The sequence below is a fragment of the Puma concolor genome, chromosome B3, assembly GCF_028749965.1.
Source record: "Puma concolor isolate L17-30 chromosome B3, mPumCon1.1.hap2, whole genome shotgun sequence".
NCBI classification, from domain to species: domain Eukaryota; kingdom Metazoa; phylum Chordata; class Mammalia; order Carnivora; family Felidae; genus Puma; species Puma concolor.
The window spans coordinates 142,968,583-143,222,295 of NC_141672.1; the positions used below are offsets into that span (position 1 = coordinate 142,968,583).

At 49.3% G+C, this 253,713-nt stretch overlaps 4 protein-coding genes, 1 long non-coding RNA gene and 1 other non-coding gene across 16 annotated transcripts; 4 read left to right on the plus strand and 2 right to left on the minus strand.

Moving 5' to 3' along the window:
• Positions 1–3,488: 3,488 nt before the first annotated feature.
• RLBP1 (retinaldehyde binding protein 1) lies at positions 3,489–16,031 on the minus strand. Of its 3 annotated transcripts, none has more exons than XM_025919670.2 (8): positions 15,793–16,029; positions 12,848–12,942; positions 12,441–12,569; positions 11,030–11,234; positions 8,915–9,093; positions 5,636–5,794; positions 4,367–4,477; positions 3,489–4,047 (listed from the first exon to the last, which is right to left on the minus strand). In XM_025919670.2, exons 2-8 carry the CDS (start codon positions 12,857–12,859, stop codon positions 3,889–3,891), a joined length of 954 nt encoding a protein of 317 aa, XP_025775455.2. In that variant the 5' UTR covers positions 12,860–12,942; positions 15,793–16,029; the 3' UTR covers positions 3,489–3,888. The 3 variants fall into 3 exon arrangements, with proteins under 3 accessions (XP_025775455.2, XP_086567731.1, XP_086567732.1); XM_086711605.1 differs by having other exon boundaries at positions 12,848–12,957; XM_086711606.1 differs by lacking the exon at positions 12,441–12,569 and having other exon boundaries at positions 15,793–16,031.
• On the plus strand, positions 11,854–115,755 carry FANCI (FA complementation group I). Of its 5 annotated transcripts, none has more exons than XM_086711558.1 (38): positions 11,855–12,001; positions 30,748–30,849; positions 41,445–41,517; positions 50,003–50,133; positions 50,545–50,701; positions 50,781–50,838; positions 52,229–52,270; positions 53,038–53,161; positions 53,860–53,945; positions 56,416–56,542; positions 61,628–61,720; positions 62,333–62,469; positions 68,468–68,648; positions 70,517–70,604; positions 82,458–82,588; positions 83,311–83,381; positions 84,898–85,012; positions 86,460–86,582; positions 91,423–91,491; positions 94,366–94,467; positions 95,453–95,623; positions 96,245–96,366; positions 96,876–97,040; positions 97,670–97,849; positions 101,072–101,238; positions 101,601–101,677; positions 102,778–102,894; positions 105,400–105,451; positions 106,226–106,353; positions 106,452–106,520; positions 106,694–106,787; positions 107,083–107,270; positions 109,092–109,145; positions 109,227–109,286; positions 112,915–112,989; positions 114,363–114,458; positions 114,733–114,860; positions 115,679–115,755. In XM_086711558.1, the coding sequence occupies exons 1-38, from the start codon at positions 11,897–11,899 to the stop codon at positions 115,734–115,736; spliced, it is 4,116 nt and encodes a 1,371-aa protein (XP_086567684.1). In that variant the 5' UTR covers positions 11,855–11,896; the 3' UTR covers positions 115,737–115,755. The 5 variants fall into 5 exon arrangements, with proteins under 5 accessions (XP_086567685.1, XP_086567684.1, XP_086567683.1 ...); XM_086711557.1 differs by having other exon boundaries at positions 11,856–12,001; positions 114,733–114,863; XM_086711560.1 differs by lacking the exon at positions 11,855–12,001 and adding an exon at positions 26,599–26,712 and having other exon boundaries at positions 114,733–114,863.
• POLG (DNA polymerase gamma, catalytic subunit) lies at positions 115,584–132,848 on the minus strand. Its single transcript, XM_086711562.1, has 23 exons — positions 132,692–132,848; positions 131,152–131,931; positions 128,162–128,357; positions 127,098–127,262; positions 126,823–126,969; positions 126,592–126,671; positions 125,605–125,787; positions 125,351–125,505; positions 125,050–125,176; positions 123,936–124,172; positions 122,974–123,094; positions 122,668–122,754; positions 122,251–122,358; positions 121,271–121,431; positions 120,530–120,583; positions 120,310–120,427; positions 119,708–119,843; positions 119,367–119,613; positions 118,018–118,140; positions 117,720–117,888; positions 117,422–117,630; positions 116,513–116,673; positions 115,584–116,099 (listed from the first exon to the last, which is right to left on the minus strand). The coding sequence occupies exons 2-23, from the start codon at positions 131,769–131,771 to the stop codon at positions 116,041–116,043; spliced, it is 3,663 nt and encodes a 1,220-aa protein (XP_086567688.1). The 5' UTR covers positions 131,772–131,931; positions 132,692–132,848; the 3' UTR covers positions 115,584–116,040.
• A 241-nt stretch (positions 132,849–133,089) lies between these two features.
• TRNAR-UCG (transfer RNA arginine (anticodon UCG)) lies at positions 133,090–133,162 on the plus strand. The gene has a single exon. It is a non-coding gene; the product is annotated as a tRNA-Arg (tRNA).
• Positions 133,163–160,803: 27,641 nt separating this feature from the next.
• On the plus strand, positions 160,804–196,172 carry LOC147580451 (uncharacterized). Of its 5 annotated transcripts, none has more exons than XM_086711518.1 (4): positions 160,804–161,188; positions 177,937–178,022; positions 187,256–187,319; positions 194,234–196,172. In XM_086711518.1, exons 1-4 carry the CDS (start codon positions 160,932–160,934, stop codon positions 194,250–194,252), a joined length of 426 nt encoding a protein of 141 aa, XP_086567644.1. In that variant the 5' UTR covers positions 160,804–160,931; the 3' UTR covers positions 194,253–196,172. The 5 variants fall into 5 exon arrangements, 2 of the variants coding, with proteins under 2 accessions (XP_086567644.1, XP_086567645.1); XR_015252911.1 differs by lacking the exon at positions 160,804–161,188 and adding an exon at positions 161,991–162,177; XR_015252913.1 differs by lacking the exon at positions 160,804–161,188 and adding an exon at positions 161,991–162,173.
• A 5,919-nt stretch (positions 196,173–202,091) lies between these two features.
• LOC147580452 (uncharacterized) lies at positions 202,092–203,018 on the plus strand. The gene is made up of 2 exons (XR_015252914.1): positions 202,092–202,796; positions 202,830–203,018. It is a non-coding gene; the product is annotated as an uncharacterized LOC147580452 (long non-coding RNA).
• The last annotated feature ends 50,695 nt before the right edge of the window (positions 203,019–253,713 follow it).

A 253,713-nucleotide genomic window follows, 5' to 3' on the forward strand; every position in this document is an offset into this window, starting at 1 on the left:
CAGACCCAGCAACACCAGAGCCACGCCCACCACAGTGGGATGAAAGATGGTCCAGTTCACCCCTCAGGTGCCTCTTCAGCCCTTTTCCTGGCTAGTTTAAGACCCATGCATCCCTCTTCCCGCAAGCTTTGCCGACTGCCAGGTAGCATTGGATTCCTCCAGCATCCCCCTAGGTAAACCAGAGACTGAGCGGTATAGCCAGTCTCGTTCAAGGCTCTCTGAAGCTGGTGGCCCATTTCCCTACGGAGGCCTCCACCCACACCTTAACAAATTGCCCCCATCTGCTGACAATATTCCCCGAAGACCCACGTGAGGATGGCAGAAGTGCATGGTTGGGACTTGGAAAACCCTCGCTTTGTTCGAGTTACTTCTAGGTGGCATGATTCCTGCCTCATCCCAGATGTCTCCGGAAAGAAAGCTGTTGAGGGCAGCAAGTGGCTATCCTAAAATTCAGGTTTCTTTCATCGTCCCCCGTTCCATACTTGGTGGTTTTCAAGAGAGTATTTTATTGTCTCTCTTTCCCTCTCATGGCTGTGGCGGTGGTGGCCACATATAGGAAACCAGCATACAGGCGGCTGGGATTTTGCGAGGCTGAACATTAACCTTTATGGTCCTCAGACACATTCTCCCAAAAGCGGCACCACCTTCCTGGACAAAGGTCTGGCCCAGCTGCCCACCTCTCTTTCCTGTGGGGGCTGGTCTCTGTGCCTGGAGAGGCAGTACCAGGACAAGACCAGCAGGGGGCAATGCCAGCCCACAGTCGGAGCTCACTCACTGGGTCCCAACCACACAGCCTTCCTTGTCAGAGCCCAGCCCCGAGTTAAGGCGCTAGCCCTGCTGACCGCAGCGGAGACCCCAATGATCCATTTGGATCTTAGTTGAGAACTAATGCTGCCCCAAGAGCTTCCTGGTCAGCATCTGCCTGCCGGTTTTCTCCACATCCTGATCTCATTTGTAAATTAGAGCCCCTACTAATCAGAGGGTGGGCCTGGGCCGCGTCTAGCAACTGGGGGCCAAGGGAAAGATAGGAGTCACGCAAGAGGGATCAGCCTCTGTTTCCCTCAGATTTGGGATACAACTCTTTCACAAAAGAATTCAAAGTATATCTTGAAAGCTTTAAAAATGTCTTTAACTCCGCCTCAACCCCGCCCCCACTCTACCCTCTACCTCTACCCTATGGTCGCCAGTGGCCCCCATCCTGGCCAATGCAAGTCTCCGTTCTCTTATCACTTGACTCCTCAGCACCGACGCACCGTGGTTCATGCCCTCATTCTTGAAATACTTTCGCAGCTCTAGATGTCCTAGGAGATCCCTTGGGGTACAACCAGAGCAGCTCCACTCTTTCCAGCTTAAATACGAGAGTCACATGAAAGATTTGATGTGGAAAGGGGGACCCTCGCCTTTCAAAGGGTTTTTGAAGAGTTTGCAAAAAAGGGTTTGGGGAAAATCCTCCCTGGTCAAGCCTCCCACCCCTCCACCCACGATAATTTGCTGTGGTTCCTCCTCCAGCTCAGAAGTCTTAGGTATATATCAATTATGACCATGGATTGTCGACTGTGAACATTATAAAGAAGGAAGTTACTGGGGTGATGAACATAACTGCAAACCCTAGAAATGAAAGAAGGGGTATAAGAAATAAATGCATATATATGTACATTCACATATACGTGTACATGTATATACATACCCACATCGGAAAACAAGAACAAGGATGCTCAGTGGATCAGAAAAATTCCCGGAGCAGGAAGCCTGGGGGGCTCAGTCGGTTAAGCATCCGACTTCAGCCGAGGTCATGATCTCACAGTTCATGGGTTCAAGCCCACGTCGGGCTCTGTGCTGACAGCTCAGAGCCTGGAACCTGCTTCTGATTCTGTGTCTCCCTCTCTCTCTGCTCCTCCTCCACTCGCTCTCAGTCTCTCTCTCTCAAAATAAACATTAAAAAAAATGTATTTTAAAAAAAGCTTTAAAAAATAAAAAGAAATAAAAATTCCTGGAGTGAAAGCAGATGGGACTGGATTGAACCTGCAGCCCAGTGAATAGCTGGAGGTCCTTTCCCAAAAAGTGGGTTCAGTACCAAGGGTGCTTCATGCCCACAAGGAGGGGCAAGAGAGGAAAAGCCCTGGGATGATCACTGGGGTCACTCCGGGGGGCAGGGGGCAGCTGGGCCAGCCAACCCTCACCCACCACACTGGCTAAACCATGGGAACAAGCATCTGTCTACAGGAACAAGGAACATCAGTGGAGGATCTCGGGAGGAGTATTGATGACCGCACGCCCGGTGTCCAGCAGCCAGTCCTTCTCCAAGAGGGAGCGGCACGCTCAGCAGACGGGGGCCTCTAACGGGGAGTCTCATTGGTAGAAATGAACACGCTTGGGGCGCCTTGGTGGCTCAGTCAGTTAAGTGTCTGGCTTCTGCTCAGGTCATCATCTCACCGTTCGTGAGTTCAAGCCCGGCCTTGGGCTCTGCGCTGACAGCTTGGAGCCTGCTTGAGATTTTCTCTCTCTCGCTCGCTCTCTCTCTCTCCCTACCCGACTTGCCTGCATGTGCACTCTCTCTCTCTCTCAAAATAAAGAAACTTTAAGAAAAAAGAAATGAGCATGCTCAAAAATCACCACTTGAGGAAAGCCAACTTTACAGACGGAAAGCATTTGCATGTGTCAAAAGATGCACAGCTGGAAAATGAAAGTTTATCACGGTAGAGTGCCTCAGGCTGCAAAGAACTTTCACCGATTAACATTAGGACAAGAGTACTCAGAGATATCATCTATACATCCTTTTTTTTTTTTTTTTTTAGAGAGAGAGAGAGAGTGAGAGCGAGCATGTGCACGCAGGAATGGCAGAGACCACAGTCAGCACGGAGCCTGACTCAGGGCTCAAACTCACGAACCTCGAGATCATGACCTGAGCGGAAGGCAGACACAACCTACTGAGCCACCCAGGTGCCCCAGAGACTGGTAGTTTTACCTACATGTACAGATGACGGGGCACCTGGGTGACTCAGTCGTTTAAGGGACTGCCTCCGGCTCAGGCCATGATCTCGCAGTTCACGAGTTCGAGCTCCCAGCTGGGCTCTGTGCTGACAGTGTGGAGCCTGGAACCTGCTTTGGATTCTGTGTCTCCCTCTCTCTCTGCCCCTCCCCTGCTCATTCTCTCTCTCTCTCTAAAGTAAATAAACATTAAAAAAACAAACAAAAAAAAAAACCCTACCAGTACAGGCAAGGGGGCTAGAGGAGAGCGCCTTTGGTGGGGAGACCCCAAACAGGAGGGGACACAACCGTCACTCTGGAAGGGGATCCAAGTTCTGGACCATCACTGCACACGTCACACTGCCCCCGACTGAGGGGACCAGGCTACCACAAAATGGAGCCACTTCGAAGCTGCTTCCACAGAAATCCCAGAATTCCATATGGAAACCCCCTCACCTGCCTACCAGTCACCAAAATTGCCATGTTTGCCAGATAATTTTATATCCCCCACTCTTTTATCCTTTAATTACATTTATTTATTCATTTATTTATTTAGGCAGGGGAGAGACCTACAAATCAGCCTCTTTGCCTGTTTTCACAGACCCTGAGAGGCAACACTGCTAGAAAGGAAATCATCGAGAGGCTTAATTAGAAGAGTCTTTGAAACTCAACCCCGAGCAAGTCACTGTTCTGAGCTTCAGAGGCTGTGGGAATATAACTGCCCCCAATTCTTGTCCAAGGGAATTCCCCCTGCTTTATCGTCCCTGAACTTGGGAGGAGGGTGACACCTGAACTCATCCAAGCACAGGGAGGAGCAGAGGAACCACCTCAGGCAGCCCTTTTCCCAACCTCCTGGGGCCAGGACGGCCGAGGAGAGCCCGGATTGCTAACTACAGGTTGCACAGCCAGAGACGTCAGTCCTCAGAAGGCTGTGTTGTCGGCTTGAGGCCGGGGGCCAAAGAGCTGCTCAGCGACCGCCTTGCCATCATACTTGGGCAATGTGCCCCCAAAGTCGGCGGGCAGGATGTCCTCATCGATCTCCTGGAAGAAGCCAGAGAGGTCATCTCCATGGACAAAGACCTGTAGGGAAGCAGGGGAGACAGAGCTGAGTAGGGGGGGTACCCTAAGGCCGGGGACGGAGGGGAGGAAAGGGACAGGAGGAGAAAGGCACAGCATGCCCTCCCTGCCTGGTGGTGTCCTCCTCCACGGTGTGCTGTCACTCAGCTCAGGACCATGGCACGGAGTCTGAGGAGGGCTCCCGTGGGGTCCCCTCCACCTCCTCCCACCGTCGTCCCCCTTGTCTGGTGAACTCTCTCCTGCTACCAACAACACCACCACGCGCTCACGCGCTCACCAGATAAGCACTGGGCACCCTCCCGGTGTGGCCCCGTGCCCTCACCCTTTCCAGCAGCTTGCTCTTCAAGAAGGGCTTGACCATGTTGTAGGTCGTGGTGAAGTACCACGGCTGGTGGATGAAGTGGACGGCTTTAAACCGGGCTGGGAAGGAGTCCTGCAGAGGCAGAGAGCGCCCCACCCATGGCCGCGGGGCCCTCAGAGGCTCCCAAGCACTCCCCCTCTGCCTCTCCCCATGGCTGGAGGACAGCCCTGCCTCACCACATAGTTTGCCCCGAAGGACAGCCCACCAAAGGTTCCATCCCCGGGCCAGCAATCGGGGGAACCTTGGCTTCGCCGGGGCTCCAAACTGCAGGGAGAAAGCCCCGGAGGCCAGGCACCCCCGCCCTCTCCCTGCTGATGCACCGAACCTTGCCGTTATTTGGTGGAATAAAGAAATGAGGGGCACCTGGGTGGTTCAGTCGGGGAAGCATCTGACTTCTGGCTCAAGGCATGATCTTACAGTTCATGAGTTCAAGCCCCGCGTCGGGCTCTGTGCTGACAGGCTGGAGCCTGCTTCAGATTCTGGGTCTCCCTCTCTCCCTGCCCCTCCCCTGCTCATGCTCTCTCTCTCTCTCTCTCTCTCTCAAAAAAATAAACATTAAAAAAAATTTTTTTAATGAAATGGTTTTTAGGTGACCTGAGTTTTTTCACACCCGTTAGCCTGCTGAGCGGCCTGGAAACTATTATAAACCCCAGGGACACTACTGTCATGTCTCACGATCCTTCAGCGTGCCCCCCAGACCCCCATCTCCCACCCCTCCTTTCCCAGATACACAAAAAGCATAAAGCAGATTTAGGGTTAGCTCTGAGAAAGGACTTCTGACACATCAGCATATACTGGACCGAGTTGTCGGGGACATTAGTGATAATCCATTTCTTGGGACAAAGTCACCTTCAGAGAGAGTCAGTGTGACATATGTGGACGGAGAACGGAATTCTAGGTCAGACGGTGTAGGTTCAAGTCTGACCTCTGCCACTTTAGGGTTTTACGACCTTGAGAAGTCACTCGAACCTCTGAGCCCCGGTTCTGAGGTTTGTAAAATGAAATGGGGAAGAGGGGAGGGACTGTTCTCAAGGAGTTAAGGAATTAACGAGCGTGCGTGGCTCACTGCTGGTCACCATGCAAGCGCTCGTGGCTGCCATCGCTCACTAGGGAGCTAGGTGGTCCTCCTTTTAGGTCCTTGCCCGCACGGTTAAACCAGGAGACTGGGCCCAGCCTCCCAGCCTCCTGCCCTATGAGAGGCCCCCATGGGACAGAGCTCTGAGGCCCCACCTGGAGCATGTCTACCATTTTCCTGAGATCGGAAGCCCGGAGTCCGGCAGCCTGCTGCATGGTAAAGCCCTTGAAGTTCTCAACGATGCAGAAGCCATTAATTTGAGTCTCCTCATTCTCTAGTAGCTTCTCCAGGATGAAACAATATGCCTGCAAGATCTTAGACACAGAATGAAAAGGCTGTAAAACCCAACTGCAAAGATAATTAAGGCTTAAGGTCCTGAGGGGGAAAGCTAAACGGCGCATCCCTTACTGGAGGTAATTTGTCACAGGCTTTAAACTGGAACATTCCACCTCCATGGCTGTGTCCCAAGAAAATAACCTTGAATGTCATACCCATGGTTAGATGCTAGGGTGTTTATCCCCGTACCCTTATAAGGGTAGAAACACTGGAAACAACCTAAATGTCCAACAATAAAGGACTGGTGAAGTTATGGTACGTTCATGCCATGAAATATTCTGGAGCAGTTAAAATTATATACATATACGGGGCGCCTGGGTGGCTCAGTCGGTTGGGTGTCCGACTTCGGCTCGGGTCATGATCTCACGGTCCGTGAGTTCAAGCCCCGCGTCGGGCTCTGTGCTGACCGCTCAGAGCCTGGAGCCTGTTTCGGATTCTATGTCTCCCTCTCTCTCTCTGATCCTCCCCTGTTCATGCTCTGTCTCTGTCTCAAAAATAAATAAACGTTAAAAAAAATTATATACATATGAATTACAGAGCAAAATATTCGTTCATGACGTATTATTGTAGAGTGTGATCCCATTTTTATAGGAAAAAATATGTGTACGTGTGCATGTGTATGTGTGTTTCTAGAAAAAGTGGATTGGAAGGATGTCAATGATAGAAATCTCTGGGTGGTAAATCGTGGATGATTTTTAATTTCTGTTTTTTTTTGCATTTTCGAATATGCAGATATCATTTATATAATAAGAAAAAAGTATTCTTTAAATAGTCGTTTTAAAGATTTTATTTTATTTTGTGCTCGCTTCGGCAGCACATATACTAAAGATTTTATTTTATTTTAAATGTTTTGTTTATTTTTGAGAGAGAGAGAGAGGGAGAGAGAATGTGAGTGGGGGAAGGGCAGAGAGCTAGGGGGACAGAGAATCCAAAGTGGGCTCTGTGCTGAGAGCAGACAGCCCAATAGGGGCTCAAGCTCAGAACTGGTGAGATCATGAACTGAGCCAAAGTCGGATGTTTAACTGACTGAGCCACCCAGGTGCCCCCTTTAAGATTGTATTTTTAAGTGATCTCTACAACCAACACGGGGCTCAAACTCACAACCCTGAGATCAAGAGTCACATACTCTACCGATTAAACCAGCTGGGTACCCCAAGAAGAAATATTTTTGGCAGCTCTTTTTGCCCATGGGTCCTGTCCCCTCCCCCACCCCGTGCTTTAATAAAATCACCTTTTTACACCAAAAAAGAAATAAAGAAAGAAAGAAAGAGAACTATTTTAAAGTCTTTTACACACACACACACACACACACACACACACACAAACTCAGTCCTAAAGCCAGTATCTTAATTAGTGTAAAACACCATAGGTATCCCTGATAAGATCGGGGACAAGATAAGCACTTCACCTCTACCACCATTTAACTCTCTGTTACAGGCGTTAGCCAATGCAACAAAGTTAAAAAAAAAAAAAAAAAAAAATCAGAGGCACAAGTAGAAAAGGGAAAGAAAAACTATCATCTCTATTTACAATAATATGACAGCATTCTTAGAAAACCCGAGAAAATCAATTCTAAAATTAACATAAGTAACAAAAAGAATTCAGAATATAAAATTAATATACTAAAACAATAATTCTCATATATACAAACAATAACCAATCAGAAGATATAATGGCAGAAAAAGCCCCATTTACAGCAACACTTAAGACAAATTTAATGAGGGGCTCCTGGATAGCTCAGTCGATTGGGTGTCCAACTCTTGATTTCGGCTCAGGTCACACGCGATCCCACAGTTGTTAAGATCGAGCCCCGTGCTGGGTGTAGAGATTACTTAAAAATAAAACCTTAAACACACACACACACACACACACACACACACACACACACACACAAATACAGTGTGGTCTTGGATCATGAATAGACAGAAATCAATGACACAGAATATAAGTCCAGAAATAGACGCAAATATATATGAAAATATAGACTGACAAAGATCTCAAATCTTTGGGAAAAAAGATGAACTCCTCAAGAAATGATGTCAGGACAACTAGACAGCATCTTCTAAAGTGAGTATGTACAATTTTTTTTAAGGCTTGGTGGCACATGTCTCCCAAGACAAACCCTAATTCACCCACCTAGCGTAGCTCTCTTAAGGGCTTGACAAGCAAAATCACACACATATATATAAATGCAGAAACCAAAAAATACAAAAACACTAATTCAAAGGGATACACGCACCACTATGTTTTTTGCATTATGTACAATAACCAAACTATGGAGGCAGCCTAAGTGTCCGTTGATGGATGAATGGATAAAGATGTGGTGTCTATATAATGGAATATTACCCATTCATAAAAAAAGAATGAAATCTTATCACATGCAACAACATGGTTGGAAATACAGAGTATTACGCTAAGTAAGTCAGAGAAAGACAAATACCAGACAATCTCACTCATATGTGGAGCTGAAGAAACAAAACAAATGAGCAAAGGGGAAAAAAGAGAGAGAGAGAGAGGGGGGCAAACCAAGAAACAGACTCTTCACTGCTGGTCACCAGAGGGGGAGGTGGGAGGGGATGGGTGATATAAGGGATGGCGATTAAAGAGCACACTTATCATGATGAAAAAAATAACATAGCATGATTTTAAAAAGGAAATTTTAAAAAAAAGCATATTCTCCAAGTCATACGGTGAAATAAATAAATACATGCAGAGACCTCAGGCTGGTCAGTAGGTTGAAACCTGGGCTTTCCAGAATCTCTCCCAGTCCACAGTCAATTAATCCCTGTTGTGTGTGTCGCCCCCAGCCTTCAGCATTTGGCAGGGCTGACCCACAGCTGTCACGCCCACGTGGCAGGAACGCCAGGGGGCAGTCATGTATGGGCCAGTGGGCCCCTCCTGGGAGGCGTCTAGGTTTTCCAGCTGCCGTGGCACACCCCAGGAATTCTTCCCTGCCCAGAAAAAAGGCCGGCCTTTCCCCCTCCCCAACAGACCCTAGCCCCCTGGGGAGCCAGGAATGAGGGTCCAGAAGAGGCCAGGTTTGAGGGAGGGGAACCCAGCCCAGGGGATGGGAGGGAGCCAGGCGAGCCCCCACTGACCTCATCGAAGGTGATTTCTTCACTGTCCCAGTTCTCGATGTTGAAGAGCATGACCACTCGGCCATATTTGTCCCGACTGGAGAGGACACCAGGGTAGCCAGCCTCCACGGTGCAGCGCACGGCCTCCAGGGACAGGCTATCAAAGAGCTCAGGGTACTGCAGCCGGAAGTTCACGTAGCCTGGCGGAGGGAGAGCAGAAGAGCCCCTCAGGGAGCCTGCCCATCTGGGACTGGCACAGAAAGATTCCAGAGGCCTGGACTCCTGCCCGGCTCCTCAACGTGCATCCTGTGTGTTGATGCAGGATCCTCAACCTTTTGAGTCCCTTGTGGAGGAAAACATTGGCCTATCTCACCAAACGGCTGCAGTAACCAAGCAAGATTCTAGGTATGAACACCATTTGTAAACCGTGCAAGCGTGATGTATAATCCTAAACCTGAAGACGACTATTACATTTGTGATTTCCTCTTGCCTACGGGCAGAGGGTTAGCTTTTTCCAGGTGGGCACAGGGTTAGCTGAGTAGGGGTGGGGAAAAGACCCCAAGAGAAAACCTCAACCCCAAGCAGAATGCAAAGGACCTTCCAGATTCCAGAAGCACTTCCACCCCCCACAAACCCCACTGTCACCCACCCTGAACAAGTCCCTGGTTTGTCTCTACCACTGAACCCTGGGAGGCCAGGCCCAGGGAGGTGTTTGGGCAGCATTTGCCTAGGGAATGCCCCTGGCCCCCTCACTGGTCCTACGGTCCTACGGCATTCTGGGTACATCCCCAAGGCCTCCCCTCTCTGCCCTATTGCTCCTTCCCCAGGTTATCTCTTTTCCCATGTTCTTCAAAAGTCCCCTTTGCACTGGAGCCTTCCTGGTCGCTTTACCTAAAACTTCAACCCCTCAGTTCTTTATATCCACTTCCTTTATTTTTCCTCATTATCCCTTCTTACACAGTCTATGTAATTTTATCTCTCTGGTTTGTGATTTCCACCAATAGAGCATGAAGTCCAGGAAGGCAGACGTCTGCTTTGTTCTATGCTGCATCCTTTGGCCTAAAAGAGTGGTTGGCAGGGGCACCTGGATGGCTCAGTCGGTCAAGCGTCCAACTTGGGCTCAGGTCATGATCTCACTGTTCAAGAGTTCAAGCCCCGTGTCGGGCTCTGTGCTGACAGCTCGGAGCCTGGAGCCTGCTTCGCATTCTGTGTCTCCCTCTCTCTCTGCCCCCCATCCTCACACGCTGTCCCTCTCTCAAAAATAACATTAAAAAATTTTTTTTTTAATTTTTTTTTCAACATTTATTTATTTTTGGGACAGAGAGAGACAGAGCATGAACGGGCGAGGGGCAGAGAGAGAGGGAGACACAGAATCGGAAACAGGCTCCAGGCTCTGAGCCATCAGCCCAGAGCCCGACGCGGGGCTCGAACTCACGGACCGTGAGATCGTGACCTGGTTGAAGTCGGACGCTTAACCGACTGCGCCACCCAGGCGCCCCAAAATTTTTTTAAATTTAATAAATAAGAGTGGTCGGCACATCACGGGAGGGAATTAACATTCGGGGAAGGAAGAAGGAAGAAAAGGAGAATCGTTGGCCTGCGGGAGGACCTGCTAGATACCCCTTCTCTCCACCAGCACTGAGGATTTCATTTCCTTGGGAAACTCGTCTTCCGCCAGCCAGCAAGGCCTGGGCCGCCCCGTCCTCAGGGCTCCTTCCCAGGGCTGGTACCATCCCCAGTTCCGCTCTGCACACATAGCCACCTTTCCTGCCGCCCTCCAGAGCCCACGCCTAGGCTGGGGTAGGAGTGAGGGGAACGCGCTCCTGCCTGGGCGCGCAATCGGGGTGACTCAGGTCTACCAAGTGAGTCCCAGAACTGGGAGAGAGGAGCCGGCTCTCTGGGCACGTGCTGCGGCCACACTCATTCATTGCTGTCGGAGCTGAAAGGGATCTCGGCGGCCAGTTAGTTCACACACCCATTTTGCGGGTAAGGATAAGGAGGCTCGGGGAGGCTGACTCTCACAGGGCAGGAAAAGGGAGGGGGGATGGAGGGGGCAGCCCCCTCAGCGCCCGGGTGAGAGCCAACACCAGCCTCCCCACCTCCCCGCTGCAGGCCGTCCCTCCCGCGCGGACTCACCTCGGAGCAGCTCGTAGGCGCGCCCCACGTGGAACTTGCGCGCGCGGATGAAGCGCATGAAGAAGGCGCTGTCCCTCCCCTGCACCCTCTCGGCCACCGCCCGGGCCAGCTCCTGCCCAGACGCCGCCTCCGCCTGCACCAGCTCCTGCAGCTCTCGAACCACGTCCTCCCGGGTCTCCTCCCTCTCATTCAGCTCGTCCTTGGCCTGGAACAGGGTGGGGTGGAGGCGGCGAGTCACACATCGGGCGCAAGGCGCGCACGTGGGGGCTGTCCTACCGGTGCCAGACTGGCAGAAGGGACGGAGGGCTTGCCGCTGGGGCCGTCGCTCCCCTGCCCCCCAAGAGCCGCCACCTGCCCCGGCGGCACCTCTCGCGGCCCATTACATTCGCAGAAAATCGGGTCAAACCGCGCCTCCTGGGTTTGTTGGCAGGAGACCGCCAAAGGTGCAAACGTTCCTAATGACGCTTCTTGGAACCCTCACACAGCACTCTGCTAAATACCTCGGGCCACAACAAGTCACCAGAAAGTGGGTATTCTAGCACCATGCCTCAGGAGGAGCCAGCTGAGGCCCATAGAGGTGAAGGTCATCCAGGCGGGAGGGGGTGGAGCTGAGACTCCCACTCGGGCTGGCAGCTCCCCAGGCATAATCCTGATCTCAAAGACAAAGGTACCGACAGATAGCAGCCCGCCCCCTCCTTGCCCCGCCGAGCCTCACTCTCCTCCCCTAGGCTGCGCCTGGAGAGCTCTTCAGCGTGCCTCCTCCGGCAGCTCTGTCCTTGGACAGCAAGAGCAAGGGGAAGGCAAAGGAGGGGGACTCCGATCTGGGGGAGCTCATCTCCCTTGAGGTGTCCAGGGGCAGCAGCAGAGATGGAAGCAGGAGCCCAGGCTCAGCTCAGCTCCAGGACAGCTCGGCCACTCTCCACTGAGCACGGTCTGATGCGCTCTGAGCTGCTCCAACAACCTTCTCATAAGGTAAGACCCGGAGAGGGAAAGCAACTTGCTCGAGGTCACACAGCAAGTTGGAAGTAGGTCTGATTCTAGAACCCAGGCCTCTTGGCTATCAGGTGGGGGCAGCAGTTGGATTTCTGTTCCCCAGGACCGCTTGTAAACCAGTGTTCCCACATCTGAGTCTAGGATGATCCCCGGTCCAGATGCCCTAGGTTCCGGCATTGACATCAGGGAACTCTGTTGGTGCTATAGTCTTGGAATAGGCTGGCCCAGGTGTCTGGTCAGCCCAGGTGGCTGCCATGGCCTTAACCTCCAGGATGATGGCCCCCTAGAACAGGCCAGTCCATTAGGTTCAGGGTAACCTGGAGAGCTAGGGCTGGACCCTTCTTCCTACAGGAGAGAGGATGCTGTCAACATCGCCCCCTTGTCAGCCCTCCCCTCGCTGTACCTGGGGCCACCTCACCTTCTGTAAGGTGTGGCGGGGGAGCTGGCTGCACGGGCCAAAGACAGGCCCATGGTCCTTGGTTGTAAGCCGCTCCAGCTGGGCACGGAGCTCCTGCTCCTCTTCAGGGACCACACGGAATGTGCCCACCTGGGCAGAGAGAAGTCAGGAACACACAGGGAGAGGCACCCCATCAGCCTGAGCAAGCCAGGTGAGTGGGCCTGCTCAGACCCTAAATTAGTACTTCCGTCCAAAGTCACTGCTATGGCCTCCTCCCTTTGGGTGGGGTCACGGACCACTGGGAGGTTGTGTGGGTGAATGCCCTTAACCCTGAGCAGACGAAATAATAGAGAAACAGAGGGGGAGAGGGAAGGGGGTGGAGGAAGGAAGGTAGATGGAGGGGAGACCCAAGGCACAGGGATACTCACCCCCTCTGACATGCTGCTTCTGGAAGTCTCAGAGGTGTCAGAAAAAGAAGGACCCAGCTTCTGTCCTGGCCTCTCCAGGCAGCCTCCTCCCTAGACTGTAAGAGTCAAGTCTGCAGCGTTATGGAAAGACAGTTCTCTTACGTCTCAGAACAATGGATCTCTAACTTTTGAGTGCTTAAGAATCACCAGAGGAATCTGTTAGAAATATAAGTGCCTGGGGCGCCTGGGTGGCTCAGTCGCTAAGCGTCTGATGGCTCGGGTCATGATTTCACAGTTTGTGAGTTTGAGCCCTGCATCGGGCTCTGTGCTGACAGCTCGGAGCCTGGAGTCTGCTTTGGATTCTGTGTCTCCCTCTCTCTCTGCCCTTCCCCCACTCATACTCTGTCTCTCTCAAATACAAATAAACATTAAAAATTTTTTTTCTTTTTTAAATGCAGGTGCCTGAGCCCTGCCTTCTGTGATTCTGACTCAGGAGGTCTGGACTGGGGCAGGCCAAGGAATCTGCACTATATTTTCATGTAAAAAATAATTTTTTTTTAATTTTTTTTTTTCAACGTTTATTTATTTTTGGGACAGAGAGAGACAGAGCATGAACAGGGGAGGGGCAGAGAGAGAGGGAGACACAGAATCGGAAACAGGCTCCAGGTTCTGAGCCATCAGCCCAGAGCCTGATGCGGGGCTCGAACTCACGGAGCGCGAGATCATGACCTGGCTGAAGTCGGACTCTTAACCGACTGTGCCACCCAGGCGCCCCAAAAATAATTTTTTAATGTTTATTTATTTTTGAGAGAGAGAGAGCGCGAGCATGAGTGGGGGAGGGGCAGAGAGAGGGAGACACAGAATCGAAGCAGGCTCCAGGCTCCGAGCTGTCAGCACAGAGCCCGATGTGGGGCTCGAACCCACGGACCGCAAGATCATGACCTGAGCTGAAGTCGGAAGCTCAACTGAGCCACCCAGGTGCCCCAGGAATCTGCATTTTAAAGCAGCATCCCAGAGGACTCTGAAGAAAATGATCCTTGGGTTACACTTTGGGAAACTCTCCTTTGAGAAGGAATATATACAAAAATACCTCAAACCCTAGTTCTTAAGATGAGTTGGTCCAGCCAGGGAAAAAGTAGCCTTGGCTTCCATTCTGAAATTACATGACCACTGCAGGATAAGGCAATCCCTCCTGCTAGATGTGGCCCTCTTTCTCCTGCCCAAAGGGGGATCCCAGAAACTTCCCAGCCTGGTGGTGGATGGCCCCTTCGGTGCATTCATGCTCTGCACGGGTGAGGACTAGTTACATAATCAAAATACTGGGTGTGTGTTCTGTTCTTTGTGATGCATTAAGTAGTTTCAAATCCATTATCTCAGAGCCAGAGCTGGTATTATTCCCCCCATTTTACACAGGAGGAAACAGACTCCAGGGAGAATAAGTGACTTGTTCACGATCACACAACCAGAAATAGCCAGGGATCAGGCTAAGCCCAGCTGTGACTTAACCGAGAGGCATGGAGAGGCAGCCTCTTGTGGCAAAAGTTGGACCTGGGTTCAAATTCTGTCTCTTCCACTTGCAGACTATGTACTTTAACCTGAGTCTTGGTTGTCCCCTGTAAAAGGGAGATGGAAGGGTTATGAAGGTTACATTAAATGTTGTACACAGAAGCGATGCGTGGCACCAGAACAAATCTCATCCATTGTCCACAGGACAACCTGCTCAACCCACTGAGTATTTTTGGAGATAGCTCTCCTGTTCCCAGATTTATTTTCCTTTCTTGCCTAAATACCCCAGGGCCTTGAAGGAGCCGTCACTGACCCAGTCCCCACTGGTCAGTTTTGTCACCTATTCACCATTGGTAAGTGGCAGAGGTAGGGCTTAAACCACTGCTGTAACATCTAAAGCTGAGACATCTCCAGGCAAACTCCCTAGGAGAATGGAAGTCGCAGAAAACCCTTTAGGGTCAGAGAAACTTGGGTTCGAATCAGGAGTTCTCATTTACCACCTGTATGACCTTCAGAAAGTTAGTTAACATTTCTAAGCCTCAGTTTCCTCATCTGCAAATTGGGGATACTAACTGTACCTACCAAATAGAGTTGTAATGACGATCCTATCGTTTCTGTAAGGTACGTAGCACGGTGAGTGTGTTGCTCTAAAACATAACTTCCCTTCCCTTTCTTAGCATCACACTGATCTTTGCCCAAGCCCAGAGAGGCTTGGGGGATCCCAGGGAATGTCTGAGGATCTCCCATTCCCTGCCTCTGCTGCTCCCCAGCCCTAGCCAGGGTAGGAAATCCACCAACAGGAACGAAATCTAAGCTTTCTCTCTGGCAAGTAGACTTCCAAATGTGTGGGCACGGAGATAGACAGACTGCAATCCTTTGTGGCCTCACTTGGGTTTTTCTGGAACAGGAATAGAGAGTCTTATCAAATTGGAGCTTAGACAGGAGAGATAGTGACTGGATACCCCCAGCCAGTTAAGCAGATCATTAGGGCAAGACCTTAGATCCTAGAAATAGAGGGTTAAAGTCAATACTGCAATTCTTTTTTAAATAAGCCCAATCTAATTAATTTTGAGGTTTTAAAATACTGGTTTATGAACTGTATACCACGAAAAAACATTCATCACCATTCCACGTTGAGGCTGTTCCCTGCCATTTAGGGTTGCCAGATAAAACACAGAATGCCCAATTACATGTCAATTTCAGAGGCACAACAACTACTTATGCAGTGTAAGTACATCCCATGCAATATATGGGACATACTTAAAAAAAAAGTATCTGTTGTTCCTCTGAAATTCACATTTAACAGGGTGTCCTGTCTTTTTATTTGCTAAATCTGCCATCAGGTTGATCTGGCACAAAATGGAGAATGGCCAGTGGGTTTCAGTTTTACAGGCACCCCCCCGACTCCTTACCCCAGTCCTGGGCTCCCTGGCCCAGCTAGACCCCTGCTACTGACTTACCTGCCAGGTCACCAGCTCCTCCTTAGGGCTACCTGGTGCCTGTGTCCTCCTCCTTCTCGGGGAGCCTGGAGGTTGCCTCCGCTGGGGGCGTGGTCTGGTCAGCAGGCTGGGATTAGTGTGTCACAAGGAACTTCTCAAAGCCCACAGTTTCCTGTTAAATCAGGTTTACAGGGAGGCCCAGATAGGGGCAAGTGAGGCACCAGGGGGGGAGAGGGGATCAGCCTGGGCCGAGCTGCAGCCACCTCAAAGCCCTCTTTTGTGTGCGTCTGCTCCTGAGTTCCTGCTCAGCCATGTGGAAGCCGGGCAGTGGGGGTGGGATGTGGGCCAGCCCCATTCCCTCCTCCTTGCCCTCTCTGTCTCTCGTTGCAGGGGTTCTGAGAAAGACGTGCAAGAGATAGAATTTTTTTTTTTTTGATGTTTATTTATTTTGAGGTGGGGAGGGGCAGAGAGAGAAAGAGACAAATCCTAAGCAGACTCTGTCCTCAGCGCAGAGCCGGATATGGAGCGGGATCCCATGAATCAGGAGATCATGACCTGAGCTGAGATCAAGAGTCAGATGCTTAACCAACTGAGCCACCCCGCTGCCCCCGGATGGAGGGATATTTTAAATGTGACTGTGGATGCGGTGGCAGCGGTGGCAAAGCCAAGGCCTGTCACTCTTCCCCAGCCCAGCAGGACCTGGTGTGGTAGATGTCACCTGCACAGTGAGTGGGGTCAGTTGGGAAAGGTAGCTGGTTAAGGCAGAGTGGGACGAGGGCCAGACAGGCTGACCCACCTTCTAGGCAGTATGGCGGAGTGATAAAAGCCTGCTTTGGAATGTAACCGCCCACCTTTAAATCCTAACTCTGGCACCTTCTAGCTGTGAAAAGTGACTTCAGCACTCAGTGACTCAGTTTCCTCCTCCGAGAAGTAGGGATATAATTAGAGGACAGGCTCATGGCTTTAGTGAGGATAAAAGTGCTTAGTTCAGTGCCTGGCACTTAGAAAATATAAATGCACAGTAAATGGTGGCAGTTACTCCAAATACACAATCGGTGTGCATCTGGGTGGAGAGGACCCACATTGTCCACCCCTCTGTAAAGCAAGAAACCCCTCTGCTGCCCCTCAATAGGTGGCTTCCCAGTCTCTGCTTTGGTATTCCCCTGAGCGCGGCATGCGGGGTGTGGTGGTGATCCCTTTAGAATATCCTTTCTCTGGGATTCCAAGGGCAGGGAGCCCCCCTGTTTTTACTACTGGAAAATTCTCCTTGTTTTAAAACTCACCCTTGGTCTGACCTCCAAGCGGGCTTCCATAATGTCATCCTGGGTCCTGATTTTGCCTCCTGGGGGTATCTGGGGCAGGGGTCAAGATCCTGTGCATGGGACATTGTCCAGACTCCGTCCCCAGAAATGCTTTTTGGTTTTCCCCAGAAATAGTTCTTGTTTTTCAACCCATTCCTACTTGGATAGGTTTGGGATCCCTTCACCCTCCTATGCCCTCTCCAGACATCCAGGGGCTTATGAGAGGGTCTCTGAGGGGTGGTCCCAGGGAGCAGTGCCTGACCCCCACTTGTCTCTCTAGACCCATTCCTCTAGAGCAGGCTGCAATACCTGGGGCTTGGATCTTGGGGTGCAGCTGAGGAACCTTGAGTCCTTTCCTTCCAACAGCCCCTTCCCTGGGCTCCTGCTCTGGCTACTGTCTGGCTTTGGGCTGTTTCCCTCCCAAAGTCTCCCTGGGGCTGGGGAACCCCTCATTTCTATCATTCTGCTTCCTGGCATCTAGTCCTGCACTGGCCAATACATAAGCCTCTAACCACAGGTAGTTTTTTAGCACCTGAAATCAGATAATGGCACCAAAGAACTGAATTGTAACTTTATTTTTTTTTAATTGTAAATTTAATTCACTTAAATTTAAAAGTGGATACCGGATGCAGTTATTGGAAGACTTTTAAGTACGTTTGGAAGAACTTAGGTGTGTGATTCTACTTCCTCAACTGTAAATTCTGTGATCAAGTATTTCTGATAAAAACTTAGAGTTCAACACGAGATGTGCTGTGCGTATAAAACACCTGCTGGTTGGGGAGCCTGGGTGGCTCAGTCAGCTGAGAGTCCAACTCTTGATTTTGGCTCAGGTTTTGATCGTAGGATGGTGGGATCGAGCCCCACGCCGGGCTCCGTGCTGAGCGTGGAGGAACCTGCTTAAGAGTCTCTCTCTCTCTCTCTCTCTCTCTCTCTCTCTCTCTCTCTCGGCACCTGCGTGGCTCAGTCGGTTAAGTGTCTGACTTTGGCTCAGGTCATGATCTTGCGGTTCATGGGTTCAAGGCCCGCGCCAGGCTCTGTGCTGACAGCTCGGAGCCTGGAGCCCGCTTCGGATTCTGTGTCTCCCTGTCTCTCTCCCCCGCCCCTGCTCACGCTCTGTCTGTCTCTCTCAAAAGTGAAAAATAAACAAACAAAAAAAAAGAGTCTCTCTCTCCCTCAACCCCTCTCCCTGCTCACACGCACTCTCTAAAATAAATAAATTAGGTAGGTAAATAAATAAAAAAATAAAATACCTGCTGGATTTTGAAGATTAGGTACAAAAAAGAGTGTAACATTTCTTATTATGGATTTTTACATGGCTTCGTGTTCTGACACAGTAATGCTTTGGATATATTGGGGTGAAGCTATATGAGTTCACTTCACTCGCTTCTCTTTACTTTTTTCGGTGCGGTTAGTAGAAAACGTACAATTTTCTAGTTGCAATTGTAATGGCTCGCCTTATATTTGCGATGGACAGCGCCGGTCTAAACCTTACTACTTGAAATACAGCCTGTAGACCAACAGCATCAACATTATCTGGGAGCTTGTTAGAAATGCAGAGTGTGAGGTTCTTCTCCAGACAGGCTAAGTCAGAATGTGCATGTTCACAAGGAGCCCCTGGAGTGAGTCTATGCACACAAAAGTTTGAAAAGCACTGCCCGAGAGCTTCTGGCCCTGTCCCCCTTCCGCCTGTGGTCAACACCCTACCTTGCCTGACCTCTGACGTCCCATCAGCTCTGAGGATTTGTGGGGAAGTTGATTGAGGACCATCCTCTTCCTCTTTGGGGCAGGCCAATGGTGGCCCGGTTGGGGGTGCAGGAAGCGGAGAAAGGACAAAGAGGGGGGTATCCTAACCTGATTCTAGGCCTGGCCCTGTCTACTACGAGCCATGGACTGAGGCCACAATTTCTCTTAGGCCTCTGTTCGACACTTGCAAAATGGTGTTATGAGCCGAACCGTGTTTCCCCAAATTCAAGTATTGAAGTACTATCCCCCAAGGACTCCAGAATGTGAGTGTATTTAGGGACACCTGGGTGGCTCAGTCGGTGAAGCAGCCGACTTCAGCTCAGGTCATGATCTCGTGGTTAGTGGGTTCGAGCCTTGTGTGGGGCTCTGTGCTGACAGCTCGGAGCCTGGAGCCTGCTTCCCATTCCGGGTCTCCCTCTCTCTCTGCCCTTCCCTGCTCACGGTCCATCTCTCTGTCTCTCTCTCAAAAACAATCATAAAAAAAAAAAAAAAAAAAGAATGTGAGTGTATTTGGAGATAAGGCCTTTAAAGGGGGTAATTAAGGTAAAATGAGGTCAGCAGCTTGGGCCCTAATCCAGTGTGACCGGTGCCCTTATAAGGAGAGGAAATTTGGACACAGTTACTGAGGGAAGACTGTGTGAACACACAAGAAGACTGACCTCTACGAGCCGAGGAGAGAGGTCTCAGCAGAAACCAGTCCTGCTGACACCTTGATCTTGGATGTCTAACCTCCAGAATTGTGAGAGAATACATTCCTGTCATTTTAGCCACTCAGCCTGTAGTAGTACTTTGTTAAGGCAGCTTTAGCAAACTAATCTGGATGTGATACTGGATTTTTTCCCGGGCACTTCACGGGGCGTGAGGTTCCTGGGAGATAAAGAGGGTGGGGGAGAGCTCAGGCTGCCCCACAGGAAGGAATCACAGTGGCCCCAGTGGCCTGTCAAAGCCAGGTGATGGGGTGCTTCACGAAGAACAGTCCTGTGCATGGAGAACACTCGCGGGTTAACGGCGCAGCCCTGACAAAGGAGGGCCTGCACGCAGCTCTTCAGGAAGCTAGCAGGCCACAGGGCCCTTTTTAGGGAGCAGAGCCTTCTGTGGCATTTTCTGCTGCTCACGGGCCTTCTCCTGCCTCTGCCCCGCACACTCCCCCCCACCGCCGAGTCACATTCATGTCTCGCTCCTGTGCTGGAACAATAGTGCCCTTGTGTGAGGGGAGACAGTGTCCTCATTGGCCCAGACACCTGTGCTGGCCGTGTTGGCAGAAAACCGTGGGCTCCCTGGCTCTCCTCTGCCAGGCTGGGGGCAGGAAGAGAGGGGGCTCCAGTTTGCTGTGCCCCCTTTCTGTACTGTGACAGGCACCTTACCTGCGGTAGCTCATCCAGTCCTTCCAGATGTGAGGTAGGGGGTGTATTCCCCCGTTTTACAGAAGAGGGAACTAAGAGTCAGAAAGATGGGGGCCCTGCCCAAAGCTGCACAGCCGGGAGTAGGTCCTGGTCACTCTAAAGCCGTCTCATCCTTCAACACACAAGGCTGTGCTCCCTCCTCCAGAAGGGAGAGCGACAGGTGTGACTGCCCAGGGAAGTCACTCCTGGCTCCTGGCGAAGGTGACATCACCTCGCTTTCCTGGGAGCAGCCCCGGGGGCAAGAGTCTGGCCACTGCCATTCCCGGGAGAGGGAGGACCCCAAGGAATGCCCTGGCATCAACTCCTTAGGGAAATGGGAAAACCCAAATCAAGGGACATTCTGTACCTTCCTTAAAGTTACCTGGTGGTAATGAGGGGTGGCTGGGTGCTCAGCATCCAGTTTCAGCCTAGGTTGTGATCTCACGGTGTGTGGGTTCAAGCCCAGCCTTGGGCTCTGTGCTGACAGCTCAGAGCCTGGAGCCTGCTTCAGATTCTGTGTCTCCCTGTTTCTCTCTCTGCCCCTCCCCTGCTCATGCTCTGTCTGTCTCTCTCAAAAATAAATCAACATTAAAAAAAAAAAAGATTTGGTGGTAAAGCTGAGGTCATCTGCTGGGAGTAAAAAAAAGAGAAATGTTTGAAATCATCCTCATGAAGGCAGGATAAACTTACTAGGGAAGGTTATGGAAGTGTTGAGGTCCCCTGGAGATTGGTTCCTATGGCTTCTCAGAGGTACCCATGGACACAGTCAAGAGAGTTCTCCAGCACAACCCAGAGGCCCACATGTCCCTCCCATGGAGGGAAACGCTGGCTTCAAACGGGCAGAGTCTGCCAGCTGGGTGGTTTGGAAGGACAGATGGGGTGGGGGGAGGAGGGGCAAATGGAGGATATTGGCTAAAATGTGGTTTAAGTATTAAAGCTTGTAATTGAAGAGGGAGGACTGGGGGACAGTGAAGATCAGGGAATGAACAAGCAGGAGTAAATGAACAAGCAAACTGACCAGATGGGACGTTGACATCTGAGTCGTGACTTGGGAGGTGGCACAGGATGGGCCCAAGAGAGTGAGTAGCTGAGGTGAAGTGGGAGATGGGGACAGAAGCAAGCCAAGAGGCCCTTTTTGGGACACACAAGCCACCCCTGTTCTGCAGCCAGGCAGGATGATAGCAGAAAAGGGTGGAGGGGGAAGATGGCGGATGGTTGTCTCCCTCTCCTCATCAAAGCGCAAAGATGGGCCCTCAAAGGGCAGCTTCACTGATTATTTATTTATAAGCCAGAGAAGTCCACTAGATTCACCACTGGGCTGGGTTTTTTTTGTTGTTGTCATAATTTCAGATTGACAGAATAGTTGCAAGAAGAGTACAAAAAACACCCATGTGCCTTTCGCCTGGATGTTAACATGTGACCACACTCGCTTTGTCATTCTCTCTCAGATACACACCTTCCTTTTTCCTAAACCATTTTAGAGTAAGCTGGAGACCGGATGCCCCTCTTCTCCTGAATACTTCAGGATGTATTTCCAAAAAAACAAGGACATTCTCATAATTAACCACAGTACAACGAGCAAAGTCAGGAAATTAACATTGATCTATTACAATTAGATAATCTACAAACCTTAATCAAATATCACCAATTGTGAGAGGCCAGTTTTTAAGGATTACTGTCCTCCCTCCTGGTCCTGTCTTCCAGGCCTCTGAGAAATAAGAGACTGAATAGGGGAAGAGAACTAACCTTATTATTATTTTTTAATGTTTATTTATTTATTTTGAGAGGAGGCAGGAGAGTGCCTGTGTGAGCGGAGGAGGGGTAGAGAAAGAAGGAGAGAGAATCTTAAGCAGGCTCCTTGCTGTCATCGCGGAGCCCATATGCAGGGCTTGATCCCACAACCCTGAAATCATGACATGAGCAGATACCAAGAGTCAGGCGCTCAATGGGCTGAGCCACCCAGATGCCCCCCTTTGTTTGTTGTTTTGAACTTTTAAAGTGTTTTGTTTTTTTAGTAACGTCTACTCCCAACGTGGGGCTCAAACTCACAACCCCAAGGTCAAGAGTTAGATGCTCTACCCACTGAGCCACCTGGGTACCCACTGTTTTGAACTTTTAATCTTCAAATGATTGCAAATTCAAAGGAAGCTTCAAGAGTAGTAATATATTTTTAAGCCAACATTTTGGTTTTGAAATGGAACATTTCATTGAGATAATTTTTTAAACTTTATTTATTTATTTTGAGAGAAAGAGAGAGAACGAGAGAGAGTGGGGGAGGTGCAGAGAGAGAGGGAGAGAGGGAGAATCCCAAGAAGGCTCCGCACTGTCAACGTGGAGTCCAACGCAGGGCTCAAACCCATGAACTGTGAGATCATGACCTGAGTGGTAATCAAGAATTGGACACTTAACCAAATGAGCCACCCAGGCATCCCTCATTGAGATGATTTAAAACCATATTTTCTAAGGGTGAGCTCCTGATTTTGCACCCAGTTAACAAATATTTGTGAAGCATTCTCTGTATGTCACTTTCCTAGACACTGAGGATGCACATAGTAAGCTGTTAAACCTCTGTCTCAAACACTACCAAGTTGGAATTTCTCCAGGGTGGATTCAACTGGCTCTCCTTAACAATCCTGTGAACTGCCCGAGTAGCGTTGTCTTTTTTTTTTTTTTTTTTTTTGGCTAATTATCTTAACCATTTTCTTTTTTTCTATCTTCACCATTTTTTTAAAAAAATTTTTTAACGTTTATTTGAGAGACAGAGAAAGACAAAGCATGAGCATGGGAGGGGCAGAGATAGGAGGAGACACGGAATCTGAAGCAGGCTCCAGGCTCCGAGCTGCCAGCACAGAGCTCGACTCGGGGCTCAAACTCACAAACCGCGAGATCATGACCTGAGCCGAAGTCAGACGCTTAACCCACTGAGCCCCCCAGGTGCCCCTATCTTCACCATTTTTAAGTGTACACTTCATAGTGTTAAGTGCATGCATATTATTGTGAAACAAATCTCCAGAACTTTTTAAAGTTCATTTTATTTTGAGAGAGAGAGAGCACGTGCACCCAGAGCAGGGGAGGGACAGAATCTTAAGCGGGCTCCACGCCCTCCCCACTCGGGCTCAATCCATGACCTTGAGATCATGACCTGAGCTGAAATCAGGAGTAGAAATCTTAACCGAGCCACCCAGGCACCCCTGGAACTTTTTCATCTTGCAAAACTGAAACTCTGTATCTATTAAACAATAACTCCCTTTTTGCCCCTCCACCCAGCCCTTGGTAAACATCACTCTACTTTTGTTTCTGTGAATTTCGCTCCTTTTGAGTATGATTCCACCCAGTATTTGTCTTTTTATGACTGATTTAACTTAGCATAATGTGCTTAGAGTTCCTCTAGGTTTTGTGGCAAATGACAGCATTTCCTCCCTTTTTAAGGCAGAAGATTATTCCATTGTGTGGATATACCACATTCTGTTTATATGTTCGCTGTCCATGAAGATATGGGTTGTTTCTGCCTCTTGACTATTGTGAACAATGCTGCTGCGAACACGGGTATACAAAGGGTGAGACCCTGATTTCAATTCTTCTATCTATATACCCAAATGTGGGATTGCTGGAAGGAACTAACACTATGAAGTGTTTCTAAGTGCCAGTCTTTTTATACATACTACCTTGATTTTTCTCTCAAGCAACATTGCCCTTAAACCCAGACGACTGGAGCTCTTGGGCTGGGTGGGTGCCTTATTAACCACCTTCGTAGATGATGAGGAGCTCAAGAAACCTAGAAGGTGATGAGGTGCCTGGATGGCTCAGTTAAGTGTTGGAGTCTTGATCTCAGCTCATGTCTTGATCTCAGGGTTATGAGTTCAAGGCCTGCGTTGGGCTCCGCCCTGGGCATGAAGCCTACTTTAAAAAGAAAAGAAACAAACAAACAAAAGAAACCTAGAGGGTGTACCCTAAGAAACCCATATGCCTTCCTTCAGACCACACTCTGGGTCGCTTTCCAAAACTCGTCCTTCCCAGGTCGACCCTCTCCAGGACAGGTCTAGTGTGCACAGCCATAGGCCCAGACAGTAGCCACCGGCAGCTCTAGGGAGAGGCATGGTGTGAATCTTCAGGCTGTGTGTTTACATGCAAACATACGAAGCCCCTCAACACTTCAGGATCAAGTATCCTGAATGATAGGGGGCCTCCATTTGTCCTTTTTCTCTGGACTCTTGCAAAAATATCAGTAGCTATAATGTTATTACACAAATGTGAACTATCGACAAAATCTGAAGAACATTTAGTTCCTCTATTGCAAACCTGTTTTGAATTGGCTGTATTTTCTAAACTCAGTTTGTCACTAGCTGCCCAGTGTGGGAGTCTAGTTGCTACTTAGTAAGGAAGCCTGCACCAGGGTGGGGAGTCTGTTCTTTTCCTTTGCATGTGTACGGGTCCATTAGTGCTAATGGAAAACACAGATGATACATTCATGCAACCAGTGGAGAAAAGACCCTGAACTGTCAATGCCACGGGGTAGACACTGACGCAGGCAATTCAGTAAGTGCACCCTGGGATGCACAAATGGAGGGTCGAAAAGGTACATGAGCTTGTTTGACTACATGGACATACGAATTTGTGGCTGTATAGCCCAGTCCCATAAGCAGCCTGGGAAGGAGGTTTTGTGGGGAGATGAGGTAAAGTTGTCTTGTTTCCTTGGCAAGCTAAAATGATTCCTTTCAGGAATAATCTTCCAAATCAGCTGCTTATTACACAAATTACAGATCAATATTGGGCCAGGAATGTAGTAGAAGTAAAACTTGCTTGAGAAGGGTCATAAGCAAGGAGCAGCCTTGGACAGCTAAGAGGCATCATTCTCTTCCAGCAGCTATGTTTCTTCCAGGACTGGCCAACTAGACCCATCCCATCCTGACTGGGGCTCAGGCTCCAGACTGAATGCCCCTGATCTTAGCGTTCCTTCACATGCCACCCCGCAGGAACCTCACATTCGGTAAGTCCAAATCTGAGGCCTCGTCATCATCACCCCCCGCCCCCCTCCCCAAACCTGCACCTTTCCCTGTGTTCCCTGTATCAGTTCCCTGGCAGTAGCAACCCACCCCCACCTGTCACTCAAGGCTGAAATTCCTCAGCTCCTCCCACATCTCCCCCAAGCCCTTGTGCTCATTCAGCTCGCTGGATTTGCTAATCTCTTTCACATGCTGTTCGCTCAATTCTGCCTGTCCCCACTGCAACCTCGTATTTCCAGGACAATTTATAGCCCCGAAAACGTCCAGCCTTCAGTCCCTCTCACCCCCATCATCTTTTCCGAAGTCTCTGTGGCACTCACCTACCAGAGATATTTTTCTACAATGTGAATACAATCACACCCTTCCACTTCAGCTGTTCCCCCACTACCCTAGATGTGAAAAGGACTTCCGAGCGCCTGCTTTCCCACCCCCACCCCAAGTATTAGCCAGGGGCTCGCTTGTTGCTCTCAGGCCCTTTGCACAAATTTCTTCACCCTATTTTCTTTTAAATGTTTATTTATTTGGGGGGGGGGCGGGCACAGAGAGGGAAAGTGAGAATTCCAAGCTGGCTCCCCGCTATCAACGCAGAGCCCAAATGGGGGTCTTGATCTCAGGAACTGTGAACCATGACCTGAGCAGAAACCAAGACTCGGACACATAACTGACTGAGCCACCCAGGCACCCCGGCTTCTTCAAACTTAAGACTCGATCCTCCTCTCCGTTGCTCTTAGTTTTACTATTTTTTGTTTTGTTTTCAGTGTTTATTTTTGAGAGAGAGAGACTGACAGAACGTGAGTGGGGAAGGGTGGAGAGAGAGAGGGAGACACATAATCTGAAACAGGTTCCAGTCTTTGAGCTGTCAGCACAGAGCCAGACTCCGGGGCTCCAACTCAGGAATGGCTAGATCATGACCTAGGTCATGAAGCTTAACCAACTGAGCCACCCAGGCGCCCCACTACTGTTGGTTATTTATTTAACAAATATTTACTGAACATCTACTGCTTTGCCAGGCTATGCCCTGAACGCTGAGGTTTTAGAATGGGAAGAACAAAAAGCCTCCTGGCCACGTGGCATTTACATGTTAGGGATTACAGGCACCTCGCCAGCACAAGGAATGGGAGACCTTCATCTGCCCTCCGCCTTCCGAGGGCTCCCCACAGATGACCTGTGGGGGCCATCCCTTGATTTGGCCCCTATCTCACTGACTCTTTCCCTAACAGTCCACGAGAACGGCTTGACGGGTCTAGACCACCCTCCGTCTACGCACAGGCCACACTGCGCATGCTCTCTGCGGTCCTGAGCGCGAGTTTGCAAGCTACGCCTACCCGAGGCTGGGAGTGGGAACTTCCGAGCACCCCACACCCCTTCTGCCTTAATGGTACACCCCACGCGCGTGCGCCCGGGCAGCGGAAATAAGACTTGGGGGCGGGGCCTGTTGTGTCTCGTGACGGAAGTGTGGTGGCGTCCCGCCGCGCGGGCTTTTTGGAAGTTCGCAGCAGCGGTGGAGCTGAGGTAACAGTGCCGAGGGGGCTCGCTGCCCGGGCCGTGGGACCCTGCGCCGGGAGCGGGGAGCGGGTGCACGAGGGCGGGAGGGCTGCCGTTCCGAGCTGGCGTTCTGGTGTTTTCTCTGGGGTGTTTCCCGCCGCGTCCCTCGGTTTCCGCGGTTCCCTCCTCCCGGCCGTGCTACTCTCTCCGCGCTCGTCTTCGATTCTTCGCTCTCCGTCAGGGTTCAGCTCCTGCGCCCGAGAAACGTAACCCCATTCCGCCTCTAGCTCAGTCACGGTCAGCATCGCCAGCTGCCTCGCTCCGGGGTTTCCGTTTGTGGTTACGTGGTGCTGTCGGGGTTTCTGTTTGTGGTTACGTGGTGCTCTCGGGGAAGCCCAGGCGCGAAACCCGGCGCGTCTCCTTCCCGGGGCCGCTAAGCTCGGCGCCTCTGGGCGAGGGGTGTGCCGGGCGCACCGGCGCTGCGCAGCCGCCCGCTAGTTACTCATCTCTGGCGGTCGGCCGAATTTAGCAAAACGCACCTGCTGGGATAGGTTGATTTCAGCATATTCCGCTTCTGGCTGCGCGTCTCTCTTGGTCAGTATGCCCTTCGTGCATTTTCTCTGCCCACCCCGGGCTCTAACCGGGGTAAGGGGGTCGGAGCAGGCGATCTGGGGGTCGGGAGCTGGGCAGACCTAGGCTTTATTTCTTTATTTCTTCCACTGCTGGCCTTTTAACCTTGGGGCGATTACTTTATCCCTCCAAATTCTAAAAGACGTTCATCTAAATTGGGGCTGATAACACCTACTGGACAGGGTTGGTATGAGGGTCAAATGAGCGGGTCTTGGGACTCGTAGGGAGTTCAGTGATTTATTCAGCAAATAATTTATCGGGAGCCTGTTATAAGGCAGGTACCGGTGTTTAAATACTGGAGGTTCACTGGTAAACAAAGCCACACATGGCCCCCTGGCCTCCTGGAGTTCATAGTCAAGGGGGAGATACAGTCCTTAAGCTAGCATTAGAAATACGACTTTTTTTTTTTAATTTACATTTCTTTTTTTTTTTTTTATTTTTATTTATTTTTGAGACAGAGCATGAGCAGGGGAGGGGCAGAGAGAGAGGGAGACACAGAATCTGAAGCAGGCTCCAGGTTCTGAGCTGTCAGCACAGAGCCCGACGTGGGGCTCGAACTCACGGATTGTGAGATCGTGACCTGAGCTGAAGTCAGACGCTTAACCGACTGAGCCACCCAGGCGCCCCTAGAAATACGACTTTAAAGGGGTGGTGATGGGGACGAAGTAGGATTCTCGCACAGAGTCATGACCCCGAGGCTTTTCTTTCCAGGAAGCAACTTTATTTCTGTTGGCACTGTGCAGTTGGGTTCCAACCCGAAGAACTGAGCCCCGAACTTCCCGTGGTGTAGTTTTTTTTTTTCTTAAATACATTTTCTATTTCTTTGTCTCCCGTACATGGTAACCCACACAAACACGTCGTCTGATTAAGTAGTCTCAGTACATAAGATCAGGAGGGATGTTGTCACTTAGGCGCATAGCCAGGTTACCTTGAAGTTTTTTGTTTTTTCTTTTCTCTCATCTTTTTTTCCTCTCCTTAGGGAAGGGACCCTAAGGAGAGAAGAGAAATTGCTCTTGCCTTCAAAGGATGTAGTAGGGGAGTGTTTAACCTAGACGGAGCTTCTGGGGAAGTGTAGATTGAGCTGAGCTCTGAAGGATTTGTAGGATTTAAAAGATTAGAGGGCAGGGGATGAAAGGAGGGGTATGTATGTGAGTTCGAGACAGAAAAACATCTATGAGGGCCTGTGGCAGGAGAACTTGGGATTTGAAGGACTGAAGGCAATTCAGTGTGGCTAGAGTATATAGGGATTAAGGGTAGAGTTAGGTGTGGGCCAGACCCTGCAGGACTTTTTTTTATCCTGACTTCAGGATATGGGACTGATAGGAGAGAAGATGGCTGAAGAGTTTTAAGGTGAGGATGGAGATGGAGTTTCAGCTGCATTAACAAAAAGATTACTTTAATTGCTGTGTGGGGGACAAGTTAGGAAGCTTTTGTCGTAGTTCAGGTGAGAGGTGGTGGTGACTTTGGAGTGATGTGGGAGTAGTGGATCTCAGAAGTAGACAGATTTGAGAGCTGATTAGGGGTTCACATTGACAGGACTTGGTAGTGGATGCGGAGGAGGACGGTGGAATTGTTAAGAATGTTGTCCAGGCTTCTGGTTTCAGTCTGAGTGGATGGTGGTACAACTTACGGGGATGGGAAACATAAGAGGAAATACAGGAGGAGCAGCAGGTGGTCTTTCCACCACTCTGCATTTCCCCCTATCCATAATACTCTTATAGCTGCTCACTAAATCCTACTTCCTAATGTCCCTGCCTTTCACCTTTTTCCTTTACACTTCCCAGGATCACCACCCGAATATAGGCCTTTGTCTCTATCATTAAAATAGGCCTCAATAACTTCTTAGTCTCTGCTCCTTATCCTTACTCTCTCCGTGCTTTATTTTTTTAATGTTTATTTATTATTTTTTAAATTTAATTTATTGTCAGATTGGCTAACATACAGTGTGTAAAGCGTGCTCTTAGTTTTTGGGGTAGATTCCCATGATTCATCGTTTACATACAACACCCAGTGCTCGTCCCAACAAGTGCCCTCCTCAATGCCCATCACCCATTTTCCTCTTTCCTCCACCTCTCATCCAACCTCAGTTTGTTCTCTGTATTTGAGAGTCTCTTATTTATTATTTTTGAGAGTGCGCATGCGCACACACGGAGGGAGAGAGAGAGACAGACAGACACAGAATTTGAAGCAGGCTCCAGACTCTGAGCTGTCCGCACAGAGCCTGACGCAGGGTTGAATCCTTGAACTAACTGTGAGATCATGACCTGAGCCGAAGTCAGGATGCTTAACTGACTGAGCCACCCAGCGCCCCCTCTCTCTCCCTACTTTAATCTACATGCTTGATACCAGATTGTTTCCTCAAAACCTTTTCCTGTCTTAAACCGGCAGAATCTGAATCAGGCAGATTCTCTTTTGCTCCAGAAGTTTTGATTGCTGTCTATTATTTACAGAATAAAAGCTAAATCCCTTAAACCTGGCATTTAAGATCTTGTACAGTTTATTCCCAGTCTGTCTTTCTAGCCATCCTATTCACTGTTCCTCTACTTCAACTCTGTACCTCAGGCAGTTTACTCATTTTCCCCAAATAAGTTTTTCAAATTCTCCTATAAAAGCCTTTCTTCATGTCATTCTTCTTCCCAGTAGTGTATAGAGTATACCATCTGGTTATCTTGACTACCTAATTTAATCTCTTGAGTTCCAGTTCAAGCTTTCCTCTGCTGGGATGCCTTCCTGACGTTTGAGCACACATTTATTTCGTTAGTCTTGTTAACTTCTTTTTTTTTTTTTTAATTTTTTAAAGTGTTTTTATTTTTGACAGAGAGAGAGAGACAGAGAGAGAGAGGGAGACACAGAATTCGAAGCAGGCTCCAGGCTCCGAGCTGTCAGCATAGAGCCCGATGCGGGGCTCAAACTCACGGACTGTGAGACCATGACCTGAGCCAAAGTTGGACGCTCAACCGACTGAGCCACCCAGGCACCCCAGTCTTGTTAAACTTCTTACTAATTTTCATACCATTTCATTGGCACTTTGCCTTTATAATGTTTTTGGTTTATTCATTTGTGAAATATTATTATATGCTTGTAATAATATTCTTGTGTGTATATTTATAATTTATCACACTATTAAGTGCTAGCTTTGTTCTAGGCAGTGTGCTGGGTAGATGCTAAAAAAATTAAAATGGGCAAAAATTCTGAAACCACTTGATTAGAATACAAGTTTCTAATACAGAAATTCCAGGGAATTTTCCAAATTATTTTGGTTTGGATGAAAATCACCTACTCATACTGGTTAGTAGCCCTTAACCTATGGAGTACCTGCTGTGTACACTCCTGATAATGTATAAAGTACTCAGTTAACAGGGAGGGAAGGAAAACAGTCAAGCTTGTTTCCTTGTGGAAGTTTCATCCAGCTCTGACACTTTTCCCTTACAGTTCCCTGATAGAGCAACAATGGACCAGAAAATATTATCTCTAGCAGGAGAAAAAACAGCAGACAAACTGCAGGAATTGCTTCAGGCTGTGAAAGAAGATGATGTAAGTATTAAGCATGTTCTGCTATAAAGCAAATGTCAAGCATGATGACAAATTCAAAGAACATGTTAGAAAAATTACTCTGCCACTTTACCTCCTACTCACCTTAGGAAACAAGGGTTTTTTGATAAATGTTATAAAATGGGGAGAGGAAGAAAATAGACAATCGAAGGGCATTTGTATACAACTATATAGCATTTAAGTATTTATGCAATTATATATAAATATATACACACACATACAACACATATGTACATACATACAAATTAGGGTACTTTTAAGGTTATTAGAACAATCCTCCTTGAAGGTAATGTCCTGATTATAGTTTTTGATGTGACATTTTGCCTACTGATGCTTCTTTATTAATATTTTCCCCTAAAAAAGATAAATTCATAAGCAGTACAATATTTTGAAATTCTTTTTTTTTTTTTTTAATTTTCTAACATTTATTCATTTTTGAGAGTGAGAGAGACAGAGTACGAGCGGGGGAGGGGCAGAGAGAGAGGGAGACACAGAATCCAAAGCAGGCTCCAGGTTCTGAGCTGTCAGCACAGGGCCCAATGCGGGGCTTGAATTCATGGACTGCGAGATCATGACCTGAGCTGAAGTCGGATGTTTAACCGACTGAGCCACCCAGGCGCTCCAAATATTTTGAGATTCTTATGTGAATCTTCTTACTCTCCTGATACACTTCTCCTTTTTGCATAATATGTGTTCTTAGCTTATTCATATTTGTGTATGGAAAGGAATCCCTCCTTAACATTAACCTTAAATATTAAGTATATATGTCTAAACGAGTTAAGACTTTGCATATTATGTTTTTAAAGGAATTTTTGCATGCCTGTGTTGTGGTACATTGTAATTTCTATTAAAATGTGACACTAATTGGGAATTGAGGTAGGGGTGGGCTCTGTTTTATTTTTTTTAATTAACAAAAGCAGGACTGCTTTTGTAGCAGTTTTTTGAGACAAGCCATTACATGAGTTGCAGCTTGAGTTATTCTATAGACATTAAGATTTGGTTAAAACCAACTTTTAATTAGTTTATTGATTTAGAACTTACGTTTTATATGCTTTTGAACTTGAAGAGGCCTTAACCTTAACCATAATAAGCAAAAATAAGAACTAGAACAAAATTCATGATATAAATAGATGCTGTGAATTACTTCTCTGATTCTTGCTTATCCCTAGAAAAGATCTCTATCTCTTGGCTTTTGTAAAGATGAAATGAGTTAATGCATGTAAACCATCTAGTAGACACTGAATAATTTTTTTTTTTAATGTTTATTTATGAGAGAGAAGGAGAGACACAGTGTGTGAGCGGGGCAGGGGCAGAGAGAGGGAGACACAGAATCCGAAATAGGCTCCAGGCTCCGAGCTGTCAGCACAGAGCCCGATGCGGGGCTCGAACTCATGAACCATGAGATCATAACCTGAGCTGAAGTCGGACGCTCAACCGACTGAGGCACCCCGTGCTGAATAATTGTTAGCAAAATTCCTTCACTGACACGGACACAGTCTTCTGAACATTTCTCTTTTGTTAACATTTTCCTTAAAAGTTTAATACCTCAAACTGGACAAAATTTCTCTTATTTTCCCATTAATGCAGAATCACCTTTTTGGCCATAATATCGTACTGTTGTCTCATTGCTTTTACAAGCAACTAAAATCCCAACTCATTTTTGCGGATGTTGGTATTAGGCTAATTTTCTTCATCTCTGAATTTTTGTAGTTAGTTTTTAGAACCCACATATAAAATTATATACTTATATCTTAATTATCTTTTAAAATTAATTGCATTTTGCTCTATCAAGATCTTCTTGTATCTTGAATCTGTTGACCGGTGTAGTAGTCATCTTTTTATATCCTCTACAAATTTATTAAGTATTCCAGCAATATATACATTCAGTTTATTTAATGTCCATAGAAGATATGCTTAGAGTAAAAAATTACAAAACACATAAAGAAGTCCATGACAAGAGGGGCACCTGGGTGGCTCAGTTGGTTAAGTGTCTGACTCTCAGTTTTGGCTCAGGTCATGATCTCATGATTTTGTGAGTTTGAGTCCTTCATCAGGCTCTGTGCTGACAGTATGGTGCCTGCTTGGGATTTTCTCCCTATTCCTCTCTCTCTGCCCCTCCACCGCTCGTGCTATCTTTGTCTCTCTCAAAAAAAAAAAAAAAAAAAAAAAAGTCCATGACAAGAAAGACTGACATATCCAGCAATGGGAAAATTCACATTGAAGGATTTAGAGAATATAGGGGAATCTAAAAGGTACTCTAGAGTACACAAATATTCGGGGTGCCTAGGTGGCATTCAACTCTTGATTTTAGCTCAGGTCATGATCCCCCAGGGTCATGGGATTGAGCCCCATGTCATGGGCTCACACTCAGTGCAGAACCTGTTTAAGATTTCTCTCTCTCCCTGCCCCCCCCTCCACTCACACATTCTCTCTAAAATAAAAAATATATAAATTTCATGTAAATATTTAATATGATTTTTAATATACTCAAATATGTAAATGAAGAAATAGAATCCATAAAATAAGAAGGGATAGATTTGGAAAACAGAAAACTTCTAGAAATGGATACCTTGACAGTTAGCAGTGGACTAAACACTGCTAAAGAGGAAATTAGTGAAGTGGATTACAGACCTGGGGATACCTCAACAAAGCAAAGATTGTAAAGAGATGGAAAATACGAATAGTATTTAAAATATGTGGAGAATACTTTAATAAAAGAATATATCTTTGGGGCCGGCTGACTTAGTTGGTGGAGCCTGTGACTTGATCTCAGGGTTGTGAGTTTAAGCTCCACATATGGTGTAGAGATTGCTTAAAAAAAAAAAAGAAAAAAAAATTTTTTTTTTTTTTTTTTTAAGCGAGAGGGTGCAGGTGAGTGAGGGGCAAAGAGAGAACAAATCCCACAAGGGGCAGAGAGAAAGAAGTGGGGCTTACCTGTGGCTTATGTTTTACTTGAAGCAGGGCTTGAGCTCACCTGATGTGGAACTCAAACTCATGAACTGTGAGATAATCACCTCAGCCAAAGTCAGATGCTTAATGACTGAGCCACCAGGCACCCAAAAAATAAAATATTATTACAATTTTTTTTTAAGTTTATTATTTTGAGAGCATGTGAGCAGGGGAGGGACAGAGACAGAAGGGAGGGAGAGAATCCCAAGCAGGCTCTGCACAGCCTGACATAGGTTCTGAACTGCGAGATCGTGACCTGAGCTGAAATCAAATCAAGAGTCAGACGTTTAACTGACTGAGGCACGTAGGCCTCCCTACCCCCTGTCCAAAACCAAAATCTTAAAGAAAAAAAAAAAAAAGTATATATATATATATATATATATATATATATATATATATATATATATATCTTTTTAAATTATTTTTTTTTTCAACGTTTATTTATTTTTGGGACAGAGAGAGACAGAGCATGAACGGGGGAGGGGCAGAGAGAGAGGGAGACACAGAATCGGAAACAGGCTCCAGGCTCTGAGCCATCAGCCCAGAGCCTGACGCGGGGCTCGAACTCACGGACCGCGAGATCGTGACCTGGCTGAAGTCGGACGCTTAACCGACTGCGCCACCCAGGCGCCCCTATATGTATCTTTTTAAACGTGTAGATTTGTGTCATGTACTAAAGCACAAAGAAAACATTGATAGGTCTCATAAGGTAGAAATATATAAACCACCCTCTTTGGTCACAATTCAGTAAAACTAGAAATCAGAAATGAAATAAATACAAACGGATTTTCTACTGGGAAATAAAATACCTTTTAAACAATTTTTGGGTAAAAAGGGATATGACAACAGAAATTATAGGATTTCTAAAAAAATAATGAAAATACTACATATCAGAATCCACGGAATACTTTTAAAAATCACCTAAGTCAATTAAAAGGAAATAAATTATCAAAAAGCAGTAAACAAGAGCACAAAGAAAGTACTAAAATAAAAATGGAAACTAATCAAGTAGATCAAATTATTTCTACATCAAAATCCTGATTCCTTGAAAAATTAGACAAAACCATTGACTAATCAAGAAAACAATGTGGTAAACCCAAATGTACAAAATAAGAAATGAGAAGGGGGAAATAACTATTAATAAAGAGAGAATGTCAAAAAATAGTAAGCGACTACTTCATACATATCTATGCAAATAAATTTGAAAATCTAGAGGAAATGGATAATTAAGAATATACAGTTTAATAAAATTGACCCAATTTGAGATGGAAAGCTTAACTGGAGCCAATTTCCATAGAAGGAAGAGTTAATCAAGCAGTTAAGTCACACAAAAATACCAGGCCCAGATAATTTCACAGGGGACTTCTACCAAACATAGAAATCGGAAGTTAGAGATAGTCTCAGTGCTACATAATTTGTTTGATAGCATATATAATACATAAGGATATGTACTACATAAGGAAAACTTGTAGATGCTTTTATAAAGCGTAACACTGAACCCTAAATTTGATAAAGATAGCATATTTTCACTTACGAATATTGATGCAAAAACCTTAAATTAAATACTAGAGGACAGAGTCTAATACCAGATTTAAAAAAAAAATACACCATGACCAAATGGAGTTTATACCAAGAATACAAGGTTGGTTCAGTAATAGAAAGTATATTACCACAAAGACCATGTGATTATCTTCAGAAATTAGAGACAGCCTTTGAGAAAATCCAGCACTCATTCCTAGTAAAAACTCTTGAGAAAATAGGAGTGGGTGGCTTTTTCCTTAATAAGATAAAATACATGTATAGATCTGAAAGTCAGCATCCTGTTTTTCTTTTTTTTCTTTTTAAGTTTTTATTTAAATTTCAGTTAGTTAACATACAGTGCAATATTGGTTTCTGGAGAATTCAAGTTAGCATCTTAATGGGAAACCCTGGAGGCATTTATGCTAAGATCAGGCACCAGGCTGTATGCCTACTCTCTCCATCACTATTTAACATTGTTCTGGTCTGTTAGCCAATGCAATTAGTCTAGAGAAAACAATGAAAGGCATAAAAATAGAAAAAAGATGTAAAACCATGTGTCTTTGCAGATACCGTAAAAGTACCCCTGGAAAATCCTGAAGAATCCATGATCAAACCATCTACAACAAGAGGGCAGCTAGGTAGCAGAATATAAAATTGTGTAAAAATCAATAGCATTTTTTTTAAGTTTATTTATTTTGAGAGAGAAAGTGCAAGTAGAGGAGGGGCAGAGAGAGAGAATCCCAAGCAGGCTCTGCACTGTCATGTGGAGCTCAGTGCAGGGCTCAAATCCATGAACCCTGAGATCATGACCTGAACCAAAGTCGGACACTTAACTGATAAAATCATCCAGGCATCTCTCAATAGCGTTTCATACACATAAAAACAAAGCTCATATAGAAAAATAAGAATAGCTAGGAAAACACTGAAATGGAAGCTATCTGAGGAAGGACTAGCCCTACTGGACAGTGAACATACCAAAAACCCTCTGTAATGAAGAATGTGATATTGGTGCATGAGAGGAAAACAGATAATGGAATAACAAAGTCTCAAAATAGACCCAACACATAAAATCTAGTCTATTATAAGGTGGTATCCCAAATAATTGGGGCAAAGATCCTATGTAATAAATAGTGTTGGGACAACTAGTTAGCCATTTAGAAAAAATAGATAAAATTAGATGTATTCTGCATACACTGTTCAAGAATAAGGTCCACAGTCAGAGGTCTAAATGTAAAAACCAAACCTAAATATTAGAAGAAAACGTGGATGAATTCCTCTTTTGAACTGTAGTGCAGAGAAAGCTTTTCTAGGATTCAAAATCTGGATACCTTACAAGGTTGATAAATTTACCTACATATGTATAAAATTTACATGACCAAAAATACCATACACCATCAAAACACAAATGACAAATTGGGAGAAGATATTTGCAGTTTTCACAGACAAAGGGTTAATATTCCTAATTCATAAATAACTTACAATAATTGAAGGAGGAGAAAATCCTATTAAAAAGAGCAAAAGGAGTATAGAGGATAATCACAGTGACATAAAAATGACCATAACATAAGAAAGGATGCTCGACCTCACTCATAAGAGAAAATTCAAGTAAAACCATTACTACCTGTCAGTAGGAAAAATTGAACAGCTTGTCTGTACACTCTTGCCGAGACCAGGGAAGCAGTCACTCATACGTTGCTGGTAGGAATGCAAACGCAGTGAGACCAGGATTAGAATCTGGTTAGAGGGATAGATAACAAATAAACCCTGAACTTTTTTTTTAAGATTTTATTTTTTAGTAATCTCTTTACCCAATGTGGGGGCTTGAACTCACAATCCCGAGATCAAGGTTCACATGCTATAGCAACGGAGCCAGCCAGCCAGGTGCACCCCCCCCTAAAGATTTTATTTTTAAGTAATCTCTACATCTAACACGGGGCTCACATTCACAACTCTGAGATCAAAAGTCGCACATTCCATTGACTGAGCCAGCAGGGCTCCCCAATCCTGAAATTTTAAAATAGAATTACTTATTGTAGTGGCACAGGCAAAGCAATTCTGAAATGATTTTAGATAGATTACAGAGTTCAGCAAATGAGTAAATGTGTTGATGTTGGCATTTTTACTGTTAGAAAGGACGTACAAATCTAGGATATAGGAAGGCAAGAAAGAATGCTGTGGGGATAGATTAGAAATGGAAGTATTGATACGAATTTATGGTTCTCATGTATATGTGTGTATATGCATATCTGCATGCACATATATATTTGTATGTATTTGCATATACACGTGTATTTTTTTTTCTTTAGCTCTGTTCACTGGAAGAACTAAGAAGCAGTTAAGATGCCACGGTAGTAACAAGTACACCCATGACCTAGATCTTTGGTCTCTTAATAATCAATAATCATTCCCCACTGAAAGGAACCAGGGCTTTTCAGAGAAAGGGCGAATTTCAAGGGTGGGCATGATGGATACAAGATGAGCTGGGAACATCTTATAAACCAGAAAGTAAAGAAGTGCCCAGAAAAAATGATGAGGGCATGTCACAAAGACATAGGAACCAGCTTAAAGGGGCTTCCATCACCCAAATCTGGGACCATTAGAACATCAAAATAATTAAGTTCAATTACGAATTATAAACTATTGAAAAATAAATTTGTGAGTCCATACTGATAATAAAAAAATAAATGGAGAGAAGGAAGGTCTTGCCTCTGTGCTAGAGTTAGAAAATCACCATTTTGCAGCTATCATGATGAAGATTGGATCAGGCAAGAAACATCAGTGGGTGCTAAATCCAGGGAGTTTTTTTTTTTTTTTTTAGTTTTTATTTTAAGCTACTTTTAGACTTACAGAAAAGTTGTAAAAATAATACAGAGAATTTCTGGGTATCTTCCTCAGCATCTTACATAACCTTAGTCACAATTTTAAGAATTAAGAAATTAACATTGGTACAATACCATTAGCAAACCTGTTTCTCCCCTGATGTTGTTTCTCGCCCCCCAGAATCCTGCTCATCATACAACATGCACTTGTTATTTTTCCCTGACTTTCTGCAGTTTGCAACAGTTCCTCGGTCTGTCCTTGTTTCTCATGATCTTGATAACCCTGAAGAGTATTGATCGGTTATTTTGCTGAATGTTCCTCAATTGGTGCCTGTCTGATGTGTCCCGTGGTTAGCCTGAGGTCATTCATCCCTGATAAAAGGAGCCCAGAAATGGTGCTGTACCTTTTTCAGTGTATTGTATCCCTGGGCTCCTGATGTCTGTGTCATTCTGGTGATACTGACTTTGATAACCTGGTAATGGTGGTTGTTGCTGGGCTTTTCCATTATACTAGGGGAAAATTAGATGAGCAGGATAGGTGCATGGTCAAAGTGTCTGTCTACAAACTGCTCACTGGTTGCAACAGGAGGGAGGAAAGTAATTACAAAGTGGGAAAATTAAGCAACGCCCTTGACTGAATGACCAGAATTAATATTACCAGTGAGGGATAGATGGGCATCACATGCCTCCAGGTGTGATACTATGGGAAGGATGCTGTATCACCTGTGTTGAGACTGGGAATGCATAGACTCTGTAATCGTGAGAAAATATCAGGCATTGCAAAGTGAGGACTGTTCTATGAAAAAAAAAGTTTGTTTTTGGACTGTGCCATTAATTTGGTGGTTCCAGCCTCCCAATTAAAAGAACAACTTTCATGTTTTCTGAAAAAACAAGGACATGTAATCTTAGTTGACTTTTGTGTTTTGAAATGCAGTAAAAAGCATAAAGTCAAAAAGGAAGATGAAAGATCTAAATGGAGGAAGGAGGAGAGCTGAGGGCAGAGGGAGTAGAGAACTGTATTTGAGTACCTGTTGTACATTGGGCTCTGTGCAAAGTCCTCTACTTGTCATCTAATTTATTCCTCCTAACAGTCCTTGGAGGTGGGGAGATGGACCCACATAACAGTGAAATAATTTGGCTGAGGTTATGAAATTAGTAAGTGTCATGACCGGGATTCATCTTTTGATTCTGGATCCAGTTTTTTTTTCTCCCATGCCATACTGCCTTCTAATGAAACATTGGTTTCAAGATGAGTTTGGGTTTCTTAGCCTTACCGCTTTTTGCGTTTTGGACTGTGTAACTCTTTGCTGACTGGTGCTGTCCTTTGTCTTGTAGGGTGTTTATCAGCATCCGCGGTCTTAATCCATTAGATGATTATAGCACACTTCCAGTTATGACAACTAAAAATGTCTCCAGGCATTGCCCGGTGTACTCTGGGTTTGGAGGGAGGGAGAAAATCAGACAAAAGGGTTGACAAATTCCCCTTTGAGCGTTATATTAAGGGATGAGCATTCTGTTGAGAGGTTTCAGGCAGAGCAGTCAGGTACTTCCTTATGTATTTAAGAAGGGAGAAATGGACTCGAGTCCAAAAGATCAGGCCCGTGTAGTTGTGGAAGAGAACAAATTCACTGTTAAATTAGTCTGCTTCTGTGACACTCCTTTCTATGGATATTGTTAGCCTCACTTTCTCAGTCTTTGTGGGCTGCTGCTTCTCTTCTTAATCCTTGAATGTTGGTGTTTTTCCTCTCTTTACATCTCTCCCTGAATGATCTCTTACATTTCCATTGAGTTCTTTCTTCACTGAGCTCCGTTTTGGCATGTCCAGTTGTCTACTTGGCATTTCCAGTTGGATATCTTAGTAGTAGTTCTGAATCCCACATCAGATTTGCTAAATCAGAAACTGTAGCCCAGTGATTTGTTTTAACAAACCCTCTGGGTGATTCAAATGCTCACTGAATCCTAGATTTTCAGCATGTCAACGGCTAGTGCCACATTTACACATTTAGTTGCTTTGGCCAGAAGCTTTGCTTTCTTTTCCTTTATCATCACACCCTTTTCACTTCTAAACTGAGGAAGTCTGTCTTAGTCCATTCAGGCTGCTATAACAAAATACAGCAGGCTTATAAATGAGGAATGTTTGTTTCTCCTAGTTCTGGAGGCTGGAAGTCTGAGATGAGAATGCCAGTAGAAGGCCGTCTTCTGGGTTGCAGACTTCACGTTGTATCCTCACATGGTGGAAGGGCTAGGGAACTCTGTGGGATCTCTTATAAGTGGACTAATCCCATTCACGAGAGTTCTACCTTCATCACCTAATTACCTCCCAAAGGTCCCATTCCAAATACTGTCACATCAGGCATGTGGATTTTATGGGGACATAAACATTCAGACCACAGCATATCCTTTTGATTTGACCTCTCAAATGTATCTTCGGTCTGTTTTTCTTCATCTCCTTTACTAGTTTGCCAGGCCTGCCATTTACAAAGTACTACAAATTGAGTAGCCTAAACAACAAAAATTTATTTTTACAGTTTTGGAGACTCTAAGTCCAAGATCAAGGTGCTAGTGATGTTGGTTTCTTTGAGGCTGTGAGAATCTCACCTAGCTTCTGTCAATTTGCTGATAATCTTTGTCGTTTTTTAGCTTGTATCTCTGCTTGATCTTTAGCTTGATCTCTGCTTCCATTTTCACGTGGCACACTCACTTTTTATGTGTCTCTGTGTCCAAGATTCCCCTTCTTAGGAGGATGTTTGTTGTATTAACGCCAGTCTTAATGCCTGCAACTCATTACATTTACAACAACCCTAGTTTCAAATAAGGTCACATTCTGAGGTCCTACGGTTTGGAACTCCAACATGAATTTGAGGAGGGACACTGTTCAACCGGTAACATCTTCCCTGCTGTTTGGTCTAGGCCACTATCATCTCTCACTTGAACTCTAGAACAGTCTTCTAACCTATCATTTCACTCATAAACCCCCCACCATTCTCTACATAAGGGGCAAGACTGATTAAAAAAAAAAAAAGGTACCGTGTCACTCTCTTTTCTCTTTAGTAACTTCTACTGTACTTAGACAATTGTAGAATGAATATATGAACAAATTTCAGTCTTGACAGCTGTGCATCATGTTAAGATCTACTCTGCTCTATCTTAATAAATGTTATTCGTGATACCCAAAGTCTCTGAAGGATATGAACTTGACAGATAAATGTGCTTCATATTGGGAATTTAGGTCACTGGGTAGAGAAATTGTTGCCAGAGGTTTGTAGCTTTTTCTCTCTTTGATTACAGTTGGCTAATCTCCTTCAGAATCAGGCAGTGAAAGGAAAAGCTGCTGGAGCGCTCCTGCGAGCTATCTTCAAAGGTAATAAAAACTAATGCTCTTCTATCTCCGAGTACATTGGTAGATTTGTTTACTTATGGCCCATATTGATGCTTTTCTTACTGTTTAAAGCACCACTGAGACTTTGGGAATTTTACAAAATCAACTAAAGCTGCAGTCTCTCAGGGCGCCTGGGTGGCTCAGTTGGTTAAGCGTCCGACTTTTGATCTTGGCTCAAGTCATGATCCCACAGTCAGTGGGATCAAGCCCCACGCTGGGCTCTGTGCTGACAGCAAGGAGCCTGCCTGGGATTCTCTCTCTGCCCCTGCCCCACTTGTGAAAATGGACATCCTTATATTGTTCCTGATCTCAGGGTGAAATCTTTCAATTTTTTTTTATCATTGAGTGTGAAGTTAGTTGTGGGTTTTCCATAGATACCCTTTATTAGGTTAAGGAAGTACCCATCTTTTCCTAGTTTGTTGAATGTTCTTCTCATGAAAGGGTATTGGATTTTTCAGATGCTTTTTTGTCTACTGAGATGATATATGTGATTTTTATTCTGTGCTGTTCTATTTATATGGTATATTACATTGATTATTATACATTGAGCCAATCTTGTATTCTTGGTAAATCCTGCCTGGTTATAGCTTATGATCCTTTTTATATGTTGCTGGATTCATTTTGCTGAATGTTGAGCATGTTTGTGTTGGTAGTCACAGGGATATTGATCTGTTTTTTTTTTTAATGTTTGTTTATTTTTAATGTTTATTTTAATGTTTGTTTATTTATTTATTTACTTATTTTGAGAGGCAGCACACGAGCTGGGGAAGGGGTAGAGAGAGAGGCACAGAATCTGAAGCAGGCTCCAGGCTTCGAGCCCTCAGCACAGAGCTGGATGCGGGGGCCTGAACCCACCAGCCGTGACATGACCTGAGCAGAAGTCTGAAGCCAACCAACAGAGCCATCCAGGCACCCCGATCTGTTTTTTTTTTTTTTAAACTTTTCTTAATGTTTATTTACTTTTGACAGAGAGACAGACAGTCAGACAGACAGACAGAGCATGAGAGGGGGAGGGGCAGAATCCGAAGCAGGCTCCAGGCTCTGAGCTGTCAGCACAGAGCCCATTGTGGGGCTCGAACTCACAAACCATGAGATCATGCCCTGAGCCGAAGTCGGTTGCTCAACCGAGTGAGCCACCCAGGTGCCCCTGATCTGTTTTTTAATGATGTCTTTGGTTTTGGAATCCTGGCTTTATAGAAAGAGTTGGGAAATGTTCCCTCGTCTTCTGCATTTTGGAAGAATTTCCAAAATATTGGAGTTAATTCTTTAAACATTTGGTGAATTCACCAGTGAAGCCATCCAGTTCTGGGCTTTTCTTTGTGGGAAGTGTTTTGGCTGCTAATTCAATCCCATTATAGGTCTGTTGAGATTTTCTATATTTCATTGAATTAATTTTGCTGGTTTGTGTCTGTCTAGCAATTTATCCATTTCATCTAAGTTCTCTAATTTTATAGTATTTCTTTATAATCCTTTTTGTTTCTGTAAGATCGGTAGTAACACTCCTCTTTCATTGCTGATTTAATAACTTGAACCTTCTCCTTTTTCCCTTGGTCACTCAAGATTTTTCCATTTTTTTTTTATCTTTTCAAAGAAAAAGATAATGGTTTCCTTGATTTTTCTGTATTCCTCTATGCCTTATTTCATTTAGGTCTGATTTTACTCTTATATTCTTTTCACTTGCTTTAGGTTTAGTTTGCTCTTTTTATAGTTTCTAATGGTGGAAGATTAGGTTATTGATTTATCTTTTTTGTTCTTTTTTTTTTTTTTAAATTTAAAAAAAAAATTTTTTTTTTTTCAACGTTTATTTATTTTTGGGACAGAGAGAGACAGAGCATGAACGGGGGAGGGGCAGAGAGAGAGGGAGACACAGAATCGGAAACAGGCTCCAGGCTCTGAGCTATCAGCCCAGAGCCCGACGCGGGGCTCGAACTCCCGGACCGCGAGATCGTGACCTGGCTGAAGTCGGACGCTTAACCGACTGCACCACCCAGGTGCCCCATGTTGTTGTTCTTTTTTTAATAAAGGCATTTACAAGTATAGATTTTCCTCTAAGCACTGCTTTAGCTGCTTTCCATAACTTTTGCAATGCTGTGTTTTTGCTTTCTTTCATCTCAAGGTACTTTCTAACTTCTTGTGTTTCTTCATTTGACACATTGGTATTTATGACTGTGTTAATTTTCATATATGTGTGAATTGCTTAGATTTCCTTCTGTTAATTGATTTCTAGTTTCATTCCACTGTCATCACAGATCATAAATGGTATGATTACAGTCCTTTTTAAATTACTCAGAATTTTTTTTATGGCCTGATATGTTGTTTATCCTGGAGAATGTTCTATGTGCACTTGAGAAAATTGTGTCTTTTGTTGTTGGACGTAGCGTTCTATAGATGTCAGATTTAGTGTGTTTATGTCTATTTCCTTGATTATCTTCTAATTGTTCTATCCATTGAAAGTAGGGTATTGAAGTTTTCATTTGTTGAATTGTCCATTTCTCCCTTCAGTTGTTTTGGTTTTTCCATTGTATATTTTGGAGTTCTTTTGTTAGATGCTTATATATTTATAATTGTACGTATCTTGATGATGGATTGACCCTTTCATCATTATAAAATGTCCTTTGTCTCCAGTAATAGTCTTTCCCTTAAAATGTGTTTTTTTTTAAGTTTATTTATTTTGAGAGAGTGTGCAAGTGGGGGAGGGGCAGAGAGAGAAAGGGAGAGAGAGAATCAGTCCATCAGTGAATCTGTCAGCAGAGCTGGACCGGGGCTCAATCTCACAAATCGTGAGATCATGACCTGACCCAAAATCAAGAGTTGGACAACTCATTAACCAACTGAGCCACCCAGGTGCCCCTTAAAGTCTTTTTTTCTTTAAGTTTTTTTTTTTTTATTTTGAGAGACAGAGTGAGTGTGCTTATGCGTGGGAGAGGCAGAGAGAGAGAGGGAAAGAGCGTGAGTCCCAAGCAGGTTCTGTGCCATCAGCACAGTGCTAGATGTAGGGCTTAATCCCCGAGGTTCTTGAGATCACGACCTGAGCCAAAATCAAGAGTTGGACACTTAACCGACTGAGCCACCTAGGCGCCCCAAGTGTTTTTTTACTAATATTTGTATGGCCAATCTAAGTTTCTGGTTACTATTTGCATAGTGTATATATTTTTTGAGATATTTTTGAGGTATTTATTTTGAGAGTGAGAGAGTATGAGTGGGGGAGGGGCAGAGAGAGAGGGAAAGAGAATCAGTCCGTCAGAGAATCTGTCAGTGCAGAGCCGGACACAGGGCTTGATCTCACAAACTGTGACATCATGACTGGAGCCGAAATCAAGATCAGATGATTCTTCAACCAAGTGAGCCAGCCAGGTGCCCCTTAAAAGTCTTTTTTTCCTAATATTTGTATAGCCAATCCAAGTTTTTGGTTACTATTTGCATGGTATATCTTTTTCCATCCATTCTTTAACTTTCAAATTATGTGTCTTTTAAGTCTAAATTGTGTTTCTGGTTGACAGTATATAAATGAATTTTTAAAAATTTATTCTGCCAGGGGCTCCTGAGTGGCTCAGTCGGTTGAGCTTTTGACTTCAGCTCAGGTCATGATCTCATAGTTTATACGTTCGAGTCCCGCGTTGGACTGTGTGCTAACAACTCAGAGCCTGGAGTCTGCTTTGGATTCTGTGTCTCCCTCTCTCTCAGACCCTCCCCGAGTCATTCTCTCTCTCTTCTTTTTCATCTCATCTCTGTCTCAAAATAAATAAATAAAAAATTAAAAAAAAATTTATTCTGCCAATCTTTGTCTTTTGATTAGAATGTCTGATCCCTTTTCTGTAGTTACTGATAAGGTAGGGTTTACATCTGCTATTTTGCTATTTGTTTTCTTTGTTTTAGGTCTTTTTTTAACTTTATGTGTCTTGTGTTAAATAGATAATTTCTAGTGTAGCATTTTAATTCCTTTGTCATCTTTTTTATTATGTTTTTGAGTTACATTCTTAGTGGTTGCCCTGAAGATTATAACTAATGTCTTAATTTATAACAGTCTGGTTCAGATTAATACCAGCTTAGTTTTAATAGTTTACAGCACTTTGCTCTCTATATAGCTTCTTTTTTCTCCCTCCTGTGTGTGATAACTGTGATACAAACTCATCTTTACATATTTCTGCCCATCAACAAAAATTTTAAGTTTGTTTAATTTTTTTTTTTTTTTTTTTTTTTACATTTATTCAATTTTGAGAGGCAGGGAGGGACAGAGAGAGGGAGACACAGAATCTGAAGCAGGCTCCACGCTCTGAGCTGTCACAGAGCCTGCCTGACGCAGAGCTCGAACCCATGAAGAGTGATGAGATCATGACCTGAGCCAAAGTCAGATGCTTAACTGACCAAGCCACCCAAAACCCCTGTTTGTTTTTAGAGAGAGCACGCATGAGCAGGGGGGAGAGACGGAGAGAGAGAGAGAGGGAAACTCAGACTCCACGCTCAGCAAGCAGCCTGATATGGGGCTTGATCCTGGGATCATGACCTGAGCCAAAATCAAGATTCAGACATTCAACCGACTGAGCCACCCTGGCACCCCAATCAACACTGATTTCTATTTATTGCTTTCTACAAGTCTTATAAATCAGGAGAAAAAGTAATTACTACTACTTTTGTATTTTCTTATGTAGTTACGTTTACTGGTGCTATCTCATGTGGATTTAAGTCACTGTCTAGTGTCCTTCATCTCAACCTAAAGGATTCCCTTTAGCATTGAGCAAGTCTTCTGGCAGCAAGTTCTCTTTTTTTTTTAATCTGGGAATTCTTAATTTCTCCTTCATTTTTGAAGGGTGGTTTTTCTGGTTGTAGAAATGTCGGACAGCCCTTTCAGCAGTTTGTGTTATCCCATTTCCTTTTTTTTTTTTTAATTTTTTTTTTTAATGTGTATCTTTTTGAAAGAGAGTGACAGAGCTTGAATAGGGGAGGGCAGACAGAGAAGGAGAGACAGAATCGGGTGCAGGCTCCAGGCTCTGAGCTGTCAGCACAGAGCCCGACGTGGGGCTGGAATTTACAAAGCATGAGATCATGACCTGAGCCAAAGTGGGATGCTTAACCTACTGAGCTGCCCAGGTGCCCTTATCCTTTTTCCTTCTGCCTTTCAGTGTTGCAGGGGAGGGGGCGGGGGAGTTGGAGGGTTGGTTTTTTTGATGAGAAACCAGGTGTTAATTATATTGAATACTCTTCCAGATGACTTGCTTCTCTTTTGTTGCTTTTTCAAGATTCTCTCTTTGTCTTTGCTGTTTTTTTTTTTAAGTGTACCGTTTCTGTGTCCCTAAGTACATTAACTATTCTGGAATTCTAATACTGTGTTGAATAGAGGTGGCAAAAGTGGACATTCTTGTATTTTTAATGTTTTATGGAAATTCTTTCAATCTTTAGTAGTTGGATATGATTGTTATGGGTTTTCCACAGATGGCCTTTGTTATGAGGAAGAGTCTTTGATTTCAGCTGTTTGTTATGGGATGTCTACCTGTGGTTCTCTTGGGTTTATCCTACTGGAATTTATTGAGCTGCTTAAATGTGTAAATTAGTCTTTGTTAAAATTGGGAAGTTTTAGGCTATTATTTCTTCTCTTCAGCCCTTTCTGTCTTTCTCTTGGGACTTTGATTATGTCTTGTGTTAGCACTCATGATATCCCACAGGTCTCTGAGGCTGTGTTCATTTTTCTTCTTTTTCTTTCTGTCCTTCAGACTGGATAATCTCAGTTGCCCAATTAAAAAAAATTTTTTTTAACGTTTATTCATATTTTGAGAGACAGAGTGTGAGTGGGAGGGGCAGAGAGAGAGGGAGACAGAATCTGAAGAAGGCTCCAGGTTCTGAACTCACAGCACAGAGCCCAATGCGGGGCTTGAACTCACAGACTGTGAGATCATGACTTGAGCTGAAGTCAGACACTCAACTGACTGAGCTACCCAGGTGCCCCCTCAGTTGTCCTATTTTTAAGTTCTCTGATTCTTCCTGGTCAGATCTGCTGAGACCTTATTGTGGATTTTTCAGGTCAGTTATTGTACTTTTCAATTTCAGAATTTTTATTTACTTATTTACAGTTTCTGTCTCTTTTTTGATACTCAGTATTTGGCAAGACATTGTTCTTAATATTTTCCTTTAGTTCTTTAGGTATGGTTTCCTTTTCTTTGAACATATTGGAAACAGCTGATTTAAAATCCTTTTCTGGGGACACCTGGGTGGCTCAGTCAGTTAAGTGTCTGACTCTTGATTTCAGCTTGGGTCGTGATCTCACAGTTTGTGAGTTTGAGCCTCATGTTGGGATCTGTGCTGATGGTGTGGAGCCTACTTGGAATTCTCTCTCTCTACCCTTCTCTTTCTGCCCTTCCCTTTCTTGCTCTCTCTCAAAAAAAACTTTAAAGACATTTTTTTAAAAACTTAAAACTTTTTTTTAAGTCCAAGAGTGCTCAAGCAGGGGAGAGAGGCAGGGGGGAGAGCAGAGAGAGAGGGAGGGAGAGAGAATCCTAAGCAGACTCCACGCTCAGTGAGGAGCCTGACGTAGGGCTCGTTCCCATGACCCTGGATTCATGACCTGAGCCAAAATCAAGAGACATTCAACTGACTGAGCCACCCAGGTGCCTGTCCTGCTGATTTAAAATCTTTGTCTAGTAATCTAACATCTAGGCTCTCTCAGGGACAGTTTTTAATTGATTCTCTTTTTTCCTGGATATGGGCCATACTCTTGGGACATTTTAAGTGATATTTTGTGGGAACTCTGGAAATGAGATACCAGTCTCCTCTTCCAGATATGTTTTTGCTGTTCTGATATTCCTTTTGTCTTTATGGTGGCTCCTCTGAACTAATATAAAATATTAATTGTTGTGTATGGGCACTGTTGGGTATGGCCAACTGAAGTCTGTTTGGTTAGCTTTGCAGTTAGCTAATGATTGATTGGGCAAAGATTTCCTTAAATGCCTGGAACCATTGAGTTTCCCAGCCTTTGCTGAGGAGCCCTGTGATGTTGGAGGTACACCTTCAGAGCTCAAGTGTTTTATAACTCCTGTTTAGTCTTTCTACTTGTGCAGAGCCTCACAGTCAGCCAGAGGGGAGAGTTTAAGGTCTTTTTGGGTCTTGCTTTGCCATGTACACTCCCTGTGCATGTGCATAGCCCTGAGTGTATTTGCATGGCTTACTAGATTCCTTGGGATACATCAGAATGTTTCAAAGCCCCCTATGCGCATATTCTCCAGGATTTCCTTTTAAGTTTTTTGGTCAGCTTCTTGCATGCCTAACTATTATTGCTGCCTCAAAGCATCTAAAATAGTAATCAGTTGCAACTGATTTAGACAGATGTCCTGGGTAAAAATGGCCTTTTGCACTGAACGAATTCAAAGGTCAAATAAAGACAAACCTTGGGGTAGCTGGCTGGCTCAGTCAGTAGGGCATGTGACTTGATCTTGGGGTCATGAGTTCAAGCCCCATGTCGCGGGTAGAGTTTACTTTCAAAAAAAAAAAAAAAGACAAAGCTTGGTAATGAAAATTTTTAGGGAACAGCCAGACTGGTCAAATGACAGTTCTTATCTGGGAATTGGGCTTTGGAGGTGTTTCAACCATATTCTGTCCCCCCCCAGGGGCTGCTAGGCTGTTGGCTTTTACCAGGACTGTGGGGCTATTGGTTTTAAAGACTACCTGAGCTTGCGGGGGTGGGGGGGGGTGGTGCTATGGGAGTTGAGGGCATGTTAAAATACCACAAAACTTGTTCTTACTGAGATTCAGCTGTTTTTCTTAAGTAAACACTCCCTGGATTTTTGCAAGCCTTTGATTAATTTTCAGAGTTGTGAACAAGTTGATTTTCATTATTTTTATCAGTGTTTTTACTGCTTTTATGGAGGAAAGGATTTCTGAGGTCTTTATTTTTCTGCCATTCCCACTGACATTATTCAGTGATTTTTAAAAAAATTTTTTTAATGTTTGTTTATTTTTGACAGAAAGACCGAGCATGAGCGGGGGAGGGGCATAGAGAGAGGGAGACACAGAATCCAAAGCAGGCTCCAGGCTCTGAGCTGTCAGCACAGAGCCCAACGTGGGGGTCGAACCCACAGACCTCGAGATCGTGACCTGAGCTGAAGTCAGATGCTCAACTGCCTCAGCCACCCAGGCGCCCCTCAGTGATGATGTTTTAAAGTGGAATATGTTAAAGACATTTAATTTGGGTTACTGGGCCCAAAAAAGGCTCTAAGATATTTTAGAAGGTATTTCTCTTTCTGCACTATGAACTTATTTTAAAAATCAGTGACATAGGTGGAAGAAGAAAAGATGACATTTCAGTCATCCACCTAAATTAAATACTTTTGTAAAGCTCTTAAATATTGCTGCTCTAAACACAATGGTAATCAGTAAATTGATAATTCTGCTTCTTTATTAAACTATAGTGCTGTTTTTCCTGTTTGCCCTTCAACTTTCTTCTTTCTTTGTTTCTGTGCTATTCATTTAAAACAATAAGGTTCCCCCTGCTCTGAGGAAGCTGGAGCTCTTAGGAGGCTTAAGATATACATTCGCTCAATCCAGTTGGTGGAGTCAGGGGATTTGCAGAAAGAAGTAGCATCTGAGATTTTAGGATTACTAATGGTGGAGGTAAGAGGGTAAATTTGGAGGGGGGGGGGGTTGTAATTTGTTGAAGGAAGGGAAACTTTAATGTGCCAAACCTAGCATAGTTCCTACTTACGAATAAGAACTACTATTAAAAAACAGAAGTTGATGGATGGTCCATAAACCCATGTTTATGTTAATTTCTGATATGGTGGGCATCTGATATCTTTGAAGAGTTGGTGTATTTGAAAACATTGGAGAACTGATGGAGGATTCTGACCTTTGAAATCTTTTATGATCAAAAGTTTTGTACCAGAGCAGAATGATTTCCTGGATCCCTTATAGGACCAGTTCTGGGTTTCAGTGCCAGTTCTATTCAGCAAAAGACTTTATTTCTTGGAGAGACCAAACATTTAGATTTCTGCTTAACATTTTCTTTGTCTCATGAATTTTTAGGTTCACAATTTTCCAGGACCATTACTGGTTGAATTAGCCAGTGAGTTTGTTAGTGTTATCAAGGAGGGCAGGCTAAAGAATGGAAAATCTTTGGAGTTATTACCCATTATTCTCACTACCCTTGCTGCCAAAAAGGAAAATGTGGCTTATGGAAAAGGTAATTTTTTTTCCCAATTTTAGTGGCCTTTTCTGTAGTCACTTAATCAAATTTATCTCAGTATATTTTTCATTTCTAGGTGAACTAAGTGGGGAAGAATGTAAGAAGCAACTGATTAACACCCTGTGTTCTGGCAGGTGAGTCTTTCTCATTAACGTGTAGCACTTTCTCAGACATGCATGTGGCCAAAAAAAGGATTACTGTTGATGTCAGGAATTTTTATCACTAAGTTTTTGGTCTGTGTTTTTGCTTATAATGTAAATTGCTTATAATGTAAAACCATTTAGTTTGCAATGAATTTTTGAGAGATTAGTTACTATATTTTCTGTTCTAAACTACATATAGTTTATTTGACTCTTCATCTTAACAGAGCAGTGTTGTCTTCTAGCATTACTTGGAGTCCCAAGGTCCTTAAGGCTGAGAGGTCACCCTTCTGCTATATCTTTTATGTTTTTTTGAGTGAGTGGGATACATAATGATGTTGTACCTTTAAGCCAGAAATAGGGGAATCCACCCTAAGGAAAGACTCCAACATAATAAGAAAATTCTCATACGTAGACATGTTCACCACAGAAATTTGTGACCAACTTAAACATAGTATAATAGAAAAATTTAAGTTATGGTAAGTAACCTGTGTAAGCTAAGGTAGAGAAACTCCATGAAATTTAGACCCATTTGAAGTAAAATATATAAAACCATCAATCAAAAAATCCTTACCATATAGAGAATACAAAGTTATGTAATACAATGATTATGTTTGGGTACATTGAAAAGAACCAGAAGCGAACACCCAAGATTATCTAAATCAAAAATAACAGCTTTTATGGTTCCTTACATAAGATCCCTAAAATATACATGATTTTAAGTATGTATCAGCACATGTGTGCCTATATGTTTATTTGATTTTAATTACACTGGAGTTTATTCAATATACATCACAATATACCTTGCATTTTTTCATTTACTGCATCTGTTCATGTCAGAATATATGACTCTACGTCATCCCTTTTAATAGTTCCATACTATTCTGTTGTATTTGGCTAGTCTCCAATTGTTAAGAATATTTTTTTCTAATAAATAATATATGGTTATTTGGTTTTTTGCTATTATAAAAAGTGTTTGCAATGAACATCCTTATATATCTAGGTGACCTTTTGTAAGCATGTACTTGGGATAGATTTCTAATACTAATTTGGGTGGGTCTGTGCTTATGTGCATTTTTAAACTTGATAAGTATTGCCAGCTTATCTTCCCAGAAGGGTTCTATCAGTGTACACTCTCTAAAATCATACGTGGAGACCATTTGTTTCCCCAAATCTTCCCAGCATTGAATGTCATCAGACTTCGATTTTGCTAATCTCATAGGTTAAAAGCTGTTATTTCATTGATTCTTTGATCTCATTTCCCAGTGGTACCAAATCAAACTAGAAATGGCCTTAATTTTTCCCTCATTAATTTTACAAAGGAATATGCAAATAAGTGAAGATGAGATAAACTTTCATATTCTTTGTCATTTTCTTTAACCAGATGGGATCAGCAGTATGTAATCCAGCTCACTTCTATGTTCAAGTAAGCATCTTTATTTCCTTTTTATGCCTGCCCTGCTGTGTGAACTTGGCCTGCTAGAAATTGAAATTTAGCAAGTTCAAGCACCACTTTCCCCTGAATAAGAGTAATGGTAACTTTGTTTTCTGTTACAGGATTTTTCCCCTCTAATTTTTCCCCTTTAATTGCTTATTTAAAATATTTTTGGGGGCACATGGGTAGCTCAGTCAGTTGAGCATCCGACTCTTGATTTCGGCTCGGGTCATTGACGATCCCAGGGTTGTGGGATTGAGCCCCACATCAGGCACTGCAGTGAGTGTGGAGCCTACTTAAGATTCTCTCTCTCCCTCTGCCCTTCTCCCCAGCTCTCACTCTGTCTCTCTCAAAAAACAAAAACTGTGATTTTCTTCTCTTAATATTTTATTTATTTTGAGAGAGAGTGTGCGAGCAGGCAGGGGAGGGGCAGCGAGAGAGAGAGAAAAAAAGAGAATCCCAAGCAGGATCCATCCATGCTGTCAGTGCAGAGCCCGACGTGGGACTTGAACTCACAAACCATGAAATCATGACCTGAGCCAAAAATCAAGAAATCAGACACTCAACCGGCTGAGTCACCCAGGCGACCCTGATTTTTTTTTTCTGAGATAACTTCCCTTATGTAAGGTTTTTGGTTCCCTTTAAGGTTCTCTGTTACAGAAAAACCAAAGGGCAGTTACAATATTCTAATTCTAATATGATATTCTAATCTCCCAAATAAGGCCATAGCTTTGGCCTTCAGAGTCTTTGATCCACAGGGATGTCCCTTTGGCTGCAGAAGAGGTGGAATTTGTGACAGAGAAAGTGTTGAGGATGTTCTCCAAGTTGAATCTTCAAGAAATACCACCCTTGGTCTATCAGCTTCTGGTTTTCTCCTCAAAGGTACACATAAAAAAGTATTTTTTTTCTTTTTAAACTCTAGTGGGATGGTCAGTTAAGAGCATTCAGTTTACTCCTACTCCTGGTTTACATACTAGGGCATAGATGCTTTCATTTCATATGATGATATGATTAGTAAAAGGGTCAGGCTCTTCAGCCAAGGAAAACACCTGTTATTCTTGTACTACCACATTTGGTATGTGTGTGTAGTAGTAAAGGGGGTAAAAATCTCATGAAGGGTGGACTAGTGGTCCCTTAACTGAAGTCTAATACCATCATCTAATAACATCTGTTTCAAACCGGATTTTTTTTTTTTTTTTATTTTTTAATGTTTATTTTTGAGAGACAGACAGAGTGGGGGAGGGGCAGAGAGAGAGGGAGACACAGAATCCAAAACAGGCTCCCGGCTCTGAGCTGTCAGCACAGAGCCTGATGGCGGGGCTCAAACTCACAGGCTGTGAGATCATGAATGGAAATGAAGTCAGATGCTTAACTGACTGAGCCACCCAGGCGCCCCTCAAACCCAAGTTCAACATGAAAAAATGTTCTGTAAATGCTAACTGTGACTTGAGGTTGTCATTTCTCTGTTTAAATTCATACTCAAGAATACTCTAAGCTGAAAAAGTATTTTAAGTTCAGCTTGGTGATCTTGGCCTTTATAGGGAGACCTTACCTAATTTTGTACCTTTTTTTTTTTCCAGGGAAACAGAAAGAAGGCTTTGGAAGGAATCATAACTTTCTTCAATGAGCTAGATAAGCAGCACAATGAGGAACAGAGTGGTGATGAGTGAGTAATACAGTATTGAAATAAAATCATTTTTGCAAGGCATCTTCTTATGTGTTTTACTTCATTGTTACTTAACCTCTCAGTCCCTGCCTTCACCTCAGCAGAGAACTTCCCTGGCCCTCTTTTAGCTGCTGAGCAGCTCTTCTACTCTTTCATTTGTAGCTTTTCCAGGAGAATAGTGGTAATTATTCTGTAAGTTGTAAGTTTATAAACTGTTTATCAAGTGCTCTGTACCGGGAGCTGTACGGCCCTGGGACTACAGTGATGAACTAGTCAGACAAGGTCCCTGCTCCTCAAGGAGTTTAAATACTGTGAGAAGAGAACAGAAAATAAATAAGAAAAATATTAGAAGATGCTATGCAGATAATTTAAATAGATGGTCTGATAGTGACAGGGTAGCTATTTTAGGTTCAGTGGTCAAGGAAAACCTCTTGGAGAGGGTGTTATTTTAACCGAATCTTGGATGGGAAGAGCCACGATATGTAGATCAGGGAAAAGAACATTTTTAGTGGGATAGTGACTAGTGAGTACAAATGCAAGATGCAGCATGGCATTTTGAAAAAGAGGGTTTTGTTTTTTTTGTTTTTTTTTAAAGCAAACATTTGTAGAGTGCTTACCCTGTGTCAGGTGTTCTAAGCACTTTAAACCTCACAACAACCCTATTTGCCTCAGCTTTATGCATGTGTAAACTGAGGCACGGGGAAATGAAGGACTATCCCAACATAGCTATAAAATGGAGCTGGAATTTCAGTCCAGGCAGTTTGGCCACAGAGCTCATGCTGTTAATCCTGTTGCGGCCTACTGCTTCTACTACTCTAGGGTAACTTTTGTTATTTGGCTTGCACAATTGATAAGAAGATGGTCTTTTCTTTCTTGTCTCTCTTTTTTTTTTTTTTTTTTTTTTTTAATTTTTTTTTTTTTTCAACGTTTATTTATTTTTGGGACAGAGAGAGACAGAGCATGAACGGGGGAGGGGCACAGAGAGAGGGAGACACAGAATCGGAAACAGGCTCCAGGCTCTGAGCCATCAGCCCAGAGCCTGACGCGGGGCTCGAACTCCCGGACCGCGAGATCGTGACCTGGCTGAAGTCGGACGCTTAACCGACTGCGCCACCCAGGCGCCCCTTGTCTCTCTTTTTTTAATTTTAGGTAGGCTCAATGCCCACTGTGGGGCTAGAACTCATGACCCCGAGATCAAGAGCTGTGTGTTCTGACTGAACCAGCCAGGTGTCTCTAAAGATGGTCTTATACACTGAGTTAGGAAAGACTGACAGAAAAGCAGGTGTTGCACAAAATAAGCTCAGTTTTAACCATGTGAAGTTTGAGAGCTTGTTTGGAGGTTCTAGCAGGGGAGCGCAGCTACTCGTATACCCTTGACTGAAGAACAGTTCTCCTCTATCGGGGAAGCTCATCCTCTTTGACAGAGCACACAGCTTCGGGAGGGATGCACATAGAGCGGTGAGGGAGGAAAGGGACACCCGCCTAGCCAGCCAGATCAGCCGAATCAACCCTGGCGATCAGTGGGGTGACAGATGTTGCAGACAGATCGCCCGCACGTCCTAACCATGTTAAGTTTGAGATGTATATTAGCATCCCATATGGAGGTATTGAGTAGACAGTCTGGAGTAGGGAGAGGTCAGGACTGGAGATAAGAGACTGGGAAAGAACTAAAACCATGGGACTGGATGGGGTTCCTTAGGGAAATTATGAAGAAAGAGAAACACAAGACTGAGCTCAGAGGCATTCCACCACTTAAAGGGAGGTGAGCCAGCCAAAAAAAAAAAAAAAAATTGGGGGGAAGAGTTCAGTGACAATGACCCAGAGGAGAAGAGTTTTTCAAGAAAGAAGTGGTCATTTGTATCATATCTGCTGAGCTGTTAATTAAGATGGGACTTGATTATTGGTTTTGGCAGCATAGAGGTCATTTGTAAGCCTTGCAAGAATAGTCAAATGCGGGGGGCACCTGGGTGGCTTAGTCAGTTGAACATCCGACTTTGGCTCAGGTCATGATCTCAGGGTTTGTGGGTTCAAGCCCCACGTCAGGCTCTGTGCTTGACAGTTCAGAACCTGGAACCTGCTTTGGATTCTGTGTCTCCCTCTGTCTCTGCCCCTCTCCTGCTTATGCTCCCTCTCTCTCTCAAAAGTAAGAAACATTAAAAAAATTAAAAAAAAAAAAAAAAAAGAATAGTCAAATGGCATTGAGGGGAGTGGGTAGGGAGGGGACAGAAGCCTAATTGAATTAGATTTAACTGGGAAATGGTAAAGAAGTGGAATTAATGACAGTAGACAGTTCTTTCAGGAAGTTGTGTTACAAAGGGGCAAGGAACGAGGCAGTAGAATTTATACTTAACTCCCTGCCTCCAGTGATGGTACAGGTTCGGCTTGAGTTGGGTCTACTTGTTCATCTGAGGATGTGCATGATTGTCTCTTGTTCAAACCGTAGCTCATACCTTTCTGTTGAATCTTTTAGGCTGTTGGATCTTGTTACTGTGCCAGCAGGTGAACTTCGTCATGTGGAAGGCACCGTTATTCTACATATTGTGTTTGCCATCAAATTGGACTGTGAACTAGGCAGAGAACTCCTGAAACACTTCAAGGTAGCCCTAAACTCTTCAGGTGATCCAGGGATCTCTTTATGAAACAGGGTGTTTGAATTCAAGCCACTTAATTCAAGCTAGTTAATGACAGGGAAAAAGTGGAAGCATTGTAGAATGACCCTTAATCTAGAGGATGCCTTTTACTTTGAAAGTAGAAAATATATGACGTCATCCCATTCTTAAGCAAGTTCTATTTTAAATCCAAACCTTCAATATTCTAATGTTTGAAAAAGAAAAAAAAGCAATGCCTGGGTGGGTCAGTCAGTTAAGCATCTGACTTCACCTCAGATTATGACCTCACTGTTTGGGAGTTTGAGCCCCACATTGGGCGAGCTCAAGCCCTGCTTCTCTCTCTCTCTCTCTCTCTCTCTCTCTCTCTCTCTCTCTGTCTCTGTCTCTCTCTCTCTCTCTCTCTCTCTCTCTCTCTCCCCCCCCTCCCCCCCTCCTTCCCTCTCCCTCCCTCCCCCGCCTCCCTGCCATGGGATTCTGTCTCTCTGCTGCTTGCTCACTTGCTCCCCCTCTCAAAAAAATAAGGAAAAAGAAAAAAAATACTGTTCAACAGGAAACTTAACATTTAATCCTAACTCTATCATTGTCTTTTGTGAGCTTCAACCTTGACCTCTGCTTCCCCATTTAAGAATTGGGATATTGCCTGTTTCTAGTAGTGCGTTTATGGGATTTTGTGAAACTAAGTCATTTGTCATTAAATAATTATGAAGTAATAAGATAATAATAGAGGTGTTTTGAGCTCTTCTGAAAGAAAAGTAATATACAGATAAAGGACCTCTTTTTTCCTCCATTTTATTTTGAAAATTTTAACCCACAGAAAAGTTGAAACGCTGTAGCACAATGAGCACCTATATACCCTTCACTTAGGTTCAGCTGGGGTTTTTTTTTTTGTTTTTTTTAAATGTTTACTTATTTTGAGAGAGAGAGTGTGCAAGCAGAGGGAGGGTCAGAGAGAGAGAGAGAGAGAGAGAGAATCCCAGGCAGGCTGCATGCTATCCGTAAAGAGCCCCATGTGGGGCTCGATCTCACAAACTGCGAGTTTATGACCTGAGAACCAAAATCAAGAGTCAGACACTTAACTGACTGAGCCACCCAGGCAACTCTAGATTCACCAGTTTTTAAATATTTTGGGGGCGCCTGGGTGGCTCAGTCGGTTAGGCGGCCGACTTCGGCCTGGGTCATGATCTCGCGGGTCCGTGAGTTCGAGCCCTGCGTCGGGCTCTGTGCTGACTGCTCAGAGCCTGGAGCCTGTTTGAGATTCTGTGTCTCCCTCTCTCTGACCCTCCCCCGTTCATGCTTTGTCTCTCTCTGTCTCAAAAAAAATAAATAAACGTTAAAAAAAAAAAAATATTTTGCCACATTTACCTTATCTCTCTGACATATATTATTTTTCTGAATCATTTAAAAGTAGAAGTCCAATTTAGTGCCTGAATACTTCCACATGTGTTTCCTAAGAATAAGGATTAGTATTGGGGCATCTGGGTGGCTCAGTCAGTTGGAAGTCTGACTTCACCTCAGGCCATATCTCACGGTTTGTGAGTTTGAGCCCCGCGTTGAGCTCTGTGCTGACAGCTCAGAGCCTGGAGCCTGCTTCCGACTCTGTCTTCCTCTCCCCCTGCCCTCTCTGTTTCTCTAAGATAAATAAACATTAAAAGGAAAGAATAGGATTAGTATCTTTTAATTGCATTTTTTGAAGCATCCAGCCCAATTGTCTTGTGTCTCGCATTGTTGGATTTGTCCTATAGTTTCCTCATGATGAGATACTCAACATTTTTGGCAGGACTATTTCATAAGTGATGTTGTATAGTTTCTCTTGTAGGAGGTCAGTAAACTTTGTGTAAAGGGCCAGGTAGTATTTTATTTTAGAGTTTATAGGCCATATGGTCTCTGTTACCACTACTCAGCGCTACTGTTGTAACAAGAGAGACAAAAATGAATGTGTGGCTGTGTTCTAATGAAACTGTATGGGCACTGACATTTGAAATTTAATTTTCATGTGTCATGAAATAGTCTTCCTTTGTTTTTTTTTTTCCCTCAACAATTTAAAAATGTAGAAGTCAGTCTTCGCTCAAGGGCTATACGGAAATGGGCAGTGAGCTAGATTTGGCCCACAGGCTGTAGTTTGCCAACTGTTCTGTGGTGTCAAAATAGCAGAAGGCTCATGATATTAGGCTGTCTTCCTAGTGGTGATGCTAAGTCATTTGGTTAGGACAAAAACCATCAGTTTTCTTCATTTGCAAAGATATATGTTTCCTTTTGCAATTAGAAAGTAATCTATGGGCTCATAACTTGAGATGGTGTGAAAATCCTCAGCAGCCTTTCACCAGTGGTTTTCGTTTTCCCATCTACTGATGATTCTTGGCCTTAATTAGTAATTATACTGGGAGTTGCAAAATGGTAGAATTAAAACATTTTTAAAATTTTTTTATGTTGTTTTTTGTTTATGGTTTTTTTTATGGTTTTATTTTTGAGAGGGAGCACGTGTGCAAGGAGAGGCAGAGAGAGGGAGACAGAGGATCCGAAGCAGGCTTTGTGCTGTCACTGCAGAGCCCAATGTGGGACTCAGACTCATGAACTGCAAGACCATGACCTGAACCAAAGTTGGACGCTTAACCAACTGAGACACCCAGGCACCCCTAAAATACAAAAAATTCTGTCATTCCCTCTACATTATTAGCTGGCTTTCTTCCGTCAGAAAAGCCTCCCCCCCCTCCTTTGTTTATTTGTATATATTTTTTTGTTTTATATATTATTATTTTTTAAGTAGGCGCCCAGCGTGGTGCCCTTTGTGAGGCTTTACCTCATGACCCTGAGATCAAAAGTCAGATGCTTAACCGACTGAGTCACCCAGGTGCCCCGACCTCTGTATTTTTTGAATGTTGTGTACCCACTAACCTTTTTAATTCGATATATTCATTATTCATTACTCAAATTGACCCGTATTTGGCCATTTAGATCCTTCAAGTTGGCTTATGTGTTGTCCTGACGTGACTCTGAGCACTGCCTACCAAGGTTCGCCTTGTGCTTTGTTTGTGCCATCCATATGGGTATCAGGCATTTCTCCAAGGAGCTGTGGGTCCCTTTTGTAGGAAAGGATATTTAAAGACTGTAATGTGGAGCTAGACTTTAAAGTTCTTCTATCTTGTCTGTATCTGTTCACTCTTCTTTTTGTTCAGGTTTATCTTACTATATTAATTGATTTCTATCAAAGAACCAGTTTTGTATTTCTTCATCTTTTCACTGTTTTATTTTTGTTTGTTGGTTTTCTGTTTTATCTTGGATTTTATATTTTTTCTTTTGTCTTTTGGGTATTATTTCTTTTAGGCCTCAAAGACCTATTTTTTAAACTTACGGAGTATAGTTTATGTAAAATTCATCCACTTTAAGTTTACAATTCAGTAATTTTTCATAAGTTTACCTAGTTGTGCAACCATCACCATAATCCGGTTTTAGAACATTTTTATGACCCTGTAAAATCCCTCACGCCCATTTTTATTAAAAAAAATTTTGGGGGGGCACCTGGGTGGCTCAGTCGGGTAAGCATCCGACTTGGCTCAGGCCATGATCTCACGGTCTGTGGGTTCGAGCCCCGCATGGGGCTCTGTGCTGACGGCTCGGAGCCTGGAGCCTGCTTCAGATTCTGTGTCTCCCTCTCTCTGGCCCTCCCCCATTCATGCTCTGTCTCTCTCTGTCTCAAAAATAAATAAACATTAACAAAAAAATTTTTTTTTTAATGTTTATTTATTTTTGAGTGGGGGAAGGGCAGAGAGAGAGGGAGACACAGAATCCGAAGCAGGCTCTAGGCTCTGAGCTGTCAGCACAGAGTCTGACATGGGGCTCGAACTCATGCTGTGATATCATGACCTGAGCCGAATTCGACCCTTAACCTACTGAGCCACCCAGGCACCTTCTGCCTCCTTTCTAAAAATATTTTTTAATGTTTATTTTTGAGAGAGAGAACACCCGAGAGAGTGCCCTCACACTTTTTTAGTTAATTCACATTCCCAACCCCAGGCTCAGGCAACCACTAATCTACTGTCTCCACAGATTTACCTTTTCTAGACAATTCATACAATTGGAATCATACAATATATGATCTTTTGTGTACGGTTTCTTTCATTTAGCATAATAATGTTTTCAAGGTTCATCTATGTTGTAGCCTCTGTCAGTGTTTCATTCCTTTTTATTGTTGAATAGTTATTCTGTTGTATACATATATCAGTTTGTTTAGCTGTTCATCAGTTGATGGATATTTGAATTGTTTTCCACTTCAGATTGTTTCACTTCTACTTGAGTAGCCACTTTTTTGGCTATTATGAATAACGCTGTTATGAAATTCACATGCAGGTCTTTGTGAAGACATGTTTTCATTTCTCTTGGATAGATACCTATAAGTGGAATTTCTGTGCTGTGTGATAAATTTATGTTTACATTTTTAAGAAACTACCAAAGTGGCTTTATCATTTTACATTCCCTCCAGCACTATATGAGGGTTCTTGTTTCTTCACATCCTCACCATTTGTTCTTGTCTTTTTTATTTTCGTTATTCCAATACGTATGAAACAGTGTCTCGCTGAAGTTTTGCTTTGCAATTCCTTAATGACTAATGACAATCGAACATTTCTTCAATGTGCTTATTAGCTGTTCTGTTATCTTCTTTGGGGAAATGTCTATTCAAGTCTTTTGTCAGTTTTTGATTACATGTATTATTTTAAGAATTCTTTATATATTCTGGGTAGAAGTCCTTTACCATGTGTATAATTAGCAAGTGTTTTTCCCAGTTTGTGGCTTGTCTTTTACTTATCTTAATGGTATCTTTTGAAGCATAAAAGTTTTGAATTTTTATGAGGTCCAGTTTATCCGTTTTTTCCGATAAAAATTATGCTTTTTTAAATAATCTTCACCTAATCCAAGGTTTTAAAGATTTTCTGATACTGTTTGTTTTTTAAGTTCTGTAGTTTTAGGTCCTAGGTTTCTGATCACAGGTTCCTGATCCATTTAAAGATTGTTTTCAATAGGTTATGTTATACTTTTAAGATTACTGTAAATAACAACTCTTTTTTGTTTTCTTTATAGACAGGACAGCAAGGAGATTTCAGTAATAATACATGTCCCTTCAGCATTGCCCTCCTGCTCTCTATAACAAGAATACAAAGATTTGAGGAACAGGTATTTATTGATGACTTTTTGGTTCCTTTTGTATTTGATAAGGAGTAATAGAGCCCTTCTTTAGCCTATTCTGCTAGCAGCAAATTCCTCTATAAGACACGTGGGCCTGTGCTGTTTTCTGGGGGCTACCTGAAGACGTCTTCAGATAATTAGTTCATACCTTTATCTCCTGTGGTGTGGAAAGCCAGATGGTGAGGTGGGAGGAAGAGTGGAAACCTATCACACAGTCCCTTAAGTGACAACAGTAGGAAGTTTAGTAGGAAGAATTCACCAGCAGTTTTATTATATTGTAGCTTTCTAAGAAATTGTCCTTGATGGAGTTGAAATTAATGAGAACAGGCTAGTTGCAGGGACGAAAATATAAAATCCTTTACCGCTTTTTTTTTTTCATCTGTGTTCCCTGGTTGTGGGTAGTATTAGTATTGATTTTAGCCCTTTTTCTCTCCTAAGGAATGCTTGTCTCAAGTTCCCATTGAAAGTCCTAATTTTTGTATCCTACTCATTTAGTGAAAGTCATTTTAGGGAAATGAGTGTATGGCAGTGAGCGTGAACAGATTCTATAGCATGAGCTATCATTTTTTCTTCATTTTGCTATTTTTTTCATTACATTAGGTGTTTGACCTTTTAAAAACTTCAATTGTAAAAAGCTTTAAGGATCTTCAGCTTCTCCAAGGCTCAAAATTTCTTCAGAATCTAGTCCCTCATAGGTCTTGTGTTTCAACCTTGATCTTGGAAGTGGTGAAGAATAGGTGAGTTCATGAAGCCAAACCCCAGTAGGTTCATAAGGTATTTGGTGTTAAAAGATGAAGTCTGATACACTTGTGGCCCACCAGAGAAAATTGAGGACTACAGCTATTGACTCCACATATCAAGGGTAAATCCCTTAAAATTAATTGGTCAAGTGAGCTGTTCCTATATCAAAAAATCCTTAAATCCTAAGGCTTGATTTCTTGGCCTCCTTGATAACAAGAATACAGAACTGAAGTGGGTGCAATTCTTTCTTGGCCTGAATCTTCATTGGCTTTTTAGGTGAGTAAAAAAAATATTAAAAGTTTTATTTAACGGTTGAAGTTTGAGGCTGATGGATGGAATTGAATTAGCAGTTTTAGATAAATCCATTTTAAATCAAATTGAAAAGACTGGTATGCTGGATGTTATTTTAAGTTCAAGATCTACATTAGCTGTTGTAACAATCTTTACTGTGTCATATTTGCTTTGTGGATTAAGTAAGTTTTAAAGCTTTATGATTTAAATGATAATTTGAGGTAGATCTCATTCCACGTCTGGGAATTCTGATTTAGATTGAATTTTCATGAGGTTGGCACATAAGGCAAATTTCAGGCTAGAATCCATTGTTTCTGGGTGGTTTACCCATTGATAAACTTTAAAGCTTCTTTATCTTCTCTGTTTCTGGTTATTCTTCTTTTTTCCTGAGGTTTATGGTTGTATCTCCTATATTTTCCCAACCCAGTCTCTTCAAGTTGGGCTAAAGATACAGGCATATTAGCTAGCCAGGAAATTCCTGGAAAGCTGCCCTCCTGGGAGTCCCAGCCATAGGACCTGGAAGCATCTCCATCTGTAGTTAGGGTGGAGTGGGCAGTTACCACCAGGTAGGACCAAACCTGAGTGAGGAGGCATTTGGAGAATATTACTAGACTCCTTAGAATAACCAGCTGGTTATTTACACATACTTGCTCCAGTCAGTTAATTAACCTGTAAATAATGTTATATGGTATATGATTAAATTTCTGGACCCCACTTAGCACATTTTGGTGCTATTGTATTTGGTTAGTGTTGATTTTTGGCATGTCTGTTATAACAGTGTATTCCTAAAAAAAACTCTTTTTAAAAATTAACACTTTAAAAATGATAGTACCTGTGGGGAAAATAAGGCGACTAGACTTAAAATGTATTTGACATTCAAAAAAATAAAAACTAAAAAAAATAAAATGACATTCTAATTAGAACACTGATTTTTTTTAATTGAGATATAATTGATAAATAACATTTCAGATGTATAACATGATTCAATGTATGTATTGTAAAACGATCAGCGTAAGTGTAGTTAAAAAATTCAATGTATTCTCTTTTTTGAAGTAAAATCAACATGCAGTGTTACAGTGATTTGACAGTTCTGTACATTGCTCAGTGCTCACCGTGATAAATATATTCATCTTCTATTATCATACAGCATTTTTAAAATATTTTGATTATTCCCTATGCTGTTCTTTTCATCTCTGTGACTTACAACTCGAAGTTCCTCTTAATTCTCTTTATCTACTTCTCTGTAGCCAAGATACGAAAGCAACTCAAGTGTCCAATGATAGATGAATGGATAAAAAAAATGTGATACACACACACAAGAATATTACTCAGCCATAGAAAAGAATGACATTTGATATATTCCTTTTTTCCCCAATATATTCTTAACTTAAAAGTTCTGCTACAGTAAATATGGGATTTTCACTTAAACAAGTTGCAGTAACCTGGAAAGGCACAGTAAGGGGAGTATCGAGGCTAAATTCTGGATACCAGAACCAGATGCACAAATACTGGGAAGAACCATACAATAAACACTTCACAGATACCAATTTGCAGTGGCCTAAGCCAAGAGGAAGAAAACAGGGTAAGGGGCATCATGAACAGTCCTGTATTCCTCCATGGTTTGCTGTGTTCAGCTCTGTTGATATATTTTGTGTTTACTTGCAGATACTTAAAGGTGCAAAACGTTAGTGTACTAGGAAAAAAATCACATATGAACCAGTACAACTTCCAGATTATATTTACTCCCCTGTTTAACAATCATGTATGAAATCTTTTGCGTTACAGTTAGATATTTTGTAGTAAATGGACGGTAATCTACTTTCTCAGAGATGAGAACCTCAATGCACACATTGTTTCTCCACTTCCTTCTTGTTAAGATTATTTTTTTTTTAATTTTTTTTTTTAACGTTTTATTTATTTTTGAGACAGGGAGAGACAGAGCATGAACAGGGGAGGGTCAGAGAGAGGGAGACACAGAATCTGAAACAGGCTCCAGGCTCTGAGCTGTCAGCACAGAGCCCATCGCGGGGCTCGAACCCACAGACCGCGAGATCATGACCTGAGCCGAAATCGGCCGCTTAACCGACTGAGCCACCCAGGCGCCCCAAGATTATTATTAATAAGCACTTATTTAGGCATCATAGTAAATTTGACTGGTTTCTTTGTTTCCCTCTCTTTTGAGTCTCATATTTTTCTCTTGAAAATATGCCATAAGTGTATAATTTTTGAATTAATCCTTTCTGATATGGTTTGTAAACTTTTAGGGCACCTGGGTGGCTCAGTTGGTTAAGCAACAGGCTCATGGTGCTTGAGATCGGGCTCTGCACTGACCCTGCTTAGGATTCTGTCTCCCTCTCTCTCTGCTCTCCCCCTCTTTCTCAATCAATCAATCAATAAATAAATCGTTAAAAAAGTAAAGGATAGGGGCGCCTGGGTGGCGCAGTCGGTTGGGCGTCCGACTTCAGCCAGGTCACGATCTCGCGGTCCGTGAGTTCGAGCCCCGCGTCGGGCTCTGGGCTGATGGCTCAGAGCCTGGAGCCTGTTTCGGATTCTGTGTCTCCCTCTCTCTCTGCCCCTCCCCCGTTCACGCTCTGTCTCTGTCCCAAAAATAAATAAACGTTGAAAAAAAATTTTTTTTAAAAAGTAAAGGATAGTAATCTGAGTCTTGTCATATCTGAAAATGTCTTCAAATTGCCCTTGCATCTGAACAATAGTTTGACTTCTAAGTTTACAATCATTTTTCGTTGTCTTTTTCCATCTAGAATTACTAATGAAAGTTTGATGATTATCTGATTCTTTGTACTATTGTAGATAATCTGTTATTTTCTTGATGGGAATTTTTAAGACTTCATTTCTATTTTTGATATTCTGAAATTTAACACAATTTACAGAAGTTCCTTTTTAAATTCATTCCTGCTTGAGGTGCCTGGGTGGCTCAGTCGGTGGAGTATTTGACTTCAGCTCAGGTCATGATCTCACGATTTGTGGGTTCGGGCCCCATATCGGGCTCTGTGCTGACAGCTCAGAGCCTGGAGACTGTTTTGGATTCTGTGTCTCCCTCTCTCTCTGCCCCGTTCCCGCTCATGCTCTGTCTTTCTCTCATAAACATTAAAAAAATTAAGTAAATAAATTCATTCCTGCTTGATACTTGGTATGCCCTTTCACTTATAAGGATTCATGTCTTTCTTAAACTCTGTTTTTCTTATTTTCTTTGATTGATCCCTCCCTTTATCTCCATTCTCTTCTATTAGCTATAGGAATTTTTTTTTTTTTTTAATGTATTTTTAAGAAAGAGAGCACAAGCAGGGAAGGGGCAGAGAGAGAGGGAGACACAGAATCCAAAGCAGGCTCCAGTCTCTGAGCTGTCAGCTCAGACAGAGCTGGACGCAGGGCTTGAACCCATGAACCGTGAGATCATGACCTGAGCCAAAGTCAGACACGTAAACAACTGAGCCACCCAGGCACCCCAGCTGTAGGATTTCTTGATCTGTGTGCCATGTCTCTTAATTTTTCTTTGAAGTTTTTCATATTTTTATCTTTTTATGTGAAATTCTACAAAAATCCCTTAGTTCTCTTATTTCATTAATTTGTTCTTCAGCTCTGTTTATTTTACTCTTAGGTTTAACTGCTGAATTTTACACTCCAGCAGTCATGTTTTTCATTTCTAAAATTGACAATTGGTTCATTTTTCATAAGTGTTTTTTTGTTTCATGCTGTAATATTCTTATTAAGGATATTTTTTAGACTTTTAAAATCTCCTTCTGTTGGTTCCTTTTACCTCAGTTGTTAGTTCTCTTCATTGAGTTTGATGCCTTTCTTTCAAGGTGGTATTTTTTTCTTACGTGTGGTGGTTATTGGTCGTCTCATTATCACTTTTGGAGTTCCCTGATTTGTCTGAGAATGCCATGTTTGTTTAATACAACTTACCTCTGATGTAACGATAGAGGTAGGGGGTGCCAGGACTTAGCCTCCCTGATTCTGCAGCATGTTGCCGTACTCTCAGTGCTGCTCTGCCTCTTAGGCCAAAGCTCCTCCACTCAGAGATCCCACCTCTCAACAGGCTCAGTGTTGCTCACTTCTTGGCATAAACTGGGGGCGTATGGTGAGCTGTTGGGGAAGAAGGTACAGGGAAGGATGCTGTGTACCCAGCTGATCGTGTGGGGGGATTCCAGCCAGTCGTCACAGAAGTTGCCCCAGAGTTCCTGCCAGTGCCTGGCATATCTGCCCTTGGTATCTACTTTTGGAGCCACCCCTTCATTTTGCACTGTGTGGTCAGTGGCTTCATCTTTCGTTCTCGTGTTAGATTACTTTCCACTTTTCTTTTTTTAAATAGGCTCCCTGCCTAGAGGGGAGCCCAACATGGGACTTGATCTCACGACCCTGAGATTAATACCTGAGCTGAGATCAAGAGTTGGATGCTTAACCAACTGAGGCGTCCAGGCGCCCTTATATTTCTTTGACTTTTTAAGGATTCTTTATTATTATTTTTTTTTAAGGATTCTTTATAATTTCTAGTCTGTCAAAAATGCCTCTTGTTTTTCCACATTATTATGGGTTGTATATATGCACTGTATTTAGGCATATGCACACAGGTGTGTGTATCTTCTCTATCATTTGTAGGTATTTGGGGTGAGAAGCCTGGAGCATGTGCTCAGTCCATTATCTTGATCCCAGATCTCCAGAGTGAATATTATTAAAGTCTGTCAAAATGTTATGAGAATCTGTTCACGACTGCCTCCTTTATTCTTTAATGCTGTATTATAATTTGCAGCTGTTTAGCAGGTAGATATAATGATAGAAATGTTACTATAAGCATATCGTTTCTACTAGAGTGGGTAACATTAAATGGTATAAAATGACCAAGGATTCTGTTGCTATGCAAAAGGTTATTTGTAGTTTTAGCTCATGCTTTTGAAATCCGATCGTGCATTGATTCATACTATAAGATGAATATGATATAAATATATGAATGTATAAATATGAACGCAAATATCCCTGCTATAAATATTTATTGTGTGCCTTCTAAATGCTGGTTTTATGCCAGGCTGTATGAGTAAAAATAGGACTACAAGGTGGTCTCTATTATAGAGAAAATTTATAAGCATGTATAGAAAATAAGTGTTGTTAGTGTTGGAGTGCCTGGGTGGCTCAGTTGGTTAGCTTCTGACATTAGCTCGGTCATGATCTCATGGTTCTTGGGTTCGAACCCCACACTGGACTCTGTGCTGACAGCTTGGAGCCTGGAGCCTGCCTTGGATTCTGTGTCTCCCTCTCTCTTTCTGTGCCTCCTCTGCTCATGCTCAGTCTCTCTCAAAAATAAGTAAACATTTAAAAAAATTTTTTTTAAGTGTTGTTAGTGTCATAGGAGAGGTAGAAGAAGCAACAATTAACTTCCAGTTATGAAATCTTGAATGGAAACGTATAATGGTCAGTACACTGAGATATTCCAGTTTTGTCCGTATGTTTTTGAATATTTTGTAGTTTTTGGATTTTCCCAGTGTTCTGTTAGTGGAAACACTGTACATCCAGGAATTGAGAATTCTGACATAAGGATCATGAGAAGAAAAGGTTCATGTGAATAGTGTTGATGATTCAGGTCAAGTTTAGGAAATGTGTAAACATGACAATGAATATAAAGGTAAAGTATCTTCCTAAGTTTTTTTTTTTTTTTTTTTTTTTTAACTAAGCTTTGTTTTCTTGCAGTGTTCATAGTTGGGATCATGTTACTCAGGGCCTGGTAGAACTTGGCTTCATTTTAATGGATTCATATGGGCCAAAGAAGATTCTTGATGGAAAAGCTATTGAAACCAGCTCATGTCTTTCTAAAAAACCAACCCAGCATGCTTGTAAACTGGGAGCTGATATCCTGTTGGAAACTTTTAAGGTGAGACCCTAGTTTGGCAGCCATTCCCTAATTCTATGAAATTATAAATGGGGCATGGCGTTTGCCTGGGAGCTTGGAGGACAAGGAAGTTTTGAGTGTGCAGCGGTTTCCAGGAACAGAACTCGGGATAGTAATTGAAATGTGACAGATTCAGCTTGATGGAATGTTTGTATTTTCATTCTTTATTTGTATTAGGTTTTCATGTGTTTTAATTTCCCCTTTTTCTCTTTCTTAGATGTTCAAATGTCAATTAGATTTTTATGATTTCCTCTTCTTCCTCCAGTAGTAAATCATTTTTTATCATTTTCTGTTTGGGAGCTTCTTTGGATGCTCTTATACAAGAAATCTTTTAGGTCACTGTAGAACATCCACCTTGAAGAATCATGTTTTTTGGTTCACTGTTTTTGAAGAACTCAGAATAGTTCTATTTTTTAATTCATTACCATATGACAATGATCATCTCAATCTTAATTTCTGAAACAGCTTTTAAAAATTCATTTCCTTTCAGCTAAAACAAAAGCTAGATTATGAGGCTAAACAACTTTGCTAATGATTGCTCTACATCATCTTCTTGACATTGAATTGATGTAGCTACACGCCAAAAGTGTCTGTTGGAAATGTTATTTGGGGGCCAATTTAAATGTAAATCTAGGGTTCTGATCCAGAATAATGAAGTGAATGCATACAGTAGTCCTTGAGAGTTGTGTGTTAGATGATATAAATGACCCTTCTTAATAGTAATCTGATTAAAAGAATAAAAGATTTTAATATTTTTTTGGTTTTTATGTTTTTTAAAGTTTATTTGAGAGAGAGAGAGACAACGTGTGCACACAGGAGCAGGAGACGGGGAGAGGAAGAGAGAGAATCCCAAGCAGGCTCCACACTGTCAGCATAGAGCCCAGTGCAGGTCTCGAACTCACAAACTGTGAGATCATGACCTGAGCCGAAATCAAAAGTTGGATGCTTAACCAGCCGAGCTACCCGTACACCCCAATATTGTTTTTAAATTAATGTTTTTTAAAACTAGTGAGGTTCCCTTTGGTTTTACACAGATGTTGGCTTTGTCAAGGCATCTATAGAAAATATAATTTACTAATAATCTGTTGTTAGTTTGATGTCTGAAAGAAATTAGTCTGTACCTGGAAGTAATCAAGTTCATGTAAGAATTTGAGTGAAAATTGAAAACAGTTCTTTTTTAAGGTGACTACTGTCCTTCCAGAAACCGAGGAAGGGTTTGGTGAAGATTTTTGAGATTTCCAGAAATTTTCATGGGCTTTTAAATTTTTAAAATAAGTCATGCATACTGTCAGAAATATGGGTATTAGCATGTAATGGATACCTAAGAAGAATTAGTTCTGTTTGATGCTGAACCGAACATGTGGCAATACTTTCATGTGAGCTCTCTTTTGGGCTAATAAACATGGTAGTTTGCCCTGCTAATGAGTCACCTGAGCACAGAGTGAGGCTAGAATTGAGTGATCCTATCTTTCCAGATGATTGACAGTATATCTGTCTTTGAAATAAACAGTCATGGGGTGCCTGGGTGGCTCAGTCAGTTAAGCGTCCGACTTCGGTTCAGGTCATGGTATCACAGTTCATGAGTTCGAGTCCCTTGTCGGGCTCTGTGCTGGCAGCTCAGAGCCTCGAGCCTGCTTTGGGTTCTGTCTCCTCCTCTCTCTGCCCCTCCCCCAGTCATGCTCCGTCTCTCTCTCTCTCTCTCTCTCTCTCTCTCAAAAATAAACAAACAGTTTTGAAATAAAGTCATGTTATACTTCTATCCAGACTGTTTTTCATACTGCCTAACATGAATTGATACAACTGTAAGCTGGAGATCACCATGGAATATTTTTATTGCCTGTTCTTTTTAGATCCATGAGATGATCAGACAAGAAATTCTCGAGCAAGTCTTCAACAGGGTTGTGACCAGAGCATCCTCTCCCATCAGTCATTTCTTAGGTATTGAGCTGTGAGAAGGTGGATAAAGTTCTAGGGAATATATTCATGTAAATGTCAATACTGTTTTGGTTCTGGAAAAAAAGTTGTTAATGCTACAGTAGTTCAATGCAGTATCTTTGATTATGATGCGAGTGAGACATAAATCCTTCTATGTTGTTGTGATTATCAAGAAGGAAAAGGAGGGGCGCCTGGGTGGTTCAGTCGGTTAAGCGGCTGACTTCGGCTCAGGTCATGATCTCGCGGTCCGTGAGTTTGAGCCCCACGTCGGGCTCTGTGCTGACAGCTCAGAGCCTGGAGCCTGTTTCAGATTCTGTGTCTCCCTCTCTCTGACCCTCCCCCGTTCATGCTCTGTCTCTCTCTGTCTCAAAAATAAATAAACGTTAAAAAAAAAAAAAAAAAGGAAAAGGAGCACTGGGGCACCTGGGTGGCTCAATTGGTTGAGTGTCCGACTTCAGCTCAGGTCATGATCTCCTGGTTCATGAGTTCAGGTCCCACATCGGGCTTGCTGCTGTCAGTGCAGAGCCCTCTTTGGATCCTCTGTCTCCTTCTCTCTCTGCCCCTCCCCCATTCACGCTCTCTGCCTCAAAAATAAACTTTTTTTTCTTTTTCCAAAAAGAAGGAAAGGAGCATATAACTAATGAGTGAAACTTGTCTTACATTAACTCTGCCTTTTGTTTTACTACTCCAATGAGTGCTGTCCTGCTGCAACTCATTGACCTCCCATTCTGCTAACCCTTGACATTCTGGCTTCAGTACTCCTCTCTTTGTATTTTGTTTGTTTGTTTTAATTTTAGAGTGGGAGAGAGGAACAGAGGTGGGGGGAGAGAGAGAATTTCAAACAAGCTCCATGCTCAGCACGGAGCCCAGTGCCAGGCTTGCTCCACCACCCTGGGATCATGACCTGAGCCAAAATCCAGAGCTGGACGCTAACCTAATACATATCTTCTAATCCCAAATCTACTGGTCTTTTCTTAGCCACCGACTTTCCTAATTTCTCTATCAGTACAACTCGTTTCTCTATCATTACAACTCCCTGAAACTTTTTTAGATAGGTTCTCTGATAACTAATAGTTTGCTTCTTATCCTGCATGTGATCAGTTCTTCTCTTCCTCCTCTCGTGATTCCCTTTCGTCTACCCTGAAGGGTCAAGATTCTGCAGAGTTCAGTACTTGACATTATTCTACTCTTTTTCTTTCTTTACAGCTTTATTGAAGTATAATTGAAGTACCATAATCTGTACATACTTAAGGTATACAGTTTGATGACTTATGACATGTGTACACCTGTGAAACAACACAGTGATCACCCACAGAAGTTTCCTGGTGTCCCTTTGTAACTCTTTCCTCCATCCTACTCTTCCTCCCCACCTCCTGTCTCCAGTCTAGTCTGCTTTCTGTCTATAAATTGAATGCCATTTTTGAGTCTTAGGTAAATGGAATCCTACTGTATGCACTCCTTTTTTTGCCTGGCTTCTTTCATTGAGCATAATTCTTGTGAGAGTTTTCCATATTTGTTGCATGTATCAGTAGTTGGTCCCTTTTTATTGTTAGTAGTACTACCTGGTGTGAATATCACCTCAATTTGTTTATTCGCTCACCTGTGGACAGGTTATATAGGTTTTTCCCATTTTGGGTCTGTTACAAATAAAGCTGCTGTGAGCATTCATTGTAAGTCTTTTTGAGGAAATATGCTTTTGTTTTTCTTGGGAAGATACCTGGTAGTGGAATGGGTGCATCATATGGGAGATCTATGTTTAATAGTTTAAGAAACCGCCAGACTGTTTTCCAAAGTGGTTGTACCATTTTACCTTCCTGCCAGCAGTGTTGCTGGTTGCTCACATTGTGACCAACACTTGGTATGGTTAGTTTTTTTTAGTCATTGATAGGTGCTTGATAGTATCTCATTGTGGTTTTCATGTGTATTTCCCCAGAGCCCAGTGATACTGAACATGTGCCTTTTTTGTATGTTCGAATCTTTTGTCTGATTTTTAAAATTGAGTTGTTTGCTGCCTTATTACTGAGTTGTAAAAGTCTTCATGTAATCTGAATATAAGTCCTTTGTCTGATACGTGTTTTGCAAATACTTTCTCCTAGTCTGTGGTTTTACTTAATTTTTTTTAACAGTGTTGTTTGAAGAGTTTTATCAATTATCAATTTATCAGTTTCTTTTTATAATTCCTGCTTTTTGTGTCATGTATTAAAGAATCTTTGCCAAACCCAAGTCACTAAGATTCACTATGATTTTTCCTATATTATCTACTAGAAGCTGTATAGTTTTAGCTTTTTACACTTTAATCTGTGATCTATTTTTGTTAAATCCTATATGGTGTAAGTTGATTCCCCACCCCACCCCCCCTTTGGCTATCCATTTGATCCAGTACATTTTTTAAAAAAACTTTTTAGTGTTTTTTCATTTTCTGAGAGAGAGCGAGCGAGCAGGGGAGGGGCAGAGAGAGGGGGGGAGACACAGAATCCGAAGCAGTCTCCACGGCCTGGAGCCTGATGTGGGGCTTGAACTCACAAACCATGAGATCATGACCTGAGCTGTAGTCAAACGTTAACTGACTGAGCCACCCAGGCGCCCCTGATCCAGCACATTTTTAAAAAAAGATTATCTTTTCTAGAGCACCTGGGTGACTCAGTTTGTTAAGCATCTTACTCTTGCTTTTGGCTCAGGTCATGATCTTGAAGTTCGTGAACTCCGCTGACAGTGCAGAGCCTGCTTGGGATATTCTCTGTCTCCCTCTCTCTGCCCCTCTCCTGTTTGTGCTCTTGCTCTTGTGCTGTCTCTAAATAAATTAAAAAAAAAAATAAATAAAAGATTATTTTTTCATTAAATTAGCATGCTATCTTTGTTGAAATCAACTAGCCATATACATGTGGGTCTATTTTAGGAATCTTCTGTTCCAGTGATCTGTTATTGTCTTGATTGCTGTACCTTTGTAATAAGTTTTAAAATCAAATAGTGTAAATCCTTCAACTCTGCTCTTTTTCAAAATAGTCTCAGCTACTATAAGTCCTTCGCATTTCCAAATAAGTTTTAGAATTAGTTTGTCAATTTTTATAAAGAACTTGTTCGGTTTTTGATTGAGATTGCCTTAAATAATGGATCAATTTAGGAGACATCATCTTAACAATACTGAGTCTTCTAACCCCTGAACACAGTATAGCTCTCCATGTATTTAGGTCTTTAATTTCTTCTAGCAGTGCTCTCTAGATTTCAGTGTGAATCTTGCATATCTTTTGTCAGATTTATCCCTAAGTATTTCATATTTTTATTGCTATTGTGCATGATATTTTTAAAAATGTCTATTTCTGATTGCTAGCATGTAGAAATAGTTGCCTTTTTATATTGATATTATATCTTGCAACCTTGTTAAACCTTATTCTAATTGCTTTTTGGCAATTCCCTAGAATATTCTAAATAGAAATCATGTCACCTGCAAATCAAGACATTCCTGATATATTTGCATCTTTTTTCCTTCACTGATTTAACTTAGGGGCTTGTCAGTTTTACTAATCTTTCAAAGAATGAGCTTCTGGTGTGAATTCTCTCCATTGTTTGTTTCCAATTTCACTGATATCTGCTTCTTATTTCTTAGCTTTTGCTTGCTTTGGGTTCATTTCGCTCTTGTAAGTGGTTGAAAAAATCAAAAGAATAATATGTCCTCTGAAAAAGTTAGTATTCAAAGTGCAGAGAGTATTACTGGAATATAGCCACACTCAGTCATTTACATGTTGTCTATCTTGCTTTTACACTATACCAGCAGAGTTGAACAGTTGTCATTTAAACCATGGCTTATAAAACCTCAAATGGTTACTGTCTGGCCCTTTACAGAAAGAGTGTCAACTTGTGGCCTATTACATTTACCTGGAGGTTTACATTGCTTTTTCTTCCTGGTGCTCCAAGTTTCCTTTCGTTTGTGTGAAAAGTTTTAATTGCAATTTCTTTAATAAAACAGGGCTGTTCAGGTTATCTCAGTCTTCTGGGAGAACATTTGTAGTTTATGTTTTTCAAGGAATTTGGCCATTTCACCTGAGTTACCAAGTTTGTTGCCATGAAGTTGTTGAGAATATCCTTTTCATGACTCTAGGTTCTATATTGATGTCCCCTTTCTTATTCGTGATAGCTGTGATGTGCGTTGTCTTTTTTCTTACCACTGAAGCAAGAGATTCATCAGTCTTATTATTAAAAAAAAATTTTTTTTAAATGTTTATTTATCTTTGAGAGACAGAGCACGAGCAGGGGAGGGGCAGAGCGAGAGGGAGACACAGAATCTGAAGCAGGCTCCAGGCTCTGAGCTGTCAGCCCAGAGCCCGATGCGGGGCTTGAACTCACGAACCGTGAGATCATGACCTGAGCCAAAGCCGGACGCTTAACCAACTGAGCCACCCAGGCACCCCAAAATTTTATTGATCTCAAAAAAACAGCTTTTAGTTTCACTGCATTTCTCTGTTTTTTGTTTTTAGTTTCATTTATTTCTGCTCTTTTTTGTCTCCTTTTTACTGCTTTGGGTTTAATCTTTTTTTTTTTTTTTTTTTTTTGGCTAGAAGGTTAGGTCACTGGGGCACCTGGGTGCCTTAGTTGGTTGAGCATCCGACTCTGGATTTTAGTTAGGGATCCCAGGATTGAGCCCTGCATCGGGCTGCACGGTGAGTGTAGAGCCTGCTTAAGATTCTCTTCCCTCTCGCTCGCTCTCTCCTTCTGCCCCTCTCCCCCGCTCACAGTCTTTTTCCTCTCTCTTTAAAAAAAAAAAAAAAAAGAAACAGCTTAGGTCAGTAATTTGAAACTTTTTTTTTCAACGTTTTTTTTTTTTTGTTTGTTTGTTTTTTTATATTTATTTTTGGGACAGAGAGAGACAGAGCATGAACGGGGGAGGGGCAGAGAGAGAGGGAGACACAGAATCGGAAACAGGCTCCAGGCTCCGAGCCATCAGCCCAGAGCCTGATGCGGGGCTCGAACTCACGGACCGCGAGATCGTGACCTGGCTGAAGTCAGACGCTCAACCGACTGCGCCACCCAGGCGCCCCTTGAAACTTTTTTAATACGAGCTTTAAACTAAATTTCCATCTAAATATTGCTTTAGCTATATCCCATAAATTTTGTTTTTAATTTTCTTCAGTTACAAATACTTTTCAATTTCCCTTGTGATTTGTTCTTTAACCTATGAGTTAGGTTATTTAGAAGTATGTTGTTCAGCTTTCAAATATTTGGAGGTTTTCCAGATATTTTTCTGTTGTTGATTTCTAATTTGTGGTTATAATACTATCTATGACATGAATTTTTAAATATTAATTAATTAAAGCAATCTCTACCCCCAATGTGGGGCTCAATTCACAACCCCAAGATAAGAATTGCATACTTTTTCTCCCAAAAAATAAACATAAAAAAAAAAAAAAAGGAGGGGGTGTGCTTGGGTGGCTCAGTCGGTGAATGTCTGACTCAGGTTAGGTAATGATCTCATGGCTCATGAGTTCAAATCCCACATAGGGTGAGTTCAAGACCCACTTTGGGTGAGCCTCACTTCTCCCTCTTCCCCTCCTGGGATATTCCCTCCCTCCCTCTCTCTCTAACTCTCTCTCTCTCTCTCTCTCTCTCTCTCTCTCTCTGCCCTTCACTCATTTGCATCCTCTCTGTCAAAAAAAAAAAAAAAAGCATGCTCTTCCAACTGAGGTAGCCAGGTACCCCTATGACACGAATTTTTAAAAGTTTATTGAGACTTAGGTAGGCTTGGTTTATTCTCAGAATATGGTTCAGTTTGATAAATGTTCTGTGTGCTATTGAAACGAAAACGTTGGGGCGCCTGGGTGGCTCAGTCAGTTAAGCGTCCGACTTCGGCTCAGGTCATGATCTCGCGGTCCGTGGGTTTGAGCCCTGCGTGGGGCTCTGTGCTGACAGCCTGGAGCCTGTTTCCGATTCTGTGTTTCCCTCTTTCTCTGACCCTCCCCTGTTCATGCTCTCTCTCTCTCTCTCTGTCTCAAAAATAAATAAATGTAAAAAAAAAAAGAAAACATATTCTGTTGTTAGGTGGAGTTTTCCATAACTCAGTTAAGTCAGATGATTCAAGTCTTTTGTATTCTTACATATTTTCTTCTAATTATTCTGTTAACTATTAAGATGAGTGTTGAATCTCTGACTTTGTAATTATAAATGTGTCAGTTTCTTTTAGTTCTATCAGTTCTTGCTATATGTATTTTAAAACTTTATTATTAGGGGCATACTCATTTAGGATTGTTATGTCCTCTTAGCTAACTGACCCATTAATCATTATGAAATGACCTTTTTTGTTCCTGGGAATATTTGCTTTGAAGTCTACTTTGAATTTATTTTTTAATGTTTGTTTATTTTTGAGAAACAGAGTGGGAGCTGGGGAGGGGCAGAGAGAGAGGGAGGCACAGAGCCCGACGAGGGGCTCAAACTCTCGAAACGTGAGATCATGATCTGAGCTGACGTTGGATGTTAACTGACTGAGCTACCCAGGTGCCCCCTGAAGTCTACTTTGGTATTAATACAACTTCTCTGGTTTTCTTTTGATCTGTGGCAACATTGTATATTTTTTTCATCTTTTTAGTTTTAACTTACTTATGTCTTTATAGTTGGCAAGGGTTTCTTGTAGACCACATACAAAGGTGTTTTACTTTTTCAATCCTATTTGATAATCAGGAACTTTAAATCAGGGCATTCCATTTACATGTAATGTAATTATCATCTGGCTGTTTTCTGTTTTATCCATCTGTTCTTATTTTTTTTCTGCTGTTCTGCCTTCTTTTGGATTGAGGTTTTTTTTTTTCATGTTTGTTTATTTATTTTGAGAGAGAGGGTATGCGAGAAGCAAGAGAGAGAGAATCCCAAGCAGTCTCTGTGCTGCCAGCGTGGAGCCCAATGCAGGCCTCAGTCTCATGAACTGTGAGATCATGACCTGAGCTGAAATCAAGAGTCAGATGCTTAACTGAGCCACCCAAGTGCCCTTAGATTGCTTTTTTAAAATTCTGTTAAATTCCATTTTGTCTTGCTCAATTTGATTAGCTCTACCTCTTTTTAAAATTTTTTTTTTGGGGGGGGGGTTGCTTTAGGGTTTATGATACTTTAACTTACTATAGTTTACCTTCAAGTATTCTACCTCAACAAATAACTTCCATTTCTGACTTCTGCCCTTGTGACTTTTGTGCTATTCTCATACATTTTACTTCTCTGTTTATTGAATTATATCTACATTGTTATGTTTGCTTTAAACAGTCAATTGTGTCTTTCAAGAATTTTTTATTGTATGTTTTAAAAATATTTACTTTTGAGAGAGTGTGCATGTGCACAAGTAGGGGAGGGGCAGAGGGAGAGGGAGACAGAGAAACCCATGAGAGCTCTGTGCTGATGCAAGGCTTAAACCCACCAACCATGAGATCATGACCCGAGCCCAAATCAAGGGCTGGATGCTTAACTGACTGAGCCACCCAGGTGCCCCAAGAATTTTTTAAAATAAGAAAATGTCTTTTACACATGTGTTTACCATTTCTGGTGCTTTTTCCCTTTGTTTGTGTCTAGATTTCTATCCAGTATTATTTTCTGTCCAACTGCCGTTAACTTTCATATACTGCTTAGAATTCAAGGAGCAAATAGACTCCACTGTTCAGACACTAAGCTTTGTACTCCTACAGGGTGGGGACTTTAGTCTTTGACTGTTGGTAGCCACCTTGAACAGTCAGTCTTCTTTCTAGTGCACCTGCTCAGTGTCTTACACTCCTATCACTCTGGATTGCTGGATTTAGTCTTATTCTTTGTGTTCAGTTTTTGTGTGCTCTTAGAATCAACTTCATTCTATGTAAACCTGTGTCTGCCTCAAAAGACTGGAAATAGAAAAAAAAAATGTTTGCCAAATTCTTCAGAAAAAAATTTTTTTCTATACTACTGATCTGCTGTTGTTGAATTCTTTTCGTGTGTCATAAAAAGTCTTTAATTTAGTGTTAGTTTTTTGAAATATATTTTTACTGGGTATAGAATTCCAAATTGACAGGGTTTTGTTTTTTTCTTTTAGTACTTTTAATTTTTTTTAACGTTTATTTATTTTTGAGACAGAAAGAGACAGAGCATGAACAGGGGAGGGGCAGAGAGAGAGGGAGACACAGAATCTGAAATGGGCTCCAGGCTCTGAGCTGTCAGCACAGAGCCCGACATGGGGCTCGAACTCACAGACGGTGAGATCATGACCTGAGCCGAAGTCGGATGCTTAACCGACTGAGCCACCCAGGCGCCCCTCTTTTAGTACTTCAAAGATGTTACTTTACTGTTCTTTTGGCTTTCATCATTTCTAATTAGTTAGCTTTCATTCATATCTTTGTTCCTTTCTATATAATATATATATTTTTCTTTATCAGTGGTTTTAAGCAATTTATGTGCTTTAGTGTAGTTTTCTCCATGTTTCTGGTTGGAGTTTGTTAAGCTTCTTGAATCTGTAGGTTTGTGTTTTTCATCAAGTTTGGAACATTTTGAGATATTCTCTCTCTTTTTTTAAATGTTTGTTTATTTTGAGAGAGAGAGAACATAAGTGGGGGAGAGGGAGAGAGATGGAGAGAGAATCCCAAGCGAGCTCCTTGCTGTCAGCACAGAGCCCGAGGTGGAGCTTGATGTCACGAATTGTGAGATCATGACCAGAGCTAAAATCAGGAGTTGGATGCTCAACCTACTGAGTCACCCAGGCACCCCAAGATACGATTTCTTCAAAAACGTTTCTGTCATCTCCCTCCTACCAGCACACACTCCTCCCACCCCTATACTGCGTTACATATGTAATAGGCTGCTTTACATTGCCTATATAGCTTACAGATTCTTTTTTAGTCTTTTTTACTGTTTTTAGACAGTTGATACTGCTATAACTTCAAGTTCCCAGATCTTGTGCAGCAATCTAATTTTTCATCTTTAGACATCTGATTTGTATCTTTTTTCATATTTTTGCTCTCCTTAACATGCTTCCCTTACCTTTTTTGAACATATAAATTATATTTATTTTAGTTTTTTTAATATCCTTATTTACTAATCCTCTCATTTGTAGCATTTCTGTTTTGTTTTTATTTATTTATTTCTTCCTCATCGTGGGTCATAATTTTTTTTTAATATTTTTTTTTAACATTCATTTTTGAGAGAGACAGAATGTGAGTAGGGGAGGGGCAGAGGGAGAGGGAGACACAGACTCCAAAGCAGGCCCCAGGCTCTGAGCTGTCAGCACAGAGCCCAACGTGGAGCTAGAACTCGCAAACTGTGAGATCACCACCTGAATTGAAGTTGGCTGCTTAACTGACTGAGCCACCCAGGAGACCCTGCATGCTTTGTAATTTTTGATTGGATAGTAGACACTATGAATTTTTACGTTGTTAATTTCATGGATTTTTTATTCTTTCAAATAATTTTGAGCTTTAAATCTTTTGGAAAATATTTAATCATTTGGATGATTATGTTGTGTTAAGCAAGACCAGGTAGCCTTTAATCTCAGGCTAGTTAGGTTTCACAAATGCCTAAGTATAGAACCTTGTATATTATGAGGTGTCTCCACTGTGGTTGTTGTGAATGTGAACTATTATTTGTCTTTTGTGGCCTCTGAGAATAGATCTGCCTGCTTCTTGCTGCTGGGTCTTCCCTTGGCTTCTAGTAACTTCCTCACAATCATGCACCTACCAGAACACAGCTGACATACACAGGGGCCTTCTCGCACATCTCCAGGGCCCTCTTCCCGTGTAGCTCTTTCCTTTCTAGAACTCTGCCCTGTGAGTTCTTGCTGCCTTGGCTTTTTGAATTCCCACCTCCATCTCTTTAAATTGGGAAGACCACTGGGCTTGGAGTTTCCCCTCTCTGTGCTGCCGCCTAGGAACTCTCTAGGCGGTAAGATGGAGCAGTTCTAAGGCATACCCCATTTATTTCCCTTCTCTGGGGGACCATGGGCCTGCACTGCTTGTCTAGTGTCTGAAAATTATTAATATAATTTGGCCCTTTTTGTTGTTATTGTTTAAAGTGGGAGGATAAATCTAGTCACTGTTTCTCCATGATGGTAGGAAGCAGAAGTCTGCTCCTCTTTTTACACATTCTTTTCCTTGTACATGTCATACCTCTTTGCATGACTTCATTTATTTTTGTGGGCTTCAGTGGACATGGCTCCTAAATCTTTATGTCAAGACTGTCTTCATTCCTTGGTTCAGTGCCCCCATTCCTGCTGTATATTTCCATTTAGGTTTTTCTTTTTCCTTTTATTTCAAATGCAATACAGTTTCCTTCCAACAAAGTCCACTTTCAGTTGTTCATCTTTCTATTATTTGAAGCCTGACTCTCCAAGTTCCAGAAGTTCGAATTCCTTTTCATTAGCTCAAACTTGGTACCTAAGTTCTCTCATTTTTTCTGTTACTTTTGTCTTCATTTTTGTGCCCTTCCTTCCCACCTGTTGCCTCGTTTGCAGCCTTACATCCTTGCATTTAGGCTTTTGCCATAGGTTCTGATTTCCCTGCTCTCTCCTCTCTGCATCAAGTCAGCCTGCATATGCCACCACATGGTGTTACTAAAATACCACTCTATCACTCAGAAATCACCAGTACCTTCCTTATAAATTATCAGCTCTTTATCCTGGCCTTTCAGGTCCTTGACAATTTGATCCATCCTGCCTTCTCACCATTAACTTCACTTATTTATTTTTATGAATTCTTCACCCCTGCTTCACAGGATTTTCCAACCCGTTTTCTGAATATGCCCTATACTTCTTTTTCCTCATACTTTTCCCTTTACATATAGTAGCCCTTTCTGGTTCTTGGTGCATCTAAATGTCAGCCTTCTTTCAGAACCCAGCTTAAATACTTCTCTTCACTCTTCTAAAGCACACCAACTCATAATAATCTCTTCTTCCTTTGAACTCCTCTTTAGCCTCTATAATATTTGCTAGGCAATAAAATGTTTGCGATTATTAGATATTTGATGTTGACCCATTATTTATCTCTTTCATGCTTTCAAAATATGTTTTTCTATGACTCCTAATTAAAATTCTTGAAGAGAGATCATGTTTGTGTGGTTTTGTATATTCCTTATAGGACAATACTATACTTGCACTAATAAGTGTTCGTAGCTGGGTTCCTGGGTGGCTCACTCGGTTAAGTGTCTGACTTTTGATTTCATCTCAGATCATGATCTCACAGTTTGTGAGTTCAATCAAGCCCTGCATCGGGCTCTGTGCTGACAGTGCGAAGACTGCTTGGGATTCTCTCTCCCCCCACTCCTCTCTGCCCCTCTACCACTCATGCTTGTTCTCTCTCTCTCTCTCTCTCTCGCTCAAAACTAAACTTAAGGGGCGCCTGGGTGGCTCAGTCGGTTGAGTGTCTGGCTGCGGCTCAGGTCATGATCTCATGGTTCGTGAGTTCGAGCCCCACGTCGGGCTCTGTGCTGACCGCTCAGAGCCTGGAGCCTGCTTCAGATTCTGTGTCTCCCTCTCTCTCTGACCCTCCCCTGTTCATGCTCTGTTTGTCTCTGTCTCAAAAATAAATAAACATTAAAAAAAAAAACAAAACTAAACTTATATAAAAGTTCACAGATACTGACTTCAGCTTAGAAATATGAAGATATAGTATGCTACTTGTCTTGACAGTGTAACAGATTTCTTCCCTTCTTTACATAAATTTTTATAATCTTATCACAGAAGAAAGTTTCAGAAGTATATCCTAGTTACACTGACCATAGAAAAAGTATATAGGATCAGTAGAAATTGCTATTGCAGTATACTTGACAAAAGACACAAAAAACCTTTTATCATTTATTTTCCCATATTTAATTTTTATTTATTTGAAATATATTTAGTTTTTGAGACAACTCACTATAGATTCTGTTTTTCAGATTTGCTTTCAAATATCATCATGTATGCACCCTTAGTTCTTCAAAGTTGTTCTGCTAAAGTCACAGAAACTTTTGACTATTTATCCTTTCTGCCGCTTCAAACTGTACAAGGGCTGCTGAAGGCAGTGCAGGTAAGTCTTTAGACTCCTAAGGAATTTGGCAAAACTGAGGTTGAACTGCCTAATGGAAGTCTCATGTGATTCTTCATAAATACAAATGTCTGAGAAATCCTGTATTCCTTGGTTTTGAAGCATAAAACTGTATTAAAAGTGCACGAGCACCGAGCGAGACTCTGTTTCTAAGTGTACCCCCTTCTTCCTGGCACACTTGTGTCTCCCATGACTCATTGTCAAGTTAGTGAGATAATTGTAAAGCTCTTAGAAATTTGATGACGATAGGTTTATTTATTTATTTTTTTTATTTTTTATTATTTTTTTTTAATGTTTATTTTTTGAGACAGAGAGAGACACAGCATGAGCAGGGAAGGGGCGGAGAGAGAGGGAGACACAGAATGTGAAGCAGGCTCCAGGCTCTGAGCGGTCAGCACAGAGCCCGACGTGGGGCTCGAACTCACGAACTATGAGATCGTGACCTGAGCCGAAGTCGGACGCTTAACCGACTGAGCCACCCAGGCGCCCTGATGACGATAGGTTTAAAGGCATTTCACAATTAGTTTAAATTTAGTATTTCAAAGTATGCTGTTGTCCATATTACTAAGTGTAATAAGCATTGAAACATGTATGTAAAAACAGAACCAAATTTCGTTATATAAGCCAAATAGTGACAGTTTTGGGTAGAAATGAGCAAAGACTAATAAACTTGGGGGTTTTTCTACTTCTTCTTTGTCTTTCAGCCCCTTCTCAAGGTCAGCATGTCAGTGAGGGACTCCCTGATACTTGTCCTTCGGAAAGCCATGTTTGCCAGGTATTGAAAATCCCGTGAGACCCTGGGAAGTAGTGCCTTCTGATGTTACTCACCATCTTCTCTGCCGTCTCCTTGTACAGCCTGTTCACAGTGGTCCTGCAGATGTCTAACCCAACAGAACAGCTTTCATCAGGCACAGCCTTGTGCTACGTGCAGGGTTCTTTATCTCATGCAGTCTTCAGAGTAACCTGTAAAGTTAGAATTATTACAGTCTCCTCCATACAGATCAGGAAACTCAGGTCTAGAGAAGATAAGTGACTTTCCAAAAGTCAAACAAAGGTTCGTGGAGCTGGAATATGAGCTTCTGATCTCAGGTACTCTGCTGTACACCCCTAGAATAATCTTCAGGACAAGGTTGCAGTGCCAGCTGGCAAGAGTTCTAGAAAGGAAAACATCTTCATTAGGAAAATATTCAAGAAACTCACTCTAGTGAATATTGAGTTATGGTCTAGTGACTGTAGACTAAATTGTTAAGCGGTCTCAGGTATTTTTTGGCTTAGTCAATGCCTCCTGATCTCTTTTCCTTTATTTCTTAGTGTATAAGCTAAAGATGATAATACTACCTCCCAAGAAGTATTATGGGAGCTAAAGATGATATTACTACCTCCCAAAAAGTATTATGGGACCAGTAATAGGTGGAAAACATTTGGTACTTTAAATATATGATGCTCAATTTTTTTTTTTTTTTAATGGTTACTTATTTTTGAGAGACCGCACAAGTGGGGGAGGGGCAGAGAGAGAGAGGGAGACACCAAATCCAAAGCAGACTCCAGGCTCCGGGCTCTGAGCTATCAACACAGAATCCCAACTCGGGGCTTGAACTCATGAACTGTGAGATCATGACCTGAGCCCAAGTCGGACACTTAACCAACTGAGTCACCCAGGCACCCCTAAGATGCTCAGTTGATGTCACGTTGACTCTATTATAATGTGTTTGCGGACATACAGAGGAACAACCAGCAAGTATATACTATTATCCCTCTTCTAGAGTTGACAGTTTTTTGGTATTCCTTACCTAGAGGTATGTCTGCTAGGCCAAGGTTTGTATGTCATAACATCTCCCCCATGAATTTGATCATTGAGCCTCAGTGAGATGAATGTATCATTTTTCTGGATGGAGGGTTTACAAGGCGCCAAGCACTATACTCCTCTGCAAAGAAGGGAAGTGGTCCTTCAGACAATCAGCCGTTTCTATCCTACTTAGTACTTAATATTTGAGTTATTGGCCCATTGTATAGCTTCTCAGTACTCTTGTTCCTCACATAGAAGAAAGTATAGATCGTGTCATGAGGTTAACTAGATAGTGAGAAATCAGCTGAGTTCCTCTACTGCTAACTGCTGTGAACAGCTGATGTTTTATTTTGAGTATATAAATTTATTTTATTTTGCTCTGTGCTTCATTACTTATTCATATTCCTTTTCTGTACAGAGGTAACTGGCTTTTTCTGACCCAGAAACCTATTCCTGTGAAGCTAATATTGTTGGTTAACTATTTCTCTGTCTGTTCCTGAGCTAGCCAGCTTGATGCCCGAAAAGCTGCGGTTGCTGGGTTTTTGCTGCTTCTGAAGAACTTTAAGGTTTTGGGCAGCTTGTCCTCCTCCCAGTGCAGTCAGTCCATCGGTGCCAGCCAGGTAAGGACTGTTAACACTGGGTTGTCGTGTGCATTCGTGCAGAAGTTGGTGATGTGTATGCTGTTCTTTCTCTCTCCTGCTCTGGTTGTACAAATGACCCTGAAACAGAGTCTGATGATGATGGCAGTGATAACAGCTAACACTTACTTAAAATGATGGGTTTGCTGTGTGCTAGACAGTGCTCTCCACCACGGTAGCTACTAGCCTCAGTGTGGTTGTTGAACTGCATGCTCAGTTGAAGTGTGTCTGGCCAAATTGAGTCACACTGTATGTGTAAAATGCATGCTGCATTTTGAAAATTTAGTGTGAGGTAAGGGAAAATAGCTTGTTGTTTTTAATTTCGATTACATATTGAAATAGTTTTGATATATTTGGTTAAATGTTAAAGTTAATTTCACCAGCATCTTTTTACTTTTTGAATTTGACTACTAGAAAATTTTGAATTAGCAATGTGACTCGCATTTGTGGTTTGTCCTGCTAGGTGGTGTGCTAAGTGTTTTATATTTATTATGTCATTTCATCTTCCTGATAATCCTCTGAGTCTAGATGTTATTATTATCCCCATTTTTAATAGTTAATTTACTTTGCACAGCCTGGTAATCTGAGAAAATAAGACTTTTTACAGTATTTTGGTAATTCAGACTTTGGAGCAATAAAATTTTTTTTTTTATTTAAATTATGTACTGTGTGATTTGTAAATAGCAAATTAATGAAACAATCTTATTAGGAATCCTTTGTTGCTCTAGTGTGATTCCAAAAAACTTTTGTTCATAACATATGGCACAGACTAAATATTAGGAACACTGGGTGTCATTAGTGTATTGTTAAAATCATCCACATCTTAATAAGACTAAGGCTGAGGAAGGTTAAATGACTTGCCCAAGGTGATGTAAGCAGTGAAGGGTAGAGCTAGGATTTGATCTGTCAGTATTAACTACCTCACTGAGATGCCTATAGTAAGGGTTAGGAGTCTTGGTGTATAGTTACTGGATTTATTATTTAAAACAAGGGCTGTAATTCTTTGTCTTGTCCATTTCTAAACTAAACATTACCTACCTATAAAACTCTGAGGATTTTGTGGAAGCAAAAAGAGCTAGATTGTGCTAGCTCCTGAAAATATTTCAGGAAGCATTTAGACCTTTTAAGTATAATCAAGTATATTAAGACTACTGGATTCTAGTGGTGAAATCATCTGTGTGCCATCCTAAGCACCTGACATTGCCAAGGAAGACCTTAAAGGATGGAGAAGAGTTAATTTTGTTGAAATGCTTGAAAATTCTTACTCCAAACCAGAATAAGAGTGACACTTATCACATCCTACTGATGATTTTTGCATATGGGGAAAGCTAAATTGAAGTTTCTTTGACCAAGAACACGGGCTCATTTTACCTTCTTTGTGAAAATTAATTTGGTAAAATACACAAGAACTGGCCTCTCTTCCTTTCAGGTCCATGTGGATGTTCACAGCCGTTACAATTCTGTTGCCAATGAAACTTTTTGCCTTGAGATCATGGATAGTTTGAGGAGATGCTTAGGCCAGCAGGCTGATGTTCGACTCATACTTTATGAGGTAAATCAGAGTGGAAGAAATATAGCAACCCCCAACTAATAATCTTTTTTATTTTAGTAAGTTTTTTCTGATTGTAAAAGTACAGTTCACTCTTCCTTGATGCAGTTAGGATTGGTAGTTTTGTGATGGCTAGCCAAAAGGTTGTTTAAGGTGAGGAATCATAAAGAATATTTGAGGTGCACCTGGGTGGCTCATTTGGTTGGGCATCCAACTCTTGATTTTGGCTCAGGTCATGATCTCACCATTCTTTTTTTTTTTTTTTTTTTTTTTTTTAAATTTTTTTTTTCAATGTTTATTTATTTTTGGGACAGAGAGAGACAGAGCATGAATGGGGGAGGGGCAGAGAGAGAGGGAGACACAGAATCGGAAACAGGCTCCAGGCTCCGAGCCATCAGCCCAGAGCCTGACGCGGGGCTCGAACTCACGGACCGCGAGATCGTGACCTGGCTGAAGTCAGACGCTTAACCGACTGCGCCACCCAGGCGCCCCATGATCTCACCATTCTTGAGGTCGAGCCCCACGTCGGGCTCTGTGCTGACAGTGCACAGCCTACTTGGAATTCTTTCTCCGCCCCTCCCTTGCTCACGTACACATGTGCACACATACACTCTCAAATCAACATTAAAAAAAAAAAGGAATGTCCGCACCTGATAAAAGGAATCTGAAACTTGCGTCTGAAATAAATGGTGAAAGACTAAATGTTTTTCCCTATAATCAAGAATAAAGATACTTGTTCAGCATTATAGTGAGGGTTCTATCCAATACGACGAGAAAAAGAAATAAAGGCATACAGATTTGAATGATGAAATGTGGCTGTCTTGATTTGCACTGTATGTAGACAGCAAAGAATCACAAAAAAGTGAGTTTAGTAAGGTGGGATACAGAAACCAATTTTATACTAGCAGTGAACAATTGGAAATCAAAAAAAATTTATGATAAAAATAAAACACTTAAGGATAGGTTTAACAAAGAATGTACAAGATATGTGCACTGAACACCTCAAAATATTGTTGGGAAATTAAAGAAGAAAAGGTAAATGAAGGATGTGCCATGTTTATAGATTGAAATGCTCAGCACAGTATTTTTAGTAATTTTAGTCTCAAAAAAGTCTGTAGATTCAGTGCAGTCCCAACTGAAATCCCAGGATTTTTTGGACAGAAATGAAGTTGATTCTAAAATGTAAAGGACCTAGGGGTGCCTGGGTGTCTGTCAGTTGGGTGTCTAACTCTTGGTTTTGGCTCAGGTCATGATCTCACAGTTCATGAATTTAAGCCCTGCATCGGGCTTGGAGCATCCTTGGGATTCTTCTCTCTCTCTCTCTCTCTCTCTCTCTCTCTCTCTCTCTCTCTCTCTCTCCCCCCCTCCCTCTCCCTCTCCCTCTCCCTCCCCCCCCTTTCTCCCTCCCCCCCCCTTTCTCCCTCCCCCTCCCTCCCCTCTCAAAAACAAAGAAACATTAAAAAAAAATAAAATGTAAAGGACCTAGAAGGATCAAGACAATTGAAAAAGTATGAAGTTGCTCAGTGGATTTTTGACCAATATCCCAAGGTAATTTAGTAGAAAAAGGATGATCTTGTCAACAAGCCGTACTGGAACAATTGTTTATTGTATTGGAAGGGGGGGGGTCCCCAAAACCACCATGTTTAAAGATTTCTCTGGGAGGACTTTTAAACTCCACATATATTAATTCTCATAGCTAACTATATTCTAGTTAAGGGATACAAAGCAAAATCAGCAGAAGCAAGGGATACATAGGGTAAAGTCAGGAAGAAACCAGGTGCAAGCGTCTAAGAATCCTCTCCAGCTGGGATTGCACAGCATGCACTTAATTCCTTCAGCAAATGAGTTGTGTCAACACATCAGTAGATAACAATTCCTCAGTAAAGGAAGCTTATTAGAGATTTGGTACCCAAGGTTTTTACAGGGTGCTGGTTTACATAGGCACTTGTGCTTATTAGCACATATCCAAATTCCAAACTTCCAGAAGAAAATAAAAATATTCAGCATAAACCACATTGTACAGTTTATACACAGTAAATTTCTATCATTTAGGGAAAGCTTTTTATCGGTGTAGGGGACTGTTCACCAGCCAGATTCCCAGCCACCCATCAAGGGGCAATCTTGCAAGCAGGCTTTACTAAGGATGACAGTCTCACATCTACTGTGTTAACTCTTCTCTGCAGTCCTCCACATGCAAAAAAGAATCTGCACTGAATGTAGCTCCAAATTTTAAAACTTAACTTGATACAGATCATGGACTGATCTATTAGGATATTGGTGTTCATTTGTTCATTAAAGACGTCACATCATCGATTTGTAAAAACTCTTCATGTGTTGGTATCAACACTGGTCATACTTGTTGCAGGGTGTAGGGCAGATGACTGTTTCCTTGATGATGATACTTTATGTATATATGTATGTATGTATTTTACATCCAAATTAGTTAGCATGTAGTGCAACAATGATTTCAGGAGTAGATTCCTCAGTGCCCCTGACCCATTTAGCCCATTCCCCTTCCCAAACCCCCTCCAGTAACCCTCTGTTTGTTCTCCATATTTATGAGTGTCTTATGTTTTGTCCTCCTCCCTGTTTTTATATTAATTTTGTTTCCCTTCCCTTATGTTCATCTGTTTTGTCTCTTCAAGTCCTCACGTGAGTGAAGTCGTATGATTTTTGTCTTTCTCTGACTAATTTCACTTAGCATAATACCCTCCAGTTCCATCCACATAGTTGCAAATGGCAAGATTTCATTCTTTTTGATTCCGAGTAATACTCTATTGTATATATATACCACATCTTCTTTATCCATTCATCCATCGATGGACATTTGGGCTCTTTCCATACTTTGGCTGTTGTTGATAGTGCTGCTATAAACATGGGGGTGCATGTGTCCCTTTGAAACTGCACACCTGTATCCCTTGGATAAATACCTAGTAGTGAAATTGCTAGGTCGTAGGGTAGTTCCATTTTTAGATTTTTGAGGAACCTCCATACTGTTTTCCAGAGTGGCTGCACCAGCCTGCATCTTGCATTCCCATCAACAATGCAAAAGAGATCCTCTTTCTCCGCATCCTCACCAACATCTGTTGTTGCCTGAGTTGTTAATGTGAGCCATTCTGACAGGTGTGAGGTGGTATCTCACTGTCGTTTTGGTTTGTATTTCCCTGATGATGAGTGATGTTGAGCATTTTTTCATGTGTCAGTTGGCCATCTGGATGTCGTCTCTGGAGAAGTGTCTGTTCATGTCTTTTGCCCATTTCTTCACTGGATTATTTAAAAATTTAATATTTGTTAACGTTAATTTTCCTTTGTGTCTTCTCTTTAAAAAGAAATGTTGGGGCGCCTGGGTGGCTCGGTTGGTTAAGCGTCCGACTTCGGCTCAGGTCATGATCTCGCAGTTCATGAGTTCAAGCCCCGCGTCAGGCTGTGTGCTGACAGCTCAGAGCCTGGAGCCTGTTTCGGATTCTGTGTCTCCCTCTCTCTCTCTGACCCTTCCCTGTTCATGCTCTGTCTCAAAAGTAAATAAACGTTAAAAAAAAAAAAAAAAAAAATTTTTTTTTAAATAAATAAATAAATGTTTAGGGGGTCAACTCTCATTTACTTTTTCTCTCAAATGAACCATACAGTCTTTTTCCCAGTTCCAAAAAGAAAGTTCTCCCCAGGATTTAATTTTTTTTTTTTTAAGTTATTTATTTATTTTGGGAGATAGCACACATGAAGGGAGGGGCAGAGATAGAATCCCAGGCAGGCTCCACAGTGTCAGGGCAGAGCCCCATGCAGGGCCTAATCCCACGAACTGTGAGATTATGACCTGGCTGAAATCAAGAGTCAGATGCTTAACTGAGCCACCTAGGCCCCCTCCCCCCAAGATTTTAACTTAAGTAGTTTTTAACTATGGGAAATACTGGATGGGAAGAAATATCACACAGTCATTTACTTTAGAGTGCTCAGGGCCAGGAGACATTTTTGAAGTGCTGGAAAGTAAGTGGAAATAATGTCCTAAAAGGGAAGGCTGTTAATGTAGGATGAGACAAAAGAATGAAGACCTAGAACATTCTTGACTGTAAAGGAGCAAAGTACTCCAAATCCGGAAATGACCTGTTGTTTAAAAATTATGATGATTGTGGTCAGTTTATTAATCTGGTTCTCAGTGATCAAAGATCTCTTTTTAGGGGTGCCTGGGTGGCTCAGTCAGTTAAGCATCATGACTTCAGCTCAGGTCATGATCTCGCAGTTCATGAGTTCGAGCCCCACGTCTGGCTCTGGGCCCTGTGCTGACAGCTCGGAGCCTGGAGCTGCTTTGGATTCTGTGTCTCCCTCTCTCTCTCTGCCCCTCCCCTACTCATGCTCTGCCCCTCTCTCTCAAAAATAAATAATAAAACATTAAAAATTAAAAAAAAAAAGATTTCTTTAGTTCTTTTTAGGCAAATAACCTAAACTCTCTGAGCCGTTTCTCTCTCTATAATTTCAGTCATTTCAAAGAATTAAGAAATAATGTAAAGAAATAGTATTGTTTAAAAAAATTTTGTTTTAATGTTTACAGTTATGATTGTCCAGAGGCGCCTGGGTGGCTCACTCGGTTAAGTGTCTGACTCTTGATTTCAGCTCAGGTCATGATCTCACATTGTGAGAAGGAGCCCTGTGTCAGGCTCTGCACTGGGTATGGAGCCTCCTTGGTATTCTTTCTCTCTCCCTCTCCCCTGCTGGTCTGTGCTTGCGTGCACCCATGCTCGCTCATTTGCTCTCTCTCAAAAAAAGTAAATAAGAAAAGTAAAAAAAAAAAAGTAAAGTTAGAACTTAGCGTACCTGTTAAAGAGCTTACTCTCTATTTGATTCCTCTTAGGGGTTCTATGATGTCCTTAGAAGGAACTCTCAGCTGGCTAATTCAATCATGCAGACTCTACTTTCACAGGTAATACATTTATTTTATTTTATACGTTTATGGATATAGAGAATAGATAATACATGGAGAGGTGATTGACATTTTCCGGACTTTCCAAAATATAGAATAATTCCCAAATAGTACACTGGTACATTATGAACATGCCTGGGGTATGTGATGCTGTCCTGATGTTTTAATTACTACTTACCTACCTGCCCTTTTGCATCATCTTAACAGTTATTCTCTCAGGTATATTCTCTCTCAGTCTGCACCCTAAGTCAGAAGGACCTTTTGAAGAACCATTTGTATAAGGGGTATTAGCAGCTGTATCTGTTTGTTTTACTTCTAAAAGAATAGAGAGATGTGAAACAAATATAGCAAAATATGGATGTATTACATCTAGGTTACAGAGGCATGGGTTATATTCTGTACTTTTCAGTTTAAAAAAGGATTTTTAAACTACTTCAAAAAAAAGATTTCAAAAGATCACTAGGAAACGAGTTCAGCTGGAGAATATCTGGCATAAATAAGACCATTTACACTCAACATTTATTCATTATGCATTCCTTGAATCTATTTTTTTTTTAATTTTTTTTTTAATGTTTATTTATTTTTGAGACACAGAGAGACAGTACGAACGGGGGAGGGGCAGAGAGAGAGGGAGACACAGAATTGGAAGCAGGCTCCAGGCTCCGAGCCATCAGCCCAGAGCCCGACGCGGGGCTCGAACTCAAGGACCGCAAGATCGTGACCTGAGCTGAAGTCAGACGCTTAACCAACTGAGCCACCCAGGCGCCCCGAATCTATTTTTTAAAATACCTTTATTGAGATGTAATTTACATACCGTATAGTTGACCCATTTAAAGTGTACAGCTTGGGGCACCTGGGTAGTTCAGTCAGTTGGGCATCCAGCTCTCGATCTCAGCTCTGATCTTGATCTCAGGGTTGAGTCCAGGCCCCATGTTGCTCCATGCTGAGCATGGAGCCTACTTAAAAAAAATAAAAAATAAAAAAAATTAAGTGTACAACTCATTGGTTTTTAGTGTATTCATTGAGTTGTGCAGCCAGCATCACAATCGATTTTAGAACATTTATTTCATCACTTCAGAAAGCCTCACACCCTTTAGCTAACACCCCCTAATTTTCTCATTCTTCTCCCACACACCTAGCCCTAAGCAACCACTGATCTACTACTTTCTGTCTAGATTTGTTGTGGACATTTCATGTAAGTGGAATCGTACAATGTGGTCTTTTGTGACCGATGGCTTTCACTGAATGTTTTCAGTTTATCCATGTTGTAGCATTTATAAGTACTTCATTCCCTTTTATAGCAAAGTAATATTTTATTATATGGTATTTGAATCTTTTTTATATATTGAGAGTTTCTTGGTTTGTAACTCTCTCGATCTGAAACTGGCCCCCATACTCAGAGGGCAGGGAGAGACCAAAGAAAGAAGCAGCTCGGGTGCCTGGGGGCTTGAGTGTCCCAATGACTCTTAATTTTGGCTCAGGTTGTTGTCTTGCGGTTCGTGGGATGGAATCCCACGTTCAGCTCTTTGCTAATGACGCAGAGCCTGCTTGAATTCTCAGTCTCCCTCTCTATCTGCCCTTCTCCCATGTATGTGCATGCTCGCCCACTCTCTCAAAAGAAATAAATAAACCTTAAAAGAGAAAGAAAGGAAAAGGAAGGAAGAAAGGGAGAAAGAGAGAAAGAAAAGAAAAAAAAAAGAACCACTCCAGGTTGGAGGTAGCAGTTTTTTCATGTCCACCACTCGGCTAAAAAGAAAGTTCTCTCTTTTTTTCCCCCATCCCCCCTACTTTTGTATGTCATTACTTTTGTTATAATACTGAAGAAGCTCCATTTAAAGTTAAGATCTCGGTGGGGCGCCTGGGTGGCGCAGTCGTTTAAGCGTCCGACTTCAGCCAGGTCACGATCTCGCGGTCCGTGAGTTCGAGCCCCGCGTTGGGCTCTGGGCTGATGGCTCAGAGCTTCGAGCCTGTTTCCGATTCTGTGTCTCCCTCTCTCTGACCCTCCCCCATTCATGCTCTGTCTCCCTCTGTCTCAAAAATAAATAAAGGTTAAAAAAAAAAAAATTTTAAAGTTAAGATCTCGGATGTGTAGAAATTATTGGAAGGTCCTTATACTATTTATCTAAAGATTTCCATTGGGCCTCAAGCCTGATCCTATGCAAAATTTATATCCTATTAACTATAGTGTATCTTTTTAAACTGTTATAATCAGCCCATCAACATTCATATACTTAACAAGCATAGAAAATTGATTGAAGGTGTGGAACACTGCTTCCCAACTCCAGTTAGTATGTGTACCAGTAAAATTGTGCAGACTCTAAAAAGGAGAGAAATAATAGCTAACATTTCTTCGTCTCTATTGTGTGCTAAGTAGTGTTTTTAGCACTTTACATGTATTGGCATGTTTAATTCTTACACAGCCTCATATGTTTATAGTAATATTTCATCACAGATGAGGAACGAAGGTATGGATGCCTTTACCAAAAGTATTAACACATGAGTCTTAACTGGGACCTGGACTCAGCCATTCTGACTCTAGAGCTTATTTATATATTCTTAACTATCAAACTATATTGGAAATGCTGATTGCTTTAGGTTGTAGGTTTGTAGGTTTAGGAATTGATGTGAGAGGGCCCGATGTTTTGTGAGAAAGTTAGTGGAAATGGAGTAGGAAAGATCTCAACATGATGCCTAAAGCAAGGGTAAAGGATGAGTTGAGGCAAAGCAACACATATTTTGCTGCATTGTTCTTTGGACACTTGGGAAATAGGTCTTAGATGGTGTTAAACATTAAAGGTGCCATTACTTGGACCAGTTAAAGAAGTGAAAAAGCATTCATGAGCCCTGGTGTGTTTTTTTCCTTACCGTACATAGTTAAAACAGTACTATGAGCCAAAACCTGATGTGCTGCCACCTCTGAAATTGGAAGCTTGTATTTTAACCCAAGGAGATCGAATCTGTCTACAAGAACCACTGGTGAGACTTTTATTCTTCCTATAACCATTATTTTTATTGTTAAGTAAAAGCATCAACCCTGTTGAAAGAATCCGTCTTCAGGAAGATACCTTTCCTGAAAGCACTCTTCTGGTACTCCCAATGAAATTTTACTCTTAAATCTTCCCTCCTTATCTTTTCTTACCCATCATAAACCTTGGATCTATTGGTAAGATATCTCCATGTTCACATTTTACAAAATCAAGGTATCCATCACCTCCCCCAGGAAGCATTTCATCTCCCATTTGTGCCTCTTTGACTATATAATATACTAAATATACTGTGGAATGGGGAAAGGAGGTCACTCGGTAGCAGATGAACCCAGGAGACCTGCTTCGTTAGTCTGGAGGGAGTGTATGATTTAGGCAGAGCTAGAATTGGCACTCTTGAACCCTCAGGGGAACTAGGACAGGTTGTTTTTCTATTCTTACTATCCAGCCTCAGAAAGACAGGAAAAAGAGAAAATAAAAACTGAAGCTCCACCACGCCAAGCAACTTAGAGCCCATGATGGGGAAGGAGGTGGTCTTTCATTTGTCAGATCCTGCCTCCATAAATGGGCCTTTTGTGCCATGAGGTGGAGATGCTCGGTTGGTCTCCCACCGATTCCTTTCCTGTCTTCAGAACAGCCTCTGGGACTCAGTAGCCAGAGAGGATTTAACTTCACAACCAGGCTTCATGGTGTTTCCACTAGATCAGAAATAGCACATTCTGATATTGCATTCTGAGGTGCCCACTACTTGCAAAGCCAGTTTTGGCAAAAAGTCAGGAAAGAATGCAAGAATACCTTTGTTAGTTCAGTTAACTTTTTCCAGTTTTAATTCAGGTTGACTTAAGTTATTCATAACTTACTTTAGTCTTATAGGCTAAAATAACTTACTTTAGCCTTATAGGTTAGAATTATATGTTGATTATCAACAGCCTCCTTCAGTTAAACACTCAAGAATGTTTACTATTTTCTTCCTACAGGATTATCTGTTATGTTGTGTCCAACACTGTTTGGCCTGGTGTAAGAGCAAAGTGATGCCCCCACAGCAGGAAAAAGAGGAGGAGGAGGAGGGGGTCTATCAAGACCTGGAGGACCTATTGGAATCTATTACTAGCAGAATGATTAAGAGTGAGCTAGAGGACTTTGAACTGGTAATTGCTAAGTCTCAGCTCTATTGAACGATGGAGGCTGTTTTAATAGCTTATTAATTTTTTTAAGTTTGAGAGAGTGCATGCAAGCAGGGGAGAAGCAGAGGGAGAGAGAGAATCCCAAGCAGGCTCCACGCACAGCCTGACTCAGGGCTCAGTCCCACAAACTATGAGATCATGACCTGAGCTGAAATCAAGAGTTGGACGGTTAACCAACTGAGCCACCCAGGCACCCCGCTTATTGACTTTTCTTTAAAATTTTATTTATTTATTAAAAAAAATTTTTTTTAGCATTTATTTATTATTCAGAGCATGAGCATGGGAGGGGCAGAGGGAGGGGGAGACACAGAACCCGAAGCAGGCTCCAGGCTTTGAGCTGTCAGCACAGAGCCCGACGCAGGGTTTGAACTCACAAATCGTGAGATCATGACCTGAGCCGAAGTTGGACGCTTTACCGACTGAGCCACCCAGGCATCCCTGTTTTTTAAGATTTTATTTTTAAGTAATCTCTACACCAAGCATAGGGCTCAAACTCCCAACCCTGAGATCAAGGGTTGCATGCTCCACTGACTGAGCCAGTCAGGTGCCCTGATAGCTTATTAATTTTTATCTTTTGTCTTTTAGGATAAATCAGCAGATTTTTCTCAGAGCACTTGTGTTGGCATCAAAAATAATATCTGTGCTTCTCTTGTGATGGGAGTTTGTGAGGTTCTAATAGAATATAACTTCTCCATAAGTAATTTTAGGTAAGGTACTGCCACATATAACTCTCCTTGCAGTTTGATGAAGACTCCATTTTATGGTTTTGTTTTGTTTGTTTTTTTTTAACTCTAGCAGCATGGTAGGTACTAACAGACCAAAGGCCATGACACTGTCTTTTGTGAACATCTAGCCTGAGACAGAGAACCAAAACATATGCCACAGGGGCTGGGGATTGTTGTTCCTCTAGCAGGCTTCCATTTAGCCAAAATTTCCAGACCCTGAACTCAAGTTCTAATTTCAGTAGAGCAATTTTGATGGTTTGGTAGTACTGGACTTTCATGCTCTGCATTGACTGGAATAAATAAGAGAGAAAAAAACACAGCTGGATTAGAGTGATCTGGGAGTTAATGCAAGTTCATTCATTTATAATGTGTCTAAAATAGAACATCTAGAACACCTAAAGAAACATTGGGGTTTCCTTATTATTGGGTGTGAAAGTAAACTACAATACTCTGATGCTTATCCTTAGTGGTCTCTTTTTCCTTTTATGCAGTAAGAATAAGTTTGAGGAGGTTCTGAGCTTATTTATGTGTTACAAGAAACTCTCTGACATCCTTAACGAAAAGGCTGGTAAAGGCAAAACTAAAGTGGCCAACAAAACGAATGATAGTTTTTTGTCCATGAAATTTGTGTCTGATCTTCTCACTGCTCTTTTCAGGTAAGGTGGTAATAGAGTGCTTAAAGATGTCTGTGTAGTGAAGATAGTAACAGTTACCTAGATTCACTAGTATTATTTAGTTTGGATTCACAGTTCTTACTGTATATACAGTAAGAAGTAAGTCAGGAGCTTTTCGTAAATTTCTTGAAATGAAAGCTGGATAATCTAGGTAGACACTTGAAAGAATACCTTGAATTATTTAAGGAAAACTCAGAAACAATGGACTACTTAACAAAAAGATAGGGATAGGTTGCAGTAAGGTATTGTAGGGAAATCTGCCGAAGTACCTTGAATAGTATAACAGATAAAAAGGGAAAAAAGAAGAACCTGAATTGAAAAAAACAAAGAACAACAACAAAGGAAACTAAGACTGACATTTTAATTTTATCAAAGTGAAGCAATTGGGGGAGGGAGGAGAGAAAATGTGGTAACACTGAGAATGAAGGTTGTAAAAGGTGCTGTGGCAGTGACTGTGGCCTGGGGTACCTGGGGTCTGTAAGTAAGAACTTGCTAGGTCCTGCTTTTCTGAATAGTCCCTACAAAACCTAATTCCAGATCCCAACAGCAGTAGGGAAATCTGTTTCTCTCTCTCTCTCTCTCTCTCTCTCTCTCTCTCTCTCTCTTTCTAGGGACAGTGCCCAAAGCCACGAAGAGAGCCTGTTGGTTCTAAGGTCCAACAATGAGTTTATGCGCTACGCAGTGAGTGTGGCTCTGCAGAAGGTACAGCAGCTAAAGGAAACAGGGCATGTGAGTGGCCCCGATGGCCAAAACCCAGAAAAGATCTTTCAGAACCTCTGTGATATAACTCGGTAAGTCACTCTCACCCTCAGAAACCTGTTCTATTTGCTGTGGAATCTCCAAGAGAGGAAACGGGGTGGGGATGAAGGCTTTGAAGTTGGGTGCAGCCTAAGAGTGAAAGTGCAGTCACTAAGTCTTTTTTCCTAGTCTTGCTTTAATGTGGAATGTTAGTTACATAGAAAATGTTCTTCTAATACTAGGAATAAAGAGGGATGTTGTAATGACTAAGTAGTTCATCAAGTAGGCATTACAGCTTTAATGTACATGTAGCTAACAACAAAACACTAAAATTCTTTAAGCAAAAACCAATAGAACTGAAGGAGAAATAAGTAATTCATCCCCTCTTAGAAATCATTAGAGAATTGGTATTTAGAAAATCAGGAAGGACATAGAAGACTTAAGCCACATGATCATCCAGCTTGACTTAATGGGTATTTATATAATACTTAACAGTTTCAAAATGTACATTCTTTTCATGTGCACATGGTATATTTATCAAATGGACCATATTTTGGGCAATAAAATAAACTGAACAAATTTTTAAAATAGAACTCTGTATGTTCTCTGAGCACAGTAGAATTAAACAAGGAAGTGGTAACAAATATTTTTAATTTTTTTAATATGTTTTTTATTTTTTTATTTAAAAAAATTTTTTTTTTCAACGTTTTTATTTATTTTTGGGACAGAGGGAGACAGAGCATGAACGGGGGAGGGGCAGAGAGAGAGGGAGACACAGAATCGGAAACAGGCTCCAGGCTCCGAGCCATCAGCCCAGAGCCTGACGCGGGGCTCAAACTCACGGACCGCGAGATCGTGACCTGGCTGAAGTCGGACGCTTAACCGACTGCGCCACCCAGGCGCCCCAATATGTTTTTTAAATGGCTGGATTATCCTTGTATATTCAGAAATGAAATGCATTTCTGAATAATCCATACTCAAGGAGGAGGAAGTAAAAAATCAGAAAATGTCTTGAACAGAATGAAAATGAACACACTACATTTCATAATTTGTATGATCCAGCTAATGCGGTTTTAGGTAGAAATTTGTAACCGTCAGTGGTTACGTTAGGAAAAAAATAGCACATCTCTAAGCTCCCATGTTAAGAAAATAAAAAAAGAAAAACAGATTAAAGTGAAAGTAAGAAGGAAGTAATAAAGACAAAGTAGAACCATTGAAAACAGGAACAAATCATAGAGAAGGGATGAAGCCTGAAGCTGAATCTTTGAGGTCAGTAAATGCAATAAATCTTAGCCAGACTGGTGAGGAAAACAGAGAAGACCCAAATCACAAATATCAGATATGAGGAACAGGAGATGATCACTGCTGACTCTACAGACAGTAAACATTGATAATGGTAGAAGGCTAACAACTTTATGCCAGTAAACTGGATTACATAAATGAAATGGACAAATCTTTTGAAATCAGGAAGAAATAGATAACTTGAATAATCCTGTGACTGTGAAAGAAATTGAGGGGGCACCTGGGTGGCTCAGTTGATAAAGCGTCTGACTCTTGATTTTGGCTCACATCATGATCTCGTTCATGGTTGGGGAGTTCAAGCTGACAGCGTGGAGCATGCCTGGAATATTCTCTTTCTCTCCCTCTCTCCCTCTCTGCCTCCCTTTCTCTCTCTCTCTCTCTCTCAAAATAAATAAATAAACTTTATCCAAAAAAAGAAATTGAGGGGTATCTGACTGGCTTAGTCAGAAGAGCATGGGAGTCTTGATCTTGGGGTTGTGAGTTTGAGCCCCATGTTAAGGATGGAGGTAATTTAAAAATAAAATCTTTAAAAGAAAAATAAACTGAATTTGTGGTTCAAAATTTTCCCTCAAAGAGAACTCCATAACTAGAGAGAAATAATAACAATTTATGGAAACTCTTCCAGAAAATAGGAGAGAATGAATATGTCCTGATTCATTTTATGAGGCCAGCATTACCTAATGCCAAACTCAGACATGGTAAGAAAATTACTGACCAATTTCCCATTTGAATGTAGATGTAAAAAATATCAGCAAGTTAAACCTAACAATTTGTAACGAACATGATGCAGTTAAGTGGAATTTTTCTCAGGAATGCAAAGTTGGCTCAAAATGTGTAAATCAGGGGGCGCCTGGATGGTTCAGTAGGGTAAATATCTGGCTCTTGATTTTAGCTCAGGTCATGATCTCACAGTTTGTGGGTTTGAGCCCCAAACACTGTGCCCTGATAACAGAGCCTGCTTGGGATTCTCTTTCCCTCTTTCCCTCCCCGACTTGTACCTGCTCTCTCAAAATAAATGAATAAACTTTATTAAAAAAAATTGTGTATCAGTCAATACAGTTCATATCAACAGACTAAAGGAAAACACTGTATAGTCATCTCAATACATGCAGAAAATTAAACAAATTTGTGATAAAATCTCTCAGCAAACTAGGAATAAAAGAGAACTTTATTAATCTGATAAAGGGAATCCACAATACCTACAGTCAATACCATACTTAATGATTAAGGACTGAATGTCCCCTGCCCCTGCCCGGTGCTCTCACTGCTGCTGTTCAGCATCTAGCCAGTGCAGTAAGGCAGGAAAAAGAAATAAAAGGCATCCAGATTGGGAAGGAAGAAATAACTGTGTGTACAAGGACATTATAATTGTCTACATAAAAAATTCCAAACTATACAGCAACATAGGTGAATCGAGGGAAGTATATGTTACATTAAGAGAGCTAGACTCAAGGGGTGCCTGGGTGGCTCAGTCGGTTGAGCGTCCGACTTCAGCTCAGGTCATGATCTCACAGTTCGTGAGTTCGAGCCCCGCATCAGGCTCTGTGCTGACAGCTCAGAGCCTGGAGCCTGCTTCTGATTCTGTGTCTCCCTTTCTCTCTGCCCCTAACCCACTCATGCTCTGTCTCTCTCTGTCTCAAAAATAAATAACATTTTTTAAAAAATTTAAGAGAGCTAGACTCAGAAAGCTACATATGAGTGCTACCATTTTTGTATGTTATTTTGTAAATAGTGAAACCATAGGGATAAGGAATCAGATCAGTGAGTGCTTGGAAAATCAGGAGGAGAGAACTGGCTTACAGAGGAGCCTAGGGGAACTTTTGGGATGATGAAAATGTCTTGATTGTGGGGATAGATGCACACCAATAGAAGTTTGTTAAAATGCATTGAACTGTACATGTATAGGATGTGAATTTTACAGTATATAAATTTACCTTGGTGAACCTGACACTCATCACTTTTCCTATTTTCAGGGTCTTAATTTGGAGATACACTTCCATTCCTACTTCAGTGGAAGATTCGGGAAAGAAAGAGAAAGGCAAGAGCATCTCCCTGCTGTGCTTGGAGGGCTTACAGAAGATATTCAGTGCCGTGCAGCAGTTCTTTCAGCCCAAGATTCAGCACTTTCTCAGGGCTCTAGGTGGGCATTTCAATTTTGATAAATTGGCTTGATCTAGTTTTCTCTTTCTTAACCAAACCTCTTGTGATTCTATTTGTTAACCTACCAGAGGACACCTGAGAGCAGCCCTAATGTGGCTAAGGAGTGACATCTAGTGGATTCAGAATTGGCATTTACTGGATTTTAACACGTAACCACAAATAGTGACTGGAAATTGAAAGATAGTATTAACAAATGGCAGAATGTTAGGAATATATTTAAATCTGCCCCTAGACTTTTTTTTTTTTTTTTTGCTTTCTAAAAATTTAACTTCATATCAAAAGGCCAAAAAAGTGTAATAGTAAGTCCATTTCAGAGAAGATAGCGATCTTTTCCTTTCCTAGATGCCACAGGTGAGGAGGGAGAGGAGGTGGAAGGCAGTGTCACTCACAGAGCAGCGTTCCAGATCCGGCAGTTTCAGGTGAGAAGCCTTGGCAGGTTGCCCTGCTTGCCTGAGGGCTCCTGCAGGGGGGCTCCTGCAGGGGGACTGTTAGCTGGGCCACCTGTGGGTGGAGCTGGCAGTGAGCAAGGAGGGCACGATTTCTTCTGGGTCACCATCTAGGCAACAGGACATAGCTCTACTCAGTGGCAGGTCATGCATTTAAGAGGATTCTGGGGAGGACAGGTGTTAAGCCACCCCAGCCTATAGCATTTGTTGCCTCCAAGAATCACTGTTAGAATTGACATGAAGAGATTGACTATTAAGGTAGAGAAGTTACGTCTTTGATTCGTGTCCATGTATAGGTTGATTTTGTCACACATTGAAGCCTTAGTTGTATGTTTTTTTAAATTTTATTTTTGGGGGAGAGAGAGAGACAGAGCATGAGTGGGGGAGGGACAGAGAGAGAGAGAGAGACAGAATCTGAAGCAGGCTCCGGGCTCAGCTGTCAGCACAGAGCCTGACGCGGGGCTCGAACCCATGAACCGCAAGATCATGACCTGAGCCAAAGTCTGGCGCTTAACCAGCTGAGCCACCGAGGCATCCTTTGAAGCCTTAATTTCTAACCACAGTATTAAAGTTCCTACTCTGTGCCAGGGACTGTTTCAGGTGCTGGGAATATAGCAGGAAAACAAAAGAAACAAAATTCCTTGGGGAGTTTACACTGAGCGAGGAAAGAAGACAAAACGGAGAGTATTTCGGGTGGTGAGAGAGGAACAGGGCAGAGGAAACAAGGAAGAAGGTGTGTGGAATGCTGGGCTTGGGCCATGGTCTAAACGTGAGGTCGGTGGATGGGCCTCTGGAAGTTATGAACCACCCAAAGTTGGGTGCACTGTTCATTCCTGGGCAGGGTGTTAGAGGAGAAGGAGTTCATAGTTTTCAGGGGAACCCTCAGATTTGTGGTCCGTAATGGGGCAGAAAACTACCTGTTTGATCCAGGCCTATTTTCAGATTTTGTCCTCTTGGAATTTTGGTAGCATTGAATCCTTTCTTCCCCAGCCTTAGGAATCTCTGGCTAGAGGGCTCTTCTCCATGATAGGAATATATCTGCTGATTTTTCCACATGTGCTTTCCTTTCCCAGAGGTCCTTGTTGAATTTACTTAGCAGCCAAGAGGAAGACTTTAATGGCAAAGAAGCCCTCCTGCTGGTCACTGTTCTCTCCAACTTGTCCAAGCTGCTGGAGCCATCCTCCCCTCAGGTAGAGAGAAGTGCTGCTTAGTCCCACCCAGCATGCATCCCTCAGAGGCAGGGAGTACAGTTGACCCTTGAATAGCACAGGTTTGAACTATGTGGATTCAAAGTACAGTTCATAAGTGCAGTCCAGTACTATAAATGTATCATTTTCTCCTGGTGATCTCCTTAATAAGCTTTTCTTTGCTCTAGCTTTATTGTAAAAGTATAGTGTATAATACATATAATGTACAAAATAAACGATAATAGACCGTTGATGTAACACATAGGTTTCTGGTCAACAGTCGGCTATTCATAGTTACATTTCTGGGAAGTCAGAAGCTCTACGTGGATTTTTGACTATGCAGGGGGTCAGTGCCCCTAACCCCTGCACTGTTCGACGATCAACTGTATTGTATATATCTACATGTCCTCTTTTTTTAATTAATTATTTTAAAAGAGCACTTGTGAGAGGGGAAGGGGCAGAGAGAGAGGGAGAGAGGCCAAGCAGGCTCCACACTCAGCATGGAGCCCAACCTCAGGCTCAGTCCCATGACCATGAGATCATGACCTGAGCCAAAATCAGTAGTCGGACACTTAACTGACTGAGCCATCCAGGAACCTGTAAATGTCCTCTTTAAATCTTATTTTTAAATAATATAAGATAATATATTTAATTATGCTCCTGAGTCAGTATAAGATCTGGAAAATGTTCCTTTTCCTACATACTGTGTCTTCCATAACATAATTATATGCAGCCATATAGGGCAAGAACATACTGCTTTTTTTTTTGGCCATTGCCCTTGAACCTTGTCAGCAGTAAGCACTATAGAAAAAAAAAAAACAAAAAACCTTGTTTATCTTTGGTGACTTCAACATTTTTCGCTTGTTTTTACTTGCTCTTGGTGTTCCCTCTTTTCTAAGATAAAAGCATACTAATTATGAACGTGGCTCACATTGTGCAGTTGACTTTTCAGCAAGGTTGGCTGGTACCGAGTCCAGCTCCTAGCTGGTACCAAGTCCCTCTTTCTAGCTCCTCACGTCGTCCTGCTGCCAGGCCACTCACCCCCTTCACTGTCTGATGCTGCTGCAGCGAACAGAGCACCAGGAGAGAAAGTGTCAGGGAGTGGGGCAGGGGGGACATTTGCAGGAAATAATTGGATTTGGAAAGGCCCATGTGTACAGAAAAATGCTTTAATTCAAAAAGCATCACCCACCCACCCCCATCATTTCAGATAATCTCTAAATATTTTTAAATTTGAGTGGGTAATAAAGTCCTATGATTTGAAAACCGGAAATTATAAGAAGACACGATGAACGGTCTCCCTCCTGTCCTCCTCCACCTGTTCTGTTCTTTTCCCCAAATAAGTAATGTTTTTTAGTTTCTGAAGTATCCTTCAAGAGTTGCTTTATTCCTGTGGAAGCAAATATGAATATAGATTTTTATTCTCAGCCCTGTCTGTCTTCACACAAAAGCTTGTTCTGCATCCAGCTTATTACATTTCCCGCAGTGTTCTGGAGACCTTTTTATACCCGTTCACAGAGATCTTTCAGAATTAGCATCAATTTATTTTTTACCTCCACAGATCAAAATTTGAGTTTTGAGTTTTTCCTGGTCATTTTGCACTTCAGTATACCGAATGCCAGTGCCTTTGTGGCTGAAAACCTATTCAGGGAACTTCCAGAGCAGCAGGCAAGCTTGAGTTTGTGTCTGGCATCTCAGGACCCTGCTATCCCAAGACCTTAAGCCTCCTCTGCTTATCTAAGAAAACTGCATCTGGTTGTTTGCCTCTTCTTCCTTTCTTTCCCCTACTGCCTTCTGACCTCCTTTGGCCTCTTGGCTCCCAGAAGCTAATTCTGCTGTCTGTATGGCCAGGATCTTATTCTCCCGCATCTCTCCATTAGACTGATATTCTTTTTTTTTTTAAATTTTTTTTTTTTCAACGTTTATTTATTTTTGGGACAGAGAGAGACAGAGCATGAACGGGGGAGGGGCAGAGAGAGAGGGAGACACAGAATCGGAAACAGGCTCCAGGCTCCGAGCCGTCAGCCCAGAGCCCGACGCGGGGCTCGAACTCACGGACCGCGAGATCGTGACCTGGCTGAAGTCGGACGCCCAACCGACTGTGCCACCCAGGCGCCCCTAGACTGATATTCTTAAAGATGTCTCAAGTGTGGAAAGAGTGAGGCATTTGGGAAGGGGGAAAAAGGGTGCATTAGTCCTCGACCATGGTGGTAGGGGTAGAGGAAGCTCAGGGGTGTAAGAGTCCAGACCTCAGGACCTTTGGTCCTTAATGAGAGCACAGACTGAGGGTTAAGTCATATGTTTATTATATTATGAGAGAAGAATCACTAATTCTTATAATAATTTTAGACTTATTTTTATGCTGTTCTTAGTAGATTATCACTTTAGATCCAGGCACATGTTTTGGCAGCTGATGAGATTTGGAAAGGTCTAGACTCCTCCAGTCTGACAGCACCTAGGTCTGTTTTGTCTGTTGGCATGTTTCTTTAATATCTGAATAATCTCTAGTTTGTGCAGATGTTATCCTGGACATCCAAGATTTGCAAGGAAAACAGCCAGGGTAAGTTTCGTTTCTTGTTTCCTTTTAGGCTTTATTTAAAATCATCTTTACCAAAGATACTGCGTTTTAAAAAGGAAAGGTACTCATTACACAGTCACCAGAGTAACCAAACTGAGATGGATCCACAGTACCGAGTACTGGTAAGAATGCGGCACAGTCAGCCCTCTCATCCGCCGCTGGTGGAGGTCTGTGTTTGACGTAGCCGCTTGGGAAGCTGTTGGGCAGTATCTGATTACAGTCCAGCAGTCCCACTCCTGGATCCTCACAGCAGTGCTATTTTAATAGGCGGAAACAAACCCACTTGTCTGTCAGCAGTGGAGTGGATAAAGGAATGGCCGTGTGCACGCACACAAACTACCAACAATTGCACAAACATGATGGTGAACAGAAGAAACCAGAGTACTTAAAGAGTACTTACTGCTTGGTTCCATTTACATAAAGCTCAAAATCGGACAAAACTAGATGTGATGGTAGAAATCAGGACAGCCAGTTCCTTGCTGGGGCAAGTGAGGTAGGAGGGGAGTTTCTGGGGTGCTGGAAACATTCTGTTTCTTGATCCGGGTACTAGTTATACAGCGATAGTGACTGCCTAATGATAGGAAACCTCTCCCTTCTTTGGGCCCATGGACAAGTGTGCCTTGGTGGGAGAGCTGCCCTGGATGGACTGTGCGCAGCACTGCGGTATCATACATGGCAAGCCACGTTTCTGGGTAGGCACGCCATCCCCTAAAGACTGGGTTATAATTATCAATTTTCTCTCCTTCCCACTCTTAGAGGATGCCTTGTTTTGTAAGGGCTTGATGAATTTGCTCTTCAGCCTCCATGTTTTGTATAAGAGTCCTGTCATCCTGCTGCGTGACTTGTCCCAGGACATCCATGGGCATCTCGGAGACATAGACGAGGTACTGTAGCGAGCCTTTGCTTCCGGCACCCTGAGTGGGGATCGCGACTGGGGGACAGCTTTACTGCCATTGTATCTCCCCTGTGTTTGCCTCCTCAGGATGTAGAGATGGAGAAAACAAATCACTTTGCGATGGTGAATTTGAGAACAGCTGCTCCTACTGTTTGTGTAAGTGTGGATCCCCAAGCCATGGGAAATAGTCTTATCGTTCCTTCCATTTTATTCCATGTGAAGAGTAAATTGTAGTGGCTCGTGTCCTGAGGCCTGTAACCCCGCCTGCAGGTGGCTGTGGTTGCTGTGTTCCACCAGTGAGCCACACCGGACATTCTTTGCTTTCACAGTTACTTGTTCTGAGTCAGGCTGAGAAAGTCCTAGAAGAAGTGGACTGGCTGATCACCAAGCTTAAGGGACAAGTGAGCCAAGAAATGTTATCAGGTAAGATTCGTTCAGGATGGCATTTCAAGAATAGTGAAAAGAGTCCACCAAAATCCAGATTGACTGTTGTGTAAAAGGGCAGCTTGATTCGTTTGTTGGTTTGAGCCGGATTTCCAGCATGGTGGAAAAAGTAGACCGTAGTGTGGCTACTGATTCGCTCTGCATGATGAATTACATGCTCGTTGTCCCTACAGACTTCCCATTTGATGGTGGTTAGTTGATTTCTAAATTTCCTTCACTTAAACTGGAAAATAAGGTCAGTGGGTCTGAATGTGTCAATTTCATTTCCCTTTAGAAGAGGCCTCTTCTCAGGCAACCCTACCAAATCATCCTATCGAGAAAGCCATCATCATGCAGCTGGGAACTCTGCTTACATTTTTCCACGAGCTGGTGCAGACAGCCCTGCCATCAGGCAGCTGTGTGGACATCTTGTTAAAGGACCTTTGCAAAATGTACACCATCCTCACAGCACTTGTCAGATATGTGAGTATCAGAGAGGTGACCAGAGCCACTCCCACCGTGCTGCCCCAGCCAGCCCAAGACTAGGCCAGGGCATCAGCTCACTGCTGTGGAGGCCTCTGTACAGAGCTCTTTTTGCTTATTTCCGTGCAACTCGTGGTTTGATTCTGGTTTGGTCAGTAGGTGGCAGGTGTTTCCATAATGGGCCAGGAAGAAACAGTTGATGACATTAATTCTAAATCTCCTTTAGAGGCTCTTATTTTTTGGCATGTAGGTATGTGACCCCTAATTGAGAATTATGCCCCTTCGAATGCCTTCTAAGACTTAATCTCAACTACAGCTAGAGAATTCAGTCCGATTCCTTATTGCACACAAATTACACTATTTCAAACCAGTCTGGGCACTAAAGAGGTGTTTATTCCTTCTCTCCTTCCATTAGCAAGTAGGTGTTAAATACCTTACGGGTACTTGGGTCAGGTCAGGTACTTGGGTAGGAGAAAGGTAATTTTTTTAAATGCAAGGCATAGTCTGCCCTAAGTGTAAGTTAATGCTCCTTATGCTTAATCTGTTAACAGAGAACTCTTTTCTTGCACTTGGAATATTTTGGTCCTCAGCAAACATTCGGAAGGTGGTAGGAACTGAGTGATTTAGTTTTGATTCTAGCAGTGATCCATATTAAATATTTAGAAAGGTGTAGACAATCCAAGAAAGATGGTAGACCCCCACGTGGTGTCCCCAAACAGCAGTGCAGCCATCTCTGAGAAGGTGCAGATCTGGCCATGTGGTGTGGCTCCTACACTTCTGTAGTGGAAATGCTGAAAGCTTCTTCTCTCTGTTGGCATTTTTTTAACGTTTGTTTATTTTTGAGAGCGTGCATGTGCAGGCGGGGGAGGGGCCAAGGGGAGGGGGTGTGTGCAGAGAATCCCAAGGAGGCTCCGTGCTAACAGCACAGAGCCCGATGTGGGAGTCAAACCCACGAACCATGAGATCATGACCCGAGCTAGAGTCCGTCTGGTCCCTCAACCGACTGAGCCACCCAGCTGCCCCTTTATTGGCAGTTTAAAGAAAAAATTTTTTTAATGCTTGTATTCCTTTTTGAAGGAGAGAGAGACAGAGTGTGAGTGAAGAAGGGGCAGAGAGAGAGGGAGACACAGAATCCAAAGTAGGCCTCAATTAAGACTCTGAGCTGTCAGCATGGAGCCCAACATGGGGCTCAGACTCACAAACGGTGAGATCATGACCTGAGCCAAAGTCAGACACTTAACCAACTGAGCCACCCAGGTACCTCTGTTGGCATTTTTAAAAGGAAAAACAGCAAAGTCATTGCTTTTTAGATGTAGGGACCATCAGCCTGAAGGATTTAAAAAAAAAAATTTTTTTTTTTTTAACATTTATTTATTTTTGAGACAGAGAGAGACAGAGCATGAACGGGGAAGGGTCAGAGAGAGGGAGACACAGAATCTGAAACAGGCTCCAGGCTCTGAGCTGTCAGCACAGAGCCCGACGCGGGGCTTGAACTCACGGACCGCGAGATCATGACCTGAGGTGAAGTCGGCCGCTTAACCAACTGAGCCACCCAGGCGCCCCAGCCTGAAGGATTTTTAAAGCAGTAAGCTGAGCAAGTTGGAAATAGAAACCCTTCATTGCCTGTTGTCTGGGGGGCTCAGGAGTCTTGAGGAGGAGACAAAGGAGAGCTTGTGTCTAGGCTTCTCTGTGAATAGGGTGGCTTGTTTTCTTTCCCATCTCGTCAGCAGTGAGCCCCACTCCCTTAGCCCACTGAGTCACCTGGAGGTGTCTGGGAACATTGCTAGAGGATGTAAACTAAATCTGGAAATTTTTGGTTAGTATCTCCAGGTGTGTCAGAGCTCCAGAGGAATTCCAAAAAATATGGAAAAGCTGGTGAGTTGCAAATTCCTTTCCTAGGAATGGGGAAGCATTTTATTCTTACAGTTACATTGGTTTTCTTCTCTTTTGCTTCAGGTAAAACTGTCCGGTTCTCATCTGACTCCCCTGTGCTATTCTTTCATTTCTTACATTCAGGTAAGTGGTTCAGAGTCAGTACCAAAATAGATCTTCCAGTAAGAAAGGACTTCCTGTGTCCCCATGGGACCGCTTGATCATGTGAGCCAAGTGTATATGAAGTTTCTTTCCTACTTACCGTAAGCCAAAGGTGACTGCCCCTTTGGGATCAAGCCAAGGCTTGAGGTCTTCATTTATACAAAGAAAGAAAAGTCTTACTTAATTTGGAGCAGGGAAGGAATATGCATGCTTGGGCTGTGACTTGGTTCATTTCTAGGTGATTCTAAATCCATGCCATCAGCCGTCCTTTAGTGTGTGAGTGAGCACATAAAGGGCTGAGATCAGTGCAGTGTATTTGGGAACAGCAGCCCTTTCAGGGAGGCAGAGGGCATATGGGCTGTTCCTGTCATTTGCTCAGACCCCTTTCTTTCTTCTCTTTCTAAATTAAAGTGATGGGCTCTTTCAAGATTTGGAGACATTTTAAATGTCATTTGGCAGCAGATACCATCAGGTTCTTATAATACTTGAGTCACTGTTAACTGTTGGCTTACACCAGGGATTGGCCGGCTCTGCATTTTTGGCCTCTCTTGAGCCAGATAATTCCTTGATGTGGGGCCTCTTGCATGCATTCTGGGATATTGAGCAGCATCCCTGGCCTCCACCTTCCAGATGTCAGTAGCAGCCTCCCAGTTGTGACAACCAAAAATGTCTCTAGAAATTGCCAAATGTCCCAAAGGGGCACTGAAGACCCAGTGTCTCCGGAGGCCACTTAGTCACTAAAGTTCAAAGTATTGCAGGGCAGTTCCTGATCTTCAAGGAGTCCAGCAGATGTTCACTAACGGGTCAGTTCAAGCAATGGACTGTGACTGCTTTCATAGTGAAGCCCTACTTGTTTTCTCCCTCTGCATTGTGCACAGGCACATCTTGCATCGGTAACTGCTTCGTACGGGTATCGGGGGTGCTTCCTCCCCTTCCCTTGTGAATCAGTGACCGAGCAGTCTGTCATCTGCGTTTGGCCAGAAAAGTTCTGAATAGTGTGCTGATAGCGGAGGTTCTCTGTCCCCTGGCCTTTGTGCCAGGCTCGTGCTATGGGTCAGGTCTTCTGTCTGGCCACAGCTTATGATCTGCTCTCACCAAGCTGTTTCTTCTGGCCGTCTCCTGGGACCTCGCCTGCATGCTTGCTTAAAACTGTTCACATAGGTGCCAGCTTGTCAGACACCTCTCTTGTCCAGATATAGGATGTGTCCCTCTATGCCTCAGTTCAGGTTCTGAGTTCCCCATCTCCAGTAAGGCCACATCTCACAAAGTATGCAGTATAGACCGAGTCCTCAAAACAAACAAGGATTCTGTGAGAAGTACTTGTACATATTCCTTATCTTAGACAATCGTGGTACCTGTTCACATGTTAAAGTTGCTGAGAGGTCCACCAATAATTAAATACGTTCAGTAGTTTAAAATCTATTCAAGATCTTCTGCTTTTTTAATAACAAGTGTTAACTGTTTGTCAGAATGGCAGTCCAAAGACGGCTTGGGAACCAGTGCTCTAAGACCATATTCGTTTTATTGGAGCAGCAGACATGCAGAGAAGCCTTCCCTGGCTTGCAGCCTGGCCTGATGTAGTGTGGAACTCTCCTCACGCTTTGCCTCATTCGTTCTCACTACACCTGTGGTCAGTAGTTAACCCCAGATAGATTAGAGGTAAATGCAAAGAACAGAACTAGTTCAGAGGCAGACTTGAACCCAGATAGTTTGAATCTACAACAAGGGCCAGCAAACTTCTGTAGAAGGCTATGTAGTAAATGTTTCAGGTTTGGCAGACCACGGTCAGAGCTGACTCTGGCTTTAGAGACAGGAGCAGCCATAGACTGTGTACAAATGAATGTGACCATGGGGTTTTTTGTTGTTGTTGTTGTTGTTGTTTTAATATTTATTTATTTATTTTGAGAGAGAGAGAGGGAGGGAGGGAGGGAGAGAGACAATCCCAAGCAGGCTTCATGCTCAGTGCGAAGTCTCACACAGGGCTCGATCCCACAAACCAGGAGATTATAACCTGAGCCAAAATCGGGAGCCGGTCACTTACCCACATTCGGGGCACCTGGGTGGCTCAGTTGGTTATGTTCTAATGAGACTTCATTTTCAGAAACAAGCCGTGGTCTGGTCTTGGCCTATGGGCTGTAGTTTGCCAATCCCTCCTCCAGAATCACACCTGATGTTTGTTGTCATGTAAAGTATTGGAGGGTTTTGCATATGTTTCTGACCCATTTCCCCCACCCACCCACCCACCCACCCACCCACCCAAAAACCAATTTATGTGTTCTCAGGGTGTTTTCCCCCTTCCCCATCTGTATTTGACTTAAAGCCTGACAAGTCAGCTGATCCACAGGCAGACATTTTTCTCTGTGAGATGTATTTAATGAGCAACCCTGGGCAAAAAGTGTATGGCTCCATTAATTCCAGCTCTTATCTAAAAAGCAGCATTGCATTTGCCACGTCTTTCAGAGAGCTGTTTATTCTCTTACATCCTCATCTCTTTTCCCCACAACCTTGGATCTCAATGAGAAGAAAGCAGTGCAAACCAGTAATTCAAAACCCTTAAGCATGCTGCTCAGAACATGTACCTTTACATGGTGCCTCTTTTGGCTGTAATTTCAGTCCTTCCTAAATCAGCAGGAATGGGCAGTGGACAGGATCCCATCTTGGGTACCACCTCTAGAAAGACCCCTTGCTTCCCACTTGGTCACATGGGTTCGATCTATGGCTGTTTCCCTGCCACTTTCTTAAAAGGGCTTCACTCTCTACCCTGCCTTCCAGGACTAAAAATAGACCTTTATACCAGCCCCTCTGGAATCCCTATCATTTCTTAATTTCCAGAACATGCCATGGGACTAAGACTCCAGCCTCTCACACATGGTTCTAGTGGTACAATTCTCCCCATTTTCAGCTTTGCGTTTTTAAACCTCTTACTTGTCCCATGAGGCCTGTGTGTTTCTTCCTAGAAGGCACACGACGCCCCTTCAGGTAAAGGTTCCCGTGTTTTGTGTGCCTCACATGTGACGTAGGTCTTGACTGTCTTCTGCCTCATCTTGTACTTTTTGGTTCCTTTTGCGATTATTTACAACACAGGAAAGTGTTCGTATGACCTCTGAACCCTTCTCAAGCATGTAACCACGTGGCACACGGACATGTCTGGTGTCTGCCTCTAAGTGGGAAGGCTGGAGGCCCTGGGAGCAACCTCTCCAGCTTCCTCTCCTTCGTGGGAAACCCTTTGAGCCAACTGCCGAGTTGGGAAATCCCTGTTCCTGCTGCCATCGTGACAGTCCCCATTTCAACCATCCTTTGTACCTCTCCAGTCCCTTGGTGGGTCTGGTATGAGAACAGTCATTCCTGCCCTCACTTTCATGTGCTAGTTCTAAGAGGGAGATTGTAAACCTCCCGGCGATTAAAAAAAAAAAAAAAAATCTGAGGATCGTAAAGCATCACAGAATGCTCCCCATCTTCCAGCATCTGCTGTCAGTTATCTCCACCCGGACGTGGTCCCCCATAGAGTCCCCATATTCTGCTATCCTCACCTTCTTCGAAAATGACCACTGGCCTGCTAGCTCCCATGAAGAATCTTCAGGAATGAGAGAATTTGTTTCTATTTCTTCAGAACAAGAGGAGTCAGAGCCTAAAATACACAGGAGAGAAGAAAAAGGGGAAAACCGCTGCTGTTGCCACAGCCATGGTAAGCAGCCCACACTGCTGGCTGACGCAGCAGCACTTGTGAGCCTTGAGAAAGAAGCCGGTCACAGAAAGACCGCACATACTGGAGGCTTCCATTTATGTGACAGGCCCAGAATAGGCAGGTCTGAGAAGACAGAAAGCAGATTAGTGGTTGTCTGGGGTGGGGGGGTGGCTGCTGTGAAATAGGCATGGGGTTTCTCTGGGGGGTGTGTGAAAATGTCTTAAGATCTATTGTGTCAACTGCACAACTCTCAGTATAAAAAACACTGAACCGTGCGGCATAAATGGGGAAGTTGTGAGAGGTGTGAACTAGAGCTCATTAATGCTGCTACCTAAATGGGTGCACATGTGCTTCTCAGCTCACAGGATTTATGTTCAGGTGGAACATCTTCCTCCACCAAAAACTGCATACTTTATTCAGAAAGCGCCAGAAAATCTCAAGCTCTTTCTTTAAAAATGGAAATGGCTTTGGATTCCCATTGGAAAGGAATTATTTTAGGAAGGGCTGATGTGTGTGGAAGATACCCCCTAAAGGACATGCCAGTGTCAGGGGACAGGAGGAGGGTTCTCCAGGACACTGCTGGAACAGGTGCACACTAGTGGCCTCTCAGGGGCCGTTTGGCAGTAAGTGCTGTATTTCAGGAGATCTCCACACTGTGCTTTACAGCAGTTCCACTTTTAGGATGTAGAAACTGTAAAGGCCTGTGTCCAGGACAGTCGTAGTAGTGTCATTTGCAAAAGTGAGATACTAGAAAAACTAAGACGGAAGATACGCACTAAGTGGACTGGCTAAAAGGCTTATGGTCTATTTATACCGTAGGATATGACTTAGGCATGAGAAAATACAAATCTAAATGTTCAGATATAGAAATGTTCAGATGTAGAGCTATCTCCAAGATAATGTGATGAAAAAACAATAACAATGTCCTTCCTTGTGGGCTTTATAAAAAAAAAAAAAAAAGTACAGAACACATCGATGTGTACATTTGGGAGGACCCAGAGATTACAAGTCAGACTGGGAGAAATCTGATCCCAATGGTGAAAACTAGAAAGGCACTGGTGGGCTCACTGTGTTAAGTCAGGGAAGCAACCAGATTTCTACAAATGGTCCTTCTTACAGCCGGTCTGTAAAACAGATACTGAGGAATTGTAAATGGAGAGATTTGCTGCTGTCTTTATCTGCGTCCAGGTCCTTCGAGGAGATTGAACTGGCAGAAATCTTAGATTACTGGAATGTGAGGAATCCTGCATTTGACTGGAGGGCAGATCTAGCTTTCTCCTGCAAAGCCAAGAGCAGCTCTGCGGACTGTTTCAGAGGACAACTCTGAAAGCCCTTGAATCTGAAATTTAGGTCTCATCTTCTTTGCCCTGTAGGCCCGAGTTCTTCGGGAAACCAAGCCAATCCCTAACCTCATCTTTGCCATCGAACAGTATGAAAAATTCCTCATCCACCTTTCGAAGAAGTCCAAGGTAAACATACTCCATTATCTTCTAGTGTTTCCATTTACCCTGCCAGGGGGCCTAGCACACAGAAGCGGCACAGTGTGGGGAAACCACAGCCCTTTGCTCTGTGATCTGATGGCCTGAATGCAAACCTCACATTAGGGACTGATAGAAAAGCAGGTCAGGTGGGCGCATGCTTGCTCTAAGTCAGCACCGAAGGGTTTGTTGGAGGCACAGCAGCAGCACCTCCGGGTGGCCCTGGCGTGACCTGTCATATAGGTAGGAAAACCTTCTGTTGCAGGTGAACCTGATGCAGCACATGAAGCTCAGCACCTCACGAGACTTCAAGATCAAAGGAAACGTCCTGGATATGGTTCTTCGGGAGGAGGAGGACGAGGACGACGATGACGACAACGAGGTCCGTGCCTGCTCCTGACTGGAGCGCAGCAAGCCCGGCCACCCTTCTGACTGGCTGGGAGCAGCATGGCTGAGGGGAGGGGGCCAGAGAGGGGGGCGGAGGGGGTCAGGTGAAGCCGAAACTAAGGGCTGTCAGAGAAGGGCTAGGAGTTTGGCACCATATGAAGTTACCCAGTTTTGTGCACATTTTGGGGTAGACCTTTCTAGAAAGGGGGTGGTGACACAAGTTCTCACCATGGGGTCTCCTGTGACCTTTTGAAGCATTGGAAAATGACTACTTTCTCTCCCTGGGCCCTCGTCATGAGGGCCTCGCCGTGAGGAGTTCAGGTAAGGCTTCCTGTGGCCCACCCCCACGTCTCCGCCTCCTCTGGCCTGTTAGCTCTTCCAGTTACAGTAGTGCCCCCAAGCCCCGTGAGCTCCTACAAGTTTCATTGGCTCAGGTCCGTCTGACGTGGAAATTGACATAAGCCACCCTGATCTGTCGCTTCTCAAAATTTTTGAACCTACATTCTTTGGGCGGTCACATCCCAGGCTGTAACACACCTGGCCCTGTCTCCTGCCCTTTTACTGAGCCGGCGCAGGGCCACCCAGCACCCAGGCGCCTCTGTCCTCGCCCGTGTCTGAAGGCAGGAAAGGCATTAGCACGGGCCTGCTCCGCTACTTTAGAGGCCTCCCCCACCCTTCCCACTCCTAGGAGGTTGTTCTGTCTGTGGAGAAAGCACCACCACCACAGGCTTTGGTGAGAAGATAAAGGATTTTTGTTTTTATTTCCACCGCCTCTGAGCAGGCTTATCACATTAAAGCGTGACTTCTCTCCCCTTCTAGGGCACTGCGTCAGAGCACGAGGGACAGGACAAAGAACCCGCCAAGAAGAGAAGGAAAAAATAAATGCCTGAGTTAATGTGAACTTTGGGGCTTCTGCTCTTTTTACCCAGCAAGCAACAGTGCCCCGTTGTCCCACAGCCCGCACCAGTGTTAGCGTCTTGGTTCCGAACCCATTGAACTCAACTGCACCTTCAGGTAGAGGCCGTCGTGCCTGGCAAGTCCTGCTACTGAAGAAGGGCTGGCCCGAGGGAAACCCTTTTGCAAAAAGCACAGCTGAAAGCCTGAGTGTGGGAGCCCGCACTGCCCTGACGAAGCTCCACGGGAGCAAATACAGGGCCTCCGGGCAGAGCTACGGTCCAGGCGGGCTTCATTTCTCCAAGGAGCCTTTGGTGAGTTCAATTATCTGGTAAATATCCAGCGCTTCACCTGAAAGAGAGTGCAAGCTGGTCAGGATGCTTCCTCGAGGAGTGGGAGTGTCTGTTCTGTACTAAAGAAGTTGTTGCTTTAACTTGTTCAAATTATTCAAAGCACAGTTTTTTTTTTTTCTCTTGAGAATGCACTTTGAGCTTATACAATAAATCTTAAAACGCGTTTTTGGTGTGGTTGGAGAGGGAATAATAGTACATAGTGAATATCTTGAGTTCTGGTTTCTTTCTTTGCGTACGTGAACAGCTCTCTAGAAACCTGTTCCTCTGCGATTTGAACAGCATGTTCACCTCGGGCCCGCGGCACACGATTAACTGGAGCAGCCGCCGGCAGCCTTGAGCTTCCCACTGTCCGAGACAGCTTTCGAGTCCACCTTGTGTTCTACGCACAACGAACAAATGTGTGGAGCTCACCCTGGGGAATCCCGTATCTCCTTTCCATCCCAGTTGGGTTGGAAGGGGTTTTACAATCCATGGTCACTTCCTTCCTGAGGCACTGGTCAATATCGACTGTACTGAAAAAGGCGACTGACTGGGGCAGGTCATCCAGGCCCAGCTTATGGGCAAACATGCACCTGAAAAAGACCCCATCTCCTCTCAGGCGTGTCCAACACAGCCCTCCACCCAGCAGCCAGACCCCTCCCGCTGACACCAAAATGAAATCAGGGACCCAAACACATCTTTTTCTCCTCCCACGGTTCGGTCTGCTTTATTGACGTACAAAATTTGACTTACTGAACCAAACGATATTCAAAACCTATGAGGACCCTTAGCTGTAAGAGGGCAGTGGAGACCGTGTTAATGTGTAGGATACTTCTTATTTGCCCATTAGGACAGATCTGGGTCCCAAACTGATTCTGAGTGGCAGACTAACACGGAGCTATAGTTACCATTTAATTAAGCCATGTAAACTCGGAATCTTAATTAAAAATACTTTCTAAGTCACATTTAACAACGTTTTCTGTTGATAGTCCAAATCACAAACTTGTGGCACTTAACGAACGGAGAAAAGCTATCTGGCGTTTGATCTGCAAAACCAAGGTGTGTGCCTAGGGGAGGACAAGATGGCAGCCACTCTTCAGAACACCTCCCAGACCTCTCTCACTACCTGATCTGGTCTGGGTACATACATTCTTTTCAAACCCAAGAAATCTTTCTTAAAAGTTGAGACCGGTCTTTTCAAGACCGTCTTTTTCAACCAGACATAAAACCTGAAACCAGCACTTCTGGGGCGGTGAAAATGCACAGAGCATGCCCGAGCCTGGTCCACGGCCCCGCACAGGAGCACGTGGCCGGCCAGAGAGGCCCCGGGGCCCCGCGTACCTGGTCAGGAGGTTGGTGATCTGCAGGGCCAGGGCCGCGCGGTAGCGGTCCTCTTCTCGCACCAGGTAGCGGACCTCGTCGTGGATGCTGATGCAGAAGCGCCCATCGATGGCAAATTCTTCAAAAAGCCACTTCATGGCCACGAGCATGAGGTGCAAATAGTCCACAGCAGAGCTCTGCACCACCCAGTTCACACGACTGGTCATAAACTGGGGGGAAGGAGGGCATGGGTCAGAGGGGAAGAGCCCTGCCCTCCCCTGCGACCCCTCTGCTCGGGCTCCAAGGACAGTGAGATTACCTCCCCCTGGACGGCCGAGGGCTCCAGGGCTCGGCTGATACGGCAGCCCAGCACGGGGGTACATGGGGTGTCAGACGTGGCGATGCTCTCCAGCTTGTTGAACATTTCTGACTCTGTGCCCCCCATCCACGCTCGTTCGGCGACCACCTCCCACTTCTTCCAGTGTGACCTGGGGACCAGGGGGGGAAAGGGGAAGCTTTGCCTTTCAGCCTCTCAGAACTGAAAACAAGGCATCGCAGCTCTCCTAGGGCCAGCCCGGACCCCTCCCCGCCATCCTTGGTACACAGAGGGCTCTCACTTTCTTGAAGCTTCTCTCTGGATCTTGCGCAGATCCTGCAGGGAAACCCAGCCATCTTCAGTCCTGTCCACGGGGAGGTCCAACTCCCTCACCAGCCACTCCCCCTCATCCGAAAGCCGGTACCTAGGGGCAGCGTCATCGTTACCGTTCCTGTGGGATCGCCTCCTGTGTGCCAAGCCCGGGGCCAGGAGTGTCCCCAGATCCCCACGGGCTCTGCTTCAGGGAGAAACCAGCCAAGAGCCAGCAAGGGGCTCGCCGGGCAAAGGTGAAGCCCGGACAGGAGCCCGGGCTATTGTGGGCTGTGCCACAGTAGCCCAGTAAGGGACAGATTCCACCACAAAGGCAGATGCCGCAGACGCGGTCAGGAACCACCGAGTGACCGACAGCTGCCATGTTTTAGTTCCGGAGGCAGCAAAGGCCAGCAGCCTGGCCAGAGGGGCAGTAGCAAACGGGAAGCTCCTTGAAGGGAAAAGGGCATCCGGAGAAAACGACCACAGCCGGGCCGGTTGATGACCTCCATTCCTGTCACCCGACTCCTGGCCTCAGCGCGGCCTGTGACAACACTAGGCCTGTCCCCTCATGGCTCCAGAGCCTTGTCACTCACCACCTCAAAGCAGCACCAAGGCTTCCCCTCCCGCGCTCTCGGCCCAGACTCTTGTGTGACGCCTTCAAATTCTCTGACAGCCCGACCTCTGTCATCACTGCTCTTGCGCCCCCCGTGCAAGGCGCACACCCCCCTACTCTGCACGGTACCCCGCCCCCCCGGTCTGCACCTGTACAGTCACCGCCACACCATCACCTGCCTACCCTTCGGTCTCACGAGGTAGCCGGCTACTTGGACACGGTCGCTGCAGAGCGTACCTACGGAAGCTGGCCGTGCACCTCTCCTCCGACACTTGCTTCGGGAACCCTCCTAGGAGCCCACTACAACCCTGAGCACACAAAAGGCGCCGCCAGAGGAAACGAGCTGGGGCCTGGGGAGGCTCCCTCCTGTCGCACAGTCAAGGGAGTCCGGTGTTGCACGGCTCCTTCCTGTCAACTCCTGCTGTCCCACCCAGGGCCTGCCCCGGTTCCCCCTGGGTGTTCTGCATGATCATGGCTGTTGACGTGCTGCCACTCGGTGGCAACGCAACAAAAGGACAGCCTTCGCTCTATGAGGAAGACCGTGTAAGGTTATTAAAGCAGCAAATGGCACAACCTAAGGACAAACCGTCCTGGGGCAAGGTCAGAGGTCTGAACGGAAAGGGGCCAAGAGAAGGCTCAGGTGATGGGAAACGGGAGGAGAGCAGTAAAGGGGAGCAGGGCAGGCCTGAGGCCCCGGGGGTAACAGACGGGGGAGGGACCCTCACCTGCGAAGGCCCTTGGTGACGGCGTACATCTGCTGGGCCTTCTCGGCTGCCTCCTGACGTGTGAGCCGGTGGTTGAACTGCATGAGCAGGCGCTCGGCGAAGGGCTGTCCCGCCCCGTAGATGCGGCCATAGTTGAAGATCTTGGCGTGCTCACGGCTGATGCCCACCGTCGAGGCGGTCTTACTGTGTAGGTCGGTGCCCCTGCTCTTCCTGCCCTGCAGCGTCATCCAGCCGAAGGCCGTGCAGCCTGCGGGGAGGAGCAGAGCGGGTAGAGGCGGGCGTGAGAAGGGCGGCTCGGAGACCTTTTGCCAGCGAACGGCCCAGCCCCGCTTCCGGCTCACCGTGCATGCCCGCGAAGTGGGCGTCTCCAAGCACAGCCGCGATCCACAGCTCCTGCGAGTCCACGTCGGCACCCACGAGGACGTAGCCGGGTGGGGCCTGTACCATGGCCTTCAACTCGCTGCCTACGCGGTCAGGCTGCAGAACAGTGAGGTCAGACCCTCGCCAGCTACCCCGCTCAGACGCCTCCCACCCGCTCCCCGGAGCCAGACTTGAGGGAGGATGCTGGGCCTCTCCCAAGGGGGCAGTTTTAGAAAACGCCACACAACTGCCCCAAACTCCACAGTTCCGGGGAGGGCCAGCTGGCAGCAGTGAGGGCGACAGGTAAAGATGCCCACCCTCCACGCCTGACCTGACCCCGGCCCCACCTAAACAGCACCGCGGCCGTACAGATTACACACACGTCGACATCTGGCTACGAGGCGGTACCCAGATCACGTCTGCTGAAGGAACAGACGAGCTGTGGAGCTAGATTTGAACTTGAGTCCCGCCTGCCCCAGATCTTCAGTTCCTTCTCCTGCTCCTCACCGAAGGCCCTCCACACCCCAGTTTCTAGAGACACGGGAGAGGAAGCGCAACGTCCAGAGGCGCAGAGGGCACGTACCCGGGCGTTGCTGGCAGTGAGCCACGTGGGCTCCACAGCCCGGCGGGTGATGGTGCCGGCGGTCACCACCTGAGGCAAGATGGCCCCGTAGCGGCCTTCCTCATCATAGCGGGGGTGCCTGGCAGGGTGGGGGAGGACACGAGTCTCGGCAGTTTGCCGGGGTCCTCGGGCCCGCCCCCACTCAGTTCTGCGATCCCCACAACCGCCTGGCAGGCCATACCTGGTCACGGCACGGGGCAGAGCCGACCTGGGCAGCCACACCACCATCTGGGAGCTGTGGGAACAGATGGACTGAGGCTTAGGACGCCCATGAGGAGAATCCACCCCCAGGCTCAGCTTTGGAGGCTACTGTGCCCCCTCCTTGCCCAGCCTCCCCCTCTTCACACAGACTGCATTCAGGACGGGCCCAAAAACCTACCATTCAGGAGCATAAGCCACCTGAGACCTGGCCAGGCCACTACGTCAGTCCTGCCACGAGTGCCTCGGCCACGCCTGGGATGGACCTCAGCAGCCAGGGAAGTGCCCTTGTCACAGCAGCATGCTGCTGGAGCCGGCCCCCACCCCCGCCTTGCCGAGCCAGACTTGAGGGTGAGTCCACTGCCATTCTCAGCCTCAGGACCCAGCTCCCAGTCCCAGATGCAGCTCTCAGGCCACCAACCCTCCACGGTCCTCAGCCACACCCAGGGCTCCAGCAGCTACACCATCAAGGCCCTACGGCACCACTCTTTCAACGTAAGCACGGAAACTGAAGCTAGGGAGGCAAGAGACTTGCCTGCGTTCCCACGGAACCAGAACCAGTAGCCGGGCCTTGAGACCACAGCCCGGCTGTCCCTCCAGTGCAGCACAGACAGGGTCAGGGCCCCTGGGTCAGGGGTGCAAGGTCAGGGGGAAGGGGGCCAGGGCTGCCACGGCGTGGCCAGGGATATATACAACATGTCTCTGCCCTCCGACAGTGGCCCACCTGATTCGTTTATGGGCATTCCTCCAGAAAGAAATCATTTTGTTGATTTCCAAGGCACGGGGCCCACTCGCGCCTCCTGGGCCGGCCTGTAGCGTGCCGTCCTCCATCTTGGGCAAGAAGTCCTTGGCAAAGGGACTGCCCACATTGAAGCTGCTGCCATCCTAGAAAGGGCAGAGGAAGCAGGGGCTGGAATCTGGTGGCAGACCCCTGGCCAGAGAGCCCATTGATGCCCTGTGCACCTCAGCTCCGCCCAACACTGAGCCCAGAACCTCGTGCAGAGCCGCCTGGGGCAAATCCCTGATTGCAACACACCCGCTCCCTTCACGACACAGCCATCCCCCCTTGTCGGGGGGGGGGGGGGAGGGGGGGAGGAGGGGTGTGTTCCAAGATCCCCAGATGCCCGAAACCACAGACAACGCTGACCCATACGTGCTTTTTTCCTTATGTATCTACGATAAAACTTAACTACACGCAGGGAGATTAACAATACCTAATAGAACAGAACGGAGCAATGACCTGTAATAAACGTGAAGCGAATGTGGCTTCCCCCTCTCAAGACATCTCACGTACTGCATTCACCCTCCTTGTGCTGACGTGAGATGAAGGGAGGGGAGTGACGCAGGCACTGGGACCAGCGTTAGGCCGCTAGTGACCTTCTGATGACACGTCAGAAGGAAGATCATCTGCTTCTGGACCACAGTTGACCCGGGCAACTAACCATCAGTCAACAGAAGCCATCATGCGACAGATGTGGTGGCGGACACCCAACAGGCCCTATGTCATTCCGTCCCACCACCACGCCCCTCGGAAAACACACTGAGAGACGGTGAGCCGTCCGGGGTCACGCTCTGCCCCATCAGGCGTGTCGTTCCTGCAGAGGGTGGTTCCGGGCCCGAGTCACCCTGGGGGCCCGTGTCACCCTGGGGGCCCGTGGGCCCCGAGCACAGCAAGGGCAGCACAGCCGTGAACCGGACACACACCTTGTGAGGCAGCTTGAAGAACCAGCAGCCGGGAACATCCACGTCATTGTAAGGTCCGTTGCCATGGTGATAGGCAGGCTGGCTGGCTCTGGGGCCACCAGCAGCAGTCTGTGGGGGCCACACACCTAGATGAGGCCCTGCTCCAGCACCTGCATTCAGCGAGGGCCACGGGGTAGGGCGTGGGAAAAGGGCCTGAAGCGGCAAACAGGAAGCTGGGAGATGGCAGGACGGCCCCAAGGATCAGGCTTCCTCCTAGGCCTCCGACAAACGCCGGGCAACCCAAGGGCAAGGCAGCTTCTCCCCAACCCCCCGGAGATCTCGGGAACTCTCTGGCAGGGAAGAGCGACTTGGGCACAAGAGCAGGGCCTGGCCACCCAGCACCCACCCAGAGAAGCCCAGAGCAGAAGCCCCGCTCACCGGAGCCGGGGGCTGATCGGGGACTGCTGCTCCACAGCGCTCCTCCCTGGCCTCCGCCTCCGCCTCCAGGCAGCCCAGCTCTTCCACCTGGATGGGCCCAGGTGCCCAGAAGTGAAGCAGGGGGCCAGGCTGGCCCAGCTCCACCGGCCCCTCCCCAAGACACTCACACAGCCCAAGCCAGCCTGGGGTGAGTGACCCAGTGCCCCCAGTGTCGTCCCCCCCCCCACCCCGCACCACCCCCAACAAGGCTGTGGGTCCTTGGGAGGGAGCAGAGACTCCAGAGCCCAGGTTCGGGGCCGCCCTCACCGTCTGCCACACGGCGCTGTCGTCGGCGAGCAGGAACTCCTCCGCCAGGCCTGCCTCCTGGGGCTCCGGCTGCTGCTTCCCCTGTTCAAGACAGTGCTTCCTGTACAGGGACTCGATGGCTCTGGGCAGAGAACAGCAGCAGCAGCCTCTGATTACTGGGGCCCGCTCGGGGCCGGGCAGCTCGCTGGGGGCCTTCCACAACTCCCTGTCAGTCCTCAGAACCAGCTCTGAGGCAGAGCCGGACGGCGCTTTCCCTGGTTCTTCGGGAGTGGCAAATCACAAGGGACACGGCCCACCGGTGGCAGGCTAGGGTGCCAGGGCTGGTCTGACCCAAATCTAAGCTCCTCCCGAGCACACGGCCACCGCCTCCCCTGGAAAAGCTCTGCTCCCCTGGAGCAGAGGGAGGTCAAGCCCGGCCGCCCCTGCTGGACCCCAGCCCCTTTTGTCCCAAAGACCCCGCGGATGACTCAGGCTGTCCTACAGAGCCAGGACTCTCAACCCGGGCCACGTCAAGTGCCATGGCTTGTCCCCAACACCTGTCAAAAGCTCAGGGTTTAGGGCCTTAGACAAGTCGGCCGGCTCTCCTAGGCCTTTATTCTGCCAACTCTAAAATGGGGATAACCACGGTGTCTCACGTGAGGGGAGCACCGCAACAAAAGGTTTACGAACACAGAACATCGCTTGCGCTCAGTACCTTACACTCAAGCCCGTCTGCCCTGCTGCTTCTGACGGCCCCTGCTCTGATGTTCCTGTGAAGGCAGCTGGGGTCCGGCAAGACCCAAGGGCAGGGCATTAAACCTCCACAGGGCGCCAAGGCCCGGGTGGAAAGGGCAGCCACGGAAAAAACAACCCAGACTCTCAGACCCCAGCTCTTCCCACTAGCCCGAGCTGGGCTTGCGTTGTTCAGCAGGGGGAAAGGGTCCTTAGGCTCCGCCCCTTCCTGCCCTGAGCCTAAGCCTCACCTGTAGGGGCAGGCCACCCCAGCTGATGCCAGGGCAGCTTCCGCCGGTGCCTTAGCCAAGTTGTCCCGCCGCCCGGGCACCAGGTACCCCCAGCCATGCCGCTCCGAGAAGTGCAGAGGAAAGCCATCCCAGGTCATCGCCATGAGTTTGGGAGTGACCCGCATCTGCAGGCTGAGGAGGCTAGGGCCCGGGGTCCATGCAGGGTCATCTAACCGGGGGCAGAGCTTCCGGTACCACCTACGCCCCGCCAGAAGAGAGCAGTGTCACAGTGGTGGGGGGAGGACAGCATGGGACTGCAACCCGGGTTCCTTCTCCCGTGACCTGACCCACCCATCCTCTAAAGCCCCCTGGGCTTTCTGATGACTTCAGTCTATAGTCACCGGATGAGCCAGGGCCCCATGAAGTCCCCTAGAATAATTCAAATATCTGAAGAGAAAGATCCTACGTCAGGCCCACAAGCATGGCCCAGGACTGGGCTCCCTCCCAAGCTCCATTTCGTACAGGGTGACAGGCCAGAGGAGACAGCACATCTGTCCCCACCGCTGCTCTAGAGACCCGCCAGGGCCTCCCAAGCTCCGCCTCTCACACACAGTTCACGACGGCCAGCACAAGGCGGTGAGGCACCCCGCCCGAGACGACACACCCCGGGTCACGCAGGTGCCGAGTCAGCACCCCGCTGTTCGCCCTGGCCGCCCATTTTCTCATCTCTGCCAGTCGATGAGGCACAGATAAAAAAATCACCTCCTCAAGGAAGCCTTGATTTCCCCAGAGAGAATTAGGTACTGCCTCAATCCTGCTCACTCCTCCTCCTCATCGTGGTTACAAAGACCGGCTGCACTGGCCAGTCGTCACACCTGGCTCCTCCTAGAAGGAGCTCCTGGAAAGGAGCCGTGTTCCTATCTGTGCAGTGGCTGCCGTGGGCCCGGCACACGGCAGGTGTTCAGTGTACTGGTACTGAGTGAGACCAGGGAGCCGGGGGTCAGAGGGAGCAGACGCCAGGAGGACTGGAAGACAGCAGAACGGATGGCAGCCAGGCAGGAAGGGCCCACACGCACACCACCTCTGTGCTGGGGCCCGGAACACGGGAGACCCGACGGGAGGGGACAGGACTCACCCAGGGTGTCCAGGAAGGTGCTGGGGGCGCTTGGGCAGGATCTCTGCGGTCCCCTTCAGATGCTCCAAGCAGGCGCGGGCCGTGACATCTCGCTGAGCCTCCTCCTCCTCACTGGGGGGGCCGGGGTCTGCACGGGGTGGGCAGGACGATCAGGCCCGGGGGGGGGGAAGAGGCTCTCAAGAAGACCTGCCCGGCCGACTCCTCCCCGGAAGGCTGAAGCTGCCCCTTCCGATGGCCCCCTGGGGCCCAGGACCTCCCCAGGGACCACCTCTGCCCCCACCTCCCACCGGTGCTTCCCCACCTTCCTGGTCCTTGGGATCCCCAGGGGCCCCAGCCCCCTCGGTGGGCAACTGGCTGGCTGCAACTGGCTCCTTCCTCTTCACCTGCTTCACCTTCTTCTGTTTAAACTCCTGCAGGCCCCACTCCAGGTCCCAGAGCCAAGGGTCTTCTTTGTACCTGCAGAGCCAGGCCACCAGGGCAGGGGACGGCCAAGCTGAGGCAGGCCTCCGGCCGGCCCACGCACCCCTAGATCCTGCCCTCCCAAGGCCTGGCTACCTCTCTCCTGAGAGCAGCTGGCAGGCGTCGTCGGCCAGGTCCATCAGTGACTTCTTCATCTCCCGCTGGAGCTCCTCGTAGGTGCTCTGTGCCTCGGCCAGGTACCGCTCCCAGTTCTGGTTGACAGGCAGGTAGGAGACACCCATCTCCAGCATGCCGGCCAGGGTCACTGGGTGGGGACACCTGGGGGGCAAACGCCAGGGTGGTCATCAATGACCACAACAAAGCGGGCTTGGGCCCCGATACCTGAGCCAGTCCGGAAAGCCGCAGCCCAGCCACCCACGTGGCACAGCTCTTAAGCGAGACCAGGCTCTCGACTCCAGCTTGACTACGTCATAGCCGTGAGACAGTGGGCAAGTCGCTTCACCTCTCTGAGCCTCAGTTCCTAGATCCATTAGCTGGATAGATATAGGGGTAACCCCATCCTCGGGGGTAACACGGGAATTACAGATCCAAACGTGAAAATGGCTGCCACCCCCTGAATAACAGCTAAGTGCCAGGCGCCGTGCTCACAACTGGGGTGGTCCGGTACTGTCTGTGTGTGCTTCACAGACGGACACACTGAGGCTCAGAGAAACCTAGTGACTTGCCCAAGGGCAAACGAGTTAGGACAGTCAAGATTTGAGCCAGGCTAGGTGACACTTGTGACTGGCCACGCCGTAAGAGTGACTCACTGGCAAACATGACCATGATGAATGTGAAGGATTCAGATGGCCGGCTCAGGATCTGGGTACGGAGAGGGCGCTGAATGACCCAGGACCAGGCACGTGAAACTCGGGCACAGCCCTCGGCCCTCCCCTCCAGGCCTCTGTAGAAACCCAGAGCCCAGGACCCAGGTGGCCACCGATACATTGAGTAGCTCCATTGTCGCAACCCGGAAAGGCCAAGGTCCACAGCCTGAGAAAGACCCAGCACCACCTGAAGACAGAGGACCCAGGTACCGGGAACCTGCTGACCCCCAGGGTTCTCACCGGGGCTCCCCCTCACCTCTCCAAGAAGAGTGGTAGCTGCTGCTGGAAAACCTCATAGGTGGCCCACACGTCCTGGGCACAGTACTGCATCAGGTCCTGGCACAGGCGACAGGAAGGCGCTGGGTGGGCAGCCATCCCACTACCATCGCCAGGTCTCAGGGTCAGGTCTGGCAGCTATACTCCCCGGGGTCGGGTCGGCTAGGGTCTGCCACACCCACCTCCCCAGAGCCCCGCTCCAGCGCCGTACCTGGAAGTTCTCACGGATGTCCTTCATGCTACCCTTGACAAACAGCTCTCGAGGCTCCTTCTCTAAGGGAGGCCCCCCCACGTAGAGGCTGTGCACGTCTGCCAGGTTATTGACACTGCTGATGTCCAGCCAGTCCCAGGCTGAGATCTAGGGTTGGGGGCCCGGAGCAAGGGATACAGCACATCAGTCTGGCCTCGGGACAGACAAGCAGGCAGGCAGGCTGCTGAGACGGTCCCCCAAGCGCCCCGCTCTGGCCTCCGGCAGCGAGCTCTCACCACTGGGCCGCTGGCTTTGTTTTGGGACTTCTGGCCTCGCTGCGTGGGGTGCCGGGCCTTGCGCTTGCCCTGTTTGGCTGCCATCCACAAACTGCGCTGGAAGCCGCTGAGCCCCGAGATGGCCATGTGCATGCTCATGGTGTCCAGAAAGCGCATGCGGGAACCCTGAGGAGGAGAGGGGCTGCGGCTGGGGCCACTCCAGCCCTGCTTCGGTGCCGTCAACCCACCAGCCCCACCTCGGCCTCCTCCGGTCACACGGCCTTCCGACGCTGAAGACCAGCTCACGCGTGCTGGTGCTTCTCCCTCCGACCGTGATGGGCCTGCCCTCCCAAATCCGAGCCACCCCTGCAGGTGCGGGCCTGGCTCAGTCCCAACACTCAAGTCCTCCCCGGCCTCCAGCAACAGCTCTGAGGGCCGCCTTGGGAACAGAGTGTCCAAAACGAGGCCTTCCGAGCTCCCAGGCTCAGTCCCTGGCCCAGCCCTGCTACTCACAAGGCTGTGTGAGCCTCGGCTATAAGCCAAGGCTGCTCTCGCCTGCCCTTTCTCCTGGGGTGGTTGTGAGGAGGCGATGAAAGGACACCTGTCATAAAATTCAGGATGCCACAAGCACCCACCGGGCGCGGTTCTGAGTGTCTGACGTGCGCACTGTTCAAACCTCCCCAGGGATACTACAAGGCAGCTTCTGCTAGCTTCCTTTTTTGACAGATAATGAAACCGAGGCTCTAAGGAGCCTCTATCTAATCTCTCTTTTCACAGATAAGGAAACTGAGGATGTTAAGGCGCTCACACTGCTGGTCCCTGGCTGAGGCAGGATGTGAGCCCAGGCTGTGTGGCCAAAGACCCACACGAAGCTCTAAAACGCCACACAGAGACAAGACATGTTAGTACTCTGTGACGACTCAGGTCCTGTACCAGGCGAGTCCTGGGCACAAGGACCAGGGGCAAGGCTGGTCAACAGGAGGCCCTGAGCTGCTACAAGAAGAGCAACGTCTTCCCTAGCCACTGAGATCAGAGGTCTGGGGCCACCCCACACCAGAACCTCCAGCTGGCCCCAGGACCCTTACCTGGATCAGGTACTGCTCCCTGATATGGGCGCGATCAAAGCAAACGTTGTGCCCCACCACCAACTGCTCCTGCCAGTCCCGCTGGGTGGGGCCGCCGGCGCCGGCAGGGACCTCCAGAGGAATGAGGTCAGCCGGCGACAGCTGGCTGGTCCAAGAGTAACGCTCTTCCACCAGCCGCCGGCTGCACCAGGAATACCTGAGGGAGGCGAGAGGCAGACGGGTTCGGCACAGAGGCATTCAACTCCCGCCCCACAACACCCACCGCGCACCTACCGCCACACGCCAGGTCCTGCACTAGCAGCTGGGACACCAGGAAGACCAAGGGGTGCTCCTGACCCTCACAGAGCTGGAGGTCAGGTGGGTGTGTGGGAGGGAGGTTATAAAACCTTTACTTTTCACTTCCACGGATAAAAACGGAACTAAGTGCCACAGTACTGGGTGTCCAACACAGGCATCCAGCCCGGGCCATCAAGGCGCTTGCTAGGTCCAGTGTTCACAAAGTCTGTGCTGTTTATGAACGCTGTCAACCCCTCAGGTCTCTAAGCACAAGACAGCAGGTGTTCAAAATGCTAGCGAAGGAGAGAGACAATTACAACAGAATCCAAAGTGGAAAAATGTTTTTTTAGTTGAAAGTGGCAAAAAAAGAAAACAAACAAAAAACTAAAAGCAAATGCTGCACATGTACAGGATGAATCACCCAATGGCTGGACAGATTCTGAAGGACAGACCGAATCCCACATCTTGTGGGCGGTGCTGTGCAATGGAGGGACCGTGTGCTCGTGGGGGGGGGGGGTGGGTGGGGCCGGGAGGGACTGAGGACCCCAATTCGGGACGGGGGGGGGGGGGGCAAAGGGGGTGGGGGAAGGCTGGAGTGCGCTCAAGATCCGCGGGGCTAAGCGTGCGGAAATGGCCACTGAAGAAAAAGCCTGCTGTGAACGACAGATCATGCCAACGGATCAGAGCCAGTCAGCGTCAAAGTGGTGACCAGGCCGCGTGTGGCCAGCACAGGTGCAAAGGAGCTTCCTACAACCCTCTGCAGGGGTTGGGGCGGGGGCCAGGGGCCATCTGCCTCAACAGTTTCAACAAACATGAAACTGTTTCTTAAGAGGAGGGGGCTACTGGCAGAAAGATTCCTAGTTTTCAAACTGCTGAAATCTAACTCACACTCCAACTGCTGCTGATACGCTGGGGCGCAGGCTGAAACCTCCTCCCTGCTTTCAAAGCCCTTGAAAACACCCCTGAAGAAAAGGCTAGAAGATGTCAAATATTCGAGGCTATGGTGAGGACAGGAACTCTAGTAGCAATAAAAAGTCATGCTGGTGGCAAGATCCGGGTCTGCGGCTGTGCACGAGAGCGGTCTTACTATAAATTTATGATAAAAAAAGAAAGAAAGAAAGAAAGAAAGAAAGAAAGAAAGAAAAAGAAAGCCAAAATGCAAACACCTTTGGAAAATTTAAGATGAGTCAGATCAATGCCATTAATACTCTACACTTCTCCTATGAATCTCAGATAAATGCTGACACCCGTGTGATGCCCCTCTCGGCTGATGACCACGGTCCTTACCGGCGGCCCTGGGAAGCTGCCCTATGGGATGTCTAAGCCCCCCACCGATCCCACCCCCCCCCAAAGTTTCCGGCTGTTCTGGAACTTGGTGTTACACAGCTATGGGGCGGGGACATGCCCAAGTGTGAAGTGGACTGCTATGAGGGCCCCCACCTGGTAACCCTGCTCCCCACCATAGCCAGGCTCCCAGGAGGCAGGTCCCCAGATGCGCCCAGGCCTCAGCAGTGCCCCGGCACCTCTGGCGGCAACGGGATGAAGATGAGAGGTGGGCGGGAAGGGCAGGGAGAGGAAGGAGGAGGAAGAGAAAAGGGGACTTCAGGTAAAATGGCCAAAAAGGACCAAGAGATCAAAAGACAAGTCTTTCTTGCCACTGGTTTCCTAATTCTCCTTCTGCCACCATGGCCTGCTTTACCTTCTGAAACGAAGGGCGCATTCCCTCTATCTTGACCGAGTTACATATAAGCACTGAGAGGCTCATCTTCACTGGAACTAAATCAATGCGGAATCTAGTTTCGCTCTTTGCAGCCATTAATGCCTACCTTATCTATTTAGCCATGTTTTCACCATTTTCAACTGCATATTTAACATTTCGCAGCTTTCTTTACAAAGATGTAGCTTCCAATAGGAATAAAGAAACTGCTAACTTTTTTGCTGGCCATGCCTGAAAGCTTTAAGGTTGTAAATAGTATTTTAATCCTGGAATGAAGAATAAAAAAGGGGAGAAACAGGACTGCCATCATTGTTTGAAAAAGAAACGTGGGTAGCACTTAGAAAGTTATTTCAAAAGAAGAGAGATTTGGATATACCTTTTGGGGACCAAAATGCCTGCTTGGGAGGCTGGGGGAAGGAAGCAATGTTTCTCAACTGGGGATGGTGGGGGGCGGGGGGTTGCTGCCTCGGGGTGGAGTACATTTGTGACTTGCCAGGATACTCGCTCTGGTATTTAAGAGAGCGGCTGGGGACGCCAAATGTCTTATACCTCCTGGGACAGTCCCACAAAAGGGAGAGTTCTCCTGCCCACAATAACCAATAGCGTCCGCAGCCAGAAATGCTGTTTAGATATTTTGGACTAACTTCTCAGGAAGCTATGAGGGGACGGGGGGGGGGAAAGGCACCAAATCATGGTAACCACAAGTGCTCTCCCCGTCAGTCCCAAGTACAACGGTCTACTGACATTCTCCACATGGCCCCTATCACCACCTGACATCTGCCTGGGAGTCTGTTTCCTGCCTGTATCTTCCCTCCAAAATGGAAGCTCTGTGAAAGCTAGGGTCAAGCCTCTTTGAGTTCACCAAGGAATCCGCAGTCCCTAGAAGAGCACCCGCCTGGCACACAGTGGGAGTTCAATAAACGTTCACTGAGCCAAACTATTAAGCTGGGCCCCCCACGTGAGCTGAAGTCCCCACCCGAGCCCAGCCCCTACTTACCAGGCCGAGGGGGATATGGCCACCGCCAGCGTGGGGCAGGTTCCCTCTGCCAAGCAGACCTCCACGTCGAACACCAGGGCCCGCTCCTCGGGGATGGCCACGGGTACGGCCTCCCCCGCGGGGCCGTACCGGGTCCAGCCCTCCGCCCAGGCCCAGCTCGGGGGCCGGGGGGGCAGCCGGGCCCGCAATAACGAGTTGGCCGCCTCCAGGTAGGGCAGGCTCTGCTTCTGGGCCAGGAGGCGGAAGTGCTGGTCCAGGCTGCCCCCGTAGAGGGGCGGCAGGCGCAGCTCCACGTCCGGCAAGGGCGTGGCCGGCTGCCCCCAGAGCCCGTGCCTCTGCAGGTGCTCGACGCTGCGGCGCACCGCGGCCTCGCCGGGCTTCTCCGCGCCGCGCCCGAAGATTTGCTCGTGAAGCCCTCTCGAGAGCATCTGGATGTGCAACGGGTTGTGCCGCTGCTGCCCGCCCTCCGAGGATGGCACTTGCTGCGGCCGCGGCGGCGGCGGCCCGTCGCTGGGGACGGGGGCGGGGCCGGAGCCGGAGACCCAGCGCCCGGGAGCTGGAACTGGCCCTGGCCCGACGGTGGTGGCGCCGGCCACCTTCTTCCAGAGCAGGCGGCTCATGGTTGGTGCAGGGAGCCCCCCGCTGGGAGTCAGGACACCGGGCTTTGGGCTCCAGCTTGGCTGCTTTTACTGGTCGAAAGACGTGGAGAGAGACACGTCCTGTCTCTGCGTTCCAGTCAGTGAAATGGGTCTGACCATGCCTGCCTTCCACCCACAAATCCTGAAGGAGACAGACGACACAAAGTGTTATTTTGGACCCAAGGCATTTCGTGTTAGGTGACGAGCCGTCGCTCCCTGGGCACTTCCTGCGTCCGGGGCAGCGTGCCAAGAGCTTTTAGGGACAGTTTCTCAGTGAAGCCCCAGACAACCACGGGAATCATCAATACCCCTCCTGAGGAAACTGAGCTTCCAGCGGGTTCATCAGTGAACTTGGGGGAGGTGAAGGCAGTGGCTACGAGTGACGGTCCTGGAGGAGGACGCGGCGGGTTTGAATCCCGGCTCTGGCCGTTAGGAGATGCGTGACCTTGGGCAAGCTCCCTAAGGCCCCAGTCTCCTACTCTGTAAAATGGGGTTACGGATTCTACCTGTCACACGGGACCGCTGTTTGGGTGACACAGGGCGAACAAGTCGCGAGGCGCGGCCGTCGGCAAACGGTGGCTGCCATTACCGCGACTGCCGCGGCCCGAGGGCCTAGCGCTGCCAGGTGCCAGGCCCCGGATTCGAACCCGCAGGGCGGGCAGCCGTCCCCCGGAGCTCCCACCCACGCCCGGGCCGTGGCCCAGCCGGCCGAGGGCGCCCCGCAGGGGGTGGCGGCCCCCGAGCGCCCGGCCGGCCGGCCGTGCCCGTGCCCGGCGGCGGCGCCGCGGTGCGCCCTGGGACGAGCCTCCGCCCAGCTCGGGGCCTCGCTCCCTGCCTGGAGAGGGAGGGGCTGCGCCGCCGCTCAGCGACCCGGCCTCCCCCGGGCCGAACCCGCCGGAAACCTCTGTCCGTCCGGTGCTTCCCGGGCCGCGGCTCCCGACCCCAGGCCGACCGAGCGGCGCCTCCCTCCGCGCGGCCTACGCAGCCTCGGGGTGGCGTGTGGCCTCCATCCGACCGGTCCGCCTCGCTGGCAGCCGCAACTTCCCGTCTGCGCCCCGCTCCGTCCCGCGGGTACCCAAGAGGCAGGCGGGAGACTCCCGGCGCGACCAATAGGAGGGCCGCAAGTGGACCGGTCCGCCCGCAGGGGGGAGACGGAGACTTCCGGGTGGGCTCTCCCTGCGGAACTCTGGGAGCCAAAGTCCAACCTCCCCTGCCCAAGAAACAAATGGGCTGGTCCCAGGCAAGCTGGAGGGCGGTAGTATTACTTTTTAGATTGTCCAAAGAGCACCAGGCGTCGGGCGGCCGCGTGGCCTAATGGATAAGGCGTCTGACTTCGGATCAGAAGATTGCAGGTTCGAGTCCTGCCGCGGTCGCAGCGGGTATGCTAACAATTTTTGGTTAATTCTTCGTCTCCTTAGGAAGGTAGCATCGGGACAACCTGAAATGTCGCCTGTTTCCACCACACACTGAAAACTGGGAACGCCCCGACCCTCGGAAGTAACTGCTCCCTCCCACCCGTCCCTGTGACGTTGCTCGCCTACGCCTCCCAGGAGGGGGGACACCTTTCTAAAATGCACCACCCGCGGGTACCCTCACGCAGGTGTAGGAGAGGGGAGAGCGCGGGGCATCCTTTGCGGAAATCCCAGTTTACAGTCGATTGATTCGCCGGAATGACAGGGCTTCTCAACTGAAAGGAAGGTGCTTCCGTCCCCAGCCCCGCGCTTTCCGTCTTCATCCTGGGCCATCCTGATGGGTAAAAGTGCTCCCTTATCGTGGAACCCGAATCTGCCCATCGGTCACAAGCCCCCGGCCAAGTGCCTGCGGCTCCCTCCGGGCTGGGGAGCCTTCCAGCCTTTGCGGTCTCTGGCCGCCGTGTCCACCTCCTCTTGCTCCTGGGGCCGCGACAGCTCTGCTTTCGATGCTCCTTCGTCCGTGGTGGAGACTGTAAAGTACCTGGCGGAATAAGACCCACGTGAATAACAAGAGCCTGAGCCCCAGCTGCGCGGATTTGAGATCGAGAGAGATACGAGGTCAACCTGAGCTCACAGAGCTGATTAGGGACAAAATTCAGGCCTCGCTGAAAGTCGGTCTCCACCTTACAGCCGGTGCACGTGCCAGGACACCATGAACTCATTGGACAAACCGATTGGGTGTTTTTCAGGGGTAGGGTGGGGAGATACCCAAGGAAACACACTCCTGGCCTGGTGGGCCCCCCCACCCCCTGTTGTCCCCAGAGAGGCGGCGAGAAGCCCAAGCCAAGGCTTGGGAAGGCAGCATTGAGCCTTGATTTTTCCACACATTTCCCCTTTTCTTTATGAAATATTTTTCACATACTGTTCTGGGTGCATTTCGTATACACACAAATGTTTGTTCTGTTTTTCTTTTGGCCAAAAAAAAAAAAAAAATCAACTGAAAACCCACTATTTTATATAATCTGTTTGTTGTTGTTGTTGTTTCCACTTAATCTTGTACTGTTAACATTTTTGCAAAATACCAGGAGAGGACCTCTGCTTAAATCAGGGAGTCCCTGAGTGGGGGAAATACTTGGATGATTTCTGCTAGTCTCCTCCTGAAATTAGTTTCTCCTTCCCATGTGAGGTTAGGCGGCCAGCCACAGCAGTAGTAGCAATACCTGGGACTTTGTTCCCAAGAGTTGCAGATTTTTCAAACTATTGTTTACACTCATCTGTACATCAAAATAACAGTGTCCCAAGGCCCCTGCTAGATCCTGTCATTTAAATGAGTTAATAAAGAAGTACATATTATCTACCTACCTACTTATTTATTTATTTATTGTTGAGAAAGAGCAGGCTGGGGAGGGGGGAAGGGGGGGGCAGCGAAAGACAAAGAGAGAGAGGGGGAGAGAGAATCCCAAGCAGGCTCCACGCTCAGTGCAGAGCCTGTCACAGGGCTCAATCCCACCACCCTGGGATCATGACCTGAGCTGAAATCATGAGTTGGATGCTCAACCGACCGAGCCACCCACCCGCCGTTAATTACCTATTGTAATATTTCATTATCTTTGGTTTCCTTTCCAATCCTCTATGTTTTATGCATTTAAAAACATTATTCTGGGGCGCCTGGGTGGCTCAGTCAGTTGAGCGTGTGATTTCGCCTCAGGTCATGATCTCACTGTTAGTGAGTTCAAGCTCCGGATCAGGCTCTCTGTCAGTGCAGAGCCACCTTCGGATCCTTTGTACCCTCTCCTCTCTCTCTCTGCTCCTCCCCCCCCCCACTTTCTCTCTCAAAAATAAACATTTTTTTTTTTTTTTTTGTAAAGAAAGATGGGAATGCAAGCTGGTGCAGCCACTCTGGAAAAAAGTATGGAGGTTCCTCAAAAAATTAAAAATAGAACTACCCTATGACCCAGCAATTGCCCTACTGGGTGTTTATCCAAGGGATACAGGTGTGCTGTCTCAAAGGGACACGTGCACCCCCATGTTTACAGCACCACTATCGACAATAGCCAAAGTATGGAAAGAGCCCAAATGTCCATCTAGGGATGAATGGATAAAGAAGATGTGGTATACACACACACACACACACACACACACACACACACACACACACACACAATGGAGTATTACTCGGCAGTCAAAAAGAATGAAATCTTGCCATTTGCACCTACGTGGTTGGAACTGGAGGGTATTATGCTAAGCGAAATTAGTCAGAGAAAGACAAGTGTCATATGACTTCACTCATATGAGGACTTTAAGAGACAAAACAGATGAACATAAGGGAAGGGAAACAAAAATAATATAAAAACAGGGAGGGGGACAAAAACATAAGAGACTCATAAATATGGAGAACAAACAGAGGGTTACTGGAGGGGGTGTGGGAGGAGGGATGGGCTAATGGGTAAGGGGCACTAAGGAATCTACTCTTGAAATCATTGTTGCACTATATGCTAACGAACTTGGGTGTAAATTTTAAAAAATGAAAAAAAAAGTTTAAAAATAAATAAATAAATAAATAAACAGCATTATTCTAAGAAGATGTCTATGGCACACAAAAAAGCTAAGAACCAGCCCCTGGCCTGAATGTCATTTCCACGGGATGCTATTGTTGGGTCTGTGTCGTATCCACTGGGAGAACAACCCTCCCTTTAGGTTCGGTGCCGGGAAATGTCCATCAAGATGCCCGCCCCTCTCACCAGGCTAGTTCAGGCCAGTCTGGCGCCCTCGTCCCAGAAGTAAAATCTTCGGCAGGGCCAAAATAGTTGACAGTGATTCCTGGTGAGGGAGGGTACAGGGAGGCATGAGCACTTCCTGCTGGGCTGCTCCATTTCCAGGCTTCTGAGCCCAGTTCCTCCTTCCTCTCTCCTTTTCTGGGAGCTCTGTCACATCCTTCTAGAAAAGTCCATCCTGCTGGTAATACCTAAAAAACCAGATACATTTCCCCACAATTTCCTGGATGTCTCTTCCCACATGGCAGAAGACCAAGTTCATTAGAAGCCCCTTCCTAATGAAAACACTGTGTACTTTCTTGCAAAGCATGAGCCTCATTGGAACAAACGCTGATTTTTGAAAAAATCTCCCCTTCCACTGCTGTAAAGTCCCACGAAGACCGACCTTGTGTCTCATTGTATGTCCTATTCCAGGGCCTGGCTGGAGCTTAGTAGTAACAACCAGCACTGACTAGCTGCCGGGTCCTGTTTTTTTTTTTTTATTTTTTTTTTTATTTTTGGGACAGAGAGAGACAGAGCATGAACGGGGGAGGGGCAGAGAGAGAGGGAGACACAGAATCCGAAACAGGCTCCAGGCTCTGAGCTGTCAGCCCAGAGCCCGACGCGGGGCTCGAACTCACGGACCGCGAGATCGTGACCTGGCTGAAGTCGGACGCTTAACCGACTGCGCCACCCAGGCGCCCCTGCTGGGTCCTGTTTTAAAGGCTCATACAGTCAAGTAAATTAATCTTCGCCCTGACCCTAGGATAGAAGTTCTGTTACTTCCCCTTTTACTGTTGAGGAAACTGAGGCAACAAATGCAACAAAGGTAACAAATGTGAGGTTGACTCAAGTATCCAAAAATCGCACAGTGAGTAGGGGGCCTGGATCAGAACCCAAGCACGAGATGTGTCCAAACCCACCAGGCCCTTCTGCAAGCCCACTGAACCCCCAGAGGCAAGACAAGTTTGGAAAGAAAGCCCAACGCTGATCATTGGTTTGCTGCTGACTCACGCCAGAGTGACTGAAATAAGATCCCAGGTCACACTAATATCTGCCCCTCCAATACCTGTCAGAAAGCAGCATGCTTTTCAGGAGACTTCCTCTTTTGTGCTTGACCAACGGGACCCCCCTCCCTTGAAGGGAACTTCAAGGGGACCAGGCTAAGGAAAAGGGGGCAGTGTCTTTTAACTAAATTTTTTTTTTTTTTTTTTTTTTTTGCAGTTTGTTAGTTTCCTCATCTATGAAATGGGGCACTTACAGCCCCAACCCCACGGAGTTGCTGTGAGGGTGAAATTCGTTCTAGGTGCAAAGTGTTGAGAATGATGCCCGCCCCGAGTAATCGCTCAAAAAAATGTAAGATATGATTCTTCTGTGTCAGCGCCTCTGTAAAAGTTGTGCCAGGGCTGAACACCTCCAGGCCACTCGTCCCGGAAGTAACCAGACCTGCCTGACCCGGCTTCCGGAGGCAGAAGGCGCCCATCTCTTCGGAGCTGTCTCTCGCAGAAACACGTGGAAACAGGAAGGCTCGTTTGGGGGCAGCTCGTGCCATGCTGGGTCTCCATCTACCACAGATGGGATCAAACTGGCATATATGAAATCCGGGATGAGAATGATAGGCTGTTTCCACAACAAGCTTCATAGTCCAGGGGGATACGTGGTTACATCAAACCTGTGTCGTTGAAGGGCAGGAAAAAAAAAAGGAATTGATGGAAAAGTAAACCATTGTTCTTGTGGATGAGAAGCTCCCTGACAGGAAGAGACTGTACCCCGTCCATGTTTGTGTCCTAGCATGGAACCTGGGACACAGAAGCAGGCATTTGTCATTCCCTACCGCCAGTGTCCCTCCCTGGCTCCTGGCCAAGGGCTGAGGTGCTCTGAGCCCCCAGAGCCGATCAGGCATTCCTCCAAAAAATGAACAGTATTTCCTCCATATCATCAAACAGCCGTGAATGATGACATCTCCAATTGGCAAGAATCTCTTTTTGCTTCAGTTAGTTTGGGTTGGATATTCTGTCACTTGTGATGGAAAGAGCTCTCACTGATTAAGTGCTCGCTAAGTATTTGCTGAACAAATGATTGAACTTTTTTTTTTTTTAAGTCTTCAGCTAAATTTTGCTGAAGTAAATTTCCCAAGATGAGACGAGGCTATACATAAGACACTTAATTTGCAGCGTGCTCGGCAGTTTGCAAATCGTGATTCCACCTTAGCTCCACCGTTATTTACGATACCGGAGGTGTCTCTGACCCAGGGAAGGATCTTAAACAAAAACTGGATACATTTCTACCATAAATTGAAAACTCTCACGTCCTAATTATAATTATAATATATACAACTACACATTACAATATAATACATAATTGATATATCAAATGCACCTTGAATATATCACACATTTTAATTTAACATATACAATTTCAAAATAATCTCCGCCCCTCCCCTGCTCGTGCTCTGTCTCTCGCTCAAAAATAAATAAACATTAAAAGAAATTTAAAATTTTGATGGTATGGGCTGCCTGGGTGGCTCAGTTGCTTAAACATCTGACTCTTGATTTCGGCTCGGGTCATAATCTCACCGTTCATGGGTTCAGGCCCTGCAGAGCCTGATTGAGATTCTCTCTCTCCCTCTCTCTCTGCCCCTTCCCTGCGTGTGCTCTCTCTCTTCCTCAAGACAAATAAATACACTTTAAAAAATAAAATAAAATAAAATAAAATAAAATAAAATAAAATAAAATAAAATAAAAATTTTGATGTTAATCATCCTCAAGAATCTCAATCCACATGTGTATGTGACCAGAAAGACAAAAGATATTGAACTGCCTTCTCCGATACGCTCTTGCATGCTTACACATATTTTGTTTATGAAACAAGTGTCAGTTTCTGAAATTGACATTTCTACAAACTACTGGGAAAAAAAGTCCCCGTAGGGATGGACAGTTGCACACGAGGACCCATCCTGGGGGTGATGTTATCAGTGTAGTCTGTCCTTCCAGACAGAAGCGCGGAAGCATCGGTTCTGAAAGGAGAAATATCCTTGGGCTCCAAGCCCCGGTCAGAGCCTTGTGGCCTGTTTTGCCAGCTGCAAAATTGTGAATCACCTGTCCTTTAAATTCGATCCTAGCCAGGCCCAGCCTGGTGAGCAATGTCCTCTTTGGGATGAGCTCTGGACGGCCCGCAGAGATGGTAAATAGGTTTCTTGCCATTTGTTTGTCACAAAAGGTTTTCAGCTCTAAAACGTGGCCTTCCGGGTGCCTGGGTGGCTCAGTCGGTGAGGCATCCCACTTCAGCTTAGGTCATGATCTCATTGGCTCGGGTTGATGTGAGTTCAAGCCCGGCATCGGGCTCTCTGCTCTCAGCACAGATCCTCTGTCCCCCTCTCTCTCTGCCCCTCCCGCCCTCTCTCAAAAATAAATAAACATTTAAACATGTGCTGTAGGAGGAAAAGAAATGCATATTTCTCTCTTGCAGAGACATTTCCTTTGTGGAGTACATTGAGCTAAACTCTAAGTACCAAGAAGTGTAGACACGGTCTTGCTCTCCGGTTAAAAGGGCACAGACCACACCCCATCCCAGGGACAAAAAAGGATTAAGTCATTTGTTCACATGGGAAAAAATGAGAGCAAGACTCCAACAACAGGTGTTTACATGCAGGGAGGGGACCATCTCCAGCACCCTGCATCTGGAAGGAAGTAACTTGCATTTGGCATTTCACTGGCAGGGTTTCTGACAGGCAGAGATTCTGTCTCCTACCCTTCAGGAAAAATGATGGACAGTTTTGGTCATTGCAAAGTACCAATCAGTTTGGATTGGTCTGGTTATTTATTTATTCCTGCTTTGTTCCAGAAAGACCTTCGGGTGGCAGAAGTTAGTGGTGACCACATAATCATTACCGTCTGAGCATAAAGCAGGGAAGCAGCGGAAGTTGGCATCTGGTGGGGTCAGCAGCCATGGGGTCTTGCCAGGAGGCTCACCGGTGCCTGTCACACCGCACTCCCCGGGGACCTGGCCATGCTTCCCTGGCCACAACTGGCTGGATCCGGGCAGGTACTGAGCCAAGGCAGCCATGGACCAATCAGGCTTGAGAGAGACTGAATGTCAATGAACGGGGCTCAGCCAATAGGGGCGATCCAAACCTGATGGTTTCAGGAAGCATGAGAAGGGACCATGGGCATTCTCATCTGTGAGGACAACATGCCCAGGGCCACCAGACACACTGCTGCCTCCATGCCAGCTCTCCCACATCACTCGGAGCACTGAACGGATGCAAAGTCCACAGTTCCAGGCAGGGCCATGACTATAGCAGATGTGGTCGCTTCGCTAGAGGGCCAAGTTCTAGAAATCGTCCTGGAGGCCCAGCTGAGAGCCCATCATCCAGCCCTTCCAAAGACTTGGATGTACCTTCCAAAGTACGTAATTTCCTGTACTGAGTCTCTTCCACATTACAATGTCTGGAACGGTCTCTGTTCTCGGAAACCAAACGTCGCTTGATGCGAGGACCCTCCCCTGGGCTCCCACTGCACCCGTGGTGTGGATCCTACATGCCACGGTGGTTTCGCTTTATCCTCCCCAACAGCCAAGGGCTCCATGAGGGCAGGGGCCACGTCCGGATCCTCTTATACGCCAGCACCTAGCCCAGTGCCCACACAAAGGAGGTGCCCAACCCTTATGTGCTTTCTGAACCAATGACTCTGCCTAGTAAGAATAAAGTTTTTCACCTCCACGTCTGTTGTATCATTCGGATTTCAGAACCTGAACTAGGAAACAGTCTGGTTATTTCGGAAAGCAACAGAGATGCGATATAGGGCTTTACCCACGTGGGTAAGGACGGTTGGGAGGGCTGCAGGGGTGGCCCAGCAGGTGACTTACTTCAAGGTCACACACCCCAGCTGTGATCTGGAGCCAGATTCCAGAGGAAAGGAGGCCGCCGTTGCCAAGGCTACCACTGTTGCTGCCACCACAGTGTGAAGCCCGTGACTGCAGGCTGTCACCCCAGTTGGGCTGTGACAACCGTCTTGTCAGCCAGAGCTTGCTGGTCTGTGCTAAGACCGCAGAAAGATGGCCCCTGCCTCTTTGGCCTCTCAAGTCTGTTCTGTGTGTCTCGCGGGCAGAATATAAATCCCAACCAGCATCCTAGCTGCAGGGGCATCTGGGAAATGTAGTTCTTAGCCTTCTACCCCCTGTAATTCGTGGGGGGAACAGAGAAGATGATGGGAAGGGAGGCCAAGTTCCCACAGACAAGATCTAGCAGACACGCCTGGACTATCCCATTGGCATCTCTCCTGTGACATGCGTCGTCTTCTGCCTGGCCCAGGACCTGGGAGTATCACATGGCAGTTTCTTCATTGCCTTGGACCTCCTGGGCCCGGCACCGGGTCTGAGGACAACAAGTGCTCCATTGATGTTTCTGGCCAAGTTCTGCATCCATTTCTGTGGGTTCCCAGGGATTAGGATCCAGGGCAGGGGCTGCCTGGCTGCCCTTAAAAAACTGCCAGCAAGCCACACCGGCCCCTTGCCCCTATTCCCAGAAACCAAGAGGCCAAAGGGAGGAGCTGCGGAGCACCAGGCCTGGGACCAGAACCCCCTCAGCTCAGGGGCCGGCAGCATCTCGGAAAGCAGAGGGCACGGGCTGGCGGGAGAGCAGGCCGGGACCAGTCAGAGAGAGGAACCCGGGAAGCCTGCTGGTGAAGCCTGGTGGCTCCAGACAAGGGATGTGCCCCGTGCATGGGGCCCTCGGCAAGGGGGCAGGAATCCACAGGAAGAGAAAACATGGGTGAGCTCTCTCTCTCTCTTTGGGATTGCAGAGAGGTTCTGTGACCCCCAGATGTAAGCAAAAGCCATTAAAGTGTGACTAGTGTCTGAGAGGCAGGGACATGAGGAGGACTGTGTCCCCATGCAAAGGTCAGAGAGGACAAAATGGCCCCCCAGACCTGCCACCGTGGGGACTCCTCGCCTCTCAACTCTAAATGGGTGGAATTTGGCTGTTCCGGTTCATCTTCACTCAGTGTGTCATGAGGGGGTCATTGTGCGTTGGGTCCCCTCAGTAACCCATACCTGGCGGAGTGCGGACCCGGCCCACCCAGCCAAGGTTCTCTAGCCTTCTACTAGTCCTGGGTCTGAAGGGCTATGAAAAGACCCGGGGACGGGGTTCTAAGATCCAGCAGGTGAGGGCAGAGAGGGGAGGGCCTGGCGGTAGCTGCCGACATCCTCTAGTTCTGGTCAGGAATGGCAGAGGGTCACCAGGCCTCAGAACTCACCTGGGGCACACAGGGCCAGGGAGGGGAGGATGGGTCCACCAGGGAGCAAGGGCCCCCAAGGCTAGATCGGGGCAGCAAACACTGGCTGTGGCCTCACCTCCACCCTGCAAGCCGGAGGAGGAGTGCCCAAAGCTCCATCCCTCCCCAGAAATGCAAGAAACTAACAGCATGATGCCTCCACGGAACAAGGCAGAATTCTCACCTCAATTCTGTCGTAGCTTTTGAATTGTGAACTGTGAACTTCTTACCTATTCAGAAATATTAAACTAAACCTTTATTTAAAAAAGAAAAAAAGAGGGTGCCAAGGTGGTTTAGTCAGTTAAACACCCGATTTCAGCTCAGGTCACGATCCCACTGTCGGTGAGTTCGAGCCCCGCGTCTGGCTCCGTGCTGACAGCTCAGGGCCTGGAGCCTGCTTCGGATTCTGTGTCTCCCTCTCTCTCTGCCCCTCCCCTGCTGGTGCTCTGTCTCTCTCTGTCTCTCAAAAATAAAGAAACGTTTAAAAAATTTTTTAAAAAGAAAAAAGGGTCATCTGAGTGACTCAGCCAGTTAAGCAACCGACTCTTGGCTTCAGCTCAGGTCATGATCCCAGTCGTGGGATCGAGCCCCGCGTTGGGCTCCACCCTGACGGTGTGGAGCCTGCATAAGATTCTCTCTCTCTCCCTCTACCCCCCACCCCTGTTCACATGCTCTCTCTCACTCTCTCTCTCTCTCAATTTTTTTAAAATTTTAATTCAAAAAAAAAAAAAAAAAGAAAAAGAAGGGCCGTCATTTTCCCTCTCCACATACTACCTACTTCCATAGTTGATACACATTCAGGGGGTAGGGGCACTCAGGTCACTATGACTGCTCTGGCAGGCCTGTGTTACTGCCCCCACCCACCCCAGTATGCACCCCCTGCCTCCCACAGGGAGGCAGGAGACCCACCAGACTCTTTGCTTGGGGCTTTTTTAAGCCGCAGCTAGAAGAGAGAGGGTCAGGTCTCAAACGTGGGTGAATACACAATTAAAGTCACCACAGCCATGCACCTGTTAGTGTAGAGAAAGCTGATCTGATCTGCAGAAAGGAGAGAGAAGGGCTGGACAAGACCCCGGTGACATCAGGTTCCTGTTGTCCCTTCCTTTGCTGCAGTTTGACAATATGAGCCAATAAATTCCCATTGCCAAAATTGGTTTGAATCAGGTTTCTGGTGCTTGTAGCCAAAAGAATTCTAAGTGACTGGCCTTCCCCTCTATAAAATAAAGGGGCTAATGGGTGGGTCTGTGCGGGGGCGGGAGGGGGGTAAAGCCTCTGCCCCACCCCTACCCAGTGCCCTGGGCTGAACTGGGGTCCGGCCTGGCTGTGACGGCCTCAGGACCAGAGGGACCTCAATACAGACCACTCCTCTCAGTGTCAGGCCGAACAGCTCAATCCTGGAACACCGCATTCAGGAGGTTGGGCCAAAGGAAGATAAGGCGCTTGGCCACCTCCTCTGGCCCTATCCTAACATGACCTGCCCTGCTGCTGGACTGGCCAGCTCAGGGGAAGTGGGCACACCACCAAAGCCTCCTCTGAGTAGGGAATCGTGCATGTCACGGTGGCTAAACCTCACGAACTCCCTCCCCATGAGGCCATTACTTTCTATAAGTGAGGAGACCTCGACCCAGGGCCCCCCAGTATGATTTGCTCGAGGTCACCTAGCTTGGACAGGTAGAGCCAGGATTATGGCCATTTCCCTCGGAGACCCCCACTTAGCTGCGCTGTGGGCTCTGCTGCTCTTTGGGGGACCCCTCCCACCCTCAGAGGCTCTAGGCGGACGCTTCTGGAAGGGAGAAGGAAATCCATTCTTTCCCTGTGGCTTGGCCGCCAGGGGCCCGGCTGAGGTCCAACAAGGTCACACTCTGCTTTCTTGTTTCCGCTCTCATTCTGCAAACAAATGTCTTGGCAGTTTACTCAGGGCCACGCTTTCCACATTTTTATGCCTTTTGTGGGTGATTTTGCTGTTTAAAAGGATCCCCAAGCTTGGTGCTGAAGTGCTATCTGGTGTTGCTAGGCACAAGGCTGTGACGCGCCTCACAGAGCAAAGACAGGATAGATAAGCTTCGTTCAGGCATGAGTCATAGTGCGGTTGACCCAGAGTTCAATGTTAATGAAGCAGCAATATCTATTAAATAAGATGTCTTTAGGTAGAAGCACACATAAAACGAGGTTATGTAGTTATGTATCGATCGATTAATAAAACTGTTGTGCCCAGAGGCTCACAGGAACCTCACCCTGCATTGCCCTAGGAGCAAGGGCTCACCGTCTGCTAATTCAGCGTCCTCTGCGACTTTCTGCAGTGTAACTGCCGTGAATAAGGAGAATGGACTGTTTACTAGTCTGGATGGATGACTGCGATACTCAGTTGGAGGAAACCTGAAGGTTGCAGGGTGCTGGTTATAGGATTGACCCCGTATGTGTTAAAAACAAAACCCAGGGACACGCAGGTGACTCAGTTGGTTGAGCGTCTGACTCTTGATTTCTGCTTGGGTCTTGATCTCGTGGTTTTGTGGGTTCCAGCCCTGCATTGGGCTCTGTGTGCTGACCGCATGAGGCCTGCTTGAGATTCTCGCTCTCTCTCTGTCTCTCTCTCTTTCTCTGCCCCTCCCCCAGCTGTGCTGTCTCTCTCTCTCTCTCTCTCTCTCTCTCTCTCTTTCTCTCTCAAAATAAATAAATAAACTTAAAAAGAAAAACCAACCCAAACCAACCAAACAAAAAAATTAAGCAGTTCTGGGTTTTTTTTGTTTTCTTTGCCACCCTCACTGCCCCTTGTTTTTTTTTCTTTTAATGTTTATTTTTGAGAGAGAGAGAGCTCAAGAGTGTGAGTGGGGAAGGGGCACACAGAGAGAGGGAGACACAGAACCTGAAGCAGGCTTCAGGCTCTGAGCTGTCAGCACAGAGCCGAACAGGGGGCTTGAACTCGAGAGCCGTGAGATCATGACCTGAGGCGAAGTCAGACACTTAACTGACTGAGCCACCCAGGTGCCCCGGGTTTTTTGTTTTTTAAGCCCTCTATGTGTGTGTTCTTTGTTTGCTGGAACATGGAGAACATGGGCAACCTGCCTCCCTCGGGTGGAGGGCAGGCAAGCAGAGGGGGATGACAGTCTTTTTTCTATCTACTGCAATGCATTGCTGTGAGAGGCGTGTATCACTTTGTCATTTTTAGAAGCTTCATATGACAGGGAAAAAAAGGCAGGAACTGCTGCTTGCTCCGGGCTTTCTTTCTGGGTGCCACCACCTGTGGGTACAGATGGAATTACTGTGACATCGGTGATCCTCACTCTGGCCCCTGACCCCAGCCCTCACCCTCAGAATTCCCCTAGGGACATCTCACCTGGGTTCAAGGACAGTTGCACAGTTTGTTAACCCACCAAGGCCTATCTGAACGCCAGGGGGCCTCCAGAAGGCACCCTGAGAACCTGGCTTCTCTGCTGGAAAGAGGGAGGGCTGTTATTCCTAACACCACAGGGAACATTGAAGGGTGGACACAGGTTAGTGGTTAGAAGGCGGGTTCTTGGGTGCTTGGCTGGCTCAGTCCGAGGAGCATGTGAGTCTTGAACTTGAGGTCGCAAGTTCGAGCCCCATGTTGGGTATAGAGATTACTTAATAAAGAAAATTTTTAAAATAAATAAATAGGGGCGCCTGGGTGGCTCAGTCGGTTAAGCATCCAGTTTCGGCGCAGGTCATGATTTCGCGGTTAGCGGGTTCAAGCCCGGCATCAGACTCTGCTGACAGCTCAGAGCCTGGAGCCTGCTTGGGAGTCTGTGTCTCCCTCTCTCTGCCCCTCCCCCGCTCGTGCTCTGTGTCTCTCTGCCTCTCAAAAATAAGTAAAAGTTAAAAAATTAAAAAATAACTAAAAAATAAAAATAAATACATAACATTTAAAAAGCTGGGTTCTTAACGCTGTGTGACCTTTGATGAGTCACTTAACCTCACATGGACTCAATTTCCTCATCCGTAAGGTGGGGATACCGGTGGTACCTATGCATCAAAGTCAAAGCAAACTGCTTGGCAAGTACCTGGCCCCTCATTAGGACCCTATAAAGATTAGCTGTTATTATTGTCATGTGAGAATTTATTAACTTTCAGAAGGTTCCTTGAGACTGAGATTTATAAGCAATACTGTTACAGATTTGGCCCAGAGTTCCAGGCTCACAGCATCCAAAACCCTTGGAATTTCCTTAACAACAAGAGCATCTTGTTATTATGTTGCTTGTTTTCCTTAACAAAAGAGCATCTTTTGTTACAATATTTGATCTCTGGTCCTCGGTTCCTGAGATCACTTCAGAGCCATAAAGGTGTCTTGTCATTCATACCAAGCCCCTTTCAACCGCTGCTGAGTTTATGTTAATCAGGTGACTTTTGGAAATCCCCTAACGATGGGGGAGGCGCTGGTCTCCAGGGGAACCAACCACAAACAGAGGAGTGGGACTTTCTGTCCCTCTGATCGGAGGTTGAATCAGTCACCAACGGCTAATGATCTAATCAGTTGTGCCCCTGGACTGAAATCTTACGTAAGAAAATCAAACCCAAAAGGCAGGTGTCCAGAGAGCTTCCAGAACTCTCCCACGTGCCACTGTGTGAGGCCCCAAACTCCCTCGGGACAGAAGCTACTTTGTTCTGGATCCCACCCTGTGTATCTCTTCATCTGGATGTTGGCACATACCTTTCAGTATCTTTTGTAATAAACCAGTAATTTAGTGTTGACCCGTGAGCCGCTCTTGCAAATTAATCAAACCTAAAGAGAGGGTCATGGAAACTCCTGATTTGTAGCCGAACGGTCAGAAGCACAGGTAACAGTCTGGACTTGCAATGGGCATCTGACGTGGGGCTGGTCTTGTGGGGCTGAGCCCTCAGCCTGCGGAGTCTGGTGCTGTCTCTGGGTAGACAGCGTCAGAACTGAGTTGAATTGTAGGACACCCGGCTGGTGTCGGAGGATTGGTGGCGTTGTGGGGAAAAACCCGTACACGCGTCAGAATTCGTGATTCCAATCCGAGTTGATAGGATAGAGGCACAGAATTGTAGTTCCCAAAGATAACAGGAAAATAGCCTTCTGGCCGCAAGTCCTATGCGTTCCCCAGGCCAGCCCGGATGGGCCGTCTGAATCCCATTCAGATCCAAGCTGGCCCTGACCACCACCCCTCATGCTGATAAAAAGGGTTCAAACCTTCCTCGAACGCATCACCCAGAGACAGGCACTAACAGTTTGGTGGGCGTCCTTCACGATGTTGCTATATTTGTAATTCTCGGAATATGTTGTGCACCCACACCCCTGACACTACAGAGGGGTTACTTTTCCATGGTCCCACGTAACCCCTGACACAGTGTTTGTGACTGCCTGGACACTTCGGCTCTTTTCCACCCGTTTCTTGTCTCACGTGGCCTTCCCCACCGCAGATGCTTTCTGTGCACCCGTGGGCTTTGCCGAGGTGATGGCGAAATGTTCAGCAGGGCTGGGAGCCGCCCCTGTGGCACAGAAGGGTAGCGTCACTACGTTTCGATTTAGCTGAGACACAAACGCCCACAGAGGCCACCTGCACAGGCTGCTGGGAACGTGACCCTGGTTTATACCACAAGATCCCTCACGATCCAGAACCAGCCTGTCTCTGGAACAAAGAGGCTTTGGACCGATGAAAATAGACCGTTAGAGAGACAGGCGTCATGACCCACTCCAGCCTGGAGTGAGGCGATGCCCGGTGGTGGCACTAGCTAGCCTCGAAGCAGGAACAGGACAGGGAGAATGCAAAAGAACAGCGTTTCCCTCCACAACCAGGCTGTGATCAGGGCCAGCGTCAGCCTGGAGCGGTCCCAGTTTCCAGGGCGAACGTAGGACTTGATGGTGTGCAAGAAGCCGATGGCAGATTCCGGAGCATGTGTTGGGTGGGGGACGGGCATGTGTGGATCAGAACAGGACAGGACAGCAGGGGCCACAGCAGGCTTCAGGAAGGGTGGTGGTGGTAGTGGAACCTGGGGGGGAGGGGAAGCAAGAAAGACCTGGTGACCCAGAGTAAGACCGGGTAAGACCACACTCCTTCGGACATGGAGGGGGATGGTCTTTGCATGATGATAATCCCTGTGCCCCAAATCCACACTAGCCCCAGCAGGCTGGAGTCCGCCAGCCAAGATGGAAGATGGGGTTGGGATATAGCCCATCTGCTGGGGCTGATCTCGGTTCCCCCTACCTCATTCATGTTGAAGAACAGATCCCTAACCCCACTACCTCAGAATGTACCTGTATTGGAGGAAGGGTCTTTAAAGAAAGAAGTTAAAATGGAGTCATTAGGGTGGGCCCCAATCCCATCTGACTGGTGTCCTTATAAGAAAAAGGGATTAGGGGCACCCGGGTGGCTCAGTCGGTTAAGCCTCCGACTTCCGCTGTGGTCGTGATCTCACGGTTCGTGAGTTCGAGCCTCGGGAGCCTCGGGAGCCTCGGGAGCCTCGGGAGCCTCGGGAGCCTCGCATCGGGCTCTGTGCTGACAGCTCGGAGCCTGGAGCCTGTTTTGGATTCTGTGTCTCCCACTCCCTCTGCCCTTCCCCGACTCATAGAAGAGGAGACGAGGAGGGGAGCTTGGCCGGCTCACTCAGTGGAGCATGTGGCTCTTTTTTTTTTTTTAATATATATATTTTTCACGTATATTTTATTTTTTTTTTCAACGTTTATTTATTTTGGGGACAGAGAGAGACAGAGCATGAACGGGGGAGGGGCAGAGAGACAGGGAGACACAGAATCGGAAGCAGGCTCCAGGCTCTGAGCCATCAGCCCAGAGCCCGACGCAGGGCTCGAACTCGCGGACCGCGAGATCGTGACCTGGCTGAAGTCGGACGCTTAACCGACTGCGCCACCCAGGCGCCCCACGTATATTTTATTTTTGAGAGAGAGACAGAGACAGAGTGTGAGCAGGGGAGGGGCAGAGAGAGAGTGGGAAACACAGAATCTGGAAGGGAACAGAAACCACCCCCTCAAGCAACGAGGGGCTGCCTCGAGCCATCAAGACCCCGCCCGTGATTGAGTCAGAGACGTGAACTTCACGGCCCACCTGCGCAGGCCCACCTGCCTCCATCCCACATTCTCCTCAGATAAACTGGAGGTGTTCTCTGTACTTTGGAGACAGTCCTGGGGACGACAGTCCGCTGTCTTCCTGGTGCCGGCCTCCCTGAAATACACTCCTTTCCTGTCGCACCCCCACTCACCCTCTGCCTTCGGATTCTGTCAGCGGTGAGAGGCCGGACCTGGGGTGTTGGGGAGCCTGGGAGCCGGGTTCTCTTGCACCCCTGCGCCCCAGCTACAAACGTGGCCATCCACAGGCCAAAGAGAGGGGCCTCAGAAGCAACCAGCCCAGTCACACCATGAGGACTGTGAGAAAGTAAATTTCCTCGTCGCAGCCACCGAGTCTGTGGTACTCTGTTATGGGAGCCTGGAAACCATCTTCCAGAATGTGGATCCCGGCACAAGGGAGTGGCCACCGCGTGCCCAGGACTGTGCCAAGCATGCAGGGTACTCGGTGAATAAACCGATGTGGTCGCTGCCCTGTTCCCTGCCAGGGGGCACACCACTTGTTCTTAGAGCCTATGTTCAGACGACCACAGTGGCAGAAAGTACTTGACCACTTCGTGTTCCTCCCCTTCTTTATGGATGACCCTGATTGCTGCTATTCTTTGGGTGACTATGGGAGGCTGTTGGAGGTTATGGGGAGCCTAAAGCTACCCTCTTGCCCACCGCTGGCACTGAATGGCTTGGGCCCCCTGCCTTTTTTTCCCCTTCATTCCTCACTGTATCCAGTGCCCTCCCCTGTGCACTGTCCCCTGCTGGACGCTCAGAGGTAGCTTACCTGCTCTTTGGGTTTCTCAATTTTTTTCTTTGATCACCTTTTTTTTTTTTTTTTTTTACTTTTTTTTTTAGACAGATGGACAGACAGGCAGAGTGTGAGCTGGGGAGGGTCAGAGAGAGAGAGGGAGACACAGAATCTGAAACAGGCTCCAGGCTCTGAGCTGTCAGCACAGAGCCCGACACGGGGCTCGAACTCACGAACTGCGAGATCATGACCTGAGCCGGAATCGGATGCTCAACAGACTGAGTCATCCCAGGTACCCCTAGACTTCTTTTTAACTTTATTTTTATTTATTTATTTTGAGGGGGGGAATAAGCAGGGGAGGGGCAGAGAGAATGGGGGACAGAGGAAGGATCTGAAGCAGGCTCTGCGCTGTCAGCACAGAGCCCAACACGGGGCTCGAACTCACGAACTGTGAGATCATGACCTGAGCCGAAGTCAGATGCTTAACCCACTGAGCCCCCCAGGTGCCCCTCATCACTTGCTTTTTTAAAAAAGATTTTAAGTCATCTCTATGCCCAGTGTGGGACTCGAACTCACAACCCCAAGACCAAGAGTCACAGGCTCCACCTACTGAGCCATCCAGGTGCCCCTCTTTGATCACTTTTGAATGGACACAAACATCTGCTTTCCCACGACAGTTCACACACTTTAAGAATCCAGATCTTCTGGGGCGCCTGGGTGGCGTAGTCGGTTAAGCGTCCGACTTTAGCCAGGTCATGATCTTGCGGTCCGTGAGTTCGAGCCCCGCGTCAGGCTCTGGGCTGATGGCTCAGAGCCTGGAGCCTGTTTCCGATTCTGTGTCTCCCTCTCTCTCTGCCCCTCCCCCGTTCATGCTCTGTCTCTCTCTGTCCCAAAAAAAAAAAAAAAAAAAAAGTTGAAAAAAAAATTAAAAAAAAAGAATCCAGATCTTCTCCATGGGCCCCATCAGAAGAAAAGATTTCATCTACCTCTACTTTCTATAGTTACATTGCATGAACAATGCAGGATTCATTTTTCTGAAACTTAAATTATATACCAATATATATATTTTTAGTTTTTACTTACATTCCAGTTAGTTCACTTACAATGTAATATTAACTTACACCATATTGAATGGTTTTTTTTTTTAATTTTTTTTCAACATTTATTTATTTTTGGGACAGAGAGAGACAGAGCATGAACGGGGGAGGGGCAGAGAGAGAGGGAGACACAGAATCGGAAACAGGCTCCAGGCTCTGAGCCATCAGCCCAGAGCCCGACGCGGGGCTCGAACTCACAGACTGAGAGATCGTGACCTGGCTGAAGTCGGACGCTTAACCGACTGCGCCACCCAGGCGCCCCATTGAATGGTTTTTTTTAATGGCCTTCTTTCTCGCCTACATGTTCCGATATGCACTTCCCCCCTCTCCCCCTCTCTCTGCAATTTGCACCCCTGGGAGGAAGGAAGGACCAGGGCCCATATGAATGGCACCCCTGAAGTTGTATAGTACTCAACCTGTACAAACTGTCCATGGTGGCCCTGGCTCAGGAGGCAATCTTAGGTAAACATGGCTGCTCCACAAGCTGTCAAAGCTGGACCGTCAAAGTGCGGGGGCTGCAGTCCCCAAGACAAGCAGAAATGTCTGCGGAGAGGGAGAAAGAGTACCTGCCCAACTCCTCCTGCAGCCAGAGAAAGGATCGAAGAAGTCCCCTTGTTTCAGGCCCTCAGGGAGCTATCCAGGGCTTGGCGAGCATCCTGTGGCCTTCGCTGGGAGGGTGACTTCGATCACCAAAAGGTATGGGGAGGCAGCCAAGCCACAAGGGCTTCGCAGAGACAGAAAACTGGGGCCTGAAAGCAAGGAGATGGAGAATCGGGAGGGGAAGGCGAACAGCACGTGGGGATTTAACGTGGTTCCTGGAGCGCCAGATGAACTGTGGCCTGAAAGCACCCCTGTCCGGTTCATCCATCCTCTTGGCTCTGCTTACACACCTCCAGCTACAGGAGGCTCACCACCTCAGCAAGAAGCCCATTTCCTGTTTGGGCAGATCAAGTTATTGAAAACCTGTTATGTATACGATGTAGTGTTTCAGACCACACCGCAGAGTGGAGTGGGCCGCTGCTGTCGTAAAAGCCAGCGGCTGAGGCGCTTTGGTCACTGGCATTTGGCCATTATTCTCAGCACTTTCTAGCAATTATCCCATTTGATCCTTTCAATCACCCCCAGAGGAGGGGGCTGTGATAGCCCCATTTTGTAGATAGGAAAATTCAAGGACATAAAAGTTCTCAGTTGCCAAAGTCCCACGGCAAATAAATGGTGGAGTGGGTGTGAGTCGGGACCATGAGAACATTGGTCTCAGGCTTGGGGTCCCCTCCTTGGCAGGTGCCAGACGTTGGCACACACCTGCCTGATGATGTCAGGAAAGGCCCTGGGGCTGGCCGTCCTGTTCCACTGCCCTGTGTCTTCTGCTCAGCTGCTCAGCCCGGGTGTGGGGTGGCAGGCCTGTCCTCGGTGAACCTTTGGGATGGGTTCCTGCCATCGACCTGCATGTCCTTGGGGTGTCGGTCCTGCCTGCCACCACCTAGGACCTGCACTGCCCGGCTTGCCTGCCATCCTGTGCTGGACCTTGCCATACTGCCACATGCCCACACTTGGCCCTGGAACAACGTGGCTTTGGACTGCATGGGTCCACTTATACGTGGCTTTTTTTCTGAAAAATACAGTCCAGTCCTGTAAATGTATTTTCTCTTCCTTATGATTTTCCCGGTAACGTTTTCTGTTCTCTTCTTTTTCTTCTCTGTTTTATGTTATTGGGAAGGCTTCCATTCAACAGTAGGCTATGAGTAGTTAAGTTTTTTTTGGGGGGGGGGTCAAAGGTTCTATGAGGATTTTTGATTGCACAGGGATCAGTGTCCCTAACCCCCATGTTATGTGTGTGTGTGTGTGTGTGTGTGTGTGTGTGTGTGTGGAGAGAGAGAGAGAAAGAGAGACAGAGAGATACAGATAGGGTGAGAGAGCAAGGGAAAGCATGCTAGATCTAGAAATCTAGAGATCGAGAGACATGGGGGCCAGCAAGTCTAAGATGTGCGGGTCAGACTGTCAGGCTGGAGACCCAGGGCAGAGTCGATGCTATAATCTTGAGCCCAAAGACAATCCAGAGACAGAATTCTTCCTCTTCAGGGGACCTCAGTCTTTTTCTCTTAAGACCTTCAACTGGTTGGATGAGGCCCACCCAAATCATGCCTTACTCAAATCTGCTTTACTGAAAGCCCACCAACTTAAATGTTAATCACCTCTTTAAAAATACCTTCACAGCAACGTCTAGACTGGTGTTTGACAAAGTCACTGGTCACGATGGCCTAGCCAAGTGGACACATAAAATTAACCATCACAGGGCAATTCTGGCTTCTGGAGGCCGCTCACACTGTTCTGCCTGGTCTTTTACAGGCTTGCCCTTCCGACGTTCCAGAACAACAAGCATCTTCTTGGTCTTCTCTCTCCAGGACCTGTCTAGTCAGACAGCCTGATGACCAAAGTACCCACTGGCCAGATCACTCTGTCAGTCAATGCCCCCTTTAAATGATGGTGCCATCTTCGGTCAGTTTCTGCCAGAGCAGACTCCAAGGCAAGGCTCTGCATGCTACCGAAGTGCTCCAGGAGGACTGGGAAGGGAGTGGGACAGCAGGGAAGGGGCGGAAAGAGGATTTCCAGCAAAGTCTCAGCCTGTCCCCATAGAGGGCTCTAGGGTGTGAGTTACACCTCAGAGTTTGTCCTTGAGGGAAGTGAACTTTCATACACAAGACATCATGGGCTCTGGGCTACTCTGGAGCTGGAGCGGAGGCATAAAGTCAGCCCTCCACTCATGTAGCTGACGAAGCTCCAATCTTCCCAAGGACACCGCAGGTGCTGGGGGCTGGAAGGACGGATCAGGTAAGAGGGATGGGAGGGAATCTGGCTGGGGAACCAATGGTGTCCGCTCCTGGGCTCACGGGAACACAGCGCCCCAGTGTGGTAAGACCACACAGTCTTCGAGACCAGCACAAGGCTGAGGCTGTCGGAGGGCACGGGTTGTTGTTTCTCTACCATTTGACTGGCATTTCACCGGCATGAGCACCCAGTGCCCTGCCTAATCTATGCCCTATTTTCTTTTTTTAATGTCTATTTTTACTTTTGAGAAAGAGAGAGAGAGAGCATACGAACTGCGGAGGGGCAGAGAGAATGGGGGACAGAGGATCTGAAGCGGGTTCTGTGCTGATAGCAGAGAACCTGACACGGGGCTCAGACTCATGAACCGTGAGATCATGACCTGAGCTGAAGTCAGATGCCCAACGGACAGAGCGACCCAGGCGCCCCTGATCTGTGTGATATTTTCAAGAAATACTTGTGAAATTAACAAAGGAAGGGACAAAAATTACACCAGTCAGGCACCTGCAGGGAAACAGATACCATTCTGATAGTTGAAACAGAAAAGAATTTAACAGAATTTAATTTAGGGAATCAGGCAATTCCAACATGCTGGAAGCACTGGAGAAGCAGCTGTGGATTGGGTCTGCAGGAATGACTCTCAGAACTCCCCCAAACCGGCCTGCCAGAGGAGCCTCTATTTCCACCACTGTCTGGAAAGTAGGGAATTAAGAGGCAGTCCACAGAACTGTTGGTTTAAGAGTACACTGCTGGGCTTGTGATCCAGGAATCAGAAGAGTCACCACCATCAACTCTGGACATGCCTACGGACACTCAGGAAGCTGAAGAACACGTTGGTGGAAAAGCCCCACATCTTCACACATCGCTCAAAGTCAACTGGAAGATGGTCTCTGCACACCTTCCCCCTCCAAACTGCTTCTAATTAGTGCATCCCAATTCCTGTCCAGAATACAGGATGCGAGCGTGTCTGGATAAGGCAGTTTTAGCTTTCTAGTTTGTGCACTATAGCCTGGTAATTTATGAGCTTTGTTCGTATCCTTGCTACCAAATTGTTGGCTTGTGATAAACTTGTGGTCCCCAAGGAGGCCCCATCCCCCCCCCTTTTTTTTCTCCAGACCCTGCCCCCAAACCTGTGTGGGATGTTAATGGACAATAGTTCAAAGAATTTGGTGGCAGACTCTGGAAGAGAGATGCCAGAATTTGCCATGGGAACAATGAAAATAGGCAGAAACTTAGTATGTAAGTTGCTTCTTATTTCTAGAAGGGTGCATTAAATGTTGACTTCATCTTCTGTGTTGGGAGCTGAGAACGTGGAGAGGAGTAAGACTGTTGCCCTCGCTGGGCTTGCAGTCATACAAGGGAAAGAGACAAGCTGAGAGAGTCTGACAAGTACTGGCAGGTTGGTTTGACGGACATTTGGATTCTTTGAACTGAGAAGGGGATAATAGAAAACTATTGCTAATAGGCAGTGGGGACGACTGGCTGGCTCAGTCAGTAGAGGATGCGACTCTTGACCTTGAGGTTGTGAGTTCAAGCCTCACACTGAGTGCAGAGAACCTTTTTTTTTTTAATTTTTAAAAATGTTTTTACTTATTTTTGAGACACAGCATGAGCAGGGGAGGGGCAGAGAGAGAGGGAGACACAGAATCTGAAGCAGGCTCCAGGCTCTGAGCACAGAGCCCGACGCGGGGCTCGAACTCACAGACTGTGAGATCATGACCTGAGCTGAAGTTGGATGCCCAATCGACTGAGCCAGCCAGGCGCCCCGAGTGCAGAGATTCTTAAAAATAAAATCTTAAAAAAAAAAAAAGAGGCAGTGTAACAGTGGCAAAGAACTCGGACTCTGGTTCTCATCTTGGTTTAGCCACTGATTAGCTGTGACTTTGGGCAAATTACTTAACCTCTCTGTGCCTTGGTTTCCCCATCTGTTGAATGAGAGTAAGAGCATCTGCGGCATAAGGCAGTGGTGAAGATTAAAAACAAAGTGTTGCGAATAAATAGCGTATCATATAACGTACCCACCTAGTGAGCATTAACTGCTGGCAAATCCTCACTCTGGGAGCAAATTTGGAAGATACAAATCCTAAAATATTTTAACGTCAATCAATAAACACATCCTTCTGAGCTGGCAGGGAAGGGACTGTAAACTGTGCTTGTCATAATGGCCACACGGTGGCGCCCCTGCTGCTGGCTCAACAGAAACACTTCCTTCAGGTCAGTTCCTCCGGAGGGAGGATTCCAGGGGAGGTGCCCCCGCGGCCCCTCGACATAGGCCAGGTGCTGCCAGGACGGGAGGTCACACGGGGGGAGGAAAGCTAAGCTTGGAAGGAGGGGGGTGGGGTCAGGGAACCGGAGGTGGCAGAAAACAGAATGCTACTCAAAGCAGGCCAAAGGAAAGGGGCTTACTGCAACACTTTCCTGCCACTGAAGGAGCAGCAGCTGTCTGAGAAAGTCTCAGGCACTCTCTGGAGCCTGATGGCCTTTTCTCTGCCAGCCTCCCTACCCATCTGCTCCATTGTCTCAGCTTCTCCGCTCCTTCATCACGTGGGCTGACCACAGCACCCCCCCCCCATCAGGCCCACCGTGCACCCTCCCAGTCTGAGCCTCACTTTGGTGCCCGGGAGAGACCCTGGTGGGCTCAAGCTGGGCCGGAGATCGGCCTGGGTGGGCCAGCACCGAGGAGACATCAGCAGACTGACATTTTATTTATGTGTATTAAAAAAAATTTTTTTTTAATGTTTATTTACTTTTGAGACAGAGAGAGACAGCACGCGTGAGGGAGGGGCAGAGAGAGAGGGAGACACAGAATCCGAACAGGCTCCAGGCTCTGAGCTGGCAGCACAGAACCCGATGCGGGGCTCGAACCCACGAACCGTGAGATCATGGCCTGAGCCGAAGTCGGATGCTCAACTGACTGAGCCACTCAGGCACCCCTTGTTTTTATTTTTTTAGTGTTTATTTATTTTTGGCAGAGACAGAGCATGAGCGGGAAAGGGGCAGAGAGAGAGGGAGACACAGAATTCGAAGCAGGCTCCAGGCTCTGAGTACAGAGCCCGATGTGGGGCTTGAACTCACGAACTCTGAGATCATGAACTGAGTTGAAGTCAGATGCCCAACCGACTGAGCTATCCAGGTGCCCTCAGACTGATATTTCAGAAGGGTCCGTGCCCAGGGGTATCAATGACATACTGAGTTCTAAGGTGAAGCCCCAGTTAGGATACTTCTGAAATCGTTCAGATGAGAGAGGAGAGATGGGGGTAAGGTGGCACACATCTGAGGCTGAAACCCTGGCTCTAGAAGTTTCTAGCTGTGTGGCTTTGAGCAAGTTACTTACCTTCTCTGAGTTTCGCCTTCAGAAGTGCCTGGCATATGGTAGGAGCTCAGTGTGTATTTGTTGAATGAATGAATGAATGAATGAATGAATATCGAGAATCTGTCAAAACTTATGACCAGAATGTCATGCTTGGGCTGGCAGAGATGTCCTGCTGAGGGAGGTGAGAGCCTGGGGGAAATCTCAAGGCTCCCGAACCCCGGCCCTGCCTGCATGTCCTGTCATTTCCTCTTACTCATTTCTCACTCGCCCTTGGAAGATGAGATCCTCAGGCGTGATGAGAAGGGGCTTTTGTTACTTAATTTTCGTAGGTCCTGAAAATATGAAAGGAAAGCCACAGATGGGGAAGGTGAGGCTGGAAATAGGACAAGGGGCACAGCTTGCCTGGCTGCAAGAACCCTGGGGAGGTCGGGAGCCTGCCCCATCCACCTCAGTCTCCATGGGACCTTCCAGAAGGGGGTCAGAATAGCAGAGTCTCCAGCCTCAGATAGAAGAGGAGGTGAGCTGTAGGCCTGACGTCTGGCTGTCCCCCTCACTACCAGGAGGGCCTGTTTGCTGATAGGTGGGAGGGCCCTGAGTACGGGGGAGGGTGCTTTGCGTGGAGTTTGAGAAGCAGAGAAGAACCAAGGGGGGAAAGGTCTTCCCAGACGGCTATTGCTTCCCTGTCCCCGCTATCCAGACCCCAAGCCTTCAGGTAAGCGCCAGGACAGAGCTCACCGGGGCAGGGAGCGAGTCCGTTCGGCCGGCTGGCCTCGGCCGCCTGAGTCGTGTGCGTCTGCATCTCCCAGGAACTGCCGGCAGAGGGCGCTGTTGGACAGCGCGCAGAGCGGCTCTCTGGGGCCGGAGAGCCGCGAGGTCAGGACTGCGGACGGGAGGACCCGAGACGGATGGGGAGGATGACAGAAGGAGGGCATGGGGGTGGCAGCCTGGGAGACTTTAAGGGATTCCTGCATCCTGCAAGAGCCCTAGCGTAGTCCGGCCGGGTCTTGGGGGTGCGCGGGCCTCAACCTTCCCAGCTTTAGATCTGAAACCCCGTGGGAAGGGGATGGCTGGGCGGCATTGCACGAGCTACAGCAGAGACGTCAGGGGGCGCTAGTCTCACATCCCCCACTACGCATCTAGGCCGCCGCCAGGTCCACGAAGTCTCCCCACCCCCAGTTCCCTGCGGTCCTGGCCTGTGGATCCAAGTCGTGTGCACTCGGGCGCGGGAACGATGCAGCGGTGGCCGCCCTCCCTTCCCTGGCCAGCGTTCTTCCTGTGCGCCCCGCGCGCTTATCCGCGGCCTTTTCCTGGTGAGGGGCACCGCCCTCATACCCTGGCCCCGGCCATGGGCTTCTCCGCGAATCTCCCCTCCAGTTTAACTCCTAGGAACGGCATGGCCAATACTCGAACTGGACAGGGCGGGCTTGACCCAGGCCTGAGTGACCTCTAGGGCTGGGCGTCTATGTTCGCCCTGACTCAGAGACCCCATAACCCCGGAGTAGGAGGGACAGAATGGGGGCGGCGCGAAAGAACCTTCAGGCACCAAAAAGAGATACATTAACAGCAGCCGACCCTTTCCTGGGCACTCCTGTGCATGCTGGCCCCTCTGAATCTCGATCTTGGGTTCAGGCTGAATGCTCAGTCTCTTCTAGGACTTTCGCGGGCTCAGAGAGCATACACCTCCATACAGGAGTTGGGGGACACTTGCTGAGGCGGGTCGCGGGACACAGGTGCGCAACTCTGGGCTGCGCTTGCTGGGGGAACTCACGCTGTCACTGTCTCCGTGGGTCCTGAGGCTGGAGAGGGTGGGTGGGATATTGGAGACAGACAGCCTGGTTCCAGCCCTGGCACACCCTGGGATCCATTTGTCCTTTTCCCGGTAAACTGAGGAAGAGTAGCCATGCTGGGGAAACTGGCCTGTGAGGCCACAGGGGGCTGGCACTTACGCCTGCCCCCTGAACCTGGACTGCTTCCTTTCACTCTCTTAACTCAGGGCAGGCTTGCACCAACTGGGAGCTGGGGTCTGGGCCCGGAGGAAAGTGGAAGGGGAAATCCAGGCTGTAGGAGAACAGCTGGGAGGCTGGAGAAGTCCAGGGAGGTGTGTCACCGACCTTTCCCTCAACCTCCATTCCTGAGGTCAGGGCTACTGCCTCCTGAAAAGCTGCTTGGCAGATCCAAGTGCCAAGGGGGCAAACGACCCAATTTGGACAGGACCCTAGCGAGGGTGTACAGGCGGGACAGAGTCAGCCAAAATCATACTAGGCCTGCACCTGTGGTCCAGTCCCTCCAGACAGGGTGAGACCCAGATAACCCTCTCACCATGGAGCAGCATCCCGTGACTCTGCTGCGGCATCCAAAAAAGGCAGCTGAGGGCGGGAGTGGAGAGGATGGGAGGGGGGCCGCCGGCGCCCGGTTTGGCGGGCGCCTCAATGGGCCGCTGGGGCCAGAGCAGCGGCCTAATGGATTCAGGCCTGCCGGGCAGAGGCGCACCCGCCCGCCCGCTCCTGCTCTCAATAGCGGACAATGGAGTCCCGGGGTGACCCGAACAAAGAATTTGGAAGTAGTTAAACTGCAGAACACGTTCTGGGCCTGGGTGCCTCCTTTCAAAGAGAGCGAAGGGAGAAGAAAAGAAAGCACTGGGGGGTGGAGGGGGTGAGAAAATGCCCAGGGGAAAAGTTGGTAGGTCGCCCTAGTTGCCGCCAGCTACCAGACGCCAAGAATTCAATAGGATATGGGGGGAGGGGGAAGTGGCCCAAGTCTGCCTGACCACAGGGAGAGGCTGAGAAAGTTCTCCCAGAGATGACTGGGGTTCCCCAGCCTCCCCAACCCCCACAGCCTTCCATTCGGGGGCCAGGCTCAGGAGCTGGGCTGCCCAGGAAGCCTGAGAGAAGCTTCTCTGGGCTTTGGAGGCTAGAATAGGGGTCAATAGGGGGTGAAGGAAGTGTGTGGGCTTTGTCCTGGTTCCACAGCAGAGACTGAAAATGCACTCTCTTTGGGTCTACCCCTGAGTCTCTCCAAGCCTCTTCTAGCAGTTTCTTTCTGGACAGGTTTCCCTTTCTGATCCCTTTCTCAGAATTTGTTTTTGTTTTTCCTTCCCCATCCAGTTTAGAAAGGCTGGGTACCCCTGCCCCTTGGCTCGCCCCATCCCATACAAGCAGCAATCTAGTTTCTTTTGGTGAGAATATTCCTTTTTTTTTTTTTCTTTTAAAGTCAGGCCTCTAGGCATAGCAATTAAGGCCAATTATTATTATCTCTTATGTTTTTCTGAACTTTCCCATTTTGCCACAATGAGCACAGTCACAAAATGGGAGAAGGGGAAGACATTTAGAAAAGTAGTGAGTTACACTGATATCCAACAAATTTACAAGAGGAGACTCTGTAGAGGTTATGGAGACCAAAAGAGTAAAATGACAGGAAAAACTGTCAGGAAATGCATTGAGGTGGGAGGGGGGAACAAATCCGCTTTCCCTCTTCTAGCCCTTTCCTCAAGTTGTTCAGAAAAGATAGAAGTAGGGAAGAAGAAAAAAGCCTTAGCGGCCACTGCTTGTGAGAAGTGGTGCCTCTGGAATCAGAGAGAGCGCGCCCCAGCCAGGCGGCTCTCTCCTGCGGGAGGCGCTTGGTTTGCAAGGGGTTAACAGCGTTGCTCGTGAACTTGGCCTGTCTGTCTGGCTCGTGATGGATGGTGAGACCCGCTGACAAGTTCAGCCGGAGGGACCTCCCCTGCTGTGGCGGCGGGAGAAACACGCAGGCGGAAGGGACCCGGGGCGAGCGGTCGGGACGAGCGGGGAAGACTGTAGTTTGGCGTGGCAGGGCGACCGAAAAGGCGAGCTGCTCTGCCTGCCCTCTCGGCTCCCGCCTCCCCTTGACCGCTCGCCTCCTCCGCTGGAGCTTTCCTATACCGTCCTGGAACACCAAAGTTTCCCGGAGCTTCGCGCGGTGAGTCCCACAACCCCCTGCCCTCCCCTGCGGACAACCGAGAGCAGTGGGGAGCTGGGTGTCGGGAGCCCGCTTCTCAGGAGGCCGAGTTCAGCATTTGGACAGCGGCTCCGGGGCGCTGTCAGCCCTGTGCTTGGAGTTTTCAGGTGCACAGAAAAGGGCGGGTGGGGGAGGGGAAAAGCAGCACTGGGTCTTGGAAAAGCAGCATCAAGCCTGGAGGGAACCCTCGGCCCAGAAAGGGACACCTTTCCGCAAGCCAAAATATTCCTTCCGAGCTTACATGAGGCCCCCCCCGGACCGATCAACCCAGCGAAGATACCCTCAGCGTACCAACACTTGCTTGGAGTAAAAAGCCCCCTTTCGGCCCAGAGAGTAGACGCCCCCGTCTCCTCAGCTCTCCATTCTCCCCAAAGCAGCCTGGATCCCTCAGCTTAGAGCTGCCTGCGAGGCTTCCAACCCGCTGCTCGCCACCACCTCCCAGGTTGTTGGTGGCTCTGGACGAGCCTGGCAGCGCGCGGGGGCGGTGCGGGGGGTGGGGGGGAGGACCGAAGGTTTGAATGGCGCCGCGACTCCCCGGGCAAAGCTGGGAGGCAAGCGGGGCGGGGGGAAGGAAGCGCCGGGGCGCGAGGCTGGGCGCCCCTCACAGCTTGCCTCCGCCCCCTCCATTCCGCACTGGTCGGGGTGAGGGGAGGGGGGCGGGGGGAGCCGCGCTGACGTCACTGCGGGCCGTGCCCGCCCGAGAAGGCGGCGCTGGGAGCCGCTCAGAGCCCCGAGAAGCCGCGCGCCGCCAGGAGCCCCCGCACCGCCGCTACCGTGCCCGCCTCCCGCGGCTCTCGGCCGTGCGCCCGCCGAGGCAGGGGCGCCTGGAGAGCGGCCGGAGCCGGGCCTGGGCCCGCGACCGCGCCTCATCAGGGGCCGCGGAGCCGCTATCCCCGCAGCCGCCCCACCCCCGCCGCTGCCTCGCGGGCCCCCGGCCCCCTTCCCGGTCCGTAAGTGCCGCTGCCTGCTGTGTCTCAGCGAGGCTGGGGAGCGGGGGCTAGGGCGCGAGGGCGGTAGCCTCGGCTAGGGCGGCGTCAGGGAGCTGGTCTGGACTGGGAGAGGGGGCTGGGGCATCCCTGCTCGGGCCCCCTTGGGCAGCACCAGCGGCGCGGGGCTTCGCGTCGCTGCCCGGCGGGGTGAGGGGTGCTCTCTGACTGCGGGTGGAAGGCGGGGCTCAGCCTCGGGGGCCTGACCCAACATCCCCTGCAAATCGTCAAGGCCAAGGTCAAGGGTCGTGGGGCAGGGGGAAGCGCCCAGAGGTTAAGACTCTGGGTGTGCAGAAAGGGGAGGGGCGCGGGGCCGGATGGAAGTTGTGGGACTGCAGACAGGTTCACCAGAAAGGAGAGAATGTTTCCCAAGTGAGGCTCCCGGGAGTCTCCGGACCGCCCCCTTCCTCACCTTTGCTCCTGACCCCCCTTCTTTCGTCTCATCCCCTCCCTCGCAAAAAATAATAACCCAGAAAGTGGCTTCCTGAAAAAAAAATTTTTTTAAGAAATAATGCAACACACAGCACCCACTCTGGACAAGATTTATGGCACGCTTTCCCCCACTGTAATGGGAAGTTGTTAGGAAAGCCTTTCTGCTCTGCTCCTCACCCCGCCCAACCCCGGCCGTCGCCCCCCCCCCCCCCCGCACTCCCCACCCTGTGCCCGAGAACAGGCCTCTTGGACCTGTTTGAGGGTGTCTCTGCAGCCTCTTCCAACCCAGGCTCTGAGGAGCTTGGGAAGAATGAGGACAGCAGTGGGGGTTGAAGCTGTGGTGAGGGGCTTCTCTGGGAGAAGACATTTGGGGGGGGGGGTGGTCTAGCCTGGCCTCCCAGCAAAGCAGGGAGGTAGCAGAAGCTGGGAGAGACTGTGGGGTCAGATCATGGGAATAGTGCGTGCATTCAGAAATACATGGTTTGAGTCCTTGTGACTGGGGAGAAATTCAGGTGCTGGGGCTGAAAGAGAGCCCTTTTTGGAGCCTGCCATATCCTGGAGGAGGTGGGTTCTTGGCTGTAGAAAGGGAAAGGATAGAGTTTGAGGGTCTGGCTTTAAATCAAGGGACAGAGACCAGAGGGTAGGCTAGGTGAGCATTGGGGAGGGGGTGTCATGAGAGGTTCAATGGCAGGAACCTCCATTAGCAATGCCAGCTGCTGCAGACCCCAGGGGAGAGGTGCTGTTCTGCCCAGGCCTTTTCAGGTGGGGTGTTTCTGGGTTTGTGCCCAGCCTGGGCCTCCCCAGAGCCCACACCCTGGATGCCTGAGCCTCAGCTTCTGAGAAAAAGGAGGCCAGATGTGGAAGCCAGAGAGGGCACTATAGCCCAGGTGACCATGTCAATTTGAAGGTGGGTGTGGAATCCCTGGGGACCCTGAGTGCAGGAAGCTGGGTCCATATGCCTTAGTTCAGTGCTGGACTTCAAGAATCCACACAATAGGAAGACCCAGCTTAATCAAAGCTTGGGCCTGAGGAAGGAACAAGGGAGGGAGGAATAAGGGAGGGAGGAAGCAGTGGGGGGAAAGGGCATCCTGGACCTAGCCTAGGTTGTGACTGGTGATACTGTCTCCTAATTAAGGCCCATAGGGGCTCCAGAAAGGAGTGCTAGTTCCTGGCAAGTGTCAGGTCTCTACTGGAGCTTGGGGGGCTCCATGGATCTCAGGCTCCCAGCCTGATCAGGGCAAGTCTGGTCACAGGATATTGGGTGCTTGAACAGGGCTGTTGGCTAGAGTCAGAACTGTCCACTCTCCTTCCATTTAATCCCTTAATTCACTGTGTCCTGAATTGGGGCAAGGGGAGACACACTCCTGTGGGTCATCACGGCCCCTGTGTAACCACCATCACGCAACAGGAACTTGGGCCAAAGCCAGCTTGCAGCCCAAGCAGCTGAGGTTACCAAATGGGTACAAGAGTGCTTGTGTATACATGTGTGTGCACGGGCAAGGTATCTGCCACCTGCCTTAGGCGACTGCTAGATGGGTATACGGGCCAAGTGTGTGTGTGTGGGGGAGGGGAGACGTTGCAGTTGTATGAATCTGAAGGCGTACAGGGCACACATGTGGCTGCAGCAAGAATGGGCATTTCTATAGACACGGGGATGGGGGTGGGGGCCAGGATCCTCTCTGGCCTTTGATGGAGGTTTGAATATGAAAAATGGAGTCTCTGGCCTTTGGTAGACACACCTAGGAAAGAAGCCTCCTCTTGAGGAGACACCTGCCACTGGGGCGCTCTCTCGGGCTGCTGTTACTTTCTCCTGGTAGCTGCTGATGTCCCTGGAGCTCAGGTTCAGGGAGAGACCAGGAAGTTTGGGGCAAATGAAGCTGTGGAGAGAGAGGTCTGATAGGCAGCTCTCAGCACCGTGGCCAGGGCCTGGCCACTACCACAGGCGCTTTGCTATCAGTACCCACACTCAGGCAGACCCAGTGCCTGCTTCCCCATGATCACAGGGCTTGTATTGCAGCCTGTGGGCCCAGGCCAGGGGCTTGGTGTGAGACCAAGTGCATAGAACATGCAGATGAGAGGGTGATGGGGCTAGGGCTGATGGGGTTCTCCCCGCTCCAGTTTGGAATGGGCCTGCCCTAGATCCTGCCACCCTCATCTGATGGTGCCAGATGAGATGTGCCTCCACCCAGCATCATCCTGGATCATTTCCTGGCCCCTGTCTAAACTATGCTAGGCCGTGGAGGCCAGACACCAGGCCACAGAGATTCAGCCAGTCCTGACCCACCAGGGCAGCACCCTCTCTGCAGCCTACTCACCAGATGTCACCGTGGCTTCCTTCCTGGGAGTGGTGCTATGATGGCCAGGTGCTGGAGGTGGAGGTGGAGGTGGAGGGATTCCAAGACAGTCACACTCAAGCAGAGCACAGAAGCCCCCAGCCAGCCTCACCTGCTCCCCACGAAGGGACTCAGTTTCCCAAAAAGGGCAGCAGAGATGTGGCCCTGATGACAGTGGCCTCCCACATTTGAATTCAATCCAAATCGGGCTTTTAGTTTTTTCTCCCAGAGCCCCCACCCGCCCTCAGCTTGCCAGTCGGGCCTCCGGCGCCGCTGTGTTACCGTGAGCCTCGCTGAGGAGCCATTTTGTGCAGCATCCTGCTTAAATCACACTCCGAGGGGCTCCTTCCTCGCTGTCTCCCCCCTCTTGTTCCCTCTCCCTTCCTCTCCCGCAGGTGAACCTTGCTTCTCCGCCCCTTCCCGCCTCCGCAGCCCCACCCTTCCCACCCCGGGTGGCCCAGAAGGACTAGGGCTCTGGAGGCCGCCCCCACACACACCAAGATGGGGAGACAGTGCGGGATCTTGGAGCTGCAGGAGGAGGGAAAGCAAGGGGCGCCTCCCAATTATGGTAATCCTTTGGAATTAACTATCTCGGGCCCAAATTCGGGTGGTTCCTTCCCAAGGGCTGCCGCCAGCCTCTCTGTTTCTCCACTGTTGCCGCTCTGTCTGGCTCATGTTTGCCTTCTGGAAAAAGGGATGTGTATGCAAAATGGGATTTGGAGGGAGATATGTAAATGCCAGGTCTGGTCTGGCACTGGCTGGCTGGGATGGGAGTGCGATGCAGGCCGCCTTGGATTTAGGGTCAGGATGAAAAGTGAACAATATTGAGATAAGCGGTTGGGCAACGGGAACTTGGCAAAATCAGGAAATTGACAAAACGGAGATGTGTCCTTTTTAGGGGGAAATAGGGGAGAAAAGCATGTTTAGAAAAATCATGAAATCCCTTCCAAACCATCCGCTTCTGCTCTCTTCTTTGGAACCCATTCTGCGGGGATTTGCCTGGCTCAGAGTGGTTCAGTGCCCCAGGCCCTACTAAAATGTACCCTCATATAGATACCTCTGCCCAAGCTTATGGTGGTCCTCACAGACTGCAGCATTAGGGGGCCCTGAGAGGAGAAAACCCATGTATATTGGACCACCAAAAGCTGGGACTTCACCTGCCAATTCTGCTTCGGGATCTCTCTCTCCCTATATCCTGGACTGATTTTTTTTTTTTTTTTCTGGGAGCATCTGAGAGCAAAGATATCACATTTTTTCATATTTAATCTTTGTGCATCCCGAGAGTGACTGGCAGGGGAAGGTGAATCCCAGCACCCAAGGCTGGAGGGTAGCTGCAGCATTAAGGAGGAAGGGAGGAAGCGAGTGATGGCTGGGGCGAGCGACGAGCGGCATACATGGGCCACTCACCTCTGGAAGGCTGCAAAAGGGGCCTCCTGGTCTGCTGGTCGGGCTCAGTTGGGGGTCATTTTGGGAGATCCAGCGTGGCAGCCCCTTTTCCTGTTGACCCACTTGCTGTTGAGTAGGCCGGGTGTGTGCTGAGAGCCCTAGAAGGAGGGCTGAGGCGCGGCTTTGTGTGTTCATTTTTCGGTGGAACATGAATTTAACCAGCAGCCTGGTTCAGGCCCAGGACGTCTCCAAGCCGGCGGACACCATCGGTTGTACCTTCCTAAATTCTTCGAAAGAGGAGGGACCCAGCGGCAGGGTATAGTGGGCACCAGGGCCTAGCCCCAGTGCGGCATGGCTCGGAACACTATGGGTGGGACATCGACCCTCGCGCTTAGTTCCTTCCTCCCTCCACTCTCAGTTTCCGCGCGTGGGCTGGTGCTGGAAGGTGCCGGGCGTGGGGAGAAGAGGGAAGTTAAAGGTGAACCGGCTCCTACCCTCGGCTTAAGGCCTTTCAAGTGCGCACTTGGCCGCCCTGGAGAGACCTTTACCACGCCCCACCACGTGTGTCCCTAAACCTCCTCACCAGAGCTCCCTAACTCTGAAGGTTCGCGGTGGCTGCCAGGCTCCCTGGCATTTGGGGAAAGCAGAGGAGTCTGGGGGAGGGGAAAGGCCAGACGGTGCGCACACAGGAGCGCAGCCCTAACGCATTTCAGGGCAGAGTAGACGCTCTCTCCGCCTCGGGGAAGGAAAGCCGTGAACGCCGAGGCCATTGTAAGGCTGGGTGGTGCGGAGCGCGGGAAGGGGGCTGGGATTTGAATGAGAGCCTGTGATTGGCCGATCCCTGGACTGACGTCACTTCCCCGCGGGGCGATTAGCGTGCGAGAGGAGGGCTGGCGGTCCAGTGCGCTGGGGGCGGCCGCGGCGCCCGAGGCTGCCGAAGCGCACCGCGCGGGTGCCCTCAGTGCGCCCTGGGACGCCGTCGGAGCGGGCTGCAGGCGCGGGTGCCCACACGCACAGAACGGGGAGCCGGGGAGGGACGCGCTAGGAGGGCGAAGGAGGGAGGGAGGGGACTGGGCGGGGGCTGCCGGCCTTGGCTATGGGAGTCAGTGTGTCTGTGTGTCCGTCGGTCCCCTCTGGCTCTCCGCGTGCGCCTGGGGCTCCGGGAGCGGCGCCCGCTCCGGTTCCCGCGCCCAGAGGGCAGCGGCACGTGGGGCCCACGGCGCGGCAGCGGCGGTGGCGAAGGGAGGCCCGTTTCTCTCTTTGGTTATCTAGCTGTATGAGTGCCACAGAGCCGTCATAAAGCTAGATAACCGAAAGTAGAAATGACTCTCACAACTTCTGTGTGCGAGCGCCCGCCCCGCTGGCCGCCCCGGCCCGCACGAGCCAGAGGAACCCAGAGGAGCCCAGTGCCGGCCCAGCGGACTCCAGCCCGGCGGAGCGGCCGCGCCCGGACCAGGTACCTGACCTCGGCTCTCTCTCCAGGGACACTTTCCGTACCCTGGAGGAACTTGCCAGCTTTCCCCCTACTCCTCCTCTTTCCCCGCCCCCACTCCATCCCTCAGCGCCAAAGCAGGAACCCCAAAGTGGAGAGGACAGGGGGAAGGGAGGGGGTTGGGGTTGCAGAGGGGTCGCTGGCGGGGAAGGCACCAGCCTTCTCCTTCACCCCATAAATCAGGCTGGAACAATCCTCTCCCGGAGCTGCGGACGGGGATTTTGGGATGCAAATGCGATGGGAGAGAGACAGCGGCCGGTAGGGGGTGGGGGTGGGGGGATTGAAGGGGTGGGCAGGGGGCTGCCCCGCCGCTAACAAAGCGGCCTTTATCGAATTATTCGAGGAGTCAGCCCCTGAGCGCCATTAGCATACGGCTTGGGGGTTGCCGGAGCTTCGCCCCTCGGTGAGGTCAAGTTCTTGATAATTTGATCACTTTTCACGGGCTCTGGCAGCTGCCTTTGTGTGCAGTTGGGGGGTCTGTGTGCAGCGTGAAGCGGAGCAGAACTGGCGAGGAGTGCGCTCAATGGCTAGGGGCCGGGGCGGGGGCCTCCCTCCCCGACGGGCGGGCCCTGCCCTGCATACAAACCAAGCGCTGGCGGGCGGGCGGGCGGGAGGGACGGAGCCCAACCCGGCGCCACCTCTGCACCAGCCCTGGCCAGGCCACTCCCGCCCGAGCCTCCCCAACTTCCCTGAGTGGTTAAGGTGCAGGCAGTCTCCCAGCGTCATTCCCCCCCTTCTCTCCCCCCCCCCCCAACATAAGATGTATTACAATGTCTAGCAAATAAAAAAGCAATTGGGGGAAATCTGCATTCCGTTCCCATGGCAACCCAAGGCAGCGCACCCGGCCACTCAGGCTCCCAGCCCCTCTTAGCTGGGTGTGGGGAGTGGGGCCGCCCCTGATCACTGCATGGGGATCTAGGTCCCATGTAGCAAACAGTGCTGGGGGCCCTCCTGAGGCTCTTACCTACCTCCAGGTTACTGTTTTCCTCTGACACCTCAACTTGTCCTGAAGCTCGGGGCTCCCGGAAGCTTGGGGAACCACCTGGGCTCCTGGAGGATGAGTGGCTGTAGAGCCAGCCCTGGACCCTACCTTGCCTCAGGGAAGAAAGATTCAGCCCCCTTGATGGTTTGGAAGGCTTTCTAGGTTTGTGGGTGTGTGAGCGCTGTGACAGGCAGGTTGGAAGGAACTTGAGCCACCACCCAGACACGACCCTCATCCCCTTGCCCTTATATACACCAGGAAACATGTGGAAGTCTGAAATGACTCCTCCAGAGGCATAGAGCTCGGAAGGGCAGAGCTCGGCCCAGGCCACTTCACCCCCATCTTGGCCCGCTTCATTCCTCAGAGCCTCTTCCTCAGTTATTTATAAGGCCCTTATTTCCAGCTCCTACCCAGAACCTGCCCAAGTCCTCTTGTAACAATAGAAATCTTTTTCTACTCCTATTCCTTCAAGCACCCCCACCCCTTGTGTTTGGCCTCTGCTTAACGAAATTATTCTGAAAGTAGGTTGAATGTGTAAAAGGGGAAAATTCAAATAGTATGAAAGGGAGATCCGTTGGCCCTGGGAAGAGGAACTTCGAGGCTAAGGTGGATGGTGGAGTGAGACTTTGCACTATACCACCTTTTGAATTGTGAACAACATGGATGTGTTAGCTATTGAAAATAAAAATGAAATAAGAAAACAAAAGAACAGGCAGGAAAGTCAGTTGCCCTTCCTCTGTCCCCAGTTCTCCTCCCCAGAGATAATCACCAGGTAGAAGGTTTTCATGGATCCTGCGTGTCTCTTAAAAGCCAGTCTCCCTTTTTCCTGGGAAGAGGCTGGAGAAGGGTGACCAGTGTGATTCAGGATCCACCAGGCCTTGGGCGGCATACCCTGGGCTGCCCTTCCCTTCCAAGCGCACCTGCGAGCCAAGGCTCCGATCCTGACCTCATTTCGCAGGAAACCAGAGCAGCTCTTCCCACCCCCTCGCCCTGTGCTCCCTGCCTCCCTTGCTAGCCAGCTGGCCCTGGGCCCTGGGGCTTCCGTCTTCCTTTCCCACCACCCCCCATCCCTTTGCTATTTTGCAAGAACTAGTCCTTCTACCAGGAGCCTAGAGGCTTTGCAGCCTCACAGCTGTGTCTATACAGTTCAAATGAGTTTTTTTGTTTGTTTGTTTGTTTGTTTTTATTTTTAAACACCAGGGTTCCAAACCGTCCAGGCAGTTCTGAAATCTGGGTCCGGGGGGAGGAGGAGTCTGCGCAAGGGAAAATGCGGTTTTCTTTCCGCTTTCTACGAAAATCCGTTGATGCAAACCTCCCAGGTCAGGGGACGGATCCCAGCGGCGGGGCATCAGCGGGCTGTGTGCGCTGGAATCTCAATCTCCCGGACCCGCCCCACACCCACCAGAAACGGCCCTCTGAGACAGGCCAAGCCTCTCGAGTTTGGCCTCCGGGTATGAATGCCTTCCCCTAAAGGGCCACGTTCAAATCCCCTCCGTACACTTGAAGTCTCAGGAACAGGCTCAAATCGGTGCCTCACCCCATGAAACCTTTTCTGACTTGCCCGGGCCTGAAGGAGCCCTTCTCAGCCCTTGTCCCCATGCCCCAGGGAAGCCTTCCCCCAGGCCTCCTCTGGCCCCTCGGCTCCGCATGTTTGGGCTTCACTTTTGTCGAAAGTCTGCGCTATTCCTCTCCACCTTGCCCCAATCCGAAAAGGCTTTGGGGAACCTGAACACGCAATTGAAGCTTCAGCTTGAAAGCCAGAATTGATTGGGATCTCAGAGATGCTCTTCACCCAACCCCTTTCATTTGACATCTAGAAATACCGAGCTCAATAAGGCCCAGTGGCTCGCCAAAGGTCGCACAGCAAGCCACTGGTGGGGCAGAGATCAGGGCAGCCACCGAGGTGACCGAGGCAGCAAGGGCTTGCTTCTCGCTGGTCCAGGAACTCCCAACCCCGAACGACTGTAGGATCTGGCGGGCCTCTGCCCCGGCGAATGGAAAGCTGGCATCGCCGGGCGCCGCCGAAAGTCAGGCTGCGGCGCGACCAGAGGCCTGGTGCCGGCTGGCTGGGGAGCTGTCCGCGGCCGCGGTCTGACCTCCCGGGAAATGGGACCAGAGCGCGGAGGGAGCGAGGCCAGGAGGCCTCCCAGGGCCCAGCCGCGACGCTGAAAAGCATGAAGGGTCGGAATTAGGCGCTCATTTAGCGAGCGTTACTAATCCGAAGTTACAGCGCTAATTCCCTGATCCGGCCGCTCCCACACGCAGCGCGGGGATTAGACGCGCGGCCGCCGCCCCGCCCCGCCCTCACACCCCCAAACGCGCCCGCCCCGCGCCCTCGGGTCCGCGGGCTCCGGGCTAATCCGGCGCGCCGCGCTCGCCCGGCCCGAACGTGCCACGGGGCGGGCCCAGCCAGCTGGGGTGTGTGCCGGCCCGCGCGCCCCGGGCCGGGAGAGGCGGGAGGGGGCGGCCCCGGCGGGATCTGTGCGCCCTCCGGGACCCAGGCGGCGCGGCGCGGCGCGGGGCCGGAGAGCCGCCCGGATTTCTGCAACCCGGGGCTGCGCTCCCACGGCGGCGGCCCCTCGGAGGCCGCGGCGCCATTTTAATAGCCTTCATTTCCCCCCTTGGCATCTCGCGCGCGTGCATGTGTTGGGGTGTCTCTGCCCCCCATCCCGCCTTGACTTTACCCCCAGCCCCCCAACCCCGGCAGCCTGGATAGAGTGACCAATCAGCTCTGGCCCAGGGTGGGATGCGCGTCACCATGGCGACGGCCAGGGCGCCCTGGCAGTGCCGCCCATCGCAGAGGGCGAGTCTTGACGGCGCCTGGACGGGTAGGAAGGAGGGGAGGAGACGGGTGGAGGAAGGCTGTGGCACCTCCCCACGCCCACCGCATTCTGCCTAGGGTCAGTTCAGTTTGGGTCGGGCAGGGGGACGTTGGAAGATATGGGCAGGGCCTTCGGAGGGCCCCGAGTTTGTCCCGCAGGGGCGCTTTTGGGAGGATTCCCATTACTCCGAGGTCTACTCCCCTCCGTTATTTTCCTCTTGGTCCAAAATCCCACCCTGGTCTATCTCTCAACCTCTTCTACCTCTCTCTTTCTAAGTGGTGTTCAGGAGCTCTCAGAGGTTTCCCCCACCTTGCCTTGCCCTTGAGTGCTGTGATTTGGAGCAAGTCACTTCCCCTCTCTGAGTCTTAGTTTTCTCGTCCATAAGATGGGCTGGTGTGTAGGCTCATCACGGAGAGCATCCAGTGGATGCTCTACCAGCGTTAGAGACCCGGCTCCCAAAGCCGAGAGGGCAAGACCCTGGAGGGCAGAACTCAGAACTTGGGGATGTCCTTTCTGTCTGGGGGCAGCCAAGTTTGGGAGTCTCATGGCTTCCTAGAGCCAGCTTTTCATCTCTCCTCCAGACAGCTGGGAATCAGAGAGAAGGGGAGGGTGTTTAAAAATAGAGCCAGGGTGGGGGCTGTGGCTGGAACAAAACCTTGGTCAGTGGCGCTGAGAATGGGCCGTTGCACCTCCTATAGCGCTGGTTCCTTCCTTCCAGGCCGGTCCGGCTTAAGCACCACTTTAAGTGGTCCCGGCATTCACTGGCCGGCCCCTCACCGCAATTGAGCCGCAGGGGTTTGAAAAGAGGGCCAGGGCCTCAATGACAGGACCTTGGGCCAGGCTAATTGGTTTTGGTTCAAGGGGATACTGGATTTGTGAAAAGCTCCAAACTGCCTTTCCCACGCCAGAGCCAGGCCACGGCTTTAAGGAGAAGGGTTTGAGGAGTTTGGGGCCCAGGCGAGAAAGCTGGGAGCCAGGTGCCTCCAGCTGAAGATCCTTTCCTAATGGCCAAGACATTTCTCTGCTTGGAGGGTGGGGAGTTGGTACAAGGCACCTCGTGGGTGCAGGCAGGTTCTCCTAACCCTGTCACACACACATGTGGTGGTGTCTAGAAAGGGGCCCTCGTCTCTGAGCCTTTTGCATACCTTAGTGGTGGAATGGCCTTGTTTTTCCCCCGCTGGAATCATCCAGTAATTGTCTAGCTAATAGTTCTTGTCCCCAGACCTGGACCAAAGCTAGGCTTGTAGACTCTGGGAGAATCCTGGACTCTATCCTGAGGCGGGCAGTGCGTTTGTCTCAAGGTACCCAGCTTCTCTGTCTTTAAATGTTCCTAAGCTACCCTGGGCATTGGCAACAATGTAGAGATGACAAACAGGGGGCCTTGGGTTATTTTATTTATTTATTTTTAAATAAAGGGTTAACCACTTCTTTACATTTAAAAATTAAGCATTAATTGTATTATGACAAGCCCATCGTTATTGTAGATAATGTTAGTGTAAATACTTTGGAGCATATATCTTGAGGTATACCAGATTTCTACGTGTTTGGACCAAATGATTGCACATCTGTGTATATAATATATCTATTCTTGTATATATAAGGTCTGCATATCAAATCATACAGTTATATGACCATCAGTTATATTAAGGATGGTGGCAGGGTTGAGGGGGAGCTATAAAAAAAATCAGTCCCATTTAAAATGACGTTGCATTGACTGAGACCCGCTTCTCGTGGTTCATTGTGTGTTGAAGGGAGCATTTCTAAGTAATCACCAGCTAAGAAACCCCCTACCCTCTTTATTATCCTCCACATTTTTCTCCATGTTTGCCCACTTGAGGCATATGGTAAGTAGGAGAAAGGCACTTTGAAGAGATATAGAACTCTGTGTATCACATTTTCCATTTTTATTTCAATTTTTAATTGCCCAGAGCCTAATTTCTTTGGGCCTCTGCTGATTTGCACATTTGAGATTCATGTGTAAATATGCATGTGGCACGTGTGCACGCCTGGGCCTCCTTATCACAAAGTGTGCTCTCTCGGTGTTTAAATACACACAATCCACATCGACACACGATTATGGGCTTGTGTATTTGCCTCTTCTCCAGAATCAGGTTAATTTTCCCTCTGCTAATCCTCAAACCCATTAAGTTCCCTCCACCACCCCACCACCCCCACAAAAAAATCGAAAACCCTACCACAGACCAGTGGCCTCACCCCACTTCTCCAGCAGGCGGGGTGCTGGAGTGAAGGTTCCTATTAGGCAGACTTCATTAATGTTACCAAATATACCCCAGCACATTTACTCGTCTACTGTGAAGTATTATCATAAATAATTAAAATTAAACTGCACTTGTCAAAATAAATGAACAAAGTAGAGTTAGTGATGTCTCTGCCTTGATTTGCTTGCCTCGGTTTGCTTAGTCACTAATTTGAAGAAAAGAAGAAAGACGGAAGGAGAGAGAGGAGGGAAGAGAGAAGAGACCGCCAGGGGAAGAGGACAGGAGAGATGTGGAAAGAAACCTAGGAAAACCCCTACCGTCTCTGCCCTTAGGTTTCCAGTCATTAGGGCGCTCTGGGAGGCTGGAGTGCAGCCTCTAACGTCAGCTCATAATGAATATTGAGGTGTGGATGTGGAAGGAGGGATTTCTTTGTTTACTGAGGAATGGCCATGGGAATGGGGGAGAGGATTGCCTTTGGGGATTAAGGAGTGGGCTTTGTTTTTATGAAGGGCCTTACTTCTTTTCTGAAGTTTTCTGCAGCTAATTGATTCAATTCAGACATTCCTCCTCCCTACTTGGCCAGCCAAGGCTGTGCGTTTGTGAGATGTGCACAGCCCCATTTCCCCATCTGCTCTGGCCCCTTTCTCCACGGTGACCCTTGAAAAGGGTGTGAACATTCACATTGGGGGATATCACAGGCTATAGACAAATCAGTTAGGGGCCAAGGCCTTTGTATGTGTATGTGTGTGAGATAAGCCACATGCATAATACACCTGAATATATATTATTAAAAGTATAATTTACATATAGAAACAGATCATAGCTATACAGTTGTATGGATTCTGACAAGTGCATTTTACACCTATGTAGCCAACACTCAGATGGACGGCCTTTCCCTCACTTCCAGAAGCTTCCTTCCTGCCTCTTCTCACTCAATCCCTGCTTACCTGCCTTCTGATGCCTCTTACCGTGGATTACTTTGACCTATCTAGAATTCGACACACATGGAATATATCCTAGGACTTTTTTTTTTTTTTTAAGGCTTGATTTCAAGTCTGGAGGGAGCACTGTCCTCAGAGGCCTGGCTGAGCGAGTGTCCAGATTTCATGTTTACAGTCACATTGGACTTGCGCTAAACACTTTCCCCTCGGATGGGCCCAGAAGTCAAACCTGTAATTAAATTTGGGGGAGGGGTTGCTGATTTGGGCTGGTCTTCTGCCAGGACAGCCCTGTTCTCACCCGAGGTCTGTTAATGAGCTGGGGACAGGTGAGCCTCACACATTCCAACTTGCCTCTCTTCAGCGGCATCCAGGAGCCTACGGAGAGCTATTAATGGAAGGTGCCGGCTTTGTGCTAATTAGAACTTCCTTTCAGCTTCCATCTGCACAGGCCCTCTGACCCCTCAGTGGTCAGCGTCACCCCTCCCCATCAGCTTGCAACTTAGTCTTGCACCCCTTCCCTATGAATTAGGGGGTGCTGTGAGTGGAGCTGCTCTCCTCTGTCTCCAGCCAAACCCCGGGGCTTTGTGTGTTGCAGGAATATACAGGGTGGCATTTCTCGAGTCTTCTCTGTCTTGTTAGGGTGGAGATGCACTGCAAGTGGGGCAGGGGCTCAGACACCACAGCCATCCTCCTGGCTAGGCTGGTCTCACACCACCGATTTGGGTTTATTTTGAAAGGGACCCGCTATCCTCCGCCCCCTGGGGAGTGTGGCTGCAGACCCTTGTGCCCTCCAACCCCCCTCCCAGGTTCCCGGTGCCTCCCAAGTCTGGTTGTACCCACCCGGTCTCGTCTCAACCTTCAGGTGCCCCTTTATCACCTCAGGCAGCCTGGGGGTGGGGGCTGTGTCCCTGGCTCTCTTCTGAAAAAGCCCAAACTTGCGATTTCCTAAAATTTATTTTACATCAGGCCCAATGGGCATAATTTTTTAAATGGAGGTTGTCTCTTACAGAGGCTTCATTGAAAAAAAAAAAAGAAAGAAAGAAACATTAACGTCACATTAACGTCATTTAAAGAAAAAGCGCCTCTCAGCTTTGGAGGCTGGGGGAGTTAGGGCTTTCTGCCTGATTATCACTTGGGATGAAATCTTTTGCAGGAAACCAGAAAGAGGGGTATTTCCTTGCAATGTTCCTCTTTTTAGCTCCTGAATCTCCTCAGGTCTCCATTGGGGTTGTGTGTAAAAATATCATGGCCAATCTGCGCCTTCATCTCATTTTCAACCTGCGTGAATTATCCTGGTAATAATGCAGGTCACCCACTTCTTTGGCTGTGTAGACTGGGATTTAAAATTTTTTTAACGTTTATTTATTATTATTATTTTAAAAAAAAATTTTTTTTTCAACGTTTATTTATTTTTGGGACAGAGAGAGACAGAGCACGAACGGGGGAGGGGCAGAGAGAGAGGGAGACACAGAACGGAAACAGGCTCCAGGCTCTGAGCCATCAGCCCAGAGCCCGACGCGGGGCTCGAACTCACGGACCGCGAGATCGTGACCTGGCTGAAGTCGGACGCTTAACCGACTGCGCCACCCAGACGCCCCTAACGTTTATTTATTATTGAGAGACAGAGAGACACAGAGCGTGAGCAGGGGAGGGGTAGAGAGAAGGGGAGACACAGAATCTGAAGCAGGCTCCTAGCCGTCAGCACAGAGCCCCACATGGGGCTCGAACCCATGAACTGTGAGATCATGACCTAAGCCGAAGTCAGTCACCTAACTAACTGAGCCACCCAGGTGCCCCAGGACTGGGATTTTTAAAAATCAGGAGTGGATTATTGGCCAGCATGAGGTTTTGCCAGATTCCCCCAAGGTTCTGGACTCAGGCTAAAGAATTAGGATGGAAATGCCTCTGGAGTGCCCAGAGAGGCTGCAGGAATTTCTTGTTCTCTGGTCATGGGAGAGCAGGGGGACTGGCCTGTGGCCTTTCTGTCCCTAGGGGTGACAGTTCCTGAGCTGAGACGCTAGAGTGGAGGACCCAGGGCAATCCTAGACTAGGTTAATAAACTGGCAATCCACATCTATAAGGGCAGCAGCTCATTGGGTGGGGGAGGATGCCCACACCTGTGAGGCAGGGTTTTTTTGGGGGGTGGGGGGGAGGCATGCTTTTGCCATTGCAACTCAGTGTATCCTTGACAAGACACATCACCTCTCTAGACTTGTTTCCCCCCATCTGTGAAATGGGGGTGACATAAGTAACTGCACCTCCAGGGCTCATGTGAGAATTAAGTAAAATATACAAATGAAGTGCCTGGTATACAGTGGGCGCTGAGCAAATGGTAGCTCTTTCTCCAGGCTGGAGCAGGGGGTGCATATGAATGTCTGGATATGAAGTTCAAACCTCCACCAGCTGGAGAGAGTGAAAGCACCAATAAATGGCCAGGGCTTTGTGGAGAATTGACCAGCTGCCTTCTTTCCCCAGCGCCTGCCATGCCAACTGGTCCTGAACTGGGAGACGTATTAGGACTCCAGGGAGCACCCTGTTGGAAGGGGGGTCGGGGCAGGTGTACGTTCCTTGCTTGGCTGGCCGGGGAAGTGTACATGCGAGTGTCCTTAGAGATTTGAAGGGAGCAGGATCCAGATTGACTTGCGAGGCCAAGAGGACGCCGCCAGGAGGCCCACTTTAGCTTGGGTTCTGCATTTCTAACATTTGGGCTTCCGGAAAATGGCCCGGGGTCCCGGTTCGGGCAGGTTTCGAGCGTCAGGACTCAGGAGCTGTGCTGTCGGGGAAGCCGGGGTTGTCCTAGGGCGGTCGCCGGCAGGCTCTCCGCGATGCGCTTGGCCTTAGGTGCACGGAGGTGTCTCACCTCACGGGTGGCTGGATGCCTGGCCCGCTGGCGGGTAAGGAGCTCCGGGGCCGGGACGGAACCCCCTTACCCAGTACTGGACTTGCCTCTCGCGCCCTGGGCGAGCAAGACTGAGATGCGGTGTGCGCCCAGCAGCCGCCCCGGGCTGTTGTCGTGACCTGGAGGACGCGCGTCCCCTACCCCCGCCTCCGAGGGGGCCGCAGCACGCTTCTAGGTGGGTGTGGGGGGCGCCTGATGTCTCCTTTCTGTTTTACAGCTACTCCCCTGCAGGCGCCTCCCTCCTCTTCTCGGGCACGAACTTGCCGTCAGCAACCGTTCGTAGGAGGGCGTGCGGGTGGAAAGGTGAGTGGCCAGAGCTGGGGTGTTGGAAGAGGAGCTGTACGCCCGCACCCTCGCTCTGCCCGGGGGTGCCAAGAGCGGGCGCGCGGGCCGGCAGTCCGGAGTTTGGGAGATTCCACCAGCAGATCGGTGGAGCGTCTGTGTTTTTTACCTTGGTCCCCCCAAAAGGCAACCCCTCCTCCTCCCTAGGCCCGGATCCGGTGTCATCCCCGTCCGCGTCCCTCCCCAACACGCCGGGAGCGGGCGTTAAGCACACACCTAACAGGCACTCTGGGCTCTGTGATACAGTTCGGCGGAGCACGGCGTGGGGCTCCCAGTAGGCGCCCAGTAAAGGCGGCCCTGATTCTGGCCTCCGACGCGGCCTCCTGGACGCCGGGGGCTCTCCCCGTCGGCGTTCCGCGGCAGTCCGAGGCGCGCAGCCCCGGAGCCTTACCCTTCTACCTGGGGTGGCGCGGCGGCCTCCCGCCGGCCACGCAGCAGCCGGTCCGCAGCCGCACTCTCCGGGCTGCAGAGAGCGGGCTGAGCGGCGCGCACGCGGGGCCGCACCCGCGCCTCGTGTACGCCGGGACGCCGCGTGGGCCTACAGCCTTCGGACTCCGCGGTGCCGCCGGCCACGGAGCGTGGGCGCGGGGAGGGGGGCCGCGCACACCGGACCCCGGGCCGGGCGGGGAGGCGGGCGCCGCGGGGCCGGGAGGCCATTTTGAGAGAGCGAGGAGCGGCGGCAAGATGGCTGCGTGGGCACGAGGTAGGTCGCGGCGCGGCCCACAGGAGCGGAACGCGCGTCGAGCGCGCCCGCCCGGCCGTCCCCGCCGCCGCGCTCCGGGCGAAGGCCCTTCGGCCGCCGATGACGGCGGGAGGCCGGGCCCGCGGACGGCCGCGGGGCCCTCCGTCGCGGCTGCTGCGCCCCGGGCGGGCCGGGGCGTGCGCTCCCGCCGGAGCCGCGCGCGCGAGACGCGTGCGGCCCGGGCCCTCCTCGCCCAGCCGCGCGCTGCGGGTAGGGGCGGAGCGGTGGCGCCGGCTCGGAGTCCGGAACCGCGCGTGCCTCGCGCTTCTTCATTATTTTCGAGGCGTGTCAGGCGCATGGCCGACGCCCGCTTTTTTTCTCCCCCGACACCGCGAGGCCCGAGCGGCGAGCAGGACCAGGCCGCCCTGCCCGGGACCGGCTGCGGTCCGGGGCTCGCGGACATCAGGGGCCGGGAGCGGAGGAACCCACGCGTCTGGTGCGCTTGGCCCGAGGACGGCCCCGGAGGCTCCGTTCGCATCCACCCGGCGGTGCTGCCGGCGCACAGGAGCAGCACCTCCGAGCTCGGCCCTCCACCCGGGCCTCGGCCCTCCACCCGGGCCTCGGCCCAAAGTCTGAGCAGTGGCCCCGCAGAGGCCCCCTTCCCACCGATTGAATGATTTAAGCGCGGTTCCCTTCCCCCCACCCCCCACCCCTAACTGCCCCTATTGATCCACCGCTGCCCTAGGGCATTTGTACAGTGGCTAAGAAACTCCACTTCTGTTCGTTTGTGTTTGTATTGAGTCCTCGCTTCGTACCTGGCGGGGTACTAAGCACTTCACATGCATTCGGGCCTCAGCTTGACAGGGAGAGTGGTGGCGATTCCCTCTTTGTGACTTTGGCTGTAGCCAGGTTGTGGCAAAGTCCAGATGTGGATTCAGGGCTGTCTGCCCGAACGTCTGAGTTCTTAACCACAGGCTCTGCACATGCACACGTACGCACAGACACACGGATTCATCACCATCGTGATCTCATCTGTCCAGCACCGAGTCTGTCCTGAATCCAAGCCCCATCTCCGCACAGCCCTACCTCGCATATGAGAGCTCTCCTGTCATACCCTGCTTCCCCCACCCCTAATCTGGCCTGAAGTCCTGGCCTAAAATAAATGTTATATTCAGTATTGGTCTGAGCCTCCTGGCAGCCAAGACAAAGAAGAAAATGGGACGATTTATAACCTTGTTAAAAAAAAAAAAAAAAAAAGAAGAAGCTGATTAGGATTTTTAGGGATATGAACATTTCTTCCTCTGTAAGATTTATAGAAAATTTAAAGCTTGGTTATTATGGAGGTCAACTGCTTATGTCACAGATGAGGAACCAGACCCAGAGAGGTTAAGTGATTTTCCCCAAGGTCATAAAGTTAGCTGGCAGAGCAAGAACTGGGGTCCAGTCCAATCAATTCCCAGTTTCCCATTCTTTCGTGAGCAGGTTTTAGTGGGTTTCTCAACAGTGAAATAGTTCAGTTACGTTTGGTGACCCCTCCATCTTCCATAAATTCTTCGGACCTGAATGCTGTCTGTTCCTTTCTTTTCCCTCAGTTCCCACTGCTGGGCTGGGCTCATCATTGTGGATGTCTGTAAATATTTGCTAAATGAATACGTGGTTCTAAAAAACTAAGCTTCTGGCTCTTGGAAATGGTGGCGGGGGTGGTGGAGGGAGAGGTTCTAAGTTGTTTTTTGAAGGGACTTGGTTTTTTGAATGTTGCATCCCTGAGCCCATGAATTCCTTAGATTTCTCTTTTAGCAAGTGGTGTGACCTTTTGGCAGTGGTCTGGCCCCTAACTGTCCTGTCACGTTGTTGGTGTTGTGGGAAGGAGTCATGTCTCTCCTGAAGGACTATGCTGTCAATGAGAGCCGTAAGTCCCTTTAGAGTAACTGACGAAGGTTTCCCCATTACACCGGCACAGTCACCGTGAGACCTGGTGGACCCATTCTTTTATCTTGGGGTGGAGAGCCAGCCTTTCTGTGCCAGCCCAGCTTTGGTTCCTGTGGCTTAAGTACAAATAGCAGAATGTAGTTCACCAGGTCCCAGAACTTCTACAGATTACTAAGTTTCCATGGCTCCCAAAAGGTAGCCAGCCTTTGAACCCTGGCATGATAACTGTAGGTGCTGAATGCATTTAGTGAGCCTGCCACGGACCAGATTCTCTGAAAATTTGTACCAGAAAGTTGTCATCCTTGGGTGCGGAGAGGGGGGTCTCCTTCTTGGTGAGGAGGCCCTATTGGCAGAAACGCTCCAACACATCCTGGCCAAATCCTGACCATCATCTTTGGGCTGGCTCTGGCCAGGCAAAGCAGGGTGGAGAGCTGAGGCCCAGTTTACAGCGAAAGCCCCAGCTGTGGAAGAAAAACAGGGTTCAGCTCCCCAGATTAGTTACTGTCTACAAGGATTAAAGGCCCCAAATAATGGCCGGCCTCTCCCCTCCTCCGTGCCAAGGGAAGACATGTAAATACAGCCGCACGCCAGCTTAGGCAGTAGATGTGTATAAATCGAATTTAGCAAATCAGATCATGGTTTAAATGCACTATTTAAAGCAGTCCTGCAGTGAAGCCTTTTACAAAGGGAATAATCATTTTGTGATGCTAATCATCGGCGTCCAATTTATCTCCTTTGTAAGTTCAGATGTTGGTGCACTGGGTGTTCTGAAATTGGGGCGCTCTTGTGTCAGGCTCTGGTGGTGGCTGTCTGCCTTCTTTTCTTGACCTCTCATTTGAAATGGGTGCATGTCCTTGTCTCACTGGGGGCCTCAGGATGCTTGTCACTTAGGCTGATAGTTCTCATCCATCTCACCCATCTTTTTATAATCTGATAGAGCCCACCCTTCAGCTGCTCCTGGCCCCTTTTCTGAGATTTGCACCCTTCCTGGGGGGGAGATACAGGCCCTGCTGTTCTCAGGGTATTAGAGCCAACTCCCTCTCTGATCTGAACCTTCTTTTGTTTCTCTGAGTTTCTGGTACCTCCGGTGCTGCTCATAAAGGAGATCTCGGAGTCCACTAGATACGTAGCAGCCTCTGAATTTAGTAGGTGAATTAAATGCAGGCACCCACTTGCTGAATAGGCACTGTCCGAAATACTCTCCCCATTCACGGCCAGATAACTAGGCCTGGGTGTTAAAGTGACTTTTCCCACAAGTTAAAATCGGGACTCAAAGGAGAACCTGTCTCCTAATTGCTATAAAAGTGTTTTATACACTGAGCTGTAGTGCCTTTCTTTGCAGAGAAAATATAATAAGAGACCATCTGGGTGGGAGAGAAAGAATGAAGGGAAAGAGATGGATCAGAGTGGAATAAAGGAAGTGGGCAGGAAGCTGGGGGGGGGGGGGGGCGCGAGGAGCCTGACCTTGCTTAGCTCACAGGCCCTGATATAGTGTCTTTGTCAATGCTGCCACTATTGGCGCGTTCCTCGGTAATTATGACTGTGTGTTGGCATGGCGACTCCGAGTAAGAAGCACCGGGTAAATGCACGACTTGTTCTTGCCTTCTAAAGCAGAGAGGAGCTTTTGTGGGTAGTTCCTCCAGGGAGACGCGGCAGAAAATTCACCAGACCCAGTGCCGGAGCGTGGGTATTTGCAGCCTGGAGGAGCCGGGTGGCCGGGACTGGGGGCGGCACGCCCTCCTCCAGACCTGCCTCCAATGCAGAGGTCAGGCCGAACCTCCCTCCTGTTCCTTTCTGTTGGTCTTTGTTCCCGAGCTTGTGATGTCAAGTACACCCATCTCTTCTCCCCTCCAGGTTTCCTGTTCCAAACAGGTTCGTGTTGCGCTCGTCCCCCTGAATTTGATTTATCGTAAACTCAGCTGTCTCGTAGGCGGGTATTAATTGGGAGGCTGGGCGGAAAGGCCGGTGGGCCCAGCAGTAGGGATGGAGTTTGGGGCTCCCCTTCCGACCCTGCTCCCCTCTCCTTAGAGATACTTGGGCCACCTCATTTTCCCAAAGTTGGGGAGGTTGCTGGAGCCAAGAGTTGGGCCACCCAGTTAACCGCTGTTGATCTCATGATATGTGGTCAGCGCAGCAAGCTGAAACGATGATACTGGGTTAAACAAAACATTATTAAAATAAGTTTGATCTGCTTCTTCTTCCTTTTTAATGTGGTTTCTAGGAAGTTTAAAATGATACATGCAGCTCATAGTTTATTGGTCTAGACTAGAGGGCTAAGATCTCTTCCAGGCCTGAAGTTCAGTAACGAATCTTCGTCTGTCCCTGGAAGGTCCCTGGCCAAAGAGAGCTCTCTGTATAGAAGAAGGCCATGGAAACGCCAGGCTGGAGGCCACTGGGAGGCTCAGGTCTTATGGGGCTTTTAGAAGCGCCTAGTACAGCCCCTTAAATGGGGGTTACCCCACAGTCCTTGGCGACAGAAGGCCTTGAATCTACAGGCAACATTTTGTTTTTGGAGTTTAGGAGATGGGGAAGAAAACCAGTGGGTAACCCCCAGGAGTCTTTGGGTGGAGTTTGTGTGGACATAGATGTAGGTGACAGGAGCGTTGTCCTGGGGGCAGAGCACCTCCCCACCCCGCGTCCCTGTGCTTATAGTGATTTCGTAGTGTCTCAGGTGTGTGGAAACCACAGGACATGGGAAGGTGGCTGTGCATCTCAAGTTCACACTAAACCCCCTTTAGGCAGGTTTCTTTTGGCCCGAGGGTTCCTCATTGCCCCTCTCCCGGCTGCCCCTCCTCCCCTCGGCCTGTGCTGCTCTGTGCGAGCTGAAGCTTCTGGGATGCGCCTTGGCTCAGAGCCAGCGTCGTCTTCTTCGAGAGGCCTCCTGCCCTGGCTCCCTGCCAAGCCTTGAGTCTTCAGAGAGATTTTCTGGGGAGGTGCTGGGCTCATCCTGCTGCCAGAGGGCGAAGGGGCCTTCTCACCTCAGAGGACTCCTGGCCATGGGTCCAGCCTTGCTTCCAGCCCCCTTCTCCTGTCAGAAACTCCGGTTTCCTGCCCCGGAAACCCTGGACTCCGTTAATGGTCTCCCAGCCTCAGTAAGCCTTGAGTTTATGAAAAGACAGCTCCTCACACGAGCCTGGGAGGTGAGGAATGGGCCGTCAGGAAATCATAATGACGCTTGATAATGGTGACAGGAACCATTTATTGAGCACTTATGCTGTGCCGAGTCCTGTGCTAACGCTGCGCATGCTTTATCTTCTTTTAAGGCCTGTCTCTTTGGGGAGCAGAAAGAATGGTAAATGTAATCTTGGGTCTACCCTTGTTTTTCTAAGCCAGATGTCATGGGGTGATTGCATGGGGAATGTCTCAGAAGCTACAGCCCTTGAGTAGGCGGTAGTCTGGGTCCCCCCGTGGGCCCTCATCTCCCAAGGAGTCTGCCTGGGCTTTGGGGAACAGCATGAGCCCATCTGGGTTACTAGAAGGTGGCTCCGAAGTGCCTCCTGCTTTGGGCTGGCAGTGTACCTGGAGAGTGTGAGTAGGAGGGCTCAGTGCTGGGCCCTCGGGAGCCTTGGTGAGACTCTAGGAGGGGTGAGAAGTGTCCCACCCAACCCTGGCTTCCTCCTGGTTGTCAGTGTGAACTGTAGCCTGGCTGTGCCTCACTCTGTAAAATCAGGGGTTAGCCAAAGTCCACCAGTCTGCCCATGGTGCCGAGGGATCATACCTGCCCAGGGCGAGGCTGAGCCTCTGTTTTCTAGAATGTTACATCCCCCTGAGATAGCACTGAGTCTTCTGGAGGGGGGTGAGGGATCCACTTCTCTGTCCAGTCTTGTCTGGTGCTTAAGCAGAGAATGCTAGACCATCTTCCTGTCCCCGGAGTTCAGTGGCCCGGGATAGGAGAGGTGGCAGATGCCCCCGAGGGCATGTCATTTCCTTGGGGAGTGCTGGGGAGAGTGTTAATAGAGAGGAAAGGCTCAAGTTTACAGCCACCCCTTCCACATTGAGCCTGCAGCTTCCTTTACCCCATTTTTAGTTGTTTCAGGTTCGTTTTTCTCTTTTTTGTCATTGGATCGCAGGTTTCAAGATCATGGTGGTTTGAAGCAGTGCGTGCGGCCCGATGGGCATCAGGGGTCTGTCTGCTCTAGTTCAGACCCTTTCGGGCACATTATTTCACCTCTCTCTGAGCCCGTTTTCTCATCTGTAAAATTGGGATAGTAATACTGAGCTTGTGGCACTCAGGAATGTCAGTTTGCACCCTCCATCCGCTGCTGTTAGAGAATGGGTGTATATGTGTTGGGGGGCGGAGGCGGGCTGAGCACGCATGAGCCAGCAAGGCTGTGCCATAGGGGACCATCTCCCTGGTGGGCCGCACATCGGTAATGTGTGGAGGCGCAGGGAAAGCAGCCAGCGAGGCGTGGGGCTCAGCTCTCTGTCAGTCACTGGAATAAGTCATGGTGTTTACTGACCATGCATAAGCTCCAAGCTCCAGTACAGAGAGAACCCCAGGAGAACCCCAGACCTGCTCCCTGGCCCCTCCAAGCAGAAACGAGCCTAGTAAAGCACACATTCAAGAGTCGATGGCTTGACTCAGACTGTGGGAGTTAAGAGAGGAGGAATTAGTTTGGAGTGGAGTCATCAGAGAAGCCTCACTGTACCCAAACAGGTCTCCTAGGCTGAGCGGGGGAGGGACTCCCCAACAAAAGTTTGGGGATGGAGCAGCAGGGTAGACTCCTGCAGGACCGGGCCAGAAATCTGGGTACAGATGAGCAGGTCAGATGGTAGAGGCTGAGAATAAGAGGGGTGGAGGGCAGGCTAAGGGAGCTGGTCTTGTCACCCCCATGTGCAAGATCCATGTGGGAGGCTACCGGGCTGGCCTGAGCCGAGCAGGTACCTCCCCTGGGCTCTCACCTCTGATGGCTCTTGGCCAGGACTTTAGCACCTCTGGACTATGCCACGGAACCTCGGAGCTCAGGAATCGGAAGTCTTCCCATGCCGGGCTGTATTTTTGCTATTGCGTTCATTTATCCACTCAACATTTACTCACCGAGCGCTATGTGTCGGGCTCTGGACAGTGCCTTGCGGATACAGAGAAGCAAACCACAGTCCCGTGCTCAGCACTTTAAACTTGTGTAATACAGAATTTCATCTGGCCATCCAGGTTGGGAAGGCCAGGCTGGGGGAAGGGGTGCTGGGGGGATGACAGTTCTCACCAGTTTGTAGCTTTCTGGCTTTCCAGTCCCAGGAGCCTCGGAAAGCAGGGTCAGAGGTCATTTCATGCTTTGCCTGTGGTGACCTGAAGTTGCCATTTAGCCTGGGCCAGAACTTTGCTTTTCCAGATTCCATTGGTTCTTTATAGAACTGTGATATCCCAATTGCCTTTTCTTCGTTTGAGGAACAACTTTGATCTTGGAAATCAGCATAGCAGGAACCTATTGAGATTTGTGTGTGAGGTTGGTAAGGAACACCTTCAATGCAATCAAATAATAAATTACATCTGGAAGAATTCACGTACGGAAGGTTTCTCCTCCTTGGAAGAAATCAGATACCGTTTGGGGCATCCAAGCCAGAATTCTCTCCTGGTTCTGCTCAGACTGGATCCTGAGCACAGGGGCTGGCAGGTAAGCCTGCCCTATAGCAGCAGTGGGCACCCAGATGCCTCCTGTCAACACAGCTGAAGTTTGGAAGAGTCATCCACGTAGCCCCTAGGCTGGGGCCCGCCTTGCAAATGACTCCACTGGCCCTAACGCCCAGAACGCAGGCTGTCATTCTGTCACTTGCCCCAGGAGCAGGAAGGCCAAACAGGTTTTATTTTATTATTACTATTGCTTTGGTGGTTTTCTTGTTAAGTCAGTGTGGGTGCGTGTGTGTGCGCGCGCGCGTGCGTGCATGTATGCATGCATGTACGTGTGTGTGTTTAGAGAGATAAATCTAGAACTTACATGGTATTTTTGGTTAAAGTACTTGTCAGAGATGTAGGAGGGACCATGCCATCTCCATCTGCATGGAAGGTGGCTCCAGGTCTTTGAATGGAGCCCCAGGTCCTTGGCCACTAGAAGACTCTCAGTGGACGTATCTTCCCCTCGGTTCCTGTATGGACCACCCACCTGCTACTGATGGCGTAGGATGAGCGTATGTGAAGCAGGCTTTCCTCGGTGGGCAAGAAACAGATAGTGGGATACAGAACAGTTCTTGACTCTGCTTCCAAAACCTTCCACTTTCCTCCCATGGGAACCCAGAGACGTTCTGGAGAGTGATTTCCCAGGACTGGACACATGGATATCCAGATGCTGGCAAGGAGTGGGTCTTCCCTACGCCGGGGTGGCCTCAGCACCCTTCTGGCTTCCCTTGTGCCTCTTTAGAGGTAGTCTGAATGAATGTCATGTGCACAGAGACTGGCCTTGGGTTTACATTTGGTAGCCAGTTGACAGCGGTGCTTCAGAGATGAAGCTCTGAAGCTGACATTTCCTCCAGGACAAAGTGCGTGCATAGTCTCCCACGCTAGCCCCTGACACTCCTCCAGAGGAGAAGCCAAGAGCATGGTTGTCCCGTTTTCCATCGTGTTCTCTCATGTTCCTTCTGTCCCCTCCAGGACACATTCCGGAATCAGAAGACAGGGAACGAAGAAGCGGGAGCCCCGGTGGAAGATTCCGAAGGTGGGTCCTGGCCTGACACAGGCCGTGGGTTGTGTGTGCGTGTGTGTGCATGCATACACGTGCGTGTGCGTATCCACAGTTCATTCCAGCGGCTGCTCCAGACTCTGTGCACGATGCGGTTATGTGGCTGTAGATGGGTGATCCAAGGTCGATTTGGGTCTTGGGTTATGGGTTGTTTTTTTTTTTTTTTTTTTCTGATTCAGGAATAAAAGAACCCAGTTTGGGGAGGAAATAAAAAGGAAAATCCCCTGATGGTTCTTGGACCAGCTGCCTACTTAAGTTGACCTATATGAAATTTCTTTTTTATCGATCTAAAACAGTCAAATATCGGTACTTTCATATGGTTGAGCCTAATGCATTTCTGCTCTGCTGGGCCAGTGCAGAAGGGGTCACCCCTTCCCCTGTATCCTTAGAAGCACTTTTTACTGGGTCTCTGAGATGTAAACCCTTCGTGTTCCTCTGCATCCTATATACCCTGCTCAAAATTATTTTAACTGAAAAGAGGAGATCACCCCAACCTGTGGGTTCTGCTGCTTGTGAAAACAATGCCCACAAGGTTCCACTTTGCCCTGACTTTAAGCCACACCATCTTAAAATGCAGGAGAGTTAATATGACTTTGAACACCTCTCTTTCAGTATTAAAGAAAAAAATCCTCAGGGCAGTTCAGACGAGCCTGACTAAGGGCTGAGACCGGTTCCGAACTTTTCTGGCTCGTGGGGCATTTGCTTCCATCTGGATGCCTGGAATCGTATTCTTACTTCGCCTCCCGTGTAGTCCGCACTCCTGGGAGACGGAGCAAAGGAGCAGGTCGTCAAGAGCTGGCTCGCAGCCTGTCCATAACCTTGCAGCCACCCCCGGTGCTGGGCGAGCAGCGATGTGGGCTTTTGACTGAATGCCGTCCCGTCCTGCATTCATTACACTATTGTCAGTGTGTGTGTCTGGGGCTGCCTCTGGGTGGGTGTGTTTCTTTTTGTGTCTGCGTGTCAGTGTCAGGCTGTGTGTGTCTGTTTACATCGGCCTGTCTGGGCCGCTCACTGCGACAAGGAGCTGGGAGTTGTTGGTAACAGGGAGGGCATTTCAAAGCCCCAGATCTCCCCCCTCGGGGACCTCGGGAGATTTCTATAGATGTGCGTATACATGTGTACACACACGCACACGTCCATGTCACGCGCGCGTGTGTGCGTGTGGTTTTCTTAATAGGGCTCATTGTGTGGGGATGCATGGGAGTGTCTGACCAGGTGCGGTGTGAGCAGCCTCGAGGCTGGGTGAGCCCCATCTGCCGTGAGCTCACAGACTCGCCTTCCCGCCCGCCCGCCTGCCGTCCACCGTCCGTGGGGAGCCTGTCCCTTCGCAGCTCACCATCTCCTCTCTAATTTATTAGCTGGGAAGGAGGAGAAAATGAAACGTTGCCTGAAGACAATGGCCGAGACAGCAGGTCCCACCCTGCACGGCCTGCCAGCACCTCTCCCCCCAGCCCCGTCTCCTCCTCTGCAGCTTGGATCTGTACGTTAACACTGCTCGTCTGCAGAAAGAAATAAAAAGAACCCCCCCACCTCGGAACCAATCTATAAAAACAACGTGTCTGGCCGTGAACATGCAGGGGCGGCTATAGACTGTCAAAGGTGGAGGTTTGAGCCAGACTTTGCTGACTGCTGGCCTGGTGGATACAAGGCCCCTCATCCATTCTTGGGGCCCCCACCTCTGAGTCCTAGGACTTCTCCCCAGCTGCCAGCCAGGCGGGGGAGGGGAGAGGGGCCCAAGCAGCTGCAGGGGCTGTGTTAGTAAACACTTTCCTGGGTTCCCATTTTCCTCACCACCCCCTACCCTTCTCCACTCCTGATGCCCCGTTACACACCACCCCCCCCCCCAACCCCAGCATCCCCTTTTCTGTGGCCTGCACAATGAGCTCATTGTCCTGGGTGTGATTTGAATAAGGGATCGGCGGGCCCGTTCCCAGCATTGTCCGAGGGGCTGGGAAAAACCCCAGCACAGGCAGGAGGACCAGGCCAGACAGAGACAGATGCCTAAATTAGCAACAAAGCTTTGTGCACGTCCCCTGGACAAGGGCTCGCCTTGTTTGCGTGGACTCGAGGGTGTGGAGCTGGCCGGCTGCTCGCATGTCTCCCCATGTTAATTAGTTTTGCATGCATGTCTGAGAAGGTGCCAGGGGGGATGTGTTTGCCTTTCCCCGGGAGGGGGACCTGTTTGTGGCGGTGGAGCTGAGCTGGGCCGGGCCTACCTGGGGAGCCAGGCTCTGAGCCTGGGTGGGAATTTCGGCGTCCTCATCCTGCTTTTCTGTCTCTCTGCCCTTTGGGGGGCCTGGCTCTGCTCCCTGTACCCCGCCTCTGTTCTTACCCTAGCACGTCTGAAAGTTGGTTAGCTCTGACTACAGGGAACTCACTGGCTTCCACCCAGACCCAAGCCAGTGCCTGTCCATCTGGCAGTCTGTCTCTCGTGACACAGGGCCCCCCGGGACGGGCAGCAGAAGCGGCCAGTCTGGGCTCTCCTCCGTCCCCGAGCCAGATGGCCAGTCTGCTTATCGCATTACGGCCTCCCTTGGCCCCAGACCCCCGCCGCCCACAGTTGGGCCAGGATATTATTTGGGATATGATGGAGAAGCCCTCTTTCAGGCCCTGAACAGGAAAGGGGTCTGGAAGACAGGCGCGAGGCACGTCCTTGCCACTGGCTTGCTTTGTGACCTCTGGCAGACCAATTCTCCCCGACACCCTGAATCTTAGTGTTCTCACCGGCAAAATGAGTGAGTTGTACTTCCGAAATCTCTTGGTTCCTTATAGCTCAGAATGTCTGTGACGGTGAGCATTGCAAAGCTGTGTTGATTTAGCACTCGCCGATTTAGCCCAAGGACAGGGATGGGACCCGTGAATTCTGGCCAGAGGTGAAGGAGGGCATCGTGGGAAAGATTTCACTCCTGTTGACACTGGAGCGTGGACCTTGGTTTTGGGAGCGGGTGGGGAATCAGGAGCTGGCAGAGTGTCTCTTCCTGGGCTCTCACAGACCCCCGTTAGCAACCCAAGCCCTTCTCCTGCCCCCATCCAGCAGAAGGGAGCTTGGCGGTGGAAGCAAAGGAGAAGCTGAAGGGAGAGCAGCCGCTGGCCGTGCCCCGGGTATGTCCGGGTCGCCCCCTGCAGGCCCTGGCATGGGGGACAGGGTTGAGAAGGGCCTGGAAGCCTGCGGAACTGGGCCGTCAGAGTTTCCTCATAGTAACGTTGAGAGGTGGAGGGGGACGTGGGGCATGGCCCCTCGTGTGCAAGTGCAGGGGTCTCAGGATCCAATGACCAGGCGGTCTGGCTCCCAGGCCCTCCGCGGCCTTCAGCCCCTCAGCCCCACTGGCCCTGCCCTCTCGCCACCGCTCCTGGGTCAGAAGCACCCCGAGCCTGGGGTGCTCACAGTCCAAAAAGCCCTGTGCCAAAACCTCCAGTTCCTTCCTGTAGGGTCTTTATCCTGGACGGACCCATCCCATCTCATTTGTTACAGATCTGGTGACACCCTGCCTACAGAAGGGCACTCTTTTTCCTGTGTTTGTGATTTAAATGACTTGGGATGACTTTGGTTCAGGAAATGCTGGGGGGTCTTGGGGAAGAGCTTTGAGTGTCCACATTCCTTCCCTTGGCCCTTGCCAGCCTCCCCTGCCTCTGGCACTTCCTCCTGCTCTCCCCTCGGGTATATGGGAGGCGCCTTGCCCTGGAGTCCGGCAGCCGCCCAGAGGGACCCACAGGGAGCCGCTGGGATTACCCTTAGGTGGCTCTCAGTCCAGGCAGGGAGGCTCTGGGCCTGCCTCCCAGCGCCCACCTTCCTTCCCTCCCATGTGGCTGCAGCCGGTCTGCACGGCCCGGCACGCTCGCTCCTAATACCCTGGCTGCCGCTCCCTGCCACTTCTCCCGTCCTACCCTCTCCTGGGCTCCGGGGCTGTCCCAGCTCCAGCTGGGTATCTGTAGGGGGAGGATGCCGGAAGCTCAGTGAGGAAGAGCACAGAGATTAGAGCTCATGGCAGGAACACAGAAAAGGACCCACAGTAGGAGTGGGGGAGGGAGACAGGGGAGGCAGGGCCTTGGGACGCTGCCCGCCGCCCTCCCTGCCCCTCCCCACACCGCCCTCCCGGTTTTAGCTGCCTCAGCTGTAGCCCTGAGCTCCTTAATCTGGTGATCAGCGTGGTGCTGGGGGGGCGGGCTGGCAGAGGCTTTAGGAGGTGACAGGGGATCTTGGGAGTCGCACTCTGCTAACCGAGCGTCGCGCAAAGCCAGGGAATCACATTCCAAGCGCGGTTCCCCCTCCTGAGGCTGGACCCAGCATGAGCGGTGCCCAGTGGAGTGGCAGGGCCCAGGCCGGCGTCACCTTGTTCTTTGTTCCTCAGGAGGAAGATTCCCAAGACCAAGGCTCTCCAGCCGTTTCTGCGTGGCGAAGGTTTTGTTGTTTGGTGGCTGTCCCCACCCTTACCCCCAGCCTCCTAAGTCCTCTGGCTCCCGTTTCCCAGTTAGAAAAAGACATCCGTAAGTGGTAGGAATTCCTCCCCGCCCCCCACCGGCAACCTGTCGGGGTCCAAAGACACGCACTTGTTCTAGAACTAATCAAATATGCTGGGCAGCATGCCTCCCTTGCTCACCAGCTTAGACTGAGTAGCCCTGAGAGAGCCTTGGGGAGATAGGAAATTGAGGCAGAGATGCTGAGCACAAATCCACGTGGTTCGGGCGGCTTCTGGCACCTCAGGACCGGGTGGCCCCACCCTGGGACTTAGCTGGAGAGGAGGGACAGAGGGAGAGGTGCTGGGGGCAGAGGCTCTGCTTCTGGCATTACTGTGCAGCAGTCCCCTAAGTGTCTCCGAGTCTCTAAACTCTCATCTGTAAAATGGGAATAATAATCCCCATCTATAGAGTTGTGACGAGGAGTGCTAAGTACACAGGAAACCCTCGATAGGGTTCATTTTCCTTCTCCCTTTCCCCTAGGTACAGGGCAGGTGTGACGGCGTCGAGCTCCTCAGGGTCAGGTAATATGGCTGGGATTTGAGGGAGGAGGACAGCGGTGATATACGGACTATTTAACCGTGGGCACCGGCCAGTCGGAACGGCAGCTGGCCCAAATCATCAGCCCAGGGAGGAGGGCACAGCTGGGCCAGAATAAGTTCATTTGTCTTTGTGTCTTTCTGCTCCATCACGTGTCTGTTCATCAGCAAGTGCACAGACTTCCCTCGAGGGCAGTTGCTGACAAGGTTGTAGGGTGCGGGCTCCCTCTATCTCCTTTGCGTTCTGAGCAGGTCAGGTCTGCCTGGCATGGGGTGCCGTGGCCCCGCCTGGCAGAGGAGCCGGCGACAAAGGGCAGGGAGCTGAGGTCCTTTCCAGTTCGAGGCCCTGCCCTGGCCGTAGCTCTGCCACCAGGCTCTGTGGGGACAAGCTTCTGGTAGCCCCCACCCTCCCTACATCCCTTAGAGCTGGCCTCCTTCCTGTCCCTTCTTCTCAGAAACATCGTGGGTCAGGATTAGGGGCCTGTCTGCATTCAGATCCATTTCCTCCTGCCTGTTTTGTCATCAGCAGGAGAGGATCCTGGCGGTGACTGGCTGTGGAGTATTGGGAGGGTGGCGGTGGCGGTGGTGTGGAGAGCGTTCTCTCATTTTCAGGAAGGCTTCTGGCCTCAAGGCTTCCCGAAGCCACCCCTTTGCCAACAGGAGCTCCTCTTCCCTGGTCCTTCTTTTTTGCCTCATTGCGTAAAATCCCTGCCTTTAAGGGCCCAAGGCGGCCTGGTGGAGTGACAAGGGCATGGGGACATACAGCCCCACTTAGCTGCAAGTCGGAGACTTGACCTGCAGTCCGTCTTCCTGCTGCAGAGTCTTAGGTGAACCAGCTCCCTTTCTGGAGCTGGAAAAGCAGCATTGGATAGAATGGCATCTAAGGTCCCTTTTAGCTGTGACGTTTTATAATCTGGAAGTTCTCCCTGCTTTTTGTCCTCTGTTGCCTGCCAGCAGTCCCCCCCCCCCCGCCCCCCCCAGCCCCCTGGCTCACAGGAAACCCAACCGACTTGGTTCCCTTCAAGTTTCCCTGGGATGCAGGGAGGCACCTTCACCCCGAGGCTACAAAAATGAATACCCAGCTCACTGCTGGCAAGTGTCACGAAGCTGGGAGGTGACCCGCCCTGGAGCAAGACTTGCGCTGAAGAGCACGCTTGTCAGCTGAGTTTGCTCCCGGCCTCTTACCGGAAGCCTCCTCTTCTCTTCCCCTTTTCTCTGACTGGTGTCTGCCCAGGTGCCTCTGACTGCCAGCTGCTGGCCCCTTGGGCGGCTTTGCAGTGTTCTGGGGACCCGGCCCGTCCTACTTCCCTGGGCCAGGGCCTTTAGACTTAGAAGCCAAAGCCCCCAGAAACAGTCCACGGGGAAGACACTATCTCCCAATGGCTGGCCCCTCTCCCCAGCACCCCCAGCCAGGTGGCTGTGTCACCGTGTGGGCACAAGTGTGGGCCATAGCGTCAGGTCAGCATGGGCTCAGGCCCTTATATGGCCAGCATGACCTTGGGCCAGCCCTTTACGTCTCTGAGACTGTCTCTTTATGTCCAAAATGGGAATAACCACACCTTTCTCATTAAGTTGCAGTGGGGGGTAGAATACGGGTAAAACACCTTGAAATTATATGGTCGCTGTCGTTTACCTCCCAGCGCCAGCTGAACCCAGAGGTTCCAGAGGCCACAGACATAAACCATAAACCATTGTCTTTCCTGACCCCTTGCCCTTGAGTTTCAGTCCTACTGTGCTGGGGAGGTTCTGACACAACCTTCAGTGAGCACCTCCCCCCAGCCCCAGGGAGCAGAAGTACCTACTTTCAGCCCTAATAATACCTGAATGAGATTTATAGGACACCTTCCTCCCCAGAGTGCAACGCTCCTTCTCACATATTATTTCTCTTATCTTTAGATTGTCCTGTGAAGTGTGATGGGACAGCCTCTTTTCAGCTTCTCCGAAAATGGAGACAGAGAGGAAAACTGCGGGTCTTGCCAAGGGCACGGGATCAGAATCCAGAGCCACGCCACTCCAGGACACTGGAGATCGTCACATCAAGCAGAAGTCGAAGCTGCAGGAGCCGCTGTCCTGAGGCTGCAGCGGGCAGGGGCCAGGATGGAGGAGGCGGCCCTGGGCAAAGGGGCAAGCTCCACCCCTACCCATGCCCACCTAGGACTTGGCAAAGGACCTGGGGACACGCGCCCCGACCGTCCATCCTGCAGGGAGGGGCCTCTGCCTTTGGCCAGTGGGCCCCCGTTTCTGCCCTTGTCACACCACGTGCCTGTTTCAGGTCTGCGGTGCTCTGACCAGGCCTCCAGCAGACAGAAGCTCTTTGCTCTCCGTACGTCCGCCCCAGAGGACCGAGGGCAGCAGTCTGCGAGGTGGCCAAAGCAAGGGGCTCCAGCCTTCTAGGAGTTAACGACTCCCTCTCCCCAGCTGTCCTCCCCTTGGTGCTCCTCTTCCTCCCTCCTCCCGCTCACAGCAGGCAGGGCCTGGACCTGGGAGCCAGTGCCGCTGTGCTGTTGCCAAGGGAGCTGGGAGGCGGACCTGAGCTATGCAGGGAAAAGGCCCGGCCTGTCAAAGTGTCTGAGATGAACCGCCGCCGTCCCCGTGCAGCTGGGCTCAGACGTGTCTCAGCTCTTGTTCTGTGCCTGAGAATGGCGAAGCCCAGTGAGGTTCAAGGGCACACTCACTATTCATTAGTCAGGGGTTCTTGACGTCCCGTCTCTCCCAGGGATGAGATCCCCCCCCCCTTCCTCTTTCTCTCCCTCTTGCGACACATTCCTGGGTGCCTTTGGCAAGGACTGCACCCTTCTCTTCCTCCTTCCCAACCCCCTCTCCGCAGGCCCCTAAACAGACTCCCCCCAAGGAGACCTGGCAGGGCAGAGACAATGGCCACAGGAAACCATTCAGGCGGGACTCTAGCCATGCTGGTCCGCCCTCTGCTCCCAGCACCCTTGTGGCCCCCACCCCCCTCTGACTCAGGGTCCCCGTGGGCCACCGGCATGCACAAGCCCAGACAGGAGGAAGCCACTGGGCACTGCCCTTGGGACAACAGGCCTGTTCTCAGCGGGCCCCCGGATCTCACACAGCTGGCTATTTTGGGGCCTTTCTCTATCATCATGTGTCTATTTGAAGACACTGTCAAACACTGTTGGCTGGAAAATGTAAATTGTACGGTATTTTCTGAAATGTGGCATTATCACAATGTAAAAGACATACATATACTCAGCCACAAGCAAATTGCACTGCTAGGAATTTACTCTACGGTTATATATGCAAAAATTTCCCAAGAAGTCTGTACAAGGATGTTCGTCAGAGCGTTTCTCTTTGAGAGTATAAGACAATGGAAATGAACCTGTGGGCCATTCATACTGTGGAATATTAGACAGTCGAAAAAATCACTGTGGCAGAGCTCTCTGTATAAACTGATCCAGGAGGTTGGCCAGCGTGTTTGTTGCCTGAGGAGAATAAACTGCAGAACAGGCAATAGAGCTCGATCTTACCTGTGTGTATTGAAGTCAGTCCTAAGCATATGCTTCTATATGAAGAGTTTCTGGAACTCTGTGTTGGAAGCCTGTCTCTGGGGATGGACGGATGTCCTTTTCTCTACTGTTCTATTTCCTTTCCATGCACCTGGAATACTTGTATTGAAAATTTTAAAGAGGCCGTTGAATATAATAGGCTTAACTTCTGTTAACCCACATTAGGGTAAGAGCTCTAAGCGGATGCTGGTGATGTTGCAGCAAAAAACATCCCGGAGACTCTGCCATTGGCCATTTGCAGGCCTAATAATCCCCCATCATCATCATCATGGCTGCTGTTATTAATTAAAGGCCTACTAAGTGCCGGGCTTAGTATCTCTGGGTCTTGCTTAGGTGGGTATCATTATTCCGATTTCATCGTGCGGAAGAGAAGGTGATCAGTTTGTCCCAGCTCCTCAGCGGGGAGGGGGGTGGGGGGGGGCTCCCTGTTTCACTAGGAGTAGACCTTGCCCCTCCACCTTCAGGAGCTGCCTATTTAGGAGGGGCCCTTGGAAGCCCCGGCCTAGTCACCTCCCCACACGCCTGAACCAGTCCAGTCTCGGGGTGGGCTGGGGCCCAGGGTAGGGGAGGAGGTGCCCCCATCCACTGCCACCACTGCCGCCCAGTAAAGGTGTCACCATGCTGGGGTGGCTGGTGGGCTTGGGCTGACGAATGGACGGAGCTGTGAAATCTCCCGTGTTCCCTGAGAGAGACGCCGCCATGCTGAATGTAGGTGCCCAATGCGGATTGCTTCCTCCCCCTGCTTTGCCCCTGTCCCCCCGCTCCCCCCCAACAAAAGAGTAAATGGACCAGCAAGTGTCTCTGAGGAGGCAACAGGTGGTGTAGTAGCAGCAAGGCCCGGGGTGGGTTTGCCTCCTGCAAGCTGGATCCAGCCGCTGTAGCAGCTCTCCAGGGGGCCGCCGCCCCCACCCCCTACCCACCTGCCAGGGCCCGAGAGGAGCAGAGGAAAGAGGCACCCCTGAGCCAGATTGAGTAGCTGGGGGAAATCCCATGGGGATCCCTGGGGCCTGGGTGATAGCAATGGTCAGTCACCGCAAATCAGCTGTGGGCCAGCGGAGAGAGGAGGAAAGAAGCATGAATGACCACACGTTTAGGCACCTGCGTGGCTCAGTAGGTAGAGCGTCCGACTCCTGATCTCAGGGTTGTGAGTTCAAGCCCCACATTGGTTGTAGAGCCTTCTTAAAGAGGTAAATGAGCAATGGCCACATGAGGAGGGCTGTAGTGACTCCCCATAACTTCATGGGCTGCCAATATTACTGGCACATTCGTTTTAGGGATCAGGACAATGAGGCACAGAAAAGTTATAGGTCCCAAGCCACACACACACACAGGGTCAGAACTGAGGTCCAAAACCAAGTCTCTCTCTCTTTTTAAGTTTATTATTTTGAGAGAGCAAATGCTCATGAGCAGGGGAGGGGCAGAGAGAAGGGGAGAGAGAATCCCAAGAAGGCTCCACACTTCCACCATAGAGCTCGGCACAGGGCCTGAACCCACGACCTGAGCCAAAACCAAGAATCAGATGCTCAACTGACTGAGCCACCCAGGTGCCCCAAAACCAAAACCAGACTGCCCCCAAACCAGTCTCTTTGACTCCTAACCCCAAAGCGATCCTGTCTGGCTGGGCCACTTAAAGGAGTTTCCTAAAGCTGCAATGCCCCCTTGCCAACCCCCACACATAGAGACATTAACCCCTCTTCTGCAAGGTCACTGCAGATGGTCCTTTGCCTGAGGTCCTCCCCCAGTTTCACCTAATGCCATCTATCTCCCTCAGTGTGTCCAGCCCTGGACTTTTGGGGCCTTTGTCTTCTCTGGTAGTATAGTCTCTCCTCCAGAGCTGTCCAGGGACAGTAGGATTGTCTAGGTGGGCTTCCTGGAGGTGGTGGCCTGGAGACAAAGATGGCGCCCAGCTGGTCAAGACAAGCCTAAGTGAGCACTGGAGAGCTGGGGCAGGGTTCTGGGGAAGGCCCAGGGTCTCCAGCTGGTGCAAGTGAGGGTGGGTGGGGTCTGAGGGTCAATTAGACAGCATCATAGTCCCCTGAGTGCGGTTCCTCTGCACTCCTGCAGATTCTGCTTCTTCCTTGACCTGAAGGGGCCTAGCAGGAAAAGACACTCCCAGGCTTGCCCCAGTGCTTCCCAGAGGCTGGCCTAATGGGAGGCTCGGGGAAAGTTGAAGTTGCAGAAGCGGAGGTGGGGAGAGGAGAGACCTCACCCAGTCAGCTTGAATCACTGGGACTTTTCCAAGGCCAGTAGGTCCCTGGATGGTCCTGAGGGAAGACTAGGGCAAATTCCGAGAGAGAGGCCCCTTTCTGTCCTGTGAACTCTGCCCCCTGAGTCTCCAGACTCATCTTCCCAGCCCACAGTGGATAACGTCCATGTCTCTGGTCTGTTTTTCTGGGAGAACACGGGTGAGGACAGTACGACTTAGCCACTAGCAAAGAAAACGTGTGGTGGGGGTGGGTGGGAAGGGGCCTAGCATGGGTGGAAAGAGTGGGTGTCTTTCCTAGCAAGTTCTTGGAAAGTCTGTCTCCCTGACCCGGGCTAGCATCCTTTGGGTAAGAGGATGAAGGCTGCTGGCTGGCCCAGGGCCCGCCTCTCTAGCCTTGAGGGTGGCAATCAGGTGAAGTGCCCTCAGGAGAGGAGCTTTGGAGGCTCTGGATTGTGAGGCAGCTCACAAGACCCTTCTAAGTCTCCAACTGAGTTTCTCATTTCATCCTTCACCATGACTCCACAAGACTTAGTCCCATTTTACAGACTAGGAAACAGAGGCTAAGGACTATGCAAAGCCACACAGCCGAGGGCTGAGCCGCACATGGTGTGAGAGGCAGTGGAGTTGGGCTCTGAATCTCATCTCTGTGACCAGAATGGGATGCAAGGAGTCGTAAATCTCTTGAAAGCCCCTGACAAGTGATTCTATGTATGTGCAAAATCACAGCATTCATGGTCACAAGGCCCTTGGACCCCAGATAATAATCACCACTCTCTTGGGCCAGGCACTATTCTAAGTGCTTGTTCGTGTCCTAAATCATGGCTTAAGCCTCAGACGTACGTACGCATAACTGGGCACTATCTTACTTCCTATTTAACCAACGGAGAGAGTGAAGTCGTATAAGCCGACCAAGGTGGCCCATGGGTCACCTTGTGGGTGCGGGTGCCAGTGTAGCCAGGGTGCCAGCACAGGCCCGCCTGTCCAGGTGCCAGGCACTTAACCACTGCCCGCACTGCCTCCTCGAGGGTTTCCTGCGCCACCGGCCTCGCCCTGCCCCACGACGCCAGTGACACTTCTCCCGCTCCGGCCCCACGGCAGCCAGGGCGCCTTTGGCCACGGGCGGCGCGGCAGGGTGTGCACCTCTGGCCGGCAGGCGGCGCTCCGCGGGGCGCCCGGCTCCCGCCTCGGGCCGCGCTCCGCGGGGCAGCAGGCTCGGGGCCCCAAGGCCCCGGGAGGAGCCAGGACCCAGGACCCCGGGCGGGAGGGAGAGGACGGAGGGCGCGCGCGGCACAAAGAGCTTTTTATTTAAATTTGTTTAGAGTTTCGCGAATTTGCATGAAAAATGTGTGAGAAAAGCCAGCTCCGGTGACCTCATCCGCACCTGCCATTAACGTTCAATTAGCGGCTGAATAGCTGCCGCCGACGCGACGTGCAGAGAATCCGGCCAGCCCCGCGCAGCCACGGCTGCGGCCCGGGCCCAGAGTGGGGTGGGAGTCGGGGGGGGGGGGGGGGTGCAGGGCCCCGGCCCACTCCTCCCGGCCGGAGACCCAGAGGCCTCGCCCGCACCCTGACTCTCCCAGGGGGACGCGAGGACCCGGGCCCTCGGGTCCGAGGCACTTTGGGGCGCACCGGGGCCCGGGGGCACCTGGGGATGCTAGGGTCCCGCCCTGCGCCCGGGGTGGGGGGGGGCCGGGCTCGCTCCCTCCCCGGGACGTGAGGTGAACGGATGAGCCTCCGTCCTAGCTCAGATGGGTTCCCTCGCCACCTTCCGGACGAAGTGTCAAGTACAAGTTCAAGTTCAGGGCCAGGCCCGGGGGGCTCGGAGCCTTCCCCGGCCTCCTTTGTTCTGGAAGATAATCGCTCCCAAGTCCCCTCCGGGCGGGGCCCGGCAGACGCCCCCGCCCCGCCCCACCGCGCCCCGCAGGAGCCGCCTCCTCCCGCCGGCGCGGCGCCTGTCCCCTGGTCCCGGCGCCCCCGCTCGGGGCCACCGTAGGGTCTGGGGGCTCGGGGCGGGGGGGGAGGCGCGATCCGCGTCCGTGGGAGCCTCCCCAGCCCCGCAGTCCCAGCAGCAAACCGAGCTTGGTCGGACGGATGCCCGCGCTGAGGTAAGAACCCGTGGCGGGGTGCGCCCGCACCCCCTGTGCCCCGCCCCCCGCCCCGGACCATGCGAGCCGGAGGAACAGCGCGGAGGGCCGTGTGCTGCGAAGCGGCTGGGAGACTGGGCAGCCCCACCGGGCCTCCGGGGGGCGCGCTGCCGCTCCAGGGCTCTCGGGGGTACCAGGCCTGGGGCGGGGGCCAGGGCACAGGGAGCAAGGGCGCCCGGTGACGGCCCGGTGAGGTCGCCGGCCTTTCCCAAGGGCGTCTAGCTTCTCCATCTCTCGTCGGTTAGCCTCTTGGTGTCCACTTTCTGTGCCGCTAGCTCTGGTTCTGGCTCTTCCTCGACTCCCCTCCGATGCTGGCCGGAGGAGCCCCCGGTTAGGATCTAGCCCCGGAGTGTGTGCGTGTGGCTCGGCTCTAAGGAGAGTCAGCTGAGGGCACTCCCTCCTCGCTCCAACCTTAGCACCCGAATTAAGGCCCCGGGCCAAAGGGTGGTAGCTGGGGTGAAGGCGGGCGGGCTGGGATCTAATGGCAGTGCAGGGACCGCAGCGGGCCCTTGTTGCTGCGCGTAGGACTTCTTTCTGTCCCTGTGTGCCTAGTTCCTGGATTCTGTGTGGGGACAGGTGTTCGCTTGTACCTCGCCGGCCGGGCACACTGCCAAGCTGACCTGGCACAGAGAGCTGCTTCTGAGAGGCCCAAACCTTGCCCTCCGTTCCTGCCTTCCTCTCTCTGATGCTCGCTCTGAAGTCGTTTACGCCCTCCTGCTGTACACACGGCTCTCACTTAACATCCCTGATATCTGGCTTCTAAATTCACAGCAAACTGGAATTAGCAAGTTAAAAAGGGGGAGGTGGCCTTTCCCCTGAGGCCGCACTGCTCCCCTTCTCGTCTTCCTCCAAATTTCTCACCTGTGGGATTTCACTCATGCTAAAGTTTCTGCCTCCTTCTCCAGGAGGGCTGCCCAGATTTCCCCCACATCACTTCCCCTTTTAACCCCTTTGGCTGCACTGGCCAAGTGCTTAGTAGACACTCAATAGGTAAAATCGTTTCTGGATCCATTAACTGAAATCCAACACACATAAATTTGAAAAGCATCGACGATTGAGATTTTTTTTTAAACATGGGCTCAGACTGAGATACCATCTCCCAGGGGCGCTTTGCTTCTAGTCCATTACATCCGAGGTCTCATTCACAAGCCAGAAGCAGCCAGGAGAGGCTGGCCCCCTGTACTTTTGTTATTAAAAACAAAAACCAAAACCCAAAACGACAAATTCTACGTCAATTGCTTTAAAATTTAAAAACTAAGAAATGTCAGAAGGGAACCCTCCTCTCTGTAAGGCTCTGCTCTCCCTCTGGCTGGGTCCCCGAGGGCACAGAGGGGCTGAGGTTTCACGCGCTTTATCAAACCTTGGGCCCTCCTGCAAGGCCTCAGCGGGGCCACCAGGAAGTTGACTAAAAATGGAGACTGTGACCTACCTAGTGCCTGTGTTCACGCTCCCAATGATTCATCACTGACAGGCTGATGTCAGGGGAGCCTGGGAAGATGTTTACATCCCTTTTAAAAAGGGAGACTGAAACGTTTTTCTGCAAAACCAACTGCAGATGCTGCTCTAGACGCTTCCTCTTCCTCAGCGAAGGAACTTCTGGCCTGAGCTCTGCTCTGATTCTCCCCGGGTTGTTGTGACATCTTGCACAAGCTGCCATTTTCTCCCCTAATAGCTGAGGCCCCCAAACTCGTGGATGGGTGGAATGAGGAAATTTAAGGCAGCATTCTGCAAAGGGCAGTGCGCTAAACGCTACTAAGCACTACTCTGTAAGTAGACTGAGGGGAGGGAATAATCATTTGTTATTCATATATAATAACTCCCCACTAAAGGAGATGGGTCTTTAGCCCCCTTTTACAGAAGGGGAAGCTGAAGTGTAAAGGCTTTCAGTAAATTGCCTTCAGCGTCGAAGCTAGAAAGAGGTCCAGGTGTCTTTGGTTTAGAATCAGTGTGCTTGACTGAACTACCAACATTCTAGCTTTGTTCCTAAGCTAGTCATGGAAAATTCCTCCTGAACCAGATTCCGCACGGGTTCTCTTGCTTTCCTTATCACTCAGAGACAGAAAAGAGTTAGAGAGTAGGGATGAACGGCCTTTGGAATATTGTGTTCAAAGCCTGACTCTCTCCCTTACCAACCGTGTGACTTTTTGCCAAATCTTCATTTCCTCATCTGTACAATGGGCTCGCAAATGGATCTCATGGGTTCCTGGTGAGGATAAAAGATGATGTGCTCGGTCAGGTGCCTGAGAAATGTAAATGTATCCATGAATGAGAGCTGTTATTATTTTAACAGCAATCACCTTTAATGATTAAGTCACTTTGCGTTTTCAAAAAACAATATCCCTCCTCCCTCAGAAAAGAAAAAAACTGACACCAGTTGGTCTTCCAACGGTTTGACCAAACAGCCAAGGAGGGTCCTGGACTGTGGAAAGATACCAGCTCCTTTCTGTGGGCAGATAACCCAACCCCCAGGAGGTCATATAGATTCCCCAAATGTCTTTGAAGGTGATACTTTAAATATGGACCCTTCTGATCTTGTCTCTCCTGGAGCCTAACCACTTAGAGGTGTGTGTGTGGTGGTGGTGGTGGTGGTGGTGGTGGTGGTGGTGGTGGAAAAGTTGGAAGAAGGATCCCACGGATAAGTGAGAGAACCAGAGGCTGAGACAGAAGACTTTTATGGAGAGAACTTGAAAGTATGTTCTTTTCCCTTCTCTCTTTTTTTCCCCTTAGCTACCAAATCTGACTATCACTTCTCAATGTGGAAAATAAATTAAGACTAGAACCTGCCACAGAAGCAGATCTGGTCAGTGGGCACTTCCTCCTTTCATTGACTTAATGTTATTTTTGGGGGATGCTTGTTCTGTGCCAGGCATTGTGTTTAGGCACTGGGATACAGCAGAGGAGACAGAAAAGCCTCTGCCCTCAGGGAGCTGACTGGTGTGTGTGTGTGTGTGTGTGTGTGTGTGTGTGTGTGTGTGTAGAGAACATCTGTGGTTCTGTGCAGTATTGTCCTACTGCCTCTGAGCAGGACCCCTCTTGTGAGGAAATGGATCAGCTGGGTCTCCCTCACTCTCTCCCTCTTTAAAGCCAAGGGCATAGGTTTTCACACAGCTGTCTCCGTCTATGGGTGGAATTGAGGAGAGAGAAAGGGAGGGAGTCTGACCCAACTTCCTTCCATATCAGAAAATAAGGGCTGGCACAGACAGTCCTCAAAGTGCTCAGCAAGCAGGCAATGCATGGGTGTTCTGCCCTCCTCCCTCCCATTCCTCGGGTGCTGGGACCTACAGGAGGCTGAGATCCTGGCAGTGGTGCAGGGACAGAAATGGTGACGGTCAGTGAGGAAAACCCAGAAGACTGGGGAGGAGTGAGGTTGCATCCAGGGGTCTGGGCAGCTCCTATTAACAGCTAACCTGTGCCAGGCATGCTTCTAGAAGCTCTGCATGTATGACCTCAGTTAATCCGTCCAGTGCCCTGTGAAATAGGGATCGTTATTAATCTCTGTTGCAGAGATGAGGAAATTGAGGCACAGAGAGACTGAGCAAAATGGGTACATGGGTACCCAAGGCCATGTGGGTAGGAAATGGCAGTGCTGTGTCACATTTGAGCCCAGGAAGCCTGGTTCCAGGGTCTCTGTGCCTAACTCTACTACCAAACTGCTTATCAAAGGACCACGTTTCAGAAAAAGATGTTCAGGGAGTAAACCCAGGTGCCCCCAGTGTCCTCGGAAGTCTTCAAAGTCCTTGTGTGCTGCCTTCCCTCACATTTCTTGGAGCCCCAGGTTAGAGATGTTAAGAGCCTTCTTTTATAACCCTCCTCCCGTGGGCAGACGAGGAAGCTGAAGAGGGGGAGGGACCTTCCCCAAAGTCATTGGTGAAGTGGATATCAAAACTAGTTTCTTGGGGGAGTGTGGCCCACCTGTGCCACACGGGGCTGTGTGTCCAGGTCTTGGGGGGTGGGGGAAGAGCGTCCTCCCTTACTGGAGACTCTTCAAGGGTCCTGGGTCAGAGAAACCTCAGTCCTTTCCTCACAAACCCAGAAACAGCATCAGAGATGACCAGGGAAGAGTGGGCTTTCTCGGAGTTTCCCCAGCGCAGGCTTCATCCTGAGGGCTGCCTTTGTCCTACTTCGTGGAGGGGCTCCCTGCAGCGAGGATGTCGCTGGAGGTGGGGTGGGGGGTGGGGGCAACAACACACACCAAGCTGACCGGTCAAGGAGTCTGTCTTCCACCTTGAAGCCTTCTGGTCAGAACGTGACACTCAGTAGAGCTCACTTGACATCTGTCACTGGCCTGGGGATGAGGAGGGTGCCAGGTTAGTGAGATATTCCTGGCTTTTCCAGGACATAGCGATTCTATCTGTCACCAATCAGCTGAAATATAAGGTGTTTGTGACATAATAGGTGGAGTAACAAAAATCCTTTGGAGATTCCTGACCCAACTTACTTCAAGACCAGATAAGGCTCTTCATGGGTGAAAAGGTTCTGGAAAGGAGCAGATCCACCCAGCTCCACCCCCCACCCCCTTGGCAGGCCTCATGGCCTAGACTGCTAGATGGAGGCCCTTGGTCCGTGGACCTTCGAAAGAGTGACATGTGTGAATCAGAGGCTGGGGACGCCCATGCGGGCCCCATATGCATTTGCCCAAATGGTTTTTTTCCTTGAAAAACAAAAACAACTTTAAGCCAGTGGAAGCCGATCTGAGGAGTCCAGGGCCAAAGATGACAGCTGGGCTTATCTGCTTCCCCAGGAATCTTATTCATTATATTTTTATGATTTATTCGAAATCTGTAATGTGAAGAAAATCAATGGTGGAGTCAGTATGGAGGGCCCTCCTCCCGACCACACCTGCTTCTTTTGGGTGTGCCTTAAAGGTTTGGTGAATGGAAATTCTAAAAACTGCTTTGGAATGCATCGTCTTTAGTCCCACCGACGCCCCGCTCCCCTTCCAATTTATCTCTCACTTTCTGCCTAAATTTGGAGCCACATGCCGGCCGGCAGCCATCTTGCGGTGGAGACAGGGGAGGCCCGGCTCGGCTCGGTCGCCTCCAGCGCCTGGCGGTCCTGACTCCCAGCTTTTCGGATGCGGGGATTGGCAAGGCCCGTCCCGCCGCCCCTGAACGGCCCGCAACACTCACCCAAGGCCGTCGTGCAATGAAGCTATTTGCAAGACGTTGGCCACACCGCGACGCGCAAGGAGAGGGGGTGCTGCGTCTGGGGTCTCTGGCCTTCTGTCGGTAACCGGTTGGTCCCCTAATCCCCCGGTGTCTCCTTGGAGCAGGGGACACAGGCTGTAACTCGAGAGAATGCTTCACTCTCCCACCCTAACTCAGCTTCTGGCACAAGGCAAGAGGTGAAGCCTTGTCTCTCTTGAGATCCTTTTAACTAAGGACCGCCACCGGCCGGGGCTGGCACGGCTGGCGGCTCGCGGCTGGCAGAGCCGTCCGGGGGCCGTGGGCACTGGGCTGACCTCGCCCCTTCCCTGCTGCTCTACTGGGTTACCACTTTCGGTTTGCATGCACACGCCGAGGGTCGGATTTCCCCGGGGAAATCGGGATTATTATATCTGCAATTTATTCGAACCCCAAGGTTCTAAGGAAACCTATAATGAAGGTTCGTGTCTACAATTTCCTGGTCTGATCGAATGGGAGAGTCATCGGGTTCTTCGTGGTGGCAAATGAAAATACTGCCTCGTGGGGGGTCACATCAAATCCCTGCCCCTTGCTTACGGTCATTCTGAAACAATTTTCTTCCCAGGGGGAACCCAACTTGTTTGCAACACATATTTCACCTCTTTAATTCTGTGGACTGGAGAGAAATGATCTTGGTCTATTTTTCCAAACGATTAAAAAAAAAAAAAAGCGACCCCAATAGGCCCCAGGGAACAGGCCGGGGGTGCCTACCCCACGAGCGCCTCAGCCCACCCAAGGTTACGCACATGAAGCACCCTCGAAGATGCTGGGGAGCAGGGAGGGATGTCAGACACAGGTTGCCCCGCTGGGCCCCAAGGGAAACGCGCTGCCGCGTCCCTGCGCAGAGGACGCTGCACTTGGCCCCCCAAGGCCGGACGCCAGCTGCACTCTCTCTGCGCGCGCCCAGCCCAGGCCGCCGATCATGGGCAGAAAACTGGGGGTTCTTAGGGATTCTGGAGCCACTCTGAGGGCGAGATTGAGTTTGTCCCACGACCTTGGCGCCAGGAAGCTGTGGAAAGAGACAGACCCCAATTTTCTCCCCTTGGAGTTGAAACAAAACCTGAAAGCCCGAGGTTACCCGCGCGGCCAGAGGTGGCGCCTCGGCGGCGGGGGAGGCCAGAACTGCGTGCCCGCGTGGTTCCCAGGCCCGGGTTCTGTTTCTTCCCCAGTTGTTGAGTTAGTTACTCAGCTGGTTAGCTAATAGCCTGCTCATAAGCAGCATTTACGCAAACGCCGAACCCGGTCTCACGCTGCGTCCCCGCGTCCGCCAGACCGAGAGTTGCCCGACTGGGCTTCGGCAGGAGGGATGTAGGAAATTCTTGGTAATTAGAGGGGAGGTTTTCCCGGGACGCCCCTCGGTGAAGTGGCCTTGGCTTCGGCTGAAGAACAAAAGGCTAAGGTGCCTGCGCGCCGCGCGCCCTTGGGGCCCGGCGAGGCCCGCATTCACGCCCCTCCCCGCGCCGCAGCGGCCGCGGGCTTTGTGCGCTCAGGCCGCGCGCAGCGCTGCACCTGCCCGGCTTTAAGTACCTTGGCGAGGCGGCGCGGGCGGCTGTTCTAATCGCCATCTCCAAAGTACCTGCTCATGAATAAACACCAGCCCCATTTATCAGGTACTTAGCGCTCATTGTGAAGGGGAAATTGGCCCTTTTCTGAACGTGTCTATCCTCAGCCCATCTGCACAGTCGTGGCTGCAGAATTTCCCCCACCCTTTAGTCACACACACACGCAACACGAGGCTCCTCCAGGCTAAGATAAACTCGCTTTTCTTTCGGTAAATGCGTGATTGAGCCGCCACAATAGACGGAGAGGAGAAGGCCGCTGGGTCAATTGCCCACGTCTCTTCCATTGATAGGAAAAGTCAGCACGCGGAATGCACGGTCTTGGAAAAGCCTAGTCCTGTGTTCCCGCTACGGTGCCTGAGGACACATTTGCACACAATCCCGCGGGTCCCCCAGACATTGGGCAAAATGTTGGCAACGGCGAGCCAAGGTGTCCTCCGTGCCCCTCAACCTTGGCTCGATGGGCCGCAGCTGCACTCTCTTTCCCAACCTTTACTATCCTCGGTTTTCTTCTCTCCAGTAGGGCTCTACACCTGGGTCTGACCGTTAAGGCGTGGGCGTGCAGGACCGAGAATATAAGGATCGGGACAACTCAATTTGCGAAACCGTGGCCAGTACAAGGAAAAGTGGCTCTTCCGGGGCCGGTCCGAATGGTAGCTTCCGGCCCACGCAGCTAAGGTTTCTCCGCGGAGGAAGAGAAGGGGTGGCCGGCCTAGCCCACACAAATATAGCAGCTCCACAGAGGGTATAAAAGCCAGGTAAACAGGCATAAATGTGTAGATGAACTCAAAGTCGCGCAAGTGAGTTTACAAGCACGTTTGCGTCCGTCCGGAGGGTTCGCTTGTTTGAGGGCTAACTCCGCCATTCCTTCCAATATGTGTGTTTCCAATGTGCGCGGGGCGGGCGAGCATTCCCAAGGCTCTGTTGTTCCCTGGGTGGAATTCGTCCGGAAACACAATCGATTTTTCTGGACTTGCCTACGGCCACGGGCGGCTCTGAAAATGAAAGTGTTTGCTAAGTGTGGCGATTTCGCCAATCGAACGTTTTAAGATGGCTTTGTCTACATTCAGCTCTCCCGAGTTCATTCTGTATTTTACAAATAGAAGCCCGGAGCCACTGCCAAGAGCCCAGCTCTGCCGCCCAGCCCTTGCTTGGCTCCTGGCGATGGTCACGGGTGTTCAGGAATCCGGGATGTTTAGAAAATCTCAGCATATTAGGGTTTCCCTAGCTCGTTCCCTTGACGCTAAAGACAGGCAGCCTCTGAAAATGCAGCCTCCAGTCTCTTGCCAAAGACTATGTAGGACCCTTAGGGTCCCGCTGTCGTGCTGGCTAGTGTGCCCGGCCCAGGCTCTGGGGGAGAGGCCTGCAGGGGAACCTGGGTTCTCCCCTCGAGAGGCGCGCGGGGCCGGAGCACGAGACTCCCAGACCGTTGCGGGGGCGTGCGAACTCTGGGTTGCGGTTCTCCGCAGAAGCGCCGGTGGCCCCAAGGCCCCAGCCCTTTTCCGGTCGGTCTCCACCACCGTGCCGGCGACCGGCCCTCAGAGATCCTTCCCGAGCCCTGGCAGCGCCATCGTGCCGAAGAAAATAAGCTCGCCCGCGCTGGAATTCACCCAAATCCGGCCGCTCGTTTTTGAATATTCTAGAAAAAAACAAGATCCCGTTTCTCTTTATGAGTAAAGGGAGGTAATTGATAGGGTGGGCCATTTGCACGGAGGCAGACGCGGAACTGTGAGGGTGACTTAGGGAGACATGCATTATACTGAAAACGACTCGAAATTCCCCAATCTCTGGCCTCTCTGGCTAACACATCGGACTCTGGCGGCTCCTGTGTTGGGAGAACTCGGGCGTTTCTGCATGGCAGCTCGTGGGCCGCCTCCACGGCACACAGGCTCGTTTTGTGGCCATGGAGTTCGCCGGGCGCTTTCCTCGCCCCAGATGGAGGGCAGCAGGCCGCGGGGCATCTCCGGAAAGGCCGGCGGGAGATGCTCCGGTAGGGTATCCAACAAACCCCTTCTCTGGTGCCTCCTCCCCACGTCAGGGTCTAGAGGCTGAGCGTTGCCTCCTGCAGCTTTATTTTATTTGGAGAAAATTCTGGAATTCGAATTCTCGTTGCTCTTGTATGCTTATGTTGAATGCCTATGTGATGTGGGTGTGTGCGCTCCCTCAGGAATCTATGGATTTCAGGGCAGCTGGCTGCAGCGAAGGGCTTCGGGGACCGGGAAGAGAGGGCGCCCTCCCCAAACACTGGGACTGGCCACTGAGGCATGGCTGGAGCCTGGTGGGAGCAATTAGGGCTTCAGTCCGCTCCAGTCTGCCCTTCGGTTTTCATTCTTCTTGGCCACGCCCTTGGTTCAGTCTCTGCTATCCCTCAGGGATCCAACCCAACTTCCCCCAAAACTGGGGAGGAGCAGAAAAGAGCCAGAGCAGGCCTAGGCAGCTCTGGGGTTGGTTCCCTTACCCGCTGGGCGCAGCCAGGCCCCGGGCCAGGGCAGCCGTTTGGCAAACGCTGGGGGCCCAGGCGAGGCTTTCCTGGCTACATTGGGCCTCAGCGCTGGGCATAAGCCATGCCCTCTCCACCCAACGTGGCTGGTCCTGAAACAGCTCACCTTCCCCAAATCTCCCCCCACCCCCATTTCATCTGGGTTCTTCCGGACCTGCGGGAGTTTCCACAGTCCCTGTGACAAAGGTGCGCCAGGCCGCCTGGCCTGGAGCTGGAAAGCCCAGAGAAGGCTTGTGGGGTTCGGTCTAGATACCACCCCCTGCCCCGAAAACGGAGCTCTGACAAAGCCAAGCAAGTCACAGGCTGGGGAAGCAGCCGGCGAATGCTTGGGGCCTAGGAAGAGCGCTTAGGGCGCATGAAGCCTGTTATTTGACCTCACAATTAGGCTTCAGCAGACCCACGTTCTCCCACCCCACCTTGGGAGTACCTGTGGCCCCTGGGCAGATGCCTTGGTCCCCGTGGGGTGGGTGGGGAGGGATCTGCCATCCCTGTATCTTCTCTCCTTCTGAACAGCCTGGTTCCTTGAAACAACCCCGCCTATAGGACGCGCCTTTGGTCCCCCAGACCCCTGCTCTGCCTCCCCAATCCCATCCCTGATCAGCACTTCACCGCATCTGGGTGCCCAAGCTTGGAAGATCTGGATTGTACTCCCTTTTCCCACTGCAGCCAGGGGTCATGCCCCTATTCTCAGCAACTAGCCTCCCTCCAGGGACCAGAGGACAGCAGGGGCCTCGGCTGACCCTGAGGGCCCCCAAGAAAGGTCTTCTGGAGGTTTGGGGTCCCCACCTTCTCTGAGTGGGTGGGAGGGAGGTTCCTGCCCTTTCTGGGTCTTCTCCTTGGCTGCCCAGGGCCCTGCGTCGCCCACAGCACAGGTGGAAACGCTGAGGCACATTGGCTCAGGTTGGCCAGCTGCTGGTGGTGGGCCTGGGTGTGTCTGCCCTCACCCTGGCCCCCTCCACACACCCGGGTCTGCTGGTTCTCTGAGGGGCTATGAAAGGAGGGGAATGTTCCTAGAGACCACGAGGGGAAGGGTGCAGGGAGGTCGGGCCTTGGTTCCCATGCTCTCTTCCCAGTTTCCTCTCGCAGTCTCCGTTCCAGTCTAGCCCACGGCTCCCTGACTCCTATAGTGGAACACAGGACAGGGGTGGGGTACATACTGCTCCGACTCTTCGGGTCATGTCTGAGAGTCACGTGCATTCCTCCCTGCACTGCGTTTCCAGATCCTCCGGCAGAGGGAGCCCCCGACCGAGGAGGAGCCTGTTTGGATGCCTCTCCTGGGTTCTGGGCGCCACACGGTGGGGCTCTGTGGTTCAGATCCGTCCCTGACTCCCCGGCGTCACAAACTGGCAAAATCGCGTGGACCCAGCCACAGATGAGCGAGGCTCAAGGTGGATGGGCGAGGTGGTTGCCCCCCGCGTGCAGCAGGACCTGTGCGGATGCAGGCTACTGGGCTCCTAGGCCTGCCCTCTAGTTTGTCAGAACACTGGACAGAATCATTGTCCTGTGCGCTGTGGCGTTATGTGTGTATACACAGCTAAGTGTGCAGAGGCAGGGAAGGGGCGGGGGGGAGTAGCCCCTGACACTTGGCCCCTCCTAGTTTCTGAGCTGGAGGGGGTTTTCTGCGCCATTTAGTCCAAGCACCTTGTTTTAATGGTAGGCAACTGAGGCCCAGGTAAGGGCCAGGCTTATCTAGGGTCTTGCAGCAGAGATAGGGCTCACTCAGGTGGTGCTGGGAAAAGCCTGTACCTTGGCTATATTCTGGGCCCCAGTATCCTTTGCTGTAAAACATTGAAATTATTCTAGGTCCCTGGTTCTGGGAGCACATCTGAAGGGCTGTGTGCATGTGTGTGTTTTCATGTCAGGGAGGCAGCACGTGGTCATCTGAGAAGCGACATGTCTCGTGCATGGGTGCCCGTGAAAGTACGGGGAGGCCTGTGTGTACTCCGGCACAGAGGAGTCCCTGTGTCTACAGATTGTGTGCTACAAAAGCGCGTTTGGGAAGGGGTGTAGGTAGAGGGAAGGCATATTTGCGTCTGCGCCTGGCGTGTGTAGGTGTGAGGGTTTGCACCGTCGGAAGGGGTGAGCGTGGGTGTGTATGCACACTCACACACGTGCACACCGCCACTCCCCCCACCCCTCCACCGGGACCTGTTGCCAGGCCCTGAGCCCACCCCGCTGGAGAGAGGAGGAAAGGGGGTGCGAAGGCCCAGGGGCATAGGCTCCAGGGTGTGGCCCTGCCCCAGGGCCCAGCAGGCTCTAAGGAGCTGCAATTAGGCACCACTTCTCCTGGGTTGGGGACAGGAGCCGGAGGAGGAGGATTCTGGCAAATTCATTTCTATTTTCCAGCCCACTAAGCCTGCAGTGTGTCCCTGGTGTTAGCATGAGAATGGGCCGGGGCTCTGTGAACCCCTCCCGACCTACTGACCCCTCCTCCCCCCCAAGTGAATAGTGGGACTCACAGCTTCCTCAGCCCCTCCAACCAGCTCTGCAAAGCCACGACTCCTAATCAGGGTAATTTAATATATTTTAAGCCCCCGGCGGCTTTATTTTCCCTCCTTTTCGAGTTTGTTTTAGGCATTCACAGCTCTCACCCCGTCATTAGACAGCCTTATTTGACGGATGGAAGGAGCTGCTATGAGATCACAGCCCTTTGTGTCCCCTCCATAAGCTGGGCTTCCCTGTAATTAGAATGGTATTCCCAGCCATTGAGGCCTTTCATGAGGCGGAACAAAAACTCCCCGAGATGAATATCCCCCAACTCTCAGCCCCCTGGCCGGGAAGCGGCTGTGAGTTAAAGGGACTCCTTGGGGAAGGCGGTCTGGGAGCAAGGACAGCCAAGATCCTGCCAGGGTGAGGAATTTAGGGGCCACAGGGAGTGGGCACCAGGCAAAGGCTCTAGTGGGTTTGCCCATAAACACCGGTCACCTACACACACTCCGCCAGCCAGCCTCAGGGCCCGTCTGGGCTCAGCCTCTGTGGTCAGAGCACCCAAGTATGTCTACGGGGATGCGGAACCAGGCAGGGTGTGCACGTAAAACACTCGTACACCCAGACTCATCCAGACCCTGATTCAGATACAGCTTCACATTTAGACACACAAACACAGCCACTCACATATAGGTTTGGGATTATATTGTAAACACACTTATTTACATGCAAATTTGCATACATGTGCGCTCAGCTGCGAGATCACAGTGTCACAGAACCGGGTCGGGGAGTGTTTGTAAATATGCACCATACCACAGACACTGTCACCCAGACATAGAAACAGACTGTGGTTTGTCTTTGTGTACACACACACACACACACACACACACACCACTCAGACTGGGATTTGCTTATGAATACACATGCACTCCTGCACACTTGTATGTATACATACACCCCTAGGATCATCCAGACCCCATTTTTTTCTGTGGCTGTAGGACATTTACCAGCTTGTGCACACTGTGGTGATGTCACCCCACCCACACCCCAGGAGAGAGGCTTGCTTCTGGTCACATTCTTGGATCCATGCTTAGCCTGTATTCAAATACAGAAATTGATAAACACACATGTGCATGGGCACGTGCACATCCCCTAGCCCACACTGACACATGGAAACTCAGGAAAATACTGTGGGACTGAAATACCATTACGGTATTTTGGTGTATCTAGGCCAGCCTCTCCTAGACCAGATATAAGGAGGCTTGGAAGGGCACGCCCCCGTGCAAATACACACTATGCTGTGAACCCCAGATGCTCCGGATTTTTCTCTGAGGCTCAGGTGGGTCTCCCCATGCCTTTTGAGGAGAGAAATTTCCCCTTTCCAGATTTCCTCTCTGGACTGGGCTCTGAAGACAGAAGGCAGGTATCTGGCTCTCAGTACAATCTGTAGCTTTCCCCAGGTCTCAGGAAAGGCTCACAGGGCAATGCTAGGTCTGGGAAGCCACAGAAGGAAGAACCCAACCTACCAACTGTCTCACGGGGGAAGCAGTCCTATGGAGAAATATGGTGTGCTCTCTTTGCTGGACGATCCAGATAAGGGCAGGATGATCACCAGTCAGATTTTATGGGGAAATTTATTTCATTCAGCCCCTCTTCTTGCCAAGCACCAAAGCGGTGCCCAGGCCCATGGTGAGTGTGGGACTGGGGCCTAATCCACATCCCCCAGGAACAAAGGAGAGGCTCACGAAGAGAGTGATGAATCCACTTGGAGGTGGAGAAGCCATCAAAGAACAGCAGTAGGTCAAATTCCTTCTCGATTCCTGGCTTCTTAGGAGTGTAGAACAGGCCACTGAATCTTACTAAGATTCATTCTCTTCTCTGCTGGAATGAAGTTGTTTTGAGAAATAGGGGTGGGGATCTCAAACTGCTGGCGATTTGCATGCTTTTGTTTATTTATTTTTTTAACCTTACCTCTCCTTTGAAATGTAGGGAAACTATCTTATCCTTGTAACTGCTGCTGCCACAAGCAAACACATACCCAGGAAACGCCCAGCAAAATTCCAACATCGCTGTCTAGATAAAACATTCGTCGGTTTCTTTTTCTAGGAGAAATTCCCCAGGGAAATTAGAGAACAAGAAATGCTTTGAGGCCACTTCCAATGTCTTTTTCTTACCACAGTGTTTTACCACGATGGTGTAAAATTGTGGCTGGGGCTCCGGGCTCTAGAGGTGGATTCCACGCTGTTTACCAGCTAGGCCTGACCTGGGGCACATCTCTTGGGGCCTGAGTGTCGTCAACTGTAAAGTGGGGATAATAACAGTACCACCACGATAGCGTTGTTGTGAGGGTTAAATGAGCTAATACATGTAGGAGAGCCACGCAGGCAGCAAGTAAGTGCTCCGTGTTAGCCATGGTGATTAATATTAAAGTAAATATTTGTTGGGTAAATGAGTCCATTTTTCATTTTGTTTGCATTTATGATAAAGCTGCCAGAAAATGAGATCTTCCTGAAAGCCTCTTTCGTGTGCCTTTCGCGGAAGTGGCGGACGGGGTGGGAGTGGCCGGGGGGCGGGCGGTTGGTGGTGGTACCTTATGAGAGTCCCCTGTATTTAAAAACAGCTTTCTTGCTTTTCCTCCCCGCGGCTACGGCTCAGGTCATTACCACGGGAGCCAGCAGGGGGAGCCCGAGGCGCCGCAGCGCAGCCGGCTCTGGCCAACGGAAGCGGGAGGGAGTTACTCCTCACAGAGCACCTACTGTGTGCGGTGTCCTTGCCAGGGGCTGGGCGGCGTCGCAAGGGCAGGAAGGCCAGGAAGGGGGGGGGCATAAGTGGCACAGTGATGTGCCCTGGAATGAATGCAGACGTGGAGGCCGGACTTTTTGAGCACGAGGGTCTCTTCGCTATGGTGTGGCCCAGGTTTGGGTCCTGGTGGGGCCTGTGCTATGGAAGCCCAGGTGGTGCAGGGCCGTGCATTCTGCTTCTCCGCTGAGCCCCCAGCACTCAGCTCAGAGGAGGCACCCCGTACTTCTCGCCTAGAGTCTCAGGGAGACTTTGCATATAGCCTAAAGGCGTGGACATAAGGAGTCCCCTTCATTGCAGTTTGGACGTGAAGTGAAAACAGTACCCCTCCTTCAGCCCTTCCCTCCACCCCTGCACAGGTCCGGGAAGAGATAAAGCCTGGATCCCCCTTAGCAGGAGCCAAGTTGTAACAACTGGCCTTGACCGTGACATTTGATTCTGCTTCTGGCTGTGCCATACTTTCTCCGCCACTGCCAGGTGGTATGGGGTCCACTGCGGAGAGAAGAGCTAATTCAGAGCCTTGGTAGTATATATGTATGGACATGATAGCTGTTTTCATAGATATCGTAAAATATCAGAGCTGCTGACAGTCCATCAGTGTGGCTAGTTAAAACCCAGTTTGAGTCTCGGCTTGAAAATGCAAGAATCAGAAAGACGTTGAGGAGTGAAGCACCCTGATGGTTTTCTCCTTGCCCCAGGACAGGAGGGATCCCCCACCACGGTGAGCGTGTGGTTGGGTGGCGGGACCTGGACGGGGTGGGACCCGCCTGGGATGTGTCCGCTGTTCTCCCTGAGCGCCTGAGGGCCCGGGGATCATGGGAGCCAGCGACTAGCTCAGGTGAGGCAGCCTCACCAGCCCTGTAGCTCCCCACCTTCTAGCTTTTGGTCTGGAGCCCATTTCCTGCCCTCCCAAACACTCTGAGAGAGGCTGGGTTGGAGTCATGGAGCACTACATTTCCAACTTCGTGACCCTGGCCGGGTCATTTAACCTCTCTAAACCACTCGGAGCCAAAATGGTTGGCTCCAGGCCATGGGGGTTACTTTGGGGAGGCAGTAAATCCCACAGTGGACATCTGTCAGAACCAAGTGCTGGACAGCATTGCTGGGTTTTTTATCCTATTTAGTCCTCACACTCTTCTGCAGAATGTCATTCTCCTCATCTTACCGGCGAAGGAGTTGAGGTCTCAATATATGGGGAGATGGACACTCTTGTTCCTGGAGCAGCTGTTCCTCCCCAGCCCCCTGTAGAAATTCCTGGACTGGTGTGCTGGGACCAGGGGGGGAAAGAGAGGCCCCTAAGGTAGCTCTGGCTGGGGGCTAAGGTCCTCTTCACCTGGAGTCTTGGTCTGAGGAACTGAAGTGGGACCCTGGGCAAGGCGGGTCACCTGCAGGGCCTCACTTTTCCTATCTGTAAAATGTATGTGAATGTGTCTGCCCAATCCTCAGTGGACGTCCCAGAGGTCTAGAGAGATACCACAACATGAACTGGTTGGGAGTGGGGGAAGTCTCCCTTAATTCTGAGAAGTCTCCTCAGGCACCCCCCTTTCCAGCAAGGCACCCACATCTTTTTTTTTTTAATTAATTTATTTTGAGAGAGAGAGAGAGAGTCAGTCCCAAGCAGGGTCCACACTGTCAGCACAGAGCCCAACATGGGGCTCGAACTCACAAACTGAGAGATCATGACCTGAGCTGAAATCAAGAGTCAGATGCTTAGCTGACTGAGCCACCCAGGTGCCCCAGCACCCACATATTAATAACAGAACAACGCTTACTGGGGCTGTGATAAGAGACTTGCTTTTGTCTCCGTGATTCCCGATAGCAGGCCCCCTGGGAGGAACTCTTTCGCCCCCATTTCAGAGGTGGAGAAACTGAGGCTGAGAATAATAAAATGAAAAGTGACTTGCCCAAGGTTACCTAGTGAGTAAGGAAAAAGAGAAGGAGCTGGGGTGTCAGAGATCTGGGTTTGGCTCTCATTCACACTAAGAAACCTTTTCCCAGCTACTCCCCCAGTTCTGTATCTGTCTTATTGTCCCAGTGTGCAGTTTTCTGAGGTTGGGGCACATAAACCCCAGTCTTGTTGAAGCCTGGCCACCTGCCCTATTTCAGAGAGAAGCAGGCCAAAGGACTGAGCCCCCCTCCCAGTATGGGAAGCTTCCCAGAAGACTCCTGGGTCTCCACACTGGAGGGAACGAGAGGAGAGAGGGCCAGCCAGGTGGCGAGATGACCTGGCAGAGAGCTGGGTCGCTGCAGGGTTTAGCAGTGTGGGTACCACTGCGGATGCCCTGCTGGGCTCCTGCTGTGGTTAGCTTGTATTCCTAAGGCCAGGGTCCGACTCTTGGCTCCTTTTCCCTTAGGGAAGCTGAGAGAAATCTCCTTTTTGCGGACCTGAAACCCAGAGGTCATTTCAGGGAGAGAAATCCCGAGGCCCCACTGTCTTCCCTGACCCAGCAAGATTGCGCCTTCAGGAGCCTGAGTTGGCACAGCAAGGCCCCTCAGTCTGCAGATCCCAAGTGGTGCTCCCCAACTCCAGAAGAAGGAATCCTGCTGAGCTCCAAATAAGAAAATCAGTTCGGACGCATCAAGGGAAATTAGATTTGGTTAGGGTGGCAGGGACCCCGGGGACAGGAGAGAACGGAGCTCTGTGCTACTCCATCCGGGAGAAACTCTGCTATCAGAGGGCGAAAATCTGCATTGGGCCTGGAACAATTCAGACTGATTGTCCAAGTCTTGGAGAAACAGCTTAGTTCTCCAGAGCTCGGTCTGCAGAGACGCGACGCAGAGCGCAGAGCGGTGCTGGCTACCTGGGACTGTGCGGGGCGGGGGGGGGGGGGGGGGGGGGACGCTACTAGAATAGGTTTCAAATAGTCCTTTCCTTCAGCCTGCCGCAGTTGTGGCTTCATTTTTGCTCTCCCAAATCGAGGAAATAAACTCCGGAGTCCGCGACAGAAACGATTTTAAGAGCCCTTAAGGGGCCTTGCTCTTGGGCAACCTCTTTCCTTGGTGTTCCCCAAAGTCCGTGCGCGCTCGTGGCGGCTTTGTGAGGCGGCGCAGCGGCATTACTGTCATCTGCGTTTTAGAGGGTTGCAAACGGAGGTTTCCAAGGGAAGGGAATTCGCCGAAGCCTAGTCCAGGGCCCCTCCCCCAGCCGCAGGCTTCTAGGGCGTGGGGCGGGCGGGGTCCGCGCGCAGGCTGAACTCCCAAGCTCTGAGGCGGGGCTGGAGCTGTCCATGCAGTGGTGCTGAAACGCGGGCCCCCTCTGCTGGGGTCACAGAGTGTGCTTGCTCAGCCACACCCCGGGCTCGCCTTTCCGCCTCTGAAACGGGCTCCTAGGGCATCGAGGTGGACGATTCTTCATGGAAGGAAAGTAGTCCACGCCATCAATTATTCCCCCTTCAAACCTCAATATCCACCTACTGGTCTCACCACTTCCCCTGTCACCCCCTTAATCCATTCCCCACTCAGCACCAGAGTAGTTTTTTTTTTTTTTCAAGAGGCAAATGTCATCATATTCAAAGTCTTCATATCGTTTCCCATATAATTCAGAGTAAAATTTAAAGTTCTTGCCACAGCCGAGAGAGCTCTTCCCCTCAATGACTTGGTCCCTGCCTACTTCTCCCACCTTAAACACCTATCAGGATGGGCAGTGGTTGGTGAGTGAACTGGTTTATTTCTTACGTATTCTGAAGACAGAGCTGCTATGAGTTGCTGAGGGGATGGGGTGAGATGTGAGAAGAAAAATGGAGTCAAGGATGATGGGGGTGGGGTGGGGTTTGATTTGAGCTACTGGAAAATGGAGCTTGTCTTTCTGAACTGGGAGAGTAAGTGGAGGAGTAGAACTTTTTTGGGGGGGGAGATATCAGCTTGACTCTGAAATTTGGGAGGCCTGTTAGATAGTTGGTGGCAGGAGGGAGGGTAGGAAAGGCCTAGAGACAACTGGATATATAAGCCTGGCATTCAGGGGAGAGGTCCAGGCTGGGAGTTGTCACCTTATAGACCTTATGTAAAACCGTGAGGCAAGATGAGATCACTATGGATTCAGTGTAGAAGGAAGAAAAATGCCCTAAGGCCTGAACACTGGGATACTCTGATTTTGAAGGGAGGAAGATGAGGAGAATCTAGTAAAGAAGATCAAGAAGGAGAGTCTTTAGGAGGAGAACAAAGAAAGTAGTGTCCTTGAGGCCAGGAGGAGGAAGTCTTAAGAAGGAAGGAGAGATCAGAAGTGTCCAATATGCTGACAGGTCAGCTTAGATGAGGATTGAGAATTGAACCCTTGGATGTAGCCTTGAAGAGGTCCTTTTTAGGAAATTGGGCTATGGTGGGGGGGGGGTGATAAGAGGGGAGACCAAGAGAGAATGGGAGGAAATAGTAGCTGGTGTTGACAAACTCGGGGCAGGCTAAGGAAGAGAAAGATGGACTGGGAGCTGTCAGGGAGGCCAAAAGGAAGGAAGGAACCTCAAGGGATAGTGAAGCCCTGGGCTAAACCTCTTCAGCCAGGTAAGTGCTCTGTTGGCAGACTACACCCTCAGTCTTCCACATGCTTCTAAAGTCCAGTTCTAAGGTTCAATCTTTGCCTTAATAAGACATCCAGGGTACATATGTTTAAGGGGGTTTTCATTTTCTTCTTTATTTGAACTCAAGGTCCCAGCTGGCAAAATGATTCGACATTCCCTCTTCTGGGATCAGAACTTCACAGCCCCTTCCCTTGTGGGGACCAGATTGGGGCTGGTGCTGGGCACATTCTTGCCTCCTGACAACCAGTGAGTCTAAGTGGCCTTGGACCACATGCCCTTTGGCAGCCTGTACTCCTGAACTCAAGGCCCTCCAGACTCACCTTCCTTGCTCAGTCTGCCCTTGGGAAAGCAACTGACACCTCTTTTTACCTTAGTTTTCAAGTCGGGAAAGACATAATACCCCTAAATGTTATCTGGCTTTGCTTGGCTGGTCATTTATGCAGATGGTAGTGGCATTCCTCTCAGGGATCCAGGCTCAGGGAGAGTGCCATGTCGCCAACAGCCAGTGGGGACTCTAGGACCAGGATGGTCCCCAAACAACCCTGATGAGCAGCCTTGAGAAGCAGAGGCAGGCTGTCTAGCTCGGTATCTGCGTTTGGAACAATGGCTGAGAATTCAGTGTCTGGAGGGGGAGGGTAATGCCCCCAGTCTCAAGCACCAAGGGCAGAGACAAGGTGAACCTTGTGCTCTCAGGTGCCTGGGGCCACAGTAGGGAAGTGGATTGAGGACAGAAGATGGGCTCATGTGGTCTCCTCGGATGCTTCCTTGCCTCTTCGGTCTCTTTTGAGGTGCTCTGCGCCCCCTCCTGATATCATGGAGGAACTGCAGAGCCAGGCCAGTGCAGCTCCCAGGCCCCCTGGATGTGTGTGTTGTCCTGGGGCTACCAAGGGAGCTGCTGAGGGACTGAGGTGTCTGAGGACATGCTTGCCCATCCTGTTCCTGCATGGACCATGCCTCCTAGCGTGGTGTCTCCAGGACTGTCCCTTGTCCCATAAAACATCTATATATACAGACTACAGCCTAGTAATGCAAGTGTAGTGTGAACACCAGTGGGGAGCCAGGAGTCCCTGCTGGGCCACTGTGTGACCTTGGGTAACTCACTGCCTGTCTCCAAGTCTCAGTCTTCTCACTGGTTGGATGGAGGCAGAAGAGCAATTGGAATCCATCATCAGAGGCTGAAAAGTAGCCCAAGCTTGCCTCCCGCTGGCGTATGGAAGGCCAGCACATCCCCAGCTCAGGTCTTTCTTTATCCCTAGACAGCAAAATGCTTCCTCCTTCCCCAGCCGAAGTCTGAATGCACACCCTTTCCTGTCTATCCTGGTCACACCTTCCTCTCTGTCCCTAAGAAGGCTTTAGAGAGGAGGCGGTGTTCTAATTAAGTGGAGTAGAGGCCAAATGGCATTCCAGGCATGGGTAAAGGCATGGAGCGATAGCAGCATGGCTGATCCGGAGAATGGCCAGTGACCTGGTGTGGCTAGAATGAAGGGTACGAGAGAAAGCAATGGAGCCAGATCCTGCAGGGCCTTATAATCCATGCTCACAAATTTGGAGCTCATGATGAAGGCAGTAGGGAGCCATTGAAGGAGTTAGATATGGTCAGAAGTTGTTGGTTGGAAATATTACTCTGGGGTAGTATGAAGAAGGACTGAAAGGTTTGTGGCAAAGCCTTCAGGTCAGTTCCCTTTCCCTATGACTGGCCCCGGTGAACACTGCATTTCCAACCTCTCTTCCAGCCAGGTATGGACATCTGACTAAGTTCTGGGCAATTGAATAGAAAAGCAAGAAATATCTTGTGCACCTTTTAGGGAGTGTCCCTGAGGGGTGTGTGTTGTTGTGGAGTGGGGTAGAGCCTGTTAATCTTGCTTGCTTCCTTCTGGCTTTAATGTGCCTTGGTGGCTGGCACCTGGACCTCCTGATCTGATCTAGTTAGGCTGATGTAAGTGTGCTCAGTGGGCAAGGCCAGGGCAAGATGAAGGCTGCCATTTTTGGTCAACGGCTAGACTCTGCCATTGCAGTGTATTCTCAGGTACCTGAGCCTTTCGCCCACCTATTCTAAAACTGGTGGCAACTGGGCCTCCTCCCCTGCTTCCTCTTTCCCCACGTTCCTGACCGTTTGCTCTCTCCTGGAGGAGGTCTTTCACAGGGGCATCCACTTAGTGAAAACAGGAGCAGCTAATATTCACTGAACACTCACGATGGGCAGGCACTGTCCTCGGGGCTTTGCATGGATAATCACATTTATTATCTCTTAACCTTCATGCCATCTTGCCTCTGAAACCACACCAGGGTGAAGACAACAGGAAGGTTCTGGTGGAGTTGGGAGTCATTACTGAACAGAACTGATGAGGCTGTCAGGCCCCTGCCCCCACTCCTGACCCCCTTGAATCACCTTCCCTGTTCTAGATGAGAAACCGGGCTCAGAGATGTGAAGTAAGTGACTCAGGGTCACACAGCTGGAAAGTAGCAGATAAGAAACTCCAAGTCTTTGGGCTCAAGAGAAGCATGTGACCCTGTGAACTTCATCTCCAGTGGAGGGATTATGAGGGTAGCTTTGGAGCCAGAGTGCTTGTGTTGAAATCCCAGCCCTCCCACGGGCTTAGTCTCTCTGTGCCTCAGTTTCCTCATCTGAAAAAGTACATGCCTCATAAGATTACTGTGAAGATTAAAAGACATAATGCGTATAAATCGCTTAGCATAGTAGGTATTATTGTTACTCTGCTGTTGTTGTTATTAGTATTACCATGGGTCTGAGCCCCTCCCCTGGCCATGCCAGGGAGAATCAGGAGGTAAAGAAGCAAGCCTTGCTGGAGGCCAAAGGACAGAGGAGGGGCCGCGTGACTGCCTGGGCTGGCGGGCAATTTAGTAGAGGAGCTCATTTGGTGACTCTGTCGCCGAGTTAATTAAAGATGGCCGCTAGGGGTCATTGCCATGGCGACAATTAGGCTGGGAAGGAGCCTCATTAAGGTGCGGTTTTAACAAGGCCCGTTGTTTTTAACCTGGGCTCTCGTAAAGGAGGAATTCTTCAGCTTGCTTCCTTTTCTCCCTTTTTGTTTTTCGGGTCCATTTCTGGAGACTCTGGGGGAGGACAAGGCAGAAGAGAATTCCTGTTTTCAGTTCCTCCGAAGAATCCACAGGGCAACAGGCTTCCTCTCCTGGTTGCCGTCCTCAAATCTGAAAGGAGGCCTGAGTCTCCGAGGTGTAGAGAGGGAGGCAAGGGTGGAGGAGACCAAGTCAGGGCAGGAGGTGAGGAAGGAGGATTTTATTAAACATGGAACTAGAGGCCTTTCCTGGAACTTAGAAAGGTCCCTTCTGCCACCCAGGCTGCTCCCTAACCTGCACTGGAGCACCAAGCCTGTTTCTTTAGGGAGGAAGGAAGAAAGGGAGGGACTGAGGGAGGGAGAAAGAAGGAAAGAAGGAAAAGAGAGAGGGAAGAAGGAAGGAGGTTCAAGACCCCTCTTAATTGCGAGCACTTAAAAAGCGTATTTACTTTTCCTATTTCCGTAATAAAATAGGCTTGCTGAGAAAAATATAGAAATTTCGGAAAAGGCCAAAAAGAAAATACCCCTTACAGTCCTGCTCCAAACTTACAGACTTTTAACAATTTTGGGAGAGGCAAGAACTGAGCAGAGGCTACACAGGCAGCTGAATTGAGGGAAGGGGAATATTTTTCCATTTATTCCCTTTTTTATCGTTTGAATTTTTAACAGAAGAATGTCAAATAAAACCAAGTTAAAATAGCACATAATGCAACATTTTCCTATACATTGAGGTGCAGTATACGTTTTTCTCTACAAAAGCAGGGGTCTTATGTACCTACAGTTTTGAAACCTGAATTTATTACTTCAAGATAATAAGATAGCGTGAATGCTTTGCTGGGATGTTACATTTTCTTCCTGACTTTTTTTTTTTTTTTTCTATTTAGGTAGGTTGTAAAAAATATTCCGTCTGTACAAAGGGTAGACAGAAAGGTAAGTCTCCTACCTGGGGCCCCATCCTTGGTTCCCCGCTACAGAGGCAACCATTAACACGTTTCTTTTGTATCTGTCTAGAGGTATTGTAAGGGCGTACGAGCACACTTTCTTCCCCGTATCTGTTTCGTGCAACAAAGTTAGCACACTGTACAACTGTTTTGCACCTCACATTTTTCACTTTACAGTAATCTTGGAGACGGTTCCATATCAGCATGTACAGAGCTGTCTTGTTTTTGTTTGTTTATTTTGAGAGAGAGAAAGAGACAGCAGCAGAGGGGCAGAGAGAGAGGGAGAGAGAGGTGCCTCTCAAGGTGTCCCTTGAGTTTGGAATCCTAAAGGAGATTTGTTAATTCAAAGAGTATTACCCCATCATTTTTATGTTTTTTTTTTTTAATTTTTTTTTCAACGTTTATTTATTTTTGGGACAGAGAGAGACAGAGCATGAACGGGGGAGGGGCAGAGAGAGAGGGAGACACAGAATCGGAAACAGGCTCCAGGCTCTGAGCCATCAGCCCAGAGCCCGACGCGGGGCTCGAACTCCCGGACCGCGAGATCGTGACCTGGCCGAAGTCGGACGCCCAACCGACTGCGCCACCCAGGCGCCCCATGTTTTTTTTTTTTTTTTTTTAACATTCCAGAATATCCCATAATATGCCTGTGACATTTTTAACAACTCTTTATGGTTTGACATTTAACCTGTTACCATTTTTGGCACCTGGGTGGCTCAGTCGGTTGAACGGCCGACTTCGGCTCAGGTCATATCTCACGGTTTGTGAGTTCGAGCCCCGCGTCGGGCTCCATGCTGACAGCTCAGAGTCTGGAGCCTGCTTCTGATTCTATGTCTCCCTCTCTCTCTGCCCCTCCCCCACTCATGCTCTGTCTCTCTCTGCCTCAGAAATAAACATTAAAAAATTTTTTTGAACTGTTACCATTTTTCACAGGGGATTACCCACCATAATCTTTGAGGAGCCCACAGTCTTCTGGGAGAGACAGAGAAGCGAGGAAGCCCTAGAATGACACATTGCATAGCTGCTGTGCGGGCGATGTGTCCAGGAGTGGCACAGCCCAGTTTGCGGAAGTCAGGAACTGGGCTGGAAGTGGGAGGCGGGAGGGTGGCAGGGCTTTGGGCAAAGGCCCTGAGGCGTGAGATCCTTGGCAGGCTGGACCTGGGAGTCTTTAGGTGTGAACAAGAGGTGGTTCTGGCCCTTGAGGGGCTCACAGAGGTGGTCTTTGATAGGCTTTCATGCCCAGAATTTGGCATAGTGGTCAGCATTCGGTGGATATTTATGGATGCATAAGTAAGTGGGGGATAAAGGGAGAGGGGCTGGAGAAGTGGGCAGGGGCATGGCTTTGATGGCCATGCTGACAGTTTGAACTTCACCAGGTCAGGGATGGGGTCCCCCTGAGGGCCCTCAAATGGAAGCAGGCACAGTCAGATCTGCTCCCATGGAAAGGTTCCTCTGGGAGCCCAGGTAGAATCCGGAAGGCCACATAAACTGTAAACCAGGTGTGGGACACTGTAGTACTGTTTCCCTATAGTTAGTGTCCATCCCTTCACGCATGCTCCCTGCAGGAAGATTATATATCCCAACCCTTTGTTGCATGTCTGGTGAACACGGGCATGGCCACAAGACCCGTTTTGACCAATGAAATACAAATGGAAGGGATATGTGACATTTTTCAGGAGCAGCTTTAAGGGGCAGCGAGTTTGGGTTTGGGCATGTTCTTGGTGGTTGTGGAAGCATGGGGTCAATATGGAGCTCCCTTCGGCCTGCATCCCTGGGTGATTATAATGAACAGAGGTCCCTCACCGACCTACAGTGGGCATATAAACATGAATGAGGAAAAATGATGTTGTTTCAAGCCACTAAGGTTTGGGGGATGTTACTGTAGCATAACAATGCTATGTGGACTGATCCACGGTGAAACTGTACCAGAAAATTCCCAAGTCCCTTCCAGATGTGTGTAACAGGCCATGATTCTGCCAAGCGGACTTTCCTGTGGCTTGTGTTGAGTCTACTCTTGGTTAACCCAGGGACACTCAGTCTCAACTTCTTATGGAGACCTAGAATCATGGCTTTTCTGCTAGACCCACTTTGAGCCCCGAGAACATTTCTCAGAGGTGGAGGAAAGCCTATGGCATAAGTCTCCAGCAGCTGCTGTCCCTTCTGAGACATGGATCCTGGTGGCATTTAGAAGGTCAGAAATATCAATAGCCATGTTGGTATCAACAGTAAGAGGAGAGTGTTTCCTTGCTCACCGGGGTTCCCTCTTTCTGAAGGGGAAACCAAGGCTTCAGTGCTATCTTAACCCCCTCCTGCCATTGTCCCCAAAAGTTGGTTGCTGCTGCCTTCCCAATAAGAACCCGTATCTCCAGAGCTGGAGGTCCAGAGGAAGGATGTCCTTGCGCATCGTAGCATCAGGCCCAGGGATGTCACTAAGGACCCAACTTCATCCTCCACATTGGCTTTATCCTTGGAAGCACTCCCATTTCATGATCACAAGGTAGCATCCAGTGGCCATAAGGGTCGTGTGATTCCCCGCTTGTTCACGCCAAAGATGAGAGGAAAATGCTCAACGCAGTCCATGGATTCATAGTCATCATCAGGACAGATGGCACCAGCTGGCCCAGACCAATGGTTCCCAGTCTCATCAGGCCTGGTGCCTGCTTTGCATAATAAATATTACTAGCCTAATGAAATCTGTAGAAATTAAAACCCACTTAGGCATATAATTGCAAAAAAAGCACCCCAAAAATCAAAAACCAAAGACCAAAAACACCAATACAATATACACCAATACAATACCCTAAAGAGTATAAAAGAAAAACAAAATGAAATGTATAATAATATGTAGTTCAAGATGTATGCTCAGGTGTAAGTATTCTAAAGGACAATGAGATACCTTTACCGCCATATAAAATCTCCATGAACATGGCAGTGATGGATGCAAACAGATACAGGTGGATTGTTTTGGTGACTAAAATGCCACCTGGTGCGTGTTTGTGTTTACCTAGTAACTCTTGGGAAGATTTCTCAATGTACACAGTGTTTGTTGTGCTGTGGTATATATTTGATATACATATTAAAGCTGCACAAAAACTTCTCTGTTAACATGTAAAGTGGAATGAGATTCTAGGCTCAGATTTTTTTTACTTATGTCTCTATTTAGCGGGACATTTAAAAGTCTTGTGGGATTTAGGCCAAAGCTTTGTTATCGCAAATGTCAGGAATTCTAGCCCCCACCCAAGCTTACCAAATATCTTCAGTGCCCCCATCATTATGACAAACAAAAATGTCCCACAGAGATAGAAGTGCCCGTAGGGATGCTGCTGCCCCTATGGAAAACCTCTGGTCTGATCCAATCAGGAATCCTTTGGTGTGGAGTGGGGTGGCTGCCTGAACAAAACTGGAGTTTTTCTGGCAAGAAGGAGGAGGGGCGGAGGTACTGGGGTGACCCAGTGTTCACATTAGGCCTCAAGCCCAGCTGTTTCTCATAGGATTCATGGGTTCCCTTCCTGGGATTGAAAAATCTTAGAAGATACACAGAGGGGCTCTTAGGAGAAAGTTTCCTCAGCTGTGTGTGTGTGTGTGTGTGTGTGTGTGTGTGTGTGTGTGGTTTCTGAATGACACAGAAAATACATTTCTCAGCCAGAGAGAGGCCAGGACAGGGTAGGCTAGGCTGGTCCTGTACCCACTGAGAGAGAATAAGCCTCCTTTCCCTGACTTCTTCCAAAACACTGACACTTGGATTTGTGTGGCTCCTTCTATCGTATGAAACCCCTTTCCTGCTGTTAACTCACTGTACCCTTGCCTTCTGTTGGATTACTCATCTTTTAAAAAATTAATTTGTTGAAACTCTTTATATATTATAGATACTATTCCTTTTATTTATGTTGTTGATGTTTTCTGCCACTTGTCACTGTTCATTTAACTTCATTTAAGGCTTTTTTTTTTTTTTTTGCCTCATGTAAGTTTTTGATTGTTATGTAATCAAATCTGGAGATCCATTACTTTGTGTACATTAGGATTCTAAGGCTGGACGAGCTGGTGGTTTTCATGTATTGATGTGAAGGAGGCCCGCTGGGACAAGGGAACTGTGTGATGGGAAGGCCAACTCACAGGCTTGCAATACAGGTGGTTCCTTGAGCCTTCCTGGGTCAGGCAAATGTCCTGGAGCTTATATCAAGACCTTCTCTCCACTCTTCTCCCCAGAAGGTACAGACATGTGCAGGGCCTGGGATTCCTTATAGAGCCATGAGTGGTTGACAGTTCTGCCTGAGGAGGGCTGAGGGATCCCCCAGAGGTGGCTTTGGGAGTGGGACATGCAGGGCATCAGTGGCCCAGTGAAGGCCACCAAAGGCTGGGAGGGAGAGGAGGTGGGGTGAATCTCAGTGCTGCAGCTAACTGGCTGTGTGGCTTGGGGGCAATCTCTGCCTCTCTCTGGGCTCAGCTTCTTCTGCCCAAGGAGGGGTTGGCCATCATGATGGTCTCAAGGTTCCCTTTCATGGCAGATATCCTACCTTGTTTTTCCATACATTCCTTCCTTGAAAGAGCCCCGCTGCTAGGAGCTGCCTCCTCTTGCCCTTGCTCTGATTCCTCTTTTGGGGAAGGAAGGGGCCTCAATGTGAGGATATCTGGAAGGATCTGTAGTCGCAGAAACTTGCTCCTGACCTGGGTGTGACTTCTGAGTCTCCCTGGGGCCTGGCTTCAGCCCTGGAAGTATAGAATGCAGGCAGGTCCTAGAGGGCTCCCCTGGGGCATCCCTTTTCTGATACCAAGCCTATTAAGGTGCACTCACATTGAACATAATTTACCCTGTGTGTTGTGTGGTGACTGGCTGGTATGGAGTTCTATTCCAGAGACAGCTTATTAAACATTTGTCCATTTGGATTTTGCACTTTTCTTTTAACAATCTGGAAGCAACATTTTTGGTTTTCATGACCCTTATATTTTTGTAGCCCCAGAAAAGCTCATAAGCTGAATACTGTGCCTGTCACCAGGCTGGAGACTCCCAGCCCTGTGCTCACACCCACCCCCAGCCTCCCTGCTTAGCCCAGGTCCCCCCCATTTCTCCCCAGGACCAATGCCTCAGTCTTCTGATGGCCTTCCTGCCTCCAGTCTGTCTCTCCAACTCATCCTATACAACACAACCAAAGTGACCTTAGTTTGTTTCTTTCTATCATAGAGACTTTACAGTGTAATAATTTCTTTTTATTTTTCAGAAAGGTGATTCAATCCATGGCTCAAAATTCAGTATGACCAAAATGTACACAGTGGAAGTCTCTCCTCCCAGCCAGGAGTCCTGTCCCTAGAGGAAACCAATATCCCTCATTGTGGTATATCTTGCAGATATAGTCTATGAATACTCATGACTGGTTGTATACATATTGTTTATTTTGGGAGTCTCCTCCATTTTTTTGAACACAACAGAAGAAGACTACTTTCTAAGTGTACTTCCTTTTTTTTTCCAAAAAAATTTAATATGTATCTATTTCTGAGAGAGAGCGTGAGTGGGGGAGGGCAGAGAGAGAGGGAGATACAGAATCTGAAGTAGGCTCCAGGCTCAGAGGTGTTTGCATAGAGCCTGACTTGGGCCTTGAACTCACAAGCCATGAGATCATGACCTGAGCTGAAGTCAGATGCTTAGCTAACTGAGCCACCCAGGTGTCCCTCTAAATGTCCTTCCAACCAGACCGTTGGGTGGCTCCCTTTTGTCCCAACTGGGAAAGACCAAGCTCTAAAGGCTGGGACTGAAGGCCCTCCGTGGCCAGTCCCCCTTCTGACTCCCCAGTATGCTTGCTCACCTCCAGGCCTGTGCACGCCTCTACCTCTGGTCAGAACACATGTCCCCTGCTCCTGGCTCCTGTGGTTTCTGAGGCTTCAGTTTCCCTGGCTCTGCTCGCTGCACTGGCAGTATCTTTCCTGCCCGTGGAAACATGCAGTGCAACCACTGGCCACTGTCCCTGTCGGCTTCCCTGTGAGTCTCCCCCGCCAAGCTGTGCCGTACTTGGGGACGAGAGGCTGCAATTTACCCATCTGGAATCCCAGGGCCGCGCACGGTGCCTGGCACAAACTGGGCCATCCGCAATCTTCGCTCAGTGGGGTAGGAAGGGGCCCTTAGGCGCTTTGCCACAGCGGCACCTCGTGGTAGACCTCGGAAGTGCAGCGAGGAAGAGACCTTGGGGCGAGAGGGGGTGGGAGTTCCGCAGGCTCCAGAGAGCCCTCTGGGGTCTGAGTCGGAGGCATCTCCTGTCCGTCAGCTCCAGATGCCAATGGCGCCCAGTCAGGGCAGAGCCCGGTGGTCGGTGACCTACCTTCACTAGGACTGCTGTCCACTGAGACCTACCCACCCACTCTATGATCAGTGGCTTGGGGCATTTAGCAGTGTGTGTGTGTGTGTGTGTGTGTGTGTGATGTAGTGTGTGTTTTCGAGGCATAACTAGCATACACCCTGAGCAGATACTTAACACCATCCCTCTTCTATAAGACAAAATTATTGGCAGTAATTTCAATAATTGTGAAATGAATGGCAGTAAATAGATGGCAAGGAGCCAAAACTTTCTTTTATTGAATTTCATCTATAAGGTCAGGCCATTTAAAAAGAAATGAAATTACCAATACAATAACCATTATAGTGCAAAAAAGAAAAAAATGGACACATACTTTTATATTATTATTTTTATTATTTTTATTTTTTTAATGTTTATTTATTTTTGAAAGAGAGAGAGAGAGAGAGACAGTGTGTGAGCAGGGGAGGAGCAGAGAGAGAGGGAGACACAGAATCTGAAGCAGGCTCCAGGCTCTGAGATGTCAGCACAGAAGCCCAACACAGGGCTTGAACCCACAAACTGTGAGATCATGACCTGAGCTGAAGTCAGATGCATAACTGACTGAGCCACCCAGGCACCCCTATATTATTATTTTTAAAGGGGGGGACATATCCCTATATATTGGTCTGTCCCAGTAATGAATAAAATTACACTAGAATTAAATAGGAACAATTTAAAAAGAAGAAACTTCCATTTTATTATTAAACATTTTTTTAATGTTTGTTTATTTTTGAGAGAGAGACAGAGCACAAGTGGGGAAGGGGCAGAGAGAGAGAGGGGGAGACACAGAATCTGAAACAGGCTCCAGGCTCTGAGCTGTCAGCACAGAGCCAGACGTGGGGCTCGAACTCATGAACCGTGAGATCATGACCTGAGCCGAAGTCAGATGCTTAACTGACTGAGCCCCCCAAGCTCCTCAAGATACTTCCATTTTATTTTATTTATTTTTATTTATTTTTTAAAACGTTTATTTTTTTGATAGAGACAGAGCATGAGCAGGAGAGGGGCAGAGAAAGAGGGAGACACAGAATCCAAAGCAGGCTCCAGGCTCTGAGTTATCAGCACAGAGCCTGATGCAGGGCTCGAACTCACGAACTGTGAGATCATGACCTGAGCTGAAGTCAGACGCTCAACCGACTGAGCCACCTAAGTGCCCCAAGAAACTTCCATTTTAAACAAATTGCTCAAATTCAGTAAAATATTGTCTGTTTAATCTAAAATTTGCACTTTCTGAACAAAACTATTATATCCTCAGAATTCACTCTCTGGTTCACTGTTTAATATTTTATTTGTTTTATATGCTTATATATGTATGTATTTATTTGTTTATATTTCTCTTTTTAATGTTTATTTATTTTGAGAGAGAGAGCAAGTATGGCAGAGAGAGAGGGAGAGAGACTCCCAAGCAGGCTCTGTCAGACCCGAGCCAAAATCAAGGGTCAGCTATTCAACTGACTGAGCCACCCAGGAGCGCCTATTGCCTTATTTTAAAGATTTTATTTTTAAGTAATCTCTCCACCCAACGTGGGGCTCGAAGTCTCCACCTCGAGATCGAGACTTGTACGCTCCACTGACGGAGCCAGCCAGGAGCCCCTGTTTAAAATTTTAAATACAAGTAAAACTAAGTGATTCAAGTCCTGTTTTTCCAAGTTCACTGTCACAGAGCTAGGGTTTGGAGACAAACCACACTTGAGGCCACTCGGACACTTTCGACCATCGGAACCCGCCTGGGGGCCAGTGTGGAGGTAGGAGCTGTTGAAATTAATGCCCACGGAGAATACGGGATTAAGTAAAGGATAAGCAATAGAGATGTGCTGACTTGAATTCTACATATTTATTATCAAAGCCAACAGGCTAAGACACCAAAGGACCCATGTTGTAAGATTCCTCCTATATGAGGAAGCTAAAGTAAGCAAATTCACACAAACAGAAAGGAGAAAGCGGTTACCGGGAGCTGGGCAAGGAGGAATGGGTGTTATTGTTGAAGAGGTACCGAGTTTCTGTTTGGGACGATGAAAAAGTTCTGGAAATAGGTGGTGGTGGTGGTGGTTACACAACAGTGTGGATGCACTTAATGTCACTGAATTGTACGCTTTAAAACGGTTAAAATATCCTCACTAAAAAAATGCCAAAAAAATGGTTAATATGGTAAAGTTTATGGTCTCTCTGTTTTACCACAATGAGATGAACGAATGAGGTGAAAACAATATGAAAAAAATATGAAAAGAAACCCCAACGGGTGAGAATCAACAAAATAATTTTGGGAGGGGGAAGAGTGTCTTATCACTGACCTGCTTAAAGAGTTAGTGGTGCACGATGATGATAAAAAAAAAACCAATCTGAAGGTGGGTTTTATTATTGTTTTTCAGTTCTCTGTGGGTGGGGTACTCGCCTGCCCCCAGGTTGGGTCCCACAGGACACCCTTGGCGCATTTATCTTTGTGGGTCTGTGGTGTTTGTCTGTCTGTGAGGTATTTGTTTTTGCTTTTCCAATGGGTACGCGTGTCTGTTTATGTCTCTAGGTGTGTATATTTGTGTGTCTGCGGTGTCTTGTGTAAGGATGAATGAGGTGATCGGGCCCCCATCCCAGCGCCCACGATGAGGCTCCAACAACTGTTTCCTGCCGTGTGCTTGTTTGTGAGCGTTCATCTTTGGATCTCTGGCTCTCCCTCCACCTGAACACAGCTCTCCACAGGCTTCGGCGCGTATGCCTTCCCGGGCCAGCAGGCCGAGCCCGTAAAAGGTCTTCAGAGCATTCGGTGAGTAGGTAGGGAGGTACAGAGGCAGAGGGCCAAGGGGGGCTGGGAATCCCGTAGTGTCGGAGTCAGGAGGGCGCAGACTTGACCCACAAAGGGGGTGACACACTTCTCTTTCCAGCTCCGAGGTTCCCAAGGGGAGGCTGGGTAAGGGTGGTGGGAAACCTGTTTCCCTTGCCCCCCCCCCCCCCACCCCTTGCCGCCGATGCTCTTTTGGGAGCCTTGGCTTTGGCCAACAGGGAAGAAAGGCTCCTTCTCTCTGGGCGGTGATAGGCCTGGCATGGGGCTGCCTGGGGAACAGAGTCCAGTGTCTGGCTCCAATAGGCATTCAGAAGCTCAGGGCCTGGAAGGCTCTGCCAGCTGCCGGAAAAAAGGGGTATTGTCCCTTCCTCACCCGAGCCACCAGGGCCTTCCCTCCGCTGCTCTTGGGGGTCCGGCCAAGTCCCGGCTCCCAGGGTGGGCTGTGATTCAGAGGTGCCCACGGTCGGGCCCCACCACCCGGCTCTGAGGGAGGAATCGCAGGTGTGGGCTTAAGGAATGGGCAGGGACTACTGATTCTCATTCAAGTGCCCGGGGGTAGCCAGAAGGACATCTGGATGCGGAACCACCCTCTGAACTATAGGAAGTCCTGTTGTAGGGCTGAGGGTGTGTGTCTGCACCAGGCAGCAGGGACACAGGGCCTCTCAGATGCTTTGGGGGCCACAGCTTCCATCTGTGTGGTCCAGCACAGCTCTGAAATTCCCCCTGTGGACTTCCAAGCCAGCAAGAAGCCACCAAAGTCCTTCACTAATCCAGAGTTCTGCTCCCCTGTGTGCTAATGAGCGTAGCAAACCCACTTCCTGGTGGGGAAGGAAGGCTCCTTGCTTCCACAGGATGGCTGGTGCGGATCCTGGGCCCACAGAGGACACAGCTCTGTTGAGAGCTCTGCCTTTGGGGAGTCCGTGAAGCTAATGAAGAATGACACTTCTGTCCTTTCAGCCGTTAAAAATCAGGTGGCTGAAGGCAACATGGCACCCCGACTGGACCCTGGAACAAAGGAGATGACTGGAAACACTGGAGAAATCCAAATACATCTGGCGTTTAGTTCACGGTACCGTCTCGGCCCCTTAGTAGTGGTTTCGCTTTCCACCGTTTCAGTTACTGGAGGTCAGCCTTGGTCCCGAGCAGACGATCCTCTCTCCGACACATCGTCCGAAGGTCAGCAGTAGCCTAAGGCTACGTCACAGCACCTACGCCACTCACCTCCCTTCTTCTGTATCCTTGTATCATCTCACATTATCAGAGAAGAAGGGTGCGTATAGCACAATAAGATATTTGGAGAGAGACAGACCACATTCACATAACTTTTATTACAGTGGGTTGCTCTAATTGTTCTAGGTTATTATTAGCGATTGCTGTTAATCTCTTACCGGGCCCGGTTTATAGATTAAAATTTCTCATAGGTATGTATGTATAGGAAAAAACATAGCATGTATAGGTTCATCCCATCCGTGGGTTCAAGCATCCACTGGGGGTCTTGGAATGGACCCCCACGGATAAGGCGGCTGACTGTATCGTACAAACATTACCTCGTTGATTTTGACAAATGAACCATGGTTATAGAGGATGTTAAGGTTTGAGGAATCTGAGTAAAGGGTACATCGGAACTCTGTACTATCTGCAACTGTTCTGTAAGTCCAAAGAAATTCCAAAAAAAAAAAAAAAAAGTTCCTTTGAAAAAGTGGATACTGTGGAAGGAGCCCTCAGTGCCCATCACCCCAGCCCATCACTTTTACTAAGACTGCCGGAAGCCTTTGTCTCAGCACGACTTTCGGACACAACTAATTTGGAACACTCAAATAAGGGCCTAAGAAATACACAAAATGCCATTTACAGAGCATAGCCTATGTGTCGGGCCGATGCCTACCGCCTCACGCAGTGCACGCCCCTGCAAGCACTGTTTCTATTCAAGCCCTATTTACAGATGAAGAAACCGAGGCCCAGGGGGCTGTGAGGGCCCTGCTGGGATCACCTAGCTGGAGCTGCCCAGCCCAGGCCTGCTGACTCCCCAGTCTGGGCCCTTCTGGAGTGTTTTCCCCGATACTGGGCCCCCAGGGGAGATTGCCCTCTGACAGCTCAGCTGGTGAAGGACGTAGGGCTTGTGGATATGAGTGGCCTGTGGTGGGGATGGTTCAGAACAGGAGCTCTGTCCAGGCCTCCTGGAGCTGTGCCCTGTTTGCAAACCAGCGGCCCCTCAGGAGGCCCATCGCTCACCGGGGGGCCTGAAGGCCTTTCTCATCAGCCACCATCTCATTGCTGTCCTGGAAAGTGAGAAAGCAGCATTTCCTCCACCCCACCCCTGGGGCGCCCTTCCGGTACTTTCCAGGCCCTCTGAAGGGGGGGGGGGCAGGTTCCCTCAGCTTTTATCAGTCCCCGGCACAGCTGCCAGGCTGTGGGTGGCTGGGGCCCAGCTGGCCCCCCATGGTGGGGCCGGTGGGGGCGTGTTGGGAGGATGCCTGGGTGGGCGGCGGGGAGAGCTGGCTTCCTGGGGCCTCCCCGGGTGCTGAGCAGCGTGGCCACTTCCGAAGGCCCCTTTGTCTGCCCCTTTATCCAGAAGAGTGGCTGCAATTGTGTAGGGTACAAAGCCACTGTGGGCCCTGACTTCCCACCCCTGCCTGTGGCCTGGCAGGGAGAGGGTTTCCCAGGCTCCTCATGAAGGCAGCCGGAGACCCAGACCTACTTCTGAGCCCAAGGCCTGCTTCTCTAGCTCACATCAGCTCCTCTGCCCGCCCCCCCTTCCCGGGACGGGGCCATTCACACAGGCCACCCGCTCACTACTCTTCCATTGCTCATCCCTGGACACACAAAGCAGGTGCTAAACGCTGGGGCCAGGGGACTCCAGGAAGATGCCCTGTGCTCCACTCACCTGTTGCATAGCATTTGGGGGTGTGGGGGGGGGGGCGTTGCTGGCATACAGGCAGCTTAGGGTGGACAGGGCAGAGGCCACCTGAAGAGGCAGCTGAAAGGGGAGATGGGCTGCAGGGTCCTCCTTGCTCCTACTGATGGGGTTTTGGGGTGATGGTGGGGTTCAGAGCCGACGGCCAAGAAAGAATTCTTGAAGACATCTTTGGTGCAAAAAAGGTGATTTTTTGGGACAGGACCCGTGGGCAGAGAGCTGTCTGGTGGGTTGTGAAGAGTGTCTAGTTATATACCTTCAGGTTGGAAGAGGATTCAGGACAGCGTAAGTCTCTAAGGAATTTTGGAACTAAGATTTCCGGGACCTTGAGGGGCTAGCGGCCGTTAAGAAAACGTCATTTATTACTGGTTGGTAAAACCTCAGTCAAGAGAACCTTCAGATGTATATCAGGGGGCCATAAGCCCGGAGTCTGATTGCCAACATGTATCTTGGGTGGGGGGGTAGAGATAAAGGAAGTTTCCAAAGGAATTTTTATGTGTTTAAGGAGATTCACAGGATCCTGGGGGGTCAGGATAATGTTAAGCCAAGATTCCCTTTTGCCCCTAACAAAGTATCATCATCGAGGCAGCTGAGCTCCTAGAGGGAGGTCACTCTGCCTGTTTCAAGGACTCGTCACTGGGCTGTAGGCAGTAAGGGATTTAATTTTTCCTTTGCCTTTGTTTCCCACATCGCCATGGCAAGCACTTAAACCCCCTTCCATCTTGATGAGGGTGATTATTAGGGCTCCAGGAAACGGAGTCTATAGGTTTCTGGAGATTAGACTATGGATAAAATTGCCTTTTTCTTGCAGTTTACTAAGTTATCTGTAAACTGACGGAGATTCCTGTCCTGCAGGACTGATCTCTATCAGTCAACCATCTGCTTTCTTCCCTTTCTCCTGTTCTTGGGCGGCCAGGAGTGTCCAAAGAATATCACACATATCCTACCTGGGGGCGGGGCATGCTGATAACCTGTACTTTGCGCTCAGCCTGCCTCACGCTCCCTTGTCACTACCATGAATGGAGAAAGGAAGAGGAAGGAAGGAAGGAAGGAAGGAAGGAAGGAAGGAAGGAAGGAAGGAAGGAAGGAAGGAAATCTTTACCACTGTCTCCCTCACCTCAGCCTTTCCACACCCACATCACAGTGTTCTGCTTCCCCTGTTACCCTTCTGTAGAAAACTAAGGCTGAGAGAAGTAACTTTCTCAAGGTCTCACAGCTCATAAGTGGAATTCAAGGCCATGGATGTCTGACTCCTTAGACTGCTCTTCAGGAAAGATAGCAGGAATGCCAACCAGGGATGAACTACATGGCCAAGGTCCCAGAGGCTGCTCCAGGGCTGGCTGCTGTGACCCCCTATCTGCCCAGACAACCCAGCCCCAGCGATCCCCTGGGAGTGGCCACCTTCGCCGAGTGGGGGAAGTTCTGGCCCTTCCAGGAAAGAGACAGAAAAGCTCTTTGCCCTTGTCTCGCTGCCTGCCCCTCACCTGGGCCAGAGGGAGCTGCCTCTGGGCTCAAGCACAACACCCTGGACGTGCTCGTGGAGGAAATGGTTCACCTATTGGCCAATGGTTCTCACCCAAACTGTGTAACTCTGGGTGGGGGGAGGCAGTGATCCAAGGTCTAGGGATCCATTCCTGGAACCCAGAAGGTCATCCCTGGTTCCAGGGTCAGGCTCTGGACATCAGCCCTCGAAGGGGAGCCACCTGGCCCCACCTGCAACAAGCCTAAAGTCCTTCAGGGATCGCTGGGAGCGAGCTAACTCCAGGCTGCTCTCCCCTGCAGAGACTGCAGCAGCCCAGCTGGGTGGGTCTTCCCTCTCATTCTGCCTCCTCCCCTCTCCTCCCTCCCTCCCCTGCCCTGCCTCCCCCTCCTCCACCTTCCCTTCCACTCCCCCATCTTTCTTTCCTTCCTCCTGCTTCTCATCCCTTTCTTCTTCTCTTTTCCCTCCCCTTCCCTTTCCCATCCTTCCCCTAACTCTCCCCTAACCCCCACTCCCCCCCACCCCACCTCATCTCTTCTCTCCCTCTTCCTCCCCTCCCACGTCGAAGCCTCTCCAGGGGCCCAGGACTCGAAGCCCATACAAATGATGCAGTGAGCACAGCCCCCCCCCCCCCCATCAACCCAGAGTGCCCACAAACCATAAAGCTCATGCCAGAAGGAGGCCTTGGGCTTCCTCCATCAAGCCTTTCATTCCGCAGATGGCTCAGACAGGGGATGCAGTTTGCCCACAGTCGCAAGATCCAGTGCACTAAGGTACTATGGACCACCTGTCCGTGAGAATAACAATACTCTCAGCACCATTTACTGAGCACCTACTGGATGGTAGGTGCTATGCTAGGTACTTTATTCCATGATAGGAACCCTTTAGAATAGGTATCACTGTTTCCTTCTATTAGGCACCAGAGAGCCGAAACATTGAGAAGTCCAGTGACTTGTGCAAGGTCACACAGCTAGGAAGTGGGAGAGTGTAGATTCAACCCAGGGCTGCACCCACTGCGACCATGTGTGTGATCTGTTAGGATCATTTGTTTCAACTCCCTCCAGCTCAGGACTCATCGGTCACCAACTCCCAGAGAGGTTGCTCGAAGCCCCATGGTGGCCTCTGTATTATACCAGACAGTCCTCTGTCCTGTGGCCCCACCATACATCTTGCTCCTCCCCCCCCCCCATACTGCCATCATTTCATCTCTGGGAGTCTGTCCTGCTCACTCAGGCCCTGCAAATGAGGGCAGAGGAGCATCCCGGGGGAATGGGGGTAGGGGGCCTGGAGCACCTGCCCCTCCCATCTGCCCGCCCACCGCCCACCCGGGAGCCCTCCCTCTGAGATGTCACACAAATTCATCACTAACAAAAGCCCAGGGCAGAGGTGGGAGTGCAGACACAGCTGTAGGGATGAATCGGGAAGGAGGGAGGCAGCCAACCAGAGATGTCCCCAACCCCTGATGTCCCTTGGAGCAGAAGGAGGCCTGTCCCATGTGGGATAACAGGAGCTACCCCCCCAGCTGAGGAAAGACACTAAGCTTGGGCCTCTTGCCTGCCCTAAAGAGGGCCTGACCCTGGCTGAGCCAGTTTGGGGCCAAACAGCAGGTTTGGGGTGGTACTTGGTCAGTAAGTAACCAGGTTCTTGCCCATCCCTGCATTTGTAGGTCGCAGCCCCCCCTGGGTGTGGGCCGTTAAGGGATCGAGGCAGCAGGGAGCCCCCACTGCTGGCCTGCTGAGCACCCAGACTAAATGGGTGTAAACACCAGGAATTGAGAGGCAGAAGGAAACTGATCCACTTCACAGATGAGGAAACTGAGGCCCAGATAGGCGAAGGGACTTTCGCGAGTTCACAGAGCAGAATATAAGCAATCAGACCTCTTGGCACTTAGAGGAGAGGATTCAGAGAGGGCCGCCAGGGGATCCCCTTGTTGTCCCACACTGGGTCACCAGCCCGAGAGGGCTCAGAGTCTAGAAGATCGCTGTCGGGAGGCTGGAGGACACTCCTTCCCAGGACAGGGGCTCAGGCCCAGAGGCAGTGCTCACGGGGTGGGGGGTGGGGGTGTCCCTGCAGCACCAGAGCCAGCCCCTATGGCACCTCCATTTGAACGAAAAGAGAGGACCCCTGTCCCTAACGCCTTACCTCCCCATGCTGGGCGTTCTGCCCAGCCCCTGCCCCCCAGTGCTGGGCGTTCTGCTAACCTGGCTTATCTCCACCCCCATCTCCTCCCGCCTTGGGACTGGCCCAACTCTCCTCGGCACTTCTCTCTCCTACCTTCCCATTCCCTGAGCTCAACGGTGCCCATGTCTCCAGTGCCTGAAGGCCAGGCTCCCCTGTGGGGCTCACACAAGCTTCTTGGGAGCTGGCCTCCTCCTCCCCCTCCTCCCTCCCTCCTCCCTCCTCCCTCCGCTTGCCCCAAGCTGCCGCAGTGTGAGTGGACTGGCCTTGCACCCCCCCTTTCTTCTGGTGGAACACAGTCCATCCTCCTCTGCCTAGACTGCTCCTGAGCCTGCAGGCTTCCGTGGTCCCCTTGGCTGAGTCAGCAGCCCCTCCGAAGCTCCCCATTACATGGGCCTTGCCTCCCTGCACTGTCACACAATGTGGCTGTCTCTGCCTCCGTGGACACAAAGCTTCTGGAGGGGCGGAGCCTATGCGCCTCATCCCAGCAGCATCCCTGGGCCTAGGCCCACAACACAAATCGCTACCATTTAAATGAGTGATTGAGCGGAGTGACTGTTTCCTGGCACAGCTACTGTGCCAAAAACGTCACACACAGCTCCTCAATGTGTCTTCACGATGACCCTTTGGATGTGATTACTAATAACAATACATGCTGTTATTAAGCCCATTCCACAGGTGGAGAAACCGAGGTCCAGGGTGGTCCGGTAGGCACTTTCCTGCTAGGGGATGAGTCTCAGTCTTCTATCACGTGCAGTGCCTCGGGGGCGATGTAAGTTGCAGGCATTAAGTGAAGGAGCCGCCAGGATTTGCATGGGTAGGCGGGGGCATCCGGGGGGTTTCTCTCCCCACAGAAGGGCACCAGGTCCCCGATCTGATCGGGGACTGTGTCCCAGCTCAACGGGCTCCAGGATCTAGCCTTAGCCTCGGCTTCGTCTGGTAGGAGATGCGTGAGTCCCATTCTCCGAGCTTCTGGGCCGCATCTGTAGCGGGGACTCCGCACTCGGGCCCTGGCTCCCCGCTTCCTGGTTCAATTGAGAGGCCCAGACAAAATCCTGGAGGTGGATGTGCTTCAACAGTGACAAAACTTTCACACAGACGGAAAACAGTGTTCAGTGTTAATAAAAGCTACCTGCCCCTCTCTGGCTCCTCTGCCCCCTTGTAAAGGGTCTGGAGCTCCCCAGATTGCTGGGCCGTCGGGGTCACCCGCTTCTTTTAGCTGGGGTCCTGATGCCCCACCCCCCCCAAGTCTTTGTGAGGATGGGTTGGCAGCTTCCCAGGGGGTCAACCTAGGAGATATAAGACAATGGGTTTGGGCCCCTGGCAGCTGGACGCCGTAGAACAGGGGGGGCATCAGTTTCCCCATGCGTAAGATACAATCTGCTTGTTTCAGGGTTTCTCCTGAACACCCAGAGGTCAGGGGTGTGAAAATCCGGCCTGTACCCAATCTCTAAGCTGTTTGCCCTGCTAGAACTGCATTTGCTCAGGGGGAGTACCCTTTCCTAATTTTCACACGGGCTTTTCTGGGCCAGCACCCGGGATGGGGCCTAGTCCGGGTGCCCTCCAGGATTCCCTGAGGTTAGACAACTTTTCCGGCACAGACATTCCGCGGATCTCTGAGGTGGGCAGGGCCCACGAGGATGCAGAGTGGTGACTTGGGTGCGGAGGTGTCCCCGCCAGGCCCTAGGCTATGAACCCCAATCTTGCATCACTTGCAGAGGTGGCTTCCAGAGGCCAGGCCCTCCTCCCAGGCCTCCAACTCCCGTTCTTGGAAAGAACAAAACAGAAAATAAAGTTCTTATTTCCATCACATTTGCCGTTGCCTGGTCTAAGTGAAGAGTGTCAGGAGAGCGACGAGCTAAAAGCTGCTGATTACTGTGGCTTCGAGGCAGCCCCGTGACAAGCACCAGCATCAGAAATAATGTGGTCCTGGGGCATCTGGGTGGCTCAGTCTGTTAAGCATCCGACTTCGGCTCAGGTCATGATCTCATGGGTCGAGCCCAGCGTCAGGCTCTGTGCTGACAGCTCAGAGCCTGGAACCTGCTTCGGATTCTGTTATCTCCCTCTCTCTATGTTTCCCCCCAACTTGTGCTGTCTCTCTTGCTCTCTCTCAAAAATAAATAAATGTTAAAAAAAAATTAAAAGAAAAGAAAGAATGTGGTCCAGACTGTTTTGGGTGCCTAACTGCAATTAATCAGCATTGAAATGGGAGGGGCAGCAGAAGATGGGGGAGGGGCTGTGCACTCTCCCCCTGGAGGCAGGGAACCTGCTGATTAAAGGAAAAGCTCTCCTCCCTACGGGGTGGGGGCAGTGTCTAAGGAGGAGGAGACAGGAGCCAGGGTAGAGTCACCACCACTCAGTTTGCTTATTTTGAATTCACACCCGTATTGTGAATCCGTGGCGTGGGTCTCCCTCCCCCCCCCCCCACCCCCTGCCTCAGAAATCCCTGGAATTATCATTCAATCCGATTTAGCAGCCTGCCCTCTGGGGGCCTAAATGTTAGAACAGATGAGGTTGATGGACACACACACACACACACACACAGGCACTTAATCAGTCTGGCAGGAGAGACTGTTTATAGAAATGATTTCATTTCTTTTACTCCTAATATCAAACCGACTTGGCAGGGAATAAACCTTTCCTCTGGGTAGGCTGGTCAACTTTGCGACTTGCTTGCAAGCTTGTTTTAAACATATGGCATCATAGGAATGAGGATAGTCTGGGGCCTGGTTCCGGCTTAAGCTTCCCATTTGTGACTCACCTGAGTTACCAATTTTGAAGGCACTTGAGCACCAGGCACTCTCTACCGTCTGGATTTGGGTTCTGGATTCCTGCAGCTGGTCCTGCTCTGGTGGAGCCCTCCGTCCGCTGGGGCTGTTTTCTGGGATTCGGGAGCTGCCAGCCAGGGCTCGGGAAGGAGGCCTGGAGCCCAGATCGGGACCTGGGACAAGGACAGCAGTGCCTCCCTCAGAGCGGAGGAGTGTGCCCAGGCTTCTAGGTGACCAGGGTGAGAAAGAAGTCTGGCGGCAGCCTGGGAGGCCACCGGGCAGGGGTGGGGACTTGATCTCTGGGTCTTTCAGCCCCTGAGGATTGTAATTAATCCGCTAAAGAGGCTCGGTTATTCTGATTTGACTCCTAGCACTGCCCCCCCACCCCCACACCCGGTCCTCTTTGTACGCCCTGGGGGCTCAGAGACCAGACAAGACTAAAACCCACAGAGGGGTCAGAGGGGAGGGCCTGGCAATTAACCCCACTTCCTGAGCAGGGTGGGGTCCGGGGCGGGGGGGTGGTCACCGGGGTGGGGGAGGGGCTGGCCGCCAGCTGCCCCACCCTGGAGGAGGCCTCCAGGGGCACCCACAGGTGGCATATCCAGCCCACCAGGGCTGGGGAGAGAGGGGCAGCTGTCCTTGCCCCCGCACCACCTCCCAGCGCCATGGCCCAGGTCTCTGACAAGCATCTTTCTCCCTCTGCTCCCTCATGGTAGGCAGGCCCCTGGGGCTCCTGGCCAGGCCTCCTCCCGGGTGGGACCCTGCCCCCCAACCCCCCCAACCCCAGCTTGGAGCGGCAGCTGATTCTCCCCCGCCGCCCCACCCCCTCTCCACGTTAGGGGGAGAATAACCTGTGATAATTTCTGCTTCTTCTTTCTGGCAACTAATGGACTCCTTAAATAGCAAAAATTGCGGCCTGTAATTAAGATCTTGCTTTTTAAATGATTAATCATTGTAACCCCTTTGAGCAGTTTCCTACTTTCCTCCCTTCTCACATTGAAATGCAGATCGCTGGCGGGGGAGGGAGGTGCTCCCTAGCCACCGAGCAATTCAACCTTCCCAGCTGTCTCTCGTCCCGGCTGCCTCCCGGCCTGTCCAGACGCCGCGGAGAGCCCGGGGCCGGCTCCGCCACACTCGCCGGTGGCCTTGGCTGGGGGGCACCCAGCAGGTCTGCCCTGGAGCCTGACCCTGGCATGGGAGCCCCACCGTTGGCTCTCGGAACCTGCTTCCTAGCAGGTCACGTTTGGTGAGCCCTTCCTACTTGCCCGGCAAGCTAAGTTCTAGGATCTCATTCAACATTCACAGAGAGGGAAATGTGAAGGTGCCCCATTTCTACAAAGGGGCAAATGCAGGTGCACAGTCACAAAATCGGTGAGTGGGCCTATAGGGTTTCAAACAAGGACAGGCTGATGCCAAACCCAGGCTTGTTTTACTCTTCCATGGGGGTGGGGGCAGGAGGTCACAGGACACCTCACTGAACACACGGGCACACACACACACACACACACACACACACACACATGCAATTCCTCACCAGCTTGCAAAGGGCTCTTTGGGTTGACTGCCTTTAAACCATCCTTGCAAACAAGTGCTAGCATTTATCAGCTCACAGAGGTGTTCTCCAAGCCTTTCCTCCCTTTGACATATACACAGACTAACAATGTGATTTGGGGGTGATATGTCGTCATTAGAGCTAGTGAGGGACTTGGTACTTCCTGTGTCTGTACCCTCACCTTACTCAGGAGGACCCTGGGGCTCAGAGGATAAGGAGTCTGGCCAAGATTGCGTATCATGTCTATAGCACGTAGCAGGATGCCAGGCCCCTAGAAGGCACTCATGGATTTGCTGAATGAGTCAATGTGGGCAGACTACTTCCTTTATTTTGCAGAACCGATTTGTGTATGTGTGGGGGTGGTGGTTGGGGGCAGGGAAGCTCCGGCCTTAGTAACTATTCCAGAAGAAGAGGCGGGAGAGAAAGTGAGAACAGACACCGAGCGTGAACTGGGGGTGGCCTGTGTGGTTGTGCAAGATTCCTGCACTAGTGCTGGGATGGGAAGCTGGGGAGGCTGAAAGGCTCATGTACCATCGGCCAAGCCAAGATGTGTGCATCTAAACAGTCAGTGGCCCATCCTGGTTAAGATCCAAGAAGCCATGCCATGTGGGTAGGCCGTGGCACCTGCCCCATGGAGGACAATCTGGCAAGATATGGCGAAATGACAAATTGCATATAAGCTTTAGTCCAACAACCCCCCCTTTGGAGAATTCAGCTCACAGATACACGCACTGTTGTGAGAAGTGACTTTATGTGCAAGGTTATTTGTTGTAGCGACATTTGTTAAAGTGAAAGGTTGTGGGGCGCCTGGGTGGCGCAGTCGGTTGGGCGTCCGACTTCAGCCAGGTCACGATCTCGCGGTCCGTGAGTTCGAGCCCCGCGTCGGGCTCTGGGCTGATGGCTCGGAGCCTGGAGCCTGTTTCTGATTCTGTGTCTCCCTCTCTCTCTGCCCCTCCCCCGTTCATGCTCTGTCTCTCTCTGTCCCAAAAATAAATAAAAAAAAAAAAATAAAGTGAAAGGTTGAAACAGGACCAATGGAGCCTCAAGAGAGGACTGGTTAATGGAATACTATGAAGCTGAGTAAAATCAGGAGGAAATAAGAATGCGGGTTTGTATGTATGGGCTTATTTATGTATAAAGAAACTCTGGAAAGGGGCGCCTGGGTGGCTCAGTCAGTTAAGCATCTGATTCTTGATTTTGGCTCAGGTCGTGATCTTATGGTTTGTGAGTTTGAGCCCCACATGGGGCTCTGTGCTGACAGTGCAGAGCCTGCTTGAGATCCTCTCTCTTGCTGTCTCTCCCCCCTCCCCCTGCTTGCATTCTCCCTCTCTTTCTCAAAAATAAATAATAAATAAAAACTTAAAAAAAAAAAAGAAACTCAGGAAGGATACATAAGAAATGAAGAATGGCTTTGATCTTTTTAGGGAGAAGTGAGAACGGGGCAGATGTGGGACAAGGACGTGAAGGACACTTGTCGCTCAAAACCTTTTTACTTTTGTACTAGGTGAAAAGGTTATTAGCTATTCAAAAAAAATTAAATACAAGTGATCTCTTTTTTTAAAGTTTTATTTATTTATTTTGAGGGAGAGCCTGTGCGTGTGCAAGCGGGGGAGAAGCAGAGAGAGAGGGAGAGCGAGCCTGACGTGGAGCTGGAACCCACGAACTGGAAGATCATGACCTGAGCCGAAATCCAGAGTCGGACGCCTAACCGGCTGCGTCACTCAGGTGCCCCAAATATGAATGATCTTAAATGCCCTCGCTGATCTGGCACACACTTACAGACTCAGACAAATGTCACCCACCCCATCAGTTGGTACCGGTTCTCTTGGATCTACACGCCCACACCAGTGGGTCCCCACTCTTACAGGAGGTGCGCCACTGAAGGCCTGTCCGCTGGGGGCTCCGGGGGTGAATGTGGTGCGGGTCTGCAGTTCCCGATCCTTCCTGAGCGATACTCCAACTTCCTCGGCCTCTTGCGTAGCTGGTCACATGTTGGGACTCACCCCGCAATCCAGGCTTCACCGTGGGCCCACATCTGTCTTGCCCTTGCAGAGCATCAGAGTGGTTCAAGACACCTGCTCCAGCCACAGAACGTGCACGCACACACAAACACACACACACACCGGTGCACGACATGTGCTCACGTGCACACAGGCCTGGCTTGGGCCAATCCGCAAGTCACAGTTGCTTCGGCCACTGTCAGGAACGAGGGACTGAGGAGTGGGGGTGGGAAGGTGGGGAGAGCCAAGGGAACTGGGCTCATCCATCCTGGGCCAGCGTCTCCCACAGGCCAGCAGCTCAGCGGGAAGCAGCCTCCACATCACGCAGGACCGTGGGAAACAGAGGGCACAGGAGCTCGGAAGTCAGACCCCACTGGCCAGGTGCTGTGCTAGGATGTGTCCTGAACGTTGGCAGGTCTATAAACTCAGGCACCGAAGGCAACTTGGCTTCCTAAAGTCTGCCAGCTGGGAAGTGACAGGGCGAGGATCGCACTGAACAGCTGTGCTTGTCCCCTGCCACCGAGGGGGGCCACCTCTCAGCCAGGCTTTTTCAGGTATCTGTGCATGAACACACCTAGTCTGGGGTCAGGTGCCCAATAGGTGCTCAGTGAGCAGAAGGGTCGTTTTTAGGGCCGTTTCTGCTCTTACCGCTCTAAGAGGTGGCTTACTACCTTTTGCTCAGGGCATGACACATGGTGGCCAAAAGGTCCATGGCCCGGTCCTGCTGGGCAGGTTTCAGGACAGGGGTCCCAGGGAGCATGGGGGTCCTCAGGAAACGCCTTTGCTACACGAGCCCCCTGGTGATGAGGTTTCCTGGGGCAAGGGCACCTCAGGGGCCACCCCTCGGGAGAAGGGGCAGCCGAGCTCACTGAGCCCAGAATCAATGCTCTGTCCCAGGTCCTCACGCCCCACCGTGGCTATGTCGCCCCCCCTCCTCAAGGTGGCTCTGAGCAGCACAACCCCTTTGTCACTCTGAAAGTGCAAGACCAGGAATGCGACCTGTCCTATGGAGTCAAGCTGGATTGTTTTTGGCGGCAAGGAACCGACAGCCAGCCAGCCAATGGGACAGAGCTTAAACAAATGCAGCAGGAGCGCTGAGCGGGGTTGGGGGTGGGGTGGGGGGGTGGTTCCCAGGTTGGTCCGGGAGCTCAGCAATGTCAGGTGATGGGTTCAGCATCACTGGTGGCCCTGGGACTTGAACCTCGGGCTCTCTCAGTGCTGTCTCTTCAACAACACATCATAGTAGCCCAACGAGAGAAAGGACCAGTGAACCCTAATCCTGGCCAGTACCTGCCAGGGTGGGCCGCCTTGGCACCATCAAAGGCCTGGGAAGGGAGCCTGGCTGATGCAGAGGGACTGTGTGGCTCCTAGATTGCCCCCCACCCCCAGGATCTGGCCTGGCCTGGAGGAGAAGGGAAGGGAGGTGAGTTGCTCCATTCTTCCCACCCCCACCCCACATTCCAGGACACCTCCCAGAGCTGGGTCAGGCCAGCCCAGCTTGTTCCCATCCTCTCCGGGCCGCTTATAGAGTCACAATTGCCAAATTAGGTTGCCAAAGACATTCCAGGCCCAGCCTGGAAACACCTCCCCAGCTGAAAGGAGGCGCGTCTGGACTGAGCATACGTCTTTATTCAGCTGTAATTGACGGTTCACAGACGTCTGTAACTCTGTCTGGAGGGACACAATGCGCCCCCATGCTCGGCCCAGGCAGCCTCTTTATGTCGCCCCCTTTCATCTGGCAGTCAAAAGTGTAGAGCTGCCTGGGCCATCCTACCCGGTCCTGAGGCCCGGACAAAGGCGGGTGCTGCACGCAGGGGCCGCCTGGTGGGCCTTTACCTCCCGGAGTGCGTTATGCTAATCCAGCAACAGCCCGGACCCCTCCTGCATATGGATGGGCAGCTGCCAGCCTGGCTGGGGAGGGGGAGAGTCCTGGCTCACCCAGAGAAGGGGTGGCCTGGCCAATCGGGGCCCGGGGCGGGCGGGTCGGCCTGGACTCGCTTGGCTAAGGCAGAGGCGGAAGGGACCTCGGTGCTCGGCAGGGGTTCCCAGCCCCGGGATCCACGGCTCCCAGGGGGAGAGGCAATGCGATCCTCTCAAATCACGGGCAATTCTATGCACAGGTCTGTTTCTCTAGGCAGAGGGTCGGTATCTTTCATCAGACACTCCCAACGGTAAGTCTTTCTGAGTCTTACTGCTGGGCTCATCCAACCTCCCATTTCACAGATGGAAAAGCTGTGGCCCAGAGAGCAGGGACCCCTTGCTGAACGTCACAAGATAAGTTAGGGGTTGCACGTGGGCCTCTACTCCTGCTCAGAGAATGTCTCTGCTGTCAGAGGCCGCATACTTGTGAGCTTACAGAGACCTGGCGGGTAACTGTAAGGAGGCATCCAGGTTCACGGAGGAGGAGCCAGCAGGACAGGGGAGCGTCTGACAGTCCGCCAGGACCACTGCTGCTCGGTCACAGACCAGAGTTGCCAGGTCCTCAAGAGAAGACTCAGACATGTTTTTCAATATGAAATGTGCCACTTTAAAAATGCAGATTTATATTTTAAAGCCACTACCGGAAGGTGGAGAGGGCTGGCTTACATGGCCCGCGGGCTGGTGGGTTTGAGACCTTTGCTTTCAGCCTCACGGAGATCTCCACCCTCCGCTCCCAGGGCTGTGGCCACCTGCCCAGGTTCTCCCCATGCAGACATTTCTCCTTGCCCTGAAGTCAAAACTGGGCTGCGATGCAGGCCTGCTGCTGTCCAGAAACCCATTCCAGCTGTCCTTGGTGCCCCGGAGCACGTCTGCAACCCTCTGATCGCGTGGTTCCTGCTTTCGGTTGTCGGCCTTGGCCGAGATGCCTCATGTCCAGTGACTGCGATCCCTCACCTTTCCTGGGCCCTGCTGTTTTCCTGGCTGGAGGCGAAGTGACAGGTTAATGGCTGTCTGTACTGGTCCCCGCACGGTGCCCTGACCTTCCCTTTGGGCTTGGCATGATCCCGCTGAGCACCCTCCAGAGAGGGTGATTGGGGGTGGAGAGATGGAGAAGGACGGAGACGGCCAGAGAGAGACAGAGAGGAAGAGAGGAGCAGAGGGAACTGGAGAGAGAGAAAGAGGAGAGCAAGATCCACGTGGGCAGAGAGAGCCCGAGAGAGATGTAAAGAGAGCATAGAGGAGAGGAAGAAGAGGTGAGGGGAGAGGTGCGGGCACTCACTCCGGGTGCCCTGGGGCTCTCCAGACCCAGCCCCCTGCTCTGGGCACTTCTAGGGGCTCTGGGGGCCAGCATCGTGCCCTCCATTCTAGGTGAGTTACTCTTTGCTCTGATGCTTAGGTTGAGTTCTGACCCCTCTGTGCTGGGTCAGTGACAGGCTTCCAGGACTGACCGGTTCAGGGGCTCTGAGAGGCAGGGAGGCGATTCTCGCTGGGGCGCAGGGAGGCCTTGCGGCGGTGGGGGGGGGGGGCTCATCCACCCTTCAAAGGAGTCTAGATTTATTTTGGGAAGGATGAGACCAAAATTTCCAATTTCTTTTTATTAAAAAAATTTTTTTAAGGTTTATTTTTGAGAGAGAGAGAGAAAGAGAGAGCGTGAACGGGGGAGGAACAGAGAGAGAGGGAGACACAGAATCCTGAGCAGGCTCCAGGCTCTGAGTGGTCAGCACAGAGCCCGACGCGGGGCTCGAACCCACCAACCATGAGATCGTGACCTGAGCGGAAGTCGGACGCTTTAACCAACTGAGCTGCCCAGGCGCCCCACATTGCCAAATTCTTAAAAGCTTTCTTTTAGAAAGATGATTAACTTTTAAGAAGATGAAGTGTTGGCACAGGGTTGGATCAAGTGAGAAGCAAAAGTTCTTCCCAGCAGCCTCCCCGCCTCACACTCTAGGGGACCGGGTCTGCGTCCTCCACGCAAAATTCACAAGGGGTTCCTCATCCTTCCCTCCCCTTGGCCAAGGGGATGGGGGCTGCTGGTTGGCATTCGCTCCAGCTCTGCCTGCTGGGCCCCTCAGCGGCACCTCTCAGGAACATCTCTCAGGAACTGCTCCTTAACCAAGCAGCTCTTCACCAGCACCCACGTGCGTAAGTGCCCAAGCACACGCGCGCACACACACGTGCATCATCCACCTTCCGGAGGCGGTTCCCCGTGTGCCCAAGGATCACCTGGGTGACCTGTCATCATAGTCGGTGCTTAACAGCCAACCAGAGAGACTGGAACCTGTATCCGGTGTCCTGCTCCTCACTACGGCCTTTGGGACGTGTGACCTGTGCATCTTGGTGCCCAGTAACACAAGCTGGGAAATTTCAGGGACAGGAGAAGGGCCGTGCGAGGCCAACAGGGGGGTGGCTTGAGGGGAGAGGTGAGTAGATGGGTCTGACTCATCCCTTTGAGTCTTCGGTGTCCCTACCTTCTTCTATCAAGTGTTTAGAGGGATGCTTCTCTCGTGTGCTTTTAGTTACGTGCATAAACGCTCAATGTTTTTAATTTAAAAAAACTATAAAAATGCATTTGAACGTGTAGCCTTTCTTGTATACTACATATCAGCACATCCACTTATACACATATATACCTGTTGAGAGCTGTAGACAGCAAACCACACATATGGGCTTGCTGGGCAATTGTGAAATGTTTACCGAGTATGGGTTCTAACCCCTCAAAAGATAAGACTCTGCCTGATCCTTTGTCTGTGCCAAGCCCTCCGTTATGCCCTGGGGGAGACAGAAACAAATGTCCCGTCCACGAGGACGTTGTATCCTACTGGGATGTGCCATCTAGGCACCTGACACGTACGCAACTATGATACGTGCTCTATGGGAGGTATGCAGGGGGTGAAATGGCCTCCAGGAAGGTTCTATAGAGCAGGGACACCCAGAGAGTTCTCCAAGGGGGCGTAGGAGTTGTTACAGATGTAACAGTGTCAGCCTTGCTCGGGAGGGCTGGGGAGAACAGCCTGGGTTTGAGTTCTGGCCCCGCCACATCGTACCAGCTGTGGGAACGAATTCATACATGCCACGTGCCTAGAACTGCGCCTGGCACAGAGTAGGTGCTTTGTGCTTGCTGTTAGTCCTGTCCTGTCCTGACCAGCTACCGTCTCCATGGTCTTGGGCTTCCCTCCCTGGCAGGGCTGTGGTGTGGAGGCTGTGCTGGAGCCCGTGGTTCATAGAACGGGGCCTCCCTGCCCGCCCCTGCCTCCCGGCACCTGGCCCGGTGGGCACCAAGGGGTAGCTGCCCGTTGCAGTCCATCTGCTCTAGGAAGAGTTTCTGGCCATCATCCCATACGGTGATAAACATGGCCCCTGGCCTTTCCTCCTTCCTCTTAGGGGGGTGAGAGGTGCTGAGCCGTGGTCGCAGACCCTCCCCCATCTCTGTCCCTGCCCCAACCGCCAATGTCACCCTGCCCTCCAGCCAGCTTCCCACAGGGCAGGTCCTAACAGCCCTGGATAGAAGAGTGGGGGAGGGGTGGAGGGTTTGGGCAGCAGCCCTGTGAGAACAGCTCAGGGGTGGGGGGGTGGGGCGCTCCTTACATTCAGGGGGACACTGACAAGCCTGGTGGGTCCAGCAGGGTGCTGAGAAACAGAGGCACTGCAGTGTCATGCCCAGGGGAGATGGGAGGGGTCCTCACATGCAGCAGGAGGGTCTGGGGAGGTGAGGGGAGCCCAGAGGGCAGGGGGAAGGCAGCTCGGTGTGGGCTTGGAACAGGGCGGCTTACCTGTGTCTGGACTGGTGACAGCAGCTGTTCTAACGTCCACGAGGGCTTCTAGGCAACGCGCCCACTGCCTGACCCTTCTGTGCCCACAGCTCCTCGGTGTGCCGATGCCAAGGGTCCATACAGAACCAGGGGGACTGCTGGTTCCTGTTTGCTCCCTTAAAGGAAGGCCTGAACTCCCGTGGTGGGAACGAGGCAGAAGGGGCCAAGGGATCAGACAGAGCTGAGTTCAAGCTTCTGTTCCTCACCTATTAGCTGTGTGACTTTGGGTAAGTCACTTAGCTTCTCTGAGCCTCAGTTTCTTTGTCTGTGAAATGGGAAGCCCAGTGCCTCCCTCCCTGGCTTCAAGGAGCCGCTGTGGACAAAGTAGGTTCACGGTGGCTGGCACCTGTATAGAGGCCCAGTGAACTGGTAAGAACTTTCTCCCAGTCTCTGCACATCCCCATCTGTGCGTGCTGTGACTTCCTCCTTCAGGACCCCATCTCTGACACCTCCGGGATCCCATGCAGCTCTCAACCCGCTCAAGACTCAGCCTAGCCCACCAGGGGCCAGGCACAAGGACAGAGAGCTGCCCACCTTCGCCCTGAAGGAACCTGGAGGCCACTTCTGTTCCCTCTGGGGTCCCTGCCTCCTTCCCCATCCTTCATTTTGACAGACCCAAAAGGACATCCCAGAGCACACGCCAAGCTGGAAGTTTCTGGAATTCATGAAAAAAGCGCCACACTGGTGGCGGAAGTGTTCCCAAGGCCTGGGTGCCTCACACACCCCCAGGCCTGTCTGCTCCTGGGAGAAGGGTCCTGGTTCCTCCTATTTTCCCAGCCAGGAGGCCTGCGGGTTCCCACATTACCACATGAATGGGGCACAAGCCCCTGGTCCACTCGAGCAAACAATTTGGCTAGCAAATTGACATAATTATGAGAGACAGAGAGGGAAGAAAGCGGCCCCCACCCCCGAGGCCCCCCAGCGGGTGGCTCCCGCCGAGCTCCTCCCTGGCTTTGTGGGCCCAGGCGCTCAGGGCTGATTAGAAACCGTGTGGCCTTTTCAAGAGCCCTAAGTGATTGGCCCCCTTAATCTGATTACAATTTGCAGAGCCCCTCCAGCCGCCTCTGAAGGGCCTTTCTCAAGCACCCCGCTTGATGGTGCGCGCGCACACACACACACACACACACACACACACACACTTAGCACCCACTTGGGCCTGCTGGTGAGGGCTCTGCCTCCTTCCTCTCCATGCCTCACTCAGCCTGGGACCTCGAGTCGCCCACTGGCTGCCCTCAGGCCCCAGTCCCCTCAAGGTATGCCCTAAACTTCAGACACACACTGGGTCATCTATCTTTAGGGTCCCATGAAGACACACCCCCCCGCGCGAGGGGCGCGCGTGGATACGCACACCCCACGGCCACACCTGCCCATCACCTGTCCTTCTTCCTCAGAGAGACCACTGTGAGCCTCCAGGACCATGCAGGACGTCAGCAAGGACAGCCCTCTCTCCACTGCAGCTATGTTTCTGGGGTTCCTCCTGCCGCCCCCGCTCCCAGGGGATTAGGCCCAGCAGGCAGCCTCAGCACAGGCTGCTCCGACTACACTACCCGCCCTGGGAACTCCGCTCCCGGGGGCTCCTGTCAATGGCCTCAGCCCTCCACAGCCACTTTGTAGCTCTTAATCCCCGAGGCTCAGCCACAATGGCTCCTTTTCCCATACTTGTTCCTGCCCCCGGCCAGGCCTTGGCCTGGCCTCCCACCCCAGATGGAGCCCCCTCCCTTGGCAGCAGCTTAGGATGACGGTGGGGTGCGGGGGGTGCAAATCTGGGGCCGAGACAGAGGGGACAGAAGATGGGGCTCTGTGCTTGTTAGCTAACCACCTGTACCCCAGGGGGTGCGAGTGAGGCCTGTGTGGCTGGGGAATACGCCTAGGGCTCCCCCCACAAGTGACCTCCCAGGCTGTTGCACCCCCATACTTCAGGGCCCTCAGCCTGGAGGCCCCGAGAAGTGTTTTCTCCCCTTAGGAGCCCCACTCTTTGCTCTGACTGTCCCAAAGACCTTCATCTGGCTGCACCAGGAGCTGGAGGGCGGGGAACATGGGAGCCCAGGTTGAGATGTTGGAATCAGAGGGACCTGGGCCCCAGTCTCATCCTAGCACCACATTTAATAACTCTTGCGACCTTGGAAGGGTTACTTAGCCTCTCTGGGGCCTCAGTCTCGCCACCTGCGAGATGGGTGTGATCCAAGCTTTCTCTCAGGGTGGCTGGTAGGATAAATAACAGAGAATACGTGAGGCACTCAGCATGGCTCTGGGCACACAATTAGCATCAATACATGGCTGCTGTTATCATTTGTGAGTCAAGACCGAGGGAAACCTAGGGTTGCAAACACAGACGGGGCAACAGTCTCTGGGAACCCCCACAGCCCTGCTGGAAACGCCAGGTTCTGCAGTGCAGGGCCGGGGGTGGGGGGTTGGTTCTAGGACAAGCCTCGAAGTCAGTCGCCAACCTTTTTATAAGACCTCGTCCTGATCACGTGACACAGAGCTAGTTTGGGCAACTAGGGGGCGTAGACACAGGTGTCTCCCTCTCTGGAGCCTGGGCAGGGGCGTCCAGGGCAGCCTCCACAGGCCTGAAGCGACCTCCCGACCCCTGCCCTCAATGCCCTTGCTGCACGGTCCCCGGGACCCAGGTCAGGTAAAGGGGCGGGGGGCGGGGGGGGGGGGGGCGGGAAGGGGCCCGCCCCAGAGCCTCAAAGCCTGGTGCTCGGTGGGGTGTCACGCCCTTCGCGGACCGCCCGCGGGACCCTCGGGGCAGGCTTTGGGAGGGTCTCCCCGGCCCTCGCCCCTCCCAGGAGCTGGTGGGCGTGCCGCTGGGCTGGGC

Bases quoted from the DNA above. Each gene is read 5' to 3' on its own strand.
- FANCI (XM_086711557.1), top strand. From the start codon at position 11,897: ATGGAAGCAGGAGCCCAGGCTCAGCTCAGCTCCAGGACAGCTCGGCCA. The intron at 107,271-109,091 runs GTGAGTATCAGA...ATTTTTGGTTAG, and splicing joins TCACAGCACTTGTCAGATAT to TATCTCCAGGTGTGTCAGAG. The intron at 112,990-114,362 runs GTAAGCAGCCCA...TTTGCCCTGTAG, and splicing joins CTGCTGTTGCCACAGCCATG to GCCCGAGTTCTTCGGGAAAC.
- RLBP1 (XM_025919670.2), bottom strand. The intron at 5,795-8,914 runs GTCAGTGGGGGC...TCTGTGTCTAAG, and splicing joins AAGAAATCACCTTCGATGAG to ATCTTGCAGGCATATTGTTT. The intron at 4,048-4,366 runs GTGAGGGCACGG...GCTTCCCTACAG, and splicing joins AGAGCAAGCTGCTGGAAAGG to GTCTTTGTCCATGGAGATGA.
- POLG (XM_086711562.1), bottom strand. From the start codon at position 131,771: ATGAGCCGCCTGCTCTGGAAGAAGGTGGCCGGCGCCACCACCGTCGGG. The intron at 125,788-126,591 runs GTGAGGGGGAGC...TTTGCCCCCCAG, and splicing joins CTACCACTCTTCTTGGAGAG to GTGTCCCCACCCAGTGACCC. The intron at 116,674-117,421 runs GTACGCGGGGCC...GGTCTTTTTCAG, and splicing joins ATCACCAACCTCCTGACCAG to GTGCATGTTTGCCCATAAGC.
- LOC147580451 (XM_086711518.1), top strand. From the start codon at position 160,932: ATGGTGAGACCCGCTGACAAGTTCAGCCGGAGGGACCTCCCCTGCTGT. The intron at 161,189-177,936 runs GTGAGTCCCACA...TCTGTTTTACAG, and splicing joins GTTTCCCGGAGCTTCGCGCG to CTACTCCCCTGCAGGCGCCT. The intron at 178,023-187,255 runs GTGAGTGGCCAG...TGTCCCCTCCAG, and splicing joins GAGGGCGTGCGGGTGGAAAG to GACACATTCCGGAATCAGAA.